This window comes from Dama dama, chromosome 5 (genome assembly GCF_033118175.1).
Source record: "Dama dama isolate Ldn47 chromosome 5, ASM3311817v1, whole genome shotgun sequence".
NCBI lineage: Eukaryota > Metazoa > Chordata > Mammalia > Artiodactyla > Cervidae > Dama > Dama dama.
Genome location: NC_083685.1, coordinates 105,321,616 through 105,584,704, shown reverse-complemented (window position 1 = coordinate 105,584,704; position 263,089 = coordinate 105,321,616). Strand labels below are relative to the sequence as shown.

Below are 263,089 nucleotides of genomic sequence, written 5' to 3'. Positions count from 1 at the left end.
TGCAGCTCCAAGACTCCTTACTGTGGTGCTCACTGCAGCTCTGGGCATTAGGCACAGGACAGCTGAGGCCAGGTGACTCACCCAGGGACTTGGGCGGGGAGGCATTCGGTGGAAGCCCAGGTGTTCTGCTTTGTATCTCAGTTCAGTCCCCTGCCCCCTCACAATAGGGGGAGACAGGAGTGGGCAGGGGGACCGTTCTGTCTGGCTGTGACTCCCTGCGGGGGGTGGGAGGGGGTCTCTGGGTAAGGCCTGGTCCCAAAGCACTGGGTGCTCAGAGTGTGTGATCAGGTTTCCAGGCTGTAGCAGCAGCACCTTTCATCTCAGGGGCTCCTGGCTGCTCCCCTTCCCAGAGATGTTTTCAGGAGTCTGCAGCCAGGGCATGACCCCAGCTTGTCTGTCCCCTAGGCTGGAAGCCAGCTAAGCATGAGGGACACCTGATCCCTATGCATTTCTCTGGTCTTTCCGGGCCACAGCCCAAAGGAAGAATTCAGGCTCAGTTCAGCCCAGTCAGGCCAATCCCTCTTTAGAGATAATTCCCTGCAATAAGGAGGGGTTGGGATCAAGAAGACAAGCTGCTCCCTGAGAGAAGAGAGGCCAGAGGAATGGGAGCTTCTCAAGTCACCACCAAGAAAATGCTAAGCACAGAACTTAACCAAGAAGGTGTGAGCACAGGCTCAGGACCCACCCATTCAGGTCTTGAAATCTGGGACTGAGGACTTGGCTCCTCACCCTCCCTCAGAGTGGGGACATACCATTGTACCTGCTTCTAGGTTGAGGTGCCCTAATAATATAGCACATCACCTTAGAACCTGAGGGGGCAAGTGCCTACATGCCAGCATCTGTCACCTCCCCACTCCCCTCCACTTGCATAGATGTGGAGGTGTGAGATTCAGGGGTCCAATCTCAGGCTTCCTCTCACAGGCTCACTGCTGACACATAGCCACAGACTTGGGGTCCCTGTCACACTCCAGCCCCATATTGACAGGGTGGGAAGGCCCAGCCTGTGGAGTCAGATCCACCTAAGGCCGAATCTGGGCTCTGACACATAGCTGACATCTCTCTGAGCCTGTTTCCTCATCTGTAGGACAGAGCACTTCATGGAGACTTGGGGAGCTCTACCCTATTATCTGTGCCGAACTGAAAAACCTAGAAAACAGAATTTGGCACAGATGGCTGCCCCTGGGCCCCCTCCATGCCCTTGGCAGCTCCCTGGCTGAGAGCAGGCCCTCAGGACCTACAGCCCTCCCCTCGCTCTTCCATCCAGATCTCGGGTTTTGAAGGCTCAGAGATCACATAGTTTCAAATATTGTATTCTGCTGCTCAGAACTGACTACTCCACATAGGCTGATTTGGGATTTGTAAAACATACGTACTTGGGGAAAGGGTGATAGAGAATCAATTATCCTTGTGGACCTATCACATGGCATTTGTTTTCTGTCTTTGAAACCAGTCTGTGTCTCTTGCTCTGTCACCCAGGCCTTACACAGGAACTGACTTCTGAAAGGTGCTCAGTACAGGATGAACTGAAATCCCAGGGTCTGGTTGCCAGGTGACCTAGAGAGGCTGCCCCACTGGGAGATTTGGCCCCAGAACATAGGGGGATTGAGCCCTCCTTCAGGTCTGAAGTCAGATTCATCTGCTTTCCTGTCTACACTGGACATTTGTTCCTGCCCTCCTTGCATCTGTTGTCTGCCCCACACTCCCCACTCCCTGCAATCCTCTGGTCTCTCCATTTGCCTCTTCAGAGGCTTGTTCTGGTGCTGGCTGTCTCTAGACCAGCCCTGAGGCCTCTGGGGCATGGTAGCTTGGCTTTTTCCACCCTCTGCCTCCCCCAGCACCTCTGGTCTCCTAGGACACTCTGTTCCATTGTCTGCCCAGCTGCTCCATAGTCTGATGTCATCCCCTGGATAGTGGGGCCAGAGAGCAGGGACTAGGGGCAGAACCTGATGAAGAAAGGGGGAGAATAAATCCACAACCACATAGCAGTTTCCTCAGGCTGGGGAGGATGCCCTGTGTCCAACTGTCCTGCTGTAACATCAACCCTGAGTGGGCGGTTACTACAGTACAGGCAGTGGGTCTTGTCATCTCCATCACAAACGTGGGAGACAGAACACTATTTTGTAGGTGGGAAAACTGAGGTGAGAGGGGATAAGAAACTTGCCCAAGATCACCCAGCCATTAAGGGACAGAGCCAGGATTTGAACCAAGGCAGTCTGATTTCTAGGCTCTTTATGCTCATGCTATGCTGTTTCTCCCAGCATGTCACACACGCATCCATACACACACACACAGCTCTGGGCTGGGCAGCGTGGAATCCCATCAGGAACTCAAATGTCTCCAAAGAGCCTGCCTCTCATCAGCCTCATGCACACCAGCCCATGCTTATGATCCTACGTGTCACATGGTATTTCTATCACACGCAAGAGCAGTCATGGCCTAGATTCCTGAGCCTACTCACCCTTTAGGACTCAGCTCCTCGGGTGCCTCCATCGTCCCCAGGCTGCACAAACAATCTTCTCCAAGTTTCTGTCCCCCTGTACACTTGCACTGTTCCTTGGCCAGGGTCACTGCTTAGGGCTCTGGGAGGCCTGGGGGCCCAGCTCGCAGAGTTCCAGAAGGATTCATTGGATGAACAAATGGCCCTGGGAGCAAGGGCCATGTGGTGCACCGGACAACTGCAAGGGTGTGAGGGGGCTCCTCTGGGGTCTTCCCTCTTTTTTCCCAGCTCTGCTTCCTGATACTGTCCCCTCCCCCTCTCCAAGGAGTCTGAAGTCTCCCTCTGGCTGGGAGTGGGTGATTAATACAGGCAGGATGGAGGGCAGGGTTCCCCGGTCCTATTCTTGGCCATGACCTCACTCTGGAATGTGCCCTGAGGTCAAGTGACACTCCTCACTCAAGTTGTGTGTTAGGAGGAAGGAAGCTTAACCCTCCAGCTGGCAATGCCCAAGGGAGAGGGTAGGGGTGGCAGGTGGGCAGCCCACCACCCTCTCCTTCCCTCCTCTTTAGCTCCTATTCTAGGGTTGGGTTGGAGTCTCCATGTTCCACCCCAACTTACCCTAAGATATGGAGCTCTGGCATCCAGGTCTCCAGCCACACCCTGGCCTCCCAGACAAGGGGAGAACAGGTCTCATCCCCAACACTTCGAGGACTGGACCCTCCCACCGGTAGGGCTTCTTCCCAGCACATCTATTGGGGTGAGATGAGGTATTTGGGTGTTTCCTGTCCTTTTCAAGTCTTCAGGATGCCGCCAGAGACCTGACAGGATGATGATATGCCCATCCCAATCATTTGTTTTCTGTCTTGGTGTGAGGCACACACCCAGCAGAGGATGGTGACTGTTCTGTCTTCTTTCTGTGTGAACATCCAGGAAGTAGAGACAGGGCCTGGGATAGAAGTGAGGACCTCCAGCAGTGGGAGAGCACAGTGCTAGAAGAGAAGAGGTGGGCATTTGAGCAGGAACAACTCTTTTTTTTTTTTTTTTAAAGATTCCACGTGCTGCTAATGCTGCTCTTCAGGGACCACTTAAAAAATATTTTTTTTCTTCTTTATTGTTTTGGTTGCACTGAGGTTGCTGCGAGTAGGCTTTCTCTAGTGGCGAGCACAGGCTACTCTCGCTCGTGGTGCGTGAGCTTCGCATTGCAGGGTCTTCTTTGTGGAGTACGGGCCCTAGGTGAACAGGCTTCAGTAGTTGCAGCACACGGGCTCCTTAGTTGTGGTTCAGTGGGCCCTGGAATGTGGGTTCAGAAGTTGTGGTGCATGACCACAGTTGCCCTGCATGTGGGATCTTCCTGGACCAGGAATCAAACCCAGGTCCTCTGCATTAGCAGGAGGATTCTTAAACACTGCACCATCAGGGAAGTCCTTTTTTTTTTGCTGCATCACAGGACTTGTGGGATCTCAGTTCCCTATCACAGATTGAACCTGGGACCCCAGCAGTGAAAGCACTGCTAACCACTGGGCCACCAGGGAATTCCCAAGTGTGAACAACTCTGATCAGGCACTTTACAGTTGTTGTCCAGTTTAATCCTTAATCCTTTAATGGTTAAAGGAAACTTGCCCAAGAGCCAGGATCTCTCTGGATCCTGGGTCTGTCTGACTTTAGTGCCCATATTCTTTCTAGGGTGACATATATATTTTAAACATTTGGCTAAAGGCTGAGGGCCCCTAATGGCCAACCCCCTCCTGAACATCCATAACCACCACTTCTACTCATCCAGGAGTGCCAAGGCTGTACAGAAAGTTATAAAACTGCACCCTTCAATAGTTAGTATTGAATTCATGTAAATGACCTCATAGGAAATAATGATAAAATTTAAAAATTCAGTTCCTCAGCCTCCCATCTATAGTCCAAGTGTCACATGTGACATGTTTGGTGGTTACCATATTGGACAGACATCACAGTCCTATCCAACAGGACTGTTACAAAGGATTAAACTGCAATTCTTGTTTTCTCTGTCAGAAATCTTGTTTGGTGGTGGGGGTCCTAACTCTAAGCTCCCGCCCTGCCAAGGACTCCAGGGGTTCCTGCTTTTTCAGGCAGCTCCTTGTTTTAGTCTCATGGGTCCTACTGCCACAAGGGCTTTGGGAATTACCCCCACTGTCTCTGGACTCTGATCTCAGCCTCAAAACCCCCCCTCATCTTCTCTCACAGAAGGCTTCTGTAAGCCTTCTTGCAAATAAAGTTCCTGATGGCCTTTCTCAATATCCCAGGGTTCCTGGGACTTCCCTGGTGGTCCAGCAGTTAAGAATCCGCCTTCCGATACAGGGGACACGGGTTGAGCCCGGTCGGGGAATTAACATCCCACATGCTGCTGGGCAACTAAACTGGTGGGCCACAACGATTGACGCCCATGTGCTCTAGAGCCTGTGCTCTGAAACAAGAGAAGCCCATGCACTACAACTAGAGAGAAGTCCCCATGTACCCAAACTAGAGAAAGCCTGTCTACTACAATGAAGACCCCCAGCCCTGCCAAAGTAATCCCAGAACAGGTACACAAAACAGGTATATAAGAGAGTACATACACACCAAGTCCCAGCAGTTGTGGCACTCAGGGGAAGATGAGTTTACCAAAATTTTAGCTAAATATGTTGGAGAAGGGCTGCTGATTGGAGGGAGACAGTAGGGGCTATGGACTAAATATCTTTACGGCATGACACAGCGCCCACGGCAACTGTGATGTGCTCCCACTGGTGGGCCAGGTACTTAACAGGTCTTCAGAGATGCCATGGAAGTGCTGACTAAAGGTCTAAGAATTATTTTGTTATGGTCATTGCTGTTAGAACTGAATTGTGTAAGACTTTTATTAATAAAAGAGGCACCAGATATTTTAGGCCTTAGGCCCTCCAGTTTCCGTGGTATACAGGGTGAGTGGCCATGACGAAAGGCCAGAGTCATGACAGGCAGAGCATGGGTTCTTGAGTCAAACTATCTGGGCTCAAATACTGGCTCTGTGACTTTGGGTAAGTTAAGCTCTCATGCCTCAGTATCTTCATCTGTAAATAATGAATAATAACTGTTCCCACAGTGCCTTTCTAGTAGTAGTCAGCCTGGGCCTGGTAGCTCCAGCTGGCTGGAGACAATTGCTGTTGCACGTTCCCACTCATGGTGGGAAAGAACCAGATGAGAACAGGCCCCTCTCCCCAAAGCTGCCCTTGGACAGCAAAGTAAGAACAGATACAGTCTCCTTTGCTGACCAAGGAAGAGTCTAGGATAAGGGTAGCCAGAGAGGAGAGGAGAGAGAGACACACACCCTGAGTTGTACTGAAAGCAGTGAGAGATAAGTGTAGCAATGGGGTAGAGATGGGGAACATTTGGGACATCCATGGATGCCCTAAGAGCATTCCCAGCTCTAATAGCTTTAAGTATGGAGCTGAGTTCTTACTGATCCCTTATTTCAAGCACCACTGGCCTTCTCAATGCACCAAAAAGGACAAAAGAATAAAAGGGGAAACAGCCTCAGAGTCCTGGTATAACCAGTAATTCAGACTCAAAGCAATCCTCTCAATTATCACAACCAACAATTTCACCTGTGACCCTAATAAGAGGAAAGGCCAGTATTCATGGCTGAGCAGAATGCAGTTTCAGTGAGACTTACACAGGTGGTGACCCATTCCCACCTCAGGCCTCATGGAAGGTACCCCTGCTCTTTACCACCTAGATGCCCCGATAGCAGGGTTAGTAGTTTCCATTACTAATAGCCTGAGGTACCTAGTATGTGCTCAACACACACTATCTCATTAAATATTTACAACCCTGTGGTATGTTTGTCATCCATTTCAGAGATGATGAAACTGAGGCTCAGAGAGATTGAGTAATTTACTGAAGGCCCCTGGCCAAGCACGAAACCAAGCTTAGGTCTGTCTCTGTGACTCCAAAGCCCATGCATTTAACCACATGGGCTTCCCTGGTGGCTCAGAGGTTAAAGCATCTGCCCGCAATGCGGGAGACCTGGGTTTGATCCCTGGGTCAGGAAGATCCCCTAGAGAAGGAAATGGCAACCCACTCCAGTATTCTTGCCTGGAGAATCCCATGGATGGAGGAGCCTGGTGGGCTACAGTCCACGGGGTCGCAAAGAGTTGGACATGACTGAGCAACTTCACTTTAATAATATATTTCACCAGAGTCAAGAATACTGAAGTACGTTTGTTTTCTCTTTTGCTTCCTCCCTTCTCCCTGCTAATCCACCAGGAAGTTTCACTGTGTAGAATTCTCATGAAAAGTCACGTTTTAAAAGAGGAGAGGATGTAAGCCCCTCTCACAGAAGAGTAGAGAGTATTCAGGTCATTCCCTGTAGGGAAGAGGATTACGGTCAATGCTTCGTATCCCTTAGTGGTCCTCACACTAACTGTAACAAGTAGGCTTTCTCAGATAGGAAATCTGAGGCTGAAAAAGTTTAATGGGGCACAGCTATTCCAGGGTGAGTTTGGGATTCAGTTTGAAGTCAACCCTAGGGTTGTCTAACCCTAGTGACAGGGTTACTAGGAGTAATTTTATTTGGAGGCTTAATGAAGTCCCTACACTCCTATAGAATACTACTTAGCTAGTAACAGTTACCAAGGGGTCTGGAGGGAAACCTGTGGGGCCTAGACCTCTATCTCCATACTGGTGATATTGGGGTGAGACTGATGTTTTCTGTTCCAAAGCAAGAGCCAAACTTTGTCCAGAGCAGCAATGTTCTCTGGACAGTCCCATGTGAAGGGGTTTGGCCAGCTTGTGTGGTGTTTTCAGAGGATGAGAGTGCTTAGCCATAAAGGAAACTTAGGGGAGACTCGGCAAAGGCATTGCTCAGGGAAAGTGACCCAAGGGAAAAGTGACTAGTGGCTATTAATCTCTTGCTTAGATATTATAAAGCTTCCTCACCAAAGCCTCTTTCTATAATTTAGTTTCAAACTGGAAAATATTATAAGCAACCAAAAAGCCAAGCTGGAAAGTGAAACAGCTTAGCTCTGAAAATACAGGCTACCTTGGCCAGGAGTAAAATGTGGTGATGGGGACAGCGAGCGGGAGTGAGCTGGGGGTGTCTGGATTTCAGTGAGCACACACATTCTACCCACTCCAGCTTCTGGAAGGGCGCTAGCTGCTCTGAACCCTGATAATTACAAAAAACAAAAAGAAATTCTGTCTCTAAAGGTGGGAAAACAAATGAGGTGACCCCTAGAGGGAGCTTCTAGCCTGAGGTGGTTTTTAGGATAAGAATTTAAAGCTGAAACTAGGATAGTTTCCCTTCCTGCACTTTCTTTTCCTCCCTACCACCAATTCTACCCTGGAATTCTTCCCTCACCTCCCCATCTCACCCCTGGGTCTCACAAATAAATAAATTCCAAACCACCTCTCTTTCACAATACTTCTGTTCAAAGCTTGGAACAATGAAAAAAAAAAATTATAATACCCAAAGTTAAAAGCAGCTTTTCCTAGGAGTGCGGGGCTGGTAACAAGCCTTCTAGTTCAGATTCCTCCGCTCTTTTCCCTAAGAGTACAAATTCTCCCACTGTGGACACATCAGATAAAGCAAAAGAACCAGGACCAAATTTTTCCTCCACTGGGGCTGGGAATTTGAGAGAGCCCACGCTTCTCCAGGTGACCCATTCTTCATAACTTGATTACTCCTCCCCAGTCTAGAACCCCTCAGGTGGACGTCATCTCTCTCCGTTCTTTTCATACCTCCACATTCTCCTGTGTGATTATTTGGGTGTGTGTGTTATTATTTGGTAGAGTATAAGCTCTTGCTGCTGCTGCGTCGCTTCAGTCGTGTCCGACTCTGTGCGACCCCATAGGCAGCAGCCCACCAGGCTCCTCTGTCTCTGGGATTCTCCAGGCTTATATATGTATCACCAGTTCCTAACCCAGGAGATGCTCGATAAATGTGTTGATTGGGTGAACATAGGGGCTCTGTTAATGCTACCTCACTTTGATACAGTTTAAGGACTTGAATGGAATCTGACCGTCAAGTCAGCCCGACCCTTCTGCTGTCTATCGTAAAGACTAGTAAAGCCCAGGACCAAAGACTTCAGGTATGTGAAGTGCCCCAAAGAGAATCTGAACACCTGGATGGCAGCAGGATGTGGATACTGAAAACTAGCCCATGACGTGCAAACTCTTACAACCCACTCCCCGCTGTATTTCTGCAGCAGATTTTCTTTTCCTAACTATGCCTGGCAAAGGCTAATATTAACACAAGTTTAGCGTTGCTGAGCAAATGACCACTTAAAGGACCAGGCCAGGTGTTTGGGGAAGGAAATGACACAAAGTATAGTTTAGATACTGTCTCCCATGTAATCAAGTGTGGTTCCTTCATAAAACCTTCCTGTGGGGGTCAAAGGAGTAGTATAGTATAATGGTTAAGGATCGTGGACTTTTGGAAATAGACTCCCACAGTTCAAATCCTGACTCTACGGGCAGTAACTATCTCACAAACTCCACTTCCCTCCATAAATGAGGGAAATAGCATAACCTTCAGAGGCTTCTTATGAAATTTAGTGAGCTAAAATGTACAACTGCTTAGAACAATATTTTGCACACAGTAAATACTATAAAATGTTGATGATTATTATTGACCTTCTGAGGTTGGTTATTGCCTCAATTCCACAAGACTTTTGATAATATCAAAATTATTGTCATTCAAATAGGTAGCATGCAAAATACTGGTGCAGCTACCTACTGATTGTTAAAGTCTGGAAGAAAACTTGTAATCATCAGGAGAGTGTGGTGTACCTGGACTCGGGGACTTGTCCTAAGTCTCCAAACTTCTGCAAAATATCCATCAAGGGAAATGGTCTTCAGGAGGAGTCCTGCAGCTGCACACACATAGGCTCCCTCTTTTACTGTTCTTTCATCTTTCCCACACCTGAAGGAAGGGCAGATAGAAGGGACATTTGTTAACTCTTTTCTATCTGCTGTTGGATTCTTTTCCTCTGGCAGAAGCTCCTGGGGAGATGAGGTCTTATTTCTCTATTCCTTTATACAGAACCCCAAAAGTTCTTTGAACTAAATAAGAGTCTCCTTCCAAAAAATATTTCTTCCCAAGTTCCAAAAAAAAAAAGTCCTCCCTTTCTTCCAATCTATTTTCCTATCTATTGTAAGATTCAAAAGCATGAAATTTCTCCAGGTAAAACCCTTTATGTGGCTCAGATAGTAAAGAATCTGCTTGCAATGCAGGAGACTCAGTTCAAAACCCTTTATATCCTTATGGAAACTGGGTTGCTCTCAGTCTTTAGTTAAATGGCCTCTGGTAACACCTTAGTTTCTAGAAAGGCTGTCCAGGGATTGCAGCTGTCTTAAGCATTGGATTGAAATGATTTAGGGATCCCCAACATGTTTCCTGGAAATAGAAAGGAATTAGCATAAAATCAGTCACAGAACTCTAGAGAACTTTAAAATGAATTGGGGCTTCCCTGCAGCCCTGTGGTTAAGACTCCACACTTCCACTGGAGGGGGTGTGGGTTCATGCAAGGTGCAGCCAAAAAAAAAAAAAAAAAAAATGAATGGCAGGTGGTGTACAAAACAAGGAAGGTTCTTGTTCTTCTTTTTTTTTTTTTGAAAAAGAGCTCGGAGATCAGTAGGCAGATCTGAAGAATCAGTAAAGAAACAGCAGACATACTCATTACAAAACAAATAAAAAGCCAGCCTTCATTCTTACTAGAAATGAATCCATGTTTGGCTGGAGAGGTGGCCAGGAAAAGCCATCTGAAAGGAGTACTTGCATTTAGTTTAAAAGAGGAAACGAAAAAAAAAAAAAAAACCCAGAAAACAGAATTGTGCCTAGAACTACTGAACTCATGTCACAGAACATCTGAACTCTGGTCTAAAATAGACAGTTGTAGGGTCCTATGATTCCATTTCTTAAACCATACTGATAGAAGGAGCATCAGTATTCCTGTCTATCAGTATCCAGAAGTCATCAACTTATATGCTAGAAACCCAGCTAGACAATGCCATATCCATGCCTGTCTTACCTTTCTAGCCTAAAGGAAGTTCAAAATTGTTTTGAATTAGTATCTGGTTTGGGGAAATATCACAACCTAGCTTTCATGCTCCAAAAGAGGCTATGGAGCCATATTCTCCCAGCTCTCTCAACAGCACTAAGGAAGGAAAAGGAGACTCAAAAGCTGTCAAAGGGCATGTGGAGAGCTAGGGTTTAAAAATAGCTGCAACCTGATGGCTGGGATAGAAGTTTATGTTTGACTTTAACATTTTGTACAAAAAAAAACCCATAAAAGCAATATCTTATTTTGTTAATGTGTTTTTTCCACATTATTTTTGAAACACTTGAGTGTATAGACAGAAGGGGTGTGACCTACAGCATATGCCAAGGTTTGTCTAAAAATATTTTACACCTGTTCTCTGTTCTGCACACTGGTCATATTTTATCAGTGAAGTAAAGTGCTCATAATGCCAGATGAGGAATGTGTTTTTCCTTCCAAGTCCTCAATGTTTTTCCCTTCTGTAAAGCAAACCTCCTCTTCTTTTCTACCTGCACTAAAATAAAGCTAGAGACATTATCCACATGACCCATCTACCCTCAAAGCTACATTTTAACTCTTCCTCTTCCTGAGCAAGTACTCTTTAGGAACAACCATTTCAATACTTTTCACAACAGTGTGGACACTTCAGCAAACATTTTTGACTGCTCCCAAAAGGAATGCCAACTTGTACACTAGGTTTAAATTAACTTGCTGATTGTATAAAAAAGAATGCTGAAACACGGGTTTCCCTATCAGCGACTCAAAACTAGAAATACAAACTCAGTGGTATTTATTATGGAAACAAGGACAAAATAGCTTTTAGGATATTACTGTAGAATTTTCATTTAATTCTCTGTTAATGCAAATAATAGACTGGGCAACAAAATGTTGAATAAAGACAGTTATGGTTTTAATTTACATTCTTGCTTTCAAGGGGCAACACAACAAATATGAATAAAATTCTGGACCTCATGGTTTCTAAGAACACATTACAATTCTTGATAGAAGGTGATTATTTCCTTGTAATTCCCTGGGGAAGTGTATGGATATCACTGTATACTTACTTTGCAGATGAAGAAACTGAGCCATCTGAGTCAAATTTCTTAATATGCTTAAGAAAGGAACTAGACTCACAATTTCCAGTTGCCTCCAGACATGAGCTGCTTCCCAATGTCCTCTTTTCTAAGCTTTGCCTAATTGTAAGATGATCTCAAAGCTTCACTTATAGATTTTATGTATAAAGCAAGTCTTCTAAAATATAAATCTTAAAACTCAAACATTGAGAAATGGTTAGTAGAGGTTTAACTATTCACAAGTCAAATACCGTTACTGACAAGACTTTTAGCCCAGTCTAAACCTCCATAAGCCCATCTAATGGTTCAGCAATATTTGGTCCAATTAAATTTAACCCCAAATCAAAATACTAGGCATTTAGTATAACATTTAGTATAACAAGATTTAATACATATAGAAATTACAGAAATTCTTCTAAGCTATTTTTTAAGTGGGCTTTTGTTTATTGTGCAGTTTAAACGTGTTCAAAATGAATAGCAATGATAAAGGGAATATATGTGACTTCCCTGGAGGTCCAGTGGTTAAGACTCTGTGCTCTCAATGCAAGGAGCATGGTTTCAATCCCTGGTCAGGGAACTAAGATCCCACATACTGCAGGGTATGGCCTAAAATAAAACACACCACATAACACACACAAAAAACAATAAAGGAAATATAAGTTCCTTCATAATAGCTTATCCTTCTAAAATGTAGCTACTTCTTATTTTAAGTAATTTTAATTTATCTATCTATTTTTGGCAGTGCTGGGTCTTCAGTGCCGCGCAGGCTTTTCTCTAGTTGTGGCAGTTGGGGGTTATTTTCTAGCTGCAGTGCATCAGCTTCTCTCGTTGCAGAGCATGGGTTCAGGCTTCGGCAGTTGTGGCTTCCAGGCTCTGGGGCCCAGGCTCAGTCGTTGTGGCACATGGGCTTAGTTGCTCCACAGCATGTGGGATCTTCCCAGAGTAGGGATCAAACCTGTGTCTCCCGCCCTGGCAGGTGGATTCTTTACCACTGAGCCACCGGGAAAGTCCCCTTTCTTATTTCAAACCAAAATATATTGATCTTTTTAAAGAAAATCTTTCAGAAGCAGTTCAAAATGAGGCCATCTGGTTTCCTTAAGGTTTAAAAATAAAAGCGAAAAGACTAGTTACCACAACATCTATACGTATAGCAGTCATGTATACTACAAAGATAAGCCTTAAGATAGTTTTTCAAAGTAACTTAAATCATAGGTACTAGAAACACATTGTTGAAGACTATTTTGATAGCTTACTTGGTCTTTCCTTATATTATTTATCAACAGCACAGGTAAGGAATGTGTGTCAAAATAGCTACAGGGGGTCAATGTTCACAATTTTACTTAGAAGTGATACAGCCCTTACTCAATTTGAAGGAATCATCACCCAGTGGCTCCAAAATAAGAGAAGTAAACACAACTAAATTAAGAAAATCAAAATTATAGAACTGACATAACAATGATTTCTAAAAACATTGCCAGATAGCCTGTGATTATAGTTTATGGCCACTGGATTTCCAAAGTATATCTTTCAAAACATAATCATGACTTTGGAGTATGGTTAAGAGCCTTCCACTAGCCTCTTCTCATTGACATTCTTGTAAAGAGATTCTACAGGTGATGTGGCTAATATATCAAAAAAAGTCCTTATTCCTGTAACTTCAAAGTAGAATAGCAACCACTGAGAGGGAACAAAGCATAGAGCTTAAGAGCAAGAACTCTGGAACAGGCTACCTGAGCTTGAATCTGAAGTCTGCCACTTATTGGCCATGCAATATTAAGCTGTGCCTCAGCCCCCCTTAGGGCTTCCTAGATGACTCAGTGGGTAAAGAATCCACCTGCAATGTAGGAGACACTGGAGACATGGGTTTGAGCCCTGAGTCAGGAAGACCCCCTGGAGGAGGGCATGGCCACCCACTCCAGTATTCTTGCCTGGAGAATCCCATGGACAGAGGAGCCTGGCGGACTACGGTCCATAACATCGCAAAGAGTCGAACACAACTGAGCACACGGCTCTTCTGTAAACTGGGTTAGAACTGTGCACAGCAGAAAGTGATATATAAGTGAAGTGAAGTCGCTCAGTCGTGTCCGACTCTTGCGACCCCATGGACTGTGGCCTACCAGGCTTCTCCGTCCATGGGATTTTCCAGGCAAGAATACTGGAGTGGGTTGCCATTTCCTTCTCTGGGAGATCTTCCCAACCCAGGGATTGAACCTGGGTCTCCCACATTGTAGGCAGACGCTTTACCATTTGAGGCACCAGGGAAGTCCAATAAGTGTCCAAAAAGGGAAGTCCAATAAGATATGTAAGTGTCTGTTAACTTTAAAACATTAAAAAAGTATGTGTTGTATTAATTTTCCAACTGTAGGCACATTGGTTCTGGGTCCTTTATTCCCTAGGTCTGCCAGGGAATTCCTGGTCCTAGGTCCCTGAAGCATGAAAATATCTTCCCACGGGAGTTCCTCCGTGGTCTAGTGGTTAAGATTCTGAAGCAGTGTCCTGGGTTCCAGTTCAGTACTTGGTCGGGGAACTGAGATCCCACAAGCCATGTGGTATGGCTAAAAAATAAATACAAAAATAAAATTAAGAAAAAAATTAAGACGCTTGCTCCTTGGAAGAAGAACTATGACAAACCTAGACAGCATATTAAAAAGCAGAGATATCACCTTGCTGACAGAAGTCCATATAGTCAAAGCTATGGTTTTTCTAGCAGTCATGTAAGAATGTGAGAGTTGGACCATAAAGTGGGCCACGTGTCCAAGAATTGATGCTTTTGAACTGTGGTGCTGGAGAAGATGCTTGAGAGTCCCTTGGACTGCAAGGAGATCAAACCAGTCCATCCTAAAGGAAATCAACCTGAATATTCATTGGAAGGACTGATGCTGAAGCTGAAAGACTGAAGTTAATAGGAGAAGGGGGTGACAGAGGATGAGATGGTTGGATGGCATAACTGACTCAAAGGACATGAGTTTGAGCAAACTCAGGGAGATAGTGAAGGACAGAGAAGCCTGGTGTGCTGCAGTTCATGGGGTTGCAAAGATGGTCACGAGTTAGTGACTGAACAACAAGAAAAAAAAGAAGATATCTTCTTAATATAACAAAAAAACTGGAGAACTCTGATTTAAAGTGAACTCAAATTGATTAAGCATCAGCTGATTGGCATACTAAACAATAGAATGGGTTTTATTAAGCAATGGTAATTTTACATCCTCGTCAGACTTTTTCCTTATCTCATCTTGCACTAGAGTATTGTCATCCTCCTTCTGACAGGTTTATATATACTAGTCAGGCAATGAAATACATTTAATGTGTTGTGCCTATGCTATGGCTTCCCAGGTGGCTCAGTGGTAAAGAATCCGCCTGCCAATGTGGGAGACACAGTTTCGATCCTTGGGTCGAGAAGATTCCGTGGAGTAGGAAATGATAATGGAATAGTAAATGGCAACCCACTCCAGTATTCTTGCCTGGAACATTCCATGGACGGAGGAGTCTGGCAGTTCATGGGGTTGCAAATAGTCAGACATGATTGAGCAACTGAGCACACACCCTGAGCAGGCACGAATGTCTATGCTATATTGCTTGTGTAGGAAGGTCTCCAACCAGCGTTTTACTTCATTGGCTTAAGTACATGCAAAAAGAGGTACAGTTTATCCCTGAACATTATGGGCTTGAACTGTGTGGGTCCACTTACATGGGGATTTTTTTTCAGTAGCAAATATTATAACACTACATGATCTGCAGTTGGTTGAATCCTCAATGTAGAACTTGGAAGGACTGACTATAAGTTATACATGGATTTTCAGCTGAGTGGAGGGTGGGTGCCGCTTCTAACCCCCATGCTGTTCAAGGCTCAACTGTACTTCATTTTCTCTGTGCATTACACTGACATTTAAAAATAACCTAAGTTTTGGACATTTGTTAGATTAAGTCAATTATAATATGGGTAACATATGCAAATAGCACTGATATACATTAGAAAAACCTTTTAAACTCAGGATACTTTTACTTTCACCTTCAAAAGTTAAGACATTAATTACAGTAAACAAAGATTATCATCTTTTTGTGTGTGTGTATGCTGTCTTCGATGATGTGTGAGGGCTTTCTCTAGTTGCAGCGAGCAGGGGCTTCTCTGCATTTGTGATTCATGGGCTCCTCATTGCGGTGGTTCTTGTTACAAAGCATAGGCTCTAGGCTCATGGGCTTTAGTAGCTGTGGTTTACAGGTTTAGTTGCTCCTTGGCATGTGGGATCTTCCCCCACCAGGGACCGAACCTGTTCCCTGCATTGGCAGGCAGATTCTTATCTACTGTACCACCAGGCAAGTCCGAGATTATTTATCCTTAACGAGGCATTTTGACTGAAGTTGTAAGTTTGACATCTAATATAGGTTAAAGTTATCCAAAGGAAATTTAACAATACACATAATTTTAGAAAATGGACAATAAAGGAATATTCTAAAATCAGAGAACTACTTTTTGGAATCATCATCTTCACTCATCAATGATATATGTACTTTGTAAAGCAGCATTTTAGACACCAAGATAGGGCCATTCAGAGGCTGCCACAGTATAGCTATTGAAGAGCCACTCCCTGCAAAAAAGGAAAAATCTATTAGTATAATTAACTTAGCAAAACTGTCAACTAAAAGTCTCCACACATAAGGTCAAAAAGTGTGATGGCAGTGGGGGAAAAAAAGACTAAGATGTAAACTTTTCTAAGGTTTTCTAAGTTGTGCTAAACAAAAGCACCTTTAAAAATTTCCATTCCTCATGAACAAAAAGGGCATGAAAACAGAGAGCCTTTGTTCATTCTGTAAAAAAAAACAAAACAAAACCTCAAGGATACCAAGCTCAAATCAATTTCAAATCAACTAATTTTCTTGAACCCAATCATGATAAAATCGAGTTAATGTTTTCAGCACCAAATCAATGTATGCACCAATATGAAATTGCCCTCAGATTTTTTGTCAGTACACGCATATCCAAGATCTGATAGTCATAAAGTTCAATTATTTAAAATATGAATACATATGTATTATGTGTGTGTTAGTCACGTCTGACTTTGCAACCCCATGAGCTGTAGCCCAACAGGCTCTTCTGTCCATGGAATTCTTCAGGCAGGAATACTGGAGTGGGTTGCCCAGGGATCAAACCCTGGTCTCCCGCATTGCAGGCAGATTCCTTACCACCTGAACTACCAGGGAAGAAGCCCTGAATATGTGTATTAGTATTCTTGATTGTTACAAACTCTATTTTATGTCTATTGGCCAGTTGCTTTTAGAAAAAGTTAACTTGAGCCTTTCTTCATTTATAAAAAGACCAGTTTTCTTCCAAGTTAAGCCTATAACTTTACCCAAAAGCTTCTAGCAGAAACTAGTATTTAAAACTGTTACTCTGATTATTCTTTTACAGCTTTTCAAACTCGATTACAAAAGCACATAAGTGATAGCATACGAAGAAAAATCTCTCCCGGTTCCAGTCACTGTCTCAATACTTCTTCATAACCTCATTCTGTCCACTAATGGACAAAGGCCTCACCATAGAGCTGACAGAACAGCTTAGCTCTATTGTTTTTAGGACTTGTTTCCTTAAAACTTTTTATTCCTCTAAATTACAAGGGTAACAGACAAAAGGCTTCTGTAGACTGGTGTCTAAAAAAACCTCATTTGAGACCAAATTTATTTCACAAGTAACCTGGACAGTGCTGGTTTCTCATTAAAAAAGCAGAGAAAGTTATTCCAATTCAAGACAATTTTCTAATGTCAACACTCTATCAATGGACATTTAAACAGTGAAATGATTCATTATTTTACTTTAACAATGTGTCTCACCCTTGCAACTCATGGGCTAAAAAAAAACAACAAAACCTCCCTCCTTAAGGAGCCACTACAATTTGACACATTGACTCATCTTTGAAGTACCAAACCAGGAAAAAATCAACCCAAAACCTGTGAGTAAACTTTGATAGGAAAATGCACAGAAATACTAATATTTAACAACCTGTCCGATTTTGAATAGATGTTAATCATAAATTCTCCAGTTACAATGACTAGTCTTTAAGTGTAAGGATCAGTAAAAACAGACCTAAATCATCTTTTTTCAAGTAGTCAGGTGAGCTGCTTTGTCAAGCAAGTTTTCTGAGCTATTTATCTCCCATGCAGAAATAGAAAATTGATCCAATGATTTCTTTCTCCATATGCATTTCAAAGAAATTCCTTCAGTTTACATGAGAGAATTTCATTTTATCACCTGACTCCATCTTAGATGTTAGTGTGACACAATTTTAATAAGGTTGACTTGCCTTAAGCCTATCACCCTTGTTGTGGGGAGACATGTGGACTGAACAGTTAGTTGCTAAAAACAAAGCTGTCCCAAGCGTTGCTCAGGTGAAGCACAACTTTTTATATGGCAAGCTACTATCTGTGCTCTAGTAGAGCAACTGCTTTCCATTATAACTTTGTGATTCAATGAGTCAGATCTTTCTGCTGTATCAGCATTTACAACATAATTCCAGAATTAGATCTTTGGCAAAGACTTAAAAACAAAGACCACAATAAATGTTTTTAATTTTAAAGAATTTTAATACAAACTTAATATAAACTATTTCAGTCCCTCTTAACATGTAAGACACTGACTCAAAATACTTTTATACCATTTTTTCAAGTATTGCACAATATAGGTACAAAATTAATATTTACGATTACATTTTCTTCCATAATATATAGCAAAAATTTTTAAACCTTTAACAGAAAATACTTTTTTTTGAAAAAGCAAATATTCGTACATTTTAATTCCACCACTAAAGGAGTATCCTGTACACAATTTTTAGAATAGGTGATGTCTTTGAGATGGATATTTTACAATTTCAGTAAAAAAAATACAACATGAAGCTGCTGTCACAGATCACTGTAGTAAAAAGATATAAATGCAATACCATGTCGTAGAAACAATATATATATCCTCTGATATTTTACAAACTTTGTACTAAATTAAATTATACAATTAGAAAAGACCAATAAACCCACTTATTAGTGCCAATTTTTTATAAAAAAAAAATCAGCCATGTCCTTGCTATATCTTAAATACTGTAAGAGGCCATATCTGAGAGTATACTTTAAAATATACAGTCAGTATAAAATAACTTTGTGCTTGGTTGGCAATGAAAAATGATGCATGTTTTATTTTTGTAACCAAGCTTGAATGTATCCTTACTATAAGCTTAAAAAAAAAAAAAAACTCAAGGAGGTTATTAAAAAAAAAAATCCCCCTTGGGCCCAACCATTTTAACTTGTACAATACATTTTTTTCTTTTTTTAGTTAGCCATAACAGGCTGGAATTGCTGGTTAGAATACTGCATGTTATTTAAGCTAAAATTCAAGCCATCTACAAAAGACTTCTCGTTGAGGCCTCCATAGGCCGCAAATACATCAAAGGCATTACTGTACTGGAGAGGACTGAGGTTAAGGGGGCTGTCACCTGGGAACATTCCATTGGTACTACTACCTTGACCCTGCATATTAGGAAAAATAAATTCCTTGGCATTAGGAGAAAGAGCAGAGGTTTTCTGCTGTTGCTGCTGCTGTGGTGGTGGTGGTGGCTGGGATGGCTGCTGCTGTTGCTGCGGCGGCTGCTGGTTACCCAGGCCAAGCCCGTACAGAGAGTGCATTGAGGAAGAGATGGCTTTCTGCTTCAAGAGGTCATTCACATTCAAGCCGAGGTTAATAGGAGAAGTACGTGCAACCTTGTTGCTGCGGCCACTATTCTTCATTTTGGTAGAGCCAAACTTGGTGGCAGCGAAAGTGGCAGTAGTAAAGGTTAAAGGCTGAGTGGACCGGGGCATGAAGGTAGGGCTTACAGCAGCAGAGTGACCAAAGGGAGGCGATGGAGAGCTGGACACTGATGAGGCTGGGTCACTTATGGGCATAAAAACCTGGGCCTCTGGGTTAAAGCTGTTTTTGATCTCCTTATCCAGCTCGCATCCATTTTCATTATTATCATCCACATAAAGCACCTTCACTGGTCCCTTTTCACCAATTTGGTAGGAAACCTCAAACGGGTCGATCCAAACACTAAGATCCTGTGGCAGATTGCCACGTACATCATCAATGTCCAAACCACTCTCTTTGGATGCTTGTTCAATCACTGGGTCCACTTTCTCCCCTATGTGTATACATCTAAACCCTGATCCTTTGTATGGCTTTTCAGGATACCAGTGCCCTTCATATTTCTTCTTAAGAAGTCTTTCAAGCTCTTCACCAAAAATGTTGACACGTCTTCTGGGAAGCTTATTATACAGATATGAAATAATAAAATTTAGTGCTACTTGGATTTCAAGCTGCATAGCTGCTATGCCACAAAATTAGGTTTGTGTTTCAACTCCCCCCAGACACAGACAAAAAAGTTCAGTTTGTGGCAGAGAAACAAATTTTCATTCAAAGTGCTGGTATTAGTAGATATCCTTCACCTCAAGCGGTCTTGTTCCTTAAAGAAAACATAGAAAACAAAAGAAAACATGTCCATGTAAGATAAACATTAAGTTCGACAACCTTTTTTTAGCCCCAGAGTAATTTCAGTTTTGAAAAAGTCTAATAAGCTAGAAAGTCTGAAAAATCTAATCAGCACAAAATGTAAGGACTTACCAATAGAAAACTGTCTATTGAAGACCAAAATCTTGGGAAAACAAGATCTACAGTTTAAAATGTGCAAAACAAAACCCTATTATTTACTTTCTGTTTCTGAATAGAGTTCTAAGAGGAAAAACACTTTCAGAATATACAGCATATTCCTTTTCTTCTTGCAGTTCTCAAAAGAATATTTATTGGAAACCATACTAAACCAACATCTGTCTACATACCTGTATATGCTTGTTTTAAACGTTGGTCATACTTCTATACACTAGCTTAGAAATGAATTCTGTATTTCAGTTTATTTTGGACATATACTGCTTAAATCTGCTTTATTATCAAACAATCCCAAATGTGAGATGTAAGGAAAATTATTTTAATTTTCAAAGTACATGATACAACCTCTTCTCTATACTATTTAATGTGTATTTTTCTAAATCTGAAAATACTTCTTGTATTTTCAAGTATAACAAAAGAAACAACTAACTTCAAACTGTTACTGATTATTCTGTTTAAAGGGTAGGGTTTCTGGGTTTTATTCTGATTTTCAAAACCAACTCTCTCTCTCATGACAAGAGAACAGCCGAAGAGGCATGTACGATAAGGTCGACCTTTAAACGTTTGCTGGATCAGCACTGGGTGGGGATAAGAAAAGATCAAGGGCAAACAAGATATTTGCAAAAGGGATCTATCTGTACACTTAGGTTGATTTTAAAGGACATAAAAAAAAAAAAAAATCAAGTTGGTTATTAACCCATCTGTTTCATTTTCCATACTCGTGGTGATAAAGGGAGAAGAATCCCAAGCTGCCCCCAAACTACAAACACTTTCCAAGCCCGTGTGCTGGCAAAGGCAGCTGATTAAGCCAAATTGCGTGAAGGTGCAGTCGAGCGAAATTCAGGCTCGGCGAAAGGTAGTTTCAAAGCAACGCCTTAAAGACCGGAGCATGAAGAATTACATAAACAGCCAGTTGGGTCTCATTAGATTTCTGCTCACAGCCTTCGGAGCCAAGCGCTACAGCAGCAGCGGCAAGAGGAGGAGGAGGAAAGCCACGAGAAATTGAAAAGAGACCACTCGGGGCCGGGGGCTGGACACCCGGCGGGTCGTGGCGCCGGTCGCACCAGGTCAGCCGCTCCCCTCCCCCCGCCGTAACCCGACCCGCCGCTCCCTGCCCCCCACTCCGAGGTTCCTGGGACCCAGCCAGAGTCCGGGGAGCACCAGCTCCTCGGCACCATTTTCAGGCCCGGCGGCCCCGCTGACTCCAGCGTTCCCCTCGAGCTCGCCGCTGCTCCCAGGCGCCCCAACCCCCGATTCCCTTCAGCTCGACCCGGACAGCCCTTCCCCGGTGACCCGGCCCGGCCGAGCCCGACTCGCCGGCCAGCCCCGCCTTCGGGGCGCGCCGGAGACCCTAGGAGCCGCCTCCGACCGGGTGTCGGGAGACGTTCCCCACCGCGCCCGGGCCGCGACGCCGCCATCCCGAGCCCGGAGGGCCGGGGGCTCTAAGCCGCTGCAGCCCCTCCTCCTCTTAACCCCGCCCGCCGCCCCTAGATACTTACGGGCTGCTTCCACCACAGACCCGGCCGCTGGGCGGAGAAGGGGAGGCGGGGCGGGGGCAAGGAAGGGTCGGCGGCGACTAGCTGGCCGGGCAGACTGCACGCCGACGCCGCCGGGAGGAGGCTGCGGAGGGCCGGGGCCTCAGGAATTCGCCCCTTCTGGCTCGGGGTGGCAAGGACGGGGTCAGGCGAGCCCGCTCACTTCTCCACACAGCCCGGTGCCCGGCCCAGGGTGCCCGGTCCAGTGTCCCCGTAGAGCGCCCACTCCGCGCCGGGCCAGAGCTTCACTCTTTTTGCTGCGGCGCGCGCCCCGCCTCTCGTTTTATATTCTCCTCCCCACCCCCAGCCCCTCCCGTAGGGATGCGCGCGCCCGCCCCGCGTCACACAGCTCCGGGTGGCGTCACCATTCCCCGCCCTCCCACCGGGTACCCTAGACCCTGGCCGCTGGCTCCGCCCCTGCCCTGCCCCCGGACGCCATTGGTCAAGTCCCGCATGCCCAAGTCCTGACAGGCCGCGGAGGGCCGAGTGGGCAAGGCCACACCTCTTGGTCTCCAGGGTGGCCAATGAACCGATAATCTTCCAAACACTGTGGGCGGGATTAAGAGAAAATTTGGAAAGGGATTGGGGGAAAGACATGCCAGAGAGGGTGACAGAAGTGGTTTGGGGCGGCTGACTCTAGGTCTAGGCGGAGAACTGTGGAGAAAGGGGGAGGGGAGCGAAGCTGGGGGTGTAGCGGCGAGGTGAACAGGGAGAAGAGCCCAAGACCCCGAGAGGGAGGGGAGAATGGACAAAGACTGTGGGATTGTGGCCAAGGAAAAGCCCACTCGTTGACAAGCTAACAAGTATCGGCCTCCAGTGCACCCAGGAGAGTCCAAAAAAAGGGGGAACTGTGAGAGGGACTCTTGTACTGATTGAATATTAATCACCTCAAGGGCCTAGGCCAACTGCCATTCATAGAGGGGCAACTGCAGAACCCAAAGTTGCCGTGCCAGGCTGGGGGTGGGGAAGGGAGACCACCTGGCCACACCTCCCGCCTAGGTGACAGTTTAACTGCCTCCGCATCCCACATCAGACCTCCCCGTGCGACCCGGCAGCAGCTCCGATGTGGGGGTGGCTTGCGACTAAGAAGAAACACATTTTATTCCGAATGTCCCAATCCAGGCCTCCATGCCAAATTGTGTACGTATATGTGTATATGTACGCATGCGTGTATTTCTAGTGCCTACCTTAACGTAAATACACATAATAAACACGGTGCCTTCTTGTGTTTTGCGTTTAAGATAATTTTCAGTTGAAATCTGGGCGAGTACATAGGGAGCGGGGAAAGAGAGGGCCTCAAAGGGGGCGGGAAAGCTCTCTTTTCCACAACCTGCAGCAGAGAAATACACGAAGTTACACTGGGAGTGGAACCGGGAGTCCCTCTCCGGCTAAAAATATTACTCACGGGTAGCAACGACGCCTGATTGGCCACCCTTCTCCCTTAGCAACCAGGCTATTGGCTGTCTGGTATCCAGGAGACCGACGTCAAATTTGCACAGGGAAAGGCGGAGAGAAAGTCTACGCGGAGAGAAGGGTAGGAGAAAGAGAAGCGAGGAATGAAACCCCGGTCACCTGGCCTTCCTCTCGCCCCATTCCTGTGCACTTGAAGAAGTGCTTCCTGGGAAAACAACTGGGTCTCCGCCTTCCCCTCAAAACGGAGAGGCCGGCACTCTGAAACTACCATAAGGAAGTTAAATCGCAGTTCACCGAACAGTGGGGTGTTGGCTAAACCAGCCATGCAGACCAGCTGCGCTGTTGGGGCACAAACTCGCTTTATGGACGCAAAATCTCGTCGTGGCTTTTTCCGTCCAACCTGACTTTATTGCCCCGCTCTGCTCACCTTTTAGAAGGAACAATTGAAAAAGGGTATTTCTAAAGCCTCAAAGTGTGTAAGAGGAGGAGGGAAGATGGGTTTGTGAAATAGGCTGAGGGTGGGAGTGGTCCGGTGACTTGTCTTGTTTATTGTGTGGATTTCTAAAACTTGGGCAACATTTTTAAAAAATAGAAGTTTTACTCAAGTTCTGTTTTAGTGTTTAAAACCAGTTGGGTTTTTCAGTTGTTAATGAGGAAGAGTGAGATTTGGTTGTGACAGTATGAAAGCATTTTAAATTAAAACATCCCTTCCTCTGCATCAAAAAAATTTATATTATTCGTTCAGTGTTGTCTTCCTTTTGCTCACTTGTATTTTTTCTATAGTGAATATTTCATTTGTTCTTTAAAATGTTATTTTAATTTTATATTTAATTGAGCACAGAAATTAGAAGAATATAGGATATCTGGGAAACAGTTTTATCCAGAGAAAGAGTTGATTTTCCGTGTTCTCCAGAGCCCAATTTCTCTTACCATTAGGCCAGTAATATGGTACCAAATATCCAGAATTGCAGGACCATGATTTAGCCATGCATCTTGATTTGTAACTTGGAAATACATCACTATATTAGAGGAGCATATTATGCTTGGCTGAGATTAATATATTTAATAGAGATAGATGAATTGTAATTTTGTTCAAGTTTATTTATACTTTTCAAGAATTCTCTAAAGGGAAGACAGATTCTCTTTTCTGAATGCTCCCAATCTATAATCCCAGGTTTAAAATTTGAGAGCAACCATCTTATAGGTATTAATTAAATATTACTAGTGGTAAATAAAATTTTTAAATCAGAAATTTAGATTTACAACATGTTATTGCTGCTCAAGGGTATGAGAATGTTTCAAACCAAACATAAATAAAAACACACATAAATAAATACCAATGGCACACAAGAAAAAGTACTGAAGAGCAGATACTGGGAAATCTGAATTTCACACATTTTTTCAACTTTTAGTTCTCTCATCTATAAATATTTATTGGATTAACTAATTTCTTAACTCTTTCAATTTAAAAAATCCACGGTTAAAACTCAGTGCCCCTGAAGTATTTAATGCAGTTCTTTTCCAAATATAGATTGCAAATACAAAGAAAACCAGATTCATATCCTTCCAATATTGCCAATCACAAGGCATAAAATTCCCTTTTTTCAAGTTTTTGCCCTTTAAAGGATCCTATATACAGTTTATTGCTATTTAACATTACTTTGGAATTGTGTAGGGGAGTAGACTGCTAAAATAGGTATTTAAATTTATAGAGAAAAAAGGAATTTGATATTATTAACCTTCAGGTGGTATCACAACCAACAGGTATTCCTCTCTTCGGGCAAGTGATAGTCACTGAAAATCACAGCCCTTCCCTTTCACATCACTGTGTTCCACACAACTCCTGGAGCAATGCCTTACAATAAAGTGATTGTTTGGCAAATTCCAAGGAATTCCCTGGTGGTCCAGTGGTTAGGACTTGGTGCTTTCACTAGCAGGCCTGGGTTCAATCCCTTCTGGGGGAACTAAGATTCAGCAAGGCCCCTGGTACAGCCAAAAAAAAAAAAAAAGAGAGAGAGAGACACAGACAGACAAAGTTCCAATGGTTCTTGAAAGTGTCCTGAATTATTATCTCATTCACACATATAAACACACATACACACACCTCACCTGATTTCTGAGAGAGATATATATCCTAAACTTTCTAATTCTCCTTGTACTTCATTGCAAACTGAGACAAGATTATGGATGAATCACCATCACATGATCTGTATGTACTAAGGCTCATTTTTTAGTCTAGGGAATCAACGTTTATGTTTTCTTGAAAATTAGGCAATATGCAAATATAACGGTGTTTGTATCATTATGGTTATTCATTTCTTTTAGACAGTCATGCAACATAAACCATAGCATGCACATTTTTAAAAATTGTTAATAAGGAACAATTTTAAGCTAATCATTGTGTTATTAAAGCCAAGTATACCAATTCTTTCCTGAACATTTCCCAAAGGAAGATAAGAACTTATGACTTATGGAAACTCAGTGTGGTTTCCTATGATTTCTCATATGGATTAGTAGAAGAGAGCCATACATTCTCCAAGAGATGGGAACACACACATTTATAATTATAAGATAACTAGATAACATTGAACAAACCCATTTATCTTTGGAACAGGCAACCTGGTCTGATAGGAGAAAGTCTTCTTATAACTTGCTTTCTTCCTATTATCTTGATGAACAAAAACCCAAACAAAATTTTGAAATTTCTTTTTATTAGCCAAGAATGAGGATTTTGAGCTTAGCAACAGATTATAGTTGCAAATTCTAGGAGTGATACAGTGTTAACAACATTTCTAAGTAAAAAGCACATTTATTTAAAGTTTCCATAAGCCAATGTTATTACTTTAAATATATGAATTATAGATTTCATCTATGGCACACTCGGTTAATGAAAATTGAAAATATTATAATAATATAAATTTAAGGCATAGATTGCATCTACTGTTGTGCAGCACTGCTTAAAATAGAAATATATGCATAATTCTATTTTATGAAATAGATAACATGACCCTGCAATTCTGGAGATATATATATATATATATCTGGAGAAGGGGAAGGCTACCCACTCCAGTATTCTTGCCTGGAGAATCCCCATGGACAGAGGAGCTTGGCGGACTTCAGTCCATGGGGTCCTAAAGAGTCGGACACGACTGAGCGACTAAGTACAGCACACACACACACAGTGGTAGCAGACGTTGTTGCTATGTCACCCATTTCCCATGCCCTCTCCCCTTCTTCCTCTTGTCTGCCTGACTAAAAAGGCTATAGGAGCTAAATATGTTATCTTCCCAGCCTTCACTGCAGTAAGGGTGTCGCTGTTCTGCCAATGAGACATAAATAGGCATCACCTGGGAAAACTTAATCAGGAATCATTTGGAGAGGAATAGTCTAATAGAACTTTCTCCAATGGTGCATGTGTACCTGCTAGATCACTTCAGTCTTGTCTGACTCTTTGTAATGCTATGAACCATAGCCCACCAGGCTCCCCCATCCATGGGATTCTCAAGGCAAGAATACTGGAGTAGGTTGCCATCCCCTCCTCCAGGGTATCTTCCCGACTCAGGGATTGAATCCATGTCTCTTATGTCTCCTGCATTGGCAAGTGTGTGTGTGTGTGTGTGTGTGTGTGTGTGTTTAACCACTAGCACCACCTGGGAAGCCTTCTCCAATGATGGAAAGATGCTGTATCTGTGCTGTGCAGTATGGTAGCCCCTATCCCCATGAAGCTGTTGAGCAATTGAAATGTGTTCAGTGTGACGGAGGAACTGAAGCTTTTATTTTATTTAGTTTTAATTAAATGTAAATATAAATAACCACATGTGGCCAGTAGCTCCTGAATTGGACAGTATGGATCTGGAGGCTTCTTGACTTACATGTCTAGTATTTGGGCTGGGATGACCGAAAGCCTAGGCTCAGTTGGCACTGTTGATTCGAGCACCTACTCATGGCCTCTGAACTCTCCCTGTGGCTTGGGCTTCTCACAGCCTGGCAGCCTGTTGTGAGAGAAAGCATCCTAAGAGGGAGTTTCTGGATAATGAACATTGTAAGAGAGCCTGTTGGAAGCTGCAGGGCCTCAGGAGTCATAAAGTACCACTTTTGCTATAGTCTATTGGTTGAAGTAATCATAAGCCTGTCTAGATCCAAGAAGAAAGCACATAGACCCTTACCTTTCAAGGGGGAAATGACAAATAATTTGGGGTCTTTTTTTAGATCACTACTGGACACTGTCTACCTTCTCCCTACCTTAACATGAGTCTGATGACAGGCACTGCAACAGCCTTCTTATAAAACCGTAAAGAAAATGCAAGATAATCACAGAGATAAGGGCTCCAACCAAACCTAGTAACTGCCTGGGTTAGGTCTACTTTTTAATCCACATTAAATGCTCCATGATTTACAGCTGGAGCATATTCTCAACAAAAATACCAATTTAATATCTTTTAAGGAAACCTGAACTTGAATCTTCAAAAACAAATATTTTCAAGTCTAAAATATCAGGGTTTCTTTCTCATTATAAAACCTTGAAATGCTCATTGTAGAAAATTTGGAAAATAGAAATAAGAAAACAGTAATCATCTTTAATCTCACCATACAGTGATAACCATTGTAAGCATTCTGCTCCATTTCTTTCTGAATGAGTATCTACTGCATATGCAGTTTCATATCTGCAGTTCATTTAGCATTACATTGTTTCTAATTTCTTCTGACATTAAGCGTTGTCATGGTTATCATTGTTAACGACTGCATTCTGTGATTTAGGATAATCTAGTCATTGCTCAGCATGTAGGATGTTGAGAATTTTTCTGTATTAAAAACAATCATATTTAATCAAACATTTTTATATATGTCTTTAACTACATCCCTGATTATTTCCTTGGGATAGTTCTACAAGTGAATTTACTGGGTCAGAGAGAAAGGATTTTTTTTTAAGGCTCTTAATACATAATTCTCCACTTTCATGAAAGATTATATTACTTAATACTCCCAAAGTATAATTTTGCCTGTTTCATACATTTTTTTTCTATTCTTGGATAATTTGGTAAATAAAATGGCATCTCTTTGTTCTAATTTGCATTTCTTTGAACATATGTAGGATGAACATATTTTCACATTTTATCAGAGCCTGTATTACTCTTTCAGTGAATTTTCTATTCGTGCCTTTGCTCTGTGTTTCCATTAGAGATCTCTTTGTTTTTCTCTTCAATTTGTATGAGCATCTCACATACTGTGTGCCAAATACATGGCTGAACATGATTCTATCTTAAATTTCAGTCTAGAAATTGCCCAGATGTTTTAAACATGTGATTTATTTTGATGCCTACAACTTTGATTTCCAATCTATTGCTTAATTTTTTAACATTTCAGTCTGACTCAAATGCTTAAAAAATAAAAGGCAAAGCAAAACAGTTCTAGCCATCTTTCCTCAGTGCTTCTCCTTGATCTTTCTGTCACTTTTCACATTGTTTACTGATAGCTACTTGGAATATTCCCTTTTGACTTTTCATGTTCTTTCATTGACATAGAATATACTCAACTTCCTATCTCAGCTGTAGTTGAGTGTAGTAAAAACTTATGAATTGAGACCAGAGGATTTGTATTTGCATCCTGTTCTGCCAGATATTATTAATAGTTGAGTATGACTGTGCTGAGTCTTAGCCTTCATGTAATAAATAGATGCAATAATTACCCTCTGATCTGTGTGAGAATCAAATGAAATGATGCCTCATCGATGTGGTGAAAATTCTTTGTGAACAGTAACACCGTACATAGATGTTCACATTGTCTTGCTTCCTTCTTCCTTTCCTCTCTCCTTTCCCCTCCTTTCCTGACCTTTCACCTCTCATCCTCCTCTTACTTTGATTCTTACAGCTGATAAAAATTTGATTCAGCTCAAGTAAGAAAATATGTGAAACTACTTTTAAACTATAAACAAATATTATTAACATGCTTTTCTCTCAGATACAGTCACCCCTACCTGTCATTCCCACCTTCAAAATGTCTCTCAAATCTCAGGCCTTGGTGTTACTTAATTCTTAGGTTATGTAACTTCCCATGATTTGTGTCCTGTCTCCTATGTTAGATTAATTCCAAGATGTTTATTTTTTATTTTTTTAGGGCAGGTACCCTGTCTTACACTTTTTTTGTATCTTGGCACATAAGCTCTATAGTGCCTTATAGTCAGTTGACATAGACTGACTGATGGCTTTGCTCTCCAGTCGCCTAATCCAAGGAAAGAACAAAGAATATTAGGGAAAGGATAAGCGGTTCAGAGTGGCTGGTGTTTAAGTTCAGAAGGTGAGAATCTAGAGAGAAGGCTGGGTAGGCAGAAGACTGATAACCGAGGGCCTTGGGTTAGAAAGTTGAGATTTTGCTTTAATGGATGGGAAGATATTGATTACTTTTTCAGTTGGGAAATGACATTACTGGAATTCTGTTTGGAACCTGTCTTAGTAAGCACTGAACCCCAGAGCCCAGTATAGTGCTTCTCACACAGGACTGCCTTGTCAGGAGGTATGCAGTTGCTTTGATCACTCCATGGAGTAGGATGCTCTTCAATTGTTTGGTTACTCTGAAGATGAAATACTTTGTCTTTTAGGAAGGAAATAATAGGCCCTGCCTGTAGACCAGTATTTCTATCCACCTTGAAACAAAAGAGTTCTATGGCATGGTATAAGCCAAAATCTTTTGGTTTGGGAAAAACCTAAAAACTCTCTGTGGAGAATTCTACCGGGGCTTCAGGAAAGCTCATTTCTTTTATCTCCACCTTTCCTGTCTGTGCTGCATGTTTGTTGCTACTTTAAACAACATTCATTCCATTCCTCCTGCAATAGCCCTGATTTTTGTTTGAGCACCCATCCCTCTCCCACTCTCTATCCTTGTAGACCCACTATTTAGTTTAAAAGTAGGATATGGCATTCTCCTGGCCACTGTGATGGGTTCAGGGATGACCACTGCCCTATTAGGCCAATCAAAACCAATAACCTTCAGTTCTGTGATTTCTATCTGAGGTATGAGGGATAAGGACTCTTTGCCATGAAATATGAACCTAGTCCTGGAAATAGGCTTTGTGGCCCTGAATCACCTCTATCTGGGCTTTCAGCTTCAGGATATCAAAGCTTTGTGTTACCACTTTAATTGGGAATGAAAGCTCAAGGAGCAGGAATGAGGGACAAGGGAAATCAGACGGGAGGAGGGAGAACAAATAAAAATTTGCATTGCTGAGCCAGCCAGTCCTCCAAGAAGCTACATAAATTGCATTCCAGGACAATCTGTTTGAGGAAAGAAGGGGTGAAGAATTTATACACTGCTTGCTATCTCCCACTGATCAAGATTCGTATCATGGCACATTAACTCTCCCATGTTTATGGTCTTAGACCTTGGAAGCCATACACTTCAGTGGCAACTGGGAGGTCCCTAGGCAGGAAGCAAGGGACACAGTGTGAGGTGAGACGTCAGATTGTATCTGTGTGATGTTAATCAGAGCCTGTGCAGAGCTAGTCACAGCAGTGACAGCTGGAAGGAGAGAAGGTGAGGCTAAGAGAACCTGAGGTTGAGACTAAGGTATCAAATACTGATAAACTAATAATAAGTTCCTTTTTGGCTAAAACTAGTTGGAGTTAGGTTTCTACATAAGCAAACTTGTGTCCACAACCCCGATCTGCCCACTCCCTGGACTCCAGTAGTGCTTATTGTCTAGGCCATTTATTTTGGCATGAAAGTGTGTGCTCCCTTTTTTGTTAGTTAGCTATCTTGCATTGGTGTGTGTCCTATCTCTATAAGAGATCTGTGTTGCCATGAGAGCAGGGAAATAGCTTCTACTATCTGTGCCTTTGCGGTTCACAGGGTGCTTAATGAAATATTTGGCTAAGCTGACTTTACAAGTTTCATAGAATTCAGTATTCTGCTATTTGGTAATTTGTATCCCAATATATGCTGTTCTTTTAACCTATTAAATTTTATCATTTGGTCAATACTTACACAATCAATCACAGATGAGTTCACATGCTCAGTAGCATCTGGATTCTAAAGTTAAATCTGTGCTTCTGTTCTCAATGTGGTTAATATGAAAAAATACTAAATGACATGTAAAATAGCTCTATTAATTTTGATGTTGACCTAAGTAGGAATTCCAGAAGTTATGAATGGAGAGAAAAACCAGAAGGGAATAACTGAATTATAGAAAAAGTATAATATTTATTTACTTTATATATTGATTAAATATCTGTGTTCTTGCAGGATTTTCCAAGAATAGACATTCTTTTCAAATGTCCATGGAATAATTTTAAATTGCCTGGGTTATGTATTGCAAAGAAATTTTCATAAATACACCAAAGTAGAAATTTTATGACCTAAATTGTCTGTAGAACATTACCACTAGAAATTAACAACAAATATAGCAAAAAATTCTATTCACTTTAAAAGTAATTTAAAAACACTTTTTGAAATAGCTTTTACATTAAAGAGGAAGTCAAACCTGAAATTTCACATAGTTTGTACTTAAGTAGGAAAGTATTCAAGGACATCACCGATTCGATGGACACAAATTCCTGGATATGGTGAGAGACAGGGAAGTTTGGCATGCTGCTTTCCATGAGGTCCTGAAGAGTTGGACACAACTTGGTGACTGAACAACAACAAAAGGGAAAGTGAAACAACAGATTATTTTAGATTAATGACAATGTGGATGCTACATACCAAATTATATATATGCAAAAAAAATAAGTGGAGGGAAATTTATTAACTTAAACACATTTATTAGAAAATAAGAAAAACTGAAACTGAAGTTATTGGAGCATGAAACTAAGGATGCTAGAAAAAGAGAAGTAATACAGACCTAAGTAGAATATAAGAATTGTTACTCATTCTTTATAGATACAACAGAAATTGATAAAATAAAAAATAAATGTCAAGATGTCCAAAATCAAACACTGATGATTGACCTATAAGATAAAAATTTTACAGTCTATTCAAGGGAAGAGGACTCAAACTGACAATATTAGAAAAAAGAAGAAAACATTATTATAGAACCAGAGGTTATTAAAGAATTAAGATAATATTATGTACGACTGGATTAAATCTGGATTAAACTTAGAATTTTCAGGGAGCATATAAATTATCTTAATTCCCTTAAAAATAGTATCAAACCTGAATATACCACCAGCCATGAAAAAAAGTTGGAGAAAAAATAGCTTAAGATCTACCTGTGGAAAAGAGACCGGGGTGGTTTTATGGTAAGATCTAACCAACTCATGCCATGAAGCTGACATAATGCTGATACTATAGTAAACAAGCATAGGACAATAACAAAAAAAACCAAAGGCTAAATTTGCTAAAAAACATAAATTTTAAAAATTCTAAATGAAATATTAGCAAAGTGAATCAGTGTATTAAAAGTGATGCAAAGATGATTCAAATATCAGTAATGCAAGGTTATTTGTTGATGCAATTCATCACATTGATACACCAAAGAGGGAAATGATCATTTCAATGGATACTAAAAAAAAAAAAAGCCTTTGATAAAATCCAATACCTTTTCATGATTGGAGACAGCAACAACTACTTCTTTTAAGTGAAGTAGAGAAGGAAACATCCTTAACTTGATATCTCCATCAGAAACCTACAGCAGCATTACTTAAGTATTACTTAACAATTAAGTATTAAAAACATTTTCTTTAAAGTTAGGATTGAGATAAACTGAGTTGATACTATTGTTATCATTAAACAAGTCTGTAGTACCCAGTCACTATCATAAGAAAGAAAAGGAGGACTTCCCTGGTGGCATAGTGGATAAGAATCCGCCTGCCAGTGCAGGGGACATGGGATCAATCCTTGGTCCCAGAAGATTCCACATGCCTCGGGAGCAACTAAGCCCTTGTGCCCCAACTACTGAAAGCCCGTGCCTAAAGCATGTGGTCCACAAGGAGAGGAGCCACCACAATGAAAAACCCGTACACCTCAATGAACAGTAGCCCCTGCTCACCACCATTAGAGAAAGCCCACACAAAGCATCGACAACCCAGCGTAGCCAAATCTAAAGAAAGAAAAAAGATAATTCAGAAAAAAATAAAGAGAAGTAAATAAGAGGCGTACATCAACATGTGAAGGGATAAATGGTATTAATTACCGTGATATGAATATTTACCCAAAACATCTAACACCAACACCTTAGAATATGATTGTGGCTTATGAAAGATAAATGTGGTAATTAGAAAATATTGTGGTTCAGTCAGTCGTGTCGGACTCTTTGCAACCCCATAAATATATGAAAACTTGGATAGCTATTCTGTACAAAAGCAATAATAAATTAGGAAATATAATAGAAAAATGATGTAATTTACATTAATTAAAATCTATATGGAAAAAAGTCTATACGGCATTTAGGAATAAATGATCAAATATTATAATATACAACAGGAATTTGGTCGGCTAGCGTCCACAGGGTCCCAAAGAGTGGGATATGACTTAGCGCCTGAGCACATACACAACCTATAATGAAGAAAACTATGAAACTTTATTGAAGGACATACAAGTATCAAATATGGAGAAACAGTTTATATTCCTGGATGAAAAGTTCAGTATTTAAAAGACATTAATTCTTCTTCAAATTAATCCCTATTGATAGTCCGCCAGAACTTTTTATGGATATACCGATTTCAACATTCATGTGGACAAGAAAAGCACAAGAATTGCCAAGAACACTTTGAAATAGAAGAATGATGAGAGGAGCACCTCCTGTTATATATCAAGAGAAAGATATACAACAAAGATATAAAAAATCTAATAATAAAAACTGTGATATTGATGTAGGAAAAACCAAATAGATGAGAACAAAACAGAGTCCTGAAATATATATCCCATCTAAATAGGAACTTGGTTTATAATAATGATTTACTATAATAATAAATATGATAATATATTTATAAATACAATAATTTGTGGGGAAAACTGGTGTTAGGACAACTAGCTATTGAATTTAGGGGGAGGAAGTAATAACATCATACACAAAAATTCCAGTTAGTTTAAAGATTAAAATATTTTTAAAGCCTAAAACTCAATAAGAAATAAACATACAAACTTTTTGAAAACCTCGGTTTGGGTAGGCCTAAGGAAGGTGCAGATCCTAAAAACCACAAAGGAAAGATTAATAGATAGACTATGGATAAACAGATTTATATCTTAACAAAAAGATTAACCAATAAGCACTTAAATCTTTGGTATAACTAATATTGATAAACAATGCTAAAAGACAGATGGCCAGCTGAGAGAACTGTTTGCACCTTAACCAGAGAACAAAAGATTAATATTTATAATATGTAAAGAACTTCTACAAATCAACAATAGAAAGATATATAAACTCAGTGGAAATTGACCACAGTAAAATGGAACCAATTCACTGAGGAAAAAAAAAATACAGCTTATTAATAAACACATAAAATAGCATTCACTCTCACTAATGGAAAACAAAAATGAAAACAGTGAGATATTTTATGGTGTCCATTGGTTTAACAGAACTTACTAAAAATTGCTAATTGTTGACCAAAGAAGTGAGGAAAGGGCACTCTAATGGAAGTTCAAATTCAGTATGAGAGTGGGGGTGAAAATTGATGCCATTTTGTAGTGAGAATAAAAATGCCCACGTGTGTGCAGAAAGATATATCCTTAAAGATACTTACTGTTTAGAATTGCAAGGAAAATGAAAGCAGCTTAAATGAACATCAATAAAGGATAGTTGAATAATGTTTATAAATCTTGTACTTTGAAGCTGTTGATGAGATAGAATCATACAGATGGGGGAAAGATAGTATGTACTAAGTATTGGTCTCTGTGCTTTACATCCATTTAATCCTCACAGAATCCTCTGAGGAAGATACCACAGTTTGTGCTGTTTCACAGATAAGGAGGCTGAGGCCGCAGTGGGATAAATCATCCATCTAAGATCAAACTCATAGCTCAGTCGGTAAAAAATCTGCCTACAATTCAGGAGACATGGGTTCAATCCCTGGGTCGGGAAGATCCTCTGGAGAGGGAAATGGCAACCCACTCCAGTATTCTTGCCTGGAGAATCCCATAGACAGAGGAGCCTTGTGGGCTACAGTCCATGGGGTCACGAGAGTTGGACACAACTTAGCAACTAAACCACCAACATCAAACAGCTGGTAAGTGGCAGAGCTGGATTTGAACCCTTGTGATTTGGCTCCAGAGCCTGTGGATTGACCTTGACCCTAAATCATGTTTTCATATGACTATAACTGAGAAGATAAGCAAGCATGGAAGAATATTGAATAATTTCATCTCTATTAAAAGTTGAAAACATTTTGGAGCAGAGGAAAAAGTGGTTAAAATTGGAGTTGGGTGAAGGAACTCTTCACTTTAATTTCATTCTTTACATATTGCTTGCATTTTTCACAGTGAGAAGGCAATTAAAATATATATTAAACATATTTTAATATTTATTATATATTATATATGATTTATATTCAAATTATTTTTACATTTGTGGCTTACTTCTTTGTTTATATTATGCTTGTTTCCAGAAGCTTCCTTCAGTTCAAACTCTTATCTTAAAAATGAGAACCAAATGTTCACGCCTCATCTATCTGCCTACATTCCAAAAGCATTAATCACTTTGGAAGAGATTTGGTTTTGTGCACTTTTAAATATCTATTTGTTACAAGAATTTTGTAAATGGTCTGGCTAAAATTTAACATCCTCCCTAAGAGAGTGTGCCTTTTTGTTCCTGGCACCTAGATTTCCCTTCCACAAGTTTTTTGTCAGATGCCATGCTGAGTACAGGGGCCATAGGCCTGAGCAAGCCCCAGGCTAGTGGGAGCTACAGATATTTCCCAAGCTAGAAACTGAGGCACCATCTTGGACACCCTCTTTGCTCACCTTGTCTTTATTTCCAACCTGCTGCTGAGTCAATCTAGCCCAACTGTCACTCTTCAGGCCACTGAGCACCCCTTCCCTGAACTACTTCAGCAGCTTGCTGACCCTCCTACCTTCACTCCTGTCCCCAGTGGTAGGTAACCCATTCTCCAGCTGAGAGATCTTCATAAAAAGCAAAGAGGACATGTTCCGACCTCCCACCCACAGCAGAGTAAATCCAGCAGTGTTTCCCATTTCTCTCAGGAAGAGGACCAAAACTCTCACTACAGTCTACAAGGCCCTTGGAGGACCCAGCCTACACATCCAGCCATAGCCCAGAGCTTGCACAACCTTCCTACACCCTCTTTTACTTTCTCAAATATGCCAGGTTCCCTCCCACTTTGCTCAGTACTAGTCCTTCTGCCTGGGGTCTCTCACAACACCCCCACACCCCCCTCTGCTGCTTTCCCTACCTCATTAACCTCTACTTAGCTTCCAACTGTTATTTCTCTTCTTCCAAGGAAGCTGTCCCAGCCCTCACTATTAGAGCAAAGCCCTCCTCCTTACCCTCATAACTCCCGTGTAGCTAATTACTCAACTGCTGTCTGTAAGGTCTGTAAGGGTAGGAACTGTGTCTATTTTGTTCCCTCTGGTATCCCTGGAAACAAGCACAAAACCTAACTCTCAGTGAGCACTTGACTGAATGAATGAATGAGTGAATGAGTGATTTTGCTCCCTTACCAAACAGACTGTGGGGCTGTTGGCACTTGGCTAGACTGTCTTTGCTTGGGAGGAGGGGAAGGTATCATAGAGAAGAGGGAGGCTTTGAAGGGTAGATATCATTTTATGGGCAGGGAAGGGAAAAGGATATTTCAGCATATAAGCTGCAGAAAGCCTGATGTGGATTCCACTGTGGTTGTCAAGTCAGAGAGGGGAGAAGCAGAGATAAGGCTGCAATTATGGGTGAGCTCAGCCTGGGGAGGGCTTTGCATACCAAAAAAGGACTTGACCTTTATTCTACAGGTAATGGGAGAAACTGGGAAGGTTGTTAGGCAATGTTTCCCCTACTCCCTTTTTTTTCCCATCCCTCCTTTCTTGCTCTTCTTTCTGGAGACAGGGCACCTCCGAGTGCCAGATAGTAAGCCTTTTGATGAGAATAAAGTGACAAGGGGTTGTTAAGCAATTTGGCTCAATGGACCACTTTTTTGGGCCCTATCTCCAGATGTACAAAGCAGAACTAGAGTAGTAGAAAAAGGGAAAGTCATTTCACAGGGCAACCATATTCACACAGAGAGGTGCCTAGGAGCCTCTGAAGCACCCAGCCCTAAGGGTGGAGGCTAGAGGGAGGAGTTGAGAGGGCAGGTGCCCGTCGGTGAGAATGACAAATTGATGAGGCCGCTGCCAAATGTGTGGGGAAGGTCCCTGAGGATGCTCCACCTGTCAGAGTCTCTCCTGCACTGTAGACTTTGTCTCAAGACAACTGGGGTTGAAAGCCACAACTCCCGGGCTCTGGCTCTGGGGCACAGACAAGTTTCACCATGTGCTTCTTTGAATAATGTTGGTGAGTAAGGGAGCTCAAGGTGTTCCCACAGTCTGAGGATTTGTAGCCTCACCTTGAAGTTACCAGTATCCCAGGTGAGGGCATGAGCTCCTGCCTGAGGTGGGGTTCAGGAGACAAGTTTCTGGAGGGTCAAGTCTGCAGTCATTTTGAGAAGTTCAGATCCATGCTCTCCTGGCACCTCTGCAGACATTTCAAACCCTTTGATATTTTAAAACCGTGAGACCTATTGGCTTCAATGTTCTTCACTGTGCTCTTTGGGCTTGAATTTTTCTTCAACAGCATTAACTGAATGCCTGTTCTGCGCAAAGCCCTGTGCTAGGCTCCCAGTCATGAAGATGAATAACTCTTGATCCTTGCTCTCAAGAGGCTTCTATTCTAGTGAGGGAAACAGAAACTTTCAGAACAACGTAAAGACCTCGAAAGAGGTCGAACACTATGGAATCCACATGACTTTTTACTATCTTTATGTAACTGCCATATATAATGCATGACCTAGAGGTATGACCCAACATTTTATCATCTTTGCAATTTTTATTTATTTCCCCTTCAGTACCTCATTTGTGGTTTGAGATCATTTTGCTTTGTTTCACTACAAAGAAGATTAGATATGTCCTAGTGTCTCCTCAAAATTTCCTCTGCATCATTGACCAGATCAGTCTCCTGTGAGTTAGGGTGTGCGCCATCACCTTCTCACCTGAGAAAGGCAGGCCTTTAACAGGCAGGTTGGAAGCTGCTTAAGGAAGCAGCTGCTTCTGAAGAGCAGGCAGGACAAGGTGAGTGGGGGTGGGGGAGGGATAGATTGGGAGTTTGGGATTAGCAGATGCAAAATATAATATATAGAATGGATAAACAACAAGGTCCTACTGGATAGCATAAGGAAATACATTAAATATCCTGTGATAAACCATATTGGAAAAGAATATATGAAAGAGAATATACATATATGTATACATATACATATATTATATATATATATATACGTATATGGCTCCTCTGTCCATGGGAATCCTCCAGGCAAGAATACTGGAGTGGGTTGCCATTTCCTCCTCTGGGATATATATCTATATCTATATATTGTGCTCATGCTCAGTCATGTCTGACTCTTTGCAACCCCATGGACTGTAACCTGCCAGGTTTCTCTGTCCATAGAATTTTCCAGGTAAGAACCCTGGAGTGGGTTGCCATTTCCTACTCCATTATCTATCTATCTAACTATCTATCTATATGTATATATATATATATATAAATTAGTTTGCTGTACAGCAGAAATTAACACAACACTGTAAATCAACTATACTTAAATTAAAAAAAGAAGAAGAAAGGCAGGAGGGTCCTGGCCATAAATGTGACTTGATAATGTCCTACAGTTTCACGTTTAGAACTTTATTCCTTTGAAGGTGGAAGAGATCTGGGAGGAATGACGCCTTAAATAAGTCTTGACTGTGTGTGCATGCTCAGTCACTTCAGTTGTGTCCAACTCTTTGCAACATTATGGACCATAGCCCACCAGGCTCCTCTGTCCATGGGATTCTCCAGGCAAGGTTACTGGAGTGGGTTGCCATGACCTCCTCCAAGGGATCTTCCCATCCCAGGGATTGAACCTGAGTCTCCTAAGTCTCTTGCATTGCAGGTGGATTCTTTACCCACTGAGCCACTTGGGAAGCCCCTAGGATTTATCAACTCTAGAGGGGATGTATCCACAGCAGAGAGAGGCATTCAACTTTCCAGGCTCTCTGCATTCTCTAGATTTTGAGATTGTTTCAGGTAGCTAAAAAACCACAGCAAAACTTGGTGACTTCAAACAATGGTTTATTGTGTCTCACATTCTGTGAATTGGCTACTTGGGTGGTTCTATTAGTCTCACCTGTGATCATTCATGTGGCTTCAGACATCTGACTTGGGCTGGAGGGTTCAACATGGCCTTATTCACCTCTCTGGCAATTGACGGTGGTTGTCAGTCCTCCAAATGGCCTCTCATCCTTCAGAAGGCTGACTGAACTTCCTCAAGGTATGGTGGTTGCAAGGTTATGAGAAGGTGATAGTAGAAGCTAGAAGACCCCTTTAGGCCTAAGATCCAGAATTTGTACAACATCATTTCTGCCATTTTCTATCGGTCCAAAAAAGTCATGAAGCCAGTTCATATTCAAGGAGATGTAAAAGTAGACTTGACATGGATAAACAACAAGGCCCTACTGTATAGGACAGGGAACTATATTCAGTATTCTGTTATAAACCATAATGGAAAAGAATACAAACAAGAATGTATATGTGTATAACTGAGTCATTTGCTGTACCACAGTAATTAACACATTTTAATTCAACTCTACTTCAATAAAAATAAATTAAAAAACATAGACTTGAACTCTTCGTGGGGGAGCAGCAACATCACACTGCATAGGGGTATAGACACATGGGGTATGATTCATGAAGGCCATTATTCTAACCTCTATCACAGAGGCCTAAAAGATGTGAAATGTTCACTTCAGGACAGCAGGGTAGAGGAGTTGTAAGTCTTCTATTTTTCTCTTTCCATGATCTTGTCTAAGATTCTATTATCTTTTTCCAGCAAGAACATAGCCTACAAGTCCAGTTCTCTTGACTCTACAAAGGCTGTCAAACTACACAGCACTATTTGACCCTCTTGGGTTGCTAAATCACATTCTTCACATTGCCCAGCAATATGTTGGTAAACTGGACGGGGTGGGGGAGTCCTGATTTGTAGCATTTGCCAGTTTCTGGGCTTCTCCAGTGGCTCAGCAGTAAAGAATTCGCCTGCAATGCAGGAGGTGCTGGAGACATAGGTTCAATCCTGGGTGGGGAAGATTCCCTGGAGGAGGAAATGGCAACCACTCCAGTATTCTTGCCTGGAGAATCCCATGGACAGAGGAGTCTGGCGGGCTACAGTCCACAGGGTCACAAAGAGTTTGAAACGACTGGAGCAACTGAGCACGTAGGCCACCTGATTAGCACGTACACCAGTTTCTGTGGTTTAAATACTCCTTCCATGGCTGCTTTCAAGCTGTTAATGTGACATTACTAAGTGAAGAGTTTGGAAAAGATATGCATAATTAATTGTCAGCTCTGGACAAGCCAGCTGTATACCTCTTCCTTATCTCTGGAATTTTCTAGAAAAAAATGAATTTTTAAAAACCACAGAAAACCAAAAAGCATAAATCTTTCTTGATGCCAAAATAATAAAATGTGTTAAGAAGACAGCGTCTTATCTTGGAAACAGAAATTACACAGCTATTAGCAGTCTGTAATGGCAACCCACTCCTGTATTCTTGCCTGGAAAATTCCATGGACAGAGGAGCCTAGCAGGTTACAGTCCATGGGGTAGCAAAGAGCTGTACATGACTGAGCGACTAAGACAACAATAGCAACCTTGGAAACTATAATAGATGAGATCAAAACACACCTAGTGATAACCTTTGTATGGGCACAGACAATTTCTGGAAGGTTGCTCATGCAACTAGAGTGGTTATTTCTGGAGGTGATGGTGGGTAGAGGTGAGGGACCTCTCTTGATATATTTCAGTACCATCTTCACTTTTTTACAATGAATTGAATTACTTTATAATTAAATAGTTAAAATTAAATAAGCATACATAGTATCATTGAACTTTGATTCAGGGAAACATAATCCCAGAGAAGTTAGGGTATTTGTCAAGGTTAAGACCAGAACCCAGGTCTTCTGATTTGGGAATGCAATTCTTTCTCTCAGCCCAGTCTGCCCCCACTCAATACAGCTATAAATGAGGAAGAAAGTGATAATGCTACCACCAAAAGGGAGTGGAAGTTTGAAGAGCCTTACCCTGAAAGACTGTGCACAGCTTGGAAGGCAGCCCATCAGAAGTAGCTTCCCAGCTTGGCAGACCACCAAAGGGCAAAAGCACAAACCCCCCTTGGGATGGACATACCCTGTGGCCCCACAGGAAGTCTGACTCCCTGCTAGTGTCATTTAATGGTGAGGTATATAGCAAGTTATGGAAACCCCTGATCAGTATCATTGGCCTGAAAGATACTCCTACCCAAACTGCTCTGGCTTCTCTTCTTGGGAAACTTCATCACTGGTACTAAATCAGCTGGGTTTTTTTTTGGAGTTTAGTGTTTCTTTGATGTGTTTCCCCCCTTTTTTGTGCTCATTTGCTTAAACAAGCTTCAGGCTTCAACAAAGAAAATACAAGGCCAATCAAATGCAGTATAAAAAATAAGCACCAATAAATTAATGAAAATAACACATAAAGGGCACCCTTATCTTGCAATTGCTTTTAAGAAAAGGTCTTGTCTTATTTAGGATGAGTGTGGGAGTAAGGTCAGGGAGAAGGAGTGCTAGCTGACCCAGGCAAATGAGGAGCTGAAGAGGAAAAACCTTTCTGGAAACAAAACAAATCACTGTGATGCAGGCTCTCAGCTCAGAGCTGCATTCATGAGCCACTGGGATGTGGTTGGAGCCCCAGTAGGGAGATTTCTTTTTCCTGGCTGGGCTAATGCAGAGGGCCAAACCATCCAAGCACTTGGAGGTAAAACCAGTTCAGCTCAGCCTTCCTGCTTTTTTGGAAATACTATGTATTTCCTGCTTCATTTTTAGTTCTGTGGGTGTGCACCCTCCTCCCTATTGGGTGGAAGGCTCCTTGAGGGCAGTGTCCATGTCTTAGTTCTTAGTATCTCTCCAAGTGCCTTTCAGAGTAGCTCATTCTTGGCAAGTGAGCAGTAAATGTATGTTAAATGAAGGAATCAAATTCAAGGCAACAAATATATTGTGAATGGACTTGGCTAGTTAGTTTTGGGGGAAGTATTGAGCATGGAGGGTTGGGGGCCAGTAGGAAATAAAATACGAAATAAAAGGTGATCAGGATCTGTCCCTGCTTCAGAGTTTCCAGACAAATCCAAGAGACAGTCTTCCACATGGATGTGGGTTAATTACTCATTTAGCTTCTTGCTCTGGAGCCTATTAGTTTCTATAGATTGTGACCAAACTTGAGACTCAGTCTTCTCTGTTCCTCATGCCAATAGGGTCTCTCCAAACCAAACACAGGAGAACAGAAGAATTTGGTGGAAGAAGTGCTGGATCAGTGGATGCGAAGGCTGATCTGAGCTCCAATATTCCATGAAGGTTCCCAGCAATTGAGGACAAGGGCCAAGGCTGAGGTCCAAGGGTAGGGATGGGGCAGGGTATCTACTGAAAGACCAGTGGAAGCAGGAGGAGCCAGGAGGTAGGTTCCAGCCAAGGCCCTTAGAGAGTTCCAAAGGTTAAAATGAAGAAAGAGAATTCAGGAGTCAGTTCCAAAGGGCAAGAGGGAGGTTATAAGTGGGAAAGGACCCAGGTGGCCCTGGAATGGAGTGGGAGCAGGCTGGGCAGGAAGTAAGTGTCCTGGGGTGTCTGCATAGGATTTCAGAGATGCCAGGTGAAGATGTGGATGGCTTCAGTCAGCGTGATGGCTCAGGGCCAGCACAGACAACTTGCACATGGCCATAGCATCTTTGTCATGTTCCTTGTAACCATGCCCCCAAGATCGTCCTGGCCCTGAATATATTCTAAACTCTCCTCTACCCACCACCCATTCTCTGGGCTCTATCAGCTGCCCTCTGAGAAAAAGACAATGTAAACGAGCATTTGTCAAGTTAATTTTTGTTTCCAATTTAAATGGCTAGTTTGAAATTATGTCTGTCTTACTTTTGGCAAAAAGCCTTTCTTTTACGAAACCAGAGTGATGGTGGGTGATAAGTTTTTGGTTGTTTGAATGGCCTCATATGGCAAAATTTAAAAGTTGGCAATACTGGTCCCAGCCTTATGGGGGAAAAAAATTATAAAGCATCAAAGCCCACTCTGATTACTTCCGCTCTAAGGAACTGAAATCCTGTTCCTGAACCCCAGATCCTGGCTACCAAAATACCATTATCATCATCATCATCATCATTACCATCACCACCATCACCAACATTTGTGTAAAGCACTGTCCTAAACCTTTGCATATGCTAATTAATTCCTTCCCTTGTTTTGACATCATACTCATCTGCCTAATATTTGTATACGGCCCTCCCTACTCTGACCAAGCCACTGTCGACTGAACCTCAGTTCTGATGGCTTCCCTACTCTAAGTTTTACAATCTTTTCCCTGACCCCTGGCCACCTAGAAAGTAAACTTCTGTCTCAAAATTCCTAGCCAGTGGTTGTTCTCTCCTCCCTGCTGCCAAATCCTGGCCATACTGACTTTGTGGTTGGGCTCCTACCAGACACTGTCAGACTCTCTGAATACTGGACACCTGCTGCCCAACTCTGCATCTATTGTAAAGCATTTTGCGGCTGATGCAGATGAATGGAGATTTGAAGCATGGAGTCTGGCCAGACTCTGGAGTCTGGCTGCCCAGGTTTAAGTCCAGATTCCACAATAATGTCTGACTTTGGGCACTTTTCTCAAAGCTTCTGTTATCTCCTCTTTAGGGGGAATGACGATCATAATAATACCTGATGGCTCAGCAGGTAGAGAATCCACCTGCAATGCAAGAGACACAGGAGATGTGGATTTGTTCCCTGTTGGGAAGATCCCCTGTAGGAGGATATCCACGTCAGTATCTTGCCTGAAAAATCCCATGGACAGAGGAGCCTGGTGGGTGGGGTTGCAAAGAGTCGGACATGACTGAGTGACTAAACATGAGCACATGTAGGGTTGTTGCTATCTATCTATCACTTATCTATGTGTAAAGCCCTTAGAATAGTGCTGGACACACACAACAAGCTCGACATGAGCGTGCACTGCTATTAGCCTCTAGGCTAAGAGAACTGGGGTGTTACCACCACTTCACGTTTAAGGAAATTGAGACTCCAAGGAGTTGAATGAAATGCACAATATCACACAGCTTTTGTGAGGTGGACCCAGAATAGAAGTTCGGAGCCTCTGGTGGAAGACTTGCAAGTTCCTTCATTTCTTCCAGTAGTTTCTTATTTTCATTTCTGATACGACTGCAATTGGCCCTGATTCCCAAGCCACTAGTTGCTATCTCATTAATCAGCTCCTGCAAAAGGACATTGCTGCTGTTCAGAGCAGACCTGGGCCAATTCAGCAGCTGTCCACCTACACTTTGTCACCAGAGTGCTGGCAGTCAGCGGGGAGGAGCATTTACCTCCATCAGGGACTGAACACTCGCGATGAAGTTGAGACTGTGGCCTGCCCAGGGCTGGCTGGTGTCATCTCCCCTATTGTACTGGGTGGAGGCTTGATCCTGAGAGCAGCTCAGCTGCCATATCTCAGTGACTTTGTTGCAGGTGCTGGGGCAATGAAGACTGAACAGGTTAATATAATTCTCCAGTGACTCATCCCGGAAGAAGACCTGTGATGGATCATTAAGTTGTCTTGGAACTTATTTCAGGCCCACACCCCCAGGATGAACATTCTTAATTTGTTTATCGGGTCTCCAACAATAAGCCACTATTCTTCCTCACAACTCAGTTACACAATCTCTCCCCTCGTGTCTTTCAGCCTCCTACTGAAAATCTGCCTGTGCCAAGCGTGCGCGCTCCCCAGCCCTCTACCAGATAACTGACTGCTGTGTCATCCTGCCTTTGATGGGTAGCTCACTGCCTTCTTGCTGAGCTTGACTCTGCTCACTAGGATCCCTCTACAGTGGAGATGCTTATTCTCCTGCTTGAGGAGATTTTGTTCTTTCCCTCCTAAATCTTCTCTCCTTCATAGACTCCAAACTGTATGTAGACTTCTGAAGTATCTACCTTCTAGTGCCTAATGAATGTCCTGGATTTAGGGTTGATGTATTTAAATTATTTAATTCTTTTTTAAAATATGTAAATACCTCATGTTTATTGTAGAAAAAAAAAGAATAATACAAATCTCCCATCATTCGGCCACCTAGAAATAACCTCTGTAAATATTTTGGGGAGTACATCCTTTTAGACCTTTGTTGTTCAGTTGCCCAATTGTGTCCAACTCTTTGTGACCCCATGGACTGCAGCATGTCAGGCCCCCCTGTCCCTCACCATCTCCTGAAGTTTCCCCAAGTTCCTGTCAATTGCTTCAGTGATGCCATTCAGCCATCTCATCCTCTGACGCCCTCTTCTTCTGCCCTCAATCTTTGCCAGCATCAGGGACTTTTCCAATGAGTCGGCTATTCACATCAGGTGACCAAAGTACTGGAGTTTCAGCTTCAGCATCAGTTCTTCCAATGAGTACATAGGGTTGATTTCCTTTAAGATAGACTGGTTTGATCTCCTTGCTGTCCAAGTGACTCTCAGGAGTCTTTTCCAGCACCACAGTTCGACGACATCAATTCTTTGGCACTCTGCCTTCTTTACAGTCCAGCTCTCACAATTTTAAGTGACCACTGGGAAGACCAAAGCCTTGACTATACAGTTCTTTGTTGGCAGAGTAATGTTTCTGCTTTTCAACACACTGTCTAGATTTGTCATAGCTTTTCTTCCAAGGAGCAAGTGTCCTTTAATTTCATGGCTGCAGTCATTGTCTGCAATGATTTTGGAGCCCAAGGAGAGGAAATCTATCACTACTTCCAACTTTTCCTCTTCTATCTGCCATGCAGTAATGAGGCCGGATGCATTATCTTAGTTTTTTAATATTTAGTCTTAAGGCGGCTCTTTCACTGTCCTCCTTCACCCTCATCAAGAGTCTTTTAAGTTTCTCTTTGCTTTCTGCCATTAGAGCAGTATCTGAGGTTGTTGATGTTTCTCCTGCCTATCTTGATTCCAGTTTGTAACTCATCCAGCCCAGCATTTCTTATGATGTGCTCAGCATATAAATTAAATAGGGTGACAGCAGACAGCCCTGTCGTACTCCTTTCTCATTCCCGAACTAATCAGTTGTTTCACACAGTGTTCTAATTGTTTCTTCTTGATGCGCATACAGGTTTCTCAGGAGACAGGTAAGATGGTCTGATATTCCCATCTCTCTAAGGGCTTTCCACAGTTTGTTATGATCCACATAGTCAAAGGCTTTAACATCAATGAAACAGAGGTAGATGTTTTTCTGGAATTCCCTAGGGTTCTCCATGATCCAGCGAATGTTGGCAATCTGATCTCAGATTCCTCTACCTTTTCTAAACCCAATTTGGATATCTGGAAGTTCTTGGTTTGTGTAATGCTGAAGTCTAGCATGCAAGATTTTCATCATGACCTTACTAGCATGGGAGATGAGTGCAATTGTCTGTTGGTTAGAACATTCTTTAGTACTAGCCTTCTTGGGAATTGGGATGAGGATTGACCTTTTCCAGTCCTGTGACCACTGCTGAGTCTTCCAGATTGCTGATTTATTGATTGCAACACTTTGATAGCATCATCCTTTAGAGTTTTGAATAGCTCTACTGGAATTCCATTGCATCCACTAGCTTTATTAACAGCAGTACTTCCTAAGGCCCACTTGACTTCATACTCTAGAATGTCTGGCTCTGGGTGACTGACCACACCATCATAGTAATCTGGTTCATGAAGATCTTTTTTGTGCAGTTCTTCCATGTATTCTTTCCATCGTTTCTTAGTCTCTTCTGCATCTACCAGTTCTCTACCTTTTCTGTCCTTTATTGTGCCCATCTTTGGGTGAAATGTTCCCTTGATATTTCCAATTTCCTCTTAGACCTACCTCCCCACAAAATTGCCTCTGTGCCCTTCCTTGTAGGGGCACCTCTGATTGGTCCCCCAGCCTGTGTCCTGAAAGCATACAGATGCCATTTCTTCACAAGCATCTACTACAGGATAGGATATATTTCTCAACTTATACATGGATTGAAATTGTGGAGTCAGCTTCCTCATTGTCTGGGAACAGCTCCAGGTGGGAATATCTTGTCTGCATTTCTGCAATAACCTCCTCCTGGACTCCTGGTCTCCTGTCCTTTGGCCTGTCCTCCACAAGATCTCCAAAGTGAGCCAACCAAGACACTAATGCCACCAAGTCCTTCTGTTTGCAACTTTCAGTGGCTTTCCATCTTCTTCAGGATGGAATCAGGACTCCTTAGCCTAGAATCAGTGGCTTTTCATGACATGAGGCTGGCTTTTCCTGTTGCTTCACTTGCCTCCCCACTAAGGTATTGGTTCTTTACCCTTGTCGGGCAGTTTGCTCTTCCTAGAGTGGGATGGCATTTTGTGCTCCAGGATCTTTGTATTCACTGCTCTCTCTGCCTTGAATGAGCTTCCCTTCCCCCTCCTATGGATGATTTCTTTTAGACCTAGTTCAAGTATCATGTCCTCCAGAAGCCTTCTCTAACCATCTCCCACCCAATCTTGTCCCATCTCATTTCAGTGCTTCCTCTCTGTGAGGACACATCGTGTTACCTATGGAACTTGACTCATGACTGAAAATCTGCTGTCTTGTTTATCTCCCTCACTAGATCATGAATTAATGAGGGCAAGGACTGTGTTTTTTTAAACTGTTTTTTCTAGTCATTAACAAAATGTTTGGACCACAAATGCTTTTCTTACTAGAAAATGTTTTTCTTACTAGAATATAAGAATGAGAAATATACCTGTAACTGCCCAATGTTACTCTTGCTTAGGAAGTAAGCAATTTTTTTTGGATCCAGGTACAGCATACATTTCAAAATTATTTCAGACTCTAATTTTGTACACACCTATGATCTCAATGCTTTATGTTACATGTAAATTATCCAATTTAATATTATTTTAACCTCACAAAAACCACATGAGATAATAATTATTTCCATGTTATAGATCAGCAAGACTCAGGGATATATCAGCATCTTACAATTAGTAAGATGAACCAGAATTTGAACTAACATCAAAATAATCATCATCCTCTGAAGAAATGATTGATATTCAATTAAGGTTTTTTTGGATGTAGAAATTTGTTTCCTCTTCTGGTTCTTTGTAATTTCGTCTCAAAGGCAGTGAAGGAATTTGTGGCTAAATCATGGACTGATGGGTGACTCTGGCGCTTTCGGTATCACCACTATCATCAAGTTGCTCAAACCCTGTACCTTCCTGTCCTTCTTCTCATAAGTATGTTAAAACTTTTTTCAGTCATCTTTCTTTAAACTGACATTTTCGGCTCCACTTGAAGAAGTGGCAAATCGTTACCCACCAATGAATTACCACCAATATAGGTGACATAGATGGTACTTTGACCTGCCTTTAAGATCTGAATAGAAGGATTCTGATACTGAGTATTCCTTATGGGTAGAAAAGGGTCTTGTTAGACTCTGTAGAGTCTCATTCATTCGAAAAACATTTATAGAGGGCCTAATAATCACAGTTGATAACAGTAGCTAACATTTGTTTGTGTGTGTCTTCAGTTGCTCAGTCTTGTCCGACCCTTTGTGACCCCTTAGGACTTTAGCCCACCAGGCTTTCCTGTCCATGGAATTTTCAAGGCAAGAATACTGGAGTGGTTTTCTATTTCCTCCTCCAGGGGGATCTTCGCAACTCAGGGATTGAACCTGTGTCTCCTGCATTGGCAGGCAGATTCTTTTCCACCCCACCACCTGGAAAGCCCCAGCTAACATTTATTGAGGGCTTAATATGCACTCCTGAGGGCTTAATATGTGCCCATGCCCTTCACATGTAGTAACTCATTTAATTCTCATTGGTGGAAGATTCCCTGAGGCAGGAACTATTATTTTGATAGTTTTATAAGTGAACAAAATGAGAGGCCGAGAGGCTAAGTAACTTGTCCAAGGCCACACAGCCTATGGTATATGCCTCTCCTGCCACACACAATGTTCTCTGCTGTCTTTGGGTACATGGAGGTGAGTGTGAGGCCCTACCCTCAAGGAACTTATGTGTTCATGCATAAAAAACATGAAGCCTATACTGCAATACTCTGTGATCTGTGTGTGAGATGAAAAGAAGCATAAGAAAGGGATGCTTGGTGGCTAGCTGATGACATCAGAGGAGCCACAGAGGAGGTGACATTTCAGCTGAGTTTTAAAGGACTAATATGAGTTAAGGAGATTGGAAAGACTAGGGACTGTTGCAGAGAACAAACTTTGCAGTGGAGATAGAAGCAACAAAGAGTGGAGATGGAGGAATAACTTTCTTGAAGACAGTAAGAAGTTCCGTGGGGTTGGCTCACAGGATTCACAGGAAAATTTGATGAGAAATGAGCTAGGAGAGTAGGTTGAACCAAAATCATGGGAAGTCTAGAGACACTGTACTTTATTTTGTGAGAAATGAAGATTTGTGGAAGGTATTTTAACAAAAGAATGGCATGATTATATTTGTGTTATATCTGTAAGCAGTAGGGAAGGTGGACAAGTGGAAGAGTCAAAAAAAAAAAAAGAAGCCAGGAAATTAGTCCACCAATTCCTGGCTGGAATTACCCATACAAGAAACACAGAGTCCTCCAAAGAAGGCATTGCTTGGAAAAGTATTTTAATTAGAATCAACAGAACCTGATGATATGCTTCTTGCTTGGGCCTTATGTGGATAGGATGACGTTAACTATGGCAGGAATAAAGGAGAAAGAACTCACTCATTTGTCCGCTCTTTTCATTCAGGACACACTTGATCAGAGAGCCAGGACCTACACCAGCAAGTGGAGATCCAGCAGCCAATCAGACATAAATCCACCCTTGCAGAGCTCACAGTTTAGTGGGTGAGGCAGACAAGTAAACAGACTGATTATAATGAGAGGGATGAGTGAGCCACCCATGGAGTTGAGTCCTTGAAGTCTGATAATGAAGTCTTTCCATCAGCCCTCACAGGCATGACCCACCCCAGAGGCAGCACTAATTTCTTCTCTGTTCCTTTGCTGGGCGCTCTACTTCCCTGTCACTCGATTTGTCCAAACTGGCTTCCCTGGGGCAAAGGCCAAGAATCTGGTGTAGATATTTGGGGTTGGCAGGACTGGAGTCAAGGCATAGCTCCTACTAAGGCAATGCAGAAACTGGGCATCCCAACATGTGAGCTGAGTCAATGGCCATCTCAGAATGCCAAAAAGACTAGATAGAAACCCAAAGTCCAAAGGGCCAGGAATGGGGAGGCAGAGCCAAGAGACTGGAGTTGGGCAAACACCAGGCCAGAAGAAGTCAGAACCCCCAGGATGACTGCCACAAACCCTGGGGAGATTTGCTGTTTTTCCTAGTGGGCTGGTAAGCACATGGTACACGGGTTCTGGGAGCTGGCGAAAGGGTGAGAGGTAGGACACCAACCAGTGTGCCTTTCCCACCTGCTGCAGAGAATGGCCCAGTCCCCAGCTGCTGTTGGCCTCCCAGGTAACCCATGCTGATTCATCTGGGCCTGCTGCAGACTGGAGAGCGGGGGGCAGGCTGCCTGGGACCAAAGGAAGCAGTCAGGAGTCCACCGATTCGACCACAGGGCCTGTGGGAAGACTTGTTTCCCACTTTCCCTCTCCACTTCCCTCAAACGAGGTCAGCAAAAGCTGGAGGCTGTGTTTGAGCTGCCAGTGTTGCTGAGGAAAGCCAGCAGTGCCTGCTCACCCATTTGGGATGTCCCAGGAATCTAGGCCCTGTTCAGAACATTCAGGGCATATGGAGGCAGGTAGAGAAGATAGTGGGAAATGAGAGGAAAGGGAGGTAGGGAGGTCAGGAAAGGGAGCAGCAAAGGAGAACAAAGGAGATTTGGGAAGGAAGATAGACACCAAGGCCCTGTTTCCTGTCTCTGATTCTTGGAGGTCTGCGTACAGTGGCCTCGTTCCACACCACATGGCCCCTTGGCAAGGGAGCGGGGCAGGGTGCATGTGGAGAAAGAGCCAGCCTGACCAGGGAACCTACCTGGGGCTCCTGAAGCTCCGACAGCCCCTGCCAGGAGATGATAGCAGGTCGACTGAGTCACGGGAGGGCAGGAAACAGCAGAGGGGAAGGGCGTGATGAAGAGACCAGGGGTCCATGATCACTGCAGGCTCCTCTGCCATTGATCATGGCTTTTGGCAGCATTTGCATTGATTATTTGTTGCCGTCTCTTCATTTTATTAACTTTATTTCCTAACTGGGTTGATCAGCAGTTGTTCTTCCTAGAGGGTATAATTAGGATTATAAATAAAGCCAAATGGAGAGTTTGGATGACCAACAGCTGTGCATTCTGTGTTGTAATGAGCCTGGGGGCCCCTCCTACCCCCACCCCCACCCTGGAGAACTCATTTTCCAACAATGAATTTGTTGCTTCGTTGGCTCAAATGGAAAGCTGAGGTCTCAGAGAAGCCTCACACTTCACTGTTTGGAAGGAATCAAGGTTGATGTTCCACAGACTAATCAGCTTGGGTATTTATTGTAGCAGCCGTTTGAATTTAGAGGCCATAGCAGGAAATCAATTCCAGAAGTCACATCTCCTACATGAAACCTCCCTGGGCACTACATGGAAACTCCCTTCCCACCTGCCTCACTCAGGTTAGACCAGCTGTCCCTCAGATCAATCCCCTTTTCTCCATGCCTATTGTTCAGGACAGTCTTTTGCACCTAAGTTGTTCCATAGTTCTCCTGGTTGGTCTTGCCATGTTATGCATCTCACTTTCTCTAAGGTAATCTTCCCCAAATGCAAACCTCTCCATGTCTTGCCCTGCCTTCTGTGATAAACTAGATTCCCTTTAGCAGAGCACAGAGCCTTTCATAATCTGGCCTGTCTGACCGCCACATTCCTGCCTTACCACTCTAAGACAATCCCAAACACAACCACCCCTCACACCCCTGGACCTTTGCACATGTAATCCCTTTTCTTTGAATATCCTTCTGCTTCCTTCATATGGAAAACTTCTATTTGCCCTTCAAGGCCCGATCCAAATAGCTTCTCCTCAAAATGAGTCTTGTTGAACTCCTTCCAAAAGATACCCTTCCTTGGAGCTTCCACAGGACTTTAAATTCACTTCTCTTGTACCTTTGAGGTTTTTTTTTTTCTTTAAGGCCCTCCCTATAAGCATCCTGGTAGATGATGCAGGAATGTTCTATGTGATAAAGCTGGTGCTGCATATATGGCTAAGTGCTTAAACCACTGCTGTCCACTAGAATTTTGGGCGATATTGGAAATGTCCTACATCTACATTCTCTAACATGTTAGCTACTAAACCACTTGTATATATATCTTGAAATGTGATTGATACAATCGAGGAAATAAAAACTTAACTTTATTTAATTTACCTTAATTATTTAAATTAAACCAACTACATGTGGCTGGTGGCTACCATAGTAGATAGTACAGATTTCAGTTCAGTTCAGTCGCTCAGTCATGTCTGACTCTTTGCAATCCCATGGACTGCAGCACGCCAGGCCACCCTGTCCATTACCAACACCCAGAGTTTACTCAAACTCATGTCCATTGAGTCGGTGATGCCATCCAACCATCTCATCCTCTGTCATCCCCTTCTCCTCCTGCCTTCAATCTTTCCCAGCATCAGGGTCTTTTCAAATGAGTCAGTGTTTCACATCAGGTGGCCAAAGTATTGGAGTTTCATCTTCAGCATCAGTCCTTCCAATGAATATTCAGGACTGATTTTCTTTAGGATTGACTGATTGGATCTCCTTGCAGTCCAAGGGACTCTCAAGAGTCTTCTCCAACACCACAGTTCAAAAGCATCAATTCTTCAGCACTCAACTTTCTTTATAGTCCAACTCTCACATCCACATGTGACTACTGGAAAAACCATAGCTTTGACTAGACAGACCTTTGTTGGCAAAGTAATGTCTCTGCTTTTTAATACTCTGTCTAGATTGGTCATAACTTTTATTCCAAGGAGCAAGCGTCTTTTAATTTCATGGCTGCAGTTACCATCTGCAGTGATTTTGGAGCCCCCCCAAAATAAAGTCTGCCACTGTTTCCACTGTTTCCCCATCAATTTGCCATGAAGTGATGGGACCAGATGCCATGATCTTAGTTTTCTGAATGTTGAGCTTTAAGCCAACTTTTTCACTCTCCTCTTTCACTTTCATCAAGAGGCTCTTTAGTTCTTCTTCTTTTTCTGCCATGAGCGTGGTGTCATCTGCATATCTGAGGTTATTTATATTTCTCCCGGCAATCTTGATTCCAACTTGTGCTTCATCCAGCCCAGCATTTCTCATGATGTACTCTGCATATAAGTTAAATAAGCAGGGTGACAACATACAGCCTTGATGTACTCCTTTTCCTATTTGGAACCAGTCTGTTGTTCCATGTCCAGTTCTAACTGTTGCTTCCTGACCTGCATACAGATTTCTCAAGAGGCAGGTCAGGTGGTCTGGTATTCCCAACTCTTTAAGAATTTTCCAGAGTTTGTTGTGGTCCACACAGTCGAAGGCTTTGGCGTAGTTAATAAAGCAGAAGTAGATGTTTTTCTGGAACTCTCTTGGATGAAGTACAGACTTGGACTAAGCTCATTCAGAATAAATTGGTGAAGATGGTGAAGGACAGGGAAGCCTGGTGTGCTGCAGTCTGTGGGGTCACAAAGAGTCGGACACAACTGAGCAACTGAACAACAACAATTTAGAATAAAAGTTAGCCTAAAGAGGCAACCAACCTGTATGAGATTCAGCACCTCATATTAATAGCTATATTTTAATCTTTGAATAAAATAAATGCTAACAGTAATAATAATAAGGGGTCGATTTTTTCCTTCTTTTTTTTTGGCTGCACTGGATCTTCATTGCTGCTCTCAGGCTTTCTCACGTTGTGGGAAGTGGGGGCTACTCTCTAATTGTGGTGCACAGGTTTCTCATTGCAGTGGCTTCTCTTGTTGCAGAATACAGGCTCAAGGGCATGTGGGTTCAATGTGGAGCACAGGCTTAGTTACCTTGCGACATATGGGATCTTCCAGGTCCAGGGATCAAACTCGTGCCCCCTACATTGGCAAGTGGATTGTTAACCACTGGACCACCAAGGAAGTCCTTGAATGGTATTTCGATAGCTTAACCTGGGGTGATATCACAATCACCTTCCTAGTCAAACTTTGAGAGTCTGGGGCCATATCATCTGTGGACTTGATTAAAACATACAGGGACTGGCAGGATCTTGCCAGTAAGTGTCTTCTAAAGAATCAGAGCTTGAAAGCAGCTAAGTGAGTGACTCTTAAAATGGGTAGTGATATGCTTTCAAGCAGGGAGAAAGGTTTCTTAGGATAGTATCCTGAGGTCTGAGAGATATTACAGCCTGAGAGTCTTACGCAGGTATGCTCAGTTGTGTCCAACTCTTGGGACCCCATAGACTGTAGCCAGCTAGGCTCCTCTGTTCATGAAATTGTCAAGGCAAGATTACTGGAATGGGCTGCCATTTCCTAATCCTGGGGGTCTTCCTGACCCAGAGATTGAACCCTCATCTTTTGGTGTCTCCTGCATTAGCGGGTGAATTCTTTACCAAATGCACCATCTGGAAAGCCCAGAGAGTCTTATAAAGATCTTAATTTACCCTGAAGGAACCAGTTATTGACCAGGGCCTAAAAACATTACAACAGGGGTAGAATAAGACCAGCCCAGCAGATGTGCAGTGCCAGGCTTACAGGTTTATTTAAACTCTTGCTCCAATGGAAAATCTTTCTTTTACTTTCCCCACCTCTTGGCGATTAGCAAAGTGTGAACTCAAAAAGAAAGCTTCATCCTTTCTCTTTGGACAGCTGCATCATTTGGAGTTAGGGGTGTCCAAAGCTCTCTGGTGACTGATGGCAAGGTAGAACAATGTGACAGGGAGGTGAGAGCTGGGGTGGGACTGACAGAAAAAAAAGCGAAGTTCTCTAGCTACAGGCTGCCTGCTTCAGCTATCAGCCCACGCTAGTGAAGAGGAAGGGCTTGGGAACAGAAGCACCCACCGCCCCCAGCCTTGGGAGGAAATGGTTTTACCCTGGGGGAAGGCAGGCAGAGAAATCAGGGTGAGACTGCCAACGTGGCAATACCTCTGTTTAAAAACACTCTCATGGGATGGTAAGAACTAGCAAAAGGAAAATAATTACAGCTTTTTAGCTAACAATGCATCTGCTTAAACTCAGGTATAAATAGATCCTTAAGCCTCCCCTACTCGGCACAGTTCATTAATTTCAACCGTGAGCAGCCTCTCTGAGGGGAGCAGGGGAACGATTTTTGGTGAGGCAAAGGGGCTCTCTTCCCAGCCTGACGCACCAGACCACCTTATAAAACCAGTTCAGTCCCTGGGGAGGAGAAAAGGCCAAAATGTACAACAGGGAAGGGCTGCACTCAAAAACTCCCCCAACTCATACATTGTAAAAAGATACAATCATTTTGGGAAACAGTTTGGTGGTTTCTTAAAGAGTTAAACATATGCTTATCATACGACCCAGTGATCCCACTTCTAGGTACTAATGCAAGAGATATGAAAACATACATACACATAAAGACATATATACACATGTTCATATCCACTTTATTAATAAAAGCTGCAATCTGAAAGCAACGCAAATGTCCAAAAACCAGGGAATAGATAAACAATCTATGATATATCCATATAATGGAATATTAGTCACCAATACAAAGGAAAGAGCTACCAATAGACACAATGAGATGGATGAATTTCAAAATTATTATGCTGTGTGAAAAAAGTCAGACACAAGAGTACAAGCAATATGGTAATATATATGAAACAGGAAAGTCTAATCTATAGGGCCAGGGGACTTCCCTGGTGATCCAGTGGTTAAGATTTTCCATGCTTCCAAAGCAGGGGGTGCACGTTCAACCCCTGGTCAGGAAACTAAGATCCCACATGCCACATGGTGCAACAAAAAATAATGACAATAATAATAATGTATAGGGACAGAAAGCGGGTCATTGGGCACCTGGGGCCAGAGCAGGGGGTGGTGACTGACTGGGAAGGGAGCTGGAGGGAATCTTTATTAGTCACTGTGGTAAGATTGTTGTAGGACAAGCTAGCAGGCTTGGCAAGGTCACTCTGATAAGATGGAGGCTCCAGCCCCTCATCAAGGCTCTTGGGAAGGAATTATTTTCCTAATCAAGAGATGTTCTATACCTTGATTGGAGAAGGGAATGGCAACCCACTCCAGTATTCTTGCCTGGAGAATTCCATGGACAGAGGAGCCTGGTGGGCTACAGTCCACAGAGTCGCAGAGAGTTGGACATGACTGAACGAGTAATGAAGGCATGCATACGTTGATTATTGTGGTAGTTACATAAGCACGTGCATTTATCAACTCACTGACTGGTACATCTAAAATGGGCACATTTTATTGTACGTAAGGTACACCTTATTGTATGTAAATTGACCTCAATAAAGTTGATTAGGAAAATAATTCCTTCCCAAGAGCCTTGATGAGGGGCTGGAGCCTCCATCTTATCAGAGTGACCCCTAGCCTACCAGCTTGTCCTACAAGAATCTTACCACAAGCAGACAAATGTCTTCCCAGAATGCCCAAGCAAAGATCAGGGAAGTCTCCCTCCAGGCTTGGTGATACTGCCAAGCTGGAAAAACAGCTCCCTGGTGCCCTGGAAAAGGCTCCTCTCTGGCCCTTGATCCTTAAAAGGCTGGAATTTCTGGGTGAACAAGAAGGCCTGGGCCCAGTCCCCGGGCAACTTCTCTTCGGCTTCAGGCAGGACGCCCAGCCACTCCTCACACAGGTGCTGGCTTGCTGTTCAAACACAGTGCCCGAGGGCCTGGCGGGTCCCCCCAGGGGGCAGAGGAGGGAGGCTACTTTATGCCCAGCCCATCGTCTGCCCATTCCCGCCCACCCCACTCCCCCACACATGGTGGCAGGGCTTCTGCCTAGAGAGCAAGCTGGCAGGGGAAGGAAGCAAGGTCTCAGCACTCATCTGCTTCCCAAACAAGTTCTGGGCCAGGGAGCCCAGTGTCACCCAGACCTTTACTCTGAGTGCAGGTGGTTTTAACAGCCCTCAGAGAGCCAGGGAGTCGGTGACAGGACAGGGCCTGAAGCCGTGGACTTTGAACTCTTAGCCTGGTGCCCTTTCCCCTGCCTCAGACTGGGCTCCCAGCTACTTTCTGGGGGTGAGTTTTTCATGGGGGTTAAGAGTTCTCCAGAGCAAGGCCTATGGAACAAAGGGACTGTCTCCGGCAGTAGTTGGTGGCCCTTGGGGAGTGGGGGCTGTGGCTGCTGGTCTGCCAAAGGGCAGATGGTCCCCAGGTGGGCACAGTGGCTTAGGCCAAGGTGCTCCCCTCAGATTCTTCTGATTCTGCAGTTCAGGACCCTCGCAGGCCTAATCCTCTATGGTATAACAGAGAGGGTGGGCCAGAGCAGATTCCGCTCACCGTGGGATCTGGCCTTCTGGGCCACCCAATTCTCAAGGGTCCCAGGAGCCCCACCTCCTCTGCTCCGTCTGGTTCCATGTATCTCTGTCCCTGTTGCTCAGCTTTTCTCTGTCTTAGCCTCCCCTCCCCCATTCTCTGTTGTCACCTGCGCTGTTTTTCCTGCCTTGCTCAGTCTCTCCGATCAATGGATTGTTCATTCCCAGGGGTCTCCTCTCCTTATCTTCCTGGCAGCAGATGGCCTTGGCCCAGAGGTACGGAGTTAGTTAACTCTCTCTCCTCCCTGTATTTCCAGAGAACTATCAGCAGCAGAGCCTTAAGGGCAGTCCAGGGTTAGAGCTCAGGAAGATTGGGGTCTGGTCTTCCCTGTTGTGTGACCCCTCCCTCATCATAAGCCATGAGCAGCGCCCTTGCCTGTGCACCTCAGTTTTACCATCTGTAAAATGAGAGCATCTTAGCTTTTTACTATCGCAGCTCTGCACTAGCCCCCAGCATACACACATGCTTCATGCTTTAAAATAAAAGAACCTTATGCTATCAAACTACATTTTTCAGTAATTATGAACTCAGGAGGTAATTTTGTATGAAATAAAACCAACCAAAGCTTCTGAGCGTGCCATAGTTTTGTTTCATAATAGTAATTACTGAATAAACATACATTATCATGTTCTTCAACAAAGAAACTTGACACTTTAGTTAAGCCTGCATAGACTTCACACAGATAAATGCTCTATTTCTGCGAGGCTTTTGGAAAGACAGGAATCAGCTCCAGGTCTCCTCTTCCCTCCTCTTTTCTGATCTGGGGTGTGAAGTGGAGAGCCAAGGAGAGTTGATCGTTAAGACCCTGTGTATTGCTGGAGTAATAGGCCCAGTGTGTCTCACTAACTATCATATTGGTCACTCATTAGGCACCAATATCAATGATCATGCCCACCAATGCCTGGCCTCCCATCAGATAACAAAGAAAAGGGCCAGCAGGATAGGGCCTGAGTACTAAGACACACACACCACCATCACCATACCAGCACAAGCCCTTTTGCTTCTTACCTGCCAACCTAACACGTAAGTGACTCCAGAATCCAGAGCTAGTGACAGTGGAAGCAGGAAGAAGCCACGGTTGTCAGAAGTGCCTCAGGATTCTCCTAAGGGAAAGAGGCCAGGTGCATTGGCAAGGAGACCACACTTGGGAACAGAGGCTGTTCCCCAGACCATCTTGAGGGCTTTAAAGCAAAGGTGAAAGAAGAACTGGCCCCCTTGGCACCCCTCTCCCCTGTCCACGTGCTGTCAACCTCTCCTCTTATTCCACAGGTGTGGAAACTGAGGCCCAGGAGTATCACTTCCTTGCCATTTTCTTTTTTTCTTTGTCTCTCCTACCCCTGCATCCCAGGAATAGATCAAGGGTGCTGAGCTGGACGGGTTAACTGGGTTTCTGGCCTGGTCCCCATCTAGTGATTTGCAGGTCTGCAGCCCCTGCTCCTAACTCTGTGGTCTACTAGACACTCCACATGATATCTTAGAGGTACCGCAGTTGGTGCTCACACCAACCCACTTTCCCTCTTTGGTGGAGGAGTTGCCTCTCTGGCTGGGTTTCACAGCTTTGCACCCAGCCACCAATCACCCAGGCTCTGCCTTCTGACCCAGGGAACCTACCACCTGCTGCCCTTCACTCTTCTCAACCCAGGCCTCATCCTAGCTCTCCTAGACCACAGGGGTTGTCCTCCCAGCTTCTCACCCACTCCTATGATTTGTTTTCTTCACCTCTGACTGATCACTCACAACCTTGGTCAAAATCTTGAGAGACTTTATTGTACAAAGATTCAGCATATATGCAGAAGGCAGAATGGGGAGAAGTGAAAGGAATAACTGAAGTTCTTGGAGGACAAGATGAGGAACCATTCATCAGACTCAGTGCCTGGCTCAAGGTCACCCAGCAAGACAGAGGTAGAGTGGCATCTTTGGGGGGACAGTAACACTCTCTCACCAGGGGAACTGACCACCCTTCCCCACCCTTCATCACCCACTGGATACTAGAGATTTTATGTACCCTATTCTTGCACACTCTTTCACATCTCTGGTTTCTTCTTCATGCATCAATGTCCTTCCTCTCTTCCCCTACCTACAGTTAGCCAGCTGCCCAAGCTTAGCTGAAATTCTGCCTCCTCCAGGAAGCTTTCCCTCATGCCTCTCATGGCACACCTCTCTCCACGTCACTCAACACTCTCAGATTTAGGTTAGAATTATTCCTGTGTATGTCTCCTAGGAGGGGTGGGACTCATCTTATCTTCATATCTCCAAGAGCACCCTGCACAGTGCCTGGCCTATCATAGGTGTTCAACAAGTATTTCTAGAATGAATTATCATTATATTTATATTGTCATTATAAATGGCTGGCGTTGCCAGAGTCCTTTTTTGAATAAGTCACTGGACTCAGCAAGCAAGTCAGAGCACAGGTGTCTTCACAATGATTAGCACCAATGATCAGCCCCATTTCACAGGTGGGAAAACTAAGACTCAGAGGAAACAAGTCACCTGTCCTGGGTCTCACTGCTAGAAGGCAGCAGAATTGGAACTCAACCGCAAGGGTAGCTGATTTTAAAGCCTAGATATAGTCCTGTGATTCTTGATCTCTGTGCTCTATCTGCAGCCCAGATAACAATACACCTGAGCCAGGTGGGAAGCTGGTGAGGGCCCAAGGACTTTGTGGGCCCCAGATGGCCTTTCTAGCTGTGGTGACACAGTCTCCACTCAGGTCTGCTTTGTAGATGACCCTGGTGGTTTAGATCCTATCCTAGAATCCTCAGCCCAGCTAGGTGACAAGAGTTCCCCACTGGCCCCATGCAACAGGAACACTACCTTTGTGCACAACCTTTCTTTGTTGGTGATGGCAAATAGGGCAGGCCTAAGGGCAAAATGGTAAGGTGGCAGAAGTTTGTCTTGGACAGTGTTTGCAGCCTTCCTGTTCTCTTCCTACTTGGGTTTCCTGCTGGCTGCCCCCTTCCCTTGCTGCAGATTGCATGCTGCAGTTAACCTGTTTATAACCCAGAGTGGTATGAAAAGACTGCTGAGGGAACCTAAGGCTTTGGAGGAGATTTGCAATGAAGGGGGGGCTTTCTCCTCCTTCATGGAACTTGGACCAACCTACAGCTGGTCCCAAAGAGAGCCTGTGATGGTTCTGCTCCTTGAGTGGCCCCTTTAGCATCTCTTCTTTTCTCAGCTATTTGTAAGGCCGCCTCAGACAACCATTTTGCTTTTTGTATTTCTTTTGCTTGGGGATGGTCTTGATCACTGCCTCCTGTACAATGTCATGAACCCCCATCCATAGTTCTTCAGGCACTCTGTCTATCAGATCTAATCCCTTGAATCTATTTGTCACTTGCACTGTATAATCGTAAGGGATTTGATTTAGATCACACCTGAATAGTCTAGTGGTTTTCCTTACTTTCTTCAACTTAAGTCTGAATTTGGCAACAAGGTGCTCATGATCTGAGTCACAGTTAGCTCCCAGTCTTGTTTTTGCTGACTGTATAGAGCTTCTCCATCTTTGGTTGCAAAGAATATAATCAATCTGATTTCAGTATTGACCATCTGGTGATGTCCATGTGTAGAGTCTTCTCTTGTGTTATTGGAAGAGGGTGTTTGCTATGACCAGTGCGTTCTCTTGGCAAAACTCTGTTAGCCTTTGTCCTGCTTCATTTTGTACTCCAAGGCCAAATTTGCCTGTTACTCCAGGTATCTCTTGACTTCCTATGTCTGCATTCCAATCTCCTATGATGAAAAGGACATCTTTTTTGGGTGTTAGTTCTAGAAGGTCTTGTAGGTCTTCATAGACCTGTTCGATTTCAGCTTTTCAGCATTACTGTTTGGGGCATAAACTTAGATTACTGTGATATTGAATGGTTTGCCTTGGAAACAGAGGTCACTCTGTCACTTTTGAGATTGCACATAAGTACTGCATTTCAGACTCTTTTGTTGACTATGAGGGCTACTCCATTTTTTCTAAGGGATTCTTGCCCACAGTAGTAGATATAATGGTCATCTGAAATAAATTTGCCCATTCCAGTCCATTTTAGTTCATTGATTCCTAAAATGGATGTGAGAGTTGGACTATAAAGCTGAGCACTGAAGAATTAATGCTTTTGAGCTGTGGTGTTGGAGAAGACTTTTGAGAGTCCCTTGGATTACAAGGAGATCAAAACAGTCAATCCTAAAAGAAATCAGTCCTGAATATTCATTGGAAGGACTGATGCTGAAGCTGAAGCTCCAATACTTTGGCCACCTGATGGGAAGAATGGAGTCATTGGAAAAGACCCTGATACTGGGAAAGATTGATGGCGGGAGGAGAAGGGGACGACAGAGGACGAGATGGTTGGATGGCATCACCGACTTGACGGACATGAGTTTGAGCAAGCTCCAGGAGTTGGCGATGGACAGGAAAGCCTGGCGTGCTGCAGTCCATGGGGTCACAAAGACTCAGACACGACTGAGCAACTGAACTGAACTGAACTGAGTGGCCTCTAGTCACAAAGCTCAGTGGGGAAGTTCACGCTCACTTTTGTTTCCCTCACTGGATCCAAGTCCCTGTGCCAAGGTCCCCAGATATGGGGCCTGCACAGTCTCCTGTTCCTGGTGCTACCCCTGTGCCCCTGCCCCACAACACACCGGACCTACTCATACTTAACCCCTCTGTGGGCAGGCCTGCACTCAGCCTTCAGACATCAGCTCACTTGATCATCACTAGAGCCCTGAACTCTCCACCCCATTTGATGGATGAAGCATCCAGGCTCAAAAGGATTTGACGAGCTGCTGGGATTTGAACTTTGGCCCAGATGGCTACAAAGCCAATCCACTTTGACCCCCTTTCCACCTGCTGTAACCTGGAGATCCGGCTCTGTTCCCCTGGGCAGGCATAGAGCCTGACGCTTCTGCTGCTCTCAACTGCCCAGCACTGATGTTTCCAGGGAGCAGAGACCAGCCAGGAACGAGGGAGAGGGGCTGCCCAGCACCGTGGCTTCACTCCAGGGCAGGGGCAGACTGCCTGGGTTGGCTCATTCCTACTTTTATGACCAACCTGAACCTTAGTTTTCACTTTTGTGAATCTATTTCTGGGGATTCTTCTGAGGATTAAATAAGAGAGTTTGAGCCAAGTTCTTGGCACAATGGCCCTGGGTGGGTGCTCAAGTAAACCTTTCTGACTGGCAGTCACCTGAGTGGAGGCAGGGCGAGGAGGGGATGGTGATGAAATGGCACAGAAAACCACAGGCAACTTCATTACAGAGACTGACAGCATATGCAAGGGAAGGAACAAAACAAGAAGAAAAAACTTCAAAAATTTGGCTGAGTAAAGGCAACAGTATAATTACTATCATTTATAAAACTACTTTCCATTAATGCCTAATTCCCATGAAGTGCAACAATGATTATCTCATTAACTATGTGTCAGATTAACTTTATTGTAGGCTTTATTTGATTAAAACAGTGAACTCTCAACGTATACACTCATTCTTTATAGTCTGTAGTTTCTGGAGCACAGTCCTCTGCTGACAGCTTTTTCTACATTAGAAGGCATATTTTCAGGCAAGAGATTGTAAAATTCAGTTATTTTGATTTCCCAAAGTGAAGTGGAGAAGGGTGGAGGGAAAGTCTCAGAACTGTCATCAGTGTCCGCCTTGAAATTTGCAAAGGCCAATGATGAAAGGTGAATTATGTGTAATGTTTTTAAAATTGGGGAGGGCTTTTATATTATTTGAATATTTTACTGTGTGCATTTGTATTATTTTGTAAGTAGTGGAGGATGCTATTTTTTTCCAGATATGTTGGAAACTCAAAAGTTGTTACATTCTGGATTCTATTTCTCCCATGGGAAGGAAAGGTTGCTCTCTGTCATAGGAGCTTAAGCACCTGACATTTTTCTCATTTTTCTGATAGACCATACAGCTCCCTCCCCCTTCTCCTCGCCCCTACCTTAACAGAGAAAAGCTGCCAGCTGACAGCTCCCTTCTACACAGGGTGATAGCTGAGAATTTTCAATAGGGAAGTGTCATGCTTGGCCAACTCTGGGGAAGATAGAGTAATTGGCTGGAATCACAGACCTGGGCACAAAAGAAGACAGAACTGGTTGGGGGAGGGTCCCCCAGAGACTGGGCATCTTCCATGATGCCAGACTAGAGGCACTGTGTCCGCAGGCTCCGGCCCTTCAGCAGCCCCTCTCACCTCCAGGGGCCCTGGTGTGTGCTGTTGACTACAGGGGAGTCTCTGAAGCCCACAACAGACTCCAAGGACCCTCTTTCCAAGTGAGTTGTATGTCTGTGGTGGGGGGAGTTCAGGATGAAGAGCCCAGTGCCAGCACTCAAGTCCAATGCAGAGGGGAAGATGGGGTGGGGCAGCAAAGGCCCCTGACATTTTTACAGAGAGGGAGGCCAGAGATCCAGGAGAGGGTACTGTCCTGTCGTTCTGATTCCCTGGGGTCTATGCACATAGGGGCCTACAGGTGAAGGATGAAATATCAGATGGAGATGCTTACTCTGACTCCTACTCAGCTCTCAAGGCCTGAGATTGGGCAAATTGGGATCCTGGAGGCCCAGGGTGGGAAGGCCTCAGAGAGAGGAGCCCCTCACAGTGAGGCGCGGGAGGTACTTACTGGTTTCACCCTGTCCTCATCAGAATCCAGTGCCCAGATGTGGCCCACGAAAGAAAGCTCCAGCTCAGGGCTCCTGGAGACCATCGTTCTCCAGCCCTGGTCTCACTCTTGTGGTCTGGCTGCTTTGCCTTTGGCCTGAACGTAAGGCCCAGGGCAACTCTGTCCAGCAGAAACATGCCAGCACATATATAACTTGAAATTTTCTACGGTCACATTTTTAAAGTGTGAAAGAAACAAGTGCAATTAATTTTAGGGATATATTTTTGCTTAACCCCACATACCCAAAATATTATCATTCTACTACATAATCAATATAAAAATTAATGAGATCTTATGCATTCTTTTTTTGGACTAAATCTTCAGAACCAGGTGTGATGTTCACTCTTGTAGCACCTCTCAGCTTGAGCTAGCTCATTTCCAGGGCTCAAAAGCCACAGGGGGCTCGTGGATGCCACACAAAGGGCTGTGCCCTGCCACTCCTCAAAGGGCCCATCCTTTGGCCTCCTCAGAGACCCCAGGCTTTTGCCTCTGACCCAGGAGCAAATCAGCCTTGGGGTCTGGGTGCCTATCTATTTTGTTGAGCAAGGAGGCCCATGGGGAAGCTGTCACTTCCCCTCTCTGTCAGGCAAGGGATTCCCATTAGACTTGTACCTTTCAAGCAATGGAACTTGTTTTTCAAATGAGATCTTATGCAGAAGCCCCATGTATACCTCAGAGGAAAGAGTTGCTGCTATTTGTTTGAAAAAGATGAGGGTCATGGGCCCTGCTTCCTCCAGGCCCTACACTGGAGGTAACTGATTAGCCAGGTCCCCAGAGTACCAAGGAGGAAAAATCATGTACCAAGTATTAGTCTGCACTTCACATTTCTCACATCATTTTATAAATATGCAAAACTACACTGTAGGTTGCTTATGAACCCATATATATAGTAAAAGTATGAAAACACACATGGGAAATGCATCTGTTTCAAGTTAGTGGCCTCTGAAGAAGGAGGAAGAAGGATGGGTTAGGGATGGCACTTCTGTTCTATGGCCAACATTTAACTTTCCGATCAAAGGAGACTAAAGAAAACGAGCAAAATGTTAACATTTGTTCAAGCTTAGTGGTGGGTATGTGGTTATCTAAAATATTACTCTGTACTTCTCTGTATGATTGAAATATTTTATAATGTAAAATTTATATAAAACTTTAATAAGGGTAAAAATATATAACCTGATGTCACCTAAAGCAAAAAAAAATTTTTTTTTAATAGTAAAGTAAAATGTAAGCCCCCTCCCATCCCATCCCATACAATCCCCCACTCCCACATTATTCCTAAGATGCCTTCCACCCTTCCTGTTCTGATAGCCCAGGAATCCAGAGGCTCAATTGACCAAGGCTTGGGGTTCTGAAGAAAAGGACTAGAGTCAAGTAGTTCTTCAAAGAGCATTGATTGCATGTATGGCTACCAGACATGTGCGCACCCCTCAGGTGATTAAGAGCTAACCTGGTTCAAGAAGAGCTTAAGAGACGAGACCTCTGGCCGCTGGCCTCTGGTGCTGGCGGGGGAGGGCTGAGGGAGGAGGCTGGGCTCTGCTACCTCGCTGGCGCCCAGGGCCCCCAATCTGTAGATTTTGGGGAGCCCGCTCCAATCCCAGCCTGCCTCTCCAGTGAACTATGGATTGCTCTGGACTCATCTAGCCAGCTCTGGGCGACACTGCCTGCTCACTCATTCGACAATCTGTGTCTTCTCCTGAGGCCTGGCTCTGGCTCCTCCCAGTAGCCTCTTCTCCCCGCTTGGCTCTTGAGTCCTGGAAGCTCAGAAAGGTCATTTTTCTGGTCTGGGCAAGGGAGAGGTGGAGGGTTGTTTGACGGCAGCCATGAATTAGGTCTGGTCGGTTTATTTCATTCCAGAAAACAGGTCCTGCTGGTTTGCCATTTGGAGAGTTTGGCCCCAGTTCCCAGGGGCTGGTTAAATGGTAACTTGTCTCTCATTGTTTGTGGAAAAGTGACAGAGAAGGAGCCACCAGCTCTGATGAGGAGCGGGGTGAGATCCAGCTAGCTCGGGATGCTGGATTGTAAATGAAGCTTATTTTCTTTGTTTCTTACTCTTTTCTGGGATCTCCCTCCTTCATATGACTTCCTAGATGAGTAAGAGCAAGGAGGAGTGGAGATGGTATTAACAGAGTTCCACAGCCACCCAAGACCCTTCATGGGGACCCTTCATGCTTAATCAAGAGCCCTTGTGCCCATTTGACAGCAAGAACAACAAAGGCCAAGTCGAGTGAGGTCACTATGAGTCACTAGCCTTCCTGGCTCAACATTCCTGGGCCAAGAGGCTGAGCAGTCTAGGTGGGGGTGGGGCCTCTGCTTCTTCCAACAGACTGTCCCTCCTGGTTTTCAACCCCTCCATTATGTGGTTGGGGGTAGGGCCACCATCCTCCCTTTGTTCAGCACCTGCCTGATTATAGAGCTGGACACACGGATCTCGTCTGCTCCCACAACAGCCTTTTCAGGCAGGACTGCTTTTGCAGATGAGAGAACCTAGCATCAGAGAGATTGGGGCCCTCGTTCAGTGTTGCTGCGGATCAGCCCAAAGGAAACCAGGCCTTCAGGCACCAGCTTGGGTTGCGGGCTTGTCTGAGGCTCCCAGGCTTATGCCAAACCTGCCCCTGTTTCCAGAGGAAGGACCCCAGAACACGGTGTTTCTGGTGTGAATGCAGGAAGGATAAGGGTTGGGGATGTACAGGGGTCCATCTTGGAGTGGACAGTCAATGTGAGAGCGAGGCTTCAGACCAGCCCTCCATTTTCAGCTTTCTGCTGGGTTAGCCTGGCTTAGCCTTGAGAGTCTGTCAGCTCACTCACAGAGTATCGATGCCATGCTTACTGGCATTGTTTGGCCATTTCTCAAGTAGGGTCCCACCTGTCACTGTATTTTTACCTGGTGTCAACATTCTAGTGAGAAGAAGGAAGAAGAAGCACCCCCCCACTCCTGGCCCACAATTCCAAGTGGGCAGAGGGAGTTCTGTCCAGTTTTTGAAGACCCTGGGGAGACAGGCACCCACCCACCTTCTCCCGGTCAAAGACTACGTGCAACACAGGACAGGCTGGGTCATCCTGGCTTCTTGGGGCATGAGCTGTGACTCCTGAATTTCCTCCTTGGTTCCCTGGAAAAGCTACTACCTTCTGCAGCAGGTCTTGTGAAGGTACAATGACATAATGTGTGTGGAAAAGTCTCAGGCAGAGACTAGCACAAAATGTGGGCCCAGCAGCCTCATTCTCCCATAGCTCCCCGGGCACCTCTGCTGTGATTTCAGCCTCAGAGGAGTGGGATGCCCCAGGATTTCACCAGGAGGGAGCATGGTGTCCTTATCCTCAGCAGCTGGCTCTTGCTTCATTGAGGCCACTTGCTGCCAAGCAGGGGCCAGGTGTTTTTGCTGAGGAATCTGTAGAGGTCAGTGGGAGTCAGGAGCCAGGGTCACAGGGCAGGTGAGCTAAGGACAGCTCCCCCATGGCAGGCCACAGCTGGGGCTCTCCCCAAGCTGAATGCTGGCTTGTTTCCTCCTGTCAAACCATCTATGTAAACAGGCGCTGGGTTGAGCACATACAAGCTAGAGTTGAGAATTGAACCCCCAGTGTGTTTAAAGGCCTGGCCCGGGCTGAATCATCACTTAGCCTGCACTGGGACCCCCTCTAAGGTCAGAGCAAGTGGCCCAAGGAGCTGGGCTCCTCCTCAGCGTGTCCTGGGAGGGTACACTAGACCTCCAGCCCTGATGCTGGGCCCACCCTCCTCCAGGGAGGAGGCTGAAGGATGCAGCCTTGAAAAGCCCATCACCTGGTTTGGGAAGAGGGACCCTCTTGCCAGGTACTTTCAAACTTTGATCCAATTTCTCCCTCCTTCAGGAGGCCTACACAGGGAAAGGGAGAGTCAGGCAGCTCCCATGTGCTGAGAGAGTGTGTCTCAAGTGGGCACCCAGTTTTGCTTCCAAGGCCCTGGGCCCTCTATCTCAGAAAGGGCGTTCCTTTTCCCTCCACCTTTGGACCTCCTGCTGCTACACACTTGCTTCCTCCAGGGCACCCCAATGAGTGCCCCTAGGACAATAGGCTGTGGCCGCCCTTACAGAACCAGTTTGAAGCCAAACAGTGACATATCCCAGTTCAACTGAGCAGGAAGCTACAGTGGGGTGGGCACAAGTCAGTTCAAGGCTGAGAAAGGCAAAAGATCCATAGGGACCCAAAGGTAGACCACAGCAAAACACACTGGTTCATTTTCTCTTCATTACAACAACAGCTTTGGTCTAGTTTTCGAGTTTTCTGAAAGAAACAGGCTGCTTGGCTTGGGAAGATATCTGACAGTACAGTTTCAGCTAATCACAGTAACAAGTGGTATGGCAGTCAACACTCACAGAACACCCTCCCCTGACTCTTTTCTCCTCTGATCGGCAGGGACTACATGGCCTTGCAAAGTAACCTGAGGGTCCCTTCTCTTCCTTGTGACCCTATCAGGGCTGCTGGGCAGCACATACCTTCCTCTCCTCAGCAGCAGGCCCGATCCCTCACCCTGGGCGGCAAAGGGGTGGGGAACAGATTGAGGGGCTGCGGCCTTCCTAACATGAGAGAGGAGCGTTTAGGTCCAATCTGCTGTCTAGAACTTACAGAAACATTCTGTGAGGTTGACAAGTCTCCATGGGGGGTCTGTCCTTCCCCCAAGGGAGCTGAGGGCCCTTAGAGGTCTCATGGATCAGAGGATAGCCCCAGCACAGGCATTTGGGTGGACATGGAGCAGAGCCTGGCAGAACAGGAGCCAGAGCACAGGCTGAGCCTCCGTAGGGAACAGGCCCTAGCAACTTCCTCAGAAATGGAGAGCCTGACAGGGCTCATACAGTGTGCTTTCCAGCCTGGGATGGGAAGGCTGGTGGGGGCTGCTAGACAGGCAGCCCAAGGCTTCTTCCTAGAATTGCCCTCAGCCATGCGCTGAGGCCTGGGAGGCCCTCACCGTGTGTGCAGGGCAGGCTAGGGTGGGTGTGGGGTAAGGAGAGGGGGCACTGCTAGATAACAGACTGGGCTCCCTGGCCAGAGTTTAGGGATGCAAATGGCCAAGGACACCTTCTGAATGTGCTGCCTGGCCTCTTCTGAGGAGGAGGAGGAGGTGGCAAAGAGGAAACCCGAGTGGCCTTTGTCAGCCCTCTGCCACCTGGCTTCCCTGTTGCCAGTCACCTTGGGGGTGAACGCCAACCCGTAACTCCACTGACCTCAGAAGGTCACATCCTCTCCAGCTCTGTGCTCCTGACTTTCTGCTGATTTCCCGCAGAGCAGTCTGTTTTTCCTACGGTGTGAAGAACAAAGGTGGCTCCTCCCCAAGAGCCCACTCCCTGGGCACAGGGGACCCTACCTGACAACCTGGCTCCTTCATAAACCAGGGTATGTTTGGGGCGGGCACACCCGCTTCCTGGGCCTCTAAACCCATATCTGCTGACTGAGGGCCTGAGACCAAAACACCCTTGAGCTGCCATCCAGACCCTACAATCTCCCTTCCCATGACTTTCCTCACCAGTACCATCCTTTTCCCGCCCACTCATCCACAGAGAGTTGACAGATAACTGTGCCTTCTCCTCCTCAACTGTGAGGCATCTCTCCTGGACCCCACATCAAGGGGCCCAACAGTGAGGGGGCCCCCTTGCAAACACCTGAAGCTGCCACTCACCATTGGACTAGGTTTTCACAATTTATCATGCACCTATTATTCATTATTTCCTTTCACCTTCATTGCAAGGTAAATATTGTTAGTTCTATTTTACTAACAATGAGATGACCAAGTCTCAGGCCTTGTGGCTTTGCTCAAAACCACCAAGCACGTCAGGGGCAGGGCTTGATTTTGAACCCAGATCTGTATGGGGCCCACAACTGGGCCCAGCAGGGGCTGTGGGTCACCTTCCTCTGTGGGGCTGTAGTGCAAACACCCAGGTGCCTCCATTCAGGGCTTGGCTCTGCCGCCAGCTGAGCCTAGTGATGTCAGCATTGCCATGGAAACCCTTCCCCTGGCATTGGGCAGGACCAACCTCCCTTGTGCAGTTTTCCTTTGTGTGGACTTTGCAATGCGTTGCCAAGGCAGTGGGGCCTGCTGGGCAGGTTGGCATGGGGTGGAGAAGGCAGACAAACTCACACTGCATCCCAGCAACACAGCCCACGTGTTGGGAGAGTCCATTGCTCTCTGGAGGGAGGGGCTGTGACATAGGGCCTTGGGCTAGTGGCCAAGGCCACGAAGGTTTTGGGGGAGACCCTGGTCAGAGCCCCAGCCTAGCAATAGCCTTTTGGCATATTTAGGGCTCCCTTGGGGTCTTGCCATCTCAGAATCACCTGGGCCAAAGTCTTGTGAAAAAGGCAAATCCCGAGGTCACTGCAGACCTGCTCATCATGGGGTGAGGAAGAACCTCAGTTTAACTTTGTCCCCAAGAATAGTCTATTCTGAGAACCACCATTTATGGGAGATTAGATTTACTGAACACCTAGATGTGTTAGGCCCTTTGGCCTAGTTTATCTTGCATAGTCCTCTTCCCAACACTGAGAGAAGGTGAAAAGAGGAATTAGGTTTTTGGTGGGTCTTTCTAATCCCCATGTCACAGTGGAAGACAGTAAAACTCAGAGGGCTAATCTCTTTCCTGCCTACTGTCACCCAGCTTGAAAGTGGCAGAGTGTGGATTCAAACCCAGGGGTTCAAAGCCTTACCCTGAAGCCTCTCCACTGGCCAGGGCCAATGGCATGGGCCAGGAGCCTGGCATTGTTAGCTTCCTCCTGTTGGTTTTCCAGGAAGAATCCTTAAGTACCTTTGTAGAGTGGGCCAGCTCTGTCCTGAGCCTCCCACATGCTCCCAGATCTAAAAGGACCTTGAGCCAACAGAGAACCACAAAGCTTGTGCCTCCCTGCCAGCGTCTACAGCCCACTCCACCTGGTGAGAAAAATCATTGTCCCCCCCTAAGTCCCACAACACCTTCCTCTGCCTGTCTGTCCCGGCATCCTTGCTTTCTTGAAGGTCTCCTGAAGTCCCTGGTCCCTCCGCCTGCCCTGGGGTGGGTGGCCACTGACCCAGTCCACAGAGATACCACCTACTTGGAAGTCTCCAGGAAGAGAAACTCTGTGACCTTTGCCTCTGTTCTGATAGCTGACAGCCTTCCTTTGTCCAGCTTCCCCCCTCCTGCTTTCTTTGAATATTGACTCCTCTAGCACTGTCTCCTTCTTTCTTAACAACCCTTCAGGGTGTTCAAAGGGACTTTAGTCCTGGGGTTCTATTCTGCTGGTAATTGTGGGGGGAAGGCTGAGACCCTGGCTGACTCCAGGATCACTGGGTTGGGACTCTTCCTCCCCACATGCATCTCTCACATTAAAGGTCAACAAACATCAGTGAGGTTGGATGAGGGCTGAACACACAGCAGGGATCCCAAAAAGTGCTGGATGGTGAATGATGATGGGACTCTCAGCCCTGTGCTAGGCGCGTCAAAGTCAGTCAGCATTCTGGCTCCAACCATTACCTGGCTCTGCTTGTCTTCTTTCATCGAACAAGTATTTCCTGAAGACTGTGCTATGTATTCTCTGTGCTCATAGGAAAGATTTAAAAAAAAAGAAAGTTTCCCAAAAAGCACCCCCCCCCACAAAAAATGAAGTGGATAAAAAACTCCAAACAACTAAATACCTGTTATCCTTGCCCCTGTAGAAGAATGTTTAATATCACTTTGGACAGAAAGAAAAGATACTTCCAAATACCTCAAGATACCTCAGAATGGTCATCTTTAGCTGGTTGCATCGTGGGGGACGTTTAACGCTTTTGCCATGTTTTCTGAACGCTATAAGATATGTTACATAAGAAGAGCTGCCCTAGTAAACACAAGTGTTTCTTGCAGTCCTATTAAGAACATACCAGGGGCTTGCCTGGTGGCTCAGTGGTAAAAAAAAAAATCTGCCTGCCAATGCAGGAGCAACTAAGCCCCTATGCCACAACTATCAAGCCTGCGCTCTAGAGCCTGGGAATTGCAACTATTGAGTCTACACGCTGCAACTACTGAAGCCCTCAGGCCCTAGAGCCCAGTGCTCTGCAACGAGAAGCCACGGCAATGAGAAGCCTGCGCACCATAACTAGAGAGTAGCTCCCACCTGCCGCAAGGAAAGAAAAGCCCACACAGCAACAAAGACCCAGCACAGCCAAAAGTAAAATAAATTTTTGAAAAGATCTTTAAAAAAAAAAAAAAAAGAACTCACTATTTACAGTCTCTTGGCCTGGAGGACAAGTCAGAGGTGAGTTTAGCCATTCCCTTTCCCATGCCCAGACAAGTTGATAAGTTTTCCCAGCCCCACCTCTACCGGGAGGGTTTGCTTAGGCTGAGAGATCTGGCCACAGGGCCCTGGAGACCCCCATCCCAAGCAGAGAGCACAGAACAATCAAGGCACAGAGGAGAACTCCTACCACAGTCGTCTTAACCTCCTCCCTGGGCCTGCCAGCCTTGGGGAACAGAGGGGAGAGAGGGAGGTATTGCTTTCCTGAAGGGCAGAGGCACCAGGGGGACTTGGCCTCTCCCAGTCTCAGTTTAGCCATCTGTAAATGAGGACAGCACCTCTTGCACTGTTGGGGGAATTCAATGTGGTAACTGGCTCCTGAGCACTGAGGGGGCTCCTGCTGAGTGAGTGGAAGAACCACAGGCTGGCTTTTCTCCCTTATTGGATTGAACCTCCCCACTTTGACCTCGAAGTTGTAAAACTTTTATAATCTGGGTGAGAAGCCCTTCCTACTACTCACATTCTTGAGCACAGGCTGCAGCAGAAAGCCCAAGGCTGATGATGCCCTGGTGTCCGGCTCTCTGGAAGTTCCCCAATGCCCTGGGGCCCAAGTGACCCCATCAGGACTGCCACACCCAGCTCCAGCACACCCCAAGCAGCAACCGCAGGAATGAAAGGGGTTATGACTGTCTTGTGGGAAACGCAAACGTTTAAAAACCCCTTGAAGGCCAAAAAAGCCCATCTGTAGGTTACAATCCATGTTTTAAATCTCAGCATTAATCTTGTTAAAATAGCATCTTTGTATTTTATCAGGGCCTTTCCTCCAAAAAAAGAGACCACAGTGAGGGAATCACAGGCCATTTGACTGTCCCTGGATCATACCAGGCATCTGTGTGCCGTCTCAACACAATGGATTTTCAGGCTCCGGTGGATCTGAGATTTTGGCGACAGTCCAAGGCATTGAATTTTGCCAGCAAATAAGGTGGGGGCCTCTATGGAAGTAGGATATGAACTGTTACCTACATTTGCAGAGAGGACGTCCACTGCAAGGCTGGGCTTGGGATTCTCGGGGAAGGTGTCCCAGAAACACCCCCTTCCCACACTAAGTATATAAGGATTTGTATCTGCTCTTCCTTCAGTAATCCCTGCATTTGTTTCTCTAACCAGCCATGAACAAGACCATGATTCCCATTGCAAGGGAAGAAATTGAGGCCCGAAGGATAATTTATGAGAGGTTGCACGGGGATAAAATTCAAGCCCTAAGAACTAGGACCATGTTACAGCAGATTTCCCAAAAGCCTTTTGCTGTCATATCTTTCCGAGGAGACTGTGGTTAGTGGGATTTCTTTTTCTTTGTAAATTTTATTTTGTAATCATTTCACAACCCCCATGTTAATAACCATGACAAGAACCCCGAAAGACCAAGAGATAATCTGTAACCAACATCTGTTGTATTTCCACATATTTCCTTCCTACCATTATTCACAGGAAAATCTTATTTCATTGCCTCTGAGATACAAATTTTTCACTTTTCCAAAATATAAATGCATTTTATAACTAATATATACACATAATGTGCCTGTGTGGTTTTTTTTTTTTTCCCCCCAGAAAAGCTCTTGGTAAATCTCTTGAGTCATAGAATCAAAGAAATAGGATAGGTCTTTTTGTAGAGATATAAGACCATCAATGTGTCTTGCCCTCAACTCCACTTCTCTGTAGAGCTCTCTGCATCAGCAAAAGTCTTAAAGACAAGCAGCCCCTACTGGATGAGACCCAGTATTTCATAATCCCTGGCTGGCCACACAGAGCACTCTGGTAATGTGACTAACTTCAATACAAATCAAAACAGCAGTAGGACGTATGTAAAGCCACTGCTTATAAATTCTAAGAGGAAACAGAAAGGAAAGAAACTGACACTTAGGTGCACACCTATTATGTGCCAGCCTTGTGTTGGGGAATTTCAGGAATGAGGAGGGCTTCTGGCCTCAGACTGTAAAGGAAAGGTGTTAAACAATCTCGAGGTCAGGGTGGGGAAGGTTTCTAAGGTTTCCAACCTGTAGTATCCCCTGACCCTTGGGGTTAATAAACCAGAGTAAATTTTTTAAAAAGCATCTTTACATTGAAGGTGTCTTGTTAAGCTGCCTGTTTTCAGATGTCAAGTTACAGGCAGCCACCACCTATACCTCTCACCTCAGTCTTAAATGATGAGCCTCAAAGTTTATTGAGAATCAGGATCACCTGGAGGGTAGGTTAAACCACAAATTGCTAGGCCCCAGCTCAGAGGTGCTGAGTCAGTTGGTCTAGGGTGGAGCTTGAGATGTTGCATTTCTAACAAGCTACCCATGATGCCGGGGCTGCCTGGTGTGCCTGAGGATGACCTGAGGAGCTTTTCAAAAAGCTGGTGCCTGGGCCCTCTCCAAGGATGCTGGGTACAACCTGGGCAGCAGGATTAACAAAGCTCCCCCATGATTCCAGTGTACTGACAAGATCGAGAGCCGCCGGGGTTTATGACAAAAGCCACCAGACATGGTTCAGGTTCTTCAGACCTGGAGGGCTCCTTAGATTTCATGGACAAACTTCTCAGTCTTCGTAGATTGGGGCCTGCCAGGCAGGGTTTCTGAGGGTCAAAGGGAAGTTTCTCATTGCAAGCCATACTTCCATACCTATTTCTTTGAAGCCAAAAAAACAAAAACAACAAAACAAAACCACCATTTGCCAAAGCTGGAAAAAATGTATAAGCCTAATATAGTTGTTGCGGTTTAGTTGCTCAGTCGTGCTCCAACTCTTTTGTGACCCCATGGACTGTAGCCCACCAGGCTCCTCTGTCCATGGGATCGCCCAGGCAAGAATACTGGAGTGGATTCTATTTCCTTCTCCAGGGGATCTTCCCAACCTCAGGATCAAACCTGTGTTCCCTGCATTGGCAGGTGGATTCTTTACCACTGAGCCACCAGGGAAGCCCTGTAATTCTATTACTCATGTATAAATCAGGCGATGTCATAAAACCAAGACTTCTGGTTCCTCTCAGCAAGCATCTGGGCACATGCAGAGTCTGGCTCGAGCTAAGGATGGCCACATTTTCAGATAGGCACAACCTGCCAGCTTGCCACAGTTCCCATCCCTTCCCAGTGTATTAACTTCTCTGGGCCTGAGACTCCCATTAATCTTAGCTCCTTAGAGCCATTTACATCCCTCCCCATTTAGTGCATAGGTATGAGTGGACACATGATCTAGCTGTGGGAATCCAGAGTGGTACCTTCAACTGAAGACAGGTGACCTGGGGAAAGGACTGTGTGTGTGCGTGTTGGGTGCATGTTGGGTATGTGCTGGGTGTCAGAGAGTGAGATTAGGTTCTGCTCTTAGCCTGGGAAGTCATGGTGGTGGGGGGCTTGAGATCCAGGTTTTAATCCCAGCTCTGTCACCAATTTGCAGGGTGACCTTACAACCTCTCCCTATGCCTCAGTTTCCTCACTTGAAAGATGAGAGCATGAAACCTGTCCACCTGCTGGGTCCTTCCCATTCTAGGAGCTGCGAGAAGAGAGCCCAAGTCCTACAGTCATGAGCTGACAGGAAGTGAAGCAGGTGGCCTAGGGGGAGAGACAACAGGGCCCTGGCTGTGGGCTGGGCAGACGGACAGTCTCAAGCCTTAGCCCTGCTCCATCCCCTGCCAGGTGCCAAGTCTTGGTGGCTGAAGCATTCCGGACATGGAGCCAGACAGCCCACCTCTCACCAGCTGTGTGACCTTGGATCTCTCTGAGCTTTGTCAAATGGGAATAATAACCTCCCCTGTATATACCCTAAGCTCCATGAGGGCTGGGACAGTGTTTTATTCACTAGTACATACCCAGCAATTAGTCCAGTGCCTGACACATAGCAGGTACTCAACAAATATTTGTTGAATCCATAAATGGATTGACTTAAGGATTAAATTGAATAATATACATGGAACACAGTACCAGGCACACAACAGTTGCTACATTAATATGCTTCTTGGTTCTGAGTCTCCTGGCTCCTTGGACTTCTGTATTTTCTTCCTTGTCTTTTCTTGTGGCCTACCCACGGGGCCACATTCCAGGAAATTTGACCACGGATCACCAGGCCGTTGGTTAGCATATCTGCTGCTGCTAAGTTGCTTCAGTCACGTCCAACTCTGTGCCACCCTACGGACTGCAGCCCTCCAGGCTCCTCTGTCCATGGGATTCTCCAGGCAAGAATACTAGAGTGGATTGCCATGCCCTCCTCCAGCGGATCCCAACCTAGGGATCAAACCTGCGCCTCTTGTGTCTCCTGCATAGGCAGGTGGGTTATTTACCACTAGTGCCACCTGGGAAGTCAGAAAGGGAGTGGGCTCGACCAGGATCACATCTGGCTCCCACCTATATACCCCCTCAGGCAGTTTCAGCAGTAAAGTCAGGACTCAGGGCCAGTCCCACACCCTCTCAATACCTCATCTAACCCACTGCACTCACTTTCCTCCTGGTACACATTTATTCATTCACTCATTCATCATTCACTCACTCATTCTCCACTTTATGGAGAGTCTGTGGTCACCATACCTCCCCAAGTCTCTCCCCCCAGTTTTGGATTAAACATCTAATGAGTTGTTGAACATCCCACCTTGGACCTGCCAAAATGCAGCAAAAAGGCCATATCACACTCACTTCTCCTCCAGGGCTCTCCCAGCTGCTGGTGCCAACTGCCCACTGGGTCCCCAAGACAGAAACCCAGGAGCTGGCCCTGACACTCCCAGCCAGGCACCCAGGCCTGACAATTTATTTCCCAAATATTTCTTACATCTCGTGCACCCTGGCCTTTTCTAGCTTTGAGATCCTCATGTTCTCTTTCCTGTTCCTCACCAGTCTATCTCCACTTCCCTGCTCGCTCTCCTTTTCTGCATCCTCCTGCTTGCTGCCTCCAGAGGCTCCACCTCCTGCCTTCACCTCCCAGTTGCTCTCCTGTCCTTCCAGGCTCCCATGATCTGGGGTCCCTGCCACCTACCCAGCCTCATCTTGTTCCCTCCCTGTCTCCTATTTCATAAGGGGCTTCCTTGCTGGCTGACTTTATTCCGTTTCTCACCTCTGGGGCTCACTCGTGCTTACTTCTGCCGGGACTGCCTTTCCTTTCTTACCTCATCCCTCACCCAGACAACCCTTACTCACTTTTCAGAGCCAGTTCAATGTCACCTCCTCCAGGAAAACTTTTCAGACCCCACCCAGCCTAGATTACAGACTCCTGCTCTGTTCCCATATTACCAGCGCATGACTCTACCGGTGTGCTTACCACATTATTTTGTAATTATCTGCCTGTGTGTTCAGCTTTACCATTAAATTGCTATTATGTTGGGGGCAGAGACCATGCTTATTCATTATTCTACTCCTCTGTGTACAGAGTAACCCCCCTTTTCACATCCTATCACTTTGTAACAAGTGACCCCACAATTTAGTGACTTATTTTGCTCATGATTTTTTGGATCTGGAATTTGGGAAGGTCTCAGCCAAGTAGTTCTCACTTGGAGGTTCTACCGGGCTGGATGCAAAAGATAGTGTATGCTCATGGCTGCAGCTGATGCTGGCAGTTGGCTGGGGGCTTGACGGGACTTTGATTAAAATGCTACAATGTAGCTTCTCCAGCATGGAAGTCTCTGGGTAGTCAAAGTCAACATCTTGGGGTGTTAGTCACTCAGTTGTGTCCGACTCTGCAACACTATGGACTACAGTCTGCCAGGCTCTGTCCATGGGATTCTCCAGGCAAGAATACTGGAGTGGGTAGCCATTCCCTTCTCCAGGGGATCTTCCCGACCCAGGGATTGAACCCGGGTGTCTCCTGCATTGCAGGCAGATTCTTTACCATCTGAACCACCAGGGAAGCCCAATCAACATCTTACATAGCTTAATTCCCCAGAGCAAGCATCCTAAGAGAGCCAGAAGAAAGCTGTGTGACCTTTTCTGATCCAGTCTTGGAATCAGGCAGTGTCACTTCCACTGTATTCTAGGGGCTATAAGTGAGTCACTGAGGAAAGCCCAGAATCAAGGGGAAGAGACAGGGATCCACTTTCTAAACAGAAGAGTTTTAAAGACTTTGCAGACACGCTTTAAATCCTCCATCACCCTCAACACATTTGTTGGATGGATGGTTGGGTGGATGGAAATTGCTCCCCGCCTAATCTGCCCTATGGGCACTTGGTTCTTTCTTTCCTGCTTCCTTCTCCTGCCCCACCGTGACCCCAGCTATTTGAGAATTGGCAAGGCAGAGCAGCTGGTGGTGGAAGAGCCAACAGGCTAACAACCCAGAGCCTGCTGTCGGCTGCTGGGAAATGGTGGGGTCAGTCCCTGTCAAGTCCTGGACTTCAGTTTCCCTGTTCAGATAACAAAGTGCTAGGCCACATCTCTTTAAGACTCTCTCCTCTAACTTTGAGTACATTCAGACCTTCCTTCTTGCTTTCTGAGAAGGTAGCTGGAGGTGGAGTCCAAACTCCATCTGCAAGGCTGCTCCCAGCCTTTATGTCTTTGAGGATTTGCTTCTAAATGACACAAGCACACACAATACATTCTGGTGTGAGAAATTCAAATAGTACAGAAGTACATAGAGTAAAATATGAACTTCCCTCTGACCTCTCTTTAGGCTCTGCCTCTTTTCAAAGGAGACCAGCCCCATGAGGCCACCCTCGTGGCCCCTTTAATAGCATCTGCTTTTCTGAACATTGTAGATGCAGGGATAGCTTTGCTGGGGATTTGTGGTTTTCTTTTTCTTTTAACATAAATGAGACCACACTGTCCATGTTGTTCTGCAACTTACCCTTTCTTCTTCACTTAATGCTGCATCTCTAACATGTCTGAATAGGGATCACCCCCAAGTCTTTCGTTGTCCTCTAGGGTATGCCACAGCACTGAACACTCCACGTGGTTCATTTGCCCATTTTCCTTATTGTCAAACATGGGTAGATTCCAGTTTTCCATTATTCCATGCAATCTTGGACGTTCCCAAGCTGTGTTCAGCGCCCCCGGGGCTTAGAAGGCGGCACCACACTGCATCTCTGCCCAGTGACATGGAAAAGCTCTCTCCAGGCAAACCCAGTTCAAATTCTGAGTGCAAGTCCTGAACTGTGCGGCCTGGGACGCCTCACTTAGGTTCTCTGAAAACTGGCAGAGGAGCCAGTGAATACAGCCCCCACCTCCTCCAGGCAGGCAGGCGCAGAGGCAGGAAGGCCGGTCCGCGGGCTGCTGCTCTCCCCAGCCGGGTTCTGGTGTGGTTATGTAACTGGACGGCTAATGCTGCTTTCATGGTCGGTAGAACCCAAATTAAAAGAGGAAATTATTCTCCGGATGCTCAATTCGCCTAATCCCCATCTGTCTCTCCCCTGGTCCCCCACACTCGCCGAGCGCTGGCATCTAAGGGTCTTGAACGTGCTCCAGATTTCTAATTTAGTTTGCTTATGCAACCAAAAATATTATGGCCGCGTTTCCTGGGGGTGACTAAGTCTGTATTCTGGGCTCCAAGCACGCTAAAAACGGCAGCGCCAGGGCCCCACGCTGCTCGCGCGCGCACCACGCGCCGGCTTTTTTTGGTTTCTCCGAGGCGCAAGCAGCTCTGCGCCGGTGGGGGCCGCAGGGGCTAGAGGCCGCCGGACCTGGGGAACGCGGACGGCCGGGACTCCCGAGAGAAAGAGTCTCCACCAGGGCCAGTCTGGGGTGGCGGCAGACGCGCGGCGCCGGGGGAGTTGGAGGGGGGCCGTTCTGGTCTCTGAACCTGGGGTCCTCTCAGAACCTCACCCTCCTTCCTTTTCTTTTATTCTCCTGCTCTGATTCCTCTGGGCCAGGCGCAGGAATCCATCTTTTCCGCGTGTGCCCTCACCAGATTTGTGGAAAGGTATTTGCTGCACCATTCTTTACTCTGAAAGCGAAAAATTGGAGACAGCACTTCTATCAATGGGGATTCATCTAGTAAATAAGGGGAACTTCAACACTCTGGGGTCAGTGCAGCTGATAACAGATAATGGGTTGATCAAGATGGCTTGACGTGGATTTGATTAAATTAAAATTTTAAAAAGGTCAAATCACAGAAAATAGAGTAGAATTCTACTTTGTTTTTCAAAAAACCATCAGTGTGAACTTGGAAGGCGACATTGAACTGTAGGGGGTCACCTCTGGCTCGCAGACTGAGATTGGGGGTCGGGGAGGGTGAAAGAGTCTCAGGTTTTATCCTACTTCTGCAATTTTTTTTTTTTTTAAACATACAAAGAGACTATATTTGTATATTACTTGCACACTTTGCTTTCAGTGTTACCCGGGGGTGGGGGTGGGGGGTGGAAGCTGGTGAGAAGAGCAGGGAGCTTTCCTGACTCTGTCCTAGTCTCTGGAACCAGTGGTCAGATCAGGAGTGGGACTGGCAGGAAGGTATCTGCTCTCTACCTGCTCCTGACTGGGTGTCAAGATGCAGGACCACTGTGTTTTGAGGTCTTGCTGCCAGACTTCTTGGAGTTGTGGACTGGATGGGCACCTGGCCTGGCAGGGCAAATACTGAGGGGCGGAGCATCGTACCTGGAATCAGAAATTAGGCTTCTAGTCCTGGAGGACTGGGTTGAGGGCCGGTCTCCCTTCTGCCTGCTGCTTTAGCATCCTCTGCCCTGATGGCCAGACCAGGGCTGGGTGAGAAGGTGTGGCGACTTGGCCACAAGCTCTGAGGCCCGAGGCCAAATGTGAGACCTCAGCCACTTCTTGGGGCAAGACCAGGACTCCCTGAGGCCCCAGATGCAGAGCACAGGACGTGTTTCCCAAGCCTATGACAGGCCCAGTCTGTGTCCACACAGTACCAATCAGTCAGACAGTAGAGGCGTCTACACTGTCACTGGAGAAGAAGGCAGCTGCCCACACAAATCAAGGCGTCCCTACAGCATGCTGCACACATCGCCAGCGTGCACTCATCATTCCAAACCAGGAAGCCCACTGTGGGACTGACACTTCAGTGTTTTCACTTCATGACTTCTTGAGGCCTTTAGTCGCTCAGGCACATGGAGACTCTCCATGAGATATACTGAATGCAGCTTTTACCAAAAATAGGTGACTCAGGGGTGCTTTCCTTCCTGAGCCTCTCAGGGGTCCAGAGTGCTACCAACTGGTGAGCTGGTGAAAGCAAGAGATGGATGGGAGGTGAATGGAACTGGCACAGTTTGGAGAAACTTCAGATGAAGATGTCGGGGGGAGAAAGGGGCACCTCGTCTGTGAGAGAGAAAAACAAACAGTCCTGCTAATGTCTGCTAGGGCAGGTGTGGGGGACCAAGCTTAATCTCTTCTCCTCAGAGCTTGACCCCTGCACATGTACATTACAAACATGAACTCGGAGAGAAGGCATGCAGCGCCCAGCTCCTCACAACGTGAGCACATCCACTCATGCACACTCCCACGTACGCCCTCACATGAGAGGCACACCACTCGTGAGAAAAAGAACACAGATCCATGTACATTCCCAGTACACACCCACACAAACCCTCGTGCCCAGGCAAACCCACTGGTGCTCACGCCTAAGAAGGCAAGCACGCAAGGCACACAAGCACAAATAGGGGCACACACGTCCACACACATGCTAGCAGCCATGCATGTACACACACATGCAGGCAAACACGATGCTGGCCTACTGGAGCCGCTCAGGCAGGCACACTCTGAGAACACGCTTGCATCGGCAAATCCTCATACTCATGGTGGTTTTTAAGGCCATAACAGGCTCCCTTCTTCTTCTTGTAAGTGGAGCCAGTGGGGATAGAGTGAAATTGTGGTTTAGAGGGAAGCTGAAGGACTCCTAAAACACATTTAGCAAAGCAGTTCACAGAGGCATATGTCCTTGAGTATTTTTATCTTTAGCACTCTTATATGTCTAGCAAAGCCTGGGTGGCGCAGTATTGCTGCCAGGAAGGAGGACAAGTGGCATATGGCCTCTAGGTGCAGAGAAAGGATACCCCTTACTCCCTGTCACCCTCCCGCCCCGTCCCCCCCCACACACCATAGTGTTTCCTCCCCCAACTGACTGGGTTCCCCAGAAGCGTGCCCAGGCTGCCCTCTTCCCACCAGGAAAACAGCCAGTGGGGCAGGTTCCCCAGCCCCCACCCAGGTGCCTGGAGAGCAGGTCTGCCAGCCCCATGCCCACCCCTCAGGAGTTCAGCTGTCCAGAGCACTTGAGGCCATAACCATCAGCCTTGGGCATGGGCTGAGGCTGATTGTGGGAGGCCTGGCTTCAGTTCTCCCAAATGTATACAGGTATAGTGTTTTCCACTATTCCTGAGCTGGCAAAAGTTCTGGGCATGTGCCCCAGCCCTCCGGTTGGTCGCAGACAAGCCAGTGGATTTTGGAAGCTATTTAATCCTTGGGTTCTGACATGCCCAGTTTACCATCAAGCAGCATCTAGTGCCCACGGATCTGATGTCAGAGGGCAGCCCTGGCACAGCTCCATCCTTCCTGCCCACATGAGCATGGTGGAGCCAACAGAAAGAGGAGCCCCAAAGACTTGCCATTTGCTTCATGCTAGGCCTGCAAACGTCAGCACCTTCTAAAACCTGATGCTGTAAAAGAAAAATAGCAAGGAAAAGTAATCAGGAGCTATCAGGTGAAGGTAGCAGACAAGCAAACCATTATGACCTTGTGTTTATTTTAAACAATACTAAGTGTATTTAGGCAGAGAAAAAAAAACTGGAAAAACTAACAGTGATTATATTTAGAAATTTATCATTCAGCAAATACTTGTTGAACACCTAGTATTTGTATTTGTCAGATTGCTCGAGGTTCTGGGATTATAATAGTGAAGTGACAAAACCCTTAGGGATCTTAGATTCTTGAGAGTTAACAGACAATAACAAATACCTAAGCTCAACTTGTACCGTGTCAAACGTTGATAAGCGTGATGGGAAGAGGGCAAGGAGGAGAGATACAGGGCACTGGAGAGCTGTAATTTTTTTTTTTAATGTGGACCATTTTAAAAATCTTTATTGAATTTGTTACAATGCTGTTTCTGTTTTATCTTTTTGGGGGTTTTGGCCACGAGGTATATGGGATCTTTGCTCCCTGCCAAGGAATTGAACCCACATCTCCTACACTGGAAAGCAAAGTCTTAACCACTGGACTACCAGGGAAGTCCCAGGAGCTGTAATTATTAATAGATTTTATTTTTAGAGCAGTTTTAGATTTACAGAAAAATTAAAAGAGTAACAAGAGTTCCCCCAAATCCCATGTCCCATCCCGTACACAATTTCTCCTGTTATTGATGTCTTAGATTCAGTTCAGTTCAGTCACTCAGTCATGTCTGACTCTTTGTAACCCCATGGACTGCAGCATGCCAGTCTTCCCTGTCCATCACCAACTCCCAGGGCTTGCTCAAATTCATTTCCATCGAGTTGGTGATACCATCCAACCATCTCATCTTCTGTTGTCTCTCTCTCCTCCTGCCTTTCCCAACATCAGGGTCTTTTCCAAAGAGTCAGTTCTTCACATCAGGTGGCCAAAGTATTGGAGATTCAGCTTCAGCATCATTCCTTCCAAAGAATATTCAGGACTATTTCCCTTTAGGATGGACTGGTTGATCTTTTTGCAGTCTAAGGGACTCTCAAGAGTCTTCTCCAACACCACAATTCAAAAGCATCAGTTCTTTGGCACTCAGATTTCTTTATAGTCCAACTCTCACATCTATACATGACTACTGGAAAAACCATAGCTTTGACTAGATGGACCTTTGTCAGCAAAGTAATGTCTCTGCTTTTTAACATGCCGTCTAGGTTGTTCATAGCTTTTCTTCCAAGGACAAATTTCTTCCAATTAAGCATCTTTTAATTTCATGGCTGCAGTCACCATCTGCAGTGATTTTGAAGCCCAAGAAAAGAAAGTCTGTCACTGTTTCCATTGTTTCCCCATCTATTTGCCATGAAGTGATGGGACCAGATGCCATAATCTTAGCTTTTTGAATGTTGAGTTTTAAGCCAGCTTTTTCACTCTCCTCTTTCACTTTCATCAAGAGGCTCTTTAGTTCCTCTTCACTTTCTGCCATAAGGATGGTGTCCTCTGCATATCTGAAGTTATTGATGTTTCTCCCAGCAATCTTGATTCCAGCTTGTGCCTCATCCTGCCCAGCGTTTCTCATGATGTATTCTGCATATAAGTTAAATAAACAAGGTGACAATATACAGCCTTGATGTACTCCTTTCCCAATTTGGAACCGATCTGTTCTTCCATATCCAGTTTTAACTGTTGCTTCTTGACCTGCATACAGATTTCTCAGGTGGCAGGTAAGGTAGCCTGGTATTCCCATCTCTTTAAGAACTTTGCACAGATTGTTGTGATCCACACAATCAAAGGCTTTAGCGTAGTCAATGAAGTAGAAGTAGATGTTTTTCTAGAATTCTCTTGCTTTTTTTGATGATCCAATGGATGTTGGCAATTTGATCTCTGTTTCCTCTGCCTTTTCTAAATGTAGTTTGAACATCTGGAAGTTCTCAGTTCATGTACTGTTGAAGCCTACCTTGGAGAATTTTGAGCATTACTCTGCTAGCATGTGAGATGAGTACAATTGTGTGGTAGTTTGAACATTCTTTGGCATTGCCTTTCTTTGGGATTGGAATGAAAACTGACTTTTTCAGTCCTGTGGCCACTGCTGAGTTTTTCAAATTTGTTGGCATGTTGAGTGCAGCACTTTAACAGCATCATTTTTTAGGATTTGAAATAGCCCAGCTGGAATTCCATCACCTCCACTATCTTTGTTTGTAGTGCTGCCTCCTAAGGCCCACTTGACTTTGCACTCCAGGATGTCTGGCTCTAGGTGAGTGACCACACCCTTGTAGTTAGATTTGATGTCTTAGATTAGAATGGTGCATTTGTAACACTTGACTAATGAACCAATATTATTATTAACTAAAGTCTGTTGTTTATTCAGATTTCCTTAGTTTACCTAATTTTCATTTTCTGCTCCAGGATCCCATCCAGGATGCCACATTTATACTTGTCTCCTTAGGCTTCTCTTGGCTGTGACAATTTCTTAGATTTTATTTGTTTTTGATGACCTTTATAAAACCAGGAAGTCCTCGTCAGGTATATTGTGTTGGAATTTGCCTAATATTTTCTCATGATCAGACTGGAGCTATGGGTTTTCAGAAGCAAGATCACAGAGGTAAAGTGCCATTTTCATCACAGATCATCTCAGGGGTACATTTTATTAGCATGATTTATGGCTCTTGATGTTGATCTTGATCACCTGGCTGAGGCAGTATTTGTTAGGTTTCTCTATTGGAAAGCTACTCTCACTTCCCTTCTTGGAGTGTGTGCTGCCCACATTTGGGTGAAAGTGATGCTCCCCTTCCCCCATTTAAGGTGAAGTTTCAACATAAATTATTTGGAATTCTCCTGCATGAGAGATTGATTTCTTTCCCCCCATTTATTGATTTACTCAACACATTTATAATGGACTCACAGATATTTATTTTACATTTGGGTTATAATCCAATAATATTTTATTTTGTTGCTAAAATTGGGAGCTCTCTTACTGACTCTTGTGGCCCTTTGACATATCCCCATCAATTTTTTTTTTTTTTTTTTTAGCACTGCCTTACTCTCTGGTACAAGATGCTCCAGACTCAACTTGTGTACTTCCTGCCCCAGTTCTGGAATCAGCCATCAGCCCAGAGTGGGGAGGGTGGTGGAGTTGGGGAGGTGTGTGTGTGTCTGGGCATGGAGTGGGCCACCACGGAGCCGGCCAGAGAGACTGCCTAGGGAACCCACAATGGCTCGTGGGTGTTGGCCCAGCACAGCCCAGTCCATGTCCTCTTCCTCCTCCTCCTGACTGCCACTTTCAGGTGCCAGGAGCAGGCCCAGACCACCGACTGAAGGGTCACCCTGAAGGCCATCTTGAAGGGCATTCACATGATAGACTCATACCTGAATTCTACCTTGGACTTCCTGGGAGGCAGGGACAGGCTCTGCCAGTATAAGTGCAATGATGGATCTAAGCTTTTTCCATGTTATGGATATTAAACCCTCCCCTCTGCCTCCCACTGTTTGGTGTTCATGTTAATCTCAGCATCCCTTCCTTGAAAGAGTGCTGCAATCAACCTGGTGGGTGCTATGAGACCTGCGGTAAACACAAAAACGACTGTGATGAGTTTCAGTGTTGCCCCTCCAAGATTTGCAGAGATGTGCAGAAAACACTAGGGCTAGCTCAGCATGTGCAGGCATGTGAAACCACCATGGAGCTCTTGCTTGACAATGTAAGCTTACATCTGGGCTGTAAGCTGTACTGGACAGCCAATGAGCCGCGTGTAGGTGTCACTAGGAAGAAAAAAATGATCTTTAAAGAAGATGCTGACAGGTGGTCACAGCAGATGAGGACAGAAGAACATAACCTTTGACAAATAGCTCACATTTTTACAGTGTAAAGCTGCCTTATTTTTGTGAACAGATTATTTTAAGACCTTATCTTGACATTAGAACTTCAAAAGAAAGAAACAAAGGCAGGTTATCTTCCTGGATGTTGATGCCTTAGTGTTCCATTTTGTCTTGAGCAAGGGGTGCGTGTTAAAGGGAGAACTTTTTAAAAGAAAGAGTCTGACTCAATTTTCACAACTGTATTTACCAAAAAATGAAGCCAAATTCATTATAAGGTAGTAAAATTCGTTATAAGGTATGTTCAACATTACCTTACTTGGAAATATGGGGAAATCTTCACTTAAGAAGTATGTTTGTTTACTGTAAAATTTAAAATACACATTTATGCCCCTCCACAAAAAAATCATTATATCAGGAATAGAATGAAGGGGATGAGCAGATACCATTATAAGAATCCAAAGAGCAATGACTTTGACTTAGACTGGGTGGAAGAAATGGAGGCAGACTCAGGGGCTAAGATTCTGAGGCAGAGCTGATGGCACTTTCTGGGTGAGAGCTGGCAGCCTGATCATATGGAAGGAAGCTGATGTAACTAGCCCTGTTGTGGGAAGACTGGAAGAGCCGCAGGTTTGGTGGAGTGCAGGAGCTCACCTTTTGGACGTGTTAGTCTGTGGGGTGACCCCCAGGGTGGGACTTGGGAGCCATATTTACTTTTTCCTCAACTCTCAGCCTCTGGGCCCCGAGCTGGTCATCAGATCTGCTGAGTGAATGAAGGACGTGTTCTGCAGGGCAGTATCTCTGACCTGTGGGCTGGAGGTCATTGGACTCTTGAAAGAGGAGGGGTGGAGGAGAGAGGGCAGAAAAGGCACTAGAAGAAGGATGAGGTGAGGGGATAGGAGACAAGGGGAGAGAGGAGGTGAGGAGGGTGAAGACACAGGGGAGGGGTGGGGGGAGAAGGAGAGGAGAGAGGACACAGCAGCCGGCTCCAGACTCTGCAGCTTGGTGAGTGGGCAACCGCCAGGAGCCCTTCTTGCCTCCCCGCTTTCTCTCGCCCACTCTCCTACCCGTCAGCAAACACTGTGGGCCCATTCACCCTCATGATGGACACACAGACCACCCTTCCCCCTCCCTGACTGACCGTCTCCCCCGTGGTCCAGGCTGTCACTTCCTCCTACTTTTGCTTCTACTGTCTGTTGTCTTCAGAAGAGCCTGATCAATGCTTCTAAAACAAGTCAGGCCATCCCTTCATAAACCCGAGAATGGAAAGGCCTTCCCTCGGTCCTGCTCAACCTGCCTCCCTCCTCTCATCCTTCCTCTAGGCCACTCACACTGGCCTCCTCAGTGCCCCCCGACACACCAGGTTATGACTGCCTTGGGCCTCTGCATTTGCAGTGGCCTCCATCTGCCGACCACTTTCCTCCACCATATCCCCTCATTCTCTTAAGGTCTCAGTTAGGATGTCACCTCAGACAGGCCTTCCCCAACGACCCTCTACCACCGCCACTCACTACCCCCTTATCCAGCTTAGCTTTTCTTAATACTTTTTACTGGTTCATATATATATTTAAATTTAAGACTTTCCCATGAGAATTATTTTGCCACCAATGTATCCCCAGCATCTGGAACAACTCCCAGACCAGTAGGTACTTTGTAATATTTGTCAAATAAACTAATAGTGATCTCTCACCTCAGAGTCCCTTAGAGCTGGCTCAGGTCATCTTCCTCATCAGGTTCAACCGCTTGGCTCTCAGAAGTTCTTAGACCTAAGTAGAACCTGCTAAAGATGGGAAATTGATCAAAACTTCAAAAAAGCCAGTCACATCTTCCTGCAAATGTAAAATTCCACCTTGAAGCTGAAACCTCCTCCTGCCCCAAGCCTTTGAGCCAGCCAGGCCTCAGATCCTTCAGGTCACCTCTGAAACATCTCAGTTCCCTTCTTGTCCGGCTCAACTGTCTGCTTGCTCATCAGCTCAAAGCCTCAAAACTTCCACAGGAATCCAGAGTGGTTGCTAACAAGCACATCAGGCCTGTTCCCTGCCCCTGTTTAAGTTCTTTCTGTGGTCCTCAGGATAAAGTCCAAAGTCTGGATGTGTCTCCTCTGGCCCCACTTCCTCTCCAGGGTCCCCCAAGGCTCTCCTTTCTTTGAGATCCTGGGTGAGTCAGCACCATGATGCCCTCACATCTCCCGCTTCTCTCCACAGCCCTCTTCTTCTCTTCTTGCATGACTACAATTAATTGTGTAACTGCCATCCTGACTTCCCACTATGAGTTCTCAGGGTTCCATCTGGAGTCCTGTTTGTATAGCAAGCTGGCTGGTCTGTTTGGATGGTAACCAAGAGTGGCCGTGATAGGTGAAGAATGGTTGTGGAGGGGGAAGACCATGGAAAGAGGAGACCAGCGAGCATACTGAGGCCCCTGGTCTATCCCCTGGCAGCACTCCTGCTGAGCTGGTCCCTGACCCTAGGCTCCATGGAGAAGACTTAGGTCTCTCTGCTCTAGGGTCTGACAGAGAAGAGGTTCTTAGGGAACATACCCTGACTATTGGTTGAATGGTTGACTCTAAGTAGTAGCTCTGAATAATATTTCCTTTTCTACATTTCTGTATTTTCCAATTTTAAAATATAAGGTATATCCATCAACGTTTAAAACAAAAACCAAAGACTAACCTTGAAAAATCATTATTAAAATGTTAAATAAAAAGTAACACTTTCTGTGTCTTCCAAAGCTGAGGAGTCACACATCCCTTCACCTGCAATCTCTGCTATGAATACACGACCAACAAGAGATGCGACCCTGTAGTCACAACAGATCAAGACTAGAGTGTTCATGGCAGCCAGAAGCTGGAACCTAACTAAATGTTCCCCAACCATAGAATGGGTGAAAACATATGATAGAGTCAGTCAGTGGTGTCATCATACCACCCACAAGGACTTAAATAGACTTAAATAAAATATAATAGGCAAAAGAAACTAGACACAAAAGAGCACATGCTATATGGATCCATTTACAGACAGTATGTACAGTTTAGAAGCAGAGCTGGGGGTTAGTCTAACTGGGGGTAGTAAGTGAAGTTGTCCAGAAGGGGCTTCTGGTGAGAGGCTATTTTTTGACCTGAGTGCTGTTTCCATAGGCTCAGCTTGTGCAAATTTATCCAGTTGTACACTTTCGAATTTTATACTTTTCTGTGTGTATGTTTAACTCCAATAAAAATGTTAAGGGGTCGAGGGGAAAGGCATGCATTCTGGAGTGAGTTAAATCCTTCTCTCCTTTCTGTCCAAAGGGAGGTAGAGTACAAATGTCTGGGGTCCCTCATGAGTTCCTGAGTTCTTCCCCAGTCTTAGAGACATGTAACACCCAGGCTTGGAGATTCTGTTTCCATCAAGCCTAGAGAATGCCCAGAGCTCTGGGGTCAATTCCCAGAGTAAATCTCACCATCACAATTTAGGATCTAGAAGCAGGAGTCTGGGGGGCTACAAGGATGTGCCCCCCTGGCTGGGTTACTCTGGGCCTTCAGCCACCAGCTATGAAGCAGGGCGGGACTGAGGGCTTTGGAGAGGAGGCAGGCTTGATGTGGGAGGGCAGAGCTCAGCAGCACAGGCCACTAGGTCCCTGAGTCCTGCCTGGCAGCCTCTTGGCACCTTCCCATTCCTGTAGAGGGCAGCCTAGCAGGTGGGTCTGTCACACTTCAGTACCTCCGTCCCAACTTCCAGTAGAGGACAAGGAGCAGGACACCTGCTTGGCCTTCACTCAAGGTCAAGTGAAGCCTAGGAGCCTCAGTGACCTTGTCCTTATCCCCCAGAGGTCACTGCACCGGGGCTCTAGGGGCTCAGGTCACCACAGCCGGGATGGGGAGGACAGTAATCAATCATAGCCCTGTGGCAGGCTGGGGAGAGGTGCGGGTCCAGCCCGGTCCTCTGCAGCTGGCCAGTGAGGTTATTTATAACCACGGGTCGCCTTACCTCCTGATCTCCAGCTGGAGCCCAGCGATCCAGCGATTAGTATCTCCTCACCTTGCACTGTGAACAAATGCCTTCTCTGTGCCCAGGCCTCACCTCGGGGCTGCAGGAAGCAGGATGTTGGCCCTGAGTTAGGAGCCCCAGGCTCCCTTGGGTAGACCCAGCCAGGCATGAATTGAAGGGAAGGTGGGAGAAAGGCTCAACAACACCTGTTCCCTTGCTTCCAAGGTTGAAAATGTTGGTCTCTTCTGGGTGGTAGTTTTATTTACAATATAGGACTCTCCTGTATTGTAGGGCTCCCTTGTGTGGGCTTGGATCTGCCCACAGGAGTGCCCTCTTCAAAGTCAATGGGAAGGAGGCAGCACTGGTGATGGGATCCCCTTGTTGCAGGTAACCAAGGCCAGGTGAGTATAACATCCCAAGCAGGTTTTGGATGCATCCTTCCTTTGCTGCTGTGCGCACACACACATGGAAGCTCCTGGAAGAAATTTGGCTGTGTGACTTCACTCTCTCCTTGCCCTTTCTGGATCACAATTTTCACAAGTGAAAATGAAGGGGTCTGGCTACCTGGGTTCCTGTTCTAGGGACTCAGAGATCCTTCACTCTGAGTTGGGCTCAGCCTGAGAGTGTCCCCTTGTCCCACGAAACCCAGAGTAGAGGCTGGTGGAGTCGGGCAAGGCTGAGTGGCCATGGGCAGCCAGTGCTGGCCAGACATGCAGGCCATGTGTATGGAAGTGCCATCTACACATTGCCTGTGTGAGCGTGCAGGATATGTCTGCAGCTGTGTGTGTAGGAGTGAACCTGGTGGGCCGGTGGCTGTATAAAACATGTGCACAGAAGGATGTGTGTGTCCTGGCGTGTGTGTAGGGCTGTTCACATGGGGGTGGAGAGGAGATAGTGTGTGTGCCAAGTGTGGAGTGTGTGGGGTCACGTGTAGGTCCGGATATGGAGGCTGATGTGTGCTGGAGAAGGGTCTTGGCTGGGCTTAGCTCAAGGCATAGGATGAAAGCCAGGAGGGTGCTCCCTCACTCTGCAAACCCCCTCTGCCCACATGGTCAGCCTGTGGCCGATGGGCCCTGACCAGTCAATGAACTCAAGGTCTGGAAGAGTCAGCGGCTTTTCCAACCTCTTTGCCAAATGAGATGTCAGCACAGAGGCAGGGGTGGGGATGCAGGCTGGGGAAAGTGGTAATGACTTCATGACAACTGGCTGCTGGGGAGGGGGTAGGGAGCTGGGCCTGGCTGGAGTGACGAGTCCTGCCCCATTGGCCCCTATTTGGAGCAAGGCCCAGAGACCCACTGTGAGTGGGAGCAGCAGCCCAACCCCAGGCTCACACTTCTCGGGAACACCTTGGTTCCTTTTGTGGGGGCCATGGTTATGCCAGGGCCTCCCAGGAAGGTGAGGAGGAGTGCTCTGGAGCACCAAGCACCCTCCAGGGGCTTTCACAAGCCATCCCATAAGTTCAAAGCAACCCTATGAGGTAAGGACCCATTCCTGTTTTGCAGATGAGCGAACTGAGGTTCAGGGAGGCAAAGGATTGGAAGTGTTTGTTTGAAACTATGCAGCTAGAGTAAGTGGTAGAACTGGCCCAGAAATGTGAGTTGATGTGTCTCCTACTCCATCCCCTATGACAATGGGATGGTGGCTCCTCTGTGAAGATCTTGAAGTTTAGGTGAAACCTCAGACCTGGGGCGCAACTGTTGCTGTTGTTCAGTAAGTTGTGTCCACTCCTTGTGATTCCAAGGACTGCTGCATGCCAGGCCTCCCTGTCTTTCACTATCTCCTGGAGTTTGCTCAAACTCATGTCCATTGAGTCAGTGATGCTATCCAGCCATCTCATCCTCTGTTGCCCCTTTCTCCTCCTGCCCTCAATCTTTCCTAGCATCAGGGTCTTTCCTAGTGAGTAGCCAAAGTATTAGAGCTTCAGCATCAGTCCTTCTAATGAATATTCAGGGCTGATTTCCTTTAGGATTGACTGGTTTGATCTCCTTGCAGTCCAAGGGACTCTAGAGTCTTTGCTAGCACCACAATTTGAAAGCACCAATTCTTCGGTGCTCAGCCTTCTTATGGTCCAACTCTCACATCAGTAGACACCCCTGACCATGCAATGCGGCCACCACAAATTATCAGAAGCCTTACTCTAAGCACAATCCCGAGGCTGGGCCCTATTCTGAGCACAATGCTTTGGTCCAGTCCAGGCTGCCTTGACTCACAGGGATCAGACTTTCACTGCTCCTTTGTGGGATTAGAGGGGCCCCAAGATCACAGACCCAGTGGCGCATGTGAGTACCATCTTTATACTCAGGGGCTGAGATCACCTTTTTGTATTGTTTCTTCAGCCATTTACTAGTTTCTCATAATAATAATAACTACCCCTGCCTAAGTTTTATAGTTCACAAAATACTTTCACAAACGTTCTCATTTAATCCTTACACCTGCCCTGTGATGAGGAGTTAACATACACCCATTTTATGAAACTGGGAGCTGAAGAGCATGAGGGAGGTTCCGGGACTAGTCTCAGATCTCATGACCAGGAACTGGCAGCCACCCAGGCTTCCTGGTCTTCCTTCAGACCTGCTTCCATGGCAGCAGCTCTTTGCAGAGGAGCATGGTGATCACCCGTTTTCTCTAGAGGCAAGCCTCCATCATTCCCTACAGTGAGACCAGGCAATCTGTTCTCTTCACCGGGAGCTGAGTGAAGACTGTTCCCCATCCTCCCCTCCTACAAATATTGGGGGCTGGGCTGGGGTAGGGGGGAGATGTAAAGAAGCAAAAGGGCTGCAGGAAAGTGCTGGAGAGAGGTGCTGGGAGGGGTCCCTGCTGCCCTTGGCATTGGGCCCAGCAGAGGAGTGGAAGAGAGCAGAAGTTCCTGGAACATGAGCCTGATGCCAGCTGTTGCCGGGTTCTCATCTGCCTGTGGCAAAATGAGAAAAATAAGGACAATATAATGAGGTTTTCATAAAGCTTTTCATCAATCTGAAGGACTGTCCTCTTACCTGAGTTGTGTATTTTCCTGTGTGTATGTGTGTGTCTTAGAGGACTTTTCCTTTGACATTTCCTTTTAATGTCCTTAACTCAGCAAAATGAAAAACTGGTGACCATGTCAGATCCTAAATTGTTGTTTTGGAAATATTACTGACCTGAGAAATCTGAAGACCGGGAACCACTGAGCTCGCTGTTAGTTCTTGGTGGGACCAGGCACAGAAGTTGTTTTTTAATTGAGGGATAATATCTGAACAGCTGGAAAAACTCAGGGGGAAAAGGGAATGGGTGGGGTTCCTGCCCAGATTCAGCCCCACAGCCTAGGCATCCCCGGGAAACCTGAGCAAAAGGAGTATTTGATTAACTGTACAGGGAATTCTGAGAAAGGTGTCAGGGCCAATTCTCTACGCCGCACACCCTCAGCCTCTTCTGTGATCCAGAGACAGGTGCAAATATCCCCTTAAACCTCACCCCTGCCTTCCCCAGCCCTCTCAAGGCTGGTTCCAAAATAGCCCAGGCCCTGGAGGAGACGTCATGGGTTAGGCTGGCTGCCTGCCCCTCAGAGAGGGCACACTGGTAATGCCAAGGCCAAATATAGAGGGACACAGGACACCAGAGGGGGCTTGGGGCTTGAGGAACCATGTCAGCTTCAAGATGCCTACCCTACCCCCACCTCTTCTGGGCCCCGAACCCCAGAGCAGCTGGGAGGCAGTGCCTCCTGGCCTGGCCATGGCCCTGGAACATGTCTCAACAAGTCCTGATTAGAGCTGGAGGCGGGCTAAGGGGGTGCAGGGCCTGGGCTGGGCATGAGCATGGGCACACCGCCTCCATCTGGGGGTCTCTCAGTGCTTTTATAGGCGTCACTTCCCACAAGTTGCGCTGAGATCAGGAGATTCAGGAGACAGAGTGCCTCGCAGGTGGAAGCACTCTTGCCTTCCTTTCTTCCCAGCTTCTGAAGGAGACCAAGGCCATAAACCTGGGGGTTGGAGGCAAAGAAGAGAGCAGGCAACCAGGCCAAACCCCAATAAACTACTGGTTCAATTGAACTGCGTATAATTAGTCCTGATCGCCAAGGTTGCCTCCACCCTTCACTCCCAGGAATTAAAAGTCAAAGGGCAGAGCTGCTGACGCAAATGTCAGGGGAGACAGGCACTTTGGATCAGCTGGGATCCTGTTCCCTGGGCTCTGTCGCCCTGGCGCCGTGGACATGGCGTCTTCCGGGCCAGGCTCCAAGAGCCCGGTGTGCATGCAGAGAAGGGGGTCCACTGCCTCTCCCTCTTCCCGGTTCTAAGATTAACTGTATCTGGTTGGAGGTTAATCAGAAATTTCTGTGACATGGCATCGCCAATGCCTGGGGAATTGGGGAGAAGCAGCAGCTCAGTGTTTTGTGAGCCCCTCTCCTTCCCACGCCTAAAAAGGAGGAAGAAAACTCTGCCCTCCCTACCAGGGGGCTGGCTCCCTAAAACCCGCTGTCTGCCCCCCAAGGTTGCCCCTACAGCAGGCAAGCTTGAGCAACTGCACTGTGGTCTGTGCACCAGTGGTGACCCCAAGTGGTCAGTGTGGGACTTGTGCTACTGCAGACCCAACGCTGAGCTCAGCCCAGAGCGGTGGCTGGGGAGTTCCAGGGTGTACAAAGTTTAGGGATTTTGGCAAGAGGACTGTTGGCATTTGGAAGTATTTTTGGATGTGCTGATTTTTTCCTGATTGAACTGTGGCTGGATCTCAGCCTAAAAGGTCCTACTGTTGGCAAATCAGCTCCAACATGTCTAAGAATGCACTCATCTGCTAGCCCTGTACCTGTTCCTCCTCCTGACTTCCCTGTTTCTATTAAAAGCATCATCACCCTCCCAGTCCTTCAGGCTCTGAACCTCAAACCTCCGAGTCATCTTCTATTGCTCCCCACACTGGGCTGGCTATCTGGTCCTGCCCCTCCTTGCTCTGCAGGTCACTCTAACAACCCTCTCCCCCAGTTAGTGGGCCTCTTACCTGGCAACCACCATCCTCCACATGCCTCTGGGTCAGACTTGGGTACATGACTGGCCCTCCACTTACTCGCTGTGTGACCTTGAGCAAGTTACTTATCTTCTCTGAGCTCAGCTTCCTCACTTGTAAAATGAGGATAATAATTAGTTTCCACCTCATAGAGCATTGCAGAAATTAAATGACAGAATGTACATAAAGAATCTGTCACATAGGGCATGCTCAATGCATGTGATTAGAGATCATCCATCCAGTCCAACTTCTCCAGGGTAAACAATAAACTGAAGTCAGAGGCTGGAATGAGAGCTAATGTCTGGAATTGAGTTCCAGGTGTTTTCACAGCTTGCTACAGTGCAGGGTGAGTAGAAGTTCCTGGAGTCTTGAAGTTCTTCCATTGCACCCATCACCATGTTTTAAACCCAGAACCAAAGGCCACGCCTTCTGAGTTCACCTTCTTTAGGGGCAGGTCTTCCTGGTAAGTGTTGAGGTCACGCAGCCACAGCAAATATTCTCTGGGATGAGACAACTACAAGTCACGTCCAGGGGCTGAATAAGGCTGGCCAGGTTGGCCTGGCACAGCTGCCTCCCTGGGGCTGCTAGGCACACAGCAGAGGTCCAAGGAGGGCGGGCTCTTCCTCTTGCAACCCAGCCCTCACATCCTTCTCCCAACTCACCCCACCTCCAGTCCCCAGGGGCCTCGGTTTGGGGGTCAGAGGGAGGAGGGCAGGCTAATTCAGCTGGCTTCCCATTAAGGCACAAATGAGCACCTGAAGTCCACAACCTCATTGAAATTAAAGGTGAGAGCCTTGTTCTGGCAAGTTTTAAAAGGGACTTTTCTGCACAAAGACACAGCAGTAACAAAGGCAGATGATCCAGGTTCAAATGTAGGCCTATCTTAGGGCCCCTGGACACTTACTAAGACAGTGGCTCTGGAACAGGGATAGCTTTGTTCCCAGGACAATGCCCAGAGACAGCTTCGGTTGTTATAACTGGGGAGGGGCGTGTGCATGTTCTCTTGGCATTTAGTGGGTAGAGGCCAAGAATTGCTACTAAATATCCCACAAGGCACAGAACAGACCATACGACAGAGAATTATTCAACCTAAAGTCAACAGTGCCCAGGTTGACAGAAACCCTGGACAAAGAGCCTTTGTCCAAAGAGGGGAACCCTTGCCTCAGAGCTGCCCTAAATATTGAGGGAAGCAATGCATTTGAAGAACCCGGAGCTGGGCCTAGTTCATGCATGTTTGCAAGGAAGCTTTCTTTGCTGAGGCCTTTTCTTGGCCTGGGATATACTTGCTGGTGGGCGGAGGTAGAGTTGGGCACATATTCTGCCCCTCACATGAGATCTTTCTGGAGTCTGGTGCTCACTTGCAAACCCTTTCAACAAGGAAAACACAGGCTCTGGCAGAAGCCTACTGTCTCAGCAGGTGAGTTCTGTGGGAAATGGGCACTCGCCATTCCACTCGTGGGCTCATGAGGTCTCCCTATGACCCACCGACCTATCCCTTTTACTTGAGACCATGAGACAAAGAGAGGGGAGAGGATAGGAGGCAAAAAATCTCCAAAGAAAACCCCACCTCCTCCAAGCTGTCCTCAGACCTAGTAGATGGCCCAGGAAGAAGACGTGTTTAGAAGAATCCCTGCACAAAGGCTGGTGTGAAGCCACGCCAAGGATTGAGCAAGCCCTCCCTGCCACTCACCTCAGTTGGCACCAGGCTCTCCTTCAGCCTCAGCAGCCATGGGGTCAAGTGTCTTCTCTACAAAAATCAGTCCCAAATAAGTGACTACCTTCTCCTCTGGGATGGGACTGGTGAACCCAGATCAGAATCCCCATCCCCTGGCCTCTGAGCTCTGCTCTGCTGGTCTACCCAGCAAGTGTTAATATAATAGATTATTGGACTATGACCCTGACAGAAGATAGGAAGGGTCAGGCCGGCTGATAAAGATGGGACCCTGAGAACCTTTCTAACATTGCTCATTTGTGTGGTCTGGGGATCTGGGGGATTAAAATCATACCCTCTCTCTGCATCTCAGTTTAAGGCACCTGTTCAATGGGGACACTGCCACTTTCCAAACCTCACTGAGGGCATGAGACAAGACAGGGGTGGGGTTTCTGAGTCTGGAAACCCAGACTCCAGGACAAACCCAGACACACAGATGTTCTCAAAAAGCAAGCACCTGCCATGGGAGAAGGGCAAGGCACCAAGAGGTGGGGAAAGAGGAGACCCAAGGACTTGAGACTCATTGAGTACCATTAAAAGGGCCTAATAAAAGGATCTGTTCTGAATCTCCAGGTTGGAGCTGCCTCCCGCCACCGGGATCCCTCTTCTGGGGAAATATTTTTTGTTTTTTGTTTTGTTTTGTTTTTTTGGCCATGCAGTGTGGCTTGTGGGGTCTTTAGTTCCCTGACCAGGGATTGAACCTGGGGTCCAAGACAATGAAAGCATGGAATCCTAACCACTGGACCGCCAGGGAATTCCCTCTAGGGAACATTTATGGGCTTTCTGTCCTAGGAGTGATCCCATCATGAAAGTTCTGGGCCCAGACTGCTTGCCAAAAGTTCCTTCCAAGGACCCTCAACGATCTGGCTGTTCCAACTCCCAGCTTTCCTGTCACTTTTTGATGCCACAAACTTTCTGACATCCTCCCCTCCCAAACCAAGCTTTCCCCTACCTCAACTGACTTTTATACTGCGTGCTCCCAGATGGTGGGATCTGGCCTGTAGCTTTGCACAGGTGCCTGGGCAAGGATGGACAAGCCCTGAGTATCATGTGGATCATAGGAGCTGTCTCTCTCTCTGACCCCAGAGTAATAGTGGTGAGCGACAGAAAACTGTGTAGGGGGACTCTCCACCCGTCATAGCCACCTGAGGGCCCTGGAGCAGCCCTGACCCCTCTCAGGCATTGAACTCTCCAGGTATGAGTGGCAAAAAATCCCTATTCCCTGGGTCTGTGTCTGTGCCCCTGTTCCCATTTCACCTGTGTGTGTGTGTGTTTTGACTGGTTTACAGCACTTGAAGGCAAAGGGGGAGGCATTCCCTGTGAATTCCTGTGCCTTCCCTGCCCCAGAGCTGGCAGGCCTTATCTCTCTCCTTGGGGCCCTCACCTGCCTCATCTGCAGGAGAGGAGACTGGAGGGTGCGCTTGGAGATTTATTCCAGTCACAGATTCTCTCCCTCTAATCCTTACCCCCTCCCCCTTTTCCCTTTTCAGCAGTGGTTATAAAATCCAGGAAATAAATGTGGATTGATGGCCTATAAAGGGCTTAGTTAGTGCCCTGACCTACTGAATTATGTAACTCCTATTTATTATCGGCCTTGGATGAAGTTTCTATTGAAGCAACTCACTAAGCTGATTCTGTGACATTTCTTTTAACCTCGTTCAGAGGTGGCAGTAGCAGAAATTCCTTTGCAACTTCAAAGACCAGAAATTGGTGGTGTGGACACTTTTAAAAATTCCCTTCTTTAATCCTTTGGGTCAATGTTTCTCTCTCACCCATGGCAACCCCTGCTTACCTCAGCAGGGTTCCAGGCTCTAGACCACTGCCTTCCCTTTGGGTTCCTGGGCTGCCTTGGCTGGGGAGGCTCAGAAAGGGTGTCTTCCCCGCCCCTGGTGAATGAAAGGACTGAGAACTCTGGGCTATGAGAATCTAGAGGCAGTCTAGTTGAAAGAGTCAATCTCTGCTGTTGGATAACAGCCACTCTGGGCCTCTGCTTGCTTGTTAGATGACTCTTTGTGACCCTGTGGACTGTAGCCCACCAGGCTCCTCTGTCCATGGGATTCTTCAGGCAAGAACACTAGAGTGGTTGCCAATCCCTTCTTCAGGGGATCTTTCCTACCCAGGAATCGAACCCAGGTCTCCCTCATTGCAGACAGATTTTTTACTATCTGAGCCACCAGGGAAGCCCAGCAGTAAAGTGAACTAGTTTACCTTATCTGTACAGTTTGACCTTCAAGAGGCACCCTCCTTGATCTGGTCTGGCGTGCCCTTGCTAGGGTGGATAGCCTGGTGAGGATGAACAGGAGGGATGAAGGGCAGACTGTCTTTGGAAGGCTAACACCACCAGAGAATCACCATGCATTCAAAAGGGAGCAGAGACCAGCCTCTCTGGAGCAAGGCCACTTTCCCAAACAAGTTCATTTCCTCTTCCCCCAAAGCCTTTTTTGCTATGGGAGGAAGTGGTATTAGGAAACCAAGGATCCTCCCTAATTCAGCTTCACTGTTTAGCCCTTCTCTTTTTCCCTCTAGTGATGACACAAAAGGGCAGTAGGAAGAAAATGTGAAGGCTCAGGTGACATTCTAAAGTAGACTTTCGGAGACCTGTTCCCAGGTTCAGGAAGGGAAAGATTGACACCCAAGGGAAGAGCAATACCTATTTAAGATAAACATATACCTATGGCTGATTCATGCTGATGTATGGCAGAAACCAATACAATATTGTAAAGAAACTATTCTCCAATTAAAAATAAGTAACTTTTTTTTTTTTTTTTTTTTTTTTAGAGAAAAGACCTAATTAAGACATTTTTTCCATTCTTTGATGCTTCGGGGACAAATTGGTGTATCAAAGTTGGCATAAGCTGCATGAATTCCCTCCATTAAGGATCTGGCTGGGCATGAAGGCCCAGTCCATATAACTCAAACTATACATGGCACAGATGACCAGGCCTCAAAGAATGTCACCTTAGAAGAAGCTTTAGAGCTCATCTGAGCCAAGTCCCAACTTTTAAAGATAAGGAAAGCTGAAGGTCCAGAGAGCATGATGACTCCTGACGGATCAGTGGCAGGAAAACGTTCTTTATGGAGATTCAGCTTTTGTGATGCTTTCTTGGCTCCCATCATATCACACCAGAGTGGCTTTTCTGTCACCTTGGGTGGGGCCCTGTAAACATGGGCTTAACACCTAGTGAAAGTGGAAGTCTCTCAGCTGTGTTCAACTCTTTGTGACCCCATGGACTGTAGAGTCCATGGAATTCTCCAGGCCAGAATGCTGGAGTGGGTAGCCTTTCCCTGCTCCAGGGGATCTTCCCAACCCAGGGATTAAACCCAGGTCACCCGCATTACAGGCAGATTCTTTACCAGCTGAGCCAAAAGGGAAGCCCAAGAATATTGGAGTGGGTAGCCTATCCCTTTTCCAGCAGATCCTCCCAACCCAGGAATCGAACTGGGGTCTCCTGCACTGCAGGCAGTTCTTTACCTACTGAGCTATCAGGTAAGCCCTTCTTTGCAACCCCATGGACTTTACAGTCCATGGAATTCTCCAGGCTAGAATACTGAAGTAGGTAACCTTCCTCTACTCCAGGGGATCTTCCCAACCCAGGGATTGAACCCAGGTCTCCCACATGGCAGGTGGATTCTTTACCGGCTGAGCCACAAAGGAAGCCCCGTCTAATACTTAGATAGCATATTAAAAAGCAGAGACATTACTTTGCCAACAGTGGTCCATCTAGTCAAAGCTATGGTTCTTCCAGTAGTCACGTATGGATGTGATAGTTGGACAATAAAGAAAGCTGAGCACCGAAGAACTGATGCTTTTGGACTGTGGTGTTGGAGAAGACTCTTGAGAGTTCCTTGGACTGCAAGGAGATCTAACCAGTCAATCCTAAAGGAAACCAGTCCTGAATAGTCATTGGAAGGACTGATGCTGATGCTGAAGCTCGAATATTGGCCACCTGATGTGAAGAACTGACTCATTGGAAAACACCTTGATGCTGGGAAAGATTGAAGGCAGGAGAAAAAGGGGATGACAGAGGCTAAGATGGTATCACTGACTCAATGGACATGAGTTTAAGCAGGCTCCAGGGGTTGGTGATGGACAGGAAAGCCTGGCATGCTGCAGTCCATGCAGTTGCAAACAGTCGGACAAGAGTGAGTGACTGAACTGAACTGAATATGGGGTAGAATAGACTGATAAACCTTCAGTTGGGTAGAAGCTTACGAATGGGTCTCTAAATCAGCCAAGGTTTGCCTTGAGGCATCTGCCCAGTTTCCGCTCATCTCCATCAGGGTCCTTTGGGAAGGAAGAATGTGTGAGATAACTGTAAGAATCAAAATTGGAATCTTTTCTGGTGAAGAACATGCCAAACTTTTGCTTCCAGTTCCTTATTTACTGCTCCAGGCATACTCTCCAAGATAGAAATGTAGATTTTCTACAGAATAAAAGCTTGTTTCAACAGAAGCAAAATAGGCCAAAATGCATCAAAAGGCCAGCAGCTAAAAATTCACTCTAGGATTTGTCACTTTGTCTGGGCTAGCCAAAAATTGAAAAAAGAAAAAAAAAAAAAAAGTAAGCTTAATGAGAAATGTCAATAGGAAAAGAAATTGAAGCCTCAGTGAGGGTTAAGGACACAATGTCTGTTTACTGTTGAGTAGTATATTATCTCATTTAATCTTTCCAGTAATCCTTTGAATCATTAGTACAATACTCCTGATGACCAAATTCAAGTTTTTGCAAAGACTGTTTCACTCTTTTTGGAGGTTTTTGCACTGGAGATGGCCTGGAAAAATCTTAACAGATGGGGTTTGCGTTCTTGCTTGGGCAGAGTAATGCTAAGCTTCTTAATCACGTAGAAAGCATATAATCTTCCCTGCCACTACACCACACTCTATTGTGCATCAGATGTTAGTATTTTATTTAGTTCTGTATGTCTTCTACCTGTCTATATGCAGTGACTAGGAGTTTAATAAAACATATCAGCAACAGATACTGAAAAAATACATTCTAATGGCATCTAAAAATGTCAAACTTACCACTATTTTCATACTTCAACATGTTCCTCAGTGTGCCTGCAAAGGAATGAAATGAACTCTTCCATGAAAAAGAGAATGCAGGTCTCCCCCTATGTTCAGTTTTTATGGAACACTCCTTTTCCTTAAATTGGGGGGTGTGGGGGCAAGAGAAAAAGGCATTCCTTGAAAGGTTCAACAGGCCCAAGGTTTCCTTAACACAGTTCTCTTAGGACAGCCAAGGTCTAGAACACGATAAAAAGACTGTAGATAAGAATATTCTGTATGACGTAAGCACTGAAGACAGTTTTTCTCTTCTTTTTACCACACTAGAAAATAAATAGCCAAAGCAGACACCATACCAGTATCATCTTTCAGATAATGCCCCAATGGACAGTCGTTTAATACTTGACTCCACTTCACCATCTTGTTCTATTTTCCTCTCTTACCCTAATCTTCTCAAGGGTGTCTTACTTATCTTCACACACCTGACACCTAGGGACCACCAAAGCCTGTTGTTGAGTGCCCAGTGGGGGCATATAATGTGTCAACTGCCATCACATCATTACTTCATTAAGCTGTCATTAGAACCCTTTGAGATATTACTCTCCTTTTATAATAAAGGAGCTAGTGATGGAAGGGTTGCAAAATTAGGGAACAATAGACTCAGGATTCAAACCTAAATCTCCCGATCTGAGATCTAGTACTTTCTCAACACACTGTGGTAGCCTCCAGTGTAGAGTTTAATCTGGTTTGTATACCTCTCTATGAGGACCCTAGGCCTTTACTCATCTCAGTTTAGACCTGTTTACCAATGGGTAAGTTGTCTCCTTTGGCCAGGCCTCTGGATCACCTGAGGACAAAGTATAACACTCCAAAGGGTGGCTCTGTGGTTCACCTGTGAATTTATGGAGTAAACACCTTGAGAAAATTATTAGATGTTATGCTTATGTAAGCTAGCCATAACAACTAAAGGGTTATAGCTTTTTTTTCTTATGAAAAATAGAATAGCCTTACCAAATGAATGGAGTGAAACATTCCCTTTATGCTTTTAATGTAGCAAAGTGCCCTAAACTTCAGTTATCCGTAAATCAAAAAGGAAAGAGCATTGGGTTGAGTCTGGGGTGAGCCTGCTAGCAAGTCACCATGTGCTGAGAATGAAGAAGCTGTTTGTGAATCTAGCTGGGCTGCTTGAGTTCCTCTCAAGCAGCTAATCCCAATTAAAAGGATCAGAATCACCAGGGTAACTGTTTTACCAAACACATCAGTACTCTGATACTCTGGAGATTAGACAAAGAAGGAAATATTCACTAATTCACTTCTGGAACTAACTAGCTCCTGGATTCTGGCCACACCTCCCTCTCCTGGCCTCGTTGTGAACTGCAGCTTTTCTGTGAAGTTGCTGCAAGCAAAGCGGGTCTACCTTCTGCCTTGAGGCCTCATATCAAACCATAATTACTTTCTGTCTGTGGGTGGGAGTCAATGTTCCGCTTGGACGTAAAAGCAAGGAGCTAAACTGCCTCCTTCTGTTGTAGTGATGTTCTCATAAACTGGATTTTCATAATAATTGAATTCTACTGAGACTGGGCAACCTTGGACCTGCAAGCAGGTATGGTTAGTATCTGTAGACAACATACCAACACAAATTAGAGCCAGGGTCACAGAACCAGAAAGGTTAGAGCAAGGATTTTTTTAAGATCACCTGGATAAACCAACCCTCCTTTAACACATGAGAACTAAGGTCCAAACCAAAGATGTTAAAGCAGCAGATGCCTGGGCCCAGACCCCATAAGACAGTCAATTCATCAGGTCTGGAGTAGTTTCATGACTTTGTGGATGGCTGTGGAGTACTGTGCTGAGGTGAGAGGCTAAGGGTCACAGTAGGGGTAGGGCCTATTCAGGTCTACTGCCTTCTTTCCCATTATACCACTGTCTTTAAAGGAAATGAGTTGTAAACTTGAACTGTACTAATTACCAAATATTTAAGGCATTCTGAGAAGTTCTCTATCTTTCCTAACATACTGGCTACAACTGAAGATGAGAGTGAAAGTCTATCACTCGTGTCCAGCTCCTTTCTACCCCATGGATGTTAGTCCTTGGAATTCTCCAGACCAGAATACTGGAGTGGGTAGCTGTTCCCTTCTCCAGGGTATCTTCCCAACCCAGGGATCAAACCCAGGTCTCCCTCATTGCAGGCGGATGTTTTATCAGCTGAGCCAGTGAAGCCCAATGAGGTGCACGTTTGGCCGAAACCCGGGACCTTCTTTAGAGCTAAGGATGAAGTTCATGCTTTTGTAGTCACCAAGGCTCTCTTGCCCACACTGAGTGTGCGAGGCCTTGGGGCTAGTGAGGTAGAGCTTGGAGCTTTAGGCAGTATCTTTTCACTAAGTTTTGAAAGACAGTCTCAGCACTGTGTGGGACTGAAGGCTACAGTTCCAGGCTCCTGTCCTGTTCCCCCAACAAAATTCTTATGAACATTTGCTGTCCTACACTGAGCTACTCCAGTCTCTCACTAGAGACTGGCTGAATAAGGAATATGACTAAATGAGGCTCAAGAAAATCAGCTTCCAAAACAATGACTGGGCAGGCCCCAAAGTACCAAGGGGCAGTTAGGTAAGGTCCTGTAAAGTAGGAATGAGGCAGGCTGTTTGTTATATTCTAGAGCATCCAACCTCACTGGATGGATGGATGTGCCGCCAACTAGTGAACTGTTCTGTTAACGTGGCAATCAGGACTACTTTTACTATCATGTTAGAGCCCCACATTCTTATAAACAAAGAACACGGCATCAGACTACATACCAGTGCACTGGGTTCACACTGTGCTACCACATGATTAGTTTTATAATCACCCTTCATTCCAGTCTCTCTCAAGCAAATGGATCACAATAAGCACACTGTATTAACATCTACATTATAGCCTTCCTCTTATTACTGAGTGATCTGGCAAATGGTATGCCTCAGTATCATGTGTGGGTTGTTACTCAGCATACCCACATTTCTAGAAAGCCTTATTGTCTACTATTCACACTGTCACTTAAACACATGAGCTAGGCAAACATGTTCTTTATGTATTTCTCACTGCTCACTTTCAGCCAGTGCCAAATCAATCCTGACCCTTGGAATGCCATGTTTGATGGGGGATAACTGGGCTTTTCAAATGTAAATCAAGGTCAGACCCCTGGGAAAAGCAGAAACAAAACAAAACACACTCCTCATACATGTTTCATATACATATTTATATATATATTTCATATACAAAGTTACATTCCGAACCCCAGGGATTCCATAATAGAAATAAATACTGAAATAACTACATTGCCAAATGAGCTTTTTGCTCATAGAAATGAAGCATCAGCCTCTAAAGAAATAGCAAGTGGGATACTCTAGAACCCATTTTTAAGATTATAGAGGCAAATAAAATTCCAAATAAAATGTCTAGGACAAAAGACAAATTCAGACCATAAAACAGTTAAAATAATGTTGAGAAGTATACGACAAAATTAATAATAAAAACTTATTTTTTTTTTTTTTAAAAAAAGGAAAAGACATTTAGTGTTACAAAATAGCATAACCCTGTTAGAAAAGCACTTATGATTTCCACATTTCTCTCTTCTCTTCCCTTTACAAACTGGGACCAAAATGAGTCCCTTTCTCAACATGATCAATTAAGAAGAGCCCTAAATCTGACTGAATCCTTTGGTAATGGTCATAATACTCACAAGGAAATAAATATTCAGTTCTACAGCATTTGCAAGACACACATTCTTTAGGACAGTTACTTATTATGAGACAAGTGTTTTCCTTTGTTTTGTCACTAAGGCAGCCATTTAAAGGTTCTATTCTCAAATGTAGGAAGACCTTTACAAGAAATGAACAACACAGCAACTCAGAGAATGTATTTTAACCTTTTCTATGCAACACACTTCATGTGAAAAGTTATGTGCTGCATATTTTGTGCTCAAAATGTTTCACACTCTCAACAAGCTGTAGTTATTAAGACATTCATTCCTATTTTAAATTTTAGATCCACATGAGTTAAGAGAAAAACATTCAAAACTGAGTTCCTAAAGAATATTCTCCCTTTGACTCATAGGGATTTTAACCTGCATTGAGCAGTAAGTATTAGGTTGATGTATATGATACTGTCATTTTTGTAGATCAGCAATGGCTGAATATCAGCAATTTTACATGGTTCAATGACATACATAAGCCAAATATAACAAAATGAGAAAATTCTCAGGTATTCCTTATTTCTTCCAATGGGGGTAATTTCTTCTTACATGGAGAGACCAACCCAAGGTACTCAAGCCTCTTCTCTACCATTGATGTAGTAGCTATAGGCAGTTTAAACCAACCACTCGCTGCTTGCAGAAACTTAGATTTGGGCATTTTCTACCAAAGGTACCACCTTGACAAGAATATAAACCTACTGTCGGAGAAAAGGTGGAAGTAAAGCAATCTGTAGAAAATATAGAACTGAAATTATAAACATTAAAGACAAGCTCTAAAAACAAATTGTATAGGCAGTTTTGTACTCTCTCTAGTCCCTGAAGTTTAACAGGGCCACAGACATCTGACAGCTTTAGATAAAATAACTACACACCTATATTCCTTAAGTTAAAGCCAATAAGTTTATAAAGAGCAATAATAAACAACCACTGTAACATGTCTGCATTTTTCATTTTTAACTCCTGATTTCCTAAATTACATTCAGTCATAGAAACATGTAAAAGACTGAAATGTGGGGTCTGACTCTAGGATGTTTATTTACTTCTTGGGATTAAAATTCTCAAACATTTGGCTGTCTCTTTTTTGTGAATTTTATACAACATTCTCCCAAAACATTTAATAGTGTGATTTTTTATTTTAAGGTACTGCCAACAATGGCTCAGATTTAAAATAAAATATCAGTTAAAAACATAACTTATAAGCTATGGAAAAGTGACCTAAGTTTTGGTGGCTTGAAAAAAGTGTCTAAGTAGTTCAAGTTAAAAAATTATCCCTTTCCTAAAGCTTTTACCAAGAGTTTTTTTCCTCCTAGTTATCTAAAGTGGGAAAATTGTACTGTGTATAAAATGTGCTTCTAGACACATGTGACCAAATGTATCCAAAGCCCCCCCCCCACCTCTGATGTATTAAATCCTATGTACTTTATAATCTAGGCTAATCATCTATATGTTTAAAACATACTGGTGGTACTTTTTACAAGTAACTTTCCACTACAGTTCAGAAGTAAAGTACTTAGTCCTTAAGGATGCTGAGACAAGCTGAGACCTTTGTTGCTTCCTTATCCTGAAGCAGTCCTTCTGACTTGGGGTGGGGCAGGGCAGGGGGGCGGTGCCTTTGTCCTGTAAGTTTATATTTTAAATTAGTACTTAAACTTATATTTAGTTTTGCTTAAAGTGATGGATTAAGAATGGTAAATCATACGTTTTCAAGAAGTCTGAGAGGGGAAGAAAAACTATAGCATAATGGTTTTTAAAACTTATTAAACAAGAAAGTCAGTTAAACGCAGACTCTATTTTTCACTCTATTGTGAGTGAAAAGATGTAAAGTCAACTTTTACTTTATGCTATTTTTGCTTCTCTTTCAGTTTTCTTCTTTGAAGATGGCATTTTAATCTCAAAAGGGCATAAAAGCTTAAATGTCATTTATGTACAGAATATCAAGTATGGGCAGTTATATAGTTTTATACAGAACAACAGAAAATACCACTGCTAATCAAATCACTCATTCAGTTCATTAGGCCATACTCCATCACCACTAAAGCTTTACTCTTATTAACTGGTAAGAGCAGTCAAAGAACAACTGGTAAACAAGTGAATTCTTTCCATGGAAAAAAGCTCATCCAACCACCACCATCCATTGATATAAGAAATCCAAACCACAATTTCCTTTAAAAAAAAAAGAAAAAAATCCTCCATTGCTGAAGTGCATCTTCTAAGCCTTTTAAATAATAAACCTTTCAAATATGTCAGTATGAAAATGAGTGACACCAGTCTCAAAAACAAAAAATCAAGTAGAATATTCAGAAAGGCAGGCCTCATAAACTTTAGAGCTCTAATAAGTCAGAAACAAGAAATTTTTATTTAAATAGTGTAGTCTTAATTTCTTTAATATAAAACCCCCCCCCGCAAAATCTGATGAAAACAAAGTTTTATATACCATATAAACAAGATTTGTCAGATTTGAAAGTGAAAGTTAGAGTAATTTACAGTTAGCTTTTAGCCCTCTAAGGACATTTAGATAAATCCTGATAATCCACCTAACATTAGTTTGTGTCAATTTTATAATACATTGGGAGAAACTTTACTATTGTACTTAATGGTACAGTTTCATATATCAAGTATTTCCATTAATTCCATTATTAGTGACAGCTAAAAAGTGACCCCATCAAATGAAGTAAGTGACATTAACTGTGCAAGAGTAAACCACATGTGGATTGCTTTCTAAAATTCGCCAGTTTGCAGAAAGTAAACATTCTTTGATTTGATCATAATATACTGAAATTGCCTATAACACTGGTGCAGTAAATCAGCTAGCTCCTGTATTGTTACAGTAGGACAGATTTTATAGTATAAAGTTAACAGAAAAAAATGCTCACACATCATGTGGTGAAACTTATTTCACAAAGAGACCATTAAATAAAGGGAAAATAAACCATGCAGAAGAGATGGCTTCCCTGTTGCCATCTGTTTCCTATGGGTTCACTCACTACCATACATCACTTGCCACACTATCAAGTGACTCCTTTCTGCTTTGGCGACAGAAGGTTCAAGTGGAAGATCCTCTCCAAGAAGCTCTGATTCTCCACCTTCATCACCTGGTAGATAAGGAGACTCAGATTAGGGACAAGATCGAAGGTGTAGGCTGATGTACATCAGACTCATGGTGAGTCCATTTGCAGCACACATAAAACTTGCCTGATGCCCATTTCAGAGAACACAGTAAAAGAAATGCCATGAGTCAGAATCTTCACTGTGTAACTTCTGCAAAGGACTACTGAGATCAATTTCTCATTGTTAAAATATTACAGGATATGAAAAAAGAAATGGAACAAAAAGTATCAAATTCAATTTTAAAAAAGCATGTGTGTGCACCTGCTAAGTTGCTTCAATTGTATCCAACACTTTGTGACCCTATTGACTGTAAGCCCACCAGGTTCTTTATCCATGGGATTCTCCAGACAAGAACACTGGAGTGGGTTGCCAGGCCCTCCTCCAGGGGATCTTCCCAACCCAGGGAACCCACAGTTCTTATGTCTCCTGCATTGGCATCTGGTCCTTTTACCACTAGCACCACCTGGGAAACCCTTCAAAAAAACATATTTACTATTAAAATCGACCTATGCTTTAAGATAGGTGTCCCAGGTGGCTCAGTGGTTAAGAATCCACTTGCCAATTCAGGAGTCATGGGTTCAATCCCTGGGTGGGGAAGATCCCCTGGAGGAGGCAGTGGCAACTCACTCCAATATTCTTGCCTGGAGAATCCCAGGGACAGAGGAGTCTGGCAGGTTACAGCCCATAGCGTCACAAAGAGTCAGACACACACACACTTCACATGCTTTAAAACAAATTCTGTTTTTCAGGCTGGATTGCCTAGAGATACTGACAAACATAGTTAAGCTATTTTTACATTCCAACTACCATGTTGCAATGGAAGAAAAAGTTCCAAAAATCACCCAGCCAAATGAAGCCCATCTCTATAAAGGTATTCTCCATTCCTACTGACATCACCGTTGCTAAATTTAACATTAAAAATCCTGCCTTTAAAACGTGTCAATAAGCCTTTTACATCAACTCTCCAGCTGTGGCTCGCAGGCTCAGTAGTTGCTCCTTAGCATGTGGGATCTTAGTTCTCCCACCAGGGACTGAACCCACATTCCCAGCACTGCAAGGTAGATTCTTAACCACTGGACCACAAGGGAAGTCCTAATGTGACCTTAAATTTTATATTCCTTTTTTTTTAACAGAATTTATAACTGAAGTATTTGTCACCAGTCTACAACATTATATTCCCTAAAGCCTTATGTTTAGAAACTATGTCAATCATTGTGATTTTAGGCCAGTCCAAAGGGTTTCTTTATTTATAGCAAGTAAATATATGTATCAGTGCTTTATAGTTTACAAAGCACACTTTCATAATCATCAGTTCTCTGTATTTCCTTTTAAACTTCTCTGGCCATTTCTTCTTAGATCCCTTCATAAACTCTAATGATTCTTTAAATGGAGTATTAAAACAGGGTACTATCCTAGAATCTTTTCTTCTGGCCCCTACATATTCTTGGGTGAACTAATCAACCCCTGTGATTTTCAGCACCACTGTATGCCAAGAGTCCCCATATTCCTCCCTCCTGAGATATGAAACCCTTATACCTAAAAGCCCCATGGACTTCTTCCACCTAGACAACTCCCAGCTTCCATGTGCTCCAAGGTCAACATGTCCAGCACCTGTCCTCATTCCTCTCCCTCCACCAGATCTGCTGCTTTTGTTCTGAGAGTCCTTACTGCTAAGTAAATAGATCACTCCCTCTTTCTTCACACCGTTAGTTACCAATTCCCCATCATCGGGCTAGTCTATTCCTACTGTTACTACCTTATTCATTTACTTTTTCCTAACCCATTTTCCTACCTCTAGTCTTATATCTCCAATCCATTTACACACAAATATAATCATATTGCTCCTCTATTTAAAGTTCTCCAATAATTTTCCTTTGCTTTAAAGTACAAACTCCTTAATTAGGTATATAAAGGCCTTTCATAATCCAGACCCTTCCCTTTCTGGATTGATCTGTGGTCAGATTTATACTTGCTTCTACTCCATGCTTTCGTCATTTTAAAATAATTTTTCTTTAATTAAGGCAGTTTCACATTTCAAGCTATCTCTTACCTTGAAATGCCAGTCTTCCCAGCCTTCCCCCTATCATCCCCAACCCAATTCTTCAAGCTCATGCCCTTCAGTGCTGAGTCATCTCAAGCATCATTTCTTGATTTCCCTCTTCCCCTACTTCAAGAAAGAACTGACTACTCTCTATCAGAGCATCTGTAACATTGCAATTTATTGACACATTCTATAATTTACTGGAGGGAGACTTTGTTTTTGTATCTCATGCACACAGCAGATAATTAATGTTTATGAGAGAATGAACAAATGAATTTGGTTATAAACAACACTTAATGAGATATTTTTATTTCTCCACTTTGCAGGTGAAGAAACTGAGGTTCTGGGAGCTTGAATGATTTCCCTAAGGTCTTCGGACTCCATAAGCTCTTCACATACACCTCAATATACGTCCAAACCCTGCTATTTTCTAATGCTCCTTCAAACAAACACACCTTGGTATAAAAAGAAAAAGAATTATGAAAGTAGCAAAAAAAAAAAAGAAATATAAAATCCAAGTAAAGGGTTCAAAGAAAACCTTAGAAAGCACGTATCCGAGTTTCTCATTTATGGTGAGTGAAAACCCACATCACAGGACAGTAGGAACGGAGCCCACAGGACCAATGACCTACCCATTCGGAAGTCAATGTAGCCCTCGCCCCCACTGATGACGAGCACAGACTTCAGGGGAGTCTGGGCGCCGGGCTCCGGTGCCGACGGCCCTGCTCTGTCAGCTGTCAGGTCGGTGCCACCGCCGCCACTCTGTGGGCTGACGACTTGACCTGTTTATAGGGACGCAAGCAAATAGTATTCACCAAGGATCAGAGTGGGAGAGACTCACCTACTCCTGAGTATTTTCAGAAAACTGAACAACATAATAAGTACATTCTAATAAAAGCCTCTGCATGATGAGGAAACATCTATAAGGTCATGAAAGCCCAATCTGAAATCAAGGTAAAGCTATTTTGTCCCAAAGCACAAACACGTCCAGAATCCAGTATGAGAACTGTATATTGCTCAGCTGGTCTTAGCTGTCTGCTTCAGACTATTATAACCTACATCATTTTATCTGAGGGGCAGTGAAAAGATCTCTCCTCTGTCAGGGTACATATGCGTTTACGTAAGAGACTGAGAAAAGTCTTCAACTTAAGCCTTATGAATTTGGATATTCAGAATTAATATCTGAGTTAATTTCAAATCCATAAGTTAAGTTATTAGCTGCTCAGTTGTGTCTGACTCTTTGCAACCCCATGGACTGTAGCCTGCCAGGCTCCTCTGTCCATGGGATTCTCCAGGCAAGAATACTGGAGTGGGTAGCCATTCCCTCCTCCAGGGGATCTTCCTGACCCAGGGATTGAACTCAGGTCTCCTGCATTGCAGGGAGACTCTTTACCATCTGAGCCACCACATGAAAACTCAAATCCAAAGGTTTTCTCATATTTAAAAATAATACATATGACTTTAAATTTAGATGATGCAAATAAAATGACTGGTTAATATATAATTCTAACATTTATGTTTTAAGATATAATCTTTAAGTATGAAATGACAGAAATCTTGAAATATTATTCACACTATAATCTCTATGAGCATGGAGTAACTTCTTGCCAGATCTGCTATTTTTTGATCAAACTACACAGACCATCCCTCGAGATGCTACCAGGACATAGTCCCATGATGTGATACACTTTATAAAAAATTATGTTATGTTGGACATGGACAGGATAGTTTTAATGAACTAGATTTTTATGTATATGTATAAATATTAACAAATCTCAAAAATGAGAAACAACTTGCAGAATAATATATGTGCAACATAAGACTTAAGTTCAAAAATACAAAAAATACTATATATTATTTATAGATATGTCCCAATGTGGTAAAAATACAAAAACATGGGCAGAAGGATACATGTCAACTTCAGGATAGTGGTTATAGATGAGCAGAAAAGAGGGAAGGGAGTAAGATTAGAAGAATATAAAGGAGACTCAAATGAGTCTCTATGGCATTTTTTTTTTTTTTTAAAGCAAGAAAAGCCTGTAACCAGCAATACCACTTCTAAAAGTTTATTTTGAGGAAATAATCATACAAAAATATTACACATACACTTCAGGAAGCTCATTACCATGTTGTTAAGAATACTGAATAGCTGGTTAGGGTACTATGTGCCAGCTAGGTACACTTAATCACTTAGTCTTTGGAACATCCTCAGGAAAAAGTATGGTGGCTAATCTTATATGCGTCAACTTGGCTAGGCTCCATACATTTTTGTCAAACTCCAGTGTAGATACTACTGTGAAGGTATTTTTTAGATATAATGAACATTTAAATCAGTGGACTTTTGAGTAAAGCAGATCACTTACCATAATGTGGGTGGGTCAATCATTTGAAGGCCTTAAGAGAAAAAGATATGTCTCCCAAGGAGAAGGGAATTCTGCCTCAAGGCTGCCTTTAGATTTAAACTGCAAACACTAACTCTTTTCTAGGTCTTCAGCCTGCCCTGAAGATTTCAGTCTTACCAGCCCCCATAATCACATGAACCAACTCCTTAAATTAAATCAACCTCTCTCCCCACAGCATCCTTCTCCTTCTTCCTCTTTCTCTCCCTACCCCACACTTTTTTGGTTTTGCTCCTCTGCAGAACCCTGACTAATACACTGAGAGAACACCATGTCCAACGTCACAGAGCTGCTGTGGCAAAGCCAGATTTAAACTTTAACTTCTAAACTTGTGTCTTACAGGGAAAAAAAATAATCCAAAATCCAAAACACAGATCCTGCTTACAGAGGATCAGCAACATCATTTAGTATTCTCAAGGGACATTTTCCACTGGACATCATAACCACCACTTTTCATCTAGATGGTGCTTTATAGTTCCCAAAGCCCTTTCATTAATCTTTACAACAAATAAGGTTGGTTGAACAGCTATTAGTCACACCCACTTAGGAAATAAAGAAACGAGTATCAGAGGTTAAGCAACTTGCTCGACACAAACACCAAGTGGCAGAGGCCCAGACCCCCAGACCACGTTTGTCCTTTGCCACGACTCTGATAGAGGTATGAGGGCACATTTTCCATCTCTTCCTGAATAGAGCCTTGATGACAGGGCTTCTTAGACATCTCCTTTATGAGGTCAAAACCACTCTTGGTATTCTGCAGTGACAAAACAATACTACTGCTTTTCAAAAGTGAAAGAAGTCTCTTAAATAAAATCAAGTTTGTTTTTGGGGTGGAAGAGAGATTCTAAAATAGCTTCTATCAAGTATCTCTATAGCACTTTATTCATATCTCCATTATAGACCATTTCAAGGATTATGTTGGAATTATCTGTAATTCCAGTACTGAGTATTAGACTGGAGAGAGGGACAGACAATTACAGTTGGTCCTTGAACCATGCAGGAGTTGGGGCACTGACTTTCTGTGTAGTCAAAAATCTGAGTAAAATTAATAGTCAGCCTTCCATATTCACGGTTCTTACATGACCACAATCTGTATCCAAAGATTCAACCAGCCATGGGATGATGCAGTACTATGGTGTTCACTACTGAAAAGAATCTGTATAAATGAATACATGCAGTTCAAATGAACATTGTTCAACAGTCAACTGGACATGCAACTTCTCAATAGAATACTCTAACTCACCTGGGACTGCCACAAAGAATTTCACAGCATCCCTGTGCCCATGGAAGCAAAGCTGTGCATGGGCCATTGAACAATAGGGTATAAATGTCCCTGGCGTCACTTTGTCACTGTTTTCATCACCATATACTCGAATGACACTTCCAGGACGATTTCCCGATGCTCCTGATGTTTTATTTGCTGCAACAGAAAAACCAAACACCAAATATTTTCCCCTAGAACATAGCAAAGATGCAAGAGGTTACTGGTTAATTCTTATATTATCTAAAAGCTACAGCCAGTTGAGATAAAACAAGAGCAGCAATACCAATTCAAGACAAAGCTGGAAAAAAAAGAGATATATAGCATGCTAGTTATTTTTAAGTATCTTAGTATATGGAGTAGGGGATTTTGCCAGTCTAGCACTAAGTTTACTTTCTAAACACATCTATTAATTAAAAAATCATTTTAGTTAAAACAGCTTTCTCAGGTAGATCCATTTGGTTTTTTAATCCTCATTTTAGAAAACTAACCAGTTATATAGCTTAAAGTAAACAGGTTTATTTTTAAGCAGAGTTTTTATACTTTGTCTTTTCATTTTTCTCCCTTGTGCTAAGTATATTTCCCTTGTGTGATGGTAAAAAGCTGAGCTTAAAAGGCTCCATCCAGTACAATAAAATAGCTTTTATTTACACCAGACTGATGGTTGGTTAAATTATTTTAGAATGACCAGACTCACAAAACACCCCATTCCATGTGCCAGTAAGTGAATGAAAGAAACATGACTGGTAACAAGAGTAAACAATGTAGATTAATGACAGTTTTCAGAGAGGCTTCGTGTTTTTATTGCAGGGAAAACAAAGTCTGACAGAAATTTCAGCTGCAACAAAAGATGATAAATAGACTAAGCTGCTGAGCAGTAGTTTGGTGGCCATGTAACAAACATTAAAAAACAAAAGAACACCTGCTGCAATGCAGTGATTGCAAGTGGATGACATTTAGGAACATTCAAGAGGGTATCTAGAGACATGAGAATGGCCTCACGGTGGCCATGAGAAGCCGGGAAGAAGAGTGTGGCTCAGGATCTGGACTTACCCCTCAGCCCCAGTAAGCGTCCCTGGTGGAGGATTACGGCTGAAGTGAGAAAGGAGGAGAGGGGACATGGAGAGGTGCGTGACAGGGAGGAGGAGGGCTACTGTGAGCTGCCACTCTTCGCATATTCTATCTGGCAACTCAGGAGCTCAACGCTCCTGACTAAATAAACAAAATCCAACTTGGTATAATACCAAGCAACATACAAAGTTCTTACCAAAGCCTCTGAAGAACATCGCTGCTCAAAAAGGACAATTTTATTTACTGTGATTTTGCTTTTCTTAATTATAAAGCAATTTCAATGAATAAGAACTTACTGGGGAGCATTTCCTAAATGTGAATATTCCCCCCTTTTCTTGAAGAAATCCTGTGCAAATGACTATGCCAAAATGGAACTCTCATCTATAAAGAACTGAAACAAACTCTGGAGATCTGGAATCTCTTAAGATATAAGAAATGGTCTAAACATGTAGATTTATAAGTAGTTGTCCAGTGGTTAAGAATCTGCCTTTCAATGCAGGGGACACAGGTTCAATCTTTGGTCAGGGAACTGAGATCCCACATTCTGTGGGCAACTAAAGAAGCCTGCATGCTGCAATGAAGACCTTGCACAGCCAACATCTTTTTTAAAAATAAAAATAAAAAAAAGGACTCCCCTGGTGGTCCACTGGTTGGGAATATGCCTGCCAATGCAGGGAACATGGGTTTGATTCCAAGTTGAGAAGATTCCACATGCCATGGGGCAACTAAGCCCTGTGCCACTGAGCCCATCCCTGGAACTACTGAAGCCCGGATACGCTAAAGCCTGCGCTCTGCAACAAGAGCAGTCACTGCAATGAGAAGCCCGAGCACTGCAACTAGAGAGTAGCCCCTGCTTGTCACGACTAAAAAAGCCCACACGCTGCAACGAAGACCCAGCGGAGGCCCCAAAAATAAATAAATTAATTAAATTTTAAAAATTTTAAAGAAAATACAGCTAGGATTAAGAATTTAGGTTCTTTAGGGAATTCCCTGGCAGTCCAATGGTTAGGATTCCATGCTTCCACTGCTGGGGACCCAGATTCTATCCCTAGCTGGGGAAGGGGAACTAAGATCCTGCAAGCCATGCAGTGTTGGGGAGAAGAAAAAAAAAATTTAGGTTCTTTAAAGGCTCAAAATGTAACACCATCCAGTCTTCCTCCTTTCTCCTAAAAATTCTGGTGTGTTTATTACATTATTTTATGGTAATATTTTCAACTCGTTTTAAATTCTGATGTGTTTATTTATTAAATTACTTTCTGACAATTTTCTCAAATCCTGCTCATGAATTCTGCAACACAAAATCACTTATATAATGAGTGATCAATGTAATGGAGCACAGTACGAAAAACATACGAAGTACATTTTGTTCACATTCTTTTCAAATACAAGATAGCTTATCTCTAACATAAGGCAGTGTTTGATGACGTCTTAAGTAAGAAATGTCTCCCACAACTCATAAGCTAAATGGAATATTCTAAACTAATTGCCACAGAGGTATGAAAAACTAGGATATTAGGTAGTTAGGAAATGTTTCTGGATACTAGCATAATAAGGTTGAAAGAAAAACAGACTTCGACCATTATTTAAGGAAATAGGATTATGATTCCCAAAATGAGAAAAACAGTTTTTCAAAATGAAAAATTTTTAACTGTAAATATTAGTCCTGATACATTTGCTAGAGTTTGTAGGTTCCACAGAAAGAGTGAAGGAACAATAGTTAGATCTTTGCCATCAGCTTGACTTTCTGAATTACCACAGGTTTGCCAATTTAGTTCTATGATTTAACTCAATTCCTTCCACTTGAATTTCAGACAAGGCTACTCCCCACAACTCTTCTGTGACAGTTACCTAAAAATGTACTTACTTTCTGTCAATGGGATGGAGATAATGACACCATTTCCTGTTCCCACCCACAAACGATTACAAGACACCATAAGCGCTGTGATCCTCACAAAAGAAAAGCCCAGTTTTCCAGTACCTGTATGGAAGGAGGGAAAACATTTTATTGAAAAGACAGAGCAGATGATGTTTTAGGTTCCAAGTCCCTCAGAGGAGCTGGACTAATGTAATAGAGAGGATTGTGACCAGAGCTGGTTGGATATTTCCAGAAGTCACATCAATCAAGATCAACTCTCATTTGACTTTATTATCTATCAATTCATCTGACAATTCATGGCTATCATCTATCAATCAATATCATCTGACAATTCATGGCTAAGAGAAAAAGAAAACTCTAAAAGCGGCTAGCATTATATCATCATTCAGAAGGAAGATGATGTGGATTAGGAGATATGATGCAGAATTTACTTAAGGACCTGCAAAACCAAGCCAAAAAAACCAAAACACAAAACAAAACAAAACAAAAGCTTAACAAAAACAGTCTACTAGATTGGGGAAATTAAATGTTCTTCTGTTTTATAAGCTTAGAGAGTTCTTGCTTGCCTTAAATTTCTTTGCATAGGTTAAGAAATTATCTTTGCTAACAAAACCTATATTCTTTCCTTTTTATATATTTGGGTCTAAAGTAACTTAGAAATTTTAGGACACCATATGCATATAATATAGGGAGAATTAATGCACTTTTTAATTTCAAGGGAATTTTAAACTGATCTTATTTTCAGGGATTTGAGAGGCAAAATTATTAAACAGATTGTAATATTAATACATTTAAGACAAACAATATTTAGTCATAAGTTCTACTTACTAGAAGTGAGAGTATGACCATAGAATTGCAGTGTTTGAAGGAATCTTAAACAGTCTAAACTAGAGATCTTTAACCTATGGTCAAAGTATATTACTGAAATTGGTTTCTGTCTATGTTTATATATGTGTGATTCTAGGAAGAGGGCACACAGTTATCATCAGATTTTCTGAGGGCAACGATTCTAAAAAAAAAGTTAAAAACCACTGATATAGTTCAAACTCTCTTCATAAATCATCTATGATGTTCCTAACAGCACTGGATTTGGTGCTAAGGATACTTCAAGGAATAAGCCAGAGATAGTCTAAAGCCCCCTTTCATGGGGCTTTAGTTCTGCAGGGGGAGAGACAGTATGATGATACTGGTACAATCACAGTAATGATAAGTCCATGAAGAAAAAGTATAAGAGGGCCTAAATAAACCTGGAAATAAAGATGAGGAAAGGTCTTTTATGGATGTGACATATAAGACATGACCTGAAAGCCAAGTAAAAAGGGACTAAGAAAACTTCTCAAACAGAAGATATAGCACCATGTGAAGGCCTTGAAATGGGAAGGAACCTGTTGAATTTAGGTCAGTGTGGACAGACCAGAGTGAGCAAGGAGAGCTGTCCATACCACTTAAGTTCTTCTAATAATGTCACAAAAAAATCTCACCTAAAGACAAGAATATTCTGTATGGCTGGCATTACATAAATGGAGGTATGTCATGGTGATATTTGCACACTGGTTACTATGTAGAAAACTGACTGGAGTAGAGACAGGAAGATCAGAGGCTGTTGGTCATCTGAGGAGGAAAGGATGGTGACCTGGCCTATGGGAATAGTGGTAGAGATAAAGACGTAACTCATTTAAGGGAATTCCCTAGTGGTTCAGTGGTTAGGCCTTGGCAATTTCACTGTGGGCCATGGGTTCAATCTCTGGTTGAGGAACTAAGATCCCCAAAGTCGTGTGGTGTGGCCAAAAAAAGACATTACTGGTTTAAGATATTCTGGGGGGAAGACTCAACAGTTCCCACTGATGTGGGATGGTATGTGGGGAACAAGAAAGGAAGAGTCAAAAATGATCATAAGCTTTTGTCAAGAATCACAGGGTAGACCAGTGATAAGAGATCACTATTCCTGAGGCAACTTACTCATTGGTTCTACTCAGCATTTGAAATCATTTAAAAATAAACCATTTTCTTTGATTGACAAAGATAAAATGCTTTGGATGCTTACCTAGCATTTTGCTTACATAAGGCTCAATGTCCACATCCTGCAGATGTTGATAAGTGTGTGCATGATAGAGACGGAGTGTGGAATCCAAACGAATGGAGACCCACACGCCATCACCCACCCAGGCAAGCTGCCGCACTTGGCTCTCCTTCCTGGGGTGTGCATCAAATGATTTCTAGAAAAGATTGTTCAATCACAGTGTTACTTTAATTATCTAGGAGTTAGTGCTTAAAAATTATGCTAATTTGCACAATAATTTGACAGACTACCTAATGAAAGAGGAGCCTAAATATTGTTTACTCATATACACAATTGCTATTATCCCATACTGCAAAAAAAAGAAAAAAGAACTAAAGGATGTTGTGTAGACTGTCAACTTATGAAAGCAATCTTGACACATTCATTCTATGTAACAGCATTTAACAAAAAGACTGAATTGGACCTCGGGATTTGGCATTGTCCCAGAGCAATACACAAAATAAGATCCTATTTACAGTTAAACAAAAATGAACCTACTCTGCTGTATCTGTAAGTATATACCTGCATGTAAGGAATGTATCTAAAAAATAAACACCAAATGGAACTTCTAGGTTTGTAAACAGGATTTGGGACAAATGGAGAACTTCCATCTTAAAAATTTCCTACTATTTTTCTTTCTTTAAACAATTAGAATAAATTTATATATGTGGCAAAACTTTTTAAAGACAATAATGTCAAGAGGCTTTTGTTTTTACCAAAAAATCCCCACTGCAATATCATTCCTCAGTGTGACATGTGTATGGCTTTGCCGGAATACACTCTGAGTAGTGGGGGAGACGCGAGTTCTCCTCGCAAACCATCTCCACATGACTAAACATTCCAAGAGCCATGTATTCAAGCCATATACGTACGGGTCTACAGATACTCAGACATGCATTTAGACATTCATGTGTGAATCTTCCTTCCTTGAAAAAAATCACTTCCCATACTCATAGTCAAAAGCAGCAAGAGAGATAAAGTACCATAGAAAAATGAGAATTCATCCAGTATATCACTCAAGTACCTCAAAATACACAGGTTCAGAAAAGAATTTCTAAAAAAGCTGAAAATAATTAAATCTTAGGGATTTCAGGTAATATAAATTCACTAAGTACAGAAAACATGGGTTAACTTGCCTCTATTTTCATGGCCTTTGGCTGAACTACATAAATTTTGTTCCTATAGCCACACCAAACTTTGTCATGTACCACAGTCATGCATCGGATGGAATGGTGAGGTCGTCCAAGATCTAACAGGTGATAGTTTGACAAATCCCACTGTCCATCTTTAAAATAAGAAATAGACGATTAGTTTATGTATACCATCTTTTACTCAATTTTAACTCAAGAAATATTTTATTTGGGTGTGTAATTAAATTTATTAATGAAGCACCCCCAAATATCATGTATTTTGGTGTATATTTACAGATATTAATCCCAGGCAAGCTGTATATATTACAGATATATATATATATACACACACACACACACACACAGTGTATACATTACAGATATTAATCTATAAATTAAATCTGTAAATCAGATATAAATCAAACAGAGTTGGACGAGACCTCAAAGATCATATGGTCCAATCTGCCACCCATTACCTGGACCCCGTTGCTCTCAGCAGAGGTGATGTGATAAGTTATTTTTAAGTTACCTGTCTACAAAAGTATTTTAAGTATTAGAATGAATTTAAGGTTATTTTGGGCATAATATCACTCTGGCTCACTTGCATTTTTGATGTATCTTCTTAGGTAGAAGTCAGGGGCAACTCACTGCTAATGCTTTAGGAATTATGCATAACTTTAGTGATGACAAGAAATTCATTACAAATGAGAACTAACCACTGTAAGCTTGCTTTGCTCGATAATTTCAGTGAAGGAAAACATACTTCAACACAAAGCAGCTGTTTCATTTTAAAACTGTAATTATCTTAAAAACATTCCCCATACTCAGCTAAAGTCTTCCTTCTTGTACATAATCATTCATTAATCTATAGTTTTGCCTAATGGAAACACAGAATAAATCTAGTCTCACTTCATTGCTACTGCCCTGTCTTCTCAAAACCTGTCTTTTCAAAACCAAGCATCCTCGGCCTGTGTTTTGGACACATCAGTTTATGGAACTTTCATCCTAACTCCACTTTGTCCAGATCCATTTCATGCTATCTTTCTACCAGAGTGGAGCAGAATCACCAGCCCTGCTCTGGACACTAATTTCTATGAGGTTTAGCATGTTAACTAACTTGTACTGAGTTTAATGTCACCCTTTAGGTAACTGTCAGTCTTCACACACATCTCCATCTAGTATTTGGAACCCAAATGCAGGACTTTACATTTATCCTTATTAAATGTATTTTGTCTTGATCAGTTTTGGATTCAATTTACTAAAACATTTATCATTCCATTTTTCTAGGTTCTCCAACTCACTAGTTGAGTGACTACAAACAAGTAATTAAAATACGGTGCCTCAGTTTCCTCAACTACAAAATGGATGGATGACAATAGAATTTTCTTTATAAGTTGTTGCGAGGATTAAACTCAGATACAGTCTATAAAGGCCCTGAACAACGAAAAGAGGCCTCTCTTTTCATTATGGAGTCATTAACCAAAAATCTCTAGGCACCTAAGTATCATCTACCTCACATTTCTTGAGGCTGCAAAAAGACATGAGACTTTGGAAAAGCCTCGCAAAAATTTAAGTTTAGTAGATCTACATTTTTATAATATTTCCCTGAATCACCAATCTAATAGGAAGGAAATATCACTTTTGGATGATATATGTACCAAGGAATTATATGCTCAATTTCTTTAATTCACTCAATGCAGTTTTCTGACACCTTCTGTCTGCAGATGGTAGAAACACTTTTTTTTTTTTGCTAGTCCACAGATTTTATTTTTTTTCCATTTATTTTTATTAGTTGGAGGCTAATTACTTTACAATATTTCAGTGGTTTTTGCAGAAACACTGTTTTAAAGGGGAAGAATATAAAAAAACATGACAAGAAAATGATTAAACTTTACCTAATTAAAAATTCTTTTCAAGAACATTCCAAATGTAAGTGAATGCAAATTATGTTTAAAATACTGGACAAAAGAAAACATATCCTCTCACTAAATTAGGTCTGTGACTAGAAAACAAATAAATGCTTCCATTGCACATTATTTAAGAGAACCATAACGACTATTTGCTCAGCACGGTAAACAAATTTTCACTGAGGTATATGATGAATGTATGCCTCCAGTCAAGCACTCACATATTTACTCATGTCATACATGGTTAGTATTCAGTTTCTCCTATGAAATATCATTTCTTTAAAACATAAGAGGTCAATCTGTTTGAAAATGCTCTTGCAAAGCAACAAATCAGTGCACATGTTATATATTCATAACAACTCACCAACTCCTCTGTGAAAGATTGCAAGGGTACCATCAGCTAGGGCCACTAACACAATTCCTTTCACATGTCTGCAAATAGGAAAGGGGATTTTAGAACTCTCCATTTGGGAATACAGAAGACACCACATGCTACTGAACTAGTTCAGAGGTTCTCAGAAGGCCAATCTGTGATGTAAGGAGCTTACAGGAGAATCTAAAGGAACAGATTCTTTTCTTCATTGAGAAAAGTCTCGCTATGAAAATGTCAGCTGGACTAAATAGGAAGCATGTGTGGTGACTCAGCTGTTTCATTTTCTAACCTCCTCTCATTGCAGACAAAAGGTCCACAGACCAGAGGCACACACCTTGAGTAGAAAGAGTCAGCTCTGTGGATCTAAGAGACAAACTGACTTTTGACAGTCAACATACAGAAAAGGACTAGTAAATCAATCACCCAATCAACATATTCACAAAGTATAAAGAATATTCTAAAACAAATATCACGGTTTTTAATTGGTTTTCTCGCCAACAGACTAAAGAACTCTCAGTACAGTGAGGAATCAACCTGGCAAGTTTTCTCTTCTACTTAGAAGTCTCTGGTTTATTTTCTAGTTTCAATCTCATTCATAAAGAGGGTTAAAAAAGACATGGATACTGATTTAGTCATGAAGTACATGTTAACTTTAATAGTCTTAGAATCTAGTTTATACCAAAATACAGATTTTTCAAAGGAAGAATTTCTAAAATAAAACTTACACAATACTGAGAATCGAATCTTTAAGTTTAATAGAATGGAGACATTTCCTCCACTGGGCTACAGATGAATGGACATACAAACTGCAAGAACAAAATCAAGACTGGTAAGGCATAGAGAACACATCAAGTAGTCGCTTATATCTAATAATGACACAAAGTTTCTTCAAAAGAAAAGAAGAGTAACATAAAAATTTCAGGACAAAACAAGGAAAAGGATAGGCCTAATGCAGAGAAATAAGCTGCTTAAGCAAACAGAAACATAAAAAGAATGAAAAGCCAGAACTAATGCACGGTTGCTCTCAGATTACTGCATACTTCACAATCCTTGGCTATCAATCTTTTAAAAAAAATAGTCTTTTTACTTTTCTACTACACTGAGCTATAAATTTCTGATAACAGAGTGGTTTACATCAGGGAGTGGCAAACTAAAGCCCAAAGGCCAAATCCAGCCATCTATCTGTCTTAGTACAGTCTGCAAGCTAAAAATGGTCTTTACATTTTTTAAACAATTGGAAAAAAAAAACCAAAGGGAGAGTATTTCATGACATACAAGATTTATATGAAATTCAGGGTTCGTAAGTTTTATTATTATTAGAACATATTCACACCAGGTCACTTAGGTATCCTCAATGCAGTGGCTGCTTTTGCACCACAACAGCATAGTTAAGAAGTTGCTACAAAGATAAGGCAACAAAACCTGATACATTTCTTGTCTGACCCTTCACAGAGAAAAAGTATGTCAAACCTTCATTTTGTAGTATTAGTCCTTTATGGGAAAGAGGCACTAGTGATCTTGCTTAACCTTAGGAAAAGCACAAGTTTGTAAGACTCTTCACACTACTACAAAGTGGAAAAGTCCTATAGTGTTTATCAGCTCCTAAGCTTTTAGACTGTGATTTGTCCTTGTTTTCCCAGAAGTTATGTTTAAAATTGGGCCTTTCTGTAACCAGAGATTTTTTTAATCCCTTTTATTTCTTAAATAACTTCTGTTGTTCAGGATCTCCTATTTCTAGATCACCCAGATTTTAAAGTTTACTTAACTTTTTTCCAAGAATATTATATGAAGAGAACATCGTATGACAGACATACGGTTTACCATTCAGACCCAATGCAAGTCCAAGTCCAATTTATGAGGTAGTTGCAATATAACTTGAAAATTGTGTGTATATAAAATTCTTCACTTTAATAGGCACTTTTTGTTTGTATTTGTATGTATCACATTTTAGTTATCTTAAGATTCCTAAAGCAAAAGTGAAAGACTAAAGATTTCTAATATTAAAAGAGTTGATACCTACCAACCATTCTGAGCTCCAAGCCACATAGTTGGTAAAAGGCTACTCATTTTCTGGGCTTCCTCTCTCACCAGGTCTTGTTCATTTGGCAATACCGATATTTGATCTTTATATGCATCTGAGTCATTACTGGAAAAGGTGGGACAAAAGGAAAAAAATCTTATTGTGTTTAGCTGAGGTTTCAGGAATGGATAATTTCTACATTTTAGTGTATTGTTAAAAAATAAATTCCAGTAAAGCCAAAGTTAAATGCTTATATTAAACATTTCAGAGACAGTGAGAAAGGGAGGGAGGGAGGGTGGAGGAAGGAAGGAAGGCAGGCAGGCAGACAGGCAGGTAGGCAAGGCAAAGCAAGGCAATGGGAGGCGGAGGGGAGGGAGAATAAGAAAGAATGAAAGGTATATAAATATACATATATTGCAGCAATTGTACCAGAAGTAACACTGACATAGTAGGAGGCTCAAGGTACAGATAAGGGAAATAAGACACAGTAACGAAATATAGCAGTTAATATCCAGACTAAAGTTAAGGTTCTCCTTATAGTTATCTTGAATTTTATGAGTTTCTTCTGTGGGGAGAGGAGGAGGAGACATGGTTTGTTTTAAAACTACACATACATACATACACACACACACACACACACAGACAAACAAACACAGGAGGGTTAATTATAAACAATGTTCTAAAATAAATAAGCTGAAACATGCTTTTATTCTACCCCAAAACTTTATTTCTTTGGACTGTCAGAGGACATTTAGTTTAAAAAAAGAAAAAGCATAACTGGGCTATCAAATTCAAAACAGACAAATGAATCAGTAAGTCTAACAAGATGACTTTAGACCCCTATCAGCTTTCTATAAGGCCTAGAGAAGGCAAGAAAGAAAACTAAACAACTTTTTCTTTTGAAGGAAAAGTCTGAAACAAATTGTTTTCTAATAAAATGTTTGCCAGAAATCTAAATTCAAAAGGTCATTAAAACCCACATGGAAAATTTAAATGGCCAGTTTTGTGGATAGAGTGGGTGAAGGAGTGGGGATTAAAATAATGAGTTATTAACAGAACAGAAGACAGTGAGTACAATTTTTTTTAAAAATCCATAGATATTTGGTATGGCTTTTTTAAAAAACTATAATCACTGTCTTCTATTCTGTTAATAACTCATTATTTTAATCCCCACTGACTGGTAAGGATTTTGACTAATATACTTTATAAGCAAGATTTTTTTAAGTTGGAAGGAATAGAGAGCAAATGGGGGAAAAAATATGTCTAGAGAGAACGCAATGTAAGAAACAGATGAAGACATAGTGGGAATAAGTAATAACATCTAAATCTGCCACAACAATGTCAGTTAGTAGGAATATTTTGGCTGCTTGAGATCATTTTGGTTCCTTTTACATGTGCACTCTGGTTTCCGAAGTTGTTTACCCATTTTTATACCTTGACTGATATACTGGTGAGAGGTCTTCTGGGATTTGAACTCCCAAAGGATCTGTAAAAACGTGCTCTGTGTACACGCCAGTTTGGGAGACATCCACAGTATCTTCAGCTGATCCTGCATTGCCTTCTGTAGCTTCAGTTGCTTCTTCTGCTGTTGGAACATTTTCATCAATCTCACTATTTTCTGTTTCCTTTTCTAAAAAATAAATAAAGCACGCTAACCATTCCAAGTTTGAGCTTTTCTTCCAATCACTTCCCCCACCCAAACCCTCTCTATAGAATTCCACTCTTACCCTCCTCTTCTCCATATTATATAATAAAATTGAGGATTCTTGATTTCATTTAACAATCATCACAGCATCCTCTGTCAAGCTCTTTCATCCCTCTTACTTTAAAATCTAAGTTAAGTCCATAATGAGTCACCTGGGACAGGCTCAGATGCTATACAGATGGTATGTAAAGAAGACAAACATACCTGGCTGTTTTTCCATCACGGGAGAAGTTTCATTGGTATTAGGGGAAGCGGCAGCTGCTGTCACACCTTCTGCAGAACAACCAACGACCGTGATGCCTCCCAACAGGCTGTCTGTCTCTGCTGAGCTATTGCTTGTCATGCTTCCACATAAAGAAGCTTTGTCTACTTGTCCAGATTCTGAAAGCTCCTCTCCTGCAGGGTAGTCTGTTTCTCGGGCTCCTGAAGTACAAGATAAACCTTCTTTAAATAGCTCAGTAAACTTCTATAAGTAGCATTTGCTCTATTAAGGCAATTATAGGCTTGAAATAAGAGTAAAGGTGAGACAAATACCTATGCAAATATACTGCCAAGATGGTAAATAAATTTTATTTAAATTAATTTAAACTCAATTCACAAACTGAGAAAGCAATTTAAAAAATTAAGATAATAAATGCAACAATAACAAATAATAATTAATGCAAGCACAAGTAAACCAAAAAATGTCAGAAATGTATTTCTGTTCTTAATATGAGTTCTTAAAGCCGCCAACTAATGAGATTAAAAACAACAAAATATAATTCTGACAAGTCAGCAAAAATTTTTTTAATTATCACTATTTCTATTTCAAATATGAATTTCTGCCACTATTAAAAATTAATATAGCCTAGTATACAGTGCATTAAGATATTAGTAACACACTTAAAAACCAAGCATTTAACATTAAAAAAATCTTTTCAGTTCTTTATTTAGAAAGCTATTCTTATCCATATCACATTAAAAAATTTTACTGTAGTAAAATATACATATGTTGTTGCTCAGTCACTCACTTGTATCTGATTCTTTGTTCCCGCATGACTGCTGCACACCAGGCTTCCCTGACCTTCACTAACTCCCACAGTCTGCTCAAACTCCTGTCCATTGAATTGGTGATGCCACCGAAACATTTCATTCTTTGTTATCCCCTTCTCCTCCCGCCTTCAGTCTTTCCCAGCAACAGGGTCTTTACCAATGAGTTGGCTCTTTACATCAAGTGGCCAAAGTATTGGAGCTTCAGCTTCAGCATCAGTTCTACCAGTGAATATTCAGGGTTGATTTCCTTTAGGATTGACTGGTTTGATCTCCGTGATGTCCAAGAGACTCTCAAGAGTCTTCTCCAGCACCACAGTTTGAAAGCATCAATTCTTTGGCACTTAGCCTTCTTTATGGTCCAACTCTCACATCCATACATAACTATTGGAAAAACCACAGCTTTGACTATATGGACTTTTGTTGGCAAAGTGATGGCTCTGCTTTTTAAAACACTGCCTAGGTTTGTTATAGCTTTCCTTCCAAGGAGTGGGAGTCTTTTAATTTCATGGCTGCAGTCACTGTCCACAGTGATTTTGGAATCCAAGAAAGAAAGCGTCACTGTTTCCATTTTTTCCCCCATTTATTTGCCATGAAGTGATGGGACCAGATGCCATGATCTTAGTTTTCTGAATGTTAAGCTTTAAGCCAACTTTTTCACTCTCCTCTTTCACTTTCATCAAGAGGCTTTTTTTAGTTCATCTTCACTTTCTGCCATAAGGGTGGTGTCATCTGCATATCTGAGGTTATTGATATTTCTCCCGGCAATCTTGATTCCAGGTTGTGCTTCATCCAGCCGGTATTTCACATCATCTACTCTGAATGAAAGTTAAATAAGCAGGGTGACAATATACAGCCTTGACATACTCCTTGCCCATTTTTTAACCAGCCTGTGGTTCTGTGTCTGGTTCTAACTGTTGCTTCTTGACTTGCATACAGATTTCTCAGGAGGCAGATAAGGTGGTCTGGTATTCCCATCTCTTGAAGGATTTTCCAGTTTGTTGTGATCCACATAGTCAAAGGCTTTAGCGTAGTCAATGAAGCAGAAGTAGATGTTTTTTTGGAATTCCCTTGCTTTTTCTGTGATCCAATGGATATTGGCAATTTGATCTCTGGTCCCTCTGCCTTTTCTAAATCTAGCTTGTACATCTGAAATTTCTCAGTTCAGATACTGTTGAAGCATAACTTGAAGGATTTTGAGCATTACCTTGCTAGCATGTAAGATGAGGGCGACTGTATGATAGTTTGAACATTCTTTGGCATTGCCCCTCTCTGGGACTGGAATGAAAACTGACCTTTTCCAGTTCTGTGGCCACTGCTGAGTTTTCCAGATTTGCTGACATATTGAGTGTAGTACTTTCACAGCATCATCTTTTAGGATTTGAAATAGCTCAGCTGGAATTCCATCACCTCCTCTAGCTTTGTTCGGGGTAATGCTTCTTAAGGCCCACTTGACTTCGCATTCCAGGATGTCTGACTCTAGGTGAGTGATCACACCATCATGGTTATCTGGATCATTAAGACCTTTTTTGTATAGTTCTTCTATGTATTCCTGCCACCTCCTCTTAGTATCTTATGCTTCTGTTAGGTCCTTACCATTTTTCTACCCTTCATTGTGTCCATCTTTGCATGAAATGTTCCCTTGGTATCTCTAATTTTCTTGAAGAGATCTCTAGTCTTTCCCATTCTATTGTTTTTTCCTCTATTTTTTTTTTTGCATTGTTCACTGAAAAACACTTTCTTATCTCTCCTTGCTATTCTCTGGAACTCTGCATTCAGATGGGTATATTTCCTTTTCTCCTTTGCCTCTCACATCTCTTCTTTTCTCAGCTACTTGTAAGGCCTCCTCAGACAACCATTTTGCCTTTTTGCATTTCTTTTTCTTGGGGATGGTTTTGGTTTTGATCTCTGCCTCCTGAACAATGTTACAAACCTCCGTCCATAGTTCTTCTGATACCCTATCAGATCTAATCCCTTGAATCCATTTGTCACCTCCACGGTATAATCATAAGGGATTTGATTTACATCATACCTGAACAGTCTACTGGTTTGCCCTACTTTCTTTAAGTATAAATTCTGCAATAAGGAGCTCATGATCTGAGCCACTCCATAAAGTCTGCCATGCTAACCACTTTAAGTGTATAATTCAGAGGCATTAATTATATTTACAATGTTGTGCAGCCATCACAGCTATCTGCATCCAACATTTTTCTGTCACTCCATATAGAATACCTATACCAAGTAAATAACTCTCTGATCGCCATACCCTTACCCCAGGAATCTCTAATTTAATTCTGTTTATGAATTTGCCAGCTCAGATTAATAGACAGCTCAGATAAGTAGAATCATACAATATTTGTGTCTGAGTTGTTTCTAAGGTTAATCTATGTTATGGAACGTATCAGAGTCTCATTCCTTTACATGGCTGAATAATATTTCACGCTGTACATCAACTTTTTTTTTTCCTGCTCTGCTGTGTGGCATGTCGGATCTTAGTTCCCCAACCAGGGATTGAACCCATACCCCTGCAGTGGAAGTACAAAGTCTTAACCAGTGGACTATCAGGGAATTTCCTTTAATTTTTAAACCAATGTTTTAATATCATATAGTATTTAATATGGAATTCTAAAAGGCCTTTCCATACTAATCCATTTAAATAGCCCTTTGCCCTCTGTTTTCCACCCTTCTCAAATTTCCATTGTTTTATTTTTTTCACAGTATCTGAAAATATCCTCCTTAGTCATTTGAACTCAGTTTCTTTTTTGCCTTCACAAACTAGAAGCGATGCATAACTGTATCTCCAGTAACCAATCAGTTTCTACCAGGAGGAGGTGTGGATGGTGCAAAGAAAGGAACTGCTCTTACCTGGTACGCTTGATATACACAGAACATGAGAGTTACAAACGGTGAAACTGTCTAGGATGTTGCCCGGTTGAACAGCATCAATAATGATGACTTTTGTAGCTGAATGAGTGCTGGTACAGATCCAGACTAGACTGGATAGTTCTTCTTGATTTTTTAACTCCTTCTGTTGTTCCTGCATAGGCAAAGCAAAGAAAATGAATGTTTAAAATGAGATGTGTGCATAAATATTTATATGGCTGTGCTATTACACTAGAGGACACTACTATTTAAAGTTCACTTCCAGATTATTTAGAAGGCTGAGAGTATAATCACCTTTCAACAATAATCAGTAGACGAAAAACTAGTTAAAGCAGATCAGTGATAAAAAATGTTCTCTATCTTGACTGTGATAGTTGTTACACGTGTTCACACATTTGTCAAAACTCTTTGAACTGTACTTATTTTGAGAGTATACTTTATTGAATGTAAAGTATACTCTAGTAAAACTGACTTAAGAGTGAGGGCGGGGATGAGGAGTAATCAAGGGCATAGTAACCCCAATTAGAAGCTGGACCTAGAAATAAGTCTGAGACCAAAGAGCTAAACTCTTAGTCTCAGAAACTGGGACAAATGCAATGCAAGCACTTACCTTAAGTTCCTGATCTAACTTGTCTAAGCTATTCTGAGATGCACTTCGCTGTTTACTGCCTTCTGCTTCCAAACCAGCAACATCCTTGTAAAATACACTTGCTCCAACAACAGAACCACCATCTCTGGTCTTCCCACCGGACAAATTGACTCCAACAGCACACCACAGCTTTTTTGGGTTAAATAAAAAAAGATGGTATTACTCATTTTCTCTCTAAAAATGTTTAGAACTTTTCACATTTCCTTAATAGATGTAATGATTACAAAGAGAGGGCTCTAATATTCAAACTATTTCAGTCTAAAATGACAAAATGAGAAATTTTGCCCACAAAAATAGAATTTAAACTCCTTCTGTTTTAGAAAAAATCCATCAAGACTTTAAGTAATATTACCTTTAATTTCAAGATTAATTTACCTTCATTGATGTATCTTTTTCATCTAGAGGTCTGAGATAGACAGGCACAGGTAAATTTTTCATCTTATTTTCCCCTTGTCCATTGGTTACCTAATAATTGGGAAGGGGAGAGAAGGACACATTGGGTAAGTCTCATCAAAAGTGAACTTACAGAACCACTGAGACATGGGAAAGCACTGCTATAACATATTTACTCTATGAAGTCAAGTTCAAGTTAACTTTGTCTTTCTCACTTGAAAAATGAGCAGAAAATCAAGTGGTAATTAGAGAAAATAAGGGAGCTCAGAAAAAATACACTAATTCACAGACCTGTTAGTACACACACGTGGGTTTGACTGTGTGTGTTGTGTGTGTGTTTGAGGGGTAGGGAATATATTCTTGAAAGACGTGAATTGAGTTTTAAGTTAACAGTTTGAAAGGCTCCATGAGGAAGGCTTCTTTTAATGTTTAAATGATACTAATTTTCTTTTAAATGAAATCTTCAATATTAAAACAGAGTACGTTATCTCAAAGTCCCATACTCAACCACCTCCTATATTGACCCCTCTCCCTCTTCACAGAACTCGGAGGCATTTCTTTTGAACTGTAAGGCTCTACAAAACAGCCTGAAAACAAAACCACAATCCTTAATGCTTCTCTAAACATGTGCCAAATTCATGCTGATTGAAACTAGTAGGTTTGGGATATGTATTTATAATCTTTCATGCCCAGGCCTACTCCTCTCTCTCTGTATTTCCCACTAGACGCTCTTAATATATTCAAACATTACCTGTTTGTACTTTTGAGGCAGACTCCAGCCAAAAGCCTGCACTCTACCATCTTCCTTCTGAACATGTGCCTTTACCTGACGATATTGTTCTCTCTTTTGTTCTCTGCGTGAGGCTAAACTAGCTTCAGTTCTAAAAGAAAAAGAAATTTCCTTTTTTAATTAAGTGAATATAACAATAGCTTATCTCCCTTCTTCTGCTAAAATAGAAATAACAAGAAAAAATTACCTTTGTTCAGTTTACAGATAATATATAATTGAATCCTAACACCTCTGAGGTAGGCTATCATGCTCATTTATAGGCAGGGCTCTGAGAGGTTAACATTCCCAGGTTCATGTACCTAATGAGGAACAAAGTCAGGATGGGAAGCCAATTTCCTCTTACAACAAAAAGTGTTAGTCGCTCAGTCATGTCAGACTCTTTGCAACCCATGGACTATAGCCCGCCAAGCTACTCTTTCCATGGAATTCCCCAGGCAAGAATACTGGAGTGGGTAGCCACTCCCTTCTCCAGTGGATCTTTCCAACCCAGGGATCAAACCCGGGTCTCCTGCATTTCAGGCAGATTCTTAACTCTCTGAGCCACTAGGGAAGCCATTTATAGTTCCATCTGAACCCTTATAACTGATCTGAAAAGAGGCAAGAATATTCTAAACTGTTATTTAGAGCATAACCATTAGTCTGGAAAATACTTACTCTTCGCTAAGAAAATCAAAGGCTTTGGACTTATCCCCAGGGAGTTGAGATAAGGTGCTGCTTCTTTTCTTGACGGAAGGAGTAACATGAGAGGTTGGTGCATTGTACTTTAGATTAACTGGTGGTTCGGGCTTCTTAGTAGTGTTACTTGAGGAGCTGAAAAGTCGGCTGAAACTAAAAGGAAAGTAACAGAGAATGTGTGTATGCAGTGTGTGTATGTATCACACGCATGCTTAAGACCAATCCATAATTCTTTACAAATTCCAGAGTTTTTACAAGGCAATGAGTTAGAAACTAGCAAAAAGACTTTTTGCAGTAACACACTGGAGTCTTAGCAATAATTCACAGCCAAACTCAGACATTCAGGAAAGAGAAACCATTGCCTAGAATGGCAAATCCCTGTTCTTTAATTAGTAACTCTCATAATGAAAGGAAGAAGCTCTTGAGTACAGAGACTTTCTCATAAAGAAGAAATAAGACAGTTCCTTTAGCCAGCCAGTGGTTGTTAAACAGCAAGGTACAGCTGTGTGGTTTGAAGAGAAGTTTAGTAAGCAACTTTTAAAAATAGTAATAATAAAGTACTAGAACACATATTACCATTTTAACACACATCTTATACATTTCCTTAGTGACCTCAATATAAATAACTATTTTTCACATTCTCTCAAAAAGAAAAAAAAAACTTTTTCTATTAAATAGCAGATTCCTCAAAAAGGGGTAAGTTTTAAGCACAATAAATGCATAATACTTCTGGCACAAACACAGTTCAAGTCCAAAGCACAAACATATACACACTACTCAAACCCCACAAACACTAAATTTCTAATCTTCGCTCTCTAAATTTTCTTAAAATCACACAATTAACGAATCAGTAACTTATTTAATGGGGATCTAGGAAATCATCAACTCTAAAAATAACTCCCCATTATTCTATTTAATTAAGCAGAGGATGCCACCAAATGCACAACCAACATGATGCAGCTTACGATAACACTAATTTTTTTGTCCTCAAGAACAGTCTTACCGAGTTGGCATACTACATACCAAAAAGAAAAAGTTTAGTTTAGCTACATACCCTGAATTTAAAAAGGAGACTAAGAAGAAAGAAATCATTTGTGAAAACAGATTGATTCTAATCTTCTTTGTCTCAAAGTGCTGCTATCTAATGTCTTCATGTGATTTTAGATACTTACAACTGCCAAATGCTTGACCTTTTCTTCTCCTGCATGGCTGGATTTTCTCTTGACGCACTACATGGAAAGGGAGAAGGAAAGAGAAGGAGGGAGAGATGAAATGAATGTGTCATCAGTGAGATGGTCTAGCTTTCTATCTAAACAACCAGGGACCCAAGAAGCTCATGAAATACATGGAGAATCAACAAGTTTAATTAAAAAAATTACTTTGATCTATATGTGTCAGTCAGTCTGTTAAGGCCAACACAACTAATAATATTGAAATTCCATCCCTTCCTCAAGAGCTCAGAGTACTGATCGAGAAAAAATTGCTATCTGTGCAGGACAGACAACCAACAAGCCTGAATGTTAATGTTTAAATTTTTTATTGATGAGCTATCCTCCAACTTTCCTTTTTATTAGGTTTGTACAAAAGTAATTGCAGGGTTTCATTGTTGAAACTTGCTGTTTGATATTGGAACACATTCTTAAATAAATGTGGTCATGTTATACATCATTTTAATGTGTATTTCTTGCTTTATGCTTTTTTGTTAATGACTTTTTACTAGCTGTATATCTTATATTTATTTTAGACTAGGGAAATGATGTTAGACAAAAAGCAAATTCAAGTGATTTTTTTATTCAAGTTCAAAATGGGTTGTAAAGCAGCGGAGACAACTCGTAACATCAACAACACATTTGGCCCAGGAACTGCTAATGAACACACAGTGCAGTGGTAGTTCAAGAAGTTTTGCAAAGGAGACAAGAGCCTTGAAGATGAGCAGCATAGTGGCTGGCCATCAGAAGCTGACAACGACCAACTGAGAGCAATCACTGAGCTGATTCTCTTACAAGTACGTGAGAAGTTGCTGAAGAACTCAACGTCAACCATTCTACGGTCATCTGGCATTTGACACACACTGGAAAGGTGAAAAAGCTCGGTAAGTGGGTACAACATGAGCCAGCCAAAAATCAAAAACATGGTCATTCCGAAGTGTTGTCTTCTCATCCTATGCAACAACGATGAACTGTTTCTCGATGGGACTGACTTGTGACGAAAAGTAGATTTTATATGACAACTGGCAGCGGACCAGCTCAGTGACTGGACTGAGAAGAAGCTCCAAAGCACTTCCCAAAATCAAACTTGCACCAAAAGAAAAGGTCATGGTCACTATTTGGTGGTTTGCTGCCAGTGTGATCCATTACAGCTTTCTGAATCCTGGCAAAACCATTACATCTGAGAAGTATGCTCAGCAAATCAGTGAGATGCACCAAATATTGCAACACCTGCAGCCAGTATTGGTCAACCAAAAGGGCCCAATTCTTCTCCATGATAATGCCTGATGGCATGTCACATAACCAATGCCTCAAAAGTTGAACAAACTGAAGTTTGGTATCATCCGCCATATTCATCTGATCTCTGGCAAACCAACTACCACTTCACGCATCTTGACAACTTTTTGCAGGGAAAGTGCTTCCACAATCAGCAGGATGCAGAAAATGCTTTCCGAGAGTTAGCTGAATCCCGAAGTACAGATTTTTACACTACAGGAATAAACAAACTTATTTTTCATTGGCAAAAATGTGTTGACTGTAATGGTTCCTATTTTGATTAATAAAGATGTGTTTGAGCTTAGTTATAATGATTTAAAATTCACAGTCTGAAACTGTAATTACATTTGCATCAAAATAATATTAAAATATTGCATTATAAATCTCTGTCTCTACATAAAGATATTGTCTTATATTTCCAGTTCTCAAAAACTAGCTTGTAACTCTATTGTTCTAATGGGTCATTTTTCATAGGACTAAAATTTTTTCATCGCTGAAAAGCTGACCAGGAAAGAAAATAAACTGGATTGATTAGGTAATTAGGCAAAATTTTTTTTAAAAAGAGCACTGCAAACTGATTCAGTATGGCTATAAGGATTTTGCCATCACTGTCAGAGCTCCCTTCTCTGTTTTTTTCTTTTTTTGGACTAATTTTAAAACATCTTTTAATTCAATGGAGAAAGTTAAAAGTTACCATTTTTTTTCACTTGTTGACTACCACTTGGCTGTGAAAATTAAAAATAGTAATAAAAAGTAGAGCCTGACTATATGTCTCAGTTGTTAAACTATTTACTTACTGTTTATTCAAAATCTCTTTATTAAAAGCAGGTGTTTAAGAACATATTTGTTAGTATATTGGTTTCTTTGTCCAATAAATAAAGATTAAGATACTAATCAGGCTTCCCTGGTGGCTCAGTGGTAAAGAATCCACTTGCCAATGCAGGAGACATGGGTTCAATCCCTGGGTTAGGGAAGATCCCCTGGAGAAGGAAGTGGCAACCCATTCCAGTATTCTTCCCTGGGAAATCCCACGGACAGAGGAGCCTGGCGGGCTACAGCCCACTGGACTGCAAAAGAGTCAGGTATGACTTAGCGACAAAAACAAGACAGTACTTATCTACTTCCTTCGTAGCAGTTATAAGCAATTACAACTTCTGAAAATTGTAAATGTGCTATATAAAATGTTTCATTCATTACTATTAAGTAAAGGATATAATCATAAGGAAGTAAAAGTGGTGGTTAGAAAATACTTTCATAAAGTTTAAAACAATGTGTCAGTGTGTACTGTTACTGGTAAATCTGATGTGACCAATCAAACTGAAAAATATGGGCAAATTAGGGGGCAATTAGTTTACACACTTTTCATGAACTCTTTAAAATTGAAGTAACAAACACTGTTACTGAGGATATGACCATTAGATGGCAGCATTAATAAGTAAGATCCAACTGACAAAGGTGTCAATGGAAGGTTGCTTTTATACAAGACTAGCCAGAAAGGAGAAAAAAAATCAGGACAATTTTACAGGACGACACCGAGTAAGAATGATTTTGTTTCTTATGTTGAAAATGAAAATTTTATCTCTTCCTGACATTACTGCAAAAGTAGTATCAGTTTCTATATTCTTTTAAAAAACGACTGATGAAAGAAATGTTCACATATTGCGGTATGGAGAAGTATTTTGGCTTATACATCCTTTAATTGAAATGTTATGCTAACTTAAATGCCTACTTGTGGACTATCAAACATATATTATACATATGCTTTAATTATTAAAGAAAAGGGTGCACTGACCAGAAGTAAAGAATGTCTATGTTAAAAAAATAAAAGGTGAAATGCCTCCCTTCCTGGGACACCAATGCTGATACTCAGTCTTTTGACGATAAGACTCCCTTTCCAGGTGGCAAGGCCATACTGCCTCACTGTGTACATGCTGATCTGGTGTTTCAGAAACCCTGAAGGAAATGTTTCCCTGACTTGTTTGATTTTGCTTGTTCTGACAAGATATAAAACTGTGCTGAAAACCACACATCTGTCAGTTATCAGAGAGGCTCTCTCCCAGGTTACAGTCCTCCATTTGGCACCAAAAAAACTCTTCCATTTCAATTATAGATTGTTTATTGATTATTTTCATCGACAGACTACTCAACTGCCTTTGAGAGGTTGTGGGAATATCCTCCAAGAAGCTTTACTGGCCCAAAAGGCACCCACTTTCATCACATTCTAATTGCCAGTGTTTCTTTAGATCTTTCCTAGTAAACAGAGCAAGGGCTTGGATCCCCAAGGAGGACTCCAGTTGTGAACATAGAAATGAATATTAGTCAACAATCAGAAACCTAGTAAACAATAAATTAAGTAGAAAAACACCAGAGGTACTTCTCATACAAACCGAATCATCTCTGTCCATCGAACAGCTTCCTGAAGCTCCATCAATCTCTCTTTATATTGGTTTCTCTCCATTAGAACTCGGGCCATTTCTACTCTAGTAAACCGCTTCCTTTGGGCTGTGGGAATATCACTCTATAACGAAAAGAAGACTGCCGATCACTCTGGGAGCCTGTATCTGTTTTGGTCTTATAACTCAGACTTAGGTAAAATTTTTAAGCTTTTAACACTCCTTAATTTTAATTTATTAACTTACAAAAAGCATAAAAACGTGTTGGCTAGTTATCAAGATACACAATGCTGGGAGTCACTAAAACACCAAAAGAAATATAAATATAAGATGGAGATAACTGTATTAACCAGAATTATTATTAAGGAAGATAAGGAATATGAGTATGGTCAGATCCCAAAGGGAGTTGTTCAAACTTCCTTCTACTGCTGATTTCTTTCCAAAGGCTCTCCTGGAAAGGAAGGTTGGATTAACTATTGGGCTTTTGTTTTGCTAAGTGGAGTATGCACATTTTGAATCAAAGCTGAAAGGCAAGGGACAGTAAGATAAGAGCTGAGCTCAGCCTTCAGCAGTTTCCTCCTTCATCCTCCTGCCACAGAACCTGACCTCTCCTTTTAAAAAGAAAAGTCAAACAACAAATAATTAAAGGATTTTGAGTTTGCAACACAGCAATCCCACTACTAGCTATACACTCTGGAAAGATCAGGAGACTCTTAGAGCAATGTTCATAACAGCACTGTCTGTAGTACTAAAAAGCTGAAAATAACCAAAATATTCATTTACAGAAAAACAAATACATAAATTATAGTACATTTATATAATGGGATATTATAAAACAGTGAACATGAATGAAATATATACCAATATACAAATAGGGTAAATATAAAAAACATAATACTGAAAAAAGAAGCAAGTCTCCAAGACTAAATACATATAAAACACACAAAAAATGAAAATTAAACCATAGCTTATAAAGATATATACATGTGTGATATGATAAAATTATTTTTCTTTCAAGTTAATAAAATGATAAGTACAGGACAGTAGTATCCTCCAGAGGGAAGAGCACAGCATAGCTTCAATGTTTGATAATGTCCTAGTTCTTAAACAGTGGGTTCATAATGTTAATTTATTATAATGTTAATGTTATTACTCATAACCTACATATACAGCATATATTTTAAATGTATCAAATATCATATAAAAGCACAAATAAGAGATTGAGGGGCACCAAATAGTCATCCTGATCAGGACATCCATATATCTCAAGTCTGATACTTAAGCAGCAAACACCTATTATAGGGATGATAACCTAGTTACCAACAGAATAACTAGTATGCTAACACTGGCAAGAAGTTCATATTTATTCTTTTGTTTTTATATGTTGAAAACAACATGGGCTAATTGCTTATAAAGTTGATAGACTTCTTTTTATGTTTAATACCATTAGATTTTTTATTACTAAAGCTTTCATGTATTTCTAAGTTAAAAGCGGAAACAAAACAAACAGCAAACAAAAAGACTCCAGAATTCTCCTGCTGGCTCCTGAGCTTAAACATGCAGACACAGTGAGAGCACAAAGCCAGAGGAAAACTGACAACACGCGTAGAGCTAGGGAGCTTACCATCTGGACAGTACACAGGAGCATGAGCTATCCTATTCATGATCGTAAATATGATTTTGACTTTTTGACACCACCCTTATGGCAGAAAATGAAGAAGAACTAAAGAGCCTTTTGATGAAAGTGAAAGAGGAGAGTGACAAAGTTGACTTAACTCTCAACATTTAGAAAACTAAGATCATGGCACCTGGTCCCATCACTTCATGGCAAATAGATGGGGAAACAATGGAAACAGAGACAGACTTTATTTGGGGGGGGCTCCAAAATCACTGCAGATGGTGACTGCAGCCATGAAAATTAAAAGACGCTTGCTCCTTGGAAGAAAAGTTATGACCAACCTAGACAGCATATTAAAAAGCAGAGACATTACTTTGCCAACAAAAGTCCACATAGTCAAAGCTATGGTTTTTCCAGTAGTCATGTATGGATGTGAGAGTTGGACTATAAAGAAAGCTGAGCACCGAAGAATTGATGGCTTTGAACTGTGGTGTTGGAGAAGACTCTTGAGAGTCCCTTGGACTGCAAGGAGATCCAACCAGTCCATCCTAAAGGAAATCAGTCCTGAATATTCACTGGATGCTGAAGCTGAAACTCCAATACTTTGGCCACCTGATGCAAAGAACTGACTCATTGGAAAAGACCCTGATGCTGGGAAAGACTGAAGGCAGGAGGAGAAGGGGATGACAGAGGATGAGATGGTTGGATGGCACTACCAACTCAATGGACATGATTGAGTAAACTCCGGGAGTTGGTGATGGACAGGCAGGCCTGGCACGCTGCAGTCCATGGGGTCGCAAAGAGTCGGACACAACTGAGTGACTGAACCGAACCTCATCTTTAAAGTGATATATCCAAAGCTTAATTAACAATATTTCCCCAAAATACCAGAATGTGGCAAAGTAAGAAAAACAAGTTCAAAATTATAAACCTACATCATCATCATCTTTTGCTTTTTGCTTTGCATCTTCAACTTCTGCACGAGCTCTAGAGGGGGGGAAAAAACGAAACATGTTATTCAAGTTGACTTCAACTTTTTAAAGAATAGAGAATAGGTCAAAAATTTTAACTACCGTTAAATGATTATTTTTGTTTTTCCAAACAGAGTATTTAGCTGCTTTCACTTAAGAGAACATTATTATAGCATTGTTGTCAGAAAACCAGGTATTAAAGAAAGCTGGGTAAAGTAAAATAATGAATGTTTACACTTTCCTGATTAGCAACATCTGAACTGTCTAACTTCTTTCACAATCATGACATACACAAAAAATTATAATAGTCAATAAATGGGAGGGTCTGTTCAGAGTAGAGGCAATCAGCCAGGCACTTAACCTTATCCCAGGCAGTTCTGTGCCCTTTGTGACTTGAGAGGACTAAAGGTAGCAGTCTTATTATAATCCTGGTGGTATACTAGCAATGCTTGTTTGGTTTAGAACAACATGGTAAAAACTTACTTCCTAAGCTCTTCTTCCAATTCTTTGTTCTTTTCCTCCAGCTTCAGCTTGGCTTGTTTCACAGCCTCCAGCTCCCCTTGCAGCACATCTTTCTCACAGGTAAGTTCATCTACTTTTGCTATCAAGTCATTCTTCACTACATTCAAGGCATTTCTGAGATACACATATTTAAAGAGCACCATTATAAATAAATATTCTATCTTTAAGCTTATTTCTCTTGTAGACTAAAGTAACTACAATCAAAAAGCTAAATAATAACTGGATGCTTCAAAGATACTCTATTTGATGTTGTCTGCAGGCTTAAAAAAAAAAAGCCGACAAAGTAATGGCCTGTTTCTATTTTTCTCACTTACCAAAGAATAAATAGATAAGGCAAGGCAGACCACTAAATTATTAAAAGCCAGAATTAAGATTAAATTTATAGTATCCATAAGGGCATTATTCTTACTAAGTTTTGAAACGATACTACACAGGACACATTCAGAAGATTAAGAGAAAGGCATGGATACTTGCAGGGTAAAAGGAGATCAAAATCTGTTTATGGAAAAAAAAAACAAAAAACAAAAAACCCCAGAGCAATGAAACCTATCTATTAGTGTAATTAGGTACCATTAACTATCTGCTTGTGTATATGTGTATGCACAGGGCCATACACAGAGAAGGGGAGGAGATAGGGTAGTAAGTCTGCATTTATACTGTGTTTAATTTAGATGTGACATTGATATGGATGAGAAGAAAATTCAGTATCTCTTGTTGCCTGTTAAATTCTTTATATACTTACTTGGTTTCCAACAGTTGTGTATTTTCCAATATAAGATTTTCAACTTCACGACCCATTCCTATCAAAGAAAAATGATAAAAACTTTGAAAATAAATTTATTAAAACTATATATATAGACTTAAAACAAGCTATAGTCACAAATTTTAACATTTTATCTGTCCCTCAATAATCTCATTTTGTCTATAATTTCATTTTTATATGTTTACTTGCATACATTATAAAATAATTATCTACCACAGAACAAAGCTAAAGGTTTTCTTAAGTCTGTATTTTGCTTCTCCTAGATAATATTCCAAAAACACTGAAGACTTTTCTGCCAAATATTTTTAAAAGTAACAGTATTTAGTGGGGAAAAAAGAATAGCATTAATATGGATGAAAAATCATTTCTAAATCACACTTAATATTGTAGGCTTTTGCCTACAATAATATAGAACATTAATATAGAACAGGCAGAAACAAGAAACAGAACCCCAACACAGATGAAACCTTACCAAAGAAATTATGGTCTTAAAGCCCATGCATTCCATGTAAAGCAAAAACAAAGAACAAGAGATGTTTCATGTGAGAAACAGCATGAAAATAGACACTTAATCCAACAAGTTTTATGCATGATATGAAAGACATTTGAAATCACAATGTTATGATTTAATGCATAATGATTTGGAAAAGACAGAAATTAAGATGATTTCCTTCATTCATAAGGATGCTCTGATATGTTACTAATTCTTTTACAAAATAAACTTGAATTTAATTAGAATGAAAATTCCAGATCAATAACATAAAGGTTTCTTCAAAGTGCCCTCTTTGAAACAATGTTTACTTGTCAATTTATAGAACCTTGCTTAATAACTTAATGAGTACTGTAAGGTGGGTGGTAGAATATTCAATGCAAGACCCAACGTAGTGATCTTCAGGGAGAAGAAAGCTATTTAGTTTGCAACTTGTAAGAAACTGAAGAAATTAAACAACACACTAGGGAACATACCTCAAAAAGTTACAAAAACAAAGCAAAGGAAAACAAAACACCAACCATTCCATGTTTCATAAGCTAATACTGGAAAATTACATACAGTGGAAGAAATAATATTCATAACCCACCTAAAAAAGGAAACATTTCTAAAGAAAACAACAAAAAATTAAAAGAGCTAATATGTCTCTTTATTTTAAAAAAGAGGTAATATTTCAAATAACTAAAAGATAATTTAAAACTCAACCAACCTGGGAATGCTAGAAGTTCTCTGCTCACTTATGGACTCCTATATTGTCTGTATTATAATTATCTCAGATATTCTCAAAGAACAAGGTACTTCCACCATGAAGAATAAATACCAGAAACAGTAGCTTATTTAATCATCTACATGTTATCCAAAAGCTGAAACTAAACACAAACTAAACAGTTTCCAAATTCCAATTTAAAAATGAATTTGACAAGATGTGTTGAAATATTTGCTTTAAACACTAACGTTAATAAAGCTGTAGAGTCAAAAGAAATAGGGTTGAGGTTGGGTGAAAAAGTTTATATAATGACTGCTAAACTCTCAAGCACATAGGGAGATAAGCATAAAAGCTGAAAAATATATGTGGGGAAAATATAGTTGAGCAGAAAAAAAATGAGAAAGCATTAATGAGAAAAGCAGCCAAGACCACCTAGCTTAAAAAGCTGTAACATTAAAGTATTTTAAAAGCATACACACCAGAATATTCCCCTGGGGAAGCAGCCCAAGCAAAAAAATGAATGAGAATCTTAATTAGATTGTTTTCAGAAAGCAAGATCCATACTCATTTATTTCAAAATGAGAGAAAGGAGCCAATAAAATTGAAAAGATGTAGAGAAACCAAACATAATAAAGTATAAATATCATAAACAGGAATATTTTTGAAATATGTGCTCTATGGAAATCATCCTATAATATAGTTTCTAGAGTTTAAACATTCTCAGTGAAGAATTCTTCTAAAATCTACCATATAAATTTAATGTATAACCAATACCATTGTCCAAAATTTTCACTTTGAAATGTACTGATAAAAATGATGACTATATGAAAAATGTAACTTGAAGTGGCCATACTTCTATAAATGTCTTCAACTAAGCATAAACTTAGGTGTAACATATTTGGAAAACTTACCCTATTAAAACAAGCAAAAAACTGCCTGATAGTTTTAAAAATAAAACACATCTCATTTGGATTTTAGCACTGATTTGCAAGTTAGGTTTATAGATGGGATTCCAGATTATCTGTTGCTTCCTTGAGGAAGTATGCACAATTTTATATATTTCTGTATGTGCATTTTTCCAAAAGTACACTCCTCTCTTACAAATTCTCCTGTAAAGGAATTTTAACTTCAAAAATTAAAGAAGTATAGGTTTAGAGGTGAAACAAAACTGTTAGAACTATTTAACAGTCCAGTCACTCAGTTGCTGTGCCATATGCCAAAGACTCAACAGTGAGCAAAAGATATAATTGTCTAGGCCATACTGAGCTTATAGTCTAGTCAGGGAGGCAGGCACATTAAAAAACTACAATAAAGTATTATGAAGAGTTGCATAATAAATGTAGTGCTATGGGAAGGCTTCCAAACAACTGAGCTTTAACAAGGGGATTGAGGCAGAACTCATAGAGGAAGGTATGCCATTTAGTTAGAGGCAAGAAGGAGATACAGAAACAGATACATAGACTTTTTTTTTTTTTTTTTTTAAGGAAGGAGGCAAAAAATCCTCATGATTGGTTTTGAGGGAAGTGAGAGAGATTTAGGATGGAGAAATGAATTGATACATATTGATATAAGAACAGCCTTGGGGGACATAAAGATGTTGATGAACTGAGTTTTAACTACAAAGCTCTACAAATCATCTTAGAAGTGGTCTAGAGTGCTGTTTGGAAGTAATAGTCTGGTGCTATAGGAAAAAATCTTAGATGGAGAGAAAAAGTTTGGAGCAATGAGCCATGAAAACCCAGAAAAAACAAGAGCAAATAAGACATCCCAAACATGGAAACAAGCCTGGACTAGGAACATCTGAAAGCTGGGCAGAGAAAGGATCCTGCAAAGACTGAAAAGAAATCATCAGAGGCAGGAAAGAATACAGAGAACTCTGATAGGACAGAACCCATAGCAAAGCTGTTTAAAGACAACTGCTATTTGAGAAGTCATGTGAAATAACTGAGAAGGAACTGCTGGAGATAGCAAACAAGAAGGCTATTTCTGGGAAGGTTAGTGTGGGGCAGAATGACAGACTGCAGTCACACGAGGTGCAAGTGAGGATAGGGAAATCCTGCCTGTTAAAAGTAGACACACTTTCAAGAAGTCTGTTTTGTTCACTGGTATATCAATCTAGAATAGTGCCAGGCACATAATAGACACCTGCCTCACTGATATTGCTGCAAAAAACCATGGTTGGAAACGGGAGGAGAGTCATCTGGTGGAAGGGTACTAAAGATATGGAGTCAGAAGAGGGCAGTAGTTTTATTTTAAAATGGTAAAGACCAGAACATGTTTAAAAGATAACAGAAAGAAGTTAGTTAAAATAGTGAAATTGAAAAAATAAAATTTAATCAATAGTAAGAAAATTAAAGAAAATCTCAAGAATAGGATGAATGAATGTATGATTCACAAGTTCTAGAATGTGGCCATGGGGGATAAGTGACAAAAGTGAATGGAGAAAGAATCACTGGAAATAAAGTTAAAGAATGAGATATCAATCAAGATAAAGGACAAACTGTGGGGGATTATCTTTTTTAAACTATTAAAATTTGAAAAAAGTAATCTAAAACTGAGTACATGCATAATGATTACAAAGACCAGGGAGTTTTACAATAACACAGTAATTGTAAAATGAATAATGAGTTATAGAAATGAACTTATTTATCAACTAAAGACAATTTTAAGGAACTTTGGGAAACAATTTTATCAGTTTAACCATGTTCCAGTTAGTATTACAATGCAATTACTATTGCTGAATAAAACAGAAGAGAAGTCAAGGAGGATTGGAGGTTTCATTTAACATCTTTGACCAAAAGTATTCATATACGCTTAAATCACTTAAGGTAATATATTAAAACTTCAAATCTGGAACATTTTCCAGGTAAATATATAAATATCTGCAAAAGGGAAAAGAGAGTAGTTTACAGTTTATTTCTTTTTTTCAAAGTGGAAAGGAAATCAGGATTTTGTTTTAACTATTTATTATGCTTAATTTTCTGACTTAAAGAATGGAAGCTTTCGGAAAAATATTTTATTTAAGAGATGACAATTATTTTTAAGCATTATGTGGCTTCTTATATCTTTACAAGAAACTAAGTTTAGGGCCACCAACCTCAATAATGATATTATTCAATACTGGATTATAAGGAAGCAGAGGGTTAAAAGTACATTTAGAAAGTACTTCACTCTGGTAAATTACCAAGGGGAAGCATGAAGGAATTTTTTGAGAGGTGATATATATTAATTCTGGTGGTGGCTATACAATTCTATGCACTTGTCAAAACAAAAAACTGTGCTTTACTGTATATAAATTTGAGTTTGTGTTTAAACATTAAAAATTCTTTTTTCTAACCTTTTTTTGCATCTGTTCCTCAATTTTGGCAGGAAATCAGTTTCTTATGTCAAATCTTAAAAGGAACTTTTCATGCACATTGTAACTTTAACAATTTAATGTTAGTTAGAGCATAAATTTAAATGTAAAAATGGAGTGCTTCTTAAGAATTAATCCTTAAGACATCCTTGAAAAATGCAAGTTCATTCAAAGCTTCCAATGTTTTACTTAGACTTTAGTGGTAGGAGTCTATACCTGACTAAGTTTATTAATGTACTTTCAATCTCTTTTACTTTAAAAAAGCCTATGAGCTCTCTGTAGACAGAAACTGTGTTTCCTTCAAAAAATACTTATTGAGGACATAACTGGTAATCAATAAATTTGACATAAATGAATGCAAGCAACACCTCTCTATATCCACAAGATTGACAAACAGCACCTTTTAAGAACTGTGTAATCTATACTGAATTACTAAGGGATACAAAAAATGTTTGGAGACCAGAATCCATTCCAAAGGCATAGATTTTTAATACTATAATGTATTCAATTTCTATAAGGTCTTAAGTTATAAAGAAAGGCACATCAAAGCTAATTGACAGGAGTCAGATTCATGTAAACTTTTTTTTTTTTGACTGCATGGTGCAAGTTGCAAGATCTTAGTTCACTGACTAGGGACCGAAGCTATGACCCCTGCAGTGGAAGTACAGAGTCTTAACCACCGGACCTTCAGGGAAATCTCATTCATGTAATTACTGTTCAAAGGAACTATAAAGATCACTTAGAGCAGGTGCAAACTTTTTGTGTAAAGGCCCAGATGGTGAATATTTTAGGTTTTGTAAACCATATAATCCCTGTTAAGGACAACTTAACTCTGCTATTGTGGGGCAAAAGCAACTACTGTGTGTGGGTGTCTGTGTGTGTGTTCCATCCTGACCAACTCTTTGAGATGTTATGGACTGTAGCCTGCCAGGCTGCTCTATCCATGGGATTTTCCAGGCAAGAATACTGGAGTGGGTTGCCATTTCCTCCTCCAGGGGATCCTCCTGACCCAGGGATTGAACCTACGTCTCTTGCATCTCCTGCATTGCCAGGCAGATTCTTTACCACTGTGCCACCTGGGAAGCCCAAAATCAAGATAAAACGTTTAAAAAAGTGTGACTGTGTCCCAATAAAACTTTATTTGTACACACAAATAATCCAGGAGTCACAGCCTATCCAACCCCTGAATTCTGCTCAAGTCTTTCTTTTTATACACAAAGAAACTAATGCCCAGAGAGGTTAAGAAATTTGGCAAAGGTCATTCACTCCCTAGTGGCTCAGCGGTAAAGAATCTGCTTGCCAATGAAGGAGACCAGGGTTCAATCCATGGGTTAGAAAGATCCCCTGGAGAAGGAAATGGCAATCCACTCCAGCATTCTTGCCTGGGAAATCCCATGGACAGAGGAACCTGGCAGGCTATAGTCCATGGGGTTGTAAAGAGTCAGACAAGACTTAGCAACTGAACAGCAACAACAAACCAGATCAACAGTACAAGAGCCAAATACAGTATCCTTTTCAAACCAGATAATCTTCAACAACACAAACTCTAAAATATTTCTCAAGAAGCTAAAACAGAATACTCTGTGAAATCTCAGAAAAGTCAAGTGAATGTAATGAACTCTATTTAAGCCAGGAAGTAACTATCCATCAACCCATAAAATCTATACATCTATATATAACCACATGTATACATATATCACTGTGTTTCTTATATGTAATACTGTTCTCAGAACATAGCAGGAAGGAGTTCAATAAATTGTGTATGTGAATTCAAAATACAAACTAAAAAGCAATTCAATTCTAAATGCATCCATAGGTGAAGACATTTTCATTTAAAACTTTCATGATTTCAAAGAATACATTCCTACTAATTACTTAAAAGCACAATAACTCTGCCCCACTGGACAGTTAGGGACTTTTTCTTTAATTTATTTTTGGTTGTGCTGGGTCCTTGATGTGCATTGCAGGCTTTTCTCTAGTTGCGGGCGAGCAAGGGCTACCCTCTAGTTGTAGTGCACAAGCTTCTCAAGTGGTGGCTTCCCTTGTGGAGTACGGGCTCTAAGGCACACGGGGCTCAGCAGCTGTGGCTCCAGGCTCTAGAACACAGGCTCAGCAGTTGTGGTTCACAGGCTTAGTTGCTTCGTGGCGCACGGGATCTCCCCAGATCACAGAGCAGCCCAGGGTGTCTTGCATTGGCAGGCGGATTCTTTACCACCGAGCCAGCAAGGAAGCCCCAGTTAGGGACATTTTAAAGAAATGTTCCATTGTATCATTTTAAAAATCTATTTTTAAAACAGTATGATACTATTTCAGATAAACTATCATACCTAGTAAATCTGCTCCTTCATCCACATCTCCAATTAGACCTGAACCAGCTGAAGACAGTTCTTCAAAGAGAGATTCTGTATTGCGATCAAAAGCTTTGTTCTCTATGCCTTTGGTGGGAGTGCTAGGCAACAAAAACAAAACCAAATCAACAGATATGTCAAAGATGTTTTTAACAGTGCAAAATGAATACAAAAGGCTAAGTTACATAAGAATTTTAACCTGTAATATTTAATGTAAAATATAATTTAAAAGAATTTCTCACAGGTTTCCTAAGAAATTTTCATTATACTCCACAGAGAGAACTAGTGAAGAAAATACAGAATATTTTTGTGGTGAGATCCTAGCAGACACAAAAACAGCAGCTGAGAGAGTGCACTATTCTGCATTGTTCAGGCAGTGGTCTAAGTCCTTTCATAGATCACCTTATTAAAACCACATCTACTCTACAAAAGCGCTGCTGCTCTTATTCCAACTTTACAGAAGAGGAAACTAAAGAGGTTATGGCATTTGCCAAAATCATCCAGCAAATGAGTCAGAGGCAGAACTCAAACCTAGGCAGCCAGGCTTCAGAATCCATGATCTTTACCACGATCTATGTTATCTGGGTATAAACTGGAACCACCATTTTATTTTTCTTTTAAGGGCAACTTGGCAAGATCTACTAAAATTTAAAATGCAAATTACCCAGTGACCAAGGACTTGATGTCTAAAATACTCCTACAGGGAATTCCCTGGTGGTCCACTGGTTAGGACTTGGCACTTTCACTGTGGTGGCCCAGGTCAGGGAACTAAGATCCTGCAAGCAGTGTGGTATGGGGGGAAAAAAAAATTTTTTTTTTTTTTAAATAAAAAATCCTACAAAAGCTCTGTCACAAGAAGGCAATTATGTATGTAAAAGGATGGTAAGAGCAGCAAAACTTGAAACAATCCAAGTGCTCATTAAAAGGGCACAGATGAAATAAGTTACATATACATCTAAAAGTTTAAAATTTTAACTTTAAAAACATTAAAATAGAGCTTCAAAAACGAAAGAAACCCATTATATAGAGGTCCTTTTTAAAAAGCAAGTTGCAATACAGGGCATGTAAGCCCTTTTTGAAGCTATATGGGAGAACGGGGAAATGTGAGTGCCTAAGCATTAATGTTACATTAATAGAAAAAAGTCTGCATAAGATTTCCAGTTAAATATGGTGGAGATAGTAATTTATCACCCAATAATTCAAAAATGCAACTGAAATGAGAGTAAAACAATCTAAAACGTATATGCCCACAAGGACAGAGGGAACAGAAAAAGAAACTACAGCAGACACAACATGAACAAAATTCTATAAGATGGAAAAACATGTGGGTAAACATTTGAAACTGATTTAACTGACCAGACTAAGCTGAAACTTAACCCAGAAGCATTTAGAGAGAAAGTCAGTATGAGGCCAAAATTCATGAAAAGCTTAGGAATTGACGTAACCAGAAATCTGCAGACAAAAGTTTCCAAGAGAAACATTAAGATAGAGGGATGGGATGATAGTAAGTACAAGAAGCAGTATGAGAACCTAAATCCAACCCTCCAGAGCAGTGAGACCTCCCTTTTCCTGGCATTACTCCCTGAACAACAGAAGCCAAGGTCAAATGTTATAGGCAGAAAACTGAAGAATCAATATCATTTACTTGTTGTTCACTCGCTAAAGTCGTGTCTAACTCTTGGTGATCTGAAGGGCTGTAGCCCACGAGACTCCTGGACATGGGATTTTCCAGGCCAGTACACCAGAGTGGGCTGCCATTTCCTACTCCAGAGGATCTTCTCAACTGAGGTAAAGAACCCACGTCTCTTACACCTCCTGCATTGGCAGGCAGATTCTTTACAAGTGCCAAAACTTTGTTGTTGTTCAGTCGCTCAGTTGTGTCTGACTCTTTGCAACTCCACAGACTGCAGGTCATGAGGCTTCCCTGTCCTTCACCATCTCCCGGAGCTTGCTTAAACTCATGTGCATTGAGTCAGTGATGCCATCCAACCATCTCATCTTTTGTCACCCCCTTCTCCTCCTGCCTTCTATCTTTTCCAGCATCAGGGTCTTTTCCAATGAGCAGTTCTTCACATTAGGTGGCCAAAGTATTGGAGCTTCAGCTTCAGCATCAGTCCTTCCAATGAATATTCAGGGTTGATTTCCTTTAGGATTCACTGGTTTGATTTACTAGTATTTCAAGAGACTTTCAAGAGTCTACTCTAGCACAAAATTCGTAGACATCAGTTCTTCAGGACTCAGTCTTCTTTATGGTCCAACTCTCACATCCATCCATGACTACTGGAAAAACCAAAGCTTTGACTATACAGATCTTTGTTGGCAAAGTGATGTCTTTGCTTTTTAACATGCTGTCTAGGTTTCTCATAGCTTTCCTTCCAAGGAACAAAAGTCTTTTAATCTCATGACTGCAGTCACCATCCACACTAATTTTGGAGCCCCCCAAAATAAAACCTATCACTGCTTCCACTTTTTCCCTTTCTGTTTGCCATCAAGTGATGGGACTGCATGCCATGATCTTAGTTGCATGTTGAGTTTCAAGTCAACTTTTTAACTCTCCTCTTTCACCCTCATCAAGAGGCTCTTTTTACTCTTCACTTTCTGCCATTAGAGGAATATAATCTGCATATCTGCCATTAGAGGAATATAATCTGCATATCTGCTGTTGATATATCTCCCAGCAATCTTGATTCCAGCTTGTGATTCATCCAGACCAGCATTTCACATGATGTACTCTGCAAGTAAGTCAAATAGGGTGACAATATATAGCCCTGTAGTACTCCTTTCCTAATTTTGAACCTGTCAGCTGTTCCATTTAAAGTTGTAGCTGTTGCTTCTTGACCCACTTACACGTTTCTCAGGAGACAGGTATGGTGGTCTGGCACTCCCATCTCTTTAAGATTTGCCACAGTTTGTTATGATCCACACAGTCAAAGGCTTTAGGATAGTCAATGAAGCAGGAGTATAGATGTTCTGTTGGAATTCCCTTGCTTTCTCTATGATCCAGTTAGCGTTGGCAATTTGACCTCTGGTTCCTCTGCCTTTTCTAAACCCAGTTTGTACATCTGGAAGTTTTCAGTTCAGTTCAGTCGCTCAGTTGTGTCTGACTCCTTGCAAACCCATGGACTGCAGCACACCAGGCCTCCCGGTCCATCACCAACTCCTGGAGATTACTCAAACTCACGTCCATCGGGTTGATGATGCAGTCCAACCATCTCATCTTCTGTCGTCCCCTTCTCCTCCTGCCTTCAATCTTTCCCAGCATCAGGGTCTTTCCCAACGAGTCAGTTCTTCACATCATGTGACCAAAGTATTGGAGTTTCAGCTTCAGCATCAATCCTTCCAATGAACATTCAGGACTGATTTCCTTTAGGATGGACTGGTTGGATCTGCTTGATATCCAAGGGACTCTCCAGAGTCTTCTCCAACACTGCAATTCAAAAGCATCAATCCTTCGGCGCTCAGCTTTCTTTATAGTCCAACTCTTACATCCATACGTAACTACTGGGAAAACCACAGCTTTGACTAGATGGAACTTGGCTGGCAAAATAATGTCTTTGCCTTTTAATATGCTGTCTAGGTTGATCATAACTTTTCTTCCAAGGAGCAAGCATCTTTTTATTTCATGACTGCAGTCACCATCTGCAGTGATTTTGGAGCCCACACCCAAAAAAGGCTGTCACTGTTTCCCCATCTATTTGCCATGAAGAAATGGGACCAGATGCCATGATCTTAGTTTTCTGAATGCTGAGCTTTAAGCCAACATTTTCACACTCCTCTTTCATTTTCATCAAGAGGCTCTTTAGTTCTTCTTCACTTTCTGCCATTAAGGTGATGCTATCTGCATGTCTGAGGTTATTAATATTTCTCCCAGCAATCTTTATTGCAGCTTGTGCTTCATCCAGCCCGGCGTTTCTCATGATGTACTCTGCATATAAGTTAAATAAGCAGGGTGACAACATACAGCCTTGATGTTGGAACCAGTCTGTTGTTCTATGCCCAGTTCTAACTGTTGCTTCCTGACCTGCATACAGATTTCTCAAGAGGCAGGTCAGGTGGTCTGGTATTACCATCTCCTGAAGAATTTTCCAAAGTTTGTTGTGATCCACACAGTCAAAGGCTTTGGCATACTCAATAAAGAAGATGCTTTTCTGGAACTCTCTCGCTTTTTCGATGCTCCAGCGGATGTTGGCAATTTGATCTCTGGTTCCTCTGCCTTTTCTAAATCCAGCTTGAACATCTGAAAGTTCACGGCTCACGTACTACTGAAGCCTGGCTTGGAAAATTTTGAGCATTACTTTTCTAGTGTGTGAGATGAGTGCAACTGTGCAATAGTTTGAGCATTCTTTGGCACTGCCTTTCTTTGGGATTGGAATGAAAACTGACCTTTTCCAGTCTTGTGGCCATAGCTGAGTTTTCAAAATTGCTGGCATATTGAATGCAGTACTTTCACAGCATCATCTTTTAAGATTTGAAATAGCTCAACTGAAATTCCATCACCTCCATGCTTTGTTCATAGTGATGCTTCCTAAGGCCCACTTGACTTCACATTCCAGGATGCCTGGCTCTAGGTGAGTGATCATACCATTGTGATTATCTGGGCCATGAAGATCTCTTTTGTGTAGTTCTTCTGTGTATTCTTGTCACCTCTTCTTAATCTCTTCTGCTTCTGTTAGGTCCATACTGTTTTTGTCCTTTACTGTGCCCACCTTTGCACAAAGTGTTCCCTTGGTACCTCTAATTTTCTTTTTTTTTTTTTTAAACATTTATTTTTATTTATTTGACTGCATAGAGTCTTAGTTGTGGCATGTGGGATCTAGTTCCCTGACCAGGGATCGAACCCAGCCCTCTTGTATCAGGAGCGCAGAGTCTTAGCCACTGGACCACCAGGGAATTCCCATCTCTTAATTTTCTTGAAGAGATCTCTAGTCTTTCCTGTTCTGTTGTTTTCCTCTATTTATTTGCACTGATCACTGAGGAAGGCTTTCCTATCTCTCCTTGCTATTCTTTGGAACTCTGCATTCAAATAGGTTTATCTTTCCTTTTCTCATTTGCCTTTCATCTCTCTTTTTACAGCTATTTGTAAGGCCTCCTCAGACAGCCATTTTGCCATTTTTCATTTCTTTTTCTCGGGGATGGTCTTGATTCCTGTCTCTCGTACGTCGTGAACCTCTGTCCATAGTTCTTCAGGCACTTGATCTATCAGATCTAACCCCTTGAATCTATTCCTCACTTTCACTGTATAATCATAAGTGATTTGACTTAGGTCATACTTGAATGGTCTAGTGGTTTTCCCTATTTTCTTCAATTTAAGTCTGAATTTGGCAATAAGGAGTTCATGATCTGAGCCACAGTCAGCTCCTGGTCTTGTTTTTGCTGACTGTATAGAGTTTCTCCATCTTTGGCTGCAAAGAATATAATCAATCTGATTTCGGTTTTAACCATCTGGTGGTGTACATGTGTAGAGTCGTCTCTTGTGTTGTTGGAAGAGGGTGTTTGCTATGACCAGTCTGTTCTCTTGGTAAAACTCTATTAGCCTTTACCCTGCTTCATTCTGTACTCCAAGGCCAAATTTACCTGTTACTCCAGGTATTTCTTGACTTCCTACTTTTGTATTCCAGTCCCCTATAATGAAAAGTACATCGTTTTTGGACGCGAATTCTAGAGGTCTTGTAGGTCGTCTTAAAACTGTTCAACTTCAGCTTCTTCAGCATTAGTGGTTGGGGCACAGACTTGGATTACTGTGGTATTGAATGGTTTGCCTTGGAAACAAACAGAGATCATTCTGTTGTTTTTGAGATTGCATCCAAGTACTGCACTTCCGACTCTTGTTTACTGTGATGGCTACTCCATTTCTTCTAAGGGATTCTTGTCCACAATAGTAGATATAATGGTCATCTGAGTTAAATTCACCCACTCCAGTCCATTTTAGTTCACTGATTCCTAAAATGTTGATGTTCACTCTTGCCATCTCCTGTCTGACCACTTCCAATTTGCCTTGATTCATGGACCTAACATTCCAGGTTCCTATGCAATACTGCTCTTTACAGCATCAGACTTTACTTCTATCACCAGTCACATCCACAACTGTGCACTATTTTCGCTTTGACTCCGTCTCTTCAATCTTTCTGGAGTTATTTCTCCACTGATCTCCCATAGCATATTGGGCACCTACTGACCTGGGGAGTTCATCTTTCAGTGTCCTATCTTTTTGCCTTTTCATACTGCTCATGGGGTTCTCCATACAAGAATACTGAAGTGGTTGCCATTCCCTTCTCCAGTGGACCACGTTTTGGCAGAACTTTCCACCATGACCCATCCGTCTTGGGTGGCCCTACATGGCATGGCTTGTAGTTTCAATGAGTTAAAGAAGTTTTCAGTTCATGTATGACCAAAACCTAGCTTGAAGGCTTTTGAGCATAACCTTACCACATTGCAAAATGAGCACAAATATACAGTATTTTGTACATTCTTTGGCACTGTCTTTCTTTGGGATTAGAATGAAAACTGACCTTTTCCAGTCCTGTGGCCACTGCTGAGTCTTCCAGATTTGCTGATATATTGAGTACAGTATTTTATCAGCACCATCTTTTATCAATTTTAACAGCTCAGCTGGAATTTCATCACCTCCACTAGCATTATTTTTAGTAATGTTTCCTAAGGCCCATTTGACTTTTGCACTCCAGGATGTCAGGCTCTAGGTCAGTGACCACACCATCGTGGTTATCTGCATCACTAAGACCTTTTCTGTATATAATTCTTCTGTGTAGTCAGGCCACCTCTTTTTAATCTTTTACGTAAGTATGAGCAAAACAGCCAAAAAACACCAGATATCCAAAGAAAGCCTCCATTATAAAATTAAAAGCCCTAAAGTCATGGACTGTGATAGGGTACTCAGAATAAAAGGAGACAATGAATGCAAACAGCAGCAAAAATTTGGGGAAAAAAAAAAACCAAACAACACAATAATTTTATTTTCATAATAAAGCTACATCCACAAGAGAATTGTAGGATGTTATAAAAAAGTAACCATCCAAGAAAAAGCTTTTAAGGAAAAAAAATGTTGACAGTTGAGAGATAAAGTTGGGGAAATCATCCAGAAATTACAACAAAAATAGAAGAGATAGAAAAAAAAGAGGGAAAGGGGATTTATGAGTATCGGTTCAGAATGTTCAGTATCTACCTAATAGTTCCAGAAAGAGAGAAGACAAAGAGAAATAAAGAAAAAATTTCTCAACTGGAAATAAAAATTTGCAGATGAAACACGTTACCTCAGATACAGAAGAAGACCCCTACATCATCATGAATTTCCAGAAAGGAAAAAACAGAGCAACAACAAATAGGGACAAAGATCCTAAAGCTTACAAAGAATATATATAAAAAAGCAAGAGTCCACATAGCAACACTCCAAACTGACCATGATAATGAATTAATGTCTTCACAATTCTGAAGGAAAACTTATGAAGATTTTCCAATATAGAATTCTGTATTCAAATCAAACTATGAATCATCCCTTTAAATGACATATATCACATTCAAGTTCTCAAAAAACTTAGTTACAAACAGTCTTTTCCAGGAAGGCTAGTAGGAATATGTTCTGCCAAAACAAAGGCATAAATCAAGAAGCAAGATGACATGAAGCAGAAGATATTAAGAAGAGGTGGCAAGAATACACAGAAGATACACATACAATAAAGATACACATGCAAAAAATAAATACATACACATACAAGAAATACACATACCAAAAAAGATCTTAATGACCTGGATAACTGTGATGGTGTGATCACTCACCTAGAGCCAGACATCCTGGAGTGCAAAGTCAAGTGGGCCTTAGGAGGCATCACTAAAAACAAGGCTAGTGGAGTTGAGGAATTCCAGCTTAGCTATTTCAAGTCCTAAAAGATGATGATGTTAAAGTGCTGCACTCGATATGCCAGCAAATTTGGAAACTCAGCAATGGCCACAGGACTGGAAAAGGTCAGTTTTCATTCCAATCCCAAAGAAGGGCAATGCCAAAGAATGCTCAAGCTACCACACAATTGCACTCATTTCACATGCTAGCAAGGTCATGCTCCAAATCCTCCAAGCTAGGTTTGAACAGTATGTGAACAACCAAGAACTTCCAGATGTACAAGCTGGATTTAGAAAAGGCAGAGAGGAACCAGAGCTCAAATTGCCAACATCTGCTGGATCATCAAAAAAGCAAGAGAATTCCAGAAAAACATCTACTTTGCTTCACTGACTAGGCTAAAGCCTTTGACTGTGTGGATCACAACAAACTATGGAAAATTCTTCAAGAGATGGGAATACCAGACCACCGTACCTGCCTCCTGAGAAACCTGTATGCAGGTCAAGAAACAACAGTTAGAACCAGACATGAACAACAAACTGGTTCCAAATTGGGAAGGAGTATGCCAAGGCTATATATTGTCACCCTGCTTATTTAACTTATATGCAGAGTACATCATGCAAAATGCCGGGCTGCATGAAGCATGAACTAGAATCAAGATTGCTCGGAGAAATATCAATAATCTCAGATATGCTGATGACAACACCCTTATGGCAGAAAGTGAAGAGGACTAAAGAGCCTCTTGATGAAAGTGAAAGAGAGTGAAAAAGCTGACTTAAAACTCAACATTCAGAAAACTAAGATCATGGCATCTGGTCCTATCACTTCATGGCAAATAGACAGGACAACAATGGAAACAGTAAAAGACTATTTTCTTGGGCTCCAAAATCACTGTGGGATGGCGACTGCAGCCAGGCGTTTGCTCCTTGGAAGAAAAGCCATAACAAACCTAGAGAGTGTATTAAAAAGCAGAGACATTACTTTGTGGACAAAGGTCCATCTAGTCAAAGCTATGGTTCTTCCAGTAGTCATATATGGATGTGAGAGCTGGCCCATAAAGAAGGCTGAGCACAGAATTGATGCTTTCGAACTGTAGTAATAGAGAAGACTCTTGAGAGTCCTGTGAACTGCAAGGAGATCAAATCAGTCAATCCTAAAGGAAATCAACCCTGAATATTCATTGGATGAATATTCATTCAGCTGAAGCTGAAGCCCCAATACTTTGGCCACCTGATGCGAAGAGCCAACTCATTTGAAAAGACCCTGATGCTGGGAAAGATAGAAGGCAGGAGAAGGGGGTGACAAAAGAAGAGATGGCTGGATGGCATCATTGACTCAATGCACATGAGTTTAAGCAAGCTCCAGGAGATGATGAAGGACAGGTCCATGGGGTCCATGGGGTCGCAGAGTGTCAAACATGACTAAGCAACTGAACAACAACAACAACAAGATGACATGGGCCCAGGAGACAGAACAGAGGAGAGACATGAAAAGAATTCCCAGCAAGAAAATGAGAACAAATTCCAGGACCTGAGCAAACACAATAAAGTCCAGCATTGGAGAATGGAAATAAATGCTGCCAAGAAACTGGTTTTATATTTGGCCATTTGAGAATGTTTACATTTATGATTTGCTGGGTATCTGTCAGTGAATTAGTGATAGGTGTGTAGAAACCTAAGCAAAAGAAAGAAAACAGAAACAAAAAAACCCTAAGACTTTACTAAAAATTAAAGAAAATCAAAGAAAGGAAATGTAATCATAGCATCATCTGTGACTAGGCTGTTGTTAGTATTTATATAATCATAATGATACAAACAGTGAATCTTAATTTAAATGAAACTGAAATATAATTATATTGGGAGAATGAAAGGAAAGATGATGGTTTAAATAGCTATGTCCTTGTCATCTTTCACTATAAAGTCAATAGGTAATAATGCAGCCTTTTTTAAACCCGTGGTCCTAATGTGATCCACAGAATTCAGAAAATGATGAGTGACTATTTGCTCAATTTTTTCAAAGGAAGTACATAGCTAGTACTGTTCTAGACACACAGGAGTATAGTTAGTTCACTATACAAACGGGGTGCTGTAGGGCATTATGACTTGATGTTCTCACAGAATCCCAACTGAAAAAGAGAGAGACCAAAGAAGAACAGCACAGGAAGATGTGATTTAGATACCTGAAGATAAATACGCAAAGCGACATGAGAGGTGATGAGAGATATCCTCTTGAGAATGGGAATGAAGGGTCAGGAGAGGCAAGGGGCTACTACTGCCTTTCATATTTTGTATTACCATTTGACCTTAATACTGCATACATACATTGAAAAAAAAAAGTGTTAGTTGCTCAGTAGTGTTCAATTCTTTGCAATCCAATGGACTATAGCCTGCCAGGCTACGCTGTCCATGGAATTCTCCAGGCAAGAATACTGGAATGGGTAGCCATTCCCTTCTCCAGGGGATCTTCCCGACCCAGGGTCTGAACCCAGGTCTCCTGCACTGCAGAAAGATTATTTACCATCTGAGCAACCAGGGAAGTATTTTGTTATTACCATTTACCTTAATACTGTATACATGCTTTACTCTAATAAAAATATGTTTTTGATTTTTAAAAAAAGGTTCAAAATTATAAGTGGGCACAAGTGTTAATAAGTAGGTTTAGGAGAGGATGGAAAAGCAAATTTCACTTTTTATACACTGCATCGTTTAATTTCTTAAATAAACAATAAAGAAAAAAGTATTTCAATAGGGTACAGCCTTTGAAATCAAAGTCTTAGATTGAATGCTAGTTCTACCTCTTGTTAGTCTAGACAAAATAGTACACAACTCTGAGCTTCTTTATATGTAAAGGGAAGGACATCTGTCTCGTAAGATTATAATAAAGATAAAATTATATGATGGTAACAATAATGTTAGCTAACCTTTACTGAACTGGGCACTCTGCCAATGATTTAACATATATTGATTCATTTACTCCTTACAATCATCTAAGGTATTATCATAATTCTCTTTCATGGATGTAGAAACTTACCTCAGATTCAAATCCAGGTCAGGATTAGAATGCATACAGTCTTATCCTAGGGTTTCCCTGATAGCTCAGAAGGTAAAAAATCCACCTGCAATACGGGAGACCTGGGTTTGATCCCTGGGTTGGGAAGATCCCCTGGAGAAGGGAACAGCCACCCACTCCAGTATTCTGGCCTGGAGAATTCCAATTCAGACGACCTTCATTAAGATGATACATAACCATTCTCCTCTAATCACTAAACAGCCTCCCCATATAAAATAATACTAAAATGAGACTAATTTCTTGCAGTAATGAAACCATTACAGTTTTGAAGGGAATACATTCTCTTCTTCCTGATTTGGAAGAAGGAATAGGTCCTTTCAAATTATACTTTCCCCACTTTTGCTTTTATGTTTTCCCAAGTTCCACAAACCATGGAATATTCCTTTACGGAATACTCCTTCACTGTCTTTTTTCCCCATCCTTCTGCATGCTTCTAGTCCCTGATGCTAAAAAGGTAACGGTACACAGAACATGAAAATTATGTACAAGGTCTAGGTTCAAAAAGAGAAAACATAACATCAACATTTCTTCAGCAAAACATCTGAATGCACTTTATCTGGTCAGAGACTGGGGAACAGCAATGTGCTTAGGGGAGATGGGAAAAGGAAAGAAGTAAGATATCCCAATTAGACTTGAACAGTACCTTGAGCCTTTATATCCACTGAGATCTTTGTCCATATCCAACTCAGGAGTGGATTCAATGATTGCCTGAACTTCTGACTTCTCTTCATTTTCAGCAGAACCTTAGAAAAGGACAAGATAACAAAAATAACACATATAACACATACAGCCCCTGATATGAAAATTGTTTCTATGGTTGTAAATACATCATTTGATCATAAAAATTTTTAGAGAGCTGAGAAACACAAGGTTAGACAGACAATAGGTCATATATTCAATAAGCAGTCAATATGGAAATTTAAAAAAAAAAAAAAACAATGAAAGTTTTCATTTGTGTTACTTTGGACACAATGCACTGTATACCAGGCCAGAACTCAGTATTTTCATTTTAATTAAGGGATGAAATACAGAGAGATTAGGGTCAGAGACTAATGACCTATGGCAGAGAACAGATAAAGAATGTCCTCCTGCCTTTCAGGCTCTCCAAACCCCAGCCACTCTTTACCCACACCATTTTTACTCTCTAAAACTTAACTTTTAATCATCACATCTTTTAAGCTTATTTACAATTGAGTACAATTTTATGAATCTACAGCAGCAACACCCCCAGAGATGTACCTTCTCACATTTGCATCATTTGGATTTACTGAATACTTTGCCAGTATAGAAAAAACTAAGGTTACTTACCTGTTGATATGTTTCTAGTTTCTTGGACTACTTGTACTTCAATATGCTTGCTTATCTCTGACTTATCTGGTGTATCTGCAACCTTCACAATTCCTTCATTCTCCTCATGTAAGGGAGTATCGATAGGTATTGCTGCCACATCTGAAGCAGTTGTTGACGCTGGAGTGGTAGCTTTAGATCCTCCCTGGCTAACATCAGAAAGTTCATCCTACAAATATAATTAAGGAAAACATTTTGATGAGTAATTTATTTAAATAGTCTTTTAAATAGGTAAAGAAATTTGAAAGAAAATTCTGTTAAAAATCAGTAAGTCACTTATTACCAAAAGTAATCATATAATCTTTGTAGCTTGTTTTCAAGTAACTGGGTAATAGTTAAGTAATAATATTTTTCCAGACATATGTGAGATTCTTCTAAATAGAAAAAGTAAAGATAAAGGAGGACTGGCAGTATTATCAATAAAAGTATACACTAATGTCATCATCAGAGTTTATCATGGCAGTTCTAATTTGCACAATCATTTGATAAAGAAGACTTGTCTCAAAACACTTAAAGATGTACTATGTGGTTGTTGTTGTTACTCTTCAGTAGCTCAGTCATGTCCAGCTCTTTGTGAACCAATGGACTGGAGCACTTCAGGCTTCCCTATCCTTCACTATCTCCCAGAGTTTGCTCAAATTCATGTCCACTAAGTTGGTGATGCTATCTAACCATCTCATCCTCCATCGCCCTGTTCTCCTCCTGCCCTCAATCTTTCCCAGCATCAGGGTCTTTTCCAATGAGTCAGCTCTTAGAATCGGGAGGCTAAAGTACTGAAGCTCCAGCTTCAGCATCAGTCTTTCCAATGAATACTCAGGGCTCATTTCCTTCAGATTGCCTGGTTTGATCTCCTTGCAGTCCAAGAGACTCTAAAGAGTCTTCTCTAGCACAACTGGAAAGCATCAATTCATCTTCATGCTCAGCCTTCTTTATGGTCCAACTTTATGGTCACATGTGTACACGACTACTAGAAAAACTGTAGCTTTGACTATTCGGACCTTTGTTGGCAAAGTGATATCTCTACTATTCAATATGCTGTCTAGGCTTGTAGAGCAACTGTCTTCTAATTTCATGGCTGCAAGTCACCATCCACACTGATTCTGAAGCCCAAGAAAATAAAATCTGTGACTGCTTCCACTTCTTCCCTTTCTATTTGCCATAGTGATGGGACCAGATGCCATGATCTTAGATTTCTGAATGTTGAGTTTTAAGCCAGCTTTTTCACTCTCCTCTTTCACCCTCATCAAAAGGTTCTTTAGTTCCTCTTCACTTTCTGCCATTAGAGTGGTATCATCTGCATATCTGAAGTTGTTTATATTTCTTGATTCTAGCTTCTGTTTCCTCCTGCCCAGCATTTTACATGATGTACTCTGCATGTAAGTTAAATAAGCAGAGTGACAATATTTGAACAATCGGTTGTTCCCAATTTTGAGCCAGTCAGTTGTTCCATATCTGGTTCTAACTGTTTCTTCTTGACCCATACAGAGGTTTCTCAGGAGGCAGGTAATGTAGTCTGGTACTCCTATCAGTAGAAGAATTCTCCACAGCTGTGATCCACACAGTCAAAAGCTTTAGCATAGTCAGTGAAGCAGAAGTAGATGTTTTTCTGGAACTCCCTTGCTTTCTCCATGATCCAACAAATATTAGCAATTTTATCTCTGGTACTTCTCCCTCTTAGAAACGCAGCTTGTACATTTGGAAGTTCTTGGTTCAAGTACTACTGAAGCCTAGCTTTAAAGATTTTGAGCATAACTTTGCTAGTATGTGAAATGAGCCCAACTGTGTGGTAGTTATGCAGATAACACCACCCTAATGGCAGAAAACAAAGAGGAATTAAAGAGCCTCTTGATAAAGGTGAAAGACCAGAGTGAAAAAGCTGGCTTAAAACCCAACATTCAAAAAACTAAGCTCATGACATCCGGTCCCATCACTTCATGACAAATAGATAGGGGAGAAAATGGCAACAGTGACAGACTTTATTTTCTTGGGCTCAAAAAATCACTGTGGGACTGAGACTGCAGTCATGAAATTAAAAGATGCTTGCTCCTTGGAAGAAAAATTATGACAAACCTAGACAGCATATTAAAACGCAGTCATCACTTTGCCAACAAAGGTCTATATGGTCAAAGCTATGGTTTTTCCAGCAGTCATGTATGGATGTGAGAGTTGGACCATAAAGAAGGCTGATGCCAAAGAACTGACACTTTCAAACTGGGGTGCTGGAGAAGATTGTTGAGAGTCCCTTGGACTGCAAGGAAATCAAACCAGTCCATCCTAAAGAAAATCAACCCTGAATATTCAGTGGAAGCACAGATGCAGAAGCTGAAGTGCCAATATTTTGGCCACATGATGCAAAGAACCAACTCATTGGAAAAGATCCTGATGCTGGGAAAGATTGAGGGCAGGAAGAGAAGGGGGCATCCGAGTATGAGATGGCTGGATGCCATCACTGACTCCACAGACATGAGTATGAGTAAACTCCAAGAGATAGGGAAGGACAGGGAAGCCTGGCATGCTGCAGTCCATGAGGTCACAAAGTGTCAGACTTGACTGAGCAACTCAACAGTGAACAAATGAAATGAAAAGTCTCTGCCACAGTGTTTGACTGAGGGCACAATATTTTTTTCTCCTATGGAAGAAATTATGAAATTCTGTCACTAACAATGCATCCAACTAAAGATAGAAGGAAGAAAGATAATCCTAAATATTAGCCTGTTGTTAAATATAAAATATATCACTGGTCAACAGTAAGTCCCTAAGACTTCAGGTACAAAATGAGGAAAAATTTTTACTAGGACCTAAATGGAAGATGGAAGCATTGATATGAATTATTTAATGTGAAGTTGTAGGGCAGTTGCATGCTATTATTTCATATTCAATCTGTGACATCAAGAGACCTCTAATTCCTATTCAATGTTGCTCTATGTCAGGTTGTACTGTTTCAGCTACCAATTTTGACTACAAATGCTGCTTTATTTATCTGAAGACCACCTGCCTAACAATTTGAATTAAGATGTCCTCTTCAATGACACATGTAGATGCCATAAGTGGAGACTTACTGGGTGGTCAAGTCTCTTTCTAATAAATGTACTTGTCTTGTAACCCCACTCAAAGTCTTTCAATCTTCAAGAAACTCTCTTATTACAGGCTTTCCAGTCACTAAACAATGCCCACAAAACTAAGGAACCTGACTTGGGGTTCCAGTGCTGTAACTACAAAGAATGGCGCTCCTGTGCAAGATAATAAGTTGTGGTGAGATGTGAAGAAGTCAGGACCCCTGTGTACTGCGGGTGGGCTGATATGATAGTGCAACTGCTATGGAAAACAGTATAACATTTCCTCATAAAATTAAAAATAGAACCAAAATATGATCCAGCACTACCCCTTCTGCGTATAAAACAAAAAGATTTGGAGCCAGGGATTCAAAGAGATGTTTATACACGCACATTCACAGCAGAATTATTCATAGAAATCAACAAGTGGAAGCGATCCACATGTCCAACAAGGGATGAAATGTATAAACAAAATATGGTGTATAAATATATATATATGTATGTATATATGTATATACATACACACACACACAAAGGAATATTATTCAGCTTTAAAATGGAAGGAAATCCTGTGATTTCCTTGATACAACATGGATGAATCTAGAGGACATTATACTAAGTGAAATAAGCCAATCACAAAAAGACAAATACAACATGATTCCACTTATATGAGGTATCTAAAGTGGTCACATCCATAGAAACACTAAGTAGAGTAGCAGCTGTCAGTGCTGAGGGGAGGGACCGAAAGAGGAGTTTAATGGGTATACAGCTTCAGATGTGCAAGGTAAAAAGCTCTAGCAATCTGTTTCATAACAATATGAACATTCTTAACACTACTGAAGTGTACAGTTAAAATGGTTACAATAGTAACTTTTATTTATTTTTTTTTTTAATCACACATACAAAAAAGAGAATGAGGGGAGAAAAGAGAATAGGTGGCATTAATTTTAGCTTCACTTGAGATACCATGGTGAAAACAATCTGGTCTTTGTGCTATTTTTCGGCTGGTTTTAGATATCAGGCTAAAAGTCTATACACCTTTACAAAATACTTTCAATTGTTCCATTCATCAGTGCCTCACGTACCCAGTGCTGAATAGAATATATATGTCACATATTATCTGCCATTGCCCCATTGCTAGTTATAGTCAGAGAGACTATAAAGTAAGTTCACAACTATAAAAATAAATTAGCCAATTAAGGACAATTTAGAAATGTTCTAATATAGTTTTCTTAAGTAGCTTGCCTGATTTCATTTGAAATAAGCTAAGGAAGAGGACAAGTAACTCTGCTATATAAACCTGTCTTTAGTTTCAAAGATTTTAAGCCTAATCTAAGCAAAAGACAAACAGAATCACAAAATTCTGTATATACATGTATTTTCTGGAAAGCTTCATAACTTTAATCTGATTCCTAGAGGAATCTGTGACCCAAAGAAACACTGAGAACCACCGAGATGAAGTAAATCTAGCTCTAAGTTATACTATAGGTTGAAAAAAATTTAGCTCATTAAAACAGAGGCATAGATGACCTACTTCTGAAGATATTTCTGAAAACGATACTGGTTCCACTGTTATGAACCATGTGAAGGCCTTACCCAGGTTAACCCTGATCTAGTAGGTAGGATAAAGTTTTATTTTGTCCTTATATCCCCAGTGCCTAGTATATCAAGCCTGACATGAAGCAGGCTCTCAAAAGATATTTGCTGAATGGTGCCCTAACAGGCGTTAAACAAATCTGTTTAACTAGGGAGGCAGCCCATGGTAAAATGACTTACTAGGCTGTCTCCAGGATACTTTCAAGTTATGTACATTCTGCCCCGAGGATGGTATTTGTGCAAACATAGAAGTCTTCTTACCCACAGCTGTATAAAGAGAAATAAGCTGAACTTCCAAAGGATTTACTTATTCTTTTCTCTCCTTTATAGATTACAGTAAAGCCCTAGCAACCACTGTAGAAGAAATAATTTTCTTTCATTTCAGTGGGCTTCCCTGGTGGCTCAGCTGGTAAAAAATATCTGCCTGCAATGCGGCAGACGTGGGTTTGATCCCTGGGTTGGGAAGATCCCCTGGAAAAGGGAAAGGCTACCCACTCCAGTATTCTGGCCTGAAGAATTCCATAGACTGTATAGTCCATGGGGTCACAAAGAATCAGACATGACTGAGCAACTTTCACTCACTCAGTGAATAACATCAGTAGTCTTCCAAACTGAGCACTTGATATCTTGAGAGCAGTAGTTGAGGAAGTAACCAAAAGTTAAATCACTTTCATCTACTTTTTGCAAAATGTTTTGAAAGCCCATTCTCACCTCCTGTTCTATAGCCTTCAGAGGTTCAGGGCTACTTCTGACCTGGGAATAGGGAAAGATTATAAAAGAGAAAAAAAATTCATATATTTACTAGGTGTCAGCATATATCTAAGTATCTTTGGCTTGTGCTACCTCTCAGGATAACAAGGTCCATCTCTATTTTCTACTTTGTTCAAAAGAGGGTTTGGGGGTTTTGTTCTGACTTAAAATCACCTCCTTTAAGTCTCTATTTTAAGCCATATCATAACTCAAAAGCCATCACCTGGGTCTTATCTTACCCTATACTTTGTCAATAAGCAGTTTATCACTTAACTGTTTTTTCTATTCATAAGGGCTTCCCTGGTGGCTCAGTGGTAAAGAATCCGCCTGCCAATGCAGGAGAGACTGATTGGGAAGATCCCACATGCCACAGAGCAATTAAGCCCAAGCCACAACTATTGAGCCTGTGCTCTAGAGTCCATGCTCTGCAACAAAAGAAGCCATAGCAACAAGAAGCCCACACAACATAACTAGCCCCTGCTTGCTGCAACTAAAGAAAAGCCCACAGCAACGAAGACCCAACTGAATTGAAGCAAAAGTCACTCAGTTGTGCTGGACTCTTAGTGACCCCAAGGACTACACAGTCCACGGAATTCTCCTGGCCAGAATAGTGGCGTGGGTATAAGTTCCCTTCTCCAGGGAATCTTTCCAGCTCAAGGATAGAACCCAGGTCTCCTGTACTGCAGACAGATTCTTTACCAGCTGAGCCACCAGGGAAGCCCAAGAATACTGGAGCGGGTAGCCTATCCCTTCTCCAAAGGATTGTCCCAACCCAGGAATCGAACCAGGGTCTCCTGCACTTCAGATGGGTTCTTTACCAGCTGAGCTACCAGGGAAACCCCAAAAAAGAGAAATCTTCCTGAAATTTATCCTAATCATCTTGAGTAATTAACATAATAAATATTCCAATTTAGCATACTTGGAAATGCTAAACACACTCTTCTTCCACTTGCCTCACCCCCTATCATTTCTGAAACTGATAGAGAACACTAATAATTAAAGGGTGACCAAGATTCAAATCCTTTCTCAAAAAACAATCAACTTACTCATATTCTCTACTTACACATTTGCCCTCTTTGAGACAACAGTATTTCTCTTAAACATAAAGCAACTTCAAGTTTTAAATATTCTTAGTCTGGAAATCCATCACTCTTTTTGAAAGTCTAAAATATAGCTGTACTGCACTCTCTTAGTTCCCATCCAAAAAAGTACAGATGAACAAGACAAGATTCACTTTTTTTCTGAATGAATCAATTGACTTACAACACTATATTAGTTTCAGGTGTATAACACAGTGGTTTGGTATTTTTAGACATTATAAAATGACCACCATAATAAGTCCAAGTACCAACTGTTGCCATACAGAGTTATTACAATATTATTGACTGTATTCTCTATACATTACATTCCTTTGACTTCTTTTATTCTATGAAAGTGGCTTTGTACCTCCCTCACCTATTTCACTCATCTCCTCACACCCCACTCCCCTCTGGCAACTTCAATTTGTCCTCTGTACCTATGAGTCTGCTTCTGTTTTATGTTTGTTCATTTTGCTTTGTGTTTTTAGGTTCCACATATGAGAGAAATCACATGGTATTTGTCTTTCACTGACTGATTTTTTTCACTTGGCATAATACCCTCTAGGTCCATCCATGTTATCAAAAATGGCAAGATTTTTTATAAGGTTGGATGATATTCTATTTAATATACCATAGTATGATTCACTTTGTACAAATCAGACTGCATCTCCTTTAATATCTGTTCAAACGAGCTTTGATTCTGGATTCTCATCTTTAACTCTTCTCAACTAACATTTCATCAAAAGCTAGGTAAATAACTCTGTAAATAAAAATGAAAAGATTGTGAATATGTATTTCAAAATGGGAAACAAAAAGTTGCAGGAAATACTTAAAAGAACATAAACTCATTTATCTTACAAAGACATATATGAGTATGTATTATCTATGTGCAATGTGGACTTCCCTGATAGGTCAGTTGGTAAAGAATCCACCTGCAATGCAGGAGACCCCAGTTCAATTCCTGGGTTGGGAAGATCCCCTGGAGAAGGGAAAGGCTACCCACTCCAGTATAATCCATGGGTTCACAAGGAGCCAGACACAACTGAGTGACTTTCACTTTCACTTTTCATGTGCATATGTGAAGAAAGGAGCATGAAGAATATACCAAATGAGGATAACTGAGGTGAAGGAATGGAATTTACATTTTTTACTCTAGATTCAACATTATTTGATTGTGCAACCTTATTAATATAAACTTGTAAAAGAATTATTAAGCCTGCTTTATAAAATATGTGATCTCAGATCAACTTTACATTTCTAGCATCTGGCATTGTTTATGACCCAGTAGGTATCAAAGTTTTTTAATGTAAAAAGCAAGGTAATTTTTCTTCAACAGAAAATACTTAAAGCTATTTTTCCTATTTTAAGAGTTTGTTTAAACATTAAATATCAACAGTAATAAATATGCATGCACCAATTACTTCAAAAGAAGTCACATTAGAAATAGAATCTTTAAATACCATCATTTTTAACAGTGTTATTTTTAACCAACCAAGTTTTACCAGTTTTCATTCTCAACATACACGAGTATTTTGGTCAACATACAACATAATAAATATGCCAAAAAGAGGGGGAGAGAAAATCTTGTTTATTAACACCCAGTAAGAAAGAACTAATTCACTGCGTCTTTTCTAAGCAAGAGTTTAAAAGGGCCTTCCCTTTTAAGTATGAATCTTATAATTTTGTCAGTTATAGCTCAATAAAAATGAATGAATGAATGAATGGGAAATTACCAAAATATTAAGAAGAGTAAATCTTAACTCAGTTTTCCCTTTAAGTCCCCAATGTCAGCTGTGGATGATCCCTGAAGTTATCAAATAAGGATATACGTGAGTGGGAAAGTTGGTAAATAACAGTTGAAGTTATAGGATTTCCCTGGTGGTGTGGTGGCTAAGAATCTGCCTGCCACTGCAGGGGCCACGGGTTTGATCCCTACTCTGGGACGATTCCACATGCCACGGGGAAAACTAAGTCCATGTACCACAACTACTGAGCCCACACTCTAGAGCCTGGGTTGCAACTACAGAGCCTCCATGCTCTACAGCCACTGATCCACAACTAGAGAAGCCACGGCGATGAGAAGCCTGTGCACTACTGTGCTCGCCACAACTACAGAAAGCCAGTGCAGCAACGAAGACCCGATGCAGCGAAAAGTAACAAACTTTCGTTATTATGCAATAGTATTTAATTATTGGTGGATGTATTTTGAGACTTACAGATAAGTCTCAATTACTAAATAAGTCTTAATTTGAGAATTATTAAATAACAGCTATTTAATATTAATAATATTAAATAATATTCCTTATGCTCTGTCCCAAGCAAACCATAAAATATTACAATATATAATCCATTTTTTTTTGCATCCAGCATATATTTTGAAAACTTTTACACTGATACCAAAGACAGGCAAAGACATTACAAGAAAATTACAAATATCCTCTACAACTACTGACATAGAAGTCTTGAACAAAACATGAGCAAACCAAAGCAGTTCATTAAAAGGATTACACACAATGATCAAATGGGATTTATTCCTGGAATTTGAGAATGGGTCAACAGACAAAAATTAATCAATGTGATATGTCACCTTAATAGAATGAAGGGAAAAAAAACCCCAAATCATCTCAATTGTTGCAATAACAGAATGACAAAATTCCACATCTTTTCACAATAAAAACACCTAATGAACAAGAAACAGAAGGAAACTCACTATGATGAAAGCCATATATGAAAAACCCATGGCTAACAACATACTCAGTGGTGAAAGGCTAAGTTTTCCCCGTAGAATTAGGAACAATGTCCACTTTTGCCACTTCTGGTAAATATTATATTAGAGGTTCTAGGCAGAGCAAGTAGACAAGAAGAAGAAATAGGCATTCAAATTAGAAAGGAAGAAGTAAAATTATCTCTATTCACTGACAACATGATCTTATATCTAGAAAACCCTAAATATTAACACACACAAAGTTAAAGCTAATAAATGAATTCAGCAAAGTTCCAAAATACAAAATTAACACACAAAAATCAGCTGCAACAAACAATCCAAGAAAACAACTCCATTTACAATAGCATAAAAAGAATAAAATACTTAGAAATAAATGTAACCCCTAATCAAAGTCTCAATGGGGCAAAGCTTTGAAACTAGAGAGGTGGTGGTTATACAACATTGTGAATGCACTAAATGCCACCTGACTGTACACTTTAAAATGGTTAATCATGTTTTGTCCAGGCAATACCCAGCTTGCTTGCCTTCTCTTTTCCTCCCAACATTTTACTTTTAGAATGTTTCAGTGACCACCCACATACTCATCACCTAGTTTCTACCCATTAACATTTTACTATTCTATTACTATTCTTTATCACATAACTACCCATCTTTCTACCAGTCCATGATGCATTTCAAAGACACTGTCATCAATACACCTCACCCCTGAACATTTCAGCATGCGTGTCATCAACTAGAGCTCAGTATCTGTTTTGCATATTTTTGAGTTAAACCTACATAAAATGCACAAATTGTAAGTGTATTTTGCTGAGTGTTGACAAATGCGCCCATCTGTCTAACCCAACCCCCTATCAAGATACAGTATATTACCATCATCCTAGATATTTCCCTCAGGCCCTTTCTTAGTCAATCCCACCCACATCCCACCGGAGACAACTACTGTTCTAATTTTGTCCTGACCATACATTCATTTTCCATTATATAAAACTTCATATAGTTGGTACCACAGAACATATATTCTTTTGTCTAAGGCTTCTGTCATTCAGCATGATGTCTTTGAGAACTGGTTCTCTTTTAGACCTCCAATTTTTTAATTCAGAGCTAGGAGGATGCTCCCAGATCAATTAAAAAAAAAAAGCAGAAACTGAGCAATTCACAAGACATTTAAAGTGAAAGGGGGAAAAAAAGCAAAGTGAAGTGTGATTCATATGGTACTTGTGGGGAAAAAAAATGATGTAAGGTTTTATATGCTTAAAATAACTCGGGAAGGACACAAGAAACTGGTTACAGAAGTTGCCTCGAGGGAGGGGAAAGACACTAAAGGAGAGATTTTTTTGGTAAAAAACTGAAGCGTGATACACGTACAAATAAGTTCACTTATCACAAGCGTACAGCTCAATTTTCACAAACTGAATACATCTGAGTAACCTGCACTTAGAACAGGAATCAGAATCTTGTCAGCACCCTAAAAACAAAAAAGATAACCCTCTATCACAATTCTTTTTGCGGGGGTTATGCTGGGTCTTTGATGCAGTGTGGGCCTTATCTCGTTGTGGAGTGTAGGGGCCACTCTCTAGTTGCCGTGCTCAGACACCTCACTGCAGTGGCCTCCCTTGTTGTGGGGCCTGGGTTTCAGGGCACATGGGCTTCAGTAGCTGCGGCTCCCGGGCTCTAGAGCACAAGCCCAATGGTTGTGGGCTTACTTGCTCCAAAGCATGTGGGATCTTCCTGGCCCAGGGATCAAACCTGTGTCTCTTGCATTGGAAGGCAGATCCTTTACCACTGAGCCACCAGGAAGCCCGCTTCTGTTGTTTATACTCTGGTTTTTGGCCACAAGGCATGTGGGATCTTCTGACATTTTAACTGTGTCTTGGTGTGGGTCTCTTTGGGGACATCTTGTTTGGGACTCACTGCTTTCTGGACTTGGTTGTCTGGTTTCTCTGCCAGATTAAGAGACTTATTAAATAAGTTTTAATAAGCAATAATTTAATAACTTATTAAATAAGTATCAATTATTAATACATCTTGAGTATTAAATAATGATTTACTATTAATAATATTAAATAATAATCCTTATCCTCTGTCCCAAGCAAAACATAAACATAAAACATTACAACAAATAATCTATTTTTCTTAAAACTCTATTTTTATTTTACTCCACTGTAAATACTAATATAAAAATCCAAAAGGAAGTAATGTATAATATAAACCAATGGAAAAACCCAACATAAGGATCAAAGGAAGAAAGGGCCTAGAAGCAATCACATTCCAATCAATAAGCACATTTAGTGCCTAGATCTTGGTTCCTAAATATTTTCTACAATAAATAGAACCAGGGTTTCTCTGAGAAGCAGTTAATTGCACAGCAGGTACAGGGAAAATACAAGAGCCTGGAGCATCTGATGGTGGGCATCAGTATGGGCATAAAGGGTATTAGGATGACTCCTTAAAGAGCTCCTGATGTCCTAATCTGAAACAATTTGAGCAACAAAATAAATATAGTAAGTACCCTACACACAAAACTGCAAGTTTCAAACTTGCAAAAATGAGAACATGCATTCCATCAATGTCAGGTATGAGTGAAATTGTGAGTCTCCTACTGCTGACAATCTTTCAGCTCCACCATCTCCCATCTTCTCTCCCTCCTCTAGTCAGCAACTCTTCTTGCCTGTTGTACTACTATACTTTTAAAGGTACTGTACTGTAAGATTAAAACGTTCTCTTTATTTTCTGTGTTTGTTTTTATTTGTGTGAAAAGTATTATAAACCTGTTACAGTACAGTACCATTTGGCTGGTTGTATTAGTTGGGTAACTAGGCTAACTTTGTTGGACTTACAAATTGGACTTAGGAACGTGCTCTGAAAATGGAACTTGTTCGTATGTACGGGACTTACTATAAAAGTGTTGGATAACCTACAGGATAAAATAATATCTATTAGTTCAAACAAGGAAAGAAAGAAGGGAGGGAATGAGTAGCTCTCTCTTCCCAAAGAATTCCTCAATAAATGCAGAATGAAGAAAATAGAAAATCAGCATTAGAACACCACAATAATGATTATTGTAGCTAAGATTCACTGATGGGTAGTAAAATCAGGAAATGAAAGTTTGAAACAGGGTATCAGCACAGTCTCAAAATACATCCACCAAGATATTTATTAATCAAATTATAAAGAGAAAAATAATAACTTTACAGTGGAGAAATCCAACATACACTAGATGAACCAAGCAATCAAGGTTAACATCACCAATACAGCATGCTGCTTCTGTATCAGCCTTATTAAAAATATATAGCCTCAATCTAACCATGAGAAACCATCAGAGAAGCCCAAATTTAGAGACAGTCTACAAAATAACCAACCAGTATTCTTTCAGCTTGAAGGTCATGAAAGACAAGGAAAGACTGAGAAGCTCACATATTAGAAGAGACTGAGGCAACATAACTCAATGCAATGTGGGATCCTGGACTGGATCCTGGAACCAAAAAGGAACACTGGTGGGAAAATTGGCAGAATCTGAATACAAGTCTGTAGTTCAGCTAATAGTATTGTACCAATGTTAATTTTTTAGTTTTAATTATCTTATCACGGTTAGTTAATATTGGTGGAGGGCAGGTGATGGGTATCGTTCCCTCTGTACTGTTTTTGCAACTTTTCTCTAAGTCTAAAATGTCTCTAAATGAAAAGTCAAAAAAACAAAAAACAACCAAGAACATTAACTGTTTTGAAATGTAAAATCATACATGCATTTTATGACAGGATCTTTAATCACAGAAGATACAAGAGTAAAGTTTAACTAATACAAAGATTCAAGCTTGGGAAAACTAAAGAAATAGGAACGACTAAACATAAATGGAGGAGGATGGAAAATTCTTCTAAACAAGAATGCTGGCTCTGTTCAGGCATTTTTCGTTTTGCATGCTAAGCACATCCTCTGAAGAATGCAGCACGCATTGACCACTGGCTTTATATACCAAATCCTGCTAACAAGACCTTCTCAAAGCAGTTCCACTGAAGTATTTCAAGTCATGCAGTTTTAAAAGAACTCTTTAAAACTTTCGTAAGTAGGTACCAACCCAGTTGCTTTTAGCTAAAATTGTTTTTTCTGTTTTAAAAGTCACATTCTACTAATAACCAACAACCTAAACTCTTAAAATGAAAAAGCAATAACCTTTTTGGAATATATATACATATCTGCACATTCACATGTCTGTAGGCATGTGCAGGTGCATATACATGCACTAGCTGTATATATACACATACATATGCATACATGTGAAACTAGATGGAATCTATGAAATCACTGCCAAAGTGATACCAACCAAGGTCTAAAAACTGTGACAATTTTATGCATAGCATAGTTTAAATATTTAAAACATTTTGTTCTCTCTCTTTCTATATATGGGCACAAGGGAGAGATATCTGAACTCTAAACTTGTAAAGCAATGAAGAACTTACACAACACAGCTGGTGAGAATACAAACGGCTACCATCCCTTTGGCAGGCAGTTTGGTGATATCTAGCAAAATCTGAAATATGGGCTTTGATTCAGCAATCCCACTTATGGGAACTATAAATACCAGCACAAAATTATGTACAAGGTTTATTCAACTCAGCACTGCTTGCAATGGCAAGAGATTAGGTCAAAGGGAGGTGTTCTATCAGTAAACTAGATTTTAATGGCAGTTGGAATATGTGATCCCTTTCCCCTGGCCCTTCCTCTGCAATTCTGATGTATCACTCATCTTCCTTCATTCCCTTGTTTTCAATTTCCTTTTACATTGGACTCTTCTTCTAAGCACACAAACAACCGAGTCTGTCCCATTTTTGTTGCTGTTGGCTCGTTTTTAATTTTATAGGGCTCTAGAGAACGCGCAGGGAAATATCTCTGCAAGTTATGCCTCACTAGGAAAATGTCCATTCTAATATTTCTGGGATAGTTTTTGGAGCTTTTTCTTTTTCTTGGAGCCACCATTCTTGCTTCCCTGATAGCTCAGTTGGTAAAGAATCCACTTGCAAGGCAGGAGACCCTGGTTCAAGTCCTGGGTTGGGAAGATCTGCTGGAGAAGGGATAGGCTACCCAATCCAGTATTCTTGGGCTTCCCTTGTGGCTCAGCCTGTAAAGAATCTGCCCGCAATGTGGGAGACCTGGGTTCAATCCCTGGGTTGGGAAGATCCCCTGGAGAATGGAAACGCTACCCACTCCAGTATTCTGGCCTGGAGAATGCGATGGACTGTAAAATCCATGGGGTCACAAAGTCAGACAGGACTGAGTGACTTTCACTTTCTGTTCTTGCTAGCAGAAGCCTCTTAAAGTCCACTGCTGAGTGGGTCTGCCTTGGAAGAGAATTTCCTCTTTTTCTTTGGGGACCCTCTTGTTTCCTGACTCTTCTGGGTCATTAACTGATTCCTCTTTGGGAAAAGACTTCTTCCTCTTGGAAAGACTTCTATAGCCAGCTGTCTCTTCAATATCGCTACTAACTAGCTCCTCCTTGGAAAAAAGATTGCTTTTTCTTGGTTTGGAGGTGATAAGATGGGTCTTCCACTCCATTCTCCTGGGGAGCCTCCCCAGGCTTTTGCTTTTGCTTCTTTTGGGGTCTTTTACTTGTCTCCTCATTCCTCCGGGGCACTACTGCTTTCTGAAGACGCCAGGGCAATCGCAGCCAGCCTTTTCTTTTCCTTATTCAAGTGTTTCTTCTGTTTCTCCAGCTTCTTAGCAATCTCAGCAGCTACTTCATCTGCCTGAATCATTGCCTCCTTCATGACATGCAGATTTCTTTTGTGGAATCTCTTCAGTCTCCTACACATAGAAGGACAGTCCCTCCTCAACTTGTTCTCGAAGCTTCTCCCCAAATACACTGGTGGGTACCTCAGAGAAGCAATCAGTTTGTGAGGCAATACTGCCTTTGTTTTGCCAGGTATTAGGAGAGGTGGCTTCTGTTCTTGGCAGCTGCTTGGCCAATGAAGGTAGAGTGGAAAATGAGTCTGGAAATCTGATCCCTTTGCTGGACCCAGGAAATCACTCAGACACTAGGACTGGCCATCAACCCTATAGCAAGAAGCCTGTTTATAAGTGACGGAGCCCTGATCAACCATCACCGTGAATGTCCCATTCTAAGAGTACTTTTCCCTTTACCCTGGCAACTCAAGATATCCTTTTGCTTTCCGCCAACCACAACTACTTACTTCTTGAGTAACCTACATACTATTTCCTTTTTTTGTGAATATAATTCAGTCGGAGGAACAACCCTACCCTAACATTTTTGACCATTTTCAGCCTTAGCTTTTTAATGTTTATTTATTTATTTATTATTTTGGGGCTCTGCTGAGTCTTCACAGCTATCTGGGCTTTTCTCCAGTTGCAGCAAGCAAGGGCTACCCTCCAGTTTCAGTGCGCAGGATTCTCATTGTGGTGGCGTCTCTTGTTGTAGATCACGGACTCTAGGGGGCAAGGGCATCAGTAGCTGTGACACGTGGGCTCAGCAGTTATGGTTCCTGGGCTCTAGAGCACAGGCTCAGCAGTTGTGGCGCACAGGCTTAGATGCTCCACAGCATGTGGCATCTCCCCAGATCAGGGACCAGACCCGTGTCACCTGCATTGGCAGGCAGATTCTTTACCGCTGAGCCACCAGGGAAGTCCCAGTTAGGGACACTTTAAACAAATGTTTGGTTAAGTCATTTTAAAAGTCTATTTTACAAACAGTATTATACTACTTCAGATAAACTATCATACCTAGTATATCTGCTCCTCCATCCACATCTCCAATTAGGCCTGAACCACTGAGCCACCAGGGAAGCCCCCAGCCTTAGCATTTTTATAACATTTTCAACAGAAAATGTCATTTAACATAAGAAGTTCCTTTTTACCAATTTCACTAGAAGCCCCCCAATAAAAAAAAATTTCTGTTGGTGATACAGTATAATAATCTTCTTCTTTCAGCTTTAAACTGATCTCTAAACTAGATTTGAGGACCATTGAAAAGGTGTCAGGTGAAGCTTCAATGTAAGCTGTGGCATTTAGATTGGCCTTGACAGAATACTTCTACTGGTGGTAACCTAAGCAGGATACAAATGCGTATGTGGGAAAACTATAAAGAAAAGCAACTGGATGCAAAAGTGTGGAGTTTAGGAAAGGGATCAAGGTCAGAGATTAAGATTTGTGAAAGCTGATGAGTGGATGGTATTTACAGACATGAAACTTGAGTTACCTAGATTAAGTAGAGCAGAGGGCTGAGCTTTAAGCCCTAGAGAACTCCAACATTTAGAAGTCCAAAACCAGCAAAGGAAAAGGACCTGTGAAGAATACCAGAGACTGGGGAGTTGGGGGGAGTGGGGAGGGGGTGGGGAGAAGTATCCTGGGAGCAAAGTGAAAAAAAGCACTTCAAGAAGCAGACAGTATTCAAATGTATCAAGTGCCTCTACAATGTAGCAAGAGAATGGGAATTTTCCATGTTTAGAAAGATGGATATTTTGGATAATTGTAAAAAAAAAGGCACACTGGTGCAGTAGGTAGAATTAAAGTCTCAGAGGAATAGGATGAACAGAAAAAAAAAACCACACTCTTCCAACATGCTAAGGTCTGTCCCCACCTTGAGGCCTTTACAGATGCTACCTGGCCATCCTGAAGCACATATTCCTCTCGACCCTTCCATGTGCCTGGGCATCTTCTTCTCAGGGCACAGTCACCACTTCCAAGAGAAACTCCTTAACTACCCCTTCTTACTACTATTCTCTAGCCCCTTACTTTGTTTTATAAAAACAGTATGTAACACTACTTGAAATTCCATGCTTTCATTTATTTGTTTCTTTGTTGATTTTTCTCAAGAATACAATAAACAAAGGAATAAATATGTACAAATACTTCTTTTTAAGTTTTTTAAGAACAACATGTATATTTTTCTAGGTGCACCAGTCTTGGTAGATATTCCATTACAGTTATCCCTTGTTATCTGCAGGGGATTGTTCCAGAACTCCCTGTGGATACCAAAATCTACAGATGTTCAAGTTCCTTATATTAAATGGTATAGTATACCTGAAGATATAACCTTGTTGACTACAACTCTCTCACAGTGAGACATCTGCAATAAAGCAACAAAAAAGGTCCATAAATTTATAATCATGGGCAAATCTCCTTTTCTGTCATTCTTCTGCCATAGTTTCCCTGGTTTTCTCACACAACATTTCACCTTAACCTTATTTCACACACACACACAAAAGTGCTAGTGAAATTAATATTACGAGCATACTCTTAATAGAGCTAGGTCATCTTCAAAGTTCTTAGGGAAATGAAAGTTGAAAAGCACATTACAATAGAGACGATCTAGTCCAACTTCTGTCAGACATGGAAACCAAGACTAGTGTGTTTCTTCAATGCAATCCACATGTGAACTCTACACCCAACTCCCAGGCTTTTTTGCAAAGTTAGAGAAAGACATCTGACTAATAACAAAGACTTAAGTAAATAGTAAAATATGTCCTGATTATGAGACATATTTCACAAACTTATCCCTTTTGGGGCAGGGGGAGAGGCTGCATTGGGTCTTTGTTGCTACACGCGGGCTTTCTCTCATTGCAGCAAGCAGGGGCTCCTCTCTAACTGTGGGGTGCAAGGTTTCTCACTGTGGTGGCTTCTCTTTTTGTGGAGCATGGACTCTAGGGCGCACAGGCTTCAGTAGTTGTGGTACACAGGCTTAGCTGCCGCCACAGCATGTGGAATCTTCCCAAACCGGGAGTCTAATCCATTTCCCCTGCATTGGCTGGTGGATTCTTAACCACTGGACCACCAGGGGAAGTCCTGTTAAGCCTTTATCTCATTTACTGGCTCCATGTCCACAGTAGAAACAGACTGGATTTTATTTTAAAAACCTCTCTTGGGAATACCTACCTTAGTATCCCTAGGGAGGACACGACTCCCCTGTTCAAATCCATCTGTTAATCAGTTTATAACTTGTCAGAGAATGGAAAAAATGTGAGGTTAGGCCTACTGTTAAAAATACTTTGCGGTGGGAGCAAAGCTATGAAATATTTATTTACTTCTTACTGTTTTGAGCACATTTCAAAGGTCAGTGAAATGATTCTAAATGCCTCTACCTACTAGAGCTGAGAAACAGACCATTTACATTATGTCAAAAGAATCTTTCTAACACCTAAAACAAATAATTCATTTGACAAACATGTTCTGAGAGACAACTATGTGCTAGGCACCTTTTCTAAGTGCTAGGGACATGGCAGTAAATAAACCGCATGGATTTTACATTCTTGGTGGAGAGAAACAAAATAAATAAGTAAATGACTTTATATTTTAGAGGTATCATAAGAGCTATCTAAGGGGACTTCCCTGGTGCTCCAGTGGCTAAGAATCTGAGCTTCCAATGCAGGGGGCCTGGGTTTATTCTTAGCGAACTAGACCCACATGCCACAACTAAATATCCTGTATGTCACAACTAAGACTCAGTGCAGCCAAATAAATTTAAAAAAAAAAAAAAAATTTTTTTTTTTTAAAGAGTTACCTGAATATTTAAACCATGATAAGTAATTTGGAGAAAGAGACCAGAAAAAAGAGATAAAGATGTAAGTAACTCAACTGTATTCATTTAGGTGGTCTGTTTGTTTTATGACAGAGTAGATTTTCTAACATAACAAGGTTCCTTTATAATCAGTTCTCTTTATAAATATTCCACTTTATAAGATATAGACTATAACTTCAAATATTTTTAATTATTAGTATATCTCCACTCTTAGAATATACTATTATTTATATTTACAACTTATTTTGTAACAAGTTCTTGGTCAAGAATATAATTTATAATGAACTAACACCAGGCCTTTTTAGCTAAACACACTGCACTTTTGGATATTGGTTTATGAAGGTTTCGAGGAAATTGTTATGCTGTCACTCAGCCGTGTCTGACTCTTTGCTAACGACCCCATGGAATGCAGCCTGCCAGGCTCCGCTATCCATGGAATTTTCCAGGCAAGAATACTGGAGTGGGTTACCGTTTCCTTTTGTTTTTTTAAAGTAAATTGTGAAGCTTCCCAGCGGTGAACCAAGGATTTCAGGTGGCAATGATTTTCAATTCTTAAAAACATAGTTAGGTTCAATGATCACCCCATCCTAAATTCATATGATGTAAATCAAATAGAAACAGCCTAAATGAAATAGAAATGTTGGTCATTAGTATGACAATCAAGATGTAACAATGCTTGACTCTGTTTTCCTATAAAACTTGAAAAACGAGTAATACAAAACAAACTCTTTGGGAAGAGCTCATTTCCAATTTAAAAAAAGCATTAGTTTTACAAAATAAAATGTACACATACTATTTCATTTTATTCTCTTCTGGTTGTCTAGCACTTCAATTTGGATAAGAAAGCTTATAAAACAAACTGAAGATTTTCATAGGATAAAGCTTACCTTCAGACTGGTATGAGAACGTGGTTGACTTAATTCCTGAAATTTCCATTGTTCTGATCCAGGGGTCTCGCCACCTTTCTGAGTGTCAGGTGTAAGCAATCCGTCTCCAGAAGGTAAAGGGAAAATCCCTAATGATATAGGACGTTCTTTTCTATTTGGAGAGGGCAGAAGAACTAAGCATTAATTCATTTTTAAGTTTTATTCATCATGACTGTAAGTAATAAGCCTGGGCTGTCACTGCTTTAGAGTCATCACTCTTAAATAATATTGTGTGCCTATCTGAACAAGTACACTTACCAAAGAGAAAGGATGAAGTCTCAGAACTTAAATTAAGCCCCAAGAAATCAATTAAGAAAGGTAGTAAAAAAAATAGTTTAGAAAATCTTAAGTTACTCAGGAAGCAGTCTATGGTGTGATTTCACAGCAAGGGGAGCTGCTACAGTTTCACTCATGCTTAGGTCAGCCCTAGGGAACTGCAAATGACCCCCACTCCAGCTTCTCTAGGCTTTCCAATTTCTCATATTAATCCCTAAATACTTACCCAAGTCTTTTTAGGGTATGTTTTTTCTGCCTTGAGGAAAATGAATACATGGTTTAAATCAGGCCTACTGATTAAATAGTCAAAAGAACATGTACTAAAAAATGTTGCCTGCCATTTCAATCAAGAAAGAATAGAATGTTGTCTGCCATTCAGCCATTAGCCCCTGTAGCCAGTCTGGACGAAGTGCCCTGAGAGGAATTCAGGATGGAGAAAAACGGGATACTGACCCTAGGTGGTTAAGATGCATATCAAAGAAATAATTTCAGTGAGCCCAGACTCCTCTATCTTCCCAAGCATAGAAAAGCACTAAAATCATTAACTTGACAGGTTTGTCTTTTGTAATTAGCAAAAACTCCTGAGTATCCGAGTTCCTCCCTTGCTTGTTTGGAACAGTTCCTCAGAGCTATCTGAGAGGCTGCCCCGATGGACTATAATCCTTAGAAACGTCCCTGAGTAAAGCATAATTCTCAGCTTTTAGGTTGGGCTTTTTTTGCCCCTAGAGTTTTATCCCCTAAAGTAGGAAAACCGTATTTTTCTACAGGAACTCATATTTTTCTGTATGAGTTCCTTTTCATCACAGTATGTATGACAATACAACTGTCAGTTTTTCCAAACAAGGACGCCCAAAGATTCTATCAAAAACTGTAGAGTTTCCAATGCTTTGTGGGAAATTTCAGTGAATAAGCGGTTCAATTTTAATAATAGAACTTGAGAGAGAAACACATCCTTTGTTAATACAAAGGGTTTTTAAAGAGTAGAAGCAAGCCTGGTTCTTCCTGGGTCATTAACTCAAATGGAAATTCGTTAGAAACCAGACACTAAAGGTTTGGAGCTTCTGGTAAAATTGTAAGAACCGGAACACTGAGGTTATACACAAAAGTTGGGAAATATTCAGTTTTGCTAAATAAACCTTTATTCTGTAAGCTTATCTTTATACTAAGAAACTTTAAGCCACTTGTGAAATGTGCCCTCATTGAACACAAAGGGTACATTGCTTTCATTCCTAATAACAATCAGGAAGAATTAGTACAACTGTCAAACACCTTAAAGATTAGGGGAAGCAAAAGGGTTGAGAGATTGTATTCTATTAAAGCTGTAAGCACAAAGAAACAGAACAGGACTTTTCTCTATCAGAGTTAACTATTATCACTTCTTCACACTTGGGGTACTTTTCCTATTTGATTTGGGAGAAAAATTCAAACACACATAGGCAGCACAATAAAAGGTTACATTTTAAAACCAAATCTAAGCTTGTCTTTATGACCTGCCAGAACCACCAAATAACAGAGCAGTCAGCTATTCTGTTTATACAAGTTATTCCCAACTGCTGGTTCAGCAAAAAAAACTTTCATAAATCCACAGCAAAAAGAGGCATTATTTATTATATCCTTACTGAATAATACAGAACACATTATACACATACATGTTTCCACTTATTGTAAAACCTGTTCTTTCTTGAGAATGACTCACCCCTTTCCCCCATCTTTTCTGCTTGATTTTAAAACGCCCTTTATTTCATCAAACGATGGTGACAATGACCGGAAATTTGGGACAGGCAACTTATTCTGGGAACTGAAAATCTAAGGATCTTAGACTTACTAGATTACTTATTCTTTTTAACATATCTTGATGACTTAAGCAAAAAAGTGATCAAGAATTTAATCAGATGGAATTTAATGGAAAGCTCTCTGATCCCAAATGCAAAGAAAAGTAATACAAACTTTATTCGAACTTATCACACTGCCAACAGAAATAAAAACACAGGCCAGTCATAAGAGTTATAATCCTTTATGAATGATAACACAATCATTTTCACACATGTCAAATACTGGAAAAGTGTAAAACTACTGGGGGAAGGAGTCAGCTAGGAGTCCAAGCTTTATACTTTCCCATTTCTGTTAACTACAAAATCTACAGTCCAAAATACGAGTAGAATTCAAACCTTTACATGCTTTTATTTTCCTCCAGAATCTGCTCTACAGAGAGAGCACTTTTCCTCAGAAACTGACAGCTGTCAAGAGGGTCAGTGATGTTCTGGGTTATACTGTTTCAACTCTGGAAAAACAGTATTACTACACACCACTCTTCCCTCTTTTTTTTACTGACTTGGGAGGGAGGGAGAAGGACATATAATTATGCATGTTAATTAGAGTCCTATTTTCAAAAGGAAACCCTGAAAAGAGAACATTAGGTCCTGTACTATATTGGTATGTATATTTGATACTCTATATATTAAATATATATTATATATTTATATATAAATATAAACTAACTATATACTTAACTATATATTAAATGCTTCAGTAAAACTCACAGAAGAAACCAAAGAATGAAATTATCAAGTGGCAGATTTAAACACTAGGTGCTTCAATAATGCTACTACTGTCAAGAAACAAAGCTATCAGAATCAGCCATCAGAATTCTTATTACATCTTTTTTAAACTGCCATACATCCATTTTTAAATTGGTTATTTAAATGTTACCTATGTGCATAAATAACTTTGCAAATATGTCTTTAAATATTTTTATTTCCATTTAAAACAAATAATCATTAATAAAATCTACTATACATATGAATAAAGAGCAGTAAAAAGATTATATTTGTTCAACACCCACCAATGTGGCAAACACTGAAATAGATGATTTATTTACATATCCTCATTTAATCCACACAAGGAAGTAAGAATTATTTTCCCTGTTTTCAGATTAGGAAAAGTGATGCTCAGAGACTTTGGGCACTAGTAATTGGAAGACATGGGATTCAAAGTCAGGCCTGTTTTGACTCCAAGACCCATGTACATTCCCTGGAACTATTACTTCTTGACAACTGCACTTCAGTCATGTTTAAGTCTTTGCACCCATGGACGGTAGCCCATCAGTCTTCTCTGTCCATGGGATTCCCCCAGCCAAAGTACTGGAGATCTGGACTGCCACACCCTCCTCCAGGCGATATTTCTGACCCAGGGATGGAACCCACCTCTCTTAAGTCTCCCGCACTGGCAGGTAGGTACTTTACCACTAGCACCACTGGGAAGCCAATCTTAATATTAAAGACTTTGATATCTTTCTTCATTCAGATCAACAGCAACTTTTATATCAAGAAACTCTTTGAATTTAATCATAAGTTATTTTATGAATAAAATAGCTAGAGCTGATATAGTTTTACTAAAAATGGAGTAAATATAAATGATTATGAAAATTATTTACTTGTTTAATTTACAATATATCTTTAACTGATTAAATACAAAATAATCATCTCACGTAATTTTTAAAATGACTCAATGGGGTAAGAAGCTCAAAGGAGGAAACTCGGATACAGAGATTAAGTAATTTGCCAAAAGTCCCATAGCTCATGTGTGGCAGAGCATTTATAGCCTGGTAGTTCAACTCTGAACCTCTTATCCACTGCACAGTACTGGCTTCATAGATGGAACTGAAACCTAGGACATCCCTTTAAAATTAATCTTACTTTAATAGTCTATATGTTCTTGTGTTCCAATTTTCTAAAAGCCTATATATACAGACACACAAATCCTTTATGTACTAAAATGTACACAAAGCAATAAGATTGCTCCCAGTTTTTATAAAATCAGGAAAAAAATAAATAAATGGCCAAGTTTTAAGACCACGGATGAAATTTAATTTCATCTGGATCTTAAACTAATGTTGAACATGAGGATGAGGGAATTTACTACTTTAATTTCTCTTTAAGTCCACAATTAGGAGTTGAGTTTTAAGTAAACATTTATATAATAAAAGCTACACATTATGAACCTTCATTTAAAAACCACACACGAAGCAGAAATCTCAACAAATCAAATTTTTATCTTGGTGAGTTAGAAAACAAAAGAAACCACAACATTAAACCTCTAAAATGCAGAAGATGGTTCTTGCAACATGCAAGTACAGTGACCAGAAGAAAAGCTACAGAGATTAATGATATCCCCACAAACAGGCATGGATATCTGTTACCCAAGTCTACAAAGAAAAGGCAACATCTGACAAAACAATAGTGAATAGGCTTTGCAAAGCTTTCCAACTTTGATGCATAAATAATTGGGAGAAAAAATGAATTCCTTGCCCTAAAAGGTTTAAATCCTTTCACTTCAAATATGTTTTGCTGTAGGAGGAAAATATTTACATTGTCAGTTCCCATGAACTGCTATCAAAAACTGCAAAAAGGATGCCTGAACCTCCAACAGTCAAAGGATCATTGGAACAAAACAAACACCTATGCCTGTGTCTAATCAACGACAAGTCCCACCATAAAGCTACTTGCTTCTAAGTGCTCAGATGCTCTCATGTAGCGGTTGTGTGAATTTGGACCCAACGCTCCACTCCTGTTTTCCTTTACTGGTTGAACCCTCTGCTTAAAACAAGACCACTCTGACCTTGTATTTGTGTATAAGCACGATCTGAAAATCCTTTTCTTAAGTGGGTGTTTTCCAAACACAAAGCATATCCCTAAGCAATAGCCTATAAATATATATAAGAATAGAAGTCTTAGCTTCAGGCCATTTTCCATTGTTTCAATCTGCAACATAAATGGTTACAAAGAAGACCCATAAAGCTAAACATAAAAGAAAAACCAACCAGAAAAGGACTTCTAAGAGAGACTGAAGTACCTGAGTATCCTTGGTAGGTTCTGCGTCAAAGCTGGCACTCCGGTAGAAATAGAAAAGTGCACAAGCAGCAAAACGGAGAGAGATACTAAGATAGCAGAATTAATGACCACCGCCCCGCCAACAAAGCCAAACACAAACAGCAGCATGCATCCAGGACTCATGGCGCTGTGCTGGCATGGTGAAACACCCGAACCAGGAGGCCTACACAGGGGCCAGAGGGGTATCTTTGTAGTGAGGCTCTGTCATTCAGCTGCTGCCACAAAAACAATGCCATCAGCAGCAGCTTTCCACTCCATCCTGCTGCAGCTCCGAAGCGCTGACGTCATCCTGCTCTCACCGCCTCATAACCATAGAGCTGCTGCTCCTAGCATTTATGCAGCAATCCAGAGCAGAGGCCAGCCTATTAACTATTTTCCTCCCCACTAAGAGGCCTGGCTTAGCTCATTGGCTACAATGCTTGGAGATCTACATAATTTATTCACACTCCTACATCAAACAGAAGTCTGGCTAACCCTTTCAAACATGTCTCTCTGTAGCAAAAAGGACTTTTAAACCAATTATACAGGAGAAATGAAAAATTTACAGCATTCTGACAAATAAAAATTTTAAACCTACTACAATCTTTGTCAAGTATCAGAAAACAATGGCTATCAATATACCTTTTCATTAGTGAAAGTTGTTTTGTTTTTCTACGCTACCCCCTCCTATAGCATTCCAACTACAGCAGGGAGAAAGCTAACTATTGTCTGAGGATTAAAGAACAGAGAGAAACAGAAACAGATTATATTATCTTCCTTTTTCCCAAGGTAAAAATGTATTAAAAAAAGCTTACCTAATTCTACTATGAGCTGTGGATTCTAGTTGATCACTCCCTGAGATCTGATGAAGTTTTGTTCTTTCTAAGTGTTCCATATAATTATGGATCATCTATTTTGAAGAAACAAAAGAATACACAAAATTTTAAGACTAATACCTGGAAAAAAAAGTATAACATTTTAACAAAGGAAACCTTTTAATATAAATTTCTTATTTATTAGACTACCCATGTTCCATATTAAAGAATATTAAGGATGAAATTTTATTTTATTCTCAAAGGGATATGCAAATGCTTACATTTAAGGATGCTAGAGTCCGAAAAATAACCAACATTTTGCTTAACATAGCAAAAAAATTTTCTTACAATGAGTAATGCTATTAAATAATTCTTACATGAATAACACAAATTAGATATAGACATTGGGAAGGAATTGACAAGAGATTACTGATTAAAGGGGACAGATGGCACTTGAGAAATCCATTGCTAAAGTGGGAAACAACAAAGAAATTAACTTGAAACTTGAGTAAAGATAATTTTCAATTTAATACCAAGATATTTATTTATTTTTACTACAGATTTAGTTCAAAGAATGCTAAAATATTCTCTCCTATGTTAGACTGCTAACTTACTGGAATCATTACTTAATATAATCATATAAAAATGGCAGCAAACTGAAACAAATGAAAAACCAGAACACATTAACTCTTTAACAAGGAACCATAAGACGCAAGCTGAATATGGCAGTGACAACTTCAAGAATATCAAGCATAAAACCTGTCAAGAAATTCTACAGTCTGATTTGATTCTTTTTTTTTTTTGGCTGCAGTGGGTCTTAGTTTTAGCATGTGGGGTCTAGTTCCCTGACCAGAGATCGAATTCAGGCCCGCTGCATTGGGAGCATGGAGTCTTAGTCACTGGACCAACCAAGTCCCTGATTTGATTCTTGATATAGTTCCACTTTTAAGAGACCCAAACCTGGTATTAAAACATGTCAGTTCAGTTCAGTTCAGTCGCTCAGTTGTGTCCGACCAACTCTTTGCGACCCCATGAACAGCAGCATGTCAGGCTTCCCTGTCCATCACCAACCCCCGGATTCCACCCAAACCCATGTCCATCGAGTTGGTGATGCCATCCAACCATCTCATCCTCTGTCATCCCCTTCTCCTCCTGCCTTCAATCTTTCCCAGCATCAGGGTCTTTTCCAATGAGTCAGTTCTTTGCATCATGTGGTCAAAGTATTGGAGCTTCAGCTTTAGCATCAGTCCTTCCAATGAATATTCAGGACTGATTTCCTTTAGGACTGAAATGGTTTGATCTCCCTGCTGTCCAAGGGACTCTTAAGAGTCTTCTCCAACACCACAGTTCAAAAGCATCAATTCTTCAGCGTTCAGCTTTCTCTATGGTCCAACCCTCACATCCATACATGACTACTGGAAAAAACATAGCTTTGACTGGATGGACCTTTGTGGGAAAAGTAATGTCTCTGCTTTTTCATATGCTGCCTAGGTTTGTCACAGCTTTTTTTCCAAGGAGCAAGCATCTTTTATTTTCATGGCTGCAATTAACATTCACAGTGATTTTGGAGACCAAGAAAAGAAAGTCTGCCACTGTTTCCATTGTTTCTCTGTTTGCCATGACATGATGGATCCAGATGCCATGATCTTAGTTTTTAGAATGTTGGTTTTAAGGCAGCTTTTTACTCATTCTCCTCTTTCACTTTCATCAGTTCCTCTTCACTTTCTGCCATAAGGGTGGTGTCATCTGCTTAACTGAGGTTGTTGATATTTCTTCTAGAAATCTTGACTCCAACCTGTGCTTCATCCAGTCTGGCATTTCTCATGATGTACTCTGCATATAAGTTAAATAAGCAGGGTGACAATATAAAGCCTTGACAAGTGCCTTTCCAAATCTGGAACCAGTCCATTGTTCCATGTCCAGTTCTAACTGCTGCTTCTTGATCTGCATACAGGTTTCTCAGGAGGCAGGTAAGGTGGTCTGGTGGTATTCCCATCTCTTGAAGAATTTTCCATAGTTTGTTGTGATCAACACAGTCAAAGACTTTAGCGTAGTCAATGAAGCAGAAATAGATCCTTTTCTTGAATTCTCTTGCTTTTTCTATGATCCAGTGGAAACTGGCAATTTGATATCTGGTTCCTCTGCCTTTTCTAAATACAGCTTAAACATTTGGAAGTTCTCAGATCACATAGTTTTGAAGCTTAGCTTGGAGAATTTTGAGCAGTACTTTGCTAGCATGTGAGATGCGTGCAATTGTGTGGTAGCTTGAACATTTTGAACATTTAGTTTGAACACTGCCTTTCTTTGGGAATAGAATGAAAACTGACCTTTTCTAGTGGTGGCCACTGCTGAGTTTTCCAAATTGGCTGGCATATTGAGTGCAGTACTTTTATAGCATCATCTTTTAGGATTTGAAATAGCTCAACTGGAATTCCATCATCTCCACTAGCTTTGTCCACAATGATGCTTCCTAAAGCCCACTTGACTTCACACTCCAGGATGCCTGGCTCTAGGTGAGTGACCACACCATCATGGTTATCTGAGTCATGAAGATCTATTTTGTATAGTTCTTCTGTGTATTCTTGTCCCGTCATCTTAGTATCTTCTGCTTCTGTTAGGTCCATACCATTTCTGCCCTTTATTGTTTCCATCTTTGCATGAAATGTTCCCTTATTATCTCTAATTTTCTTGAAGAGATCTCTAGTCTTTCCCATTCTATTGTTTTCCTCTATTTCTTTGCATTGATCACTTAGGAAAGCTTTCTTATCTTCCCTTGCTATTCTTTGGAACTCTCCATTCAAACGGGTGTATCTTTCCTTTTCTCCTTTGCCTTTTGCTTCTCTTCTTTTCTCAGCTATTTGTAAGGCCTCCTCAGACAACAATTTTGCCTTTTTCTTGGGGATGGTCTTGATCACTGCTTCCTGTACAATGTTACAAACATCCATCCATAGTTCTTCAGGCACTCTATCAAATCTAACCCCTTGAATCTATTTGTCACTTCCACTGTATAATCATAAGGGATTTGATTTAGGCCATACCTGAAAGATCTAGTGGTTTTCCCTACTTTCTTCAATTTAGGTCTGAATTTTACTATAAGGAGTTCATGATCTGAGCCACAGTCAGCTCCCGGTCTTGTTTTTGCTGACTGTAAAGAGCTTCTCCATCTTTGGTGCAAAGAATATAATTAATCTGATTTCAGTATTGACCATCTGGTGATGTCTATGTTTAGAGTCATCTTTTGTATTGTTGCAAGAGGGTATTTGCTATGATCGGTGCGTTCTCTTGGCAAAACTCTGTGTTAGCCTTTGCCCTGCTTCATTTTGTACTCCAAGGCCAAACTTGCCTGTTACTCCAGGTATCTCTAGACTTCCTACTTATGCATTTCAGTCCCCAGTGATGAAAAGGACATCTTTTTTTGGTGTTAGTTCTAGGTCTTGTAGGTCTTCATAGAACCATTCAGCTTCAACTTCTTCAGCGTTACTGGTCAGGGCATAGACTTGGATTACCGTATTACTGAATGGTTTGCCTTGGAAACAAACAGAATAGTCTGTCATTTTTGAGACTGCACCCAAGTACTGTATTTTGGCTATGTATTTGGCTATGTATTATTGACTATGAGAGCTACTCCATTTCTTCTAAGGGATTCTTGCCCACAGTAGTAGATATAATGGTAATCTGAATGAATTTCGTCCATTCTGGCCCATGTCAGTTCACTGATTCCTAAAATGTCGATGTTCACTCTTGTCATCTCCTGTTTGACCACTTCCAATTTACCTTGATTCACGGACCTAACATTCCAGGTTCCTATGCAATATTGTTCTGTATAGCATCAGATTTTACTTCCATCACCAGTCACATCCACACCTGGATTTTGTTTTTGCTTTGGCTCAGACTCTTCAATATTTCTGGAGCTATTTCTCCACTCTTCTTCAGTAGCATAGTAAGCACCTACCGACCTGGGAAGTACATCTTCCTGTGTGTCCTATCTTTTTGCCTTTTCATATTGTTCATACTGTGGCTATTGTGACTAGTGCTGCTATAAACATAGGAGTGCATGTATCTTTTTGAATTACAGTTTTATCTGAATATATTCCCAGAAGTGGGATTGCTGGATCATATGATAATTTTATTTTTGGTTTTTGAGGAACCTCCATACTGTTTTCCACAGTGGCTAAACCAACTTACATTCCCACAATTTAAAGAAATGTAAATATCAAGAATAGGCAAGAAAAGGAGAATATTCCTAGAATTTTTAAAATTACAGCATGGAATAGCTTTGTAAGTTGCTAAACTTTAGCTGCATGAAGATAGGTTTCAACTTCAAATAACTTAAAATATGCATTGTAACAATATTAAAAGGATAGCTACTGAAAGAAAATTTATTTTTTGTTTGAAAGAAAATTTAAACAAGTTTTAAAAATTTATTTTTAAGAAGTATGCTTTTGTCAGGAGTTCCCTGATGGTCTAGTGGTTAGGATTCCATGTTTTCACTGTTGTGGCCTGGATTTAATCCCTGGTTGAGGAACTAAGTGAGATCCCACAAGCTGCACAGTGTAGCCAAATAAATAATAAGTATTTGTGAAATTTACACTTGGTATGGAAGCATATATAAAAATTAAGATGTATATAAATCAATTTGAAAAAAAAATCAATTTGAAAGTGTTATTTACTTCAGATAAACAAGAAGTCTGATATATGGATTAAGATGGGTAATGCCATCAAATCAAATATAAAAGAATCAGCCAGGCTGTTCCCCAAGTTAAAATTAGCCCAAATAAGAAGGGTATCAGGCAAAGAAAAATGAATATATAATCACACAGATATGTATATGAAAGCATTTTTAAAAGCTTTTAAATTTACATAATTTTAAGTTTAAATATTTTCTCTTTTCCAACAGTTCTGCAGAAATACAATTTTTGTGTTTGTGTCAGTGAGGCAGAAATGCTGAGCTGCTTCCTTCTAGTATCAGGAAAAACTTCAAGTGAGGAAGAAATTTAAATGAGACTAGCATAACAAAGTGATGGTCAGACCAAATATATCAATTTAAATTTTCAAAAGATTTTAGAAAATCTAAATTGAATTCTTTAATAATGGAAAGTAACCATATGAATTTGAGTCATTCAAATGAAGACTCTAAGTTCCCTTAGGGATTGAAATGAATAGAAATCTCTCCTAAATTGCTTCTATAATAATCTATTTTTCAATATAGAAAAATAAAAAGATTAAATAAAATGCAAAGATATAGAATTGATTCTACCCCAAATAGGCTGTTCTACAGATTGACTCCTGTCTTAAATAAATTAAAAAATTTTTAATTTAGATGTTGAATTCCAAACCAATTCCCAATCAAAAAAGTGATCCCAAGTAACTGGAGATACAGTATCCTAACATTCCAAAATGGTCTACATAATGAAACTGGTTTTAACCCAATTAAACTAGCACTTTATAGGACAAAGGAACAACAACAAAATGGCTGCTAATACTTATTGATCACCATCTACAAATCAGCTAATGCATGTAGAGCTATTGTTTCAATTAATCCTCACAACAATAATATGACTTTCTAGATAAACTCCATTTTAAGGAGGTTAAAATAACTTGTCCAATTTGATCAGCTAGTTAATGATTAACTGTGTTCTGTCAGTAGCTAGTTGGCTTTGCGGCCAGAACTCAGATCCATCTGACTCAGTCATCAGAGCAGTTAAGCATTATAAGACTCGTGGTATATCTAGGTGCTGTTTCAGTCAATTCTGGAGGCAGGCAGTAAGCTCGCTGTCCTTTTTTCCTCACACCCACAAGAAAACCCCACATTCTAAGGCATCGCCTGATGTCTGAAGTATATTCTATATAAGCACAAAAAAGTAGATAAAATAAATCATACATAAAAATTTAAACTGTAATTACAGGGCTTCACAGAGTAGCTCTGCTTTTTATTAAAAACAAAACAAAACCAACTGAGTATTGGGCAATGAATGCTGCAAGGTAGAAAAGAGAGGTACAAAAGTAAAATAGAATATATTTTATATAAACTATTTTGGGTCCACTAGACCCATCACTCCGGATCTCAGAACTGCAACTCTCAATTTTCTCAGGTATGCATATTAATTCACACATATTCAGGAGTCAATTCAGCAACAAGTTGCTGAAGGCATGGAGAAGGATCCCAAGCACGTTGTTTAGAACATCCCAATTCCCCTCCCACCTAGAGAAATCTTCTCAGCAGAGGTTGATTTAGCTGTGGCTAAAACTGAAATGTAAGACAACAGTTATTAGAAAAACAAGGCAAAAAAGAGAGATTTTGGAGACAAATAGAATGAATCCTTTTAATTCTGTTGGCCTTTAATCTTTCCATATGCAGTTCAGGAAGTATATCCACAAGGCCACAATTCTTAAAACGTTGAGACACCATGAAACAAAGAGACAGAAAATTTTCTAGTGCATTTAACATCCATGTGTTTCATAACTTAAAAGCACTGAAAATTCAGGAAAAGGGAATCAGAGAGACCTAGATTCAAATCCAGTCACATACTAGCATAGCATTTGGGACAAATCACTCCATATTATCTTTCAAGTTTCAGTTTGTAAAATGGCGGTGGGTGATAAAGAGTTTGCTCAGAGGATAAGATGAGAATACATTTAAATACTCCCTGGAGTAAGACAAGGGTTGCAGTTTTTGGTGATTAATGGGTATGTATATTTCCTCCACTGTCCTTTTAAGCAAATTCAATAATGTGTATAAAATTTTGAATTTGATTAGAGAGCAATTATTCATATTACAAAACAAGCCCGAGATTTTCCTTAAGCAGCAAACGTGTTTGATAAAAGTGCTGTCTTTTTTGTGTACCTATAAAAAAGGTTACTGAGTTAGAAGTAACAGTGGAAAGATTAAACCCTTCAGACTTCCTTTCCCTGAAGGTTTTCAAAATTACCTTCAAAGGACCTAGTTCTTCAGCATTGGATAGCAATTTATAATTGCTAATTGAATGGTATTTCTAGTACAGATGTATAAACACACAAACACATTTTAAAGAAGCCATATCAGAGTCATATAAACATTCCTCGAGGCAGAGCAAACTACAGAGAGCCTATCACAGGACAGAAGCTGCTTATGACTGAAGGAGGGGATCCTGTGAAAATGCTACATGTAAGATCTGTCACAGTTATTAGACAGGCCCAACTCTCTGCCTTGGTATTTAAGATTTTCCTGAGATCCTTCTTTTTTTCTTTTAGACTGTTCTTCTCTGAAAGAATAGAAATATAAAAAATATGTACATATATGAGAGAAAATATGAAATTTCACTTTACAATGACTTTTTCAAGACAGTATATATTTTAGACATATTTCAATTTAACAATCCTCAATTATTACAAAGGTTAATGAAAATCTTCAATTAAAAAAACAACATAATTCATTATTCATCACTATCAATTATTTATGGCACATAAACCTATTCCTCCAAACATATTTGTAATTATCAGCATTGATAAGAACTACCAGTACAGGGCACTGTTAGGGCATGAAATGAATGGTGTGAAAAGAACAAACAATAAACCTTTAACAACCAATTGTTTTTTAACAGTCTTAATATGTACCAAATATCATCTTATTAAAATGTGGTTATTTTTTCATACTGAAAAGGCTGTTGTTAGTTGTAAGTTGTTTCTGTTTTCCCCGAGCTCTATGGTTCCAGCCCTCTGTGGCCAATCTTTTTCCTTTACCACTCAAATTCCGCGACACTTCGTGCTTGGTACATGGCTATGTTAGCTAAAACAGTAATAAACCTCACATGCCAGGAAGAAATTCCAACAAAGTGTGGAAGGTGTTAAAAGCACATTACTCTCAAAAATAAATGAAACTGACGGCAGTGGGGTTTTATATTACTTAAAAGCAACAACATAGGTCCCTACCGGAGGCAGGATAAGAGATGACCCCCAATACTGAAAGGAAAATGGACGCTAAAGACTGTGACCATCTGTATCATGGGAAAGATTGGACTACAAAGAGAGCAATTATATTTTTCATGTAACAGTGCATGTGTCTATGAAAATTCTATTTAAGTATGTGAACCCCAGTTCACAATTTTCACATGAAGGAGACAGAAAGAAACAAAGGCAACACAGGAAAGGCTGACAGAGAATCATAAAAAGGAGTTTAAAAAAACCCTCAAGTACATTTTCTAACTTGCTTTGAAGAGATTATGTGCTAGAGTTGTTAATCTAAAACACTGAAACTTCATGCAGAAAACCTGTTTTAGAATCATTTTAAGACATTATAATTTGTTTGCCATTTGTTATGAGCTTAATTCAAATTAAGTACTTTATACTGTATTAAAAATGTATAGACTCTGACCAACAATTTAAAAATGCACTATTTCCTAACAGGTATCAAAATAAGTTATATCAATTCTCTCATATTAGTATCACGTATACTTTTTAATATGTACAAGTTTTTACTCAACCAGTCAAAAACATAATTATTGGAAATGCCTTAATAATTACATTATTCATAGCATGAAAAGTTAACTCCAGATAAAAGACATTAAAGTCAACATTTGGTAACTAAGTGAATGCTACATGAAATTTAAAGTCTTCGCGAATAATAACCCCCAAGGATAATACTTGCTGATTTTCAAAGAAAAATTAAAACATATTTTCTAGAGTTAATTTCTTTATCTTAATGTTAGTATGGTAAGAGCCAACCTAGAAACCCACCTCAGTGTGTCTCTGATGCAAGGCATTATATTCTTTCTTCAGTTCTGCTTCTCTTTCTTCAAGTCTGCTAACTGAAATTAAGATACATACACTTAATCAAAACCAAATAAAAAATTTACTTGAAAATTCTATCTTTAAAACTTGGAATGGGTTATCCATAATCCTTGGTAACTTCAAGCCTCGTTACTCCACATGAAATTGTTCACAAGGCTAGTGACCTTGCTTCATGTCCTTAATAAAATTTTTGAAGAGGGAATAAACAGAATATTTTTAAAAAGATTAAACATCTTACTGCTTCTCCCAATATGCTTATGTAATAAACATCCTTATCTAAGTAGGTTTTTAACATGATACAGAATTACCTCTTTGAAAAAGATTATACAAATCTCCTCACAGAAGTCTTAACCTGAGCCTAACCCCAAACCACTGATTTCTAATAGTATTCCGCCTCTTTTTCACCACTGAGCAGTATGTGAACATGTTACTATTTTTATCAGCACTTTCTTTAACTTCAGATCTTAATTTCAGGGACTCATCTTCTTGTATTTAGCTCCCTCTGCTGATGGAGTTTGTGAGTGGCACTAAGTTGGGATAGAGCACAACTTTGATATTTTAAAAATAAATTTTAGATCCCGAGATACAGTGTCAGGACAGGATTTCAGAGAAAAGAATGGTATCAGAGAGAAATGATTCTGAGAGAAAATGAATCTAAGCAGGACCAGGAAGAAATTACAGTACTCAAGATAGACAGTAATGGGACTATAGCAGGCAAGTACTGCTACCACAGAGAAGGGAACACAAAACCGTGGAACTGGCGAGCCAGAGGAGAGACTGGCCAGTCTGGAGGAGCTCAGGCTGATTAAGGAGCAGTGGGAGACAGTCAGCTGGTGGGAAGTAAAGCTGGTGCTAAAAGAGTTTGTCAAGATACTCACGTTAGTCTGTTTGAAAGCATGAGTATAGTTGGAAACGTTCTCTTGGTATAAGGGTCAGCTGGCTACAAACATGCAAGATGGTTTATAAGAGACAGCTGGTGACTGCATCAGCTGGCTCTAAGAGTTAACTACTATGAACTGTAACAGCATATACATGAATGTTTTTATATGCCTAATATTAACATGCCAGACACCATAAAACACATAACTTGTGCTGACTAGTAAACTCATGTTTTTTATTTGTGTAGCTCTACTGTTCACCTTTATTTGAGTACCTTGAAAATATGCCATGAATTAGGAAAAGTGTAGCTCTGACTTTCAATTTGTTTTTAATCAAGCCTATGTGTTGGGTCATTAAATTTGCAACAATAAGTACACACACTACAGTAGCCATAGAGTCACACTTTATCGGGTCAGGGAAGGCCTGAGGACCTGAGCTGTTCATCTCATCTTGTGGCTGAAAGCAATAAAAAGTAAATCTGTAAGGCAGCTTTTCTGTGATAACACAACAGTTACTGAAGCCATAAAAAGTTTTAGTGCAGCTTCTGTGATTTTTATTTAAAAATAAGAAATCCAACCAAATGTAGATATTGTATTTAGTAACAATTTCAATATAAACATTTTCTACTATTTTTTGTCAATTAACTTGTTCTAAAAGCATAATCTTAAAACTGGTTGAACCCTAAGTGTTTTTAATTGCTATCTATATGAATCAAAATTTTCCTCAAATTGTGCAACCAAAACAAAAAACTGGAGACTGAGGCTAAAATAAAATTGCAAAGAATAGCAAGGAGAGATAAGAAAGCCTTCCTCAACAATCAATGCAAAGAAACAGAGGAAAACAATAGAATGGGAAAGACTAGAGATCTCTTCAAGAAAATCAGAGATACCGGGAACATTTCACGCAAAGATGAGCACAATAAAGGACAGAAATGGTATGGACCCGACAAACAAGAAAAGATCTTCATGACCCAGATAAACACGATCGTGTGATCACTCACCTAGAGCCAGAAATCCCAGAAGGCAAAGTCAAGTGGGCATAGGAAGCATCACCACAACAAAGCTAGTGGAAGTGATGGAATTCCAGTTGAGCTATTTCAAATCCTAAAAGATGATGCTGTGAAAGTGTTGCACTCGATATGCCAGCAAATTTGGAAAACTCAGCAGTGGCCACAGGATGGAAAAAGTCAGTTTTCATTCCAATCCCAAAGAAAGGCATGCCAAAGAACGTTCAAACTACCGCACAATTGCACTCATCTCACACGCTAGCAAAGTAATGCTCAAAATCCTCCAAGCCAGGCTTCAACAGTACCAGAACTGTGAACTTTCAGATGTTCAAGCTGGATTTAGAAAAAGGCAGAGGAATCAGAGATCTGCTGGACCATCAAAAAAGCAAGAGAGTTCCAGAAAAACATTTACTTTTGCTTTATTGACTACACCAAAGCCTCTGACTGTGTGGATCACAATAAACTGTGGAAAATTCTTCAAGAGATGGGAACACCAGACTACCTGACCTGCCTCCTGAGATATCTGTATGCAGGTCAAGAAGCAACAGTTAGAACTGACATGGAACAACAGACTGGTTCCAAAGAGCAAAAGGAGTACGTCAAGACTATATATTGTCACCCTGCTTATTTAACTTATATGCAGAGTACATCATGCGAAATGCCAGGCTGGATGAAACACAAGCTGGAATCAAGATTGCCGGGAAAAGAAAAGAAAGAAAGTGAAGTCGCTCAGTCGTGTCCAAATCTTTACAACCCTATGGACTGTAACCTACCGGGCTTCTCTGTCCATGGGATTTTCCAGGCAAGAGTACTACAGTGGATTGCCATTTCCTCCTCCAGGGGATCTTCCCGACCTAGGGATCGAACCCGGGTCTCCCACATTGTAGGCAGACACTTTACCATCTGAGCCACCAGGGAAGTCCAGGAGACATATCAATAACCTCAGATACGCAGATGACATCATCCTTTTGGCAGAAAGCAAAGAAGAACTAAAGAGCCTCTTGATGAAAGTGAAAGAGGAGAGTGAAAGAGTTGGCTTAAAACTTAACATTCAGAAAACTAAGATCATGGCATCCAGTCCCATCACTTCATGGCAAATAGATGGGGAAAGAGTGGAAAGAGTGACAGACTTTATTTCTGGGGGGTCCAAAATCACTGCAGATGGTGACTGCAGCCATGAAATTAAAAGACGCTTGCTCCTTGGAAGAAAAGTTATGACAAACCTAGACAGCATATAAAAAAGCAGAGACATTACTTTACCAACAAAGGTCCATCTAGACAAAGCTATGATTTTTCCATTAGTCATGTATGGATGTGAGAGTTGGACTATAAAGAAAGCTGAGCGCCGAAGAATTGATGCTTTTGAACTGTGGTGATGCGGAAGACTCTTGAGACTCCCTTGGACATCAAGGAGATTCAACCAGTCCATCCTAAAGGAAATCAGTCCTGAATATTCATTGGAAGGACTGATGCTGAAACTGAAACTCTGATACTTTGGCCACATGATGCAAAGAACTGACTCACTGGAAAAGACCCTGATCCTAGGAAAGATTGAAGACAGGAGGAGAAGGGGACGACAGAGGATGAGATGGTTGAATGGCATCACTAACACAATGGACGCGAGTTTGAGTAGGCTCCAGGAGTTTGTGATGGACAGGGAAGCCTGGTGTGCTGCAGTCCATGGGGTCGCAAAGAGTCAGACACGACTGAGCAACTGAACTGAAATGATCATCCATAACCCTCATTTCAAATTTGTGCACAACAGTAGTGCCTCATTCTCATCAACTAACTTTGTATAAGTTCATAAATAAATTTATATCAATCACCATCACTAACAGAATTACACAGTACTTGTCATGTACCATGCACTGTCCTAGGTACCTTATATTAAAAACCTAACTTGACCCTGACATTAACTTTATGATGAAACTTCATTACATTTCATTTTAGGGATAAGAAAACTGAAGTAAATAGTGGTTAAGTAACTTGCCCAAATTCACAAAACTAGTAAATGGCAGAATTACAACTCCTAATGGATGAGACTAGGTCCAGAATCTTCCTTTATTTACCATGGCATTCTGCCTCTCAAGAAGTACTTCTTTCAATTTGCTTTATATATTGGAATCTACTTAAAATTTTCACTTTGGGGGGAAAAAAATATAGACAGTGCTTCTTTATTACTTGAAACAAAAATCTCTCTCTTCTGGAAAGAACCTAATCACAGGTACTATAATTCAAAAGTATCAAACTACCACGTAAAATATGTACCCAACTTAATTAATCATGATGAAATACATATCAAAACCAAAATGTGGTAATGCCCTGGTAGTCCAGTGCTTAGGACTGTGCACTCTCACTGTCAAGGGCCTGAGTTTGAACCCTGGTCAGGGAACAAAGATCCCACAAGCCCGGCAACACAGCCAAAAATAAATAAATAAATAAATAAATAACATTAAAATGCAAAACCACTATATACCTGTCAGAAGAGCTAAAATAAAAAGTGTTGGTAAGGAACAAGTTCTGGTAAGAAGCTATCATACAGGGACTTCCCTGGTGGTCCGGTGGTTGGGATTTCACCTTGCAGGGGGAGGGGTGTGGGGGGGTGCGCATGGGAGGGTTTCAAACCCCAGTCGGGGAGCTAAGATCCCACATACCTCCCGGCCAAAAACCAAAATCAGAAAACAGGAGCAATATTGTAATGAATTCAATAAAGACTTTTAAAAAAAAAACACAACTTTCATACACAGATGGTTGGAATATAAACTAGTACACGCAATTTGAAAATTGTTTGGCAAGATTTAATAAAGTTGAATTATTTGCCACTCCTATGACAAAACAAGCTTATTACTATGATATATGTCTATGTGTCCACCAAAAGGCATTTCAAAACAATGCTCAGAGCAGCACTATTTGCGTTCCAATATGGAATTGACCCAAATATCCATCAACTGCAAAATGTATAAATATTCACATACTAGAATACTATACAATAATGAGAATGAAGAAATTATTGCTGTGCACATCATGGAGGAATCTCACAAACAGGATACTAAGGAAAACAAAGAGAAGCAAAAGAATACAAACTTCAAATGAGCACATAAACTAATCCAAAACTAATCTAATGTGTTAGTTCAGTTCAGTCATTCAGTCGTGTCCGACTCTTTGCGACCCCAAGGACTATAGCACACCAGGCCTCCCTGTCCATCACCAACTCCCGGAGTTTACTCAAACTCATGCCCATTGAGTCGGTGATGCCATCCAACCATCTCATCCTCTGTCATCCCCTTCTCCTCCTGCATTCAACTTTTCACAGCATCAGGGTCGTTTCCAATAAGTCAGTTCTTCACATCAGGTGGCCAAAGTATTGGAGTTTCAGTTTCAACATCAGTCCTTCTAATGAATATTCAGGATTGATTTCCTTTAGGATGGACTGGTTGGATCTCCTTGATGTCCAAGAGACTCTCAAGAGTTTTTTCCAACACCACAGTTCAAAAGCATCAATTCTTTGGTGCTCAGCTTTCTTTATAGTCCAACTCTCACATCCATACATTAACTACTGGAAAACCATAGCTTTGTCTAGACAGACCTTTGTTGGCAAAGTAAGGTCTCTGCTTTTTAATATGCTGTCTAGGTTTGTCATAACGTTTCTTCCAATGAGCAAGCGTCTTTTAATTTCATGGCTGCAGTCACCATTTGCAGTGATTTTGGAGCCCCCCAAAAATAAAGTCTGTCATCATTTCCACTGTTCCCCATCTATTTGCCATGAAGTGATGGGACCAGGTGCCATGATCTTAGTTGTCTTAATGTTGAGTTTTAAGCCAACTGTTTCACTCTTCTCTTTCATTTTAATCAAGAGGCTCTTTAGTTCTTCTTCATTTTCTGCCATAGGGTGGTGTCATCTGTGTATCTGAGGTGATTGATATTGCTCCCGGCAACCTTGATTCCAGCTTGTGCTTCATCCAGCCTGGCATTTCGCATGATGTACTCTGCACAGAAGTTCAATAAGCATGGTGATAACATACAGCCTTGATGTACTACTTTCCCAATTTGGAACCAGTCTTTTGTTCCATGTCTAGTTCTAACTGTTGCTTCCTGACCTGCATACAGATTTCTCATGAGGCAGGTCAGGTGGTCTGGTATTCCCATCTCTTGAAGAATTTTCCACAGTTTGTTGTGATCCACAGTCAGAGGCTTTGGTATAGTCAATAAAGCAGAAGTAGATGTTTTTCTGGAACTCTCTTACTTTTTCAATGATCCAACGGATGTTGGCAATTTGATCTCTGGTTCCTCTGCCTTTTCTAAATCCAGCTTGAACATCTGTAAGTTCACGGTTCACATACTCTTAAAGCCTAGCTTGGAGAATTTTGATGGAATAGCCATCATAGGCAATTAAAGAGTCCGAATGCATTACTTGGATGCAGTCTCAAAAACGACAGAATGATCTCTGTTCGATTCCAAGCCAAACCATTTAATATCACAGTAATACAAGTCTATGCCCCAACCACTAATGCTAAAGAAGCTGAAGTTGAATGGTTCTAAGGAGACCTACATGACCTTCTAGAACTAACACCAAAAAAAGATGTCCTTTTCATCACTGGGAACTGGAATGCAAAAGTAGGAAGTCAAGAGATATCTGGAGTAACAGGCAAGTTTGGCCTTGGCATACAAAATGAAGCAGGATAAAAGCTAACAGTTTTGCCAAGAGAACGCACTGGTCATAGCAAACACCCTCTTTCAACAACACAAGAGACGACTCTACACATGCACACCACCAGATGACCAACACCAAAATCAGACATTATATTCTTTGCAGCCAAAGATGGAGAAGCTCTATACAGTCAGCAAAAACAAGACTGGGAGTTGACTGTGGCTCAGATCATGAACTCCTTATTGCCAAATTCAGACTTAAATTGAAGAAAGTAGGGAAAACCACTAGACCATTCAAGTCTGACCTAAATCAAATCCCTTATGATTATACTGAGGAAGTGACCAATAGATTCAAGGTATTAGATCTGATAGACAGGGTGCCTGAAGAACTATGGATGGAGGTTCATGACACTGTACAGGGGGCAGGGATCAAGACCATCCCCAAGAAAAAGAAATGCAAAAAGGCAAAATGGTTGTCTGAGAAGGCCTTATAAATAGCTGAGAAAAGAAGAGAAACTAAAGGCAAAGGAAAAAAGGAAAGATATACCCATTTGAATGCAGAGTTCCAAAGAATAGCAAGGAGAGATTAAAAGAAGCCTGCCTAGTGATTAATGCAAAGAAATAGAGGAAAACAACAGAATGGGAAACACTAGAGATCTCTTCAAGAAAATGGGAAATATCAAGGGAAATTTTCATGCAAAGATGGGCACAATGAAGGACAGAAATGGTATGAACCTAACAAAAGCAGAAGATATTAAGAAGACATGGCAAGAATACACAGAAGAACTATACAAAAAAGATCTTCATGATGATAACCACAATGGTGTGGTCACTCACCTAGAGCCAGACATCCTGGAATGCGAAGTCAAGTGGGCCTTAGGAAGCATCACTATGAACAAAGCTAGTAGGGGTGATGGAATTCCAGTTGAGCTATTTCAAATCCTAAAAGATGATGCTGTGAAACTGCTGCACTCAATATTTAAGCAAATTTGGAAAACTCAGCTGTGGCCAAAGGACTGGAAAAGGTCAGTTTACACTCCAATCCCAAAGAAAGGCTATGCCAAAGAATGCTCAAACTATCGCACAACTGCACTCATCTCACATGCTAGCAAAGCACTGTGCTAGAAGTTAGGATAAATGTAAATTGACTGTTTTACATAAGTCTATTAGTCTGATGTATTCACTCTTTTATCCTGATTGTGCAGTCCCCTTGGGGAGGAGTTATGATCTGATGAATTTACTGTGTGTATACCTCCATCCCATCTGATCCAAACGCGACAAGTGCCTCCTTCACAAGAGCACTTTCCATGGCTAAATACTCATGCTTCATGTTCTCCAACAACTTCTATAAACTCTATATATAGCGCAGGATTTAAACAGACTACTCAGAACCATAACAAATAGCTGTGCTGATTCATCATTAAAATGTATAGGGAGATGAGCAAAAATATCACCAGATTGGGGAAATATAAAAAGAAATAAAAAATGATCGCCATCATTGGAAAATAAATTGGAATTACACTTTTGAACATCATGTTGGTGACATGTATTAAAATAAGCAACGTGTATAATCTGAACTGCTGTTACTACTCTCATCTATCCTATGGAAATACACTTGGTGCTCAAAGATATGAAAATGAATGTTCTATGTGCTTTTTTGTCCATAGTGCTTTTCAGGTCTACTACATCCTTCTACTTTTCTATCTATTCATTCTACTAATTTTTGAGATTTTGACATTGAAGCTCCAAGTAAAAATCTTAGTTTACCTAATTAATTTGGAATTCCCTTCCCAAATGTCATTAATTGGTTGGCAAAGTAAATTATCATAGTCATATGATAGACTACAATGTAGTAACTAAGCTACTTCCAAGTTATGTTATATCAGGTATATTAACCTCTCTGGACCTCTATTCCTTATTTATAGTTGAGGAATAATAATAATATATCAGAGTTGGTTATCAGGATTAAGGAAGAGCTAATATTTGAAAGGGCATAGAACAGAACCTGGCACATGTGCTTTTTCTCTTTCTTTTCTATTTTTTAAATTATGAAAGTATAACATTTACAGGAGACTTAAAAATTACAGAATAAGAAAAAAATTACAGAACAAAATTACAGTTACATTATATATTCGAATTATTTTTTAAGTAAATAAGATTTTAAATTGGATCTTCAATATCAAACTCTCAAAAATTAATAGAATGAAGAGACAGAAAAGTAGAAGGATATAGTAGACCTGAAAAGCACTATGGACCAATTCAACATAATTAAAATTTATACAATTTTCACAGCTCTCTTCTGATGCGTGCCTGATCACGGCGCAGGGGCAGCGCAAGTTCCAGGCGCAAAAGCCAGAGAAGAGCAAGGTGGCAGCAGCGGCCTCAGCGCGGAACCAGGCCCAAGGAAGGGCGGTGGCATTATCGCACCCAAGAAGGCACGCATCGTGCAGCAGCAGCAGCTCAAGAAGAAACTGGAGATTGGGATCCGGAAGAAGACTGAACATGAAGTGGTGATTAAAGCCAGCACCAGCCTGCCCAAAAAGCTGGTGCTTTTGAAGGCCAGCACCAAGAAGAAGGAGGCCTCCACCTCCACCAAGATGCCCATCTAAGGATGCGCCCCAGCAGGGACCATCACTGCAGCCCCCTCCTCTGTGCTCAGGCCTGTGCGGGTAACCCCACGGGAAAGAGGAACTGCGCTCTCCAAAGACTTGAATTGCACCTCAAACTTGACCAGAGATCTGGCCCGTGAGCCGACGAGTAGCAGGTCAAAAGCACACAGACTGGCTGGCTTTCCAGGTGCCAAGGTCTCAGCACAGGCCAAGGCCACGGGGATATCTCCACCAACTTCTTGTGTTCCTACTACCCCCTCCCGCATCCTGTCTGGATAACCTGGAGTGAGGCACCTGACTTTGTCCTTCCTTCCAGGGTCACATGCTCCTGTAAGCAGGCCATGCTGGGGCATCGGGCCAGGGGTCCGGACCGCCCGGCCAGCCCCAGTTTACACACGAGCCACGCGCCCAGGAGCCATGCTCCTGCACCTCCAGCCTGGGGGCGAGTCTTTTCTTTCTTCCTACCTGGGGTGACTTGCCTGCTTGCCCTCCACGGATATCCCTGTGTCTTCCCGTCTGCCGGGCACAAGCCAAACAGCCTAGGGAGCCACTTTCCCATCCACAGGACAGACAGTGACACCACCTTGTAGAGTCAAAATGCTGATTAAACCAGAAGCGCTTTCAAAAAAAAAAAAAACAATTTTCACACAAAAGCAGGACACAAATTCTATTCAAGTTCCCAAAGACCATAGAGCAGGAGACACTGGAACATATGCAGGGATATAAAACAAGGTGCAAAAGTTTCACAGTCCAAAGGTACTGAAATCACACAGATTGTTCCCTTATCACTGCAGTATTCTGGCATATGTGTTTTTAACACAACAATTAAAGGTATTGTTAAAATGAATGCAGTATTATTCATAAGCATTCGCTCTTCTGTTGGTGGAATTTTCCAGCAAAGAATATTGGAGTGGGTTGCCACTTCCTACTCCAGTGGATCTTCCCTTGACCCACGGATCAAACCCTCTTCTCTTGTGTCTCCTGCACTGGCAAGCAGATTTTTCACCACTAGCGACACCTGGGAAGCCACTGTTAAAATGAATGCATCATTATCCATAAGCGCTGACGTGGAATAGTGCCTAGAACTTAAAAGAAGGATGGTGAATATTATTGCTATATCTGAAATTTAGAAACAAAAAATGATGCATAGTATAACGTCTACAAAGTCAAAACATACTGATTTTTCTCTCCCAAATCTGCTCTTTCCCATAATTTTCTTAGGCAAAAATCTTGCAGCAATACTTTTGCTCTTCTCTTTTCCCACATTACATTCCATCAGCAAATTCTGTCCATTTTGCCTTCAGAACAAATCGTGAATCTGACAACCTTTTACCATTTCTATTACCCCCACTTTGATCTAAGACATCATCTCATGCCTGGATTATTCTTACTACTATCTTCTGACTAGTATCTCTGCTCTAGTCTTTGCTCCTCTGTATTCTTAAATTTGTGGCCTAGAGTCAGATACTGACTGCTCAAAACCCTGCAACAACTTCCTGTGACAGAACAAAAGAAAGTAAAGAAGAGGGAGGGAGCCTGTATTATGGCCCGCAAGACCCTTCAGGATCAGATGTATCAAGCCACACCACTTTTGCTCCCATGGAGAATTACCGTCTCCTGACCCAACTGTTAGAGACTGATTGTGTCCTGCCCAAATTCATATTCTGAACCCCTAATCAATGTAACTGTGCTTGTAAACAGGACTTAAAAAGGCAATTAAGGAGAATTTACTGGTGGTTCAGTGGCTAGGACTCAGCACTTTCATTGTTCGAACTTGGGTTCAATTCCTGGTAGAATTAAAATCCTGCAAGCCACACAGTATGGACAAACAAATAAAAATAAAATAAAAAGGTAATGAAGGTTAAATGAAATCATAAAGATGGGGTCCTAATTTAATTGGACTGATGTCCATTCTTAAGAAGAGGAAGAGGTAACAGAGTTCTTTCTCCCTACACACACACAGAGAAAAGGTCACACACAGAGATGGTGACCATCTATAAGCAAGAGACTGTGGTCTCAGAAGAAACCAAACCTGTCAGAACTTTCCAGCCTTAGAACTCTCAGAGAGGATTTCCTTAGTGGTCCAGTGGCTAAGACTTTGCGCTTCCAACACAGGCGGCCCAGGTTCGATCCCTGGTCAGAGAACTGGATCCCACATGCCACAACTAAGAGTTCTTGTGCCTCAACTAAACATCCTGTATGACACAACTAACTATCTCACATGCCACAGTGAAGATTGAAGATCTTGTGTGCCACAACTAAGACCTGACACAGTCAAGACAAAGGAAGAAAGAAAAATTAAAAAAAAAAAAAGAAGTGTACAAAATTCTGCAATGTAAGCCACCTAGTCTGTGGTATTTTGTTATGGCAGCCCTAGCAGATTAATAATACAAGACTAAACATCATTAAGATAACCATGGAGAGGAGCTTTCTTACAAGATGTTTATCAAGTGACTTGGGACAGAGAGCTGGGCTTGCAGCTTATAGAAACAAGTCCTGTTTATAGCAGCTTGCTAGCTGATACTGGTTTGGGTTGCTTTGTTGTGATGTACTACTTAATAGCAAGAATGTGGAAATGGAAACACAAAGCCCCAAAATACCACTAATTGCCAAAAATTTCCTCTACTTACCTAAATGAGCATGATCATTATTCAAAGTGGCTGAGGCTTATTTACAAAAATTTCTTAAATTTCTATTAATCACTCTGTCCCCTTAAAGCATTTTGGATTGTTTCTATTGATAATTACTTAACCTTTCCACTCACGGCTTTTTAAGTCATTAAACTTACATTTCACTTATTTTCATTTAGCATCATATTCTTACTTTTGACGCAGAAATAAACTTCATAAACTTTCAACCCATTCTCTTATCAACCCTTTCACATTATATTTACTAATCTCATAGAAATTGTCTATGTATGTATTATTTTTTAGCAACCCTATATGACATAAAACAAGGCATTTAGTATATGCAAACTACACATAGTTACATGTGACTTGCCTCTTGAAGTGAAGTGAAGTGAAAGCCGCTCAGTCATGTCCAACTCTTTGAGACCCCATGGACTGTACAGTCCATGGAATTCTCCAGGCCAGAATACTGGTATCGGTAGCCTTTTCCTTCTCCAGGGGGTGTTCCCAAACCAGGGACTGAACCCAGGTCTCCTGCATTGCAGGCAGATTCTTTTCTAGCTGAGCCACAAGGGAAGCCCAAGAATACTGGAATGGGTAGCCTATCCCTTCTTCAGCAGATCTTCCCGACCCAGGAATTAAACTGGGGTATCCTGCATTTCAGGCAGATCCTTTACTAACTGAGCTATCAGGGACTTGCCTTTTACTCTGTCATTTTTTTAATAGATTCTATTTTTTAGAGCAGTTTTAGGCTCACAGCAAAGCCAAGAGAAAAGTACAGTTTTTCACATATCCCTACCCCCACACACCCAGAGCTTCCCCTCCTATCTACATTCGACATTTTTGTGGTACATATATGACACTCAATGAACCTACCTGACACATCATAATTACCGAAACCAAAGTTTACCAAAAACCCAAAGTTTACCTCAGGATTAAGTCTTGGTACTGAATATTCTACAAATATGGACAAATATATAATGACATGTATCCACCATTATGGGGTTTCCCAGGTGGCTCAGTGGTAAAGAATCCACCTGCCAATGCAGGAGACATAGGAAATGCAGGTTCGATCCCTGGGTTGGGAAGATCCCCTGGAGGAGGAAATGGCAACCCACTCCAGTATTCTTCTCTGTAAAATCCCATGGACAGAGGAACCTGGCGGGCTGCAGTCCATGGGGTTGTGAAGAGTCAGACATGACTGAGCAACTGAGCATGCACACATGCACATCCACCATTATTAAAGTTTCATACAGAGTAGTTTCACTGCCTTAAAAATCCTCTATTCATCTCTGCCTTCCTCCCTCTCACTATCCCTTTCATCCATCAAATCTTTTAATGTATGTAGCCATTTTAGATTGGCTTCTTTTACTCTGTAATATCTACTAGTGGTTCCTCCATGTGTTTTCATGTCTTAATATATCGCTGCTTTTCAGCACTGAATAATATTCCACTGTATGGATGCACCACAGTATATTCCTAGTATTTTCATAAGTCTGCAATCTTAAAACTATAAATCTTAAATACTCATCATCTCACCTAAGCACAAAAGTTAATTTTCTTAAAATACAAAGATATTTTCAGTTAGTACTGCTGCATATTACAGGCTTTTATGCTGACAGATGATTTTCATATTTTCACTGTTTTTAATACAAAATAAATCACAAGTACACTTAAACAAACCTCTCACTCAGCTTTTTGTACAAATCTGTTTTACCTGATACACTATTTAACACAACCAGTTTTATTTCTTAAGGCAGAAAAAAGATCCGGGGAAAAGTAGAACATATTCACCTAAAAATGTAAATTGACTGTATTTTATATCAGCCAATTGGGGACAACAGAGGATGAGATGGCTGGATGGCATCACCGACTCGATGGACATGGCCTTGGGTAGACTCTGGGAGTTGGTGATGGACAGGGAGGCCTAGCGTGCCGCGATTCATGGGGTCGCAAAGAGTCGGACACAACTGAGCGACTGAACTGAACTGAACTGAATTAGTCTGATACATTCACTATTGTATCCTGATTTTGTCTCTCATCTATAACTATGCTTTTTAAGAACATTCCATCCAAAAGCTGCAAACACTGTGCAGTCCTCTTTGGGGAAGAGTTATGACCCGTTTCAAATGTACATGAAACAGCCTCCAAAACAGATCACATGCTAGGCCACAAAACAAGTCTCAATAAATTTAAGAATACTGAAATCATATCAAGCACCTTTTCAAACCACAACACTATGAGACTTGAAATCAACCACATGAAAAAACTAAAAAAAATAGATATAGAGAAAGTAAACATGCTACTAAGCAACCAATGGGTCAAATGAAGAAATCAAAGAGGAAGTCAAAAAATACCTTACAACAAATGAAAATGGAAACATAATGTTCCAAAATCTACAGAACACATCAAAAGCAGTTCTAAGACGGAAATTCAAGAAACAAGAAAAATCTCAAATAAACCATCTAAGCTTATACCTAAAGGAACTAGAAAAAGAAAAACGAAACCCAATGTTAACAGAAAGAAGGAAATTAATCAAGATTAGAGTAGCAATAAGTGAAATAGCTGCTGCTAAGTCACTTCAGTCATGTCTGACTCAAACCCCACAGACATCAGCCCACCAGGCTCCCCCATCCCTGGGATTCTCCAGGCAAGAACACTGGAGTGGGTTGCCATTTCCTTCTCCAATGCATCAAAGTGAAAAGTGAAAGTGAAGTCACTCAGTCGTGTCCAACTCTTAACAACCCCATAGATCACAGCCCACCAGGCTCCTCCATCCATGGGATTTTCCAGGCAAGAGTACTGGAGTGGGGTACAGGAGAAGGTATTGCCTTCTCCTAAGTGAAACAGAGTCTTAGCAAAATAGAAAAAAAAGATAACCTTAATAAATCTTTAGTCAAACTCAAGAAAAAAAAAGGAGGGTCCAAATAAAATCAGAAATGAAAGAGAAGTTACAACAGATTCCACAGAAAGGCAAACAGTCAAAAGTGACTACTACAAACAATTATACGCCAACAAATTAGGCAATTTATAAGAAAGAGATAAACTCCTAGAAACAATCTTCCAAGACTAAATCAGGAAAAATTAGGAAACTTGAACAGATTACTAGTAGAGAAATTGAGTCAGTAATAAAGAAAGAAAGAAAAAACTTCCAACAAACAAAAGGTCAGAAGCAGAAGACTACCAGGGGGAATTTTACCAAACATTTAAAGAAGAGTTAATACCTATCTTTCTCAAACTACTGTAAAAAATTAAAGAGGAAGGAATACGTTTAAACCCATGAGGCCAGTGTTACTCTGATACCAAAACAAACAAAGACACCACACACAAAATATTAAAATTACAGACCAATATCCCTGATGCACAACAGACGCAAAAATCCCCAACAAAATATGAGCAAACAAAATTCTACAAGACAACAAAAGAATCACGCACAATGCTCAAGTGGGATTTTTCCCAGGGATACAAGGATGGTTCAATATGAGCAAATGTGATATATCATTCAATATACCACATTAACAAAAATCAAGAATAAAAACACATGATCACACAATTCAAAAGATGCAGGAAAACAGGAAAAGCATGACAAAATTCATCCAGTTATGATAAAAAGAAAACCTCTCAACAAAACGGGAACAGAAGAAATCTACCTCAACAAAACAATGGCTATATATGACAAAGTCACAGCTAACATCATCAGTTCGGTTCAGTTGCTCAGTCGTGTGCAACTCTGTGACCCCATGGACTGCAGCACACCAGGCTTCCCTGTCCATCACCAACTCCCGGAGCTTACTCAAACTCATGTCCATTCAGTTGGTGATGCCATCCAACCATCTCATCCTCTCTCGTCCCCTTCTCCTCCCACCTTCAATCTTTCCTAGCATCAGGGTCTTTTCCAATGAGTCAGTTCTTCACATAAGGAGGCCAAAGTATTGGAGCTTTAGCTTCAGTCCTTCCAATGAATATGCAGGACTGATTTCCTTTAATATTGACTGGTTGGATCTCCTTGCTAACATCATACTCGACAGTAAAAACCTAAAGCTTTTCCTCTGAGATCATGAACAAGACAAGAACATCCACTCTCACCATTTTTTCTTTTTTTGGCTGTGCTGTGCAACATGCAGGATCCTAGTTTCCTGATCAGGGATCAAACCTGTGACCCCTGCAGTGGAAGCACAGAGTCTTAACCACTGGACTGCCAGGAAGTCCCTAATTTCACCATTTTTATTCAACACAGTACTGGATGTCCTGGCCACAAATCAGACAAGAAATAAAAGGCATTCAAACTGGAAAAGTAGTAAAACTATAGCTATTTGCAGATGGCACAATACTATCTAGAGAAGACTCTACCACAAAACTATGAGAATAAATGAATTCAGTAAAGTTGCATGACACAAAACTAATATACAGGAATTTGTTGCATTTCTATACACTAACAATGAACTATTAGAAGGAGAAATTCAGGAAACAATCCTACCAAAAAGAATAAAATATCTAGGGATAAATATAACCAAGGAAGTGAAAGACCAGTACTCTAAACACTATCATGGGCTAGAAGAATTAGTATGGTTAAAATTTCACACCATCCAAAGCAGTCTACAGATTCAATTCAATCTCTATCAAAATACCCACAGTGTTCTTCACATGCATGCATGCTCAGTCATGTCCGACTCTTGGTGACTCCATGGACTGTAGCCCACCAGGCTCCTCTGTTCATGGGAACTTCCATGCAAGAATACTTATGTGAGTTGCCATTTCCTACTCCAGGAGATCTTCCCAACCCAGGAATTGAACCCAAGTTTCCTGTGTCTCCTGCACTGCAGGAGATTCTTTACCTGTTGAGCAGTCTAGGACAAATAATCCTAAAGCTTTTATGGAAACACAGAAAATCTCAAAAAACCAAAGCAATCTTGACAAAGAACAACACAAGTTCCCTGACTTCAAACTATATAACAAAGCTACAGTAATCAAAACAGTATGGTACTTACACAAAAACAAACACATATATCAATGGAACAGAATAAAAGCCCAGAAATGAATCAATACTTATATGGTTAATTAATCTATGATAAAGGAGGCAAGAATATACAACGGGAGAAAGACAGTCTCTTCAATAAACAACACTGGGAAAACTGGACAGCTACATGTAAAAGAATGAAACTGGACCATTTTATTACCTCATATACAAAAATAAACTCAAAATGGACTGAAGACTAAAATGCAAAACATGAAACCATAAAACTCCTAGAATAAAACATAGGCAGTATGCACTCTGACATTGGTCTTAGTAATTTTTTTGTTTTAACCTATCTCTTCAGGCAAAGGCAATAAAAGCACGAATAAATGAGTAAGGACATATCCAGCTAAAAAACTGATGCAGAGCAAATGAAGCCATCAACAAAACAAAAAGGTAAGCTACTAGATGGAAGAAGATATTTGCAAATGATATGTTGGATAGGGGTTAATATCCAAAACACATAAAGAACTCATATAACACAATTATTAAAAAATAATAATAATCTGATTAAAAAATGAGCAGAAAACCTGAACATTTTTCCAAAGAAGACATACTGATGGCCAGCAAGCATATGAAAAGACGCTCATCATCACTAATTATCACAGAAATGCAAGTCAAAACCACAATGAGACATCATCTCATACCTGTGAGAATGACTATTATCAAAAAGACAAGAAATAACAAGTATTGGAAAGAATGTGGAGAAAAGAGAACACTTGTGCACTATTGGTGGGAATGTTAAATTGCTACAGCCACTAAAGAAAACAATATGGAGATTCCTTAAAAAATAAAAAACAGAACAGAACCATCATACAATCTAGGAATTCACTTCTGGGTATTTATCCAAAGAAAATAAAAACACTAATTCAAAAATATATATGTACCATAGCAGCATTATATATAATAGCTAAGATACAGAAGCAACCTACGTGTCCATTGACAGATGAATAGATAAAGAAGATATGGAGGCTTCCCTGGGGGCTCAATTGTAAAGAATCTGCCTGTCAATGCAAGAGACACAGATTTGAATCTTGGTCACACACCGAAGAGCAACTAAGCCCATGCACCACAACTCCTGAGCCTGTGCTCTAGAGCCTGTGCTCAGGAGCTATAACTACTGAGCCTATGTGCTGCAACTACTGAAGCCCACACACCCTAGGGCCCATGCTCCACAACAAGAGAAGTCACCACAAAAAGGAGCCTGTGCATCACAACTGGAGAATAGCCTCTACTCTCCACAATTAGAAAAAAGCCCACGCAGCAATAAAGACACAGCACAGCCGTAAATAAATAAAACTTTTTTAAAAAAAGATGTGATTTTATACACACACACACACACACACACAGAGTGGAATACTGTCCAGGCAGAGAAAAAATGAAATCTTGCCCTTTCAGACAACATGCATGAACCTGAGAGAATATCACCCAAAGTGAAATAGATAAAGACAAGTATCTGATGACCTCACTTATTTGTGAGATTAAAAAAAGAAATATAACAAAATACATAGACTCAGAAAACAAACTACTGCTTGCCAGAGGGAAGAGATTTTTGTGATATATAAAAATTGTCAAATCATTATATTATAACCAATGTAATATTTTAAGTCAATTATACTTCAAAATAAATAAAATTAATGAAATGGTAATCAGTTTCTCTAGCATTAAGTATCATCCTCCTCTCCACTCCAGTACGACTACTTAAGAGTCTACTTATTTGAGGCACTTAAATTGTTTCTCTAGCCCATTAAAATTAAATAAGTTTTTTCTTTTGTATAGTTACAACCAGATGTATTTATTATACAAATCAAAACAAGAACACTAATTTATTACCTGCTACCTTAGACCACCATATTCAAAAGAATATGATTCAAAGACAGTACAAATATTGAGATATCTACTTCCCCATTTATGAACTAGTAACTAAACAAGTCAGGATGCCAATGAGAATCTCAAGGAATATCTTCTTTCAACTATACAAAACTAGGTAGAACTTCAGACAGCCAAGGAAGACTTTTGATTGCTTCTAGTTCTGAGACTGAGAACCAACTGTCTGTTTAGCATGATAAACAGACAATTAAAGGTAGGAGGGTAGTCATAAAATGTATTATATCCATATGGAATATTATTCACCCTTAAAAAGGAATTAAATAACAATAACACTACAACATGGATGAATTTTATGCTAAGTGAAAGAAACTCATAAAAGACCATATATTATATGATTTCATTTACATGAAATGTACAGAATAGGCAACTTCATAGAGATCACAGTACTATAGATACCACAGGACATTACTAGAGGCTAGGGGAAAGCCAGAAATAATGAGTACTATAAGGTATGGTCTTCCTTTTGGAATGATGAAAATGTTCTGGGGAATTAGATATGATGATGGTTGTACAATTTATGATTATACTAAGACCACTGAATTCTATACTCTAAAATGGTGGATTTTATGCTACATAAATTACATTTTTTTAAAGGGGCAAGGAGTGTCATTCAAAGTTTATCCTTTACCATAGGTATCAAGAAATTGTATCTCAATTTAATAGTAACTTATTTTTTTTTAAAGGAAAAGTTAGGGAACAAAAAAGAAAATCTCAACACTTAGTGTTTGTTGAATAAATGAATGAATATCCAGCAAAAAGTTTTAAAGTGATAATAAAAATTAAACCACAATAACTCTGAAGTTATTAAAAAATCAGATGAATAGGCAAAACACTCTCTGACATAAATCACAGCAAGATCCTCTATGACCCACCTCCCAGAATACTGGAAATAAAAGCAAAAATAAACAAATGGGACCTAATGAAACTTAAAAGCTTTTGCACAACTAAGGAAACTATAAGCAAGGTGAAAAGACAGCCCTCAGATTGGGAGAAAATAATAGTAAATGAAGAAACAGACAAAGGATTAATCTCAAAAATATACAAGCAACTCCTGCAGCTCAATTCCAGAAAAATAAATGACCCAATCAAAAAATGGGCCAAAGAACTAAACAGACATTTCTCCAAAGAAGACACACAGATGGCTAACAAACACATGAAAAGATGCTCAACATCACTCATTATCAGAGAAATGCAAATCAAAACCACAATGAGGTACCATTACACGCCAGTCAGGATGGCTGCTATCCAAAAGTCTACAAGCAATAAATGCTGGAGAGGGTGTGGAGAAAAGGGAACCCTCTTACACTGTTGGTGGGAATGCAAACTAGTACAGCCGCTATGGAGAACTGTGTGGAGATTTCTTAAAAAACTGGAAATAGAACTGCCATATGACCCAGCAATCCCACTTCTGGGCAAACACACCGAGGAAACCAGATCTGAAAGAGACACGTGCACCCCAATGTTCATCGCAGCACTGTTTATAATAGCCAGGACATGGAAGCAACCTAGATGCCCATCAGCAGACGAATGGATAAGGAAGCTGTGGTACATATACACCATGGAATATTACTCAGCCATTAAAAAGAATTCATTTGAATCAGTTCTAATGAGATGGATGAAACTGGAGCCCATTATACAGAGTGAAGTAAGCCAGAAAGATAAAGACCAATACAGTATACTAACGCATATATATGGAATTTAGAAAGATGGTAATGATAACCCTATATGCAAAACAGAAAAAGAGACACAGATGTACAGAACAGACTTTCGGACTCTGTGGGAGAAGGCAAGGGTGGGATGTTTCGAGAGAACAGCATCGAAACATGTACATTATCAAGTGTGAAACAGATCACCAGCCCAGGTTGGATGCATGAGACAAGTGCTCGGGGCTGGTGCACTGGGAAGACCTAGAGGGATTGGGTGGAGAGAGAGGTGGGAAGGGGGATCGGGATGGGGAATACATGTAAATCCATGGCTGATTCATGTCAATGTATGGCAAAAAACCACTACAATATTGTAAAGTAATTAGCTGCCAACTAATAAAAATAAATGGGGGGGGGGGGGAATCAGATGAGAGTACAAATCATAAATGCTCTATTTTCATTAAAGTTTGCTCACCTTCTCTTCCTCAGATTACTTACTCACAGTAGAAAGAATAGGCAGGCAGATGGTTGCTTAGCTTTAGGTACATCCCCTCCCTTGCTTCAATACTTGAGCAAAATCATGTACCATCTACTAAGGCTTTTAGGCTAAAGGAAAGATTAGCCAGATATTTTTACCCAAAGCAGTTTCTCTTTTTTGTGCGATACAAGGCTAGACTACGTATTTTAGCCTCTTTAAGTGAGCTTCTAACTGAGTTATACAGCCAGTAGAAGCAAAAGCTATGTGTGCTACTCCTAGGCCTGGTCCAATAAAAACCTTCCACATGGAATCCTCCATGCTCTTTCCCTCTTCCTCCAACTCAATGTAGGTATGACAAACTTGGAGCAAAATTGGAAAGGGTCTGTGTCTTCAAAGGACATGTATTAGAAACAATTTAAATTTCATATGGGGAAAGAATTCCTGGGCAGTCCAAGAGTTAGGACTCAACACTGCCAGTACCATGGCCTGAGTTTAACCCCTGGTTTGGGTAATATGGCACAGCAAATAAAATTTCACAAGAACAAAAAATAACATATAACATCTGAACAAAAAATAACATATAACATCTGAGTCATTATATATGTCTTTTATGGTTTGTTTGCTACAGCAACTAACTAGAGTTGCCTTAATTCATACATTAGCTCACAAACATGCATTAAAAATCTCTTAAAAGGCATTCTAAATTATCAAAAGTGTGTTATCCCATGGTGTTAAAGAATAGTTTATGTCTTTGTTATTCTGGATGATTTTCTGAATATTATCTTGGCCATTATTTTCTCCAACCTAACATTTCCAGCAAGTATCTTGACAGAAACTATCTATGGCTTCCCACATTTCATGTTTTGTTTATCTGTACTATGATTGTGAAAATCAATATTATATTTTTAGATATATGAGTTAACCACCAAGATCATATACAAATTAAGAATCTTTTACTCTTTTCTTAAAATACTACTTAGATCAGCACAACAGCATAGTCAATGGACTCAGTTTTCTCAAAGCCTAAGTCACATGAGATGGTATAGTGTATAATTGAAAGTACCTTTAAATGTTGGGAAGAGCCATATCTTCAAAGTCCTGAATGCCATTAAGTAATCAGTAAGGAAATGAAAAGAGAAGTAGAAGGGATGGGAAAGTGGGAAAGAAAGGCCCATCTGGGCAAAGATGGTAGACAACCCCCAAAATCTCAAGTATCATAAAGTTAACCTATACCTATATTGTTGTATCATATCTGAAGATATGAAGAACAATCTTAAACAAGAAAAGATTGTTTCTTGTCTAATAGTTCTCATGTGAATCCAAACTTCAAAATAATCTCAGGAAAAATCCTAAAATCATATCATTTTACTCAAACTAGCCACAAGCTGAGATTAACTTGAAATAAACAAGATTCTATTCATTCTTTCTATCCCAAAACAACAGATAACTAATCTGCCAATTTTTAAGCTGTTAATATTCAATGGGAGAAAAAAATAAATCAAGGTATCAAAAAAATCAAAAAACAAAAAGGAGGAACGGGGGAAAGATAAGAGAAGAATCAAAAGACTAATTCAAAATGTTTCCCTTAGAATAGCTAATGAAGATACTTTACCCTCATTTTAATTGCTCTTTCTTTCCATTCATCTTTCCAAAGAGCAAGAGGATATGATTAAGGCAGGAAGAGCCACCTGCTCTACCTGCTCAAAATCAGAGCTTACCTCCTTAGATTGATGGCCTTTGCCAAGTTTGGAACACCTTTTCCATCTGTTGTCTTCTGCCCCATCAGACTGCTGATAGGCCTATGGGGGGAAGAAAGAGAAACAGACCTGCTAGAACTCCATATCCAACTCATTATTTGCCTTCTCAAAAGGAATCATCAATTCTTACTATTCAAGGAAGGCAGATAATCCAACTGTTACTTGGCCTCGGAAGACGGACATTGGTCTTTCAGAAGCTTTCCTTGAACAATTTAGCATTAAACGTCTCAACAGGTAAGCAAGAATCAAATGCTCGAGAGCAAACAAATCAGACACAACCACATCAAAACAGAAATTAAAACCTCTGCTCTGCCAATTAAGTCCTTCGCCATGTCCCTAACCTTCAACAAAAGATTTTTCAAACAGATATTATATGCCACCTAGAGTCTCTTTGTAGGGAGGATCCATGTTTTCCCTCAGCACATATTCCTATGTTATCATCTTCATGATCAAGAACTACATCCTCATGATCAACCAAAAACAGCAAGTTCATTTTCTCTGATTTAATCTTCCAAATTTATAGAAAAACAACTTGGTATCTTCCTTACTCAATTCTTTAGTAAAGAAGAAGCAAACCATTCATGTTTATTCTGTTCTCTAAGCTAAATCACCATCAATCCTTTAAGTCTTACTCATAAAATTAATTTTCCATGAAACTTTATTCTAGATATTAATTATGAACTTCAACCTTAAGCTTCTCAATCAACAACATGTCTGCAGAAATCAAACAATCCAAATACAGATAATAAAACATAAAACAGATCTGAAGGCCACACAGGTATTACACCTAATGAAGCAGAAGCAATAAAATGTTAGTATTTGCATAAATACTATCTTGCATATCTTGTGCCAAATTGTCAGCTTCCCTCTCATGTACTCTTTTTAAAAAATCCTTATATAAGGCCTATTAAATATACAGATATTCTTAGTATTACAAAGAACTAGATTCAAGTTAAATGAACTATCAAAAACTTTCCATATAATAAATTTTATTTTTGTAATTTTTTAAAATCAGGAAATATAAATCTGAGACTTTAAAGCTGCCTTAACGAATATGCTTTCAACAAAAATATAAATCATCATATCTCTTTACATCATTCTAAAAATAATGTAGAATGGGACTGCCTACTGACAAGATAAAATTAAAACAGAAGTAACTTACTACAGTATTATTGAAATTCTGACATTATTGAAATTCTAACATTCTTTGCCAATTGCAAAGTACAGTAAAAATGCTGATAAAGCTTTGTATTGGCCTGAAACTATTTTTTTTTTTTTTAATAACTTAAAAAAAGTGACAGAAAATATTTAGGTCCTCTCAACTATTAACTTTGGTGTGAAATTATACCTGTTAGCTGAAAGATTGCTTTTGTTCTGCGTTGTGAAAATTCTAATTTATCAGCCACATCACTAACAGATACCCCTTACTTTTAAATAATAATTCTCAAATGTGAAGTATGTTTTAAGCCATTTATTCCTTTAAAATTATGTTAATAATTTTACTGCCTTCCCATTATGTTCCATCTAATGATGTGCTAATTCTTATGACCAATAAGAAGATTTCTCTTTCCAATAAGTGTTTCAGGTAAAGACTTGAAGGTATTTTATTAGACTAAAATCAATGCCAAATTTGAAAAGCAAATACAGGAGATAGAAGTGTAGAAAGGTCAGAGTGTGAAACTCTACCATAAATGTTTTCAGGGGTCAAAAGCATTTTTCCATTTAATTTTAAAAAGTGGATTTTCATTCAAAGGAAGAAAGGGAAGAATCAGAGATTACTTAAGTAGCTTAAAATCACTAAATCTTGCCATCTTCTACACAATTCAAGGAAAAAGCTATCTCTTTTAAACTTGAGGGCAACAAAATTTTCCCAAGAAAAAATCAAATAAATAATAAACAGTTCTGTAACAATTCTGGGGGCTAATATGTTGTAAATAAAGATTCAAATTCATGTTATAAAAAATTAAATGGAGTTTGCTACTAATTCTTACTTCACCAATTCTGTACACATTAAAAATAGCCAAATACTACTAAATACCAAAAACCACTAAATGTTCATATTCTTTGACCCACTTCTGTAATTTTGCTCATGTTCTTGACCTACTTTTGAGCCACCAGGGAAGCCCAATTATATCCTAAGAAAATTACCAAAAGAGGGCAATCCAGGTGTGACAAAAATATTCGCTATAATATGATTTGCTACACTAGGAAAAAATGTCCAGCCAACCAATAGAAATTTTTTTACCTTTTTTTTAATTCATCTATATTTACTTTTTACCAATTCATGTATTCCTTCTTTCCAGAAAGGGTTTTAGGTATCTTAACAATTCACTATTTATGTGTAAAATTTGGACCAAGGAAAAAACAATTTAAATACACCACTCAAGTAATATGGCCCAAACCAGTTGTTATGGTTGTACTTCAAAAGTTTATTCTGAATTTCTGAATAGCCAAGGTAAAAAACCAAAGTAGCCTTTAAATAATTCTCAGAGAAAAGAAGAAAGCAAAGTTCCTCAGAGAAAACAGTAATTGTCAATAGAGGGCATAGCTTTGGGATGATGGGTGTGAGCACACAATTTAAAAAATAATTATTAAACATTAAATGCATGAACATTTGCATTATAGGGGTCCCAGAAGGAGAAAAGAGAGAGAAAGGACCCGAGAAAATATTTGAAGAGATAATAGCTGAAAACTTCCCTAACATGGAAAAAGAAATAATCAACCAAATCCAGGAAGTACACAGAGTCCAAGAAAGGATAAACCCAAGAAGGAACGCACTGAGACACATGGTAATCGAACTAACAAAAATTAAATATAAAGATAAAATATTAAAAGCAACAAGGGAAAAATGACAAATTACAAGGGAACTCCTATCAGGCTACCAGATGATTTCTCAACAGAAACTCTACAAGCCAGAAGGGAATGGCATGACATATTTAAAGTGATAAAAGGGAAGAACCTACAACCAAGAATAACCAGCAAGACTCTCCTTCAGATTTGATGGAGAAATCTAAAGTTTTCCAGACAAGCAAAAATTAACAGAATTCAGCACCATCAAACCAGCTTTACAACAAATGCTAAAGGAACTTCTCTAGACAGAAAACAAGAGAAGGAAAAGTCCTACCTACAGAAAATAAACCCAGAACAATTAAGAAAATGGTAATAGGATCATACATATCAATAATTACCTTAAATGTAAATGGATTAAATGCACCAATCAAAAGACACATACTGGCTGAACAGATGAAAACATGTTCATGTACACACTTCTACTTCCCACATCACTCTGCTTGACCCCCACAAATTGTATGTAATTATTTTTTATTGTTAGGTTAATCATGTTCCCATTATGACTTGCAATTACAATTATCTTATTGTTAGGTTAATCATGTTCCCATTATGACTTGCAGTTACAATTATCTTTCATTTTTTGTCTGGTTATTGATTATGAAAACTGACAAACATCTTTTACTATTGTGATTATGTAACTATTATTCACTTAATACCACTGTATCATTACTGGTCAACAGACTTAGAATTCTATATCCCAAAACTGCCATTTAATAGAAAAACCTGTAATCACTTTTTAAAGTCCAGATGTATATCAGAATTACCTTGGAACTTTTTGAAAAATACAAATGCCCAGGTATTGCTTTTTTTTTTCAGAGCTCCAGATGTGTTTTTAATGAGCAGCCATATTTAAAAACAACTGGACTATATGAGGATCCCTTACTTTTATCTAGTTTGTTTCACTTTTTCTATTTCATATTCAGTGTTCCCACTTCAATCCGTTTGTTTTCCAATTTCTCCATCTTTCTTTTTTATGTTCTTTCTCAAGCCTTTACCTAGTATAGTAGAAAAGCTTTTGTATACATATATCTTTAAAAATATGCATAATACATATATATTTTAGAAAACTTATGAATTTTTGCCTAACTAAAAAATTTATGACATTTTGATTCCACTTGTTTGACTTAGTATGAATAGAATGCTATATTTCTAATTTTAAAAAAATAGATACATAGCAAGCAACAAAGGTTTACTGTATAGCACAGGGAACTATAGTCAAGATTTTGTATTAACCTATAATGGAAAATAATTTCAAAAATAACATACATGTATATGTACAACGGAATCACACACACACACAAAAGAATTCTATTTTTTTTAGATTTACTAATGTTTTACCTTTCTGCCAGTTTTTCTAAGTGTCCTATGGACATCTAATAATCTATGAGATAAAAAATTTTAAATATATTTGTGTAGGATATGATATTAATTAAACATAAATCTATTATATTTAAATTATTAACATCATTCAAGATGCTCCTATTCTTATTTTTTCTGCATTTGATAAAATATTCTCAGAGAAATGTTAATATGTCTCACTATAATTATATATTTTTTCTTTTCCCTATATTTTTTCTGATTTTTGCTTTATGTATCTTTCTTGTTAAGGTGTCTAATGGTTTATGATGTCTATCTTCTTTGTGAATTGTACCTTTTACCATTAAAAATATTCCTTTGTTTCATTTAAAATAAATTTTTAAAAATAATGATTAAAGATTATACAATAAGGAAAATACTTATGATAATGTTAAAGATACAAAATTATATACACACTATACAGTGATATAAAAGCATGATACATATGGAAAAGGTGAGATGGTCATACACATAACCTTTTTCCCCCATAAAATTATGATTTCCTTTACTGCAATGACCACCATATCATGCTGTTCTGTGCCAAAACATACCCAGAGGCTGAATGCTAAGCAGACAGTAGTAGTTTAATATTTTTTAACTTACTAAACTGTCTGTACTTACTTGACTTAATCAAGATAGTATTTGGTTTATAAAAATAGAAATAATCAGTATGTAACAAAAATAATACAAAATATTTTCTGATGAAGAATTCATTGCTACCACTGTCAACGGCAAGGTTGACTATAGACACCTTTCATAGCTGGAGAGCACCAAGAAGGCCTCAATCCACAACTTCCTTATACCACTCCATATATATTCCAAATTCTTCCTTAAAGCTCACAAGATGTTAACTACCAAGAAGTGTTACTATTTTTCTCAAATAAAACAATATGCGTCCTTTTAAAAAATGCTTTATTCATGTTTCAGAAGCCAGAATATTTCTTAGGTAGTTCAAATTTTTTATAAGAGAGCAACCAGAAATTTCCAAAATCAAACATGACCATGAAATTATAACAAAATTTTTGTATCATCAAAAAATTTAAAAATCATACCACAAAAACCTGATAGATTCTATAGTATTAAAAGTTGTCAAGTATGTCCTTTAATTCAGTTCCTATTTCTTGACTTTTTCTTGCTTCTCAAATAGCAAGTAACTACATAAAAATTTCCCCTTTTAACATAAGTAGGCTGAAAGCAAAACTTGGACTTTCACTGAGACTGCTTTTTACAATGGATATGTGCCCTCAAACACGTCAATCAAAACTGACAGTCTTTTAAAGTTAACGACTCTAACATATTTATACAAACGAACATGGAAATTGGATGATATTGTTATCATATGGACTCAAAAAATAGTACAGAAAAAACTGATCCATCCTTCCTCTCTATTGGTATCATCATAGGTAATTTCTTTGGCCTTAAACGCTTAAATATAGATGTTCAGAACACTAAAAAACACATTAAAAACAATGATGTTGGGTTACAATGACTCTAATAAAAATCACTACCCAGTCTTAAGATACAAAATAGTAGAATTAAGATTAAAGTCCAGATATTCTGTATCCCATTATACAAAAAAGAATTTATATACTCTGCCATCCATCCATTTATACATGATTCCATCTTTTTAAAAAACATATTCCCAGTCCCAGTTTTCCCATAAGATAGAGCACTGATGATACTTTAAAATTACCTCTTACAATCAACTTTGTTAAAAAAACAAAGGGGCTTTGATTCATATTGGAGACCTGGGAAAGCAAAAACTAATGCAGTAAAATGAAAAAGGTCAAACTATGTTTCCCTACCTACAATTTTTTTCAGATGTTTAAAATGTGGTAAAATAAAGAGAAGAAAAATTTTAGATATTCTTAGATTTCATATCATACTCAACTTAGAGAAAAACAGAAGAGAGAGGAAAACAAGTAGATGGAAAAGATAAGAAACATTCCAAAGTATCAAAGGAGAAGGGAGTAAGTTCCAAAGCATTAATAAAAGGAGACTGATGATAGCCTTAACTCACGGACCAAGGGATCATTAGTTTTGCACCTGAATGGTCAATTTTGATTAACCACAGTTTTAAGTTCTTTAACTGTTATTTAGACAAGATTTATTTCAAATTGGAAGAGCAGGAAAAAAGCAGAGGCTGACAGACATCCAGGGGGAGAAATTCTTAGAATATTACATTAATAACAAAAATAAAGTTTTCTGATCAAATTTAGCTCAAGACCATATCCAATATTTGGTGAATAATTTACTCATCCCTTTCACAAAGAATTGTCAATTATTTTTAAGGGACATCATATTTTTAAAAATTGTTGTTCAGTCACCCAATTGTGTCTGATTCTTTGTGACCCCATGGACTGCAGCACAACAGGCCTCCCTCACCATCTCCCAAGTTCATGTCCATCGCATGGTAATCATGGTAACCAGTATAGTACTTTTGAGAGAGAAATGAGGGAATGGATACCAAAGAATATGACAATTCCAAAAAAGGTAGGTATGACTCATTAGACTGGATAAAATATTAATTTTTAAAGCTACTGTTATTGCTTCTTGGCCTTTTGGCTAAGATCAAGTGTAAAAGCTACTGTTATCAAGTATAAGGTAATTATTCCTTTAATAATTTCCTATCACAGAAGCAGCTTATTTAATGCATCAAAAGATTCTAGACAGGGAGTTCCTTTCAAAGTCAAAAGAAAATTTTCTTACACAAAACTCAACACTTCTCAGAAGTTAAGAGGAAAATGTACAGGTAAAAGAATTAGAGGATAGTTCTGTCCCAACTGTAGCTTTTAGTGTTTTGTTCTAAAATATGTCCCTGATATGAGAACACAATCAAGTTAGGATTCATGCGTAACAAAGGAACAGTACAGCACTCAAGGTATCTACAAGCCTAAAAGAGATGACACATCACTCATTTTGTCTCATTTTAGTTGTCTTCCATTACCAAATATCCACTGGCTCCCTTCTATGACATCTGCTTAAGAGCCATGTGAGTTCTCCTTGAGTTCTAAAATGCTTAAAATGCAAAATCCCAATGATTCTAGGTTTAGCTCTACTGAACTCTTCTAGAGTCCTAAAAGAAGCAGTTATTACACACATTCTAAGCCTGATGAAAGTTATTCTTCATAAATGCCAGTCTTTTTACAGCAGTGTCACTATATGACCATAAAGGGTGATGTGGGAAGAGTAACAGCTGGGCATCTCTTGTTCTCTAGAATTCTAAAAGTCTACAATTCTGGGAGAAAAAACTGGAGAGCAAGCTGCCTGAATTAAACATGAAAATATGCCATGATGTTTCTTTTTTGAATTTTGACTTAATTAGGTCCACTTTCATTAGCCAAAGGGGGAACTTGTCTATAGAATTACAAACAATCATTATTTTTGAATTAAGAATATATGAAATCATATTAAAAATAAAATGATTTTGAAAAACTACATTCTATAGCCCTAAATGCCCTCAGTTTTCCATTAGAGAGGAATGAAAGAGAATTCAGTAATTTTTTATATATACTCCGAAGCTAGAGTTTCTCTTAATTTTTAAATTTCAAAGCAATACAGAAACCAATGGAACTTTGTGTTGCTGATTAAAATTTGAAGAAATGATCCACATGGACACACTCCAGAATCCTGTATAATGGATACAGTATAATGTTAACTACTATTCAATGTAAACTACAAACAAAACCTGAGAGGTAAAGTGAAAAAGAGAGTCCTATAGGTATCTGACTTGGGTCATTCCTGCAGACATGGGTACGACATGAAAATGTGAACAAAAAATACTAAACTAGATCTCAGATCTCTCTCTTGAGTCTGGGGTGACAATTCCAAGCATATATTTGGAATCTTAGTCAAATGTCAGGATGAGTCATTCCACTCTTTTAACATATTTTACTTACTCTGGTCAGCATAGTTTTTGGCCTTGAGTTCAAGTTGTCTTGTTTGAGATTCTAAAGATTCCACTCTGGTCTGTAAATCTTTTTTTTCTTGTTCTTGAGAGTCTTCAAATTCAATGAATTTCTAATAAAGAAAAATATATTATTTTCATTAGATAAATGAAACTTTTTAACATTATAAACTCCCGTGCTTCTTGGTATCAAGAATCACAAGTAGGCATTAACTACTCAAAACAATCTCATGTTTGGTAAAGGTAAAGATGTAAAGGTCTAGGGGACTTTCCTGACAGTGCAGTGGTTGAGATTCCATACTTCCACTCAGGGAGCATGGGTTTGATCCCTGGTCAGGGGAACTAAGTTCCTACATGCCTCACAGCATGGCCAAAAATTTTTTTTAAAAATCAAGGTTTAAAAGTCTCCAAATATAGAAGTGAAAAGATGACAAAATAATGTTTATGAAAATGTATCTACTTCATTATAACATGCATTTCAAAGAAAATATATAAATCTTTTAACTTAGCCTATAACATGTAAAACAGAAAAGTATAGAATAATGAAATATCAATAAACATATATTAAATGATTCTCTGAATAATGAACAGTCTTCTAAATTACCTGAACCATGTGCTAGAAATATCTCCATTAATCAAATTTACTAAAATCACTCTCATTATGGAATTATCAATATATCTCTCTTCATCTTGCTTTATGAATTGTTTTATCTGCATCATTTGACAACTGACTACTCATTTCTCCTTAAAAAAATTTCCCCCAATTTGATCTTCTCCTTGTTTTCTTCCCACTTTGCTGATTGCTCCTTCTTGGTCTTCATTCTTCCTCTTGTCCCCACTTTCTTAACACCGGCAAGCTCACTCCCTGCACAACTCTTTTTCTTCATTGTTTCTTCTTATTACCTAGTGACCATAACGTTAAATGCTAAATGAATGCTAACAACCTCCAAATTTCTAACTCAGTCTCTAGCCCAGATCTGAATTCTAGATTTGCAATGTTCAAATGCCCACGGGACAACTTCATCTGAATGTCTAATAAGAGCCTTAGGGCTTTCCTGGGGGTCTAGTGGATAAGAATCCAACTGCCAATGCCAGGGTTCAAGCCCTGCTCCAGGAAGATCTCACATGCTGCAGAGCAACTAAGCCCAGTGTCCTAAAGCCCTCAAGCCACAACTATTGAGGACTCCTTAGAGCTGGTGCTTCACAACAAGAGAAGCCACCACAATGAGAGAAACTCATTCACTGCAACTACAGATAGCTCCCACTCTCCCTAACTGGAGAAAGCCTGCATGTAGCAAGGAAGACCCAATGCAGTCAAAAATAAATAAATAATTAAGGAAAAAAAAGAAACCTTAAATTAACATGTCAAAGCTTGCTCCTCTTGGTCTTACCTAGCTCATTAAATTACTGTGGTCAATTGTTCAGACCCAAAATTCTACTTCAATTCAATCCACTGGCAAATCTACCTTCAGATTTGACCACTTATCATCTTCATCACCATCCTGCTCTGTGCCACCATTATCCATTGCCTGGATAAGTACAGCAGCAGTATTTTCCAAACTGGCCTCCTACTTCCACCTATGCCCTTTACAATGCATTTTCCACACAGTAGTTAGGGTGACCCTTTTAAAAAATCATATCAACATTTGCCTATACTGAAAATACTTTCATATGCGGAAAAAATTTCATTCTTCCAAAGTCCTTAACCATAGCCTCTGCAGGACCAATATAATCAATCATCCTCTTACTTATTTGACATCATTTTTTTTACATTTATTATATGCTTGTTGCTTTAAATAACTGAGATTTGGAATGGTTTGTTATGCAGTAATAGTTAACTGATATAAATATATTAACAGTGATTAAAAACTTTTTATCCAGAAAAAATAACGTGCATAGAATACGAAGTATAAAATCACTGAGATGATTGTTTTATCCCCAATTCTCTCTTCCACTGGTGTCAGACATGGACATTTGAATTTAATTTTTGACATTATTTTCTAATACTCTTCATTCAGATATTTAAATGGCTCACTCTGCCCTCACCTCCTTAACATCTTTGTTCAAATGTTAGCTTCTTACTAAGACTTCCTTTACCTATCATATTTAAAACTGCAACACCCACTCACTACTTCTCTTGTTTCTTCCTCTATTGCACTTATCCTCATCTAAAACACTAGCAGTTCAGTTCAGTCACTAAGTCACGTCTGACACACTGCAACCCCATGGGCAGTAGCACGCCAAGCTTCCTGGTCCATCACCAACTGCTGGAGCTTACTCAAATTCATGTCCATTGAGTTGGTGTTGCCATCAAACCATCTCATCCTCTGTCACCCACTTTTCCACCTTCAATCTTTCGCAGCATCAGTGTCTTTTCAAATGAGTCAGTTCTTTGCATCAGGTGGCCGAAGTATTGGAGTTTCAGCTTTAGCATCAGTCCTTCCAATGAATACTCAGGACTGGTTTCCTGTAGGATGAACTGGTTGGATCTCTTGATGTCCAACAGACTCTCAAGAGTCTTCTCCAACACCACAGTTCAAAAGCATCAATTCTTCAGCGCTCAGCTTTCTTTATAGTCCAACTCTCACATCCACACATAACTACTGGAAAAACCATAGCTTTTACTAGACAGACCTTTGTTGGCAAAGTAATGACTCCACTTTTTAATATGCTATCTAGGTTGGTCATAGCTTTTCTTCCCAGGAGCAAGTGTCTTTTAATTTCATGGCTGCAGTCACCATCTGCAGTGATTTTGAAGCACAAAATATAAAGTCTGTCACTGTTTCCATTGTTTCCCCATCTATTTGGCATGAAGTGATGGAATTGGATGCCATGACCTTAGTTTTTTGAATGCTGAGTTTTAAGCCAACTTTTTCACTCTCCTCTTTCACTTTCATCAAGAGGCTCTTTAGCTTTTCTTCACTTTCTGCCATAAGGGTGGTGTCATCTGCATATCTGAGGTTATTGATATTACTCCTGGCAATCTTGATTCCAGCTTATGCTTCATCTAACCTGGCATTTTGCATGATGTACTCTGCACATAAGTTAAATAAGCATGGTGACAATATACAGCCTTGACATACTACTTTCCCTATTTGGAACCAGTCTGTTGTTCCATGTCCAGTTCTAACCGTTGCTTCTTGACCTGCATACAGATTTCGCCAGAGGTAGGTCAGGTGGTCTGGTATTCCCACCTCTTCAAGAATCTTCCACAGTTTGTTGTGATCCACACAGTCAAAGGCTTTGGTATAGTCAATAAAGCAGAAGTAGATGTTTTTCTGGAACTCTCTTGCTTTTTTCATGATACAATGGATGTTGGCAATTTGATCTCTGGTTCCTCTGCCTTTTCTAAATCCAGCTTGAACATCTAGAAGTTCACAGTTCACATACTGTTGAAGCCTGGCTTGGAGGATTTTGAGCATTACTTTGCTAGCGTGTGAGATGAGTGCAACTGTGCAGTACTTTGAGCATTCTTTGGCATTGCCTTTCTTTAGGATTAGACTGAAAACTGACCTTTTCCAGTCCTGTGGCCACTGCTGAGTTTTCCAAATTTGCTGGCATATTGAGTGCAGCACTTTCACAGCAACATCTTACAGGATTTGAAACAGCTCAACTGGAATTCCATCACCTCCACTAGCTTTATTCATGGTGATGCTTCCTAAGGCCCACTTGACTTCACATTCCAGGATGTCTGGCTGTAGGTGAGTGATCACACCATCATGGTTATCTAGGTTATGAAGATCTTTTTTGTATAGTTCTTCTGTGTATTCTTGCCACCTCTTCTTAATATCTTCTGCTTCTGTTAGGTCCACACCGTTTCTGTCCTTTATTGTGCCTATCTTTGCATGACGTGTTCCCTTGGTATCTCTAATCTTCTTGAAGAGATCTTTAGTTTTTCCCATTCTATTGTTTTCCTCTATTTCTTTGCGTTGATCACTAACTAAGGCTTTCTCATCTCTCCTTACTATTCTTTAGAACTCTGCATTCAAATGGGTATATCTTTCCTTTTCTTCTTTGCCTTTAGGTATTTGCCTCAGCTGTTTGTAAGGCCTCCTCAGACAACATTTTGCCTTTTTGGATTTCTTTTTCTTGGGGATGGTCTTGATCACTGCCTCCTGTACAATGTCACGAACCTGCGTCCATAGTTCTTCAGGCACTCTATCAGATCTAATCCCTTGAATCTATCACTTCCACTGTATAATAGTAAGGGATTTGATTTAGGTCATACCTGAAAGGTCTGGTGGTTTTCCCTACTTTCTTCAATTTAGGTCTGAATTTTACAATAAGGAGTTCATGATCTGAGCCACAGTCAGCTCCTGTTCTTGTTTTTGCTGACTGTATAGAGCTTCTCCATCTTTGGCTGCAAAGAATATAATCAATCTGATTTCAGTATTGACCATCTGGTGATGTGCATGTGTAGAGTCGTCTCTTTTAACTTTCTACTTTTGCATTCCAGTCCCCTATAATAAAAAGGACATTGTTTTTGGACCAGAGTTCTAGAAGGTCTTGTAGGTCCTTCATAGAACCGTCCAACTTCAGCTTCTTTAGCATTACTGGTTGGGACATAGACTTGGATTACTGTAATACTGAATGGTTTGCCTTGGAAACGAACAGAGATCATTCTGTCATTTTTGAGATTGCACCCAAGTACTGCATTTCAGACTCTTCTGTTAACTATGAGCTACTCCATTTCTTCTAAGGGATTCTTGCCCACGGTAGTAGATATAATGGTCATCTGAGTTAAAGTCACCCATTCCAGTCCATTTTTGTTCACTGATTCCTAAAATGTCAATGTTCACTCTTGCCATCTCCTATTTGACCACCTCCAATTTACCTTGATTCATGGACCTAACATTATTGTTCTTTACAGCATCAGACTTCATACTTCCATCACCAGTCACATCCACAACTAGGCGCTGTTTTTGCTTTAACTCCATCTCTTCATTCTTTCTGGAGTTACGTCTCCACTGATCGCCTGCAGCATATTGGGCACCTACTGACCTAGAGAGTTCATCTTTCAGTGTCCTATCTTTTTGCCTTTTCATACTGTTCATGGGGTTCTCAAGGCAAGAAAATTGAATTAGTTTGCCATTCCCTTCTCCAGTGGACCACGTTTTGTCAGAACTCTCCACCATGACCCATCTGTCTTGGGTGGCCCTACAAGGCATGGCTCACGGTTTCATGGACTTAGACAAGGCTATGGTCCATGTGATCAGTCTGGTTAGTTTTCTGTGACTGTGGTTTTCATTCTGTCTGCCCTCTGATGGATAAGGATAAGAGGTTTATGGAAGCTTCCTGATGGGAGAGACTGGAGAGACTGACTGTGGGGGAAACTGGGTCTTATTCTGATGGGGTGGGGCCATGCTCAGTAAATCTTTAATACAATTTTCTGTTGATGGGCGGGGCTGTGTTTCCTCCCTATTGTTTTACCTGAGGCCAAACTATGGTGGAGGTAATGAAGATAATGGCAACCTCCTTCATGCCATTATCTTCATTACCTCCACCACAAGGAGTCACTCAGTGCCCCCAACCCTGAACCAGGCCACCGATGACCCAAGCCTCTGCTGAAGACTCCAGGACACTCACGGGCAAGTCTGGGTCAGTCTCTTGTGGAGGTCACTGCTCCTTTTTCCTGGGTCCTGGTGCACACAAGGTTTTGTTTGTGCCCTCCAAGAGCCTGTTTCCCCAGTCCTGTGCAAGTTCTGGTGGCTTTATGGTGCGGTTAATGGCAACCTCCTCCAAGAGGGCTTATGCCATACCCAGGTCTGCTGCACCCAGAGCCCCTGCCCCTGCAGCAGGCCACTGCTGACCCATACCTCTGCAGAAGACACTCAAACACAGTTCTGGCTCCGTCTCTGTGGGGTCTCTGGGTCCTATATATTTCAGTAATTTATCTTATTTATAACCTGCCTTGCCTCACTAGAATGCAGGTTTCAGGTGGGTAGGGATTTGTTTTGCTTGCTGTTTTATTTCCAGGGCAAAGAATGACAATGGTGCACAACAGGTGCTCAGATATTTGTTAAATGAATGAATACATGAAAAAATCTTCAGAGTAAAAAAACTAAAGCCCATATAGAAAAGTGGATAGTTCACAAATAAACTTGTTGTTGCTGTAGTTCAGTTGCTATGTCCAACTCTGACAAGTAGCATGCCAGGCTTCCCTGTCCTTCACTATCGCCCAGTTTGCTCCAATTCATGTCCACTGAGTTGGACATGAGATCTAACCATCTCATCCTCTGCCACCCTCTTCTCCTTTCTCCTTCAATCTTTCTTTCCCAGCATCAGGTCTTTATCAATGAGTTGGCTCTTCTCATCAGGTAGCCAAAATATTAGAGATTCAGCTTCACCATCAGTCCTTCCAATGAATATACAGGGTTGATTCTGTTAGGAAATAAATATCACTAAATACACTCTAGTTTTGATATGAAATTTGCTATTACCTACTTCATCTATCCTGAAACTTTTCAATCACTGTAGTAGACATTCTGCACACACTATCTTCCTTTGAAGAACTTCTCCCCAGTTTTATGCTAAATCTATTCAGCTCATACAATTTGACTAGTGAGGACTCCATCTCCCTAGGTCTGGGCATACAACCTGAACCAGACTGATCAGAGTCCTCTCTCTGGGACACGTGCTAGCTTTTGGAAAGAATTATACCTCTTTTCAGCTGAAGAGACATCCTTTTCAACAGATGGAAAGAGCATGCCTCAAAACAAAATCAATATAAAAGAAAACAAAGAACATGTGGCAGGGGCAGCAAGGATCCCTAATTAGAGATACCATTTGAGTCTTAGATTCAATATTTCCTGGAGCCAGCATTTCCTAATTGTTTTATTTTTTTCAGTTACATTAGCCAATAAATTCTATTTTTATAGAGGCTTGAGTTGGTTTCTATCACAAGAAACTGAAAGCGTCCTATATATTCATCTACTTTCCCTCAAGAGCTATTCTATTTTCTCATTTATTAGCCAATATTTCCTCACCTTTGAAGCCTGAAACATCCAACATCTGACACATTGGTTCTTAATCATTCAGGGGTCTGCCTTCCCAAACCCTGCCCTCTACTTTCCTATGAAAATATTTCATATTTCAGAGATTTCTGGGAAGCCTGAAGCAGCCACTGTCTAATTTTCTATAGAGTATTAATCTAAAAATGATTACATTAAGGAGTACTCCAGAAAATCCGAATTTTAAATGTGTGTTAAATCTTGGTTTGGAAATGTGCAGCTGCTGCCCTCCTTTAAAATGCTAATTCCTACTGCACAACAAAAATAAATATTCCTCAGTTCTGATAAGGCACATTAACAGATCACAACAAGGCAGTGAAAGCCTGGGAGGACAAACACTTCACAATAGACTTCAAAGAGTAATCAAGAAAAAGTAACAAATGACTGAAATTTTCAAAACTGTTTTCCAAGAAAAATCTATCTGTCAAATAGGTTAGTTTTGAGCCACTGTTTCATGAAATATCCCTGATACCACAGATAATCTTGAGAAAAGAAGCTGCTATAGGGTAGGATAATTCAAAAGAACAACACTGATAATAAGTATAAAAAACTTCAGAAAATGGCCTGGTTCTATATGGCACTTGGCAATAATGTGAAAGTAAAAAACATAAAAATTTAAGAAAGAAATTAGATATAGAGAGTGCCATGAAATTCAATCAGCTGCTAAAATAAGACTGTTCGCAAAAAAAGATATAGACTCCTGGTTCTAATGGGAGTCTTTTTCTGTCTCTTTCTGTACTGAATCTTCTCATGCTATATTTCACTATATATTCATACATATTTCACTATAGTGAAAATAATTAGGCAATAAGTGGCATGGATTACACTAATGGAAAGTTCTCCTCTATGCTCAGAGACCCTAGGTGGCCTAGTTAGCATATATATGTGAGTACTGCTGAAACTCTTCATAGCTTTATAGACTACAAACATGTTTGACTCAAGTTTTAAAATCTTAACTTACTTCAAAATAACATGTCTGCTTTCTACTCCTGTATTTTCAAATTAACACACAAACTGAGACAACATAAAAATAGGAACGAAGCCCGTTCTGTCACTTTCTAGTCAAAGAAAAATTATTGTTACAATTAAATAAAACCACACACTTACAATGACTGTTTTCCAGATGCCAGCAGAAGTAGACTAGGCAGTGAAGTAGTGCAAAGAAATTTACTACAAACTACTAAGTAATGACATTCAAAAGACTAAATCAAATAACACATTAACTAAAAAGTAAAAACTCTTTGTTCAACCAATCTATGCACTTACTTCATGACAGCCACCAAAGAAATAGTTATCAAAATAACATGCTAAGTACTACAATGGAACCAAGTATAAGGGCCAATAGAAACACAGAGAAATAAGTAACTAAATCTGCTTTAAATAAAAAAGAAAGAGAAGCCATTCTGGCTACCTTGAAAAAAATATATTATCTGACAAAATTTGGTAAAAACATTACAGGCAGAGTTAATAGCATATGCAAATGCATAGAGGCATAAAGATCACGGCATGCCCAAGGAGATGAAACTCAGGATTTGGAATTTCAGTAAATGATGTAAAGGGTAAACCATTAGCCAAAGAGTGAGTTGGAAATCTCTCCTCTGATTCACAAAAGGTAGTAAGTGGGCAAGTAAGATTCCATTCATCCATCCGTTCTTTCAACACACAACTTGAGTATTCTAAGGTGATGAGAATGTAGATTATAAGACACTCCTGGTCCCTATGCTCCACTACTTGAAATTTGGCAGAGGAAAATAAACATTAAATATGTGTAACTGATGGGAATTTCCTGGCAGTTCCGTGGTTAGTATTCCTCACTTCCGCTACAGAGGGACGACCCAGGTTAGATCCTGGTTGGGGAACTAAGATCCCACAAACCGTGTGACATCGTCAAAAAAAAACTGACAGAAGACTGATATGCAAAGATAAGTAACACGATAGTTGTCTACTTGGAGGTTACTGCTGATAAGGAATGGTTGTTATTTCTTGTACTTTTTTTTCTTTTAGCAGCCTTATAGTTTGTATGGTAAGTAAGTCAAATTAGTATACTATACTGTGTTACACATTTCACAATCCACAGAATTGTCTCTTTCATACAATTAACAGTTGAAAACTGCAAAACAATTTTTTTAATGCTTTGTTTCTATCTTTAGAGAGACTTTTTTTTTTAATTGGAGTAAAGCTGACTTACAATACTGCGTTACTTTCACTTGGGTACACAGCAAAGTGAATCAGTTACACACACACGTCTGTGTGCGCTGTGCTGTTGTTTCAGTTGTGTCCGACTCTGAGACCCCATGGGCTGTAGCCCTCCAGGCTCCTCTGTCCATGGGATTCTCCACGCAACAATACTGAAGTGGGTTGCCAAGCCCTCCTCCAGGGGCTCTTCCCAAACCAGGGGTCAAACCCACGTCTCTTGTCTCCTGCACTGGCAGGCGGGTTCTTTACCACAAGCACCACCAGGGAAGCCCACATACACATATATCCACTCTTTTTTTTTAGATTCACTCCCCAATAGACCATTACAGAGTATTGAGTAGAGGCTATTACCTTCTCAGTGATAACAACATGGGATAACACAACCTTGGTTTACAACTTTATCCCAGGCTTGTGATGTGATTCTCTCCAAGACTTTTTAAAATGAGGATTTAACATTTCAAACTCTGAATACAAAAAAGACTTTAAAAATCATAGTTCAAGTTCACACACAATGCAACCACACTGTAATCATATGTGACTCAAGAGATAGGATATCAGAAAAGTGTATAATGTGGAAATAACATGATATGACTAAAGACATTTCTGAGACATTTAAACAGACCTAAAGGATTAAAAAAAGTTTATAAAGAGCAAAAAGTTCATCAAACTGAAAGAAACTAAGGAAATCCAGTATAGGATATCAGAAAAGTGTATAATGTGGAAATAACATGATATGACTAAAGACATTTCTGAGACATTTAAACTGAGACCTAAAGGATTAAAAAAAGTTTATAAAGAGCAAAAAGTTCATCAAACTGAAAGAAACTAAGGAAATCCAGTATGGGCAAGCTCAGAGATTTGAGAAAGAGAATGGCCTGAGATAAGGATGGAATGTAGATAAAGAACAAATCATATAGAGCCTTACAGGATACTGGGTCACATTAGGATGTTGGAACTCCACTCATACTTTGAAAAGCTTAGTTTGCAAGGATATGGAAAATGGGCTGTGCTGAGAAGGAAACAAGAGTATTTGAATGGAGACCAAAGGTAACCACATTAATGAGAAATTATTACATGCTAGCAGTGAGGATGGAAAGATGAAAATGAATTCAAGATATTTTGGAGATAAACAGGACTGGTGACTGAATGAAAAAGCGAGAATGAAAGCTCAGGAAAAAGTCAAGCTTCCTGAACTGACCACAAGTGAGGATGGTGGTATCACTTGTTGAGTATAAACGAAGAGAGAGTGGTATGAGTAATAGAATAGTTTGTTTTTTTTTTTTTTTCAGATAGTTTCCTCCATTTTTATTGAAAAGTCAGGCTTTTATCAGTCTCCCATCAGGCCTCCCTTTCAGGCTTCCAGCAATGCAAAGAGGATCTTAACACTAAATGAGTACAAATTTCCACTTAGTCCAGCCTGTGGCCTGTGTTTCTAGGGGACCCAACACGAGGAAATTTTGAAGGCAAGTTTTTCTCCTTCTAGCGCCTCCTCAAAGCTGGAGGAGGGGCTAGAAGGAGATAACCCTTCCTTTCCCCGCGCATTCAGTAAGCTTCATCCTTTCACCTCTTCTGCCTTGAAAAATGTGCTCTCTCAGGAAGTGTTGGTTGCTCAGTCATGTCCAACTCTTTGCGACCCCATGGTCCATAGCCCACCAGGTTCCTCTGTCCATGGATTTCTCCAGGCAGGAAAACTGGAGTGGGTTGCTATTTCCTCCTCCAGGGCATCTTCCTCATCCAGGGATCGAACCCAGGTCTCCTGCATTGCAGACAGATTCTTTACCATCTGAGCCACCAGAGAAGCCAGGGAAGCTCTTACAGGAAATGAACTGACAGACTCATCCACACTGAGGTTTACATGGTGGACAGGGCTTCATTGCTAACTTCTCTTGGGGTATTTTAAGTTCAAATGATGTGAAATCCAAGAGCTGAACTAGGAAAACTGAAACTTTACACACCAGAAAGTAGACTGTGCCTTCTCAGAGTGCACATCCTTGGGGTTCAGCCATATGGCCTCACTTCTCACAGCCTCATGGGTGGATGAGCCCCATCTCCTTTTTGGGATGCTTTCCCTATGTTCTGCAAACCACAGGTTCTGGGGGGTCACACCCTCTCTTGGTTGTAAGGCTGTTTGATTCTTTATCCAAGGAGGAGACAATTACAATGTTTTGCCCCAAAGCTCCCACCCGTCCCACCTGGGAGGGCTGGCTGGGCTGGTATCCCTTTGGTGGCCAGTTGCTCCTGGATCTCCAGATGAAAGCTCCAGGCCGTGCCACTGATCTGAACCAGAACAACATTAACAAGAATAGAATAATAGAATAGATTTTAAATACCAAAGCAAACTACCTATGAGGTATTCAAGTGCACTATATGGAATATTTATTTGTAAAGGCATCTCATTATTTGGAATCTAACTGGTACAACCAGCATGGAAGTTAGCAATGTGGATCAAAGTCCTTAGAGAATGAATGAAAAGAGTGTTACTTTTACCATACTTTAAGAGCTCTGATACATGACCTCATACATAGTGTGATCCTACAAACATAAACTGGAGGAAAAGTAAATGGGCAAAAGAAAAGCTTTGGAGGTCTATATTAAAATGGCTGTTTAACAGTGATGAGATTTAGGATGACTTTATCTTTTTTTAATAGCCTTATTCTTAAGTAGTCTTCAGACTTCCCTGGCAGTCCAGTGGTTAAGACTTCCCACTTCCAATGCAGGCGGTTCTGGTTCTACCCCTGTTCGAGGAACTAAGATCACATATAGGGTTGATGAAGCCAACAAAAAAAAAAGAAGGAAGTCTAAAGATGCTGGGCTTTTTGTTTGTTTTTGCAATAAACAGGTAAAATTAATAAAGGAAAGGGGGAAATGCAAACTGTAGGCCTATACCCCTTTAAAGGTGGCTCAAGAGCTAAAGATAAACCTTGATTCATTTGCATTTCATCTCAGAAAAAGCTTGGTATATCAAGCATTCATTAATATTATCATTTATCTGACTAAAAATTTTTGTTTTTTTTCCTAATGTGGCTGCATGTGGTCTTAATTGCAGCATGCAGGATCTTAGTTCCCTGATCAGGAATTGAGCCCAGGTGCACTGAATTGGGAATGTGGAGGCTTAACCACTGGACAATCAGGGAAGTTTCTAGGATTTTTTTGAAATGCAGTTAATCAGAAAACTCTGAAATGGAATACTGAAACAGAGGAAAATCAATGTGAAGGGATAATTCACTTTTAATTATATAAAACTGGTTCCCTGGAGAAAAGAAAAGCTACCCACACTCCAGTATTTTGGAAAATTCCATGGACCATGTAGTTTATGGGGTCACAAAGAGTCAGACACAACTGAGCAACTTTCACTCACTCACTCACACATGGAGATAGTAAAGGACAGGGGAGCCTGACAGTCCACTGGGTCACAGAGTTGGACACATCTTAACTACTGAACATGTTATGTATATACCATGATAGTATATTAGATCTGTTGAAGCTGAATGCTAAAATACAAGAGTGATGTATTTCAGGACTAGAATATCGAAGTGTGGACCCATTCCAGAAAGCTTATTATTACTACAACTTGCATGAAACAGTACTTTTAGGGAATTCCCTAATGGTCCAGTGGTTAACACTCCACGTTTTCCCTGCTGGGGCACAGGTTCAGTCCATAGTCAGGGAACTAACATGCCACAACCTTGCATCACAGTCACCAAAAAAATAAATAAATAAATAAATAACAGGTTTTTTAGGCAAAGTAAATAGGATTTTGGAGACTGTACCCTAGCCAGAGACAGTTAAAAAAAAAAAAGTAAATGAATCTTCATAAGAAACCTGTAAGCATTCATTATTGATTTAATATGATTCAATTTCTTGCCAGTGGCATAACTTTATAAAAATGGCCAACCTACATTACATTTGGCAAATGGTAGGGTTAGGGCAATATCAAAATCAAGGCAGGAGAGAGGCAGTTTCTCAAACTACAAAACAATACTATCCCTAGAGAATTCTGGTTCCTTTCCCCCAACACAGGAGAGTCTGTCAGATCCCTCAGATGTGTTGGTATAGATGCACACCTCTCCACAACCCACCTGTTTGTCCATCCGTTTTTCTAAGCTACTCTCACATACGCTTTTTTTAAAAAGTGTTAGGGGACTGGGATAAAAGCCCATAAATGGTCTTTTTCATCTTCTGTTACAAATACATCTTCATTAGATACTCCTTTCTCCTCTCAATAACTAATTGGCCAACAACAAATGTGACTCCAGACAAACTCTCCTGGGAGCAATGACACACTTAAAAAAAAAAAAAGTCAGTATACAATACAGACTTATCTCAGGATTCAAAAAGAATAATCTTTGTGATGAGGCAAAATGGTTTCAAGTTCAGATGGTTTATAGGAGCTGTTCTGCCACAATGTTCTGGAGAAAAACAAAGCTTTGAAAAAGCATTGTCCTTAAGCTAAAAAAAATCCCTAGAGACTATTGCTTATCGGAAAAAGACAGTGAAGTGAAGTGAAAGCCACTCAGTCATGTCCGACTCTTTGAGACCCCAAGGACTATACAGTCCATGGAATTCTCCCAGCCAGAATAGTGGAGTGGGTAGCCTTTCCCTTCTCCAGGGGATCTTCCCAACCCAGGGATCAAACCCAGGTCTCCCACATTGCAGGTGGATTCTTTACCAGCTGAGTCACAAGGGAAACCCAAGAATGCTGGAGTAGCCTATCCCTTCTCCATCAGATCTTTCCGACCCAGGAATCGAATCACGGTCTCCTGCGTTGCAGGTGGATTCTTTACCAACTGAGCTATGAAGTAAGCCCAGGAGAAAGATATTAACAGACAAAAAACAAGCAAAAATCCTTTACAACCTTTAAAGTAGTAACTTTGTATATAGTATTTTTCTTAAAAAAAAAAAAAAAAAAAAAAACACCAAATAAAAGGCTGACTTACTGCTCAGAATCTACCAATATATTATCCACCACCCATTTTTTACTCTGCAAAGTGGGGAAAAGAAACATTTCCATTATTTTAAATAATTATTGTTAAACTCAGTTCATTTAAATGTAACTGTTTTTCAATATAGTAGCTTTTAACAAATAAAAGAACAAACCATATTATTAAGCAATGCCTGAGGAATGTCATTCCCCAAACCCTCCCCAATCCAAAATGCAGAAAAAACTTCTAATACAAATGACTCAGTTTCTTCAAACCTAAATAACAAAGTGGGGGCGTGGGGTAGGAGGAGAGCACTTACAGATGATGAGATTCTTAAGAAACACAGAGAAAGGAAAGGGGGAAAGGGAAAGATATACCCAACTGAATGCAGAGTTCCACAGTATTGTAGGTGAGATAAGAATGCCTTCTGAGATGAACAATGCAAATAAAAAGAAGAAAATAACAGAATGGAAAAGACTATAAATCTCTTCAAGAAAACTGGAAATATCAAGGGAACATTTCATGCAAGGATGGGCACGATAAAGGATAGAAATGGTAAGGACCTAAGAAAAGCAGAAGAGATTAAGGAGAGGTGGCAAGAATACACAAAAGAACTATACAAAATAATTCTTGAAGATCCAGATAACCACAATGGTGTGGTCACTCATCTAGAGCCAGACATCCTGGAGTGTGAAGTCAACCGGGCCTTAGAAAGTACTACTACAAACAAAGTCAGTGGATGTGATGAAATTCCAGCTGAGCTATTTCAAATCCTAAAAGATGATGCTGTGAAAGTGCTGCACTCAATAAGCCAGCAAATTTAGAAAACTCAGCAGTGGCCACAGGACTGGAAAATATTAGTTTTCATTCCAATCCCTAAGAAGGGCAATGCCAAAGAATGTTCAAACTACTGTACGACTGCACTCATTTAACATGCTAGCAAGGTGATGTTCAAAATCCTTCAACCTAGGCTTAAATAGTATGTGAATCGAGAACTTCCAGAGGTACAAGACGGATTTAGAAAAGGCAGAGGAACCAGAGATCAAATTGCCAACATTCGCTGGATCATAGAGAAAGCAAGGGAATTCCAAAAAAATATCTACTTCTGCTTCATTGACTATGCTAAAGCCTTTGACTGTGTGGGTCACAACAAACTGGAAAATTCTGAAAGAGATGGGAATACCAGACCTCCTTACCTGCCTCCTGAGAAACCTGTATGCAGGTCAAGAAGCAACAGCTGGAACTGGACACGGAACATCTGACTGGTTCAAATTTGGGAAAGGAGTACAGCAAGGCTGGCTGTATACTGTCACCCTGCTTATTTAACTTATATGCAGAGTACATCATTCGGAATGTCAGGATGGATGAATCACAAGTTGGAATCAAGAAATAACAACCTCAGATATGCAGATGATATCACTCTAATGGCAGAACATGAAAAGTAGCCAAAGAGCCTCTTGATGAGGGTGAAAAACAAGAGTAAAAATGCTGGTTTAAAACTCAACATTCAAAAAACTAAGATTATGGCATCTGAACTCATCACCTAATGGCAAACAGATGGGGGAAAAGTGGAAGCAGTAACAGATTTTATTTTCTTGGGCTCCAAAACCACTGTGGACAGTGACAGCAGCCATGAAATTAAAAGACGCTTGGGTTTGGTCCTTGGAAGAAAAGCTATGACAAAACTAGACAGTGTATTAAAAAGTAGAAATATCTACTTTGTCGACAAAAGTCCATATAGTCAAAGCTATGGTTTTCCCAGTCATGTACGGATGTGAAATGTGAAACCATAATGAAGGCTGAGCACCGAAGAATTGAAGCTTTCGAACTGTGGTTCTGAAGAAGACTCTTGAGAGTCCCTTGGACTGCAAGGAGATCAAACCAGGCAATCCTAAAGGAAATTGACCCAGAATACTCATTGGAAGGACTGATGCTGAAGCTGAAACTCCAATACTCTGGCCATCTGGTGTGAAGAGCCAACTCATTAGAAAAGACCCTGATGTTGGGAAAGAGTGAAGGCAGGAGGAAAAGGGGATGATAGAGGATGAGATGGTTAGATGGCATCAGTGACTCAATGGACATGAGTTTAAGCAAGCTCCAGGAGATGGTGAAGGACAGGCAAGCCTGGCTTGCTGCAGTTCATGGGGTCACAAAGATTTGGGACACAAATGAGTGGGTGAACAACAACTAGTAGGTCTTGTAGGTCTTCATAGAACTGTTCAACTTCATTGGCTTTAGTGGTTGGGGCACAGTCTCGGACTAGTGTGATGTTGAATGGTTTCCTTGGAAACAAACAGAGCTCATTCTGTCGTTTTTGAGATTGCACCCAAGTACTGCATTTTGGACTCTTTTGTTGACTATGAGGACTACTCCCTTTATTCTAAGGAATTCTTGCCCACAGAAGTAGATATAATGGTCATATGAATTAAATTCACCCATTGCCATCCATTTTAGTTCACCAACTGCTAAAATGTCTATGTTCACTCTTGCCATCTCCTGAAATAAAAGTTTACTATTCTTCACAGTAAGTGTGTGCTTAGTCGCTAAATCATGTTCGACTCTTTTGGAGTCGACGTCATGGACCACAGTCTGACAGATTTCTCTGTTCAGAGGATTTTTCCAGGCAAGAATACTGGAGTGGGTTGCCATTTCCTTCTCCAGGGGACCTTCCCAACCCAAAGATCGAGCCTGCAGCTCCTGCATTGCAGGTGGATTCTAAACTTTTCTTCAAAACACATCAATTTTTTTTTACTAAACAGTTTACTTGTTACTATAGACTACTACTCCTATATCCTGATTAGAAATGTCTACCAAAAAATTCTAAGCAATAGTTAAAATTAAGGGTTGGCACTTAACCATCATTTGTGTGGAAAATTTATTCAGCTAGAAGAAATTTTCAACCAGTAACTTAGAAATAAATATTTGTGGCTAAAACTAATTAAAAAGCAATCAGAGCCTTCTGTCCTATGAGGACACAGTGAGAAAACTACAGCTATCTATGAACCAGGCAACGGGTTCTCATCAGACTCTGAATCTGTCAGCGTCATGACCTTGGACTTCCCAGCTTCTAGAACAATGGAAATAAATATTTGTTGTTAAAGCCACTCAACCTACGGTATTTTTGTTATAGCAGCCTGAGCAGACTAAGAGAGAACAGATGTGGCTGACACCACCTCTTCTTTCCTCTTTTTCTCTTGAAAGCAGCCTCTATGCCCACAGTTCTGAATATTAATTTTTAACCATGAGGTATATTGTAAGAAGTCCAGAGTTTTGGCCTGGACTTTGATACCAGCACTCTCTATTTCCAAACTTCCTGCTGTGAGGAAAAACTTAAAACAAAGAAAAAACCCTAACAAAATAACAACCACAAAAACAATCAGAGAAGGAATTCCCTGATTTTTAAGTAGTCTACAATATTCTGACAACAGTTTCAATGATCTTGAAAATATTTCAATTTTTTAAATGCCTAAATATTTCTAGAATATCTAGTATGTATAGGACAATGTAGCCAAAGTGTCTGTAATAAGTATACTTAGAAGAAGTCAGTTTTTCTGTATATGCCTAAGTCAAGGGACTCACTGAAGAACTTTCTGGAAGTTGTAGCATAACTTGGTACCAGCAGTAGATAAGGACAATAACTTGAATGCACAAAAGAGAATTTTAAATAGCTAGCCTCAGCAATTTGACCTTTAGTATATTTATCTAACCACCATCCAACCAAACAAAAAATATCTAGTACCTACTGCATCCCAGTAACTTAGTGGGAGAATTAAAGCAATAGGTTAGTCAAACACAACACTGAAAGTTCTATGAAAGGAGGATAGTATGCTATGGGAATATATAAAATGGGTACAACCCATACTTCAGTGTCGTAAAAGGCATTCCAGAATTGAAACCTGAAAGATGAATAACGGTAGCCAGGCAATCGAAGAGAAAGAGAGTGCCATGCAAAGAGGCAGTTTTAAGAAGGCCTGGAGAACCTACCTTTTACATAACAAACCCAAGGGGTTCGGTATGGCTCTAAAAGGAGATGATTAGACTAGTGAAGTCAGAAGCAGCCAGACTACAAGGCCTTGTATGTTAGGAACTTTAGTCAATTCAAGAACAGACTTTAGACAGATCCACTAAAGGCTTTTAAGTGTGGAAACGATCTGATCAGATTGCTGTTTTGGAGAGATCCAGGCACAGTGTGATGGACAGTGTATAGGCTGGCAATACAGAACACAAATAGATCATTTATGGGACAGTTTCAGTTGCCCATTTATTTATTCAGAAATATTCAAAGGGTATTTCTTACGTGCCAGACCTGGTATTCAGTTTGAATGAAAGAAACTCCAATAATAATAATAAAAAAAAAATTAATAATAAAAAAAAAAAAAAAGAAACTCCAGCTTTTCAGAGTAGTAAGCATTACTTTCAGAGTAGTAAAAATAGTTTTGAAAAGTAAAGACATTCCAGATATATTTAGGAGTTGAAAACAAAAGAAGGCAACAATGGGGATGAAGGAGAGAGAACAGTTAAGAATGATGGCCTGGTTTTTGGCTAGGTAGACAGTGGCATCCACTCAGGAAGAGGATGAGCAAAGCAAGCTTATGAGTTAAGTTCAGTTTTGGACATGTTGGGAGACATTCATGCCCAATAAGCAACAGTAATATGTATCTGAAACTCCGGAGAGAGATCTGGACTTAAAAGGCTGTTCTTAGTAGGCTATCAGCTCCATGAAGGAAGACTTTTGTTTTACTCACCACTGTATCCCAATAGCCACAGTACCAGGCTGGCCTTCAATAAATATCTGTTAAATGAATGAATGAGATACACATTTTGCAATAGTCAACAAAATGGTCACCGAACTGATCAGAATGGATTACATGAGCTAGGCAGTGTACAGAGTGAGAACTTAAGGGGATCTTAGAAAAAGCACCAAAGAACACCAATGCTAACGAGAATAAGAAGAATCCACAGATAAGCAAGAGGAAAACCAAGAGATTTCAAAGTTAGAGAACCAAAATATAATGTTTCTTACAGAATGAGTGACCAAAAGAGACAAATGTTGCTAAGAAGTATGAGGAGTAAGACAGAAAATAGAAGAAAGACATCTGAGACTGTTATTCACGTTTGTGAATTTTGTTCCTTATTTTTTTCTTCTTTTTGGTTTTTGTCTTTTGGTTGAGGCACACAGAACTTGGTCCTCCTACTAGGGGTCAAACCTGTGCCTCTGCAGTGAAAACATGGAGTTCTAACCACTTAGTGCCAGGGAATTCCCATCACTTTTGTGAATTTTCAAGAATATGAGGAGAAGAAATTCTATCATACCTAACATTTCATATCTAAATAATGACTCTACATATCTAAATAATGAGATGGACTGCTTAACCTTTTATAAACTTGTTTGTTCTATCTAACATGCCTGCCTCTTTACTCTGTATCACCTCACCTTTATTTCCTGTGTGACACCTATCACAATCTATAATTAAATGGTTATTACAATATAAACTATAAGAAAGGAAGGGCTACTTCTCTTGTCTGATCTGTTTGTGGACACACTCCCAGAGTCTAGAATAGTGCCTGGCTCAATAAATATTTCTTTTTTCTGATGATTCATGTGTCCTGTTTATCTCCCTATGGGAATGGGATAGAGAAGAACTAAAGATCATGGAGATTCCCCTCAGCCCTTAAAAAAATACCTGCAGGAAAAGCAAGTAAAAATACATTTTAGGGACTTCCCTGGCATTTCAGTGATTATGACTCCGGTGCTTCCAATGCAGGGGGCGTGGCTTCTATCTTGGTCGAGAAACTAAGATCCCACATGCTTCCCAGTGTGGCCAAAAAATAAATGTAAAAGAAACCAAGATCTTAAAAGAAAAAACATTTTAAAGCATAGTAACAGAATCGAGAAAGACAAAAATCCTAAATCCACCCCCTAGAGAGGATCTAATCAACGGGGAGCGCAAATTACAAGGAAAAAATTCTTCTTAGGCTCTATAATCCTATAGGTAAGCAATCAGAAACAAGGTATCCTAAAATATATGTAAGACTTAAAAAAAAAAAAGTTGCCAGAGAAAACATTAAATGGAGAGTAGTTCCTCAATTTCTGCATTTCAAACCTTAAAAGGGGAAAAATAATCCATTATACTTTTATACTATAATCTTAAAAAAAAAATTTAGACAATTTTAATTGCTTTGTAGAATTCAGGTTTAAATTTCTATTTATAGAAAAGTAGTTAAACTGCAATAATTTCTTCCTTTCCAGATGAGTGCCATTAGTTCACTATAAAATATTATCTTACTCATCTCTAAAACTGACACATGCTCTGCTCTAAAAAATGAATTCACAGACTTCCCTGGTAGTCCACTGGTTAAGACTCTGTGCTTCCAGTGCAGAGGGTGTGGGTTCAATCCCTGGTTGGAAAACTAACATCCCATATGCTATACATATCCCATATGTACGGCAAAAAAAAAAAAAAAGCAAACACAAACTCAAATGGAATACTAGATATTAGAAAATGTCCTCCTATGTAAATAAAATTGTGACTATATGGTAGAATGCTTTAATTTTTAGGATAAGTACTTTAAGTACTGAAGGGTGAAGTGTCATAACATCTGCAGTGTACTTTGAAATGGTTCACAATGTAAAAATATGTGTATGTATATATGTTGTATGTATGTGGGTGTGTATAACATTTGCTGTTGCTGTTCAGTCACTAAGTTGCGTTCAACTCTTTGTGAGCTCATAGACTGCAGCACACCAGGCAGGCTTCCCTGTCCTTCATATCTCCTGGAACTTGCTCAGACTCATGTCTGTTGAATCGGTGAGCTATCTAACCATCTCATCCTCTGCCACCCTCTTCTCCTTTTGCCTTCAATCTTTCCCAACATCAGGGGCTTCTCCACTGAGTCGGCTCTTCACATCAGGTGGCCAAAGTATTGGAGCTTCAGCATCAGTCCTTCCAACTGATTTCCTCACATTTAAGACTTTTATCCATTTTATTTCTGTGTATGGTATATTCTCCCCTCCTTTCTCATAGACTAAGTGACCATTAACTGAATAGTAAGGAGAGAAAAGAAAGCCTTCTTCAGTGATTAACACAAAGCAATAGAGGAAACCAATAGAATGGGGAAAACTAAAGATCTCTTCAAGAAAACCGGAGATACAAAGGGAACATTTCACACAAAGATGGGCACACTACAGGACAGAAATGGTATGGATCTAACAGAAGCTGAAGATATTAAGATGACGTGGCAAGAATACAAAGAACTATACAAAAAAGATCTTCATGACTCAGATAACCATGATGATGTGGTCACTCACCTAGAGCCAGGCATCCTGGAATGTGAAGTCAAGCGGACTTTAGGAAGCATCACTACAAACAAAGTTAGTGGAGGAGATGGAATTCCAGTGGAGCTATTTCAAATCCTAAAAGACGATGCTGTGGAAGTGCTGCACTCAAAATGCAAGCAAATTTGGAAAACTCAGCAGTGGCCACAGGACTGGAAAAGGTCAGTTTTCAGTCTAATCCCAAAGAAAGGCAATGCCAAAGAATGTTCAAACTATCATACAATTGCACTCATCTCACACACCAGCAAAATAATGCTCAAAATTCTCCAATCCAGGCTTCAACAGTACGTGAACCGTGAACTTTCAGATGTTCAAGCTGGATTTAGAAAAGGCAGAGGAACAGGAGTTCAAATTGCCAACATCCGCTGGATCATGAAAAAAGCAAGAGAGTTCCAGAAAAACATCTACTTCTGCTTTATTGACTATGCCAAAGCCTTTGACTGTGTGGATCACAATAAACTGTGGAAAATTCTGAAAGAGGTGAGAATACCAGACCACCTGACCTGCTTCCTGAGAAATCTGTATGCAAGTCAAGAAGTAACAGTTAGAACCAGACATGGAACAACAGACTGGTTCCAAATAGGGAAAGGAGTACATCAAGGTTGTATATTGTCACCCTGCTTATTTAACTTATATGCAGAGTACACCAAGTGAAATGCCAAGCTGGATGAAGCACAAGCTCGTATCAAGATTGCTAGGAGAAATATCAATAACCTCAGAAAAGCAGATGACACCACCCTTATGGCAGAAAGTGAAGAAGAACTACAGAGCCTCTTGATGAAAGTGAAAGAGGAGAGTGAAAAAGTTGGCTTAAAACTCAACATTGAGAAAACTAAGATCATGGCATCCAGTTCCATCACTTAATGGCAAATAAATAGGAAAACAATGGAAACAGGAACAGGCTTCATTTTTTGAGCTCCAAAATCACTGCAGATGGTGATTGCAGCCATGAAATTAAAAGATACTTACTCCTTGGAAGAAAAGCTATGACCAACCTAGACAGTATATTAAAACGTAGAGACATTACTTTGCCAACAAAGGTCTGTCTAGTCAAAGCTATAGTTTTTCCAAGAGTCATGTATGGAAGTGAGAGTTGGATTACAAAGAAAGCTGAGCGCTGAAGAATTGATACTTTTGAACTGTGGTGTTGGAGAAGACTCTTAAGAGTCCCTTGGACTGCAAGGAGATCCAACCAGTCCATCCTAAAGGAAATCAGTCCTGAATATTCATTGGAAGGACTGATGCTGAAGATGAAACTCCAATACTTTGGCCACCTGATGTGAAGAACTGACTCATTCAGACCCTGATGCTGGAAAAGACTGAAGGCAGGAGGAGAAGGGAAAGATTGAAGGCAAGAGGAGAAGGGGAAGACAGAGGATGAGATGGTTGGATGGCATCACCAACTCGATGGACATGAGCTTGAGCAGGCTCTGGGAGTTGGTGATGGACAGGGAAGCCATGCAGCCCATGGGGTCGCAAAGGTCACACAAGACTGAGTGACTGAACTGAACTGACCATGGGTGTGTGCGTGTTTATTTCTGGATATTTTATCTTGTTTCACTGGTCTATATGTGTTTTTGTGCCAGTACCATACTCTTGATTACTGTACCGTTATAGTATAGTCTGAAGTCGTTTTGAGTCACTTCAGTCATGTCTGACTCTCTGTGACGCCATGGACTGTAGCCTGCCAGGCTCCTCTGTCCATGGCATTCTCTAGGCAACAATATTGGAATGGGCTGCCACGCCCTCCTCCAGGAATCTTCCCAACACAGGGATCAGACCCACGTCTCTTATGTCTCCTGCATTGGCAGGCAGGATCTTTGCCACTGATGCCACCTGGGAAGTCTGAAGTCGGAACCCTGGTTCATTTTTCTTTCTCAGGATTGCTTTGGCTATTTGGGGTCTTTTGTATTTCCAGATAAATTTTAGAATTTTTTGTTCTAGTTCTGTGAAAAGTGTCAGTGATAATTTGATCTAAATTGCATTAAATCTAAAGATCGCCTTAGGAAGTATAGTCATTTTGACAATATTGATTCTTCCAATCCAAAAACACAGTATATCCTTCCATCTGTTTGTGCTATCTCCAACTACGTTCATCAGTGTCTTTTACTTTTCAGAATACAAGTCTTTGGATTCCTTAGGTAGGTTTATTTCCAGATATTACACTCTTTTTGATATGATGGTAAATGAGATTGCTTCCTTGATTTTTTCTTTCTGATCTTTTGATGTTAGTGTATAGAAATGCAAGAGAAAAAAAAAAAAAAGAAATGCAAGAGATTTGCATATTAATTTTGAATCCTACAACTTTACCAAATTCACTGATGAGCCCTAGCGTTTTGCTGGTAGCATCTTTAGGATGTTCCGTGTATTGTATCATGTCACCTTCAAACAGTAACAATTTTACTACTTCTTTTCCAATTTATATTAGTTTTACTTCTTTTCCTTCTTTGACTGCCGTGGCTAGGACTTCCAAAACTATGTTGAATAGAAGTGGTGACAAAGGACATTTTTGCCTTGTTTCCAATCTTAGAAGCAATGAGTTCAGCTTTTCACCACTGAGAATGATGTTAGCAATGGGTTTGTCATATATGGCCTTTATTATGGCCTCTATTCCCACTTTCTAGAGAGCTCTTATCATAAATGGGTGTTGGATTTTATCAAAAGCTTTTTCTGCATCTATTGAAGTGATCATATAGTTTCTTTTTATTCTCACTTTGTTAATGTGGTGTATCACACTGATTGATTTGTGGATACTGAAGAATCCTTGCATCTCTGGGATAAATCCCACTTGATCATGGTGAATGACTCTTAACGTATTGTTGAATTCAGTTTGCTAGTATTTTGCTGAGGATTTTTGCATCTATACTCATGAGTATCAGTGCAGTTCAGTTTCTCGGTCATGTCCAACTCTTTGCAACCCCCATGACTGCAGCACACCAGGCTTCCTGTTTATCAACAACTCCCAGAGCCTGCTCAAGCTCATGTCCATCAAGTCAGTGATGCCATCCAACCATCTCACCCTCTGTCATCCCTTTCTCCATCGGTATAATTGGCCTATAATCTTTTCTTGTAATATCTTTGTTTTTGGTATCAGGCTGATGGTGGCCTCATAGAATGAGCATGGCAGTATTCCTTCCTCTGCAATTTTTTTATAACAGTTTCAGGAGGATAGGTGTTAACTCTTCTCTAAACGTCTGAAAGAATTCACCTGTGAAGCATTCTGGTCCTGGACTTTTTTTTGTTGGAAACTTTTTAACTACTGTTTTAATTTCAGTACTTGTGAATCATCTGTTGACATTTTCTATTTCTTCTTGGTTCAGTCTTGGAAGGTTATACCTAAGAATCTGTCCATTTCTTTCAGGTGGTCCATTTTATTGGCATATAGTTGTTTGTAGTAGTGTCTTATGATCCTGTGTATTTCTGTGTTGGCAGTTGTAACTTCTCCTTTTTCATTTCTAGTTTTATTGATTTGAGTCCTCTCCTTTTTTCTTGATGAGTCTGGCTAGAGGTTCATCAATTTTGCTTATCTTCTTAAAGAATCAGCTTTTAATTTCACTGATCTTTGCTACTGTTGTCATCTTTATTTCTTTTATTTCTGCTCTGATTTTTGTGTATTTTCTTTTCCTTCTACTAACTTTGGGCTTTGTTTGTTCCTCTCTAGTTGCTTTAGGGGTAAGGTTAGTCTGTTTATTTGAGATATTTCTTGTTTCCTAAGGTAAGATGGTATTGCTATAAATGTCCCTCTTAGAGCTCCTTTTGCTGTATCCCAAAAGTAATGGACCACTATGTTTTCGTTGTCATTTGTCTCTAGCTATTATTTTATTTCCTCTTTGATTTCTTTAGTGATCCATTAGCTGTTCAGTGACATATGTTTAGCCTCCACGTGTTTGTGTGTGTTTTTTTAGTTTCTTCCCCAGTAATTGATTTCTAATCCCATGGTGTTGTGGTCGGATAAGATGCTTGATATAATTTCAATTTTCTTAAAGTTACTGAGGCTTGATCTGTGGCCCAAGATATGATCTGTCCTGGAGAATGTTCCGTGTGCACTTGAGAAGAAAGTGTATTTGGCAGCTTTCAGATGGAATATTTTTTAAATATCAGTAAAGTCCATCTGATCTAATGTGTCATTTAAGGCCTGTGTTTCCTGATTTTCTGTGTGGACGATCTGTTTCTTGATGAGAGTGAGTTATTAAAATCCCCCCAAATTACTGTGTTTCTGTTGATTTTTCCTTTTATGACTGTTACTATTTGCCATATATGTTGAGGTATTCCTACGCTGGATGCACACATATACACATATACAATTGTTATATCTTCTTCTTGGATTGATCTTTTGATCATTATATAGTATCCTTCTTTGTCTCTTGTAACATTATTTTGAAATCTATTTTGTCTGATATGAGTACTGCTACTCCAGCTTTCTTTTATTTCCATTTGCATGGATACTTTTTTCTATCCCCTCACTTTCAGTCTGTATGTAGGCACCAGAATTCTTAAGTGAATTCCACGGCCTTGTACCGAAGCTAATAACTAAATATCACTGGCCAAAATTTCAAAATGTATAGAATTCACACACATATATTTTTAAATATCAGCTTTTTTGATAGACACATTACATACATTATTAAACTGCTTCTATGTTGATATTTCTTATCTCAACCTAGAAATTTAGGTAATAGCTACATTCATTGTAAGTGCTGAGCACAGCAAAAAAAAAAAAACAACAACGGTATTTTTAAAATAACTCAACCATTAGTCAAGGGAACAAAAGAAAATGTATTTGGGTACATTATTCTAATACTAATTCTACTGGGAACCAAAAGTATTTAAGTATGTAATGTGTAGTTAAAGGTAAGCTAAGGAATCCAAGAAATTCACTCACCAAACAGAGGCACAGAATTGGATCAGTGACCTGTGGCATATACCACAGTAATCTAGTAAGTAGTTTTTACTCAACTAATCCATCCTGGTACCTTAGCCATTTTCATAGTCTCTTTTGTGATTTTAAATAAGTAAAATGTGAATGTCACTATCCCAGGGACACATAATAGATACTTAGATACTTAAATTCAGAAACCTCTGAAAGGTAAATGGTAAACTGTTAGTTGCTCAGTTGTCTGACTCTTTGCGACCCCATAGACTAGCCTGCCAGGCTCCTCTGTCCACGGAATTTTCCAGGCAAGAATACTAGAGTGGATTGAGATTCCCTTCTCCAGGGGATCTTCCTGACCTAGGGATCAAACCTGGGTCTCCTGCTGCAGGAAGATTCTTTACCATCTGAGCCACCAAGAAATCCTGAAGGTAAATGTTAAGATCTATCTTAATAGCTAAACAATAATTATCTCTAATTATCATTTCAAAAGGTGACATACACACCCTCTCATCAATGTAAACACCATCCCCTGAAGAACAAACAGGTTGTTCATTTCAGAAAGTGCCTAGAAGTAGGGACTGACAGGGGCAAGGACATATCTACTCTGACAAGGGGCAGTGTGAAGGTTATTTCAATAGTTCAGCAAAAAAAAAGTTATTTTCAAAATATGAAAATATGTATTTTTTAAATGTACTGGTTTTATGTACAAATTCATTTGTGTACACAAAGACCAATGAAGCACTAAAGTGTATTTTGAGCATTCTAAAACTTAGGTTTAAAGAAGTTAAGATGTAACAATCCAAAAAGCTGTTGACCCTTGCTGTAACTAAACCAAGAGAGAAATGAAGTCAGTACCTCAATTATCCTTGGACCAAAAATCTTTAGTTCCCTAAAGATACCACAAGATACTGGTTTTAAAAACCACTGTATTTCTTGGATTCCTTAACTTACCTTCCTTAGTGGCTCCATGGAAAAGATTCTGCCTGCCAATGATGGAGAGATATGGATTCGATCCCTGATGCAGGAAGATCCCACATGCCACAGAACAGCTAAGCCTGTGTGCCACAACTATTGAGCCTGTGCTCTAGAGCCCAGGAACCAAACTACCGAAGTACACATGCCCTAGAGCCCGTGCTTCACGACCAAAGAAGCCACCACAATGAGAAGCCTGCACACCACAACTAGAGAACAGCCCCTCCCCACAATGAGAGAAAAGTCCATGCAACAACAAACAGCCAGCACAGCCAAACATAAATAAATAAGATTAAAATAAAAAAACACTGAACAAGTGGTTTGAAAACTTCATGTCAAATGTTGTTCAATGGACCAGCAAATTGCTCTGTACTAACAGATCACCTGTGCATATAAAATAAACCACCATTCCACTACTGCTCCACTGTAGTGAAATAAAACCTACTTTTAAAATTATTATTATTTTGCCTCACTGTGCAGTATGGGGGTTCTTAGTTCCTCCCTCCCCCACAACCAGGGATCAAATCCATGCCCCTGCAGTGGAAGCTCAGAGTTCTAACCACTGGACCACCAGGGGATTCCCAAAACCTACTTAATAGCAAATTAAATTCCTTTTGATACCAGAGTAATAGAATTAAAACTAAAGAACCATCATAAATATCAATTCAAATAACAACTCTGCCAAAGAAACAAAATAAACTACACTGAAATGTTGTGAAGTAATTAGCCTCCAACTAATAAAAAAAATAAAAAATAAATAAACTTAATGTTGAAGCAAATATGGAATTTCTACTTTTAAGATCCTAAGTCCTCAACAAATATAAGCTAAAGTATTCAAAATTACTCTTCACTCCTATCTTGAACGGAAAAGACTTCAAATATTCCTTTCTAAGTGTTTACTGAAGAAGTTAACTTTCACTGTAAATTATTTCACAAACAAAAATTAATTTCCGTAGCATTTTTGATTAAAATATTTTTATGGGGACTTCCCTGGTGGTCCAGTGGCTGACGCTCTTCACTCCCAATGCAGGGGGCCTTAGTTCAATCCCTGGTTAGGGAGTGTGATCCCACATACTGCAATTACAGATCCTGCATGATGCAACTAAGACCAGGCACAGCCTCAATGAATAAATTTTAATTTTAAAAAACAATATATTTTTACGAAAGAATGAGAACTACAACATCAGCTTTAAAAACCCAGTATCCACATCTGCTTTCCTGCCCACAAATCTTACCGTCCCCGCTCATGTGCACAGACTTCCCAAGAAAACAACCAGATTACAAGTCTCCATATGCTGTGCTTAGTGGCCCAGTCGTGTCGGACTCTCCGCGACCCCGTGGACTGCAGCCCGCCAGGCCCCTCGGTCCATGGGGATCCTCCAAGCAAGAATACTGGAGTGGGTTGCCATGCCCTCCTCTAGGGTATCTTCCCAACCCAGGGATGGAACCCAAGTCGCCCGCATTGCAGGTGAATTCTTCACCATCTGAGCCAGCAGGGAAGCCCATGAATACTGGAGTGGGTAGCCTATCCCTTCTCCAGGGGATCTTCCCGACCCAAGAATAGAACTGAGGTCTCCTGCATTGCAGGTGGATTCTTTACCTGCTGAGCTACCAGGGAAGCCCGTAAGTCTGCATATAAAACATCAATTGTTACTGCTTTAAGTGCTGATTCATTGGAAAAAAGTTAATTCGAAAATTCTCAGTAATATCCCTCACCTATGCATTTAATCACTCCATTTTAGACAAAAACCCACAGAAAAGCAGTCCTAAAAATCACATAATCACAACATCTTCTTGCCAGCAAAGACATTGTCTTCATATATGCTCCTACCACTTAAGGAGGATGAAGAGGGTACATCTTCATTTTTATGTGCAATCTCCCTTCAGTCGATCATGCTAAACTCTCACTTTAAAACTAAATTCCCTATGTATAACTGGATCACTTTGCTATACATCTGAAACTAGCACAGCACTGTAAATCGACTATATTTCAATAAAAATTTTTTTAATGAATTTCTTAAGAAAAGTTTTAATTCATTTGCCTAATTCAGGGAAATTTTTTTTAATTACTCAAAACAAATCATGTCTATTCTAAAAGAATCAGAACTTACACAAACAAAAACATAAAAAACACTAACATATTCTTCTCAAGAATAACATCTCTCTCCAGATTTTTTTTTTTTTGGTCCGTGCCACACAACTTGTGAATTTTTTTTTTAATCACTGATTTAACAGATCAGTTGTTCATAGATTCACAAACATTTACTCTGGATAGAGTAGACAGGAAATGCTGAGCTGAAGAAGCAAAATTTAATTTGAGTCAAAAGTGAGGAGCTAGTCAGGATAAAGCTCTGAGGGAAAAGTATTCTAGGCCAAGGGGGCAAAGGCATCAGACAGTACTTGGTTAAATGGAAAAAAATATATATGGTTGGGGACTTCCCTGGTAGTCCAGCGGCTAAAGCTTCATGCTCCCAATGCAGGGGACTAGGGTTACATCCCCGGTCAGGGAACTAGATCCCACATGCCTCAATGAAGTCAAAGATCTTGTGTGCCACAACTAAGACCTGGCACAGACAAATAAATATTTTAAATATACACTGTTGTTGTTCAGTCACTAAGTCATATTCGATTCTTGGCAACCCCATGGACCGCAGAATGCCAGGTTTTCCAGCCCTTCATTATCTCCTGGAGTTTGCTCAAATTCAAGTTGATTGAGTCATTGTTGCCATCCAACCATCTCATCCTCTGTCAACCCCTTCTCCTCAAGCCCTCAATCCTTCCCCAGCATCATGGTCTTTTATACTGAGTCGGCTCTTCGCATCAGGTGGCCAAAGTATTAGAGCCACAGCATTAGTCTTTCCAAGGAATATTCAGGGTTGATTTCCTTTAGGACTGACTGGTTTGATCTTGCTGTTCAAGGGACTCTCAAGAGTCTTTTCCAGCACCACAATTTGAAAGCATCAATTCTTCGGCACTCAGCCTTCCAGCTCTCACATCCATACATCACTACAGGAAAAATCACAGTTTTGACTATATATATATATATGGCTGGAGCAGGGAGCCCAAAGGGGAGAGTGGTAAGCTATAAAATGAGATTTCCTGACTAGCATTTGAAGCTGGTTGTAAATCTATATAAAATCAGCCCTTCTTCAGATTGTTTTTATAGACTCAAAACCAGCAGGTTAACTCCTCACAACAAATTTAAATAAAAGCAAAGAAAAAGAAGGTATTCAAATTGAGTAATACCATTATAATAAAGATTAAATTTCTTATTTAAAGGCCACAAAACTTAAAGAAAATTAAACACAGAATCATTTCTGCATATTTACCTAAGAGAGACTGAATTTCTGAGCACTTGGGTAAAATTGGATCTATGACCTTATATGAAAACTGTTGTAATAAGAAGACTTTACGTTCATGGTCATCTAGCCATCAGCGTTCTTAGTCTCAGGTCATATTTCATTACAGAGAATTTACCAGTGTATTTGAAAAAGCATAAATTACAAAAGAAGTCATTGGAGATCTACTTTTTACATGTCATTTACTTAAGAAATTAATATGTAATCCAGAGTCTAGTAGCTTAGTCAGCTGTATTTTCTGATTCTGCAACCTGTGGCAGATGGTTTTTCTGGCATGTGTGACCCTGGCATTTTGCCCATGTTTACATGGACTGACAGGAGTGTAAGGCTGATGGGAGTAATTTCTTGCTTTTTAAAATTATTAATTTATTTACTTATGGCTATACTGGGTCTTTGCTGCTGCGTGTGGGCTTTCTCTAGTTGCAACGAGCTGGGTAAGGGGGGACAACTCTTCCTTGGGGTGTGCAGGTTTCTCGTTGCAGTGGCTTCTCTTGTTGCAGAGCACAGGCTCTAGGGTATGTGGGCTTCATTGGTTGTGAAGTGGACAGGCTTAGTTGCCCCACACCATGTGGAATGTTTTCAGAACACAGATCAAACCTCCATCCCCTTCATTTCCAGGCAGATTCTTAACCACTGGACCACCAGGGACGTCCAACAATTTATTTTATCTATGATAATAAAGTCATGCTGGGCCTGTTCCTCACCTGTGTGTATATTTGGTTAATTCCACAGTCTTCCCATGTACATCCATAAAATAGCAAGGGCCTCTCTGAGCATGAAGACATGGCAAGTCATCTCAGGAGTAGTACATAAGCTCCATTCCATAAAAGGTGCTAGTAAACTAGTGGAAATTGTGATTCCATCCTTAGATTTTCTTTTTCAACCTTTCCTTCCGTATATACTTGGACATACTTTTGAAATAAAGTCAGTTTTGTTTGACAAATTCAATAGCATCCCTTTGAGACAAATGGATCACAAAATCAGAACTAAAAAGCATCATGCAGTCAAACTTAAGGGGAAAAAAAACTATTTGACCTTGTACAAAGGTATTAAGTAAAAAAAAAGTTCAAATGGTGGTACTATTTAGTGTTAGGAAATGAGCTGCACATCGTTAAAACTTTTCAAATATTTCTGAAAGACAGTGTGTCATTCCTTCAATAATTAGTTATTTAGCTTCCTTCTATCACCATATATTTAGCCAGGTTTGCTAGATGCTCAGGAAACAAAGATGAATAGGACACTTCACCTGCATCAGATAAATTCCACAGAAATAATGCCAACACATCCTGAAAGCTAGAATCCTTGACTGCCTCAAGAAGTTAAAGATCTATCACTTGCACTCCAAAGCTCCAAAAGGTTCAGCGTCAAGGCTGGGGCACCAAGGTCACTAAAGTTAAAAGCTGAGGTTTTATAAAGTTAAAAACTGGCCAAGTGCAGTCTCTGAAAAGAGTTGCCAACTGTCACCCACACCTCCTTAACCAGCCCCCTACCACTTCCCCATCCTTTTTATAAATAGTTTTTAAAGGGAACTGTCCAAGGTTACCACCTGACAAGGAAGAATGCATTGATGTGCATTCCAATAAAATAAAATTGTATACTCTCCATATTTACAGAGTATTCCCATACAACATCTAAGTGTCGACAAAGTATCAACCAAGGCACATAACACATAAAATAAAACTCCCTCAGTAGGGTTAAAATATCAAGAAACTGACCGAAAGAGGAAGATATCTAACTTCCCAAAGCAGCAACCCCCAGGAAAGGTACTGGAACCAGCGGAAGTTACATATCCAGGACAGTTTTTTAAAGGCGCTCCACCCACCACCCCAAGGTAAAAGTTTGAAACGCCGTCTGACTACCCCACGGTGGTCGGAAACTTCCCTAAACTACAAGAGACAAGCAGATATCCTAAAATACCGCTCTCAGCCAACCCCAGGTGCCCTCAGGCCAGGCTGTGGCTTCCTCCCCAGGCCTTGCTTCCCTCATCTCACTCTTTTCTCCAGGACACTCACCCATCTCCCTGGGCGTCCAATGCTGGCCGGGGGTACTGGGGCCTCTCGGCCGCCAGGCTCATTCCGACGAGCCTCGGACTTAGGCCTGCCCCAAGAAGGCCGGGGCGCCTCCCCTCTGAGACGGACCGCGACCCCCGGCCCTCGGGCCCGGCCCTCACCCTCCCCTCTGGCCGGCCTCACCTCCTCTGCGTGCTTGCGCAGCGCCTTCTCTCGCTCGTACTGGGTGATGAGCTGCTCGTTGTCGTCCCGGAGCAGCTCCAGCTCCACCTGGTGCTCTTGGTCCTGCGCGAACACCGAGTCCAGGTTCTCCAGCACGGCCACCACCAGTGGCATCAGCTCCTTGACCACCTCCTCGTCGTAGCGCCCGATGAGCCGCTCGAACTCGCGGTAGATGGAGCCGGCCAGGCCGGACACCCGCTCCGACATCACGGCCCCGGAGCCGCCGGGCTCCTCCTGGTACACCACACCGTCCTCCAGCTCCATGGTGGCGGGCTGCCCGCCGGCCGGGGGCGTCTCCGGCTTAGGGGGCGACACGGGCCCGCACGGGACGGGGCCGCTGCGGCTGGAGCTGGGGCTGGGCCCGGCGGGGTGGGGGACCGAGCCGGAGGAGGGGAGGGGTGAAGCGAGCGTATTCAGCCCAACCGCCGCTGCACCAACTGCCGGGGCGGCCGGGCTGCGCGCGCCACACGTCACTGAAGGGGCGGGATCCGCCTGTGTCTGCCCGTAGGGCGGGACCCCGCAGGAGGCCAGGCGCGGTCGGGGGCGGGGCCAATGCAGCACCCTGCGCCAGCGGAGGCGGCGTTGCGTCAATACTCGGCGCCGCGCGACGTCGTGTAAGCCAATGGGAAAGACTGCGATAGGAGGGTGGTGAGAAGTACCCACCCCTGGCGCGATTTGCGGGGCGAGCCCCAATGGAAACGGAGGGTTTCTGGAAGAGTGATTAGCAATCCAGAATAGCTAACATTTTATTACTTTTTACAGCGCACAAAGGGCTTTCATATTTGGGCCTCATCACAAGCTTGGTGCGGTAGACGTTTTGGCCTTCGTTTCACAGACGAGGAAAGTAGGCCTGGAGAAGTTAATGGTTCACTCAAGGTCACGCAGCTGGAACGGGAAGGAGGCCGATCAGGGACTCAAAACAGTTCTAAGAATTTGAGAATTCCGGACTCAGAGTAGTGGAAAACAGGGAAAGGGAAAGCAACCTTAACGGGGACAAGGTCCGCCTCAGTAATAAGGTGGTCTTGAATAGGAAAGAATTATTTGGGGTTAAGACAGTAAGGATAGCCTTAAACAGAGGACGTGCAAAGCATCCTGGAGAAGAGGAAAACAAACGCCACAATCTTGCACTTTCCCAAACACGAGTTTCTCTCCTCACGGACGACTTGCGAGAGTGGTATTTCCTGGCACCAAGCACCCTCCTTTCCTCTAATCTCTCAGCAGGGCAGGCTAATGTGGGGAGGAGAGTAGAGGAGGAAAGAGGTGGAGTTATTAGGATGAGTAAGTCCGATGGTACGTGAGGTCTCTGGTAGAAAATCACATGTGGGGAATGACAACAGCCAAACCTCGGGCAGGCTGAGTCAAGGATCACTTCCTGGTGTTCTGACTGCTGCAAATAGGGAAGAAAATACACCCCAAAGCCCCTTATCTCCGCGGCAGGTGATGAAAGAGTACTGTGGCCTCAACTCCTGTAAGAATAGGGCCAGGGAAGGCAAGATTTGAGTGAAGAATGGTTCAGTGGGGAATCAGCTACCTCCCAGGATCATAAAAACCCTCAATTTGGTATTTACAAGTTCAAGTTCTCTAAGTATGAACTAGTTCTCCAAAGTCTCCCAATCTGTACCCAACCAGAGACCCACAAAAGCAGTAGGGGGGTGAAAAACTAAGCCTTACAAGGACACACGTGACTGAATTTGTGGCCTGTACTGTCCCCCTTTCGCATCCTTACCAAGCAGTCACCTCTTATCGTTTGTGTATATGGGTAGGTCTCAGATTTGCCGATCAGGGAGTTGGATATGTGCCCCAAATGCCCTTTCTTTTCTAAAGCTCACATTTTAAAACCAGGAAAGAATCTTCCTCTGGATCTTTTTGTTTCTCTTTTCTTTTTTCTCTCCTAAGGACTCTTACTTGGGCACCTGTATTTATGCCTCTCTCTCTCTCTCTCTCTATATATATATATATACCTATATATATGCCTCTGTTTTCCTGGAGGTCCGAGGAGCAGAAAAACTTAGGGCAAGACTTTACTTTGTCTTTCCACACTACTATCATACACATCAGAAAATTTAGCAGGAAAAAAATTGATTTTCAGGTCTGAGATTATAACAAAGTCTTAATAGTAAGTGTGCTTCTTTAAGTATAAATTCAACTTAGAAATATATGAGATACATATTTATATATTGCTTCCCAGATGGCACTAGTGGTAAAGAACCCATCTGCCAATGCAGGAGACATAAGAGACACAGGTTCAATCCCTGAATCAGGAAGATCCCCTGGAGAAGGAAATGGCAACCCACTCAAGTATTCTTGCCTGGAGAATCCCATGGACAGAGGAGCCTGGTGGGCTACAGCCTATAATGTTGTGGGGAGTTGGACACGACTGAAGTGATTTAGCATGCACACACGTGTATATGTACTAATTTTAAGCTTCTGCTAACTCAGTGATCACATTTGTTTAAAACAACATTCTGCCAAATATCCATCAATTCTTGAATTAAAATTTTATTATGCATATAATGAAATATTTATTATTTGACAATAAAAAAAATGAAGTACATATTACAGCATGGATGAACCTTGAAAATATTCTAAGTAAAAGAAGCCAGTCACAAAGGACCACATGAAACATCAGTGGTTGCCTCAGGCTGACTGGTGGAACAAGGGAAAATAAGAGTGAATGCTAAAGGGCATGGGGTTCTTTGGGGCCTAATGAAAATGTTCTAAAATTGATTACGGTGATAGATAATATACTATATTATGATATTAATTATATATATTATTGGCTCAGCTGGTAAAGAATCCGCCTGCAATGCAGGAGACCTGGGTTTGATCCCTGGATTGGGAAGATCCCCTGGAGAAGGGAAAGGCTACCCACTCCAGTATTCTGGCCTGGAGAATTCCATTGACAGTATGGGGGTCTCAAGGGGTCTCTGAGTCGGACATGACTGAGCAACTTTCACTTTTTTTTTCACTTTCTATGCTAATATAATACAGACAGTATACTAATACTCTGAATATACTAAAAGTCATTGAATTGTACACTGTAAATAGTTTAATTATTTATGTGCATGGGTACTAATTCGCTTCAGTTGTGTCTGACTTTTTGCAACCCCATGGACTGTAGCCCATCAGGCTCCTCTGTCCATGGGATTCTCCAGGCAACAATATTGGAGTGGGTTGCCATGCTCTCCTCCAGGGGATCTGCCAGACCCAGCAATCAAACCAGCATGTCCTGCGGCTCCTGCATTGCAGGCATATTCTTTACTGTTGAACCACCAGGGAAGACCAGTTTAATTACATAGTATGTGAATTGTATTTCAATAAAGCTGTTAAAACTAAATTAAATTTATGGCTATAATAACTTTATTCTAACCCAATAGAATTACATAATTTAGTGTGACGAAGTGGAAAGAAGACAGTTTTTAAATTGGGAATCTTATACTATTCTGTGGACTGGTCATTTTGAAGAATTTAGGCCAGAAACAAAAAAGTTAGTGGTTAAGAATCCACCTGGAAATGCAGGGGATGCAGAGTTCAATCCCTGGTGAGGGAACTAAGATTCCACG

At 40.7% G+C, this 263,089-nt stretch overlaps 2 protein-coding genes, 1 non-coding gene and 1 pseudogene across 6 annotated transcripts; 1 reads left to right on the top strand and 3 right to left on the bottom strand.

The window, feature by feature from the left end:
• Positions 1–18,087: 18,087 nt before the first annotated feature.
• On the bottom strand, positions 18,088–22,020 carry TOB1 (transducer of ERBB2, 1). Its single transcript, XM_061143715.1, has 2 exons — positions 21,711–22,020; positions 18,088–20,011 (listed from the first exon to the last, which is right to left on the bottom strand). The coding sequence occupies exon 2, from the start codon at positions 19,869–19,871 to the stop codon at positions 18,843–18,845; it is 1,029 nt and encodes a 342-aa protein (XP_060999698.1). The 5' UTR covers positions 19,872–20,011; positions 21,711–22,020; the 3' UTR covers positions 18,088–18,842.
• Positions 22,021–105,789: 83,769 nt separating this feature from the next.
• Positions 105,790–259,899, bottom strand: SPAG9 (sperm associated antigen 9). 4 transcript variants are annotated; one of them, XM_061143714.1, is made up of 30 exons: positions 259,488–259,899; positions 226,620–226,740; positions 195,911–195,981; positions 187,199–187,293; positions 181,201–181,351; positions 161,548–161,755; positions 160,883–160,982; positions 149,301–149,422; positions 142,402–142,459; positions 141,621–141,773; positions 141,102–141,153; positions 138,543–138,673; positions 134,845–134,901; positions 133,652–133,825; positions 132,959–133,088; positions 132,190–132,279; positions 131,776–131,943; positions 131,148–131,319; positions 127,458–127,676; positions 126,983–127,130; positions 125,549–125,674; positions 124,254–124,334; positions 123,520–123,587; positions 121,255–121,403; positions 120,104–120,275; positions 118,048–118,161; positions 116,166–116,204; positions 115,095–115,271; positions 112,085–112,234; positions 105,790–109,395 (listed from the first exon to the last, which is right to left on the bottom strand). In XM_061143714.1, exons 1-30 carry the CDS (start codon positions 259,788–259,790, stop codon positions 109,280–109,282), a joined length of 3,915 nt encoding a protein of 1,304 aa, XP_060999697.1. In that variant the 5' UTR covers positions 259,791–259,899; the 3' UTR covers positions 105,790–109,279. The 4 variants fall into 4 exon arrangements, with proteins under 4 accessions (XP_060999697.1, XP_060999694.1, XP_060999696.1 ...); XM_061143711.1 differs by having other exon boundaries at positions 126,983–127,178; positions 259,488–259,898; XM_061143713.1 differs by having other exon boundaries at positions 126,983–127,133; positions 259,488–259,898.
• On the bottom strand, positions 176,804–176,892 carry LOC133058194 (small nucleolar RNA SNORD86). Its single transcript, XR_009693299.1, has one exon. It is a non-coding gene; the product is annotated as a small nucleolar RNA SNORD86 (small nucleolar RNA).
• Positions 202,287–205,105, top strand: LOC133057958 (leydig cell tumor 10 kDa protein homolog; annotated as a pseudogene).
• Positions 259,900–263,089: the final 3,190 nt, after the last annotated feature.

Coding starts and splice junctions, on each gene's coding strand:
- TOB1 (XM_061143715.1), bottom strand. CDS start 19,871: ATGCAGCTTGAAATCCAAGTAGCACTAAATTTTATTATTTCATATCTG.
- SPAG9 (XM_061143711.1), bottom strand. CDS start 259,790: ATGGAGCTGGAGGACGGTGTGGTGTACCAGGAGGAGCCCGGCGGCTCC. Junction 149,423..160,882: donor AGTGGATATAAAGGCTCAAG/GTACTGTTCAAG, acceptor TTTGTTGCCTAG/CACTCCCACCAAAGGCATAG. Junction 127,677..131,147: donor GTGTATATCAAGCGTACCAG/GTAAGAGCAGTT, acceptor CTTGTACTTCAG/GAGCCCGAGAAACAGACTAC.